This window comes from Sminthopsis crassicaudata, chromosome 1 (assembly GCF_048593235.1).
Source record: "Sminthopsis crassicaudata isolate SCR6 chromosome 1, ASM4859323v1, whole genome shotgun sequence".
Lineage (NCBI taxonomy): Eukaryota > Metazoa > Chordata > Mammalia > Dasyuromorphia > Dasyuridae > Sminthopsis > Sminthopsis crassicaudata.
This window is the reverse complement of record NC_133617.1, coordinates 677,868,324-678,156,681: the sequence shown is the minus strand read 5'-3', so window position 1 is coordinate 678,156,681 and position 288,358 is coordinate 677,868,324. Positions and strand designations below refer to the sequence as shown.

The 288,358-nt window shown below is 33.3% G+C and overlaps 1 long non-coding RNA gene across 1 annotated transcript; it reads right to left on the bottom strand.

The window, feature by feature from the left end:
• Positions 1-76,088: 76,088 nt before the first annotated feature.
• Positions 76,089-269,808, bottom strand: LOC141555718 (uncharacterized). The gene is made up of 3 exons (XR_012486312.1): positions 269,692-269,808; positions 123,547-123,669; positions 76,089-76,345 (listed from the first exon to the last, which is right to left on the bottom strand). It is a non-coding gene; the product is annotated as an uncharacterized LOC141555718 (long non-coding RNA).
• Positions 269,809-288,358: the final 18,550 nt, after the last annotated feature.

Here is a 288,358-nt window from a genome sequence, read left to right as displayed (position 1 = left end):
TGTAGAAATTTATAGCTAATAATGGGAGAAATATTAATTGCAACAGTTGGGTAAGTTGAGCCAATATAATTACATTATAACACAATCAAAATACATGTAATTATTTCCTTGTTTCTCTGATAAAAGACAAATATCCAATATATATAAGAATATCCAATATATATAAGAATATATAAATTCAAATTTATAAAATTAACAATCATTATCTAATTGATAAGAATTCCAAATATATATACAGTTTCTAAGGGAAAAATATCCAAATTACTGATAGCTATATGAAAAACAAAACAAAACAATTAACCAATAGAGAAACAACTAGCAAAACAATTTTAATATTCTACCTTGTATACATCCAATTGGCGAAGTGGGAAAAAAATACATAGGAACATGGCCTAGCAATGTGAGCTCTCAAATTGTATTTTAAAACAGTAATCATCAAAACTATGTAGTACTGACTTAGAAATAGAATGGTGAATCAGGGGAATATATTTGCTGCACAAGAAATAGTATCCAATTGCTGTAGTAACCTAGTATTTGATAAATGCAAAGACCCAAACTTTTGGGATAAGAACTCACTATATTGACAAAAACTGCTGGAAAAAAAATGGAAAACTGTTCTTCTCCAGTGGGCAGGCCTCCATATGCTTCAGTACAGCTTTAGACAAACAGGCATTCTTCACCAGCCTGATTATTATTTTGCACAGTACCAGAAAAACAAATAGACACCAAGCCAACTGTTATTCAAGCAACAGGTAACTGCCAGCACAAAACCTATCACATTTCCATGTAGTCCTACTTCAGTCTTCTGCACATACTAGAATAGTAGGATCCCAGCTCAGCATCATGCAAGCTCCTGACCCCTACAGCCTCTTGCAGTACCAGTAACTCCCACCTAACTCTCTCAGCATAGCACCAGACATAATGGTCCTAAGTGGCCCTCAGAGCAACATCAGGTAAATAGTCAACTTCTGGCACAAGAAGCCTGAAACACTATTCCTTCTATCCTGGAAGCAGAGCTCAGATTCAAAAAAAAAAAAAAAAAAAAAGAAATCATCCTAACACATGCATAAATATGAGCAAAAATCAACACTATAGAAAGTTATGGTGACTAGGAAGACAAAGATAAAAACTATGTATAGTCCAATATTTCATACCATCTACCAAGATATAGTCAAAAAGGCAGCATGATTTAGACATAAAGGGTAATACCATAAGCAAATTAGAAGAGTAAGGAGTAGTTTTACCTGTCAGATCTATGGATAGAAGAGCTCATGATCAAATGAGACATAGAGAAAAAAATGCAAAATACGTAATTGTGATTATACTAAATTGAAAAAGAAAACTTTTGTATAAATAAAATCAATACAAACAAGATTAGAAACAAAAGAGAAAATTTTACAGTGAGTATCTCTGCTAAAGGCCTTGCTTCTTAACTCTATAAAGAATTGAGTCAAATTTATATTAAAAAACAAAACAAAACAAAACAAAACACCAGAAGTGATCACTCTCCTGATAAATGGTCAAAGGCTATGAACAGGAAGCTTTGAGAGGAAGAAATCAGAGCTCTCTATAAACACAAGAGATGGTGTTCTAAATCACTTTTGACTAGAGAAATTCAAATTAAAACAACTCTAAGCTATCACCATACCTATAAGATTGGATAATATGACAAAAAAGAAAAATGATAAATTTTGGAGAGGATGTGGGAAAATTGGGACACTAATGTACTGTTAAGTGGAATTGTGAAGTGATCCAATGATTGTAGAGAACAATTTGGAACTATGCCCAAAGGGCAACCAAATTGTGAATATTTTATGATCCAACAATAACCCTAATATGTCTGTATCCCAAAAAGATTATTAAAAAAGGAAAAAGGATACACAGTGCAAAAGTATTTATAGCAGCCCTTTTTGTGATGGCAAAATATTGGAAATTGAAGGAGTACCCATCAATCGAGGAATAGGTAAACAGGATGAATATAATGGAATACTATTGTGCAATAATAAATAATAAACAAGCAGGTTTCAAAAAAATCACCCAAGAAATACAAAATGAAATCTGTTGCATGAACTGATGCAAAATAAAATGATCAGAACCAGGAAAATATAAGACAAAATGTACAACATTGTGAGATGATCAACTATGAATGATTCAGCTCTTCTCAGCAACACATTGATCCAATGGACTGAAGAAGGAAAATGCTATCCAAAGCCCAAAAGGACTGCTCTTTCTCTCCTTTCTTTCTTTCTTTCTTTCTTTCTTTCTTTCTTTCTTTCTTTCTTTCTTTCTTTCTTTCTTTCTTTCTTTCTTTCTTTCTTTCTTTCTTTCTTTCTTTCTTTCTTTCTTTCTTTCTTTCTTTCTTTCTTTCTTTCTTTCTTTCTTTCTTTCTTTCTTTCTTTCTTTCTTTCTTTCTTTCTTTCTTTCTTTCTTTCTTTCTTTCTTTCTTTCTTTCTTTCTTTCTTTCTTTCTTTCTTTCTTTCTTTCTTTCTTTCTTTCTTTCTTTCTTTCTTTCTTTCTTTCTTTCTTTCTTCCTATCTTTCTTTTGTCTTTTTCCTTTCTTTTCCTCTGTCCATATAGGGCATTGGGCCCTTACTAGTCTGTACTCTACCTAAATGAATCTAAATTTTGATCTCTGAAAGTCACAAATCCTAATTGATTCAAATTGAATGTAAATGTCAATTGTTTCTGTTTTGGTCAGAAACCCTCTTCCTTTTCTGGATTGATTATTTTCTCTTTTTTTCTTTTTTGCTGAGGCAATTGGGTTTAAGTGAAATGTTTGAGGCCAAATTTGAAATCAGGTCCTACTGACTTCAGGACTGGTACTCTAGCTGCCACCTAGCTGCCCCTGGTTTGATTTTTTTCAATAGATAAAAGAGATAATTTTCTGCTTCATTTCTTACTCATCCTTAATTAAAGAACTGGTGTTGCCTCAGTCAGATTAGACCTACACCTTATCTTAAAAAGCCAAAATCACCCATTGCATCTGGGGCCATTTCTCGTCATCCAGGCCTATGTCTTGCCACTGGACCCAGTTGGTTCCAGAGGAGAAAGTGAAGCTGGTGACTGCACAGCCTTCCCTCCTTTAAATCTAATTCACTTGTCTGTCATGGCATCACTCACCTGATAATAATCTTTTTTATAAATAAAGGACTAACTCTATGAGTATAGTAGGAGCTCACCCAATGGGGACCCAAGAGAAACTGACCAGTTGGGCAACACTGTTCCTAGGACTCTGAGAAATTAACTGACTTGCCAATGATTTAGTAGCCAGGATAGATCAGAGGGAAAATTTCTTCCCAAGTGTTTTATAACTGTAGTCACATATATCCCTTCTCTTGTATCAACAGCTCCACTTGGCTGAACTTTTTGTAAATGGATAAATTTTGTTTTATTCTTTTTTTCTTCCTTTATTGTAAGATAACCTGACAATTTTAAGGCCGGAAATGTTAATTTAAAAGGAGATTAAGGGGAAAAAAAACCATGAAAGGCAATCTTATTAGTTATTTCACCTTGCTGCCTAATGTATTAAACTGCAAATCCCTTCATATATCACAGATCTGGGCTAATGATCTTGATGAAGCATCTGGTTCATAACAGCTTAGGTAAGCCCTCTTGCTGTAAGCAAAACAGTAGTGACTCCAACCACGTGGTAATTTAGAAATAAGTTCAGAGATGCGTTTAGGGGTAAGGAGTGGGTATTAGGAAGTGTGATGTGAGAAGAAAATATTTCCCTTAGGTTTTATTTGGTAAAAGAAAAAAAAAATATTGTTTCAATTTTTGATCAAAATAAAAGTGATTCTCAATGTGGTTTGCTGAAATGTTTGCAATGATTTTTTTCCTCTCATGTTACCACCAATGTAGTCAATCAAGCTACTAAATCCATAATTGCACTGAGGTTTAGATCTGGTATTATCCTCCTTTATTTTTCTTTTTAATGCTGATAGCTCCTAGGCAATTAATAGAGTTACCATTCAAGACCCATGTCTCCTAAAAGGAAAAGTTTAATTAGCTCATTAATTTGAAAGCTTCTAACTATGGACAGGTTCAGAAAAAGCCATTGTCTAGGAGGCAATTGAAGCTCAGTTGTGTATCCCATTCTCTAACCTGAGCCAAATCTCTGTACTATTAAATAAACTCTCTGTTCTAATGTTTTCAGCTGCAAAATGAAGAAACTGTAGCTCTCCTCCTCATCCTTCTATCCACCCCCTTCTGATGGGATGAGCTCCTTTCTTGTTGGTTGGAACTAAATTCCCAATTAACTATAAAAGAAAAGATTAGGGTGATGGATTAAGAAAACAACTTGACCATTTATAAAAAAGTTTTGGAAATCTTTTAGTTCTTCAAATATCCATTATTTTTGTTTGGGTCATACATTTAATAAAAGTTTTTGAGATGCACTTAAAATTTACTTGCAAAACATGTAATTTTCATTTTATCCATGTATTAAAATACAAGGCAGAATTTAATTATCATTCTTGGTAGTTGTTTTTACCCTGCACTGTACCATATTGATCCCGATAAAGCTTCTGTTAAGCTTATTTAGAAGCTGTATATTGAAAATGAGATCTCTTTGAAAAGAGAAGATTGACACTGGGAAATGAATGTAAACTGTTATTTTTACCTTCTGAATCCAATTCTTCCTGTGCAACAAAAAATTCGGTTCTACACACATATATTGTATCTAGAATATACTGTAATATATTTAACATATATAAGACTGCTTGCCATCTGGGGGAGGGGGTTGGGGGAGGAAGGGAAAAAATCTGAATAGAAGTAAGTGCAAGGGATAATGTTGTAAAAAATTACCCATGCATATGTACTGTCAAAAAAATGTTATAATTATAAAATAAAATAAAAATTAAAAAAAAAGAAAAGAGAAGATTGTATACATAAGTAAACACTAAAAATAATAAGATAATTATAACAGAAACTGTTTATTCCAAAAGATTTTGATATATTACTTTTCAATTAAACTAAAATGCTTTATTCATTTTTATAATCCATCCTTTCTTTGACATCGATGCCATTGTCATTTTCTATTTCCTAATCTTTCCTTGATAAAAAACTTGATAATAAACAGGATTTGTGAAATTTAGATATGGATTTTGGAGTTGTGGGATAGTGGTGATAAATGCATCACACATTCATACCTTCACAGGACAGTGTTTTTGTTTGTTTGTTTGTTTGTTTGTTTTGTTTGTTTCATTCCAAATAGGGGCCCAAGTGTTTCTAAATTATTTGTCTCCTGCTTTCAATTCAGGAAGAAGCAGACAATAAAATATGCATTGCAATTTTTTTACTTTTACATATAAATAGAATCTTTTTTACTCTCTTAATTTTTCAGATGTGCTCTTTCATAGGTAGGTAAAAATAATTGTTTCCTATTAAAAGTGATCTATTGAGGCACAGTGTGGTGTTATGGTTAGATTATGGAACTGGAATCAGATAGACCTGGTTTCAATGTCCTTCTCTGATTTTTATTTACTTCATTGTCCTCATCAAATTATCATTTTCTTCAAGAGCCAAAAAGAGATACCAATACCTATAGTAGTTATCTCAAAAAATAATTTATGTAAAAATTTTATCTCAAAGTTCTATTTAACTATTAACTATCAAAAGAAACAATAAGGCAAAAAGTTATCATTGGATCTAGGCATGTGAATTTTGGTCATTAATACTGATGTGCTTTTTGGAAGGATCAGCTTCCTTTCTCAGTTTCTCCATATGTTAATTAAGAGGATAAAAATTGGCAAAATAATTGCTTAACTAATTAAAACTCCTCTAAAGTACATATATTCACATGACAATGAGAAGGGACCTTAAAGATAACTATACCAACTACTCACATAGAAAAGGAACAGGCAGTCCAAAGACTTGGTTAAAACACACACAGAGACACACACACACACACACAGACATGCACACATACACACACATACACACATAACTACACAGTTCCATCCACAGAGACAGAAACACAGAGAGAGACAGTTCAAAAATAAACAAAATTGTGGAGAGATAATATGAAAATAAAAATAGATCATGTGCTCAGTATTAACTTAGTTATCCCTCCATTCTCCTGTGGTTTTCCTGGCTGTATTATCAAATAACTTTGTATATTCAAATTCAATAGAATGCTTAATTTACCATTTCCAAACTGTTCCATGTCTAACTTCACCAACATAGTAAAGTGATGATAAAAATTTAGCTGTTCCTCTTGTAGGGGAGCTAAGTCACAGAAGTTTAGAGTTCTAAAGGACTTTGGAGTTCACTTCATGCAGCTTTCTTTTCCAATGAATGAATACCCTCTAAAATATAACTGAGCAGCAGTTATTGCACATCTACTGAAATGTTTCTTGTGATAGGAAGTAACCTTTGACTAGCATCATTTGCTCTATAACATTCAGTTTATAACACAGCTTATATATGTATATATATATATATATGTATATATATACATATATATATATACTTATACATATATGTCATTATATATTACGTCATAATCACACACATACACACACAATACATATATATATACATATATATATATATATATATACATATATATATATATATATATATATATATATATATATATATATATATATATATGCTTTACATATATAACCTTACAAATCCATTCCTTTCTCTCCACCTCCACAGACCTTACCTTAATCTGTATCCACACCATTTCAGGTTTTAAGGGATTAAAGCAGGAAATGGCTTTAGAGAACATGTAATCTAATTTCTGAATTTTGAAATGGAAAAAGCAAGAAACAAAAAAACAAACAAACAAATAAAACTTTGGGCCAAAAAACTTCAGGGATTAGTATGACATAACAAAATTCAATTCCTGCTTCAGTGATGTTATGGGTTCTTTCCTTACTAGAGATGAAGACTCTACCTTGTATGGCAGGAGAAGTTGGTGAGAGACCAGTGTCAGTTCTCAGCTAGTCCTTCTTTGGAATTCCCCAAGCTAGAGTCTCCTGTGAGTCCTTTTTTAGAAATCTCCCTTTTGTTTGGAAACTCTTTTAAGAAAAAGTCTTCAAGCCTTGAATTGCTACAGGGGTTCCTGAGAGAAAATATGGAAGAGACCAACCCTACTTTAGGTTTCCAGTTCAGAGAAAGTAGTCTCCTTGTATAGATTTTGTAAACCTGTATGATGATGGTACATCACTCCCCCCCCAAAAAAAAAAAGAAATAAAATTAGTTTTTTGACTTCTTTGCTCCATAGAATAAGAAGCAAGGAGTACAATTCATCTGGTTCCTTTAAATAGTGTCCATAAGACCCAAAATGGATAAGTCCCAGAATGGATAGTCAAAAAACACTACTTGAAGAGTCCCAAAGAGGATTCAAAGGGAATTAGAGAATCCCAAAGTAAACTCTGCTCACATTTCATATAGGGCAGCAGATTTTTCTCCACCAGTAAAGAGAGATTCTCATACTAATGGATCTTTGTCACAGGGGTACCAAGATGAAATAAATGAGAGAGCCAGTGCTCCATCCAAATTATTTGACTTCAAATTCATTCTACCATGCCAATGTTTAAATAACAGCAATTTCCTCTCCACTGAACTCAGCTTGATTCTTTACACATCATCAAGATTTTACAACATTATTTCATCTTTTTTTTTAAACAAATGATATCTTCCATGTTTTGAAACTCTTCATCCAGTTTTCCCTGTAACCTCTAAATTAGAGGAATATTTTCATTTTCTGCAAATAAAATTCAGAGGACTTTACATTTGATCCTGGAAATAACAAGCAACCATAATATTTTTATGGTTTTTATAATGATATGAGAGTGGCACAGTCAGACTAAAACTTTTTAGTAAGATCACTTTGGTAGTAGAGAGTAGGATGGACAAGAACAGGGAAAATTAAGATCACAATAATACAGGGATGAGGTAATTAGAGTCAGTCTCATGGGGGTTGAAGAGATATCAGAAAGGTTTGATTTATTACAATTTAATTGGATTGTTGCCACTAAAACAAAGTATAATGTTAAAATTTAGACAATATTGAAAAAGCTTAATTCATTAATTAAATATTTGTACAAATCAAAATCCACTCAGTTTTGAGGCAAAATATGGTTTGATGTGTTTTGATTCATAGTAACACTTTCTCATTATAATTTTCCTAATGAACACTAGATGAAGCCCAGAATCTTTATGCAATGCAAGCAGGGAATACCAAGAAATTTAGCATTCCGAGTTATTTTGTTATTGACTCATCCAAGAATATTAAAACTTAGAATTCAAAAAGATCTTAAAGTTTATCTGGGTTGACCAGGAAAAAATAGATTAGAGAAATTACTTTTCCAAGGTCATAAAATTATCTAGACAGAGAAGGTCATTAAATATATTGCATACTCAGAAGCAATTGATTATTTTTCAAATAATCCTGCTTTCATTATTATGCTCTTATCTCCAATCAAGATTTTAGGCTTTTCCTGCTCCATCCCTTTGCACTGCTCCCTTTTGATTCCCTTACACTATAACTACCAGATATGGCAAACACTATGAGTTCACATGTGGTTCAACTTCTCGAGGGAATGAATTTGTAATTTCCTTGCTATAGATAGTGACTGGGGAAGAAATTTGCTCTAGCAATAGTTGTTTGTAATTTATAATTTCTGACAATTACCTACATAGATTATTGAGAGGTAAGATGACTTCCTCAGGAACACACAGTATATTTCTAAGGTGTACCTGAACTTGGCTCTTCATGACTCTGAACACATTTCTGCATCTCTTGGAAAGTGAATATAAAGTATACTATGTTTAATCTGATTAAATAATGGGACTTTCAGTTTGCAGTGGAAGGGTTAAAGACTATCAGATAATGGAAATAGAAAGGAAATAAGAGGATAAGCAAAAAGCACAAGGTTTTCAGGTGTGTGTGTGACAGTGTGTGTGTGTGTGTGTGTGTGTATGTGTATGTAATGTGTGTATGTGTGTTGTATTGGGAAGGGTTTGGGAAAAGCAACTCTGTTTTTGTGCACCATTATAGGACTGACTTCCTAAGGATCCACAATGGAAAGGATGGGAGATGTAGTAGCAGGGAACACTTTGAGATGGGGAGATACATATTTGAGAGTCATTAGTGATGCTGTATACTTCTTGAAAAGCCTCATTATTCATCAGTTCAAGTAAAAATGCAAATATCAAAACCGGATAATATATATAATCTCTGGATTTTCTCCAGCCTCAATCTGGTCCAGGTGCAGAGCTTAGCTCCACCAGTGAAAAGTAGGCTTCTGACATTATTTGATCCTGTATGCAGTTCAATATCTTGTTGACTAACACTCTGACTCTTCCAGATCCTGATCCAAAACAATGGCCACAGACTTTTAAACTTTATCTCAATTAAGGAAGGCGCTGGACACCTTGATTTTGAACCTCATATACTCAATAACCACCTGGATTCTAACCTAGCTGCCTCAAGAAGTAGTATGCTACCTATAATCTAATCTAATATTACCTCTCACTTTTAATTTCAAATAAAATTCAGTTTTAATTTTATTGCTATCATTCATCTCTTAGCCTTTATGACCCTATTATTGTTCCATTTCAATTCTAGGTCTTTAATTGACTAACTTAATCCAGGCTTAATACTAATCTCTCTTCATCACCAAATCTAATATCATTCAATAAGTCAAAAAAAGTAGTAAAATTAGTTATTACTTCCAGCTTCTTGCTCCATGCAATATATGACATCACTAATGGGAGATAAATCTAGCTGGTTTCTCAATAATGAACATGAGGCTTATTGTTTTATCAAGGTTGAGGGTTGTGGGCAATGATCAGTGAGAATCTTTAAATCCTTTCCTATTATTTTGCATGTATCTGTGACAGAAGCTTTATAACTAATTACAGCCTTTAGGCTTAGTGTTCTGTCCTCTATACCACCTAGCTTAGATATCCAAGAAACAGTATATAGAAAAACAAAAGATACAACTTGTGCCATTGAAAACTTGTCTCTACAATCTAGTGCCTAGATGTTGGGAATAACCCATGTTGTTATGATAAGGAAGACTAATATGACTTAGTGATCATAAATCTAGGGTAATTGTCTGGAAGACAAAGATTCCAGGTCTTCTTCTACCATGGACATTTTGTGACCATGAGCAAAGTGCACCTAGGCAACACCCTAAGATTATAACTTAAAATCAATTATCTATGAATTTTCAATGCCAAATGAAGTTCTATATACCAATGAAATCCAAGATTTTGTCAAAAAATAAATAATTAGGACATGGGAAGGTTCCAATTGAACCCAAAGTTTTACCATTCATTATTAAGCAATAAACTAAATGTTCAGTGCTACATAATTATGTCTTCATGGTAAATCCAATCTCTGCTATTTATTGACTGGATCATTAAGGGAAAAGTTTTTCCTGGAACTTGGAGGACCATTCAGGATATCCTTTGCCCTAAAATTGATCCAGAATGTCCAGATGTATAGTCTTAATATGAACCTTTAATATATATATATAAACATGTGTATATATAGTTTCATCTTCTCTAAGGAATTTATACTGCACTTTCCTATAAAAATTCTATGTAATAAATCTATCTTGTAACTCAACATTGTTTTCTAAAATAAAACTGATACTGCTTTTCAGGTCTCCATAGAAATCAAATTGAAAATTTTAGTTGTCAAATCATAGTGTATATATATATATATATATATATACACATATATATATATGTAATTTATATCTATGTGCATTTGAAAAAAATTTGCTTTCGAAGGGATAGCTTTCACCTCAGCATACAAATATATCTTGAATTTATAAATGTGTATATATATATATATATATATATGTAACATGTGTGTGTGTGTGTGTGTGTACACCAAGATTCAAATTTACTCTATTAGAGAAAAAATTTACTTAGAAAATCAGGGAGAATTATATAATTAATCCAACTAGTTCTATGAAACTTTCCAGATGGAGTAGGTCTCTTTCCATAGAGAGAAGGTAGATGATCAGATTACAAACAGACTAATAGATGAATCCCTAAATGTACCTTTTCAGCTTAAATGGAATCTTAGCTAGAATGCTGAACCTTGAATCAAGAATGCTCAAAATCAAATATTGACTCAGATTCAAGGTATATTGTGTCTGTCTGGGCAAGTTACTTAGCCTTTCTGTCTCAGTTCTGCATGTGTAAAATGAAAAAAAAAAGTTTGAAAGTTACTGTATGAACTCTTAAGTGCATCTTCCTTATTTAGCTTATTTTTGGCTGATAAGATTTCAAGTTTCTGGAATCCCCCCTAGACAAGTTTATTTGACAAGGACATGAGATCTCTGTTTTCTCAGCACTAAAAACCAGTATAAGTCTTAATGTTCATGAAACATTCTAATTAGTCTATAGATCCTTCAATGTTCAACCCAGGACTTCATATCTGTTGTGACATGTGAATCAGGGCGAAGAAAATCCAGATATCTATGTCAAAGATGGATATTTGTATTCATTATATGTTGGTTTTAACATTGTACACACAATTAACACAGTTCCTATCCAGCTTAGTGGTTACATTTAGGGATTCCTTAGCCAATATTCTGTTCTGGCATCTCCACTTCTTCTCATGCCCTGAGCTTTTATTCATTGTTTTTTGTTTTGTTTTGTTTTGTTTTAAATAAAGCAAACTTACATACTTATACGAATATTATGCAAGAGATGTCTATGCAATCAGTCAAAAACTAATCCCTTAAAAAGCAAAATATGGGTGGGATATTTTGGGGATAATTTTTTTTTCTGGAGGGGGACAATTTTTCTTGTCAATGATTACATTTTTTAAAATGTGTTTTTAAGTCCTTCAATCAAGTACTAGCAAAACAGATGCATGAGACCCAACCACTACTCATCATGAATGATACTAAATGTGTGGTCTTCTGTCTTCCATGGCTGTATTTTTTTAAAAGATCTCTGCTTTTGCCAAGATTGGTACATGTACTCTTTAGATCTAAAATAGAATGTTTCTTCTTAGTTCTACCCTCATCTCCTGGGGATATATGTATGGAATTTAGGAAGGGTTCCCATTTTAAAACATAAAGGGAACAGAGAAGACTTCTTAGGGGAGTTTTCAAGAGGAACAATGAGAATAAATCACAGTGGGGGAAAAGACAAGCATGCAGTGTTATCTCCAAAATATTGGCATTTCCACTACTTTTATCTTATTTGTACTTACTATTCATAAGATATAAAGAAAATGAAACTGTAGAGATCAACTAGTACAATGACCTCATTTGATAGATAAAAAGACTTGAGTTCCAGAGAAGAGAAGGGGATTCTATCAAGGTAACAGTGATTAGAAAATAGAGCCTGTACTTTATCATTTCAAGTCAAGTGCTCTACCCATTATTTCACAAAGCCTCCCAAATATCTTTGAATCTTCAAAATGTCTGGCATAACTAAACCTCAGGGACTATTTATTGAGTAAATATCTATAATTAGTTAATTAACAAATTGACAATCACATTTACATGTTGGTTTTTTTTTTCTTTCTGCTTTCCTTAAGGCAAATATCTGAGACAATAGGTGCAAATATTGTCTCCATTGTTCAGATTAGGAGAATGAGACTGAAAGAAGTTAAAAAGTTAATTCAGAAAACTCCAGAACCTTCCTATTAGTTTCAGGATAAATATAAAATAGTTTGTATTTTAAAATCCCTAATCCCCATGAAGGCCTTTTTCTACTTTGGAGTTTCTTACATCTTATTTCCCTGATGTATTCTATGATTGTATGACCCAGACTTCCTTGTTATTCCACTTCCCAACTCTATGATTTTTACGAATTGACCCCAGTGTTTATAATTCTCTCCTTCCCCATCTCTATTACTTGGCTTCACTGATTCCTTTAAAATCTCACCACTTAACAAAGAGCTTTTCCCGATTTCCCCCCTTAATTTTTAATGCCTTTTCTCTGTTAATTATCTCTTATTTTGTATATAAATTATACCTAAATAATTATTTTATTATGATTTCCTCTATTCAAATGTGAGTTCTTTGAATTCAGGCTGGGTATTTTTTGCCTTTCTCTGTATGTCTAGCAGTTATAGCATCTAGCACAGAATATGTGATTACTAAATGCTTCATGACTTACAATAGCTCATAAAAAGCAAGGCCCAGAAATAAACCTGGAATATAGTCAGTCCCAATATAGCAGAAATAAATGAAGGAGTTTTGATACACTGGTGGTCTCATTTCCTAAGGGATTGGCTTAGACCTCTATTGGTCAAATGATTAATAGCATTTAGACAATGATGCTTGAGTATTTGATTGTTATTGTCATTGTTTAAATGTAAAACAAGATTTGTGATGATTTCCTATATCAATATGTAAAGTTCTGTTGTCTCTTCAATTATAATCCTTCTCTGGGAGGAGATCTCTTTTCTGTAAAATTTTTTCCTCTGTGAGCAGGTTTCTTGGGAAGCTTCTGGAGCCTCCAGCCAGAGTGAAGGTAGAATCTTGAATCCTCTTCTTCCTGAATCCTGGCTCTGAATCTCCTCAAGCTTCCCTGAAGTTCTCCCAGAAAGTCTTGTTCTTTTCCTAGTCTAGACTCACTTCTTGCCAGACTGCCCTCCTCTTTTATCATAGCAGAGAATGGGCTAGTGAGAACTCCTAGAAGCTTGTGGGAACTCCTACAGCCAATGAACTTGCTCCCCTTAAAGGTGAAAACTCCTTCAAATGTGTAAACTCCCTTTAAGAAGTCTAAATGTGTAAACTCCATTTAAAGGTTTGAACTAAAGCTGTGAATTCTGAGCTAGAGAATTGTTTAGACAACCTGAGTTATCACCTTTTAATCCTAACATCAATGGATTTGTGATTTTATTCATCTGTATTCCTTCTAAGAGATAAATTGCAATTAGCCATTACTGTCTAACCTCTATGATTCTTTATCATGTCCTTCAATAAATGCATCATGGAATTTAGGGGGAGAGTCTATGTAAACATACATAGGGAGTTTTCTTTCTCATATGATTTTTACACAATAAAACTATCTACATGTGATATAGGCTATCCATTGGTTATCACTCATTCTTTCTGTAAATAGAATATCTTGAGTTTTTACATTCTACTGAATTTTATTGAGATGTTAAATATCCCATTACATTTTTTAGAAATATTCATTTTAAACTTAAATGCAATGTGAGGAAAAAAATCTTTATGTACAAGTAGAATATAAAGAGAGGATTCAATACTAAAAGAATTACTTTCTATTCAGAATCCTTTTTATTTTTTGGGAAAAACTATATAAGAAATACTACAAAATGTTTTCAAAACTACCCAGCTTTTTTGTACTTCCTTCTAAGTTTTCTTTTGTTCTCTTCTGTCTACCCTAGAGAAGCTTCAATTAAGCATGAATATATAAATATGCATGTGTATATTATATATATATATGTGTGTGTGTATATTATATATATATGTATATATGTATATGAATATATATATATACATATATATATATACCCACATGTACATAATAAATTAAAACCACATTGTACATAAATCTAATTATGAGTTCTTTCTCTGAAGATAGATAGCATCTTCCTTCATAGGTCCAGGTCCTTCCCTGTTTTTCTAAAATCCACCGTTATCATTTCTTATAGTGCAGTAGCAATCTATCACAAATATATACCACGACTTGTTTAGCCATTTCCCAATTGAAGGATATAGGTCACTTTAACCAATCTGATTTTAACCAATCATTTAACCAAACATTTTAATCAATAAGATATCTTAAAGTTGTATTAATTGGAATTTCTCCATCTTTTGTATAATCATATATTTTCTTGAGGAAATTAAACCAAACTTTTAGTTTTAGCTTAAATATTAAAAGGTTCAAATTGTATAACATTTCAAATTCTTTTGCTGTTTTAAAAATATAATAAACTAAATTCTAAAGGTCCCTTGTTTTCAGTTATTTTACTTGTATCCAACCCTTCATGACCCCATTTGAGATTTTCTTAACAAAGATGTTGGAATAATTTGCCATTTCTTTCTCCATCAATTTTAAAGATGAGGAAAATGAAGTTATTGATTTTGGCAAATGAAATGGTTCTTCCAAAGTTGTTGATATCTCAGTTGTCAAATGCAATAACTTTTTCTCAGTTCTCATTCTCTGCAGTCTTTGTCACTGCTTATCATTCTCTCTTGCTTGATATTTTCTTCTCTCTAGGTTGTTAGGACATTGATCTCTCCATGTTCTCCCCCAACCTCTCACCACTCATTCTCTATTTACTTTGCAGAATCCTTCCCCAGATTACTCACTCCCTCTATTTGTAATTTTCCCTCAGGGTTCTGTTCTGGCCCTTCTTTTCTTCTTCTTCTACATTACTTTGTTTGTGGTTTTTGGCAACTAAGATATCAGTAACTTTTGAGAGAGTCATTTCAGTAAAATGATAATGTCACAAGCCAGATTGTAAGGGATTAAGAAAAAAAGGAGAAGAGATAAGATGAAGGCATCTATTGTGGACAGGCTAGCTTGAAAAATCTCTGACTTGATCCTTCCTATCATCCTAAATATCTGCTATATCCTAAATGTTATCATCCTACATCTCTTCTGCCCTTTGTAGTTAAACTCCTCAAGAAGGCTATCAACAAGAGATTGAGAGGAGCAAAGTGGAGGCATCTATTGAATAAGATGTTTCATCTTTTGATCTGTATGTTTTCTCTCTCTGTGACACATACATAGAATGTTCTTCTTCTTCCACTTTGACTACTTACCTCTCTGACTTTAAATCTCAACAAAATTTCACTTTTTAAAGAAAACCGGGGACTTCCGGCCAAGATGGCAGCATGGAGGCAGACAGCTGCTTGAGCTCCTCAATTTCTCTCAGAACTTACTTCATGACAAGCCTCAGACTTAATGCTTGACCCAGAAAGAAATCCACAAATAATCACCAAGAGAAGACATCCTTGAAAGTAGCCAGAAAAGGTTTGTGTTTGCTCAGGGGAGGGTCAATCAGACTGGGCGCAAACTGAGGGCAGGCAGCCAGAGAGAGACAGGCAGCTCACACAGCTCAGACCAGAGGGGGAGGGGTATGATCTCTGCCATTTCTGCAAAAAGACTTCTTCCCCAGAGTGGATACTCTGTCTTGGCAGCAAGCTAGGAGCAGTGGAGAGGGTGTAAACACCTGGGTGAGGATTAAAACCGGAGAAAGCCAGTGTCTCTCAGAACCCCCCCAACCCCCACCTGGACTGACTCAGTGCATTCTCAGAGCCTCAGAGCACAGACTCAGTACAGTCATTGCTGTTCTATTCGTGGCTCTCTGCTGCCCTACCCCCAGTCTGTAGAGGAAGCCCATTGACACTATCCAGCCCCATCCCCCACAAAACAGACCAATTGTTTCTCTTGTCAGTTTGTTTTCTTTGATTCCTATTCTGACAAAATGAACAAAAAGTTCAAAAGGGCTCTAACCATTGACAGTTTCTGTATGGAGAGAGAGCAGACTTCAAACACTGAGGAGACTAAAAACAGACTGTCCCCAGATGAATCCCCTAAGAGGGATATGAGCTGCTCCTCAATACAAAAGAATCTCATAGAGGAAATCAAAAAGGCTCTCACAAGAGAGCTGGAAGAGAAATGGGAAAAGGAAAGGGAAACTTGGCAAGAGAGCTTGGAGAAGTCATCCCATGCATTCAAAGACAGAGTGGATAAAGAAATCAAATCATTGAGAAACAAGATTAGTGAGCTGGGAAAGGTAAACAACTCCAAGGAAAACAGGATTACTGAGCTGGAAAAAGAAAACAGCTCTCTAAAAAATAAAATGGATAAAATGGAAAAAAAAATCCATAGAAGATAAAAACTCAATTGGACAATTACAAAGAGATATAAAAAAAGTGAGTGAAGAAAATACATCATTGAAAATTAGACTGGAACAAGTAGAAATGAATGGCTCAAGGAGAAACCAAGAGGTAGTCAAGCAAAACCAGAGAAATGAAACAATTGAAAAGAATGTCAAGTACCTTATTAGAAAGACAACAGACCTGGAAAAAAGATCCAGGAGAGACAATTTGAGAATAAACGGACTCCCTGAAAAATGTGAGGAAAAAAAGAGCTTGGACACCATTTTCGAGGAAATTATCAAAGAGAACTGCCCAGAAGTTCTGGAAACAGAGGGTAAAATAGACATTGAAAAAATTCATCGATCACCTCCTGAAAGGGACCCTAAAATCAAAACGCCAAGAAATATAGTGGCCAAGTTCAAGAACCATCAGACAAAGGAAAAGATATTGGAAGCTGCTAGAAAAAAGCAATTGAGATATGGAGGATCCACAATAAGGATAACCCAGGATCTAGCAGTGTCCACATTAAAAGAATGAAGGGCCTGGAACATGATATTCCGAAAGGCTAAGGAACTTGGTATGCAGCCAAGAATAACTTACCCAGCAAGACTGAGCATCGTTTCCAGGGAAGAAGATAGACATTTAACGAAATAAATGAATTCCATCTATTTTTGATGAAAAAAACAGACCTACATAAAAGGTTTGATCTTCAAATACAGAACTCAAGAGATTTCTAAAAAGGTAAAAAGAAATCTTGAGAACTATACTTCTGCCAAAAAAATATGTAAAGAACATATGAACAATTTGTCTTAGAAACTAGAAGTGGAAATTATATCATAAAGTGTAAAGTGGTGGTACTACATCTCATGAAGAGGCAAAGGTAACTTATATCTGAGAGAAAGAAAGGAGGTAGATGAACATAGTGTGTATCAATAGACACATTCGATTTATGGTGAAATTTCTTCCACTTCATTGAAAAGTGAAAGGGAAGGAGTAAGCTAAGGGGAAGGGAATACAGAAATTTCAGGGAAAAGGGGTAAAATAAGGGGAGATCTTTAATGTGGGGGAGGGATCCTAAAAAGGGAGGGCTGTGAAAAGCAAGTGGTGTTCACCAGTTTAATACTGGGTAGGGAGGTAAGAGGGAAGGAAAGGGAAAAAGCATAAGCAGGGGTTAATAGGATGGCAAGCAATATAGAATTAATGCTTCTAACCATAAATGTGAATGGGGCAAACTGCCTCATAAACAGGAAGCAGTTAGCAGACTGGATTAAAAGTCAGAATCCTACTATATATTGTTTACAGGAAACACACCTGAAACAGGGTGAGACATTCAAACTAAAAGTAAAAGGGTGGAGCAGAATCTATTATGCTTCAGGCAAAACCAAAAAAAGCAGGAGTATCCATCCTCATCTCAGATCAAGCAAAAACAAAAATTGATCTAATTAAAAGAGATAAGGAAGGGCATTATATCCTGCTAAAGGGCAGCATGAATAATGAAGCAGTATCAATATTAAACATATATGCACCAAGTGGTGCAGCATCTAAATTATTAAAAGAGAAATTAAGAGAGCTGCAAGAGGAAATAGATAGCAAAACTATAATAGCGGGAGATCTCAACCTTGCACTCTCAGAATTAGATAAATCAAACCACAAAATAAATAAGAAAGAAGTCAAAGAGGTAAATAGAATACTAGAAAAGTTTGATATGACAGATCTTTGGTGAAAGTTAAATGGAGACAGAAAGGAATACACTTTCTTCTCAGCAGTTCATGGAACCTATACAAAAATTGATCATATACTAGGGCATAAAAACCTCAAAATCAAATGCAGTAAGGCAGAAATAGTAAATGCATCCTTTTCAGACCACAATGCAATCAAAATTACATTCAATAAAAAGCCAGGGGAAAATAGACCAAAAATAATTGGAAACTAAATAATCTTATACTAAAGAATGATTGGGTAAAACAGCAAATCATAGACATAATTAATAACTTCACCCAAGAAAATGACAATAATGAGACATCATACCAAAATGTGTGGGATACAGCCAAAGCAGTAATAAGGGGAAGTTTTATGTCTCTATAGGCCTACTTGCATAAAATAGAGAAAGTGAAGGTCAATGAATTGGACTTACAACTAAAAATCTAGAAAAGGAACAAATTAAAAAACCCCAGAAAAACATGAAACTCGAAATTCTAAAAGTAAAAGGTGAGATTAATAAAATTGAAAGTTTAAAAAAAATAAACTATTGAATTAATTAATAAAAGTAAGAGTTGGTTCTATAAAAAAAACAATAAAATAGACAAACCCTTAGTAAACCTGATTAAAAAAAGGAAAGAGAAAAAGCAAATTGTTAGTCTTAAAAATGAAAAGGGAGAACTCACCACTAATGAAGAGGAAATTAGAACAATAGTTAGGAGCTACTTTGTTCAACTTTATGCCGATAAATTTGATAACTTAAATGAAATGGAAGAATACCTTCAAAAATATAGCTTGCCCAGATTAACAGAGGAAGAAGTAAGTAGTCTAAATAGTCCCATCTCAGAAAAAGAAATAGACCAAGTTATTAACCAACTTCCTAAGAAAAAGTCCCCAGGACCAGATGGATTTACATGTGAATTCTACCAAACATTTAAAGAACAACTAACTCCAATGCTATGTAAACTATTTGAAAAAATAGGGATTGAAGGAGTCCTACCAAATTCCTTCTATGACACAGACATGGTACTGATACCTAAACCAGGTAGATTGAAAACTGAGAAAGAAAACTATAGACCAATTTCCTTAATGAATATTGATGCTAAAATCTTAAATAAGATATTAGCAAATAGACTTCAGAAAATCATCCCCAGGATAATACACTATGACCAAGTGGGATTTATACCAGGAATGCAGGGCTGGTTTAATATTAGGAAAACTATCAGTATAATTGACCATATTAATAATCAAATTAATAAAAAACATATGATCATCTCAATAGATGCAGAAAAAGCATTTGATAAAATCCAACATCCATTCCTACTAAAAACACTTGAGAGTATAGGAATAAATGGACTATTCCTTAAAATAATAAGGAGCATATATTTAAGACCATCAGTAAGCATAATATGCAATAGAAATAAACTGCAACCTTTCCCAATAAGATCAGGAGTGAAACAAGGTTGCCCACTATCACCATTACTTTTCAATATAGTACTAGAAACTCTAGCCTCGGCAATAAGAGCCGAGAAAGAGATTCAAGGAATTAGAGTAGGAAATGAGGAAATCAAACTATCACTCTTTGCAGATGACATGATGGTATACTTAGAGAACCCCAAAGACTCTGCTAAAAAGCTGTTAGAAATAATTCAGAATTTTAGCAAAGTTGCAGGATACAAAATAAATCCACATAAATCCTCAACCTTTTTATACATTAACAACACAATCCAACAGCAAGAGATACAAAGAGAAATTCCATTCAAAATAACAGTCGATAGTATAAAATATTTGGGAATATATTTGCCAAAGGAGAGTCAGGAATTATATGAGCAAAATTACAAAACACTTGCCACAAAAATAAAGTCAGATTTATATAATTGGAAAGACATTCAGTGCTCTTGGATAGGCCGAGCGAATATAATTAAGATGACAATACTCCCTAAACTAATCTATTTATTTAGTGCTATACCAATCAGATTTCCAAGAAACTATTTTAATAACCTAGAAAAAATAACAACAGAATTCATATGGAACAACAAAAGATCGAGAATTTCAAGGGAAGTAATGAAAAAAAAAAAATTAAGTGAAGGTGGTCTAGCTTTACCTGATCTAGAACTATATTATAAAGCATCAGTCACCAAAACCATTTGGTATTGGCTAAGAAATAGACTAGTTGATCAGTGGCATAGGTAAGGTTCACAGGGCAAGATAGTGAATAAAAATAGCAATCTAGTGTTTGACAAACCCAAAGATCCCAAATTTTGGGATAAGAATTCATTATTTGACAAAAACTGCTTGGAAAACTGGAAATTAGTATGGCAGAAACTAGGCATGGACCTACACTTAACACCACATACTAAGATAAGATCAAAATGGGTCCAAGATTTAGGCATAAAGAATGAAATCATAAATAAATTGGAGGAACATGGGATGGTTTACCTCTCAGACTTGGGGAGGAGGAAGGAGTTTGTGTCCAAGGGAGAACTAGACACCATTATTGATCACAAAATAGAAAATTTTGATTACGCCAAATTAAAAAGTTTCTGCACAAACAAAACTAATGCAAACAAGATTAGAAGGGAAGTAACAAATTGGGAAAACATTTTTACAGTTAAAGTTTCTGATAAAGGCCTCATCTCCAAAATATACAGAGAATTGACTTTAATTTATAAGAAATCAAGCCATTCTCCAATTGATAAGTGGTCAAAGGATATGAACAGACAATTTTCAGATGATGAAATTAAAACTATTTCTGCTCATATGAAAGAGTGTTCCAAATCACTATCGATCAGAGAAATGCAAATTAAGACAACTCTGAGATATCATTACACACCTGTCAGATTGGCTAAGATGACAGGAACAAATAACGATGAATGTTGGAGGGGCTGTGGGAAAACTGGGACACTGATGCATTGTTGGTGGAGTTGTGAAAGAATCCAACCATTCTGGAGAGCAATCTGGAATTATGCCCAAAAAGTTATCAAAATGTGCATACCCTTTGACCCAGCCATATTACTACTGGGCTTATACCCCAAGGAACTACTAAAGAAGGGAAAGGGACCTGTATGTGCCAAAATGTTTGTGACAGCCCTTTTCATAGTGGCTAGAAGCTGGAAGATGAATGGATGTCCATCAATTGGAGAATGGTTGGGTAAATTATGGTATATGAATGTTATGGAATATTATTATTCTGTAAGAAGTGACCATCAGGATAAATACACAGAGGCTTGGAGAGACATCAACTGATGCTAAGTGAAACGAGCAGAACCAGAAGATCATTATACACTCCAACAATGATACTGTATGAGGATGTATTCTGATGGAAGTGGATATCTTCAACATAGAGGAGAGCTAATCCAATTCCAATTGATTAATGATGGACAGAATCAGCTACATCCAGAAAAGGAACACTGGGAAATGAGTGTAAACTGTTATTTTTACCTTCTGAATCCAATTCTTCCTGTGCAACAAGAAATTCGGTTCTACACACATATATTGTATCTGGAATATACTGTAATATATTTAACATGTATAAGACTGCCTGCCATCTGGGGGAGGGGGTTGGGGGAAGAAGGGAAAAAATCTGAATAGATGTAAGTGCAAGGGATAATGTTGTAAAAAATTACCCATGCATATGTACTGTCAAAAAAAAGTTATAATTATAAAATTAAATAAAAATTAAAAAAAAAGAAAAAAAAAAAAAAAAAAGAAAACCTATCCCAACTCCCTTTAATTCCAAAGACTTTCATTTGTTAATTTTTCTACTTATTTGTCATGTATCTTGATTTATATATTTTCTTTGCTTATTGTCTGCCCAATTATATTGTAAGTAAGCATTCTCTTTTGCCTTTTTCTGTGTTCCTAGAACTTGGCACAGTGCCCTTCACAGAGTAAGTGCTTAATAAATGGAGATTTTATGATAGAACTAATCCCAAATATAGTAAAAAAAAAAAAAAAAAAAAAAAAGTCTAGATATGTTGCTAAAGCACAATTACATATCTTCCAAACAATGTATTCCAGTTATTTATACCTGTCTGTCCCTATCCCTGGCCATGAGTACAGAGGTAGAAACAACAAAATATTATGACATCTAAAAAAACTCCCTATTTTTACATTGGAGTACAGCTCAAGTTATTCTAATTGCCATTAAATGACACCATTATATAAAATGTTAACAATTAATTTTTTTTAAAAAAAGGAAAATGATAATCACATTTTTAGAATGATTCTTTTCCAAACTAATGTTAGAATTATATCTCTAATTGTGGAATTTGAACTAAAAAAAAATTGTAAAAATCATGAATTTCAATCCTGACTGATCTTAGGACTGTAAAAAGTTACACAGGTGCCAAGTGAAAGAGAAAAGATTTGAATTTAATTCTTCTGACCTTATCTCAATTAAAATGAAAAAGTGTTGACTGTAAAAATATACCTTTAAATTAAATTACAAGGTACAATGATAATTACTAAAAGTTTCCATTAGAGCCTTTAAGATTTATCAATTAAACTGAAAGTCAAATCTCTAGATTTATACTATTATGCCATTTTTATCTTCACATATTTTCTGATGTTTTAAAATTTGTAATTTGTTTTTTAAAATGAGATGTTTCCCCTCAAAGAACACATATGAAGTTCATTTGCCTCCCAAAAGTTTGTTCATTGTCAACAGATAGATATGTCTCAGCTTAATAGCAAGTTGAATTTGACTAAGTTTCTTCCTAGATCAAATTTTTACCATGCTAACCTTCTTGGTCAGATGAAGGAAGACCTAGAGATAGTAATTTATAGTCAGCTAAGAGATGTGGATTTTTTTTTTGTTTGTTTGCTTTCTTATTTCACTTCTACTAATTATTTTTGCCTCAATATTTTTTTTTCTTTCCTTCTCTTAATTTAGCTGTAACTCTCTACTTCATGGTCTTTTCTGTCTAAATCTACTTTGGTTTGAAAATGGCTATTCAATATGATATTCCCTTTATATTACTGAACAGACAACTCCTTCTGTAGTATTTTGCATAAAAATATCTGTCAATAGAACAGATTTGTACTTAGAAAACTCATGGTAAAATGAAATTTCAGCACATCAAGTGATCCAAGGTTTTTCAATGTTGAATATTTTCATGGCTTCTTTTTTTTTGCATAAACAACAATATTTTGTCACTTGTTAATTTACTGCAAATGTTTTCTTTTATTTGACTAGTTTCCACTAGCTTGTCCACAGTTGGACAAGCAATGTAAAGTTACTTGGTGGGATAGGAAAGATTTAAATATTTGAAGAGATGAATTCCATGGTTTTTTCAAATTTATTTCTAGTTTTGTTCTACTCAGAATGAAATTCTGTATATTGAGCAATGCAAAAGAGAGGTAACTTATATTCTTTAGAGCATAGACAGAAATGTTCTAAAATTTTATTTTCATGTGTTTCACATTGCCTCAGTAGGTTTGTTCTAACAACCCCATAAGCCTATAACTTCCTAGAAAACTGGAACAAAAATGTCTATTGTTTTCATATATTCAATAGTGTTTTTAGTAAACCCACATTTAAACAGTATATTGATGTGATGTTTAAAGTGGGTTATTACCTTTTTATTTCTTATTATTAATAAAACAGGCTTAAATGATATATGCAACTTCTTTTTGTTTACTTTTGATTAAAAAAAAGATCAGGGAAAAAAGGATATTTTAAATAATATTTTAACTTTTCTGGTATTGAAATGATATTTCTATTTTGGAACAATTATTTTTTTTTTTTTTTAAATGTGATTAGGGTAATAGTCTTTTGGACCAATCAGAATTGTACATTTGTCCTTCTTTGCCTGGTATAGTTTTTCTTGGGCAATTAAATTAACCACTAGGTGCCAGTATTGTTCTATGAAAAAACATATTAAAAGGTATTGTCAGCCTCACTTTCAGGTATGATTAATACCTGGAGATTGCTTAAAATTAAAACCTTGGTAAGCAAAATTTTGGTCCCATGCCTAGGTCTGCATGTATGTGTTATTTCATTAATCTGTTGGCATGTCCTTTGAATGATGGGGGTCATTGTCAAGAAACCATTTTGGTTAAATGCTCCAGAGTTGTAGGTGTTTATCAGATGGTGCTGAATTAGTAGATTCAAAATAGGAAAAGGAAGGAGGAGGAAGAGGAGGAGGAGGAGGAAAAGGAGGAGGAGGAGGAAGAGGAGGAGGAAGAGGAGGAGGAGGAGAACAGGAAGAACAGGAAGAACAGGAAGAACAGGAAGAACAAAAAGAAGTAGACTATCATATTTAATCAGCCAGAAAAAAAATTGCTAAAATTGAAAATCTGGTTCAAGCCAGTTTCAAAGATGACTTAATGATCATAAAGCAAGTTAAATAAAGCATTCTATGAAATCCCAAGAAAAAAGTAAAGCAAAAGTTACTAAGCATATAGAATAAGGGATCAGCCTAAAACTTGCAAGGAAGATGTAAAATTGTTATAATTTTGCTTTATTTTAATATATAATAGGTACTTAATAAATGCTCATTTTCTTCTCCACTTCTGTTTTATTTTGCACTTAATGGAAAAGAACATGGAATAATAAATGAATGTACTTTTTTTGTACACACATGCCCATATATGCATACATGCAATGTATATATGACATTATTATAACACATTTACTCAAATCAGCAAAAGATTAATTATAGAATTAAGGTCTGAACTTATAGCAATACAGGTACTATATTAACAAGCTAAGTAGTAGCAATAATAAATGAACCTTCTTTTTAACATTTAGCTTGCTTTGAAAGGCCTGGAAAGATTTACATAAATTGATGCTGAGTGAAACAAGTATAACCAGGAATACAATTCACACAATAATTGCAAGAATGCACAGTGAAAGACTTGGTTCTTCTCAGTAGTTTAGTGATCCAAAGCAATCCCAATAGACTTTGAACAGAAAATGCCATCTGCATCAAGAAAAATAATTATGCAGACTGAATGTAAATCAACATATGTTATGGTCACTACATTTAAAAAATTTTTTTTTCATTTCACTCATGGTTTTTCCCTGCTCTGATTTTTCTCTCCCAACATGATTAATAAATCAATGCATAATAAAAATAATACATTTAAAAACATTTAGCTTGCTTGAACATGTAAAAATATTTTTGTCCACTCAACTAATTTTATTATTTATTTTATTTAGTCATTCATTTTTCAACTCGTTATAGAGGGAACAAAATGTAACTTTTCCCCAGCATTCTCCCTTTGAGAGTTTCAGTGTTATCTTCTCTATATCTGTTGCCTTTCACTAGAGTAAAGCCATTACAAAATTAATCCAGTAATTTTAATATTAACTATGAATCACAGATAAAATGACAGAGATGTTCAAAATTAGGAACTAGTCTCATGTCCATATATTTTCTACCTATAGCTATCCCTCCACTGAAGGAAGGCCTTCTGTCAGATAAACCATGATAGAAGTTGGAAAGACTTAGATATGTTTTCTAAGTCTATCTGACAATATGGGATAAGGTGATCATAGTTTTCTGAATCCAAATCCAAGTGCTAAGTTGAGCAAAATAATCCATTTTTAAACATGTCTATCAATAGGAGTTTCTTAAAATCATGGCGGATCTTGTAGGGTTTCCCTTTAGAATACTGAAAGAATTTTCCATAACTTTTCACTGATATTACCAGGGGTGTTTCTCTACCAGAGATTTAGTTTTTGTATCCTAGACTAACTTCATTCTTTCCTCTTCTCCAGCAATATCTTCTCTCCCTCAACTAGTCTCCCTTATGTTCCATCTTCAATGCATACTCATTAGCACAAAAAGTTCAGGCAAATAATTATGAAACAGTTTGAGAAAAAATAAAGCACTAATAAGGGAAGAGAGACAGAGAGACAGATAAGAGAAAGGAGAGAAAAGGAGGGAGAATGCACCATTTACAGACTAGAGAATGTTGCAGATCCTCAAAGAGGAGGTAAATCTGGCATTTCCTATACATACTAGAAGCCACATGATTTTAATTCAAGAGTTCTACTACCCCTAACTGTGTAGAATCATGAACAGTTAGAACATGGACAGTCCTGCCTGTTGCCTCCATTAAAGAGAGATCTAGCTAAAATATTTTTTTATATTCTTTTGACAGTCACCATTACTAGGAATTGGTGAATATAATCTTTCTCCATATGCTTTCTCTCCTTTACTTCATAGTTGTCTAGAAATTTGATATCATTTATCTTTGGAATTTTGTGATGCTTCTTTTTTATTTGTTGTCTATACTTTGGTAAATTTTTTGAGATAAGGATTAGATGATTTCCACTGCATTCTGTAGAAGTGTTTTCTATAAAGGAATGGACTACACAATGGCGGAAAGACCACACAAATGGGAAACCATTGAACAATATGCTATATTTAACTAGGACATTATATGGAGTTCCTTTCTGTGGAGAAATACAGAGTCTTTATGTGGTAAAATATATATAAAAATATGCCAGATTTTTTTTCCTTTCATTTTTGGAGACATTTATTATTATTCTCCTGTAATTTGTAAAGGAAATTGACAATGAAAGCATAACAGAAGAACACAAAGAGGAGTCTGAAGTTAAATTCACTCCATATGGGACATAGGATAATTGATTTGTGTAGAGATGTTATAGAGGAAATTGAGACTTAATTATGGTTTGTAATATATGATTACCCTTTATATAATCATATGCTTTTGTCATTCAATCTTTCTCTGTTCTTATAATTCCTAACACAATTCTTTATCTTTACCTTAACATTCAGTCCCTGCACCCCTCAAGCCTTACCCTGGCAATTTTCCTTTTACTTAAGAATGTACATCCTCTTCTTTCTCCTATATTGACCCCTTGGCCAACTACTCCATTAAATTCTCACTAATCTTCTTCTACTTTTGAATAATACCTCTTCTCCCATTTTTGATGACATATGCTAACCAATAGCCTTGAATTACTCCCTCCATCCTCTACCATCATGCCCATTCATCTGCTACTTTCTAAATTTAGAAAAAGGATGACTTGGTCTACTGTACATCTATGTCATCCAATCTCAATTCAGCCTTCACTGCAACAAAGCAATCATCCCTTCCTTAATTGGATCATTACAATCTGAAAGTAGGATTCAGACACTCCTTATGGGACATAGGATCATAGATTTACTATAATTTGTTATATGTATATTTGTTATAGAGGGTTTTGCTGCTAAGTTATGGTTTGGAATATATGACCATCCTTTATCTAATCATATTTTTTATCATTCAATCTTTTTCTATCTTTATAATTTCTAACAATAAATCTGTGAGGTAAGTAGAAAAGACATTATTGTCATCAAAATTTTATAGGGGAGGAAATACATTTAAAGAGTTGAGTAAGTTGTCCAGTGTCACAATTTACAAAATGGAAATCACTGAGTGAACATTGACAGTCAATTAGACAATAAACATTTGTTAAGCAGTTGTTATTGTAACACTAGAGTGTAGGAGAAAATTTTAGCATTAAAATGCAAAGAGTATGTAGGATAAGATGATCCTTAGTGTCAAATGCTAAGGGTATTTATAGCTAGCAGGAAAAGATTCTGGTTACTCCCTGCAAACACCCCCACCCCCTAATAAAAGCAAGTTATTGAAAATAACAGAATTTGGGAATGATAGTGGGATCAATCTGCTAGAGAAAAGAAGCATGACTAGCATCAAGAGTGTACATAAAGGTGTTGGCAAGAAAAAAGGATAGTCTCCTCACTTTATAGAAGAGTGAAGGTATATTGAGGGAGATAAGGAAGGGTTGAGTAGGAACTCTTGGCAATCAAGTGTAGAGGATTGGTGTAAGGGATGCAGTGGAAGACTTGAAGTAAGAAGATTTAGAATAGCCCTATTAGTATCTAACATTTTCTTTTCTTCAGAACAAAATTATAAGTATGGCACAGAAATACAGTTTTGTAATTAGAGGATGTAAATAATACTTGAAGCCCTTTGGAACAATGAAGCTTGTAACCTTAGGAAGAATAATAAAATTAGGAAGATGTGATGAGATATTTTCTCCCCTGTTAACCATACCTGAGGGTGAGCTACTCCTTAAAATGGCTCTGTTCTGTTCCACCTTCCTGATGGCAGCTTCCTCAGCCCCACAGAAGCTTTGTTGCATTCTGGGACACCACCAAAATCTCTGCTTTTCTCCTGGGTATTTTTGTGCACTTGTCCAATGCACAAAAAAACTAGTTATGTCTGGTTCCTAGAGAAAGTATAGCTTTACTGAACAGTAGTTCTTTCTTTAAATGGAATCCTATGAATATTGTCATTATTATTATTGACATGAAGTTCTCTTAGTAGTCCAACCTGACATACAACACTTTGGATAACTTTGTCCAATATTCAGATATAGGTAATGTTCAGCAAGAAAATTACAGTTATATCATGCTTTCCCTTCACTCCTTTCCTCTGCAGGAATCTAAGAAATTTCTGAACTCTGCAGCCCTGCATAACAGACACCTCAATAACTAGATGAAATAGCATATTACAGGTAAGAAGTAAGTTGAATGTGTGCATATGTTCATGTGTAAAGTATATGTGTGTGATGGAATTTCTGAATCTTAAAAGGATTAATTTGAAGTATTTTTAAATTAATTTGATATGTCCTAGGGAGTGAAAAATATGTGTGTGTGCGTGTGTATGGATATTGAGAGGGGGGAGAAATTGGATTGATGATTTTCTTCTCAAGAAAACTTTAGTATTTATGTATATAGATAGATAGATAGATAGATAGATAGATAGATAGATAGATAGATAGATAGAAACATACATACATATATTTATATTAAATAGATACATTGCACTAGATTGAGAAGGATGTAGGAAAGATATTGAAGAAGAAAACAGTCATTTAAAACAAGATTTTCTCACTTGAGAAAAGTTATTTAATGATATTTTTTCAATTTAGAAAATACTTGTCGATACTCTGAAGAACATGAGATACTGATATTAATATCGAAGTTACAAAGACAAAGACAACAAGGTCTCTTCTGTCTCTGAGAGAGAATCCAGTAAAAGTGGGGATGGTAGCAGATGGGATGAAACAAAACTCTGAAAGTGTATAATGATTTTGACTTCAAAGGACTGAAATATACATATGATAATCTCTTCCTAAAGATGAGGTTGTCACTTAAAATGATCCAGGAATCAAGGAAAGGTAATATAGTTTATCATAAGCTATTATGAACCAATATCACATTAAGAAAAACAGGTATCAGCTACATAATGCTTTGAAATTTGCAAACATTTTAGGGAAGTAGGTGCTATTTTATGTCTATTTCACAGACAAGAAAACTGAGACTAAAAAGAAATTAAGGACTTGCCTAAGAATATGCATTCAGTAAGTGTTTATGATAAGATATGAATCTTCTTGACTTTCAATTCTAGCTTGTTATCTCCTATACCAGGTAGCTGCCATAGATGAATAGACAGATAATAGATAGATAAACAGATAAATCTCAATGTCTTATCTATTTCTTTTTACATATGCAGATAATGAAAAAGAGAAAGAGAGGATGGTTGCAAAGCCCTTGAGTTTCATATGAGACACACATATTTAGACATAGTCAATGGGTCAGCTTGTTTAATTAATTTTATTTCTTTGTTACAAGGGAAACATTTATAGGGGATAGAGATTGAGAAATGACAATAAGCACTATTGTGTTTGTGTATTTATGGGATCACTGATAAGACCAACAAATCCATAAATAATTGTTCAAATCACTGTATTTGTACAGCACTATTACAAGAAGACATGGCTCCTTACTATTAAAAAAAATCAATCTTTCACCATTACCACTGAGTCAATACCATCAAGAAGGAAAGTTAAATTAGGAATAGCACTAGCTTTTCCTATGGAAAAAATACATATATCAAAAAATACTTTACTCCCTGGATATAGATATATAAATATAGATAGCAGATTACCTCAGATACTGAGTCATTTAATTCTGATTCATTAGAAAAGAGGTTCACACCCTCTGATTTCACCTGCTTATGCTATATTTTAGTATCACACACATGTGCACACACTTTTTTTATGTTATAAAGGCTGCTCTGTAGAACTGGGTATAGAAATATGTAATTTACCCTGTTTGCAGTCAGTGTCTCATATACTTAAGGGTACTGGGTACCTGTCAATCAATGCTTCTATGATTTTTGTTAGTTAACACCATGATTACTAAATGGTCCAGTTGGGGCTTGCTGAGGGTTCATGAAATGGACAGAAGTAATTTCTTTTACTTCTTCCTTCTACAGGTGTGCATTTGCAAGCTTTCAACAGGAAGAAAATTTACTATTTGGGAGTGAAGTTAGATTAATATTCTAATGGATGAAATCTATAAAGCATAAAGTAGATGAGAGATTTATTTTCTTTTTTTCATTATTTCAAAAGGCACTCCCCACTTCTAAGCAGAACCTATAGCTGTTACCCACCTGACTCTTTTTGTCAGACCCTATGTGCCCTTCTCACTACTTCTTTTACTTGCAACCCAGATTGTTTTAGTAGGGAGAGGATTCTATAGAGGTAGAGAGTGGGTGTGGAAGAGAGTAGGCAGTCTTGGGAATATAACTCTTTCTCTCCCCCCACATGCATCCTCTTTTAGATATGTTGGAAAGATTACTGTTGTTTTGTTTTTCAGTCACTTTTGACTTTCTACAATCCCATTGGGGGTTTTCTTGGCAAAGATACCTGAATAGTTTGTCATTTTCTTTTCTAATTCATTTGACAGATGAGGAAATGGAGGCAAACAGGATTAGGTGACTTGCCCAGAGTCACACAGCTAGTAAGTGTCTGAGATCATATTTGAATTCAGGAAAATGAGTTTTTCTGACTCTTTGATTAGCGGTCTTTGCCTTATAGTGCCACTTAGCTGCCCACTGTGTTGGAAAGAAGATCAAGTTAATTGGAATTGTCATGATCTGATACACAGAGGCTAGTTTAGTAGTGAGAGAAGATTAAGAAGAAACAGTTTTTCTCCCCTGAGCTAAATAATTCACATTATAGGAGCATAGAAGTGAAGCTGAAAAGGTGTAGGATCTAAGTCCCTCGTTTCTTCAGGTAAAGAAAGAGAAACTGAGAGATGGTAAATGACTGAGGATCATACAGATAGTAAATTTCTAAAATGGTGCTTTAACATGTCTTTCTGATTCCAAGTTCAGTGCCCTATTGACTATACCTCAGCAACTCAGTTCAAAGCACTGGATAACAAAAGTTATCCAGTCTTTCTATTCCTTGAGATTTGCTAAGTGAGTACTTATTAATTCAACAGAGGAATTCTAAATTTAATTTTGGCTAAAACTTGTTTGCATCCTCTAAGCCAACCACCTGCAGAGAAGAAATCCTATACCAATAGGGGATATAGTTGCAAATTGCACTTGAAATAATTCTTGAAGGGAGTGCATGGTTCCCAAGGGCAGAGGGATGAGAAGAGAAAAAGCAAGTTTCTTGCTTATGAAGGGTAAGAGATTTTAGAGATGGCAAGGTCTTCATTATATAAATGAGAAAGCTGCCCAAGTTGTCCCTACAGTGGCCTTTCTGGGGGCTTATCTAGATCTGCTTGATTATTTCTAGCAATGAGAAAATTTTCTGAATGAAATATATGGAATATTTTGAATGTGGAGGCACCTATCCAAGAGTCTTTTACCTTTGTTTGAAGGAATAATTGAAAAAAGGATAACCAGAGAAGGACCTAGTGGGAAGTTTGATTTCATCTCTTTTTTACCTCTCTTTGAAGCATTCTCATTTTACTTTTTTGTTCCTGTCAATTCTCCCCAGTTGCTTATGGCACATTTGCTATTCCCTAGCATCACTGCAGTTTACACAATGGCTCTCCTGCTGTTGTGGAGACATGAATTCCAAGCAATGAGAGCAGGAGGGGAGCTTTTGAATTGCAAAAAAGACTCAACTTCTCAAATCATACTTTGTTGGTTGGCAACCTCTTGCTTCATCTGCATAGAATCTCTGTTGATCTGTGAATGATGTGACAGAAAATACAGAAGTAGTAAATTTCAGTTCACCTAAGCTAGGAAACACATTGATATTAACCATTGCCTTCTCATCACTTCACACTCAAGAATTCCATATTTAAATCTGTATGGGTCCTTAAAAGTTCTCTACTCCAATCATTTTAATTTAAAGATTTGGAAAATGAGACCCAAATGGTTTATTTTACTTTTATAAGATGACCCAAATAAGAAGAAGCAGACAGGATTTGAATACAGGTCATCTGAGCTGGCTGCTTTAAAAAAAAATACTGCCATATTACTCAAAGATAATTTGTAGTCCATTTCTAAGTCTAACTAACATTTTTAGTGATGTCACTGACATGACATGACACAAAATGACATAGAGGGATCCCTTTCCAGGGGAATTACTGTATTTTACTCAGAAATGAATATAGTATGTATTGTGTTAACTGTGACATTGTGTAGAATTGTATAGAAGAAATAAAAAGTATCATATTCTTGTAGATTCATTTTTGTTTACTTGACTGTCTGGTATGGAGTCTTATCAAATTACAGTCTGTACCACCGCCCAGGTAAGACTGTTCACCCCTACCCTACACTCACACACCATGAATTTTTCCATCCCCCAACACTGTAGTCACCTATCAAGGAATGCATATTAAGAGTGAATCTTAAGTATATACCCACAAAAGCAAACTATCAAAATCACTGATGAACTAAACAATTTCTCTCTCCTTACCTTGCTGTTTCCAATAGAAAATATTATTTCTAGAATGTATAGAACAACTGTAAAAATATCACCCTCCCTTAGAATATCAGGAATAGTAAAATATATATCCAACATTCACAACCAAAAACAAATAACTTTATAAATATACACACATATGAAGAAGAATAGACAGTGGAAGGTTTTTAAAAATAAAAATAGAATAAGTTTCCATGACTTCTGGAAGTAATTTCAACATAATTCAGTGCTTAAAAGAAAATCTGATCTTAAACTGACTGAGATTTGTAGAAGTTCAAAATTAATTTTTATTATTCTTTTCATGTGATAGCATATTTCCTGGAGTCATTTTTCAAAGGGGGAAGCAGGAGTAGCTCAAATCACAATTAAAAGACATGTTTTTAAATGTATGCTGTAAGCCAACAAGAACCAGGAAGTATAGAGAATATTATATTGTAAGAAAACCGAGTCATACAAAATGTCAAGTAAAATTTCCAGCTTACAAAAGCTCTCCTGAGTTCACCCAAGTTCAAAAAAGTGTTTAGATTTCAGATGGTTACCTAAAACCTACATAGATTCAGCACACTGGGTCAAATTAAAAGGAATATATGTGACAAAAAAAAAAAAAAAAAAAGCTAGTTACACGTATGATTGTAACCTGTGGACTACAATTTCTTTTATGATGGCTATATATGGAAAACTTGATGTGACTTTTGTTACCAAGTCTCACAACATGGGAAATTTCTCATCTCTCTGGTTTATAACCCCCAACCTTAAAATCTGGGAAAATCACTACGTGACACCTGCCTGTTGGTGTGCAGGAGCCAACTCCCCACTGCAAGCACACAGGTCACAAAAACAACAAGCTAGAACTCATATCTGGGCTCAGATATGAGCTTTTACAGCCAGAAATCCTCTCTGAAAGTTATATGTACTGATGCCAGGGCATTAATGATGAAGCAGGCTATCTACCTCCTGAAGAGAAGGAATGGCATTCAGGAGGCAGAAGGAAACATATACTTTCCAAATATGACCAATATAGAGATTTGTTTTGCTCAGCTATGTAAAAATCTGTTGTTATTGTTTTTGTTATTATTGTTTTTTTTTTTTCCAATGTGGCTGGAAGAAGGAGGGAGAGAAAATATATTTTTTCTTAATTGAAAAAATTGTAAAAATGTATCAGCTAATCTCAGTTAAAACAGTTGTATTCCCAGTAGGGGATTTCTTCTGCAATCCTTCACAGACCTCAGCAGGTACCATCAAGTGACATAACCAACTGTGGCTTTCTAGCTCTAAATCAATATAAAAGTGTTAATCACTTTAGCTCAGAAGAAAATTTTCTCAGCTGCAGAAGAAGGCACATTTCTTCTAGCACCTCAGTGATTTCAGAGAAGGCTAAGGTATCTCCTGATTCTCAGGTGTTAATCCTCTTGTTTGTAACAGAGGATTTGTGACTCTTATGACCTTTACTTCAAGCAATTGTGTCCAGGAAAAAGGAATGCTACCAATGTCTATGTCCAATGTGTTCCAGCCACCATCACTGGATTAGATATAATGACTTCTATCCTGGAAGTCCTTTCTCTCTATGGCTCTTAGGAGGCACAACCCTGCCACCTGAGAACATTTAACTTGTTAAGGAGCTGATGGAAACTGTGATTCTTCCCAAATTACATGTTGGATTTTTTTCATATATATATATGTGTGTGTGTGTGTGTGTGTGTGTGTGTGTGTGTGTGTACATATACTTTGCAGTGTAGCAGCATTTTACACCAGAAAGAGCCATGGATTTGCTCTCAGAGAACCTAGATTTAATATCTTAAAACTTAGCTCAGTTAGTAAATATAATACATTTCAGAATGAACCACATCTTAGTTGTCACTATCTCCTCCTCCAGGAAATTCTGAGTCCAGAGGTTAAGTGAATTAATCAAGATGAACAGCTGAATTATCTGTGACTATTTCTATGCCTCTCTGTTTTCTTTTTTTTTTTGTTTCTGACCCTCTCCCTTCCCCACTTATACCCCCACCCCTACTCTTCTAGAACATATGTGTATATATCTCTATTCTTCCAAAACACATGAATATGTGTATGCACACACACGCACACACACACACACACACACACACACACAGATTGGACTTGTGATTTCACTGGTATAGGGATCTGGATGAAATCACCAATACAGGTGATTTTGCTGAAAATTATTCTCTTACATAAAAATTCCATAGAGTCCTGAAGTGTTAAATAATTCATTTGGGATCATTTAGCAAGTATGGACCAGAGGTGAGACTTAAATCCAAGTCTAACTAACTTCAGGGTCATCACAATATATATATATGTGTGTGTGTGTGTGTGTGTGTGTGTGTATAAAGAGAGAGAGAGAGAGAGAGAGAGAGAGAGAGAGAGAGAGAGAGAGAGAGAGAGAGAGAGAGAGAGAGAGAGAGAGACACAGAGAGAGAGTATGGCAAAATGACTAGAAAAACAGCTAGGAAGATCTTGGTTAAATCCCACCTAATAAACATTTATTAGATAAATGATGCTGAACCATCATCAATCATCTTGATTTATGTCTTGCCACTGGACTTCAATTACTCTGGAGCAAGTGTCATTGTACATCTTTGCCTCACTTAAATCCAATTCACATAGAAGCCAAGACATTCTCCTTCTAATGTTGTTGGTCCTCTTTGGGAAAGAAGGATCAACCACCATCACATTTATTAGATAAATGATGCTGAACCATCATCAATCATCTTGATCTATGTCTTGCCACTGGACTTCAATTACTCTGGAGCAAGTGTCATTGTACATCTTTGCCTCACTTAAATCCAATTCACATAGAAGCCAAGACATTCTCCTTCTAATGTTGTTGGTCCTCTTTGGGAAAGAAGGATCAACCACCATCACCACCACCACTACCACCATCACACTGCAATAATAGCAACCAAAAAACAAATGACACTTCTGAAACATATTAGTAATCTGACTCTTAATTAGTCACTTAATCTATTACTGTCCCTAGTTGACTAGTTGGGTCTCTAGAGAGCAGCTGCTTCTTCTCCCAGGAGAGTCTAGGGGTAGCTTTGAAGAAAGTTGGCAAGACTATCTTTGTAATGAGAACTTACAAACGCCTCTTGATATAGCAATTGATATCTCAGACTACATATTTTTGGAAAAGAGGTTAATTTAAAAAATATTTTATTTTTCACCACTCACATTTAAATATTTTTACATTTGTTTTTAAAACTTTTAGTTCCAGATTATCTCCTTATCATCATAATGTGACTTTATGCAAAACATTTCCATAAAAGTCATATTGTGAAAGAAAACAAAGATCTCCCCCCAAGAAAACCCTCAAGAAAAATAAAGTGATAAAGAGAGAGAGAGAGAGAGAGAGAGAGAGAGAGAGAGAGAGAGAGAGAGAGAGAGAGAGAGAGAGAGAGAGAGAGAGAGAATGTTTCAATCTGTATTCAGACAATCAGTTCTTTCTCTGGGTATGGAAATTAGTATTTTTCCTCATAAGTCAGACTACAATGTGGAAAGAAATTGCTCATCTCCTTTGGTAGAAAACATTCTTTACTAGGACAATCTCATAGCAGAAAATAACAAATGTAGGTCAGGACATGTCTATGCATACATGTTGGTGTATATCAGCATCTAGATAGGTAGATGACAGACTCTGGAGCTATTCTTCCATCTGTCTGCTTTTATTGGAAGGTTGGGTCTCTAGAGAGCAGCTGCTTCTTCTCCCAGGAAAGTCTAGGGATAGCTTTGAAGAAAGTTGGCAAGAATATTTTTGTAACTAGAACTTGCAAGCTCCTCTTGATATACCAAATGATATCAGTTAGTCAGCCATCCTTTATTTTCTTTTAAAAAGATTCATTTACTAGGGTCATATAATAAAAAATATTTAGCATAAAACATTTCCCCAAAAGTTAGTTTTGCATTCCCTCACAAGTACATACTGTATACAATGTTATGTGGACTGGAGCTTAGATTACATATACCAAGGGATAACATGCTCCTGGAATTCTTTTGACTGATATCTTCCAGATTATCCCTTTAGAAAAGGGGAAGCTTTTCTGCTGGGTGCTTTATAGAATCACCAAGCAGCCTTTCTTCAGTTTTTATAATTTATACTTGGTTCTCTTTGCAGACTGAAAAAAAAATCTACAAGTCCAAATCCTTTCATCTGTCAAAGTTTACAAAGTTTTCTGGTGAGGGAGGGAAGGGGATGAAGCTGACCCTGCTCACTTACACACACATACACACACACACACACACACACACACACACACACACACATGTAGTCATATATATATTGAAATTGACACAAAATAAATTTGGGAGCAAAAGTCCTTTAATCTCTCAGAGCTCCAGCTAACTCATAAAACTGTTTCAAATGAGTTGTCAATGTGCTTTAGAGAAAAAAGAGTCTACAATAATTATTAACCCCATGTAATGAAATTCTAAAACCAAATATCCTCCCATCCCCCCAAATGTATTTGAATATATGTGTGTACATGTGCATAAGGGTATCATCTATGTTTTTGCAGTCATATATGTATATATAAATATGTATATGTATATAAGCTATGTATTAAATAAATAGAAGAGGAAAACAAAGTTTCTGTGGCTTTTTGAGATGATTTAAAAATAATTTCCTATTAAAGCTTTGAGCTAATGACTATATCTTCCAAGAGTTGCACGGTTTTAATATCATTATTTCTTTCCTATAACAATGTATTTCCTAAATATATTTTGAAAAAGTCTAAATAATCTAATTCCCAAATAAGAAAAACTTTTAATATTATTTCTAAGCCCACAGGAACCAGAAAATTTGGAGAATATTTTTTAAAAGACTAAGCATAGAAAATATATAAGAAAATCATGAGCTAACATAGGTTTCAGAAAAAATTTCATTTCATATGATTATTTAAAAAGAATGGAAAATAAGTACTAACAAAGAAGCTAATACTGTTTTTGTATTAAATCCAAAGAAATTTTCTTCCTTCTGTTATATAGTACAGGAACTAAAATTTACTTTTAAAAAGCACATTTGAATGTACATGTGTGTATATATGTGTAAATATATATATATATATATATTTACACATATATACACACATATTATATATACATATATATACATGTATATATAGCAATTGCCAACAAATATTATGTAAAAATATACTTGTGTGTATATATGTATGTATACACACATGCATCTCTCTCCCATATGTTCATTCATATATAGGTAAAAGTTAAGGTGCTTGATATTCCATTTAATAGGTAGTTAAGTGACACAGTGGATAGAGTGCAAGGCCTAGACTCAAGAAGACTCCTTATCCTGAGTTCACATCTGGCTTCAGATACTTCCTGACTATATGACCTTGGGCAAGTCACTTAATTGTTTGCCTCAGTTTCCTCATCTAGTAAATCAGCTGAAGAAGAAAATGGCAAACCACTTTGTCAAGTAAATCCCAAAGGGGGTCTCAAAGAATCAGACACAATCGAAATGACTAAACAACAGCAAAAGCATCCATCTAATATATAGGTATGCTTAGCCCATGAATGGTACAACTAGATAGGTATCTGAGTAGACCTAATTCTGACTCCAGGGAAAGAAAGCAGTTTCTAACTTTGTGAGGAACAGGAGGAAGGCCAAGGTTCAGTATTTATTCCCTTCCTTGAAAAGAGATATTGAACTAGAATTATATCTATCCAGCATACTACAAATATTGACAGTTTAGAGGAGTGTGCTGGAACCAGCTTGAATCCCTGACAGCATTTATATTTCACAAACTGACAAGCACTACAGATCATGACTTTTTTGTTAACTGTCTAGACCTAAAAAAATAATAATAAAGAAAATGTTAATAAGGCAGAAACTTAAAATGTGTTTTGGGTATTTTTTTTTTGTAGAGTCATGTTAAGCATTTAGCAAGGCATCACTGATTTAAGGGTGTAACAGAATGTTCAGAATAAAATACACACACACACACACACACACACACACACACACACACACACACAAACTTTCCCTAGTGGCTCTCAAGGGAAAAGGCAATGCTGAGCTTATTATTTAAAGTTTAGTTCTCTTCTAACATATGGTTGTTATACCAATGACTATCATAAATGACTAGTAACTTCCATGATCAAAATTTAAGCAATAATAGGGAAGTCCCACTGAAATAGGAAAGAACAGCCAGTTCTGGAGACAGTCTTTACTTTCTAAAAAAAAAAAAAAAAAAAAAAAAAAAAAAAAAAAAAAAAGGGTCTTATATAGGAAAAAAATGTGAATTGGAGCTGAAAAGAAGGAAAAAAATAATTACATTACAACATTACATTACAACATTGCAACTGCTATTGCAGGTGCATGGGTTGGGATTAGGTTATAATTTACCTGAGGAGTCAATACCTGGTGCAGAGAGGTAGCTTGTACCAAAGAGGTGGGGTGGTTTTAGGACTATTAGGGTCTAAGAAGAAAGGGGAGTGAATAAGCATTTATTAATAATAAACTAGAATACACAGAATAAAAAAGCTCTTAAGTTTGAGACCAAGATTAAAACAAACAACAAACAACAAACAAAACCAATCGAACTTTCACCAACAACTAAACCCTTGCTCAATAAAGGAGAAAATGTTGGCAGGAGGAGAGCTCATCTTTAACAAGATCTACTCTCATAAACTCTAGATGTCAGGGACATGCTGGGGAGCAATTTTTTTCCTGAATGTCTTTAGCTCCAAAGAGATCTTCATTCCTCAATTCTAAAATATGCACTTTATTCACTTAAGATAGTAGTTATGGCAAAGTAGACACCTATTAAATACATATTGATTAATATAAAGGCGTTCTAAAATTATATGGACATGCTAAAATCTTAGAATTTTAATTATATTTTTCATATAACATTTTATTCTTTATAAGAATCCATATATTATGATTTTCTTGATTTTGTATAAGTGATGGCAAATGATAGTCATATAGCTTACAGTATGCAGTTCTTAATATAGAAGTACTAGATCACAAACTATTCTATCTTTAAGCATACCTAATTGTTGGAAAAATGTTCACTTATATTTTACAATCAAATCCTGACTACCCAAAATATTCACACATTGGCTTCTCATGTGGCCCACAAGGTAACATAGACTGGCCTCAGGAATCATGAAGTCATGGGTTCAGTTCAAGTTTTCTTTTTAACATATATTGGCTTATTTTTCTAGCAGGAAAATCACTTTGGAAGCTGGAGAATAAATTGAAGGGGGGAAATCATGAAAGCTAAAGAGACCCATGTGGTGTCAAGAGATATACAGATACATTTTCATGGAAGAGAATAATTAGTCATTCCAGATAATTGGATATTGTGGGGGCAAAGTAGCCAATGAGTAATTAAAATTTTAAATGTGTAAACTAACTGGTTCATTGGTATTATGTTGACATAGCTTCAAGTATTGGGGGAAAATTTATTTTACACTATGTATATGATGTTAAGATAATTTAGGACCAAGCCTCCTTTTTTTCCTATTACCTTTATATTTCAGGAGATGAGTAAATATGGCCTCAATTTTCTTACATAGTAAAAAATCAATTTCTTATCAATTTACCAGTAAATGAGAACAGCCATATTTTTACCAATCTGAAGAAAAATATTATTTGTTTCCAAAGTGTTATCAAACATTTGAATTAGGTTTTGAGTTAATATGATAATGTACAAAATACTATGAAGAATATAATCTGAAGATGGAAGCAGGTTAATTAACAATTATTTATCTTGGCTTTATAGTTAGAAATCCAAAAATTAAATATATATATATATATATATATATATATATTTCCTTATTATAAATATAAAGTGATATAGAAATTGTTTCTAATAATTTTAAGATGACAATAATGAAACCATTATACAACATAAACATCATATTTTAGGTGGAAAAACTTGTATTTACCCAAAACAGAAAATGAAAATAATATAATTACTTTTCATATTTTGGTAAATATATCTAATATCCATCTTGATTGAAGACAGTTTAATTGTAATATGCATATCTTCATTCAATCTTATGACACATTACATTCACCAAAGCCTATTAAGAAAAACCAGTCTCACATAGCTTTTTAAATGAAAAAGAGAATAATGTAATATTCTTAATATTTGTAATTAATAATTTGTAATAATTTAACAACTTGTAATATTATTATTATGAATATAGTTTTGTCCTCTCAGAACCAGTGAAAGGGTTTTTAAGAGCTCCCAGAGATCTCTGTACTCCCAGAGGCCTGAAGATCACACTCACTACCAAGTATCATTGACTACTGATATATACCAACTCCTCATTTTTGAGATACATGGGAGAATTAAAATTTCTTGCCTAAAAGTCACATTGGAATAAAGTTAGTAGACTCAAGATTCACTCTTTAAAATAGATCATATTTCTTATTATATTGCACAACATTGGCAACTTGTTTTAAATTGTTAGACCATATAAAATTTCTATAAGTAATATGGTAACACATTGTTGGTGGAATTGTGAAGGAATCAACCCATTCTGGAGAGCAATTTGGAACTATGCTCAAAAAGTTATCAAAATGTGCATACCCTTTGATCCAGCAATGTTACTACTGAGCTTATATCCCAAAGAGATCTTAAAGGGAAAGGGACTTGTATGTGCAAAAATGTTTGTGGCAGCCCTTTTTGTAGTGGCTAGAAACTGGAAATAAAATAGATGCCCCTCAATTGGAGAATGACTGAATAAGTTGTGCTATATGAATGTTATGGAATATTATTGTTCTGTAAGAAATGACCAGCAAGATGATTTCAGAAAGACCTGAAGAGACTTACATGAACCAATGCTGAGGGAAATGAGCAGGACCAGGAGATCTTTGTAAACAGCAACAACAATACTACATGATGATCAATTCTGATGGACGTGGTTCTCTTCAACAATGAGATGAACTAAATCAATTCCATTTGTTCAATAGTGAATAGAACAAGCTACACTGAGTGAAAGAACTCTAGGAAATGAGTGCGAACCACTACATAACATTCCCAATCCCTCTATTTTTGTCCACCTGCACTTTTGATTTCCTTCATAAGTTAATTGTACATTATTTCAAAGCCTGATTCTTCTTGTGCAGCAAAATAACTATGGGTATGTATACATATATTGTATTTAATATATAGTTTAACATATTTAACATGTGTTGCTCTACTTGTCATCTAGGGGAGGGGATAGGGTGAAGGAGGGAAAAAGTTGGAAAAGAAGGTTTTTATAAGGGACAATGTGGAAAAATTACCCATATATCTTGTAAATAAAAAGCTATAAAAAAAAATAAGGAAAAGAAAAAAAAAAGTAATATGGTAACAAAAGATACTGTGCCAAAAGACAGAACGAATCAAAATTATCCATTTTACAAGTTAGGTAAAATGACAAAGCCCTAAAATTAGAGATAATCTTTAAGGAAACAAGGGTTTCAAATGAGCTGATATATTATAACCTGAATGATTGGAGTTTTAGCTCCATCTTAGATTATTACTTATTCCATTATATACGTATATATCTATATACACACATATATTTACATATTTCATTATATTCCAATATATGTATTTGGTTTTGCTTGTAAATTTTTATTTTTGTTATATTTCTTGTATTTTTCCTATCTTTAATGGATCAGGGCATGTCTAGGAAATATCCAGACTCTCTTATACAAAAGCCTAGACTCAAGAGAAAAATCACTTAATTTTTGAATTAAATTTTCTCCAATTATTATTAGATAAAGGATATATACTGATTTTATATTTCCTGTTTCACTCTACTAGTCTGGACTTAACAATCTATAGCACAATATTCCAAGGAAGTATTTTATAGTGGAAAGGCAACTAGATTTGAAGTTGTAAGATTTGTATTCAAGTATCATTCCTATTATTTATTATTTGTATGAATTTGAACAAATACTTTAATTTACATGTATTAAACTATGGGGGGAAAGAGAGAAAGAAAAAGGAAAATGTTATTTGATATCTCATCTAAAGCCAGTGTCAAGTTCTCTGTGGTTTTCAGAGTACTGGATACCTCCATTCACTATCCCTGCTCTTTTGTGAGTGACAAGGTTTTTGTTGTTGTTGTTAAATTATTTGTGTAATGTATATGAATTTATCCCATTAAACTTTAAGTTTGTGCCCATACCTAATAAGGAAAACATTGTTTTCTTCCTTTCCCTGAACCATTTCCAGGAAATTATTTTTTCACACAAGTATAACATAATAGAGAGGATTACACAAAAATGGTATAGTTCTTTACTTGAAACCACTGAGTCAAAAACAACAAAACCTAAGCATATTAAGATACTTATTAAAAGAGATGAGAAATGATGCTGTACTCAAATCTTCAAAATATTAAGGAACCCAGTTTATTTGCTCCTCATTAAATCTCTTTACTTTCTTTACACAAAGTCCCCAAGAACAAGTATGGATTTTACAATTCTGGTGCTTGAAATCAAGTTACCATCAATGAAACTTAGTTTGAAGTGAATTCAAGGGAATTGCATGTCCCTAAGTAAACTCATGTTTTTCCACTAATTTCTGCTCTTCTCTAATCATTCCTTCAACTACTTGTGGCAACATCCAGGCAAATCTGGAGCCTGTGGAATACAGTCTGACTCTCAAAGTCTTACCAAATGCAAATGGATAGTAACAAATGGACCAGAAGAAGGCTTTTTGTCCCACTGCTTATCTCACTTCCTTTGCTTCTTAGCTTTTAACTTGGGAAAACCCTAGGCCTATCACACCTTAAATCACTTCCCTCCAGTAAAACATAAATGTTATGACCTGAATGCTTGGATTACCCAAGATCATTGTATTATTCACTTATTTATTTTTGCCTTTCTTCATATTCTTAGCACAATGCCTACCACAAAGTAGACACAATAAAAGCTTGTTGACTACATGAGTCCCATAGCTAGTTTATAGTATAATGATTTAAATCCAGGATCTTCTATTTCCAAATCTGTTCTTATTTTTATTTGTGACAAGACCTCTAATATTAGATTTTTCAAAATCAGAGCAACCAAATGTTTTGTTTATATTTCATTGTTCCTTTCAATAATCTGATGAGATAAAGTAATTACTATGATTGTCATTTTACAGGTTAGGTAACAGGTTCAGAGCAACTAGTAAATGTTAAAAGCACTACACACACACACACACACACACACACACACACACACACACACACACTTTTCATTTAAATCTATCTGGGTCTCAGTTTTCTCATCTCTAAAATGAAAGAATTGGGCTCCTAAGGTTTTTTTCTGATTCTAAATCTATGAGTCTATTTAAACTCCTTTAAAGAACTATCATTTGTCATTCTTTGTATTCCCAGTCTTAACAAAATGTCTGACACATAGCAGAACACTTAGTAAATTCTAATTGACTGATCCAGAATGTTTTCCATTATGTCTACTGCCTCTAACTAGTGTTAATATTTTAGAGATAAGTAAATTAAGTAAATAGGTTCTAGTTAAGTGAGTCATCCCTTGTCAAACAGCTAATACCAAAGGGGGAATTTATTCTGATTTCTTCCAATTCCAGTATCAATATTTCTTTAATTATGCCACAGTAGAGACACTGTTTTATACTTTTTGTAGTCTAGAATTTTCATAAATTAGATGTTCTATCACTATTTTGAATGAATAAAATTTGTTATCCTCCCAAAATATTTAAGTACCCAACTATGAATCTGGGTATACTAAAGACTTGAGAGAAAGTCCTACATAATTTCTGATTTGGTGGGCTAGCATGGATGAGGAAAACTGTCCAATACCTAACCTAGATTGTTGAGTGCTAGGCAAATATTATCTACATATATAATTATGCATTTTGTCATTGGGATAGTGGCACAGATTTAAAGTAAGAATACTACATTATCTGTTGTCTATAGAAACACTGCTACTAAATTAACCAAGAAATGTTGTTCACTTTGAACTAGTTTTCCTGTGGAAAAATGGATTGCATCTTTTTTATCAGACTTCACTCCCCTGGTTTTTTATTTGACCCAAGAAATATATGAAATATCTAGACATGAAAAACAAAGGAACTTTCTGGTACTCATGGACTTCAATTGCATAATTTTGTCTTATCAATAACCATTAGCCACATGGTAACCAAATATGCAAAGGATTTTGGGTTTAACAAATAATTTTACTGAAACAAGGATTAAGACAGTTTTAATATGCATATGTAAGAACTGAACTATCTGAAATGGCAAGTGAGAGAGAACTTAGCAAACACATTTATTCAGCTCTTTATCTAGTCCAGTGCTTATATCCCATCCAACCATAAAACTGTCATATCTTATCATCTTTATCACAGGCATGTATGTCTCTTTCCCCACCTTCTACATCATACTTTGGGCATGGTAATAAAGTCAATACTATTACTATTGCTGGGAAAGGCCTATCTATTTGACTATATACTATGCCCAGAAAGTATGCTCTTTGGAGGCAGGGGACTATTTCACTTTTGTAATTATATTCCTAATGGCACTGCACATAATGAACACAGTAAATTGCAGTAAAAACCAACAAGCAAGGAAACAAACAAAACTAGTTTAAATTTGCATACTTAAAAAAAAAAGACAACTTGGAAATAAAATTTTCCAAATTGGTAAAAATTCTTCCAAGTGAAATTTCAGTAAATTTTGAACCTACTTATTAAAAGTATTAATATGGGGCTGAACTCTTATTAGATATTATGTATTTGGAAAGATGAAAATTTGGCAGTTAAATCTTAATAAAAATCTTTGTAATAATTAATGAGATCTTTAAAAGAGCATCATGATTTAGTAAGCACAAACAAAAAGGTACTTCTCTCATTTGGATCTAGGTATCTTTGTAAATCTTTTTATTTTTCCAATTATATCTATCATTAAAACTAGGCATCAAAATACATTGAATAAAAATCGGACCTTCAAGTGCTCTATCACAAAAAGCTGAAACAATATTTTTTAAAAAGTAATGAAACATCTTCAATTGTGTTACTAAAATCATGAACAGATGCAAAAAAGTGTTTGTGGCAGCCCTTTTTGTAATGTCAAGAAACTGGAAACTGAATGAATGCCCATCAGTTGGAGAATGGCTGAATAAGTTATGGTATATGAATGTTATGGAATATTATTTTTCTATAAGAAATGATCAGTAGGATGATTTCAGAGAGGCCTGGAGAGACTTACATGAACTGATGCTAAGTGAAATGAGCAAAACCAGGAGATCATTATACATACCAATAATAAGATTATAAGATGATCAATTCTGATGGATTTGGCTCTCTGATGAGATGATTCAGAACAGTTCCAATGATCTTGTGATGAAGAGAGCCATCTATATACAGAGAGAGGACTGTAGGAACTGATTGTGGATCACAATATAGCATTTTCACTCATTTTGTTGTTGTTTGCTTGCATTTTATTTTCTTTCTCATTTTTTTCCTTTTTGATTTGATTTTTCTTGTGCAACAAGATAATTTTATAAATATGTATGCATATATTGAATTTAACATATATTTTACCATGTTTAACATAAAAAAGAAATGGGATTATTTTAGAAAAAAATCACTATTAAAAAATAAAATAAAATCATGAATAATAATTTGAATAAGAGATGCTTAATTACTTACTACTAAATAATATATTATTTTTTAAATCAAATTTCATTTTGAGCTCATCCTTTAACATCTGTAATTTCCTTCCTCAAATCTAAATCTCTAAGGTAGATTCTGAGAGGTGAAAGCTAAAGGAACTAGAAGCAATATATGATCTTTCTTTCTTCCTTCCTTCCTTCCTTCCTTCCTTCCTTCCTTCCTTCCTTCCTTCCTTCCTTCCTTCCTTTCTCTTTCTTTTTTTTCTTTCTTTCTTCCTTCCTTTTTCTTTCTTTCTTTTCCATTGTTCCTTCCTATCTTTCTCTTCACATGTTCAAATGGGAAAACAAACAAAATAAAAGTGGTTCTCCTAACTTCCCTACTACCACCACAGTTCAGTTGGTTACAAACAATACTCTCCCTATTTATACCCATTTATTTTGCTAAAGATTGTACTTGACTGATATAATCTTATCTCTATAAACCATATGCAGTTGACTCTGTCCTGTACATTTTCTTGTGCCCTTTTGAACACTTCATGACTAGGTAAGGCAGCCTCATTAAAGAGAATTATCTTTCTTAATCCAGGATTGGGATCCCAACTCCCCAAATCCATCATTAATGGAATTTACATCTTTAATATATCTCAAAGCTGTACTTACAAGAGCAGAAATACTATGTTTTTTTTTTTGTCCTTTAAATCAGTATAATCAGTTTAGCATTCTAAATCTGTTGTAAACCCTAGTGATTACAGAGTTTAAATAAAAAGTTTTCTTAGAGTTGAAATGAAGGGAGAGTGAGGAGGATAGTAAGATATACTGTAGAAGGTTGATCAAAATTCAATTCAAATAAACTGAATTTATAATTAGTTTTGATTCAAACTGAATTTTGAAGGAATCAAAGGTAAGGAAGTAGAACATTCCAGTTGCAAGGAATAGCCAATGAAAATTGTTAAAATTTAAACTACACATGACCCCATAAAGGCTTTTCTTGGAAAATTTATACTATATTTATTTGCCTTTCTCCAATAGATTAAGGCCAACAGAAGTTAAATGCCTTTATTAGGATCATATAACTAGTGAGTGTCTGAGGCTGGATTTGATTTAGGACCTCCTGACTTCAGGTCCAGTCCTCTATCTACTCAGAGTCCTTCCTGTTTATATCTTCCTAAAACTAGGGCTAATTATAACACAATGGGTCACCTTTGTAGGCAGTGTATTTATGACCACTGTTGTCTTAAATCAAAATCCATCTATCATGTTTGATTTGTAAGGAATTCTTTTTTTTACTTAATTGTTTTTATTTTCTCTGATTATATTAACATTTTTGATACATATATCTTCATCAATTAAGTAGGGAGAGAAAAATCAGAATGAAAGGGAAAAACCACAAGATAAAAAAAAAAAGTGAACACAACATGTGTTGGTTTATATTGTCTCTACAATTCTATTTTGGATGTAGTTGGCATTTTCTATCCAAAGCTTATTGGGTTTGCACTGGATCCCTGAACCACTGAGAACACAAGCCTTTCATATTTGAACATCATATACATTCTTGCTGTTGCTGTGTACAATGTATTCTTGGTTCTGCTTATTTCACTCAGCATCAGTTCATGCTAATATTTCCAGGTCCTTGTAAAATCAGCTTTTCAATCATTTTTATAGAACAATAATATTCCATTATCTCCCTATAACACAACAGCAAAATAATTCATTTAAAAACGAAATTGGGCATTTACAAAAAGAACTAAAAACTGTGAAAGAAGAAAATAACTCCTTAAAAGTCAGGATGGAACAAATAGAAATGAATGATTCACAGAGAACCCAAGAATCAGTCAAACAAAACAAAAAAAATGAGAAGCTGGAGAACAACGTCAAATACTTACTGGGAAAATCTATAGACCTGGAAAATAGATCTAGGAGAGATAATCTGCAGATCATTGGACTTCCCGAAAACTATGACCAAAAAAAGAGCCTAGATTCTATTTTACAGGAAATTGTCAAAGAGAACTATCCAGAGATAATATAAATAGAAGGGAAAGTAGATGTGGAAAGAATTCAACGAACTCCTTCTGAAATAGACCCTAAAAAAAGAACACCACGGAATATTGTGGCTAAGCTGCAGAATTACCACACAAAGGAGAAAATCTTGCAAGCAGCTAGAAAAAAAACAATTTAAATACCAAGGTGCCACAATAAGGGTCACTCAAGATCTGGCTGCCTCCACATTAAAAGATAGAAGGGCCTGGAACCTGATATTCCATAAGGCAAAAGATCAAGGATTGCAACCAAGAATGAATTACCCAGCTAAGTTTAGCATCTTTTTCCATGGAAGAAGATGGTCATTCAATGAAATAGAGGAATTCCATATGTTTCTAAGAAAACAACCAGACTTAAACAAAAAATTTGATCTACATCCACAAGACTGAAGAGAAACATAAAAAGGTACACAGAACCCTTGAAAACTGTAACTCTGTTGTGGGTATATAAAAAGTACTCATGGATAATTTGATTTTACTGATATAAAAGAAAAAAAGAGGGGTGTAGTAAAGGGAAGGAGGTCGTTTCAGAAAAAGGGGAAGGAATGATAAAAAGAGGGAAACTACATCACAGGAAGAGGCATAGAAAAAACACCATATCTGAGGGAATTTAGTGAGGGGAAGAATCATTGTGTGAATCTTACTCTCATCAGAAGAGGCTCAAAGAGTAAATAATTGACATATTTGTTTTTCAGAGACGAGACCTTTCTCTCACCTCATTAAAAGTGGGGAGAGGAAAAGGGAAAAGGAAAAGGAGAATAAGGGAAGGGACTTATAGGGAGGGGGGAGGGATACTTAAAAAAGGGAGGGCTGCTGCATGTCACAAGAGGGGTCTGTAAATTAAATATCGGGGAGGGGGATCGGGGGGTCAAGGGAAAAAGCATAATCTGGGGATAATATGATGGCAGGAAATACAGAATTAGTAATTTTAACTGTAAATGTGAATGGGATGAACGCTCCCATCAAACGGAGACTGATAGCAGATTGGATCAAAACTCAGAACATTACAATATGTTGTCTGCAGGAAACACACTTAAAGCAGGGAGATACATACAGAGTAAAGGTAAAAGGTTGGAACAGAGCCTATTATGCTTCAGGTAAAGCCAAAAAAGCAGGGGTAGCTATCCTTATCTCAAATCAAGCAAAAGCAGAAGTTGATCTAGTTAAAAAAGATAAGGAAGGAAACTATATCCCGCTGAAAGGTAGCATAAATAATGAAGCTATATCAATATTAAACATATATGCACCAAGTGGTATAGCATCTAACTTTCTAAAGGAAAAGTTAAGAGAATTACAAGAAGAAATAGACAGTAAAACTATAATAGTGGGAGATCTCAACCTTGCACTCTCAGATTTAGACAAATCAAACCACAAAACAAATAAGAAAGAAATTAAAAAAGTAAATAGAACATTAGAAAAACTAGGTATGATAGACCTATGGAGAAAACTGAATGGCAATAGAAAGGAATATACTTTCTTCTTAGCAGTTCATGGATCTTATACAAAAATAGACCATATATTAGGACATAAAGATCTCAAAATTGAATGTAGGAAGGCAGAAATAATAAATGCCTTCTTCTCAGATCACAATGCAATAAAAGCTACATTCAGTAAAAAGTTAGGGGTAAATAGACCAAAAAGTAATTGGAAAATGAACAATCTCATCTTAAAGAATGACTGGGTGAAACAGCAAATTATAGAAAAAATTAATAATTTCACCCAAGATAATGGCAATGATGAGACATCATACCAAAATCTGTGGGATGCAGCTAAAGCAGTAATAAGGGGAAATTTTATATCTTTAGAGGCTTATTTGAAGAAAATAGAGAAAGAGAAAATTAACGAATTGGGCCTGCAACTTAAAAAGCTAGAAAAAGACCAAATTAAAAACCCCCAACCAAAAATTAAACTTGAAATACAAAAAGTAAAAGGAGAAATCAATAATATTGAAAGTAAAAAAAAAAACTATTGAATTAATAAATAAAACCAAGAGTTGGTTTTATGAAAAAGCCAATAAAATAGATAAACCTTTGGTAAATCTGATCAGAAAAAAGAAAGAGGAAAATCAATTTGTTAGTCTTACAAATGAAAAGGGGGATCTTTCCACCAATGAAGAGGAAATTAAAGAAATAATAAGGAGTTACTTTGCCCAACTTTATGCCAATAAATTTGACAACTTAAGTGAAATGGATGACTTCCTCCAAAAATATAGGCTCCCTAGATTAACAGAGGAGGAGATAAATTGCTTAAATAGTCCCATTTCAGAAAAAGAAATAGAACAAGCTATTAATCAACTCCCAAGGAAAAAATCCCCAGGACCAGATGGATTCACATGTGAATTCTACCAAATATTTAAAGAACAATTAGCCCCAATGTTATATAAATTATTTGAAAAAAAAGGGGATGAAGGAGTCCTACCAAACTCCTTTTATGACACAGACATGGTACTGATACCTAAACCAGGTAGATCGAAAACTGAGAAAGAAAATTATAGACCAATCTCCTTAATGCATATTGATGCTAAAATCTTAAATAAGATATTAGCAAAAAGACTTCAGAAAATCATCTCCAGGATAATACACTATGATCAAGTAGGATTTATTCCAGGAATGCAGGGCTGGTTCAATATTAGGAAAACTATTAATATAATTGACCATATTAATAATCAAATTAATAAGAACCATATGATCATCTCAATAGATGCAGAAAAAGCATTTGACAAAATCCAACATCCATTCCTACTAAAAACTCTTGAGAGTATAGGAATAAATGGACTATTCCTTAGAATAATCAGGAGCATATATTTAAGACTGTCAGTAAGCATAATATGCAATAGAAATAAACTGCAACCTTTCCCAGTAAGATCAGGAGTGAAACAAGGTTGCCCACTATCACCATTACTATTCAATATAGTACTAGAAATGCTAGCCTCGGCAATAAGAGCTGAGAAAGAGATTCAAGGAATTAGAGTAGGAAATGAGGAAATCAAACTATCACTTTTTGCAGATGACATGATGGTATACTTAGAGAACCCCAAAGACTCTGCTAAAAAAAGCTATTAGAAATAATTCAAACTTCAGCAAAGTGGCAGGATACAAAATAAATCCACATAAATCCTCAGCATTTTTATATATCACTAACAAAATGCAACAGCAAGAGATACAAAGAGAAATTCCATTCCAAACAAATGTGGAGAGTATAAAGTATTTGGGAATCCATCTACCAAAGAATAGTCAGGATTTATATGTGAAAAATTACAAAACACTTGCCACAAAAATAAAGTCAGATTTAAATAATTGGAAAGACATTCAGTGCTCTTGGATAGGCCGAGCGAATATAATTAAGATGACAATACTCCCTAAACTAATCTATTTATTTAGTGCTTTACCAATCAGACTCCCAAGAAACTATTTCAATGACCTAGAAAAAATAGCAACAAAATTCATATGGAAGAATAAAAGGTCGAGAATTGCAAGGGAACTAATGAAAAAAAACTCAGAGGAAGGTGGTCTAAGTGTACCTGATCTAAAGCTATATTATATAGCAGCAGTCACCAAAACCATTTGGTATTGGCTAAGAAATAGACCGGTAGATCAGTAGAACAGATTAGATACAAAGGACAAAAAAGGGTACATCTATAGCAATCTAATCTTTGACAAACCCAAAGATACCAACATTAGGGACAAAAATTCATTATTTGGAAAAAACTGTTGGGAAAACTGGAAATTAACATGGCAGAAATTAGATATGGATCCATACTTAACACCATATGTCAAGATAAGATCAAAATGGGTCCATGATTTAGGCATAAAGAGTGAGATAATAAATAAGAAATTGCTATAGGAAAGAAGGCACTGTGGGAAGAGATCCTATGTCCCCATTAGTTTTACCATTTAATTTTTTTTAATCTGTTTTAGCTGAAACAAAGGTATAAGGGGGCAAAGATCACCTAATCAGATATCTCATCACAGATACATTTTTACAAATGAGGACATCAAGGTTTAGAAGGTGTGACTGCCAAGATCCCATAAATTCAAGTGGGTTTCAACTATCAATGGGGCAATAAGAGAGGAGGTGAACCAGGATTAAGACTCAATTCAACTGAACTAGCATGTATAAAGTAGCTATAAATGCATGGCACTGTGCTGGTCCTCTCACTCATTTCTTCTCCTAAGAGAAAAGATTTTCAAGGGAAAAAGGAAAAGGGAAATGGGAAGTCAAGCATGGAAGCAAATATGCCAATTTTCAAATGGCATAAACTCAGTCCTGAGCAGGATCTCGATCATAGTTACAAGAAAATTAAAGATGGAAAGAGATTTAAAGGATATCTGAATACCTTCATTTTGTAGTTAAAGAAAAGTGAGAATATTGAAAAATTATCTATGCGTATGTTTTGTCAATAAAAAGCTATTAAAAAAAAAAGAAAAGAAAAGAAATGCACATGTTTAACCTATAGAGAATTGCTTGTTGTCTTGGGGAGGTAGGGGAGGAAGGAAGGAAAATGATGAATGTTGAAAATTATCCTTGTGTATATTTGGAAAAATAAAATAAAAAAAGAAAAAAGACATTGCACAATATAATGTACAAAATAAATCATTAAAAGTATGAGTGAAATATACTACTGACATATAAGTTTTTATTCTTATTCTCATGCAGCATATACTAACATTAGAAAGATAAGGTCATTTGGGGTGAAAACCTGTCATTTATCTGTGAACTAAAATAGACTCACAGGTTGTAAGCTTATCAGATCACATAATTGTATCTGAGTTCACATAATCTCTCAGTACATGCCACAGTAAAGATGTAACTGTAGTCAGAAAACATATACTTTTTATGTCAACATTTAAGTATGTTTGAATACTTACCTCATATTGACACAGCCTGAGTCAATAACCTAGAAGAAATACAATGAAGTAACCATGCCCTCATATTTCAGTTATTAGATCAGATGGTCCAGCCCAATGCAATGACCATACCACTGGTCACATAATTGGAGAGTTCACTTGCCAGTCAATTCACATATCTAATATGTGCCCAACCTTATTCCAGGCAAGCAGGACATATAAAAAAGCATAAAATTTTGTCCAGCACCTATAGGCAATATGATTCAATGGCAGGGACATTTGAATACCCAAGAAAGAAATATATATGTATAATGTATAATATAATGTAAAGATCACCAGACAATAATTCAAGAGACCTGAATTATAGGCTTGGCTCTTCAACTAATTAGCTGGTTCTCCTTGGGAAGTTTTTTAGAATCCTTAGGCATAAAGAAAGGCAACTGAAAAAAGGAAAAAGAAAGAAAAGGAACTGGAGCAATTAATCTCTAAAGATTTTTTAGCTTAATTATTACAGACAATATGAAACATTTAAAAGTAACAGCGATTGAAAGAAGCAAAAACATCATTCCTTGGGATAGTGATGAGAGGTTTCATAGAGAATCTCTACTCAATTGGATAATTGACTTTGGATGATGAGTGAGGAAAGGAGAGGCATTGTAAATGAAGAAAATAACAGAAAAAAAAATAGTAGAAACAAGATGAAAGAGGCACTGTTATGGCCAACTGAAGGATAGCATAAATAATCATAAGAGGTAAGAAATAAAATTGTTGTGAAGTGGGATGATAATTTTATGCTAGATGTTATAGGAAAAAAAAGTTTACTTTTTCATAATCATTGTATATTAATAACATTTTATAAGTGCCATATATTCATGCTAAACTATGAAGACCATGAAGGTATAGACATTGTCTATAATGAATAGTACAATGTTTTTGTACATAATAGACAATAGGAAGTAAAAGTAGTCTCCATATATACTTTTAACTGACATTTATACTGGCCCTTAAAACTAACAACCTCTTTAGTCAAATGTGTTTATCTGTTAGTTGTAGAAGATTCCACTTAGAACAAACAAAAATATGGATTGAAAGAGAATGAAGTACAACAACAATACTGTTGAAGATATATTCTGATGGAAGTGGATATCTTCAACATAAAGAAGATCCAACTCACTTCCAGTTGATCAATGATGGACAGAAACAGCTATACCCAGAGAAGGAACACTGGGAATTGAATGTAAAGTGTTATTACTACTGTCTTTCTACCCAGGTTACTTATACCTTCTGAATCCAATTCTTAACGTGCAACAAGAAAATTGGATTTACACACATATATTGTATCTAGGTTATACTGTAACACATTTAATATATATGGGATTGCCTGTTATCTAGGGGAGGGAGTAGAGAAAGGGAGGGGAAAATTTGGAAAAATGAATACAAGGGATGATGTTATGAAAAAAAAAATTTCTCATGCATATGTACTATCAAAAAAATTTTAATTATAAAATTAATTTAAAAAAAAAAGAAAGAGAATTAAGTACTTAGGAAAATTGGGTCCTTTGATCATGTAGACCTTTTACTTTTCTTCAATCTGTTCTAATAAAAACAATATCTTTCTCTAGAATCCCAAGGAGAGGATTATTTTAGGATGAATTCTGTAGGTACATGATCAACCGAGAGACAAAAATAGTCAAAGGTAATTTGAGAAGAAAATAACCTTCCTAATAAAATCTTTGGGGATATTCAGCCAAAATCAATGGGTACAAGAATAGCTCACTCACTACTGCAAAACTCTAGGACTACTGACAAATAAAATGAACCCTCATGTCATTCTAGCATTATTCAGAGCTGTAGAACTACCATAGCATCATCAAAAGTGCTAGCTTTGGAGACAATAAGGCATTGGTTTAAGTTTTTCCTGATATCTACTAGGTACGCGTTCCTGGAAAAGTCACATAATTTCCCATGCAGATCTCAAATTTTAAAAATTGTTGAGCATTTGCCTATTTGTACTAACTGACAAGGATTCCTCACTTGACTTTCCTTATACTTTATATCATAGATCCTGATAAATTATCTGTCTTCCCTATCAACATATATGTTTATGTGTATATGTGCATATATGTATGTATAAGTTGTCACCACACAAAAAATCAGAAGTAAAAAAAAAATATTAAAAGTCGTCTATTCTAACATCTCAATTTGACAGATTAAGAAACTATGTTCAAGAGAGATTAAGCGAGATTGTAAAACTGAAATGGAGGCAAATTCTGTAATGAAATGAAAAAAGATGTATATAATGTTTTATATCTGGAAAAGCATTTAAATCAATCATCATTTAATTTTACATGTTGTATGATATCATGTTATTAGATGTCTCTATGGACCCTATAGTCATCACCAGATATTTAAATGATAATTCTGAATAATCTAATAATTATTCTATAATTTGTTTAAAATAGTCAGTGGACCATCTTGTCTGACTGCTTTGTGATATTTTTTAAAGATAAAGCTGAGGCTCAAAAAGTTGGCATTTCTTTTCCAGGTACATTATTATTAGAACACGCAATGAGATTCAGGTCTCTCCATACTTTACATCAATTTATCTGTACCACTACTTGCATTGATTTCTTGCAACTAAGGTGAATTTTCCTGCTTCATTAAACTTAATATCACCCTTAGGCTGCTGGTCTCTGTCTTTCCCTATCCTTCAAAGAAGCTAGGTCTCCTTTGGCTATAACTAAACATAACCCACAAATTCAGGATAAAAATGTTTTCCTCAAAATCATTGATCTTATTGTATTGCTTGCCTTTTCAATGCATTGGGGATGAACTAGTGGGAAGAAGAAAATAATGGAGCTTTATTTTTTTTTGAAAGGAACAGTAAAAAGAAAACTAAATACATAATTTTTAAAAATAGAAATTATCTATCTATATGACTTTGGCCAAATCACTGACCCATTTTATAAATGTCCACATCTGAAAGTCTCTAAAATCCCTTAATCTATAATTCTATCCACCCAACAGTTTGCTTTGAGAAAAAGATTAAAGAATATTATATAAGTATAGCATTATTATTATTATTATCATTCCATGGCACTCAAATACTGGCTTTAAAGTCCTATTGCATAATTTGACAAAGTTACATAAACTGACAAAGTACTTGAGATTTTCTAGCTCAGCCTACTAATTGTATAGAACAGGAAAAGGAAGCTCAGAATTCATGGGATCAGAGAATTACAGATAGAAGGGACCTCAGCATTAGTTTAGTCAAGTCTGCTCATTTTACAAATTAGGAAATCAAGGTTTGGTTATGGAAAGTGACTTGCCTAAGAGCATACACCTAACAAATGATGGGGGCAGAAAGGGAGGGGCAAGATTTGAAAGCATATGTTTCCAAATCTAGGATTCTTTCCATACTATTTAGTGATTTTAAAATAATCATTTATAGTCTTATTTCTTTTGTTTATCAGCATGCTGACTTCTCTCTCTCAAATTCCATCACCATAAATGTTGCTGGTTCTTTGGTAGATGAGAAGTAATGAGGTAATTTGGTTGTAGTTGTTGACAGAGCACATGAAGCATGTTACTTAAGAAAGCTGGATGTTGAAAACCATAATAAACAGAAGCCATGGCAGTGCCATTTGTAACCAATAAAGTATCCTTCTCTTTGAGTTTTTTTTTTTTTTTTTAATATTGCCACTATTGAAGAAGTAAAGGAGAGAAAGAATTCTGCAATGATGAGATAGTTTGGATAATAACCCATTGTGTTAATTTTGCATTTTCTTGGTAACAAGGGTTTGGGACATGAAGAGAAACACAAATCCCAAAGAGCAACAAATAATCATTTCAGACTAAGTTAACAAGCATTTATTAAATGCTAACTACATGTCAGGCACTGGGCTAAGATCTGGGGATACAAAGAAAAGAGAAGAAAAAAATAAATAAAACAATTCTGTCCCTGCCCTGAAGGAAGCTAAATGAATAGAGTAAACAACATGCAAACAACTGTATGATATAGAACAATGAGTGAAAATTGAAGGAAAGACCCTCCTATAGAAGATGAGATTTAGCTGAGTCCTGAAGGAAATCAGAAAAAACAAAGGGGCAGAGGATTCTAGGTGTAAAAGACAGCCACACAAAGACTCTGAACTTAGTGAACACTGAATGAGAAGTCATTTGTACAATTCTAATGTTCCTGTGAGGAAGTTTGTAAAGATATTATTACTCTCTTTTTATTTATGGATAGATTGAAACAGAGAAAATATGACATTCATGGTAACACTGGCAACTAGTTGGAGCAATGAATATAGTGCTGGGTTGGATCAGGAAAACCTGAATTCTAATCCTATTTCCCACATTTACTGTGTGATCCTGGGAAAGTTACCTGTGTTTGTCTAAATTTCCTCATCTCTAGGTCTTTATGTTGACATTTTACAAATATTCCTATTTTTTCCTGATATTTCTACTTACCACTAATCACATATCTACATTTAAGATTTCTTTAAGTGGGCATCCAATATGAACTTGTCAAAAATAGAATTTATTTGTTCTTCCCACTATCTTCCCTCCTACTATAGAGGGCAATACACAACCTAGGAAACATTCTGGATTCCTCCCTGTCTTTCACCCTCCTTTCTTCCATTCACAAGTTGGATTTCACCTTTATGACATCCCTCAAATATGTCTCCTTCTTTCCTCTGACAGTACCCTACTCTGGTGTAGGAATTAATCACCTCAAACCTGGACTGTACCACTAGCTGCTAGTGCCTCTGTCAACCTTGAGGCACTATCTCCCCACTTCAAGCTACTTAGGTACCATAGTGGCTAATAATACAGTGCAGATCCCAACCATGTTATCCATCTCCACTTACTCTCAATAAATTCATTGACTCCCTATTGCCTCAAAGATCAAAGACAAACTTTGGTATTCAAAGAACTTCATAACCTTGCCCCCTTCTGCATTTATAATTTCCTTTTACCTTACTCTCTGATATTTAATATTCAATAAAGTGACATAGCCTCATGATTGTTCCATAAAAAAGACTATATCTTTGTTTTTGAAATTTTCTCTAGCTGTCCCCTATTCCTGGAGCACTCTACCTTCTCTACCCCATTTATTGGCTTCTCTGGCTTCTTTTAAATCTCAATTAAAATTCCACCTTCTCTGGAAGGCCTTTTCCAATTCAAGGCCTTTTCTCTGAATAATTATTTCATATTATCCAAAATATAATTTGTTTGAATATACATATTGATATATTTTTCCCCATTAGATTTAAAGCTCCTCAAGGACTGTTTTTTGCCTCTTTTTTGTATCTCAAGTGATAAGCAAAGTGATTGGCACAAAGTAGATGCTTAATAAATATTTATTAATTAATTAAGATGGGCTATCACTTCACAAGGCAAAGTACATCTCATTTAGTCAAAATCTCTAGACTAAGTACTAGATATACTTAGATGAGTTGGTGTGATAGTGATAGGAAGGATATAAAATTCATTAAATTTTTCAACTCCCATCTTGTGGGTTATCTATAAAACAGAAGACCAGTTCAGAAGCCAAGATATGCAAACTTTGAGAAGAGATTTAGATTCTAGTGAATGTCCAACATACAGAGCACATTCCAGCTAAATTCCCTGAGGACTCACTTGGGAGAAAAGGGAGTATTTCACGTTTGGCCCTGGTGTCCAGCCTTCTACCAGCTAGAGAAGAACTCCACGAGTTCAAAGGGGTTCAAAGAATTTTAAACTTCCCAGAAGAATCCTAGAATCATATCCTGTGATGTCATTGGTTGCATCAGCAACCACATTTGAAGCCAAAGTCAGACTGACAAAACTTAATCAATTTTTTTTGTTTGTTTTTTGTTGTTGCTGTTTGTTGTGGTGGTTGCAGGTTTGTTTTAGTGTAGATTTGTGAATTTGCATCTTTTTTGAGCACCCCAGGAAGAGGAAAAAGAAACAACTAGGAAGTATGAATTATCTCTCTACTTCAATTGCACTCCAAGAATGAGTTGATTTTGCCATGGATTAGGTATATAATGGTAGGAAGATATACTTACATATTTTTTTACATTCTTTGGGATGGGGCAAATATTTTGGACTACCTACATAACCTTAATAAATATCTCTTCCTAAAATCCAATTGACTGAATTAATTCTCAATTGATAGATAAATTAGGAAAAAAAAAACTGGAATGAAAGCTCAGACCAATATTTTAAGAAAATCACATAAAAAGACCCTTCAGGCAATCCCTAGAGCTCTAAGTAAATAAAATTCTCCAGCTCTAGGGACCTGATTCATCAGTTGTGAGTATATTAGGATAGTTATTTCTTAGCATGTGTTTGATTTACAATGAGAAGTGAGAGCCATGGGCCTCAAGGCTTCCCTTCCTATCCCAAATCAATGATCTTGGGATGTGTAATTACATATCTATTAAGTGTTAGAGTTTAAAGCAGAACCCTAATTTCCACTGACTCCACTATATTAAGTTTTCTCTCATTGCATAAGATGACTCAGAAATTTTATAAAATTTGTAATGATTCAATACATTTGTATGTAAATTGGAACTCTCAATACTAACAACTTTTATTTCTATTCCAGATATATAAAAATGAGACAAATTCTAAAACAGCTGGACTGGAACAGATCAATGATGATGTTTGGGTCAGATTTTGTGCCTCTGTAAACTAAAAATGATGTGTAAGTACAATGTTCTCTGCTGGGATGGAAAGCAGAGGGCCAACTTCAAAGGCTGTGAGGACTGTGCTGAAGTGGGTCTCCTGCTGGTCCTCTTTAAACAGTGAGTCATCCATAGAAGGGTGGAGGGAGGAAGTGACAAACCTTATACAGAAAAGCCAGCAGGAACTGGCCTTTTCCTCTTTACCTACTGGTGAGGAAGCAAATTTCAGAATAGTTCATGTATACAAAGTCTGGGTAACACTGCTTGCTATATGTCTCTTCCCATCCAATGGCCAGGATGGCAAAGCATATAGCCATAACCCTCACTAGAAAAATCAAATCATTCTATTTATTTTCCCTCCATTTGAAATGGGAATGAATAAATAAAATAATGAATGAAAACATATTTTTAAGCACTCACTGTGTGCCAGTATGCTAAGTGGCAGGCATACAAATACCAAAGCAAAGTAGTCCCTGTCCTGAAGGGCAGATAACACTCAGTAACCAGGAATGGGGTGAGGGTGGGAGGGAGGCAGTGATGTTCTGGTTTGGTAAGTTATTAAGATTCTGAATAGAAAAATCTGGCAGTCAATGAATACTTATGAGAGGCATTGGTAGTATTGATTTGATTACAATTCTGAGAGTAAGATTAGAAAGGTATATTAGTGATGGAGGGATTTGGGGGCTGGGAGTAGTTTAGTATGTACTTAATAGTATGAACTTCTGCTTTAAGCCAGGAATGATCTCAGGAAATATGGTGGACTCCTAAGGGCATGATAGTGGAAGAAACAACACTTCCTCAATGATTGCTGAAATTTTCCTCATTTACACAGCTGCAACTAATATAAGGTAAATAGAGCTTTGCCCCAGGACACCAAAATCCAGGTAATGGTTCATTCCTAATGGTAAGCACTTTCCATGGGACTCAATTTTTGGTTTTCTATTGATATTTAGTAACTTCCAGGGTCCTACTGTAGTGGCACCTTTCTCTTAGATCTACTCTAACTACATCATTATCCCCAAACTTGACATGAGTTTACTGAGGGAGCTTTCTAATACTTTCCATTATTGATCTATATTGGGGATTTCCCATATCAGGAGCTTTCCATCCTGGTGAAATCACAGTCATGAAACAAAAACAAATAGAAAAAAAAAAGGTAGAATTTGATAATTAGATAGAAAAGGATAAACCATTACTGATGAGAAGAATAACTTTAGCAAAATTAGAGGAAGAAAAATAATGTTAAAAAGAGTTGCAGAGAAATTTTGACTTCCCCAAAATCATACATCAGTGTGACCCCTACTCTTCTAATGACTCCTACACTTAGAATCACTCTCTCCATATTTAAACCATGCTCTGTTATACCACAGCTTCCACATTTAGGCTCAAAATTTTGCATATTAAATCCAGCATGTCTAATACTTTATTTTCTTCCTCAAATCCTTCCCACAATGAAACTTCCCTCTTACAATAAAATGCACTCCCATCCTCCCAGTCACTTGGACTGGTAATCTCAGTAGCATCTTTGATTCTTTAATCTCTCTCAGATCCTTTTTTCAGTTCATTGCCAAATCATTATTCCTGACTTTACATCCCATATACACCCCATCCTCTTCTCTGACAGAACCAAACTTTTGTTTAGGTCTTTATCCTTTCATGTTTTTCTACTACAATAGCCTTCTGAATGACTGAACTGTTTCAAGTTTCTCTACACTGTAATCTATCTTCTACTTAGCAGGCAAAATAATTTTCCTATGGTATGGCCTGATCATGTCACTTAATTCTCTACTCAATATTAATTCCAATGGCCCCCTTATTCCTTCTACTCCACTCTCTGTTCCTTCATTTCCTGAGTCTTATCCCAAATCTTTCCTTTTACAGAAGGCATTTCCCAAACTCAATCATACTCATACCCATCAATCATAGTTCTTTCACTCTGAAACTGCTGTCCATGTGTCTGTTCATCTCCATAGCCAGACAAATTGATAGATATAAGTAGTGTTATATGTATTTATTATTAAAGAATTATATACCTATTAAAATTGTTAGATAGGTAGATAAATCTATTTACATGTATTACTATCTACTTTCTATGCCTTGTATTTATATAATTGTTTATATATTGTCTCTCCCATTCGAAGGTGAGCTTCTGTGAGCAGGAATTGTTTTTACCTTTCTTTTTATTCCCAACATTTAATATACTGGCTACATAGAGTAAATACTTACTAAATGCTTGCTAACAGACTGAGCAACCATTGATGCAAATTTGTATCTTTAAAAAAATTTTAAAGTTTAGAACCATCATTTAAAAATTAAAAGATTTTATAATATTTTATAGTGTAAAATCAACATTTTAAATACAAATAAGTTTTGTCTGTTTTTTGATTCAAGTCTTAAAGTGTCTCTACTTAAATTTACTTTCTTAGTATGTGTGTACTACATTAAATACATCTTAAAATATAATTTCATCATTTCTCTATTCAATTCAAATGATAAGATTGATTATATATCAACAACATTTGATATACTTTTCCTGTGATACCTATGGCTCATTTTTGTAAAAAAAAATATATATTAATTTTATTAGATGATTACAATAAAGGTTAAACAGTAAATTCCAATTAAAGAAAAATGTATAGTTGCGTTTCCTTAGCTACAGATGAATACAATGATTCATTTGTCTGAAACATTTATTACTTTACACTGGAATTTATTATCCAGATGTTTTAGATCTTCTAATGAGCATTCAGAATTAGTTTTATTTTGGTAGATACAATAGCAGGAATTTTTGCCAAAATTACAGAATCATTATGGAATTTTGGTTATCAAAATTTAAAAGTGTCTAATTATTTGCCTATAGACATATATTCCTTTTACATATATACATATAGATTATATATATATATACTTGTACATATATATATATACATATATATCATATGTAGATAGAAGAAGAAAGAAGAAGTAGAAGAAGAAAGGAAAACATTGACAATGTTTTGCCATTTCTAAAATAATATCTCTTTCCCCTGAGCATTGGAGAATTTTTTTCAAAATGTATTATATGTCTAACCCTAAAGCATAGTCATCAAGAAATAATCACAAAAATCACATTTTAAATTTTAAATAATGAAATTTTAAAAGTAGAACAATTAATATGATCTCAGATTTATTGAGTCAACTATTTTAAATAAAATATATTCTTCAAAATGTCTCAAAACATCAAAATAAATTCTATTTAACAAAGAAATGCTATTTAACTGGAAAAAAATATGTAACACATGTCCTTTCTGGAAGCTATCCTTCAAATTCTGGATTCAAATGTATTGTTTTTCATGTTGGGGCTGACCCCAATCAGACTTAATGATTCATTTTGCTCTTATCTAGCTTTCTATCTCCTTGGAATTACACAATATAGTTCTTGTTCAAACTTCCACCATTGAGAGTAAAAAGATGCCAATTTTCAAAATTTACATGAGGTTTTATATGATAGCTTTATATATTGCCACACAGACAATGAAGAACAACCTAAATGACTATAGACAATCATTATAACTTTGCTTACTGCTCTGTTGAGTCATTCTTTTCACAGGTATATATATATATGCCTCTGGCTTGGCCTATACCCTATTCTATGAGTAAGAACTCCTCTCAGAAAGATAATTTAGTTGGATTGCTAGGAAAGTAACCTTTATTATTCCAGTGAGTCTCACTCTCTGCCCCAGGAATCTATAAAAGACTTCAGGATTATAGCAGGACTCTGAGATCCAATACCTGTAGAAAAGAAGCAAATTTAGAAGATTTACGGCTGGTAAAGTTCAGGGGTTTGATCCTTTATATAATATTTTAATACCTTATTGATCAATATATTCTTGATGCAAGATGATGTTTTCTATAGTTCAGTAATTCTCACTATCTGGTAAAGGGTTCCCTTCCCCCTGGAGGCCATCACATAAGTGAAGAAGTTATGGCACTCTACTTCCACAGATAGAAACCAGGAATTTAGGCTCCAGGAACTCAACTTCTATGTAGGATTAAGTATAATGAAGCTGGATCTATTCCTAGTATCTAATTTTTGAGACATCCACCACAGGCTCTGACTGTCACCCCTCTAGAAAGATATTTGGAAGCACCTATTACTATAAAGTGTCACTACTCCAAAATTACCCCGAGAGATTATGGGATGAAATTTTGCCAGAGGATCAAAGTACACACACACACAATCACCTTTCACATACAGTTATCTGTTTCTCTATTATTGGTATTCTGTATTATTAGTTTAGTATAGTTTATATATACATACACACATACACAATATACATATGCACATTCACAAATTGGGTAGTAATGGGGACTAACATATATAAACATTCTTGCTGGCAACATACTGATTTAGAAAACCACATATTAACATTATATATGCTTTACTCTATTTCTATTTTATTTTGATAAATATTTCCTAATTACACTCAACAGGTTTGAGTTTTGGTGAACCAGAGATTTCTTGTTCATTGTTTGATACCTCTACTCTAAACCACTGCTTTCATTGGCTGCTATATCTGTCAAATATGGAATAATGTTTTAGGCTCCTTTAGCCTCCTTATTAGTAATTAATTTTTTCAGTTAAAACTTTACATACAATTGTTATACTCCATACACTTCAAACATTTTGCATTGTTGATTGCCAGAGTTAGACTTTGGTGCTATGACTCTCAAAATTATCTGCCATATATTTACATGAGTCCTTGCACATTGCAAATATCATTGGCAAAGCCTTCTTGTTACAGAACCAGGAAGTTTTCTTTGAGCACTACTCAAGTTGGTTGTTAAGAGTCCAAATACTAGTTGATTTTTATGTTGTGATAAAGAAGAGAGGTAATAATAAAGTGTGATAGAGTAAAGACTCAAAAGAAAATATGCTTGTCTTTTTTTTGGATGATACTTGCTCTATGACCATGGGAAAATCATTTAACCTCTCCCTGGGTTTTATTTTCTTCATTGGTAAAATAATAGGATGAGACTAAAAGGTCTCAAGGACTAATATCATTATTGCCACATGAATTATAAATTAATTTGTAGGCCAATTTGTGTGCTGCTTGCCCCAATGTGCATTCCATACAGCTTTTCTTAGTACCAAAATTTCTAGTTACAATTCAGAAATAATACTTAATCTGTTCTTGAAAGAAATAGGGGACTTGAATTACCGCAGAGGTCAAAAGCATGTGAGCTGAGGGGAAAAAAAAGAAAAAATAACCAAGAATAAAATGAGGCTTGAAATAACTGACTAATAAAAGGTATTGAATAGCTTTTGCTTAATTATTTTAGGTTTGACATCCTCAGTTGTAGGTGACAAAGAGGAATTGGTACTTGGAGTTCACTGCTTCATTGGATGAGGTCTTCCACTAATTATTTCCTAATAATCTAATAATTATCAAAGCCATTCTCAAACACTTAAAAATTAATGTTTTGGGGAAAAATAAGCTTTGAAGCAACTGGAACCCTAGAGTGTGCTGGCTCTGGAGTCAGGAGAAATTGAATTCAAAAATAGCCTTAGATACATATGGCTGCATGACCTTAGGCAAGTCACTTAACCCTGTTGTCCTACTACCTCATTTGTAAAAAGGCAAACCACGCCAATATCTTGGTCAAGAAACTCCAAATAGGGCTACTCAAGAATTAGAAAGGTCTGAAACTACTTAACAGCCAACTTTCCATTCAAATGAACATACTCAATGTCTATTTAAATATCTGAAGGACTGAAATGTGTGGATTAATGTGTGAAATTAATTCTTAATTGTCACCTATTTTCATTCTACATGTAGCTAGTCCTTATAATTAAATATTTGATGAATGCCTTATATAGTCTTCAAACTAACATAGCATTCTCAGAGAAAAGAGTCACACAATAATGAAAAATAAAAGGAATTTGAGTTTCTATGTAATTAAAGGGCAATATGAAAAAATATATGGCTCATTGGAAGAGTAGAGAATAAATGGAAACTGTTTAAATGATGAGTTAACGTTTCTTGAGTGAAGCACAATTTCGACCATAATATGAATTAAATTTCAGTGGTCTAAATGCCTAAGGGAGAAAAACTATGAACTCTAATTAGCCAATATACATTTTTATATTATTATTTGGGCAAGGAGTCCCAAGAAATAAAAATATCTTCCTCCTTGGTCTTTAATAAGGCTCCTTTTAATAATTATCCCCCAACTTTATTTTGTCATCTTGGCCCCTTCTCTTTTTTTTCTTTATTTTTATCTTTATTTCCTTTTTATTCTTCTGTGCTTTCTCCTTTTCCCTTTTTTTTTTTTTTTTTTTTGGTTAAGAGCTTTCCCCTTTCCTTCACTTATATTACTCTCTCCTTTTTAGTCACTTTCTTCTTTCTCCCCTTTTTCTTTCTTTTTTCCTCCTTATTTTCATTTTTTCTTCCCTATCTTATTCTTCATATTCCTCTTCTTCCTCCTCTTCTTCAGATTCCTTTTTTTAACTTCTTTTTAAATTTCTTCTTCATCCTTTTCCTTTTACTCGCAAATTTGATTTTTCCCACCTTTACTTTTTTCTTATTCTTCCTTTTATTCTTTCTTCCTTTTTTCTTCATTTTCTTCTATACTTTCTTCTCCTTTTCCTCATCTATTTTGTTTTTCACATTTTCATTTTCCTTGCCTTCCTCCTCCTCCTCCTCCTCTTCTTCCTTTTCTTCCTTTTCCTCTTTCATCAACTTCTTTCTAATCTTTTTCTTTTTCACTTTACTTAATATTTGATTTTCTTTCCTTTCTTTACTTTCTTCACATTAACCTTATTATTTTTTCTCCATCTTTTCTTCATTTTCTTCTCTTTTTTCTTCTCTTCATTTTTCCCTTCTTTATGTCATCCTTCACTACTACTTCCTCTTCCCTATTTCCTCCTCTTCTACTTCTTCCTTCTCTTCATCTTCTTGTTTCTTTAACTTCCCTTTCAATTTCATCTTTCTCTTTTCCCTTTTACTCAAAAATGTGATCTTCTTTCCTACTTTTACCTTTTTTTTGCACCATTTTTATTTTTCTTCTTTTTTTTCATTTTCTTTTTCTTTACGTTCTTCTTTTCTTCCTCTGGTAATCTCTCCCACTCCATTTCCTCCTCTACTTCTTCATCTTCCTCTTCTATCTCTTTATCTTCCTTTTTTCCTCCTCTTTTTCTTTTTTCTTTTTCTTTCTTTCTACCATTACCTTTTTTTCTTTTCATCATCAATATTTTTTATTCTTTTCTGTTTTTGAGGTTCTTTCCCTGATCAGCATAAGATTTTATCTGCTCTTCAAACCTAACCCAAATACTGAATTATGAGAACAAAAAAAAAACCTCTTTGAACACTACCATATATGTGGATATAATACCATATATGTGGATATAAAAACAGCATAATATGTGTATATGTATGTGTATGTATATCTGTATCTGAATATGTGTATGTATATGCATATATATGTAGTTTCTATTATCTAGTGTAATTTGTACCTCTTTTACTATCTACTGTTATAAAAAAACATATAGACAACCTATCTATTTCTACTGATTTCATTTTAATCCCTGTATGCCATCTTGTTTGGCCTCCTACTCAACTGAATGAGAATGTGGGAATAAATATGGTTGCTATAACACGAGTCATCACTGCAAAATGAAGTCATGCTAACAATGGGAACTGTTAATATGAGTAGCATCACAATAAACTATGAAGGACCACTATGTAATTCCACAGCAGAATGTCATTTGGAGTTTAAAACATTTTTGTATGCCTACTGGGAATTTCAGTGGATGTTGGAAAATGAGGTGAAAATGATCAAATTAGTTATTTGTTAATTAATTAATTAATTTGTTTGCTTGTTAAATAATTAATTAATTAATTAATTGATTTGTTAGTTAGTTATTTATTAGTTAAATGATCAAAATAGGTTATTTGAGTTAAAGCATCTTTCAGGCTAGAACATACATTTAAGAACAGATGTTGGAAGCATTATAATGGAAATCATGACCAGCATTTACACAGTGCCAAAAGAAATACAACAGGATGTATATACATATATAAGTATATATATACACATATATATATATATGCATACATACATGTATGTTATATAAGACAGATGTGTGTTTAGACAATTAGTGATTGTGACTAAAAGTGACTTCCTCAAATCCAAGTATTCTTCTTTTAGTTGGTTTGTTTCTGATTTTAAATTATATATAAAAATTTTCAGATATTTTTCAATTCTATATCATTTGTCTATATGCATTCCTTGTGACTGACATATATGTATATGTAACATTTGTGTGACCCTGGGCAAGTCACTTTACCCCACTTTACCTCAAGGGAAAAAATAAGTATATTGGGATTGCCTTATCAGTTTTTTTTCATTCAAAACTCATCATATATATACATATATATATGTACATATATATATGTATATATATTTAATAAGTAAAGTATCTAATATGTGCAAGGCACTTGGTAGTAGGAAAACAAAGACAAATTGATTTAAAAAACCTTTACCCTCTAGAAACTTAATTTCTAGGAATATAGTAGTAGTGAGATACAAGATATAAACAGATTAATATATATGATAAATTGAGAATGGAGAAAATTCAAAATTTGGGGATTATGTAACTAGGTAACTTTAAAACAGCAACAATAATCTCTTAAATTGCACCTTAGGCCCAGTAAGAATTAAAATACTCACCTTCCATAAAATCAATTCACTAGAACAAACCAATACAATGAATAAGTTCACAAATTTGTTAGTTTCTTTTTCACTTTAGGAAAAAGTTTTGGCATCAAAAGCATAGTAAAAAGAACATTGGATTAGAGTCAGCAATCTTTGCATTTTCAAAATGACTCTGCTTCTTTCTGGGCAAGTCCATTAACCTACAAAAATCTTTGTTTCTTCATCTCTAAAATGGAAATAATAATGCTTATCCTACCTGCCTACCTGAATCATAAAAACTCAGAACAATAACAGCAACATTAATCATAATTTATATAGTATTTTAATGTCTGCAAAATGTTTTCAACATACTTTTTCAGTTAATCCTCACCACAGTTCTATGATATAGGTACTCATTTTATAGCTGTAATAATTGAACTTGAGAGTTGTTGACCAGTCCATGTCACACATCTAGTAAGAATCAGAGGCAAGAATCAAACTCATTTTTTCTAACTCTAAGGCCAGTATTCGAATGTGCCAACTATTTTCAATGTTAAATATTGCAGTTGAATTGCAACAATTCATATACTCTTGTCTTTCATTTAGATTTCCCTGTCACTTCTAATAGAAAAACTATCCAATTTGTCCATCTGTTTTCATGAATGTACTCAACCCTAGAATATGATATACAATTTTACTTACAACACTTCAAAAATGTAGAAAGTATTCTAAACAGTCCAGAGAGGAGCAATTCCCGTAACTAATGGAATGGAATAGCTTCCATGTGAGAACTACTAATAAGAAGGATTAAGATAGGAGATTGAGGAATGTCAGAAGGACAAAAAGGAATGGACATACTATGATTTTCTGGGTCGAACAGATTTCATGTCAAGGAGGAGTAAAATTCTGGAGACACTATTCTTCCTTCTCCATTTGACCTATATATAAGCATATTCCTCTGTCATAATTCTTTCTCACATTCAGACTTTGCTTTCCATATCCAAAAGGATCTACTTTATCGCTAGTCCTCATCATTTTGTGTCTAATCCCATACCATATCCTGCAAGTAGACATTCTGCTACCAGTCTCACTAGGCTCTTCTTCATGCCAGACACCACAACTAGGCTGTATTGAATGATAATTAATTGTCTTATCTGGTATCTGTAAATTCTTCTTTCCCTTATTAGGCCATAATCACTGCTGAGCTAAATATTTTGTCTTTTATTGCCAATTGCCCCATTGCTCTATTGCATTACATGTACAGAGACAATTGAGTCAGGCAATAATGAAGTTTAAAGTGCCATGGAGCTGACTAAAACAAAATTTTATTTCTATTTCTAGAATATGGGGAATGGTTTTAAAACAAGAAAGAAATTTAGAAATCCAACCCCCTTCATTTAACAGATAAAGAATTATAAACCCAGGAAGGGAAGTAACAACCAAAAGTCCAAAAAGTAGCAAGTTAAGAGAGCAAGGATTTAAATCTGTATTTCAACTCTAAATTCAATGCTTTTGCATTATGCCACAAAGTCAAACATATCAATAAGAAAAAAAAATTACTGTACATTTTCTACATTACTTTGACTATACATCTGGTAGGTTTTCATTCTAATAATAGGAGATGAACAAATAATACCCCAATGTTCACACGAACTATTTGTGCCCAACCTTGGTAGAACATTCCAAAACATATTTATCTGATCAGAAACATTGTAACATGACTCTAATATAGTGATGTAATTTTGGTCCTCTTCTAGAATGAAGGACAATAACCAAATTCTAATAATATCTGTATTACATGATTTTAACAATAAATTCACTCTCTCTACCCATATATATTTAAATTCTCTGTTCCTAATAAATAGAAATATCAAGTCTGAAGTTCAAATTTGGCTCATTCCCTGAGGGATCTTGTCAAAATTAGCTACCTCTCTGATTTTCAATTTTTTCAGTTATAAATGAGGAGTTTAGATAATATGATTTCTATAATCCTTCTAAATTCCTGCAATCTATGCTTTATTCTGGGTTTTACAGGGTGATGTGGCTGAAACAACTAACAGTACAGTCCAATCTTTTTTAGGTATTAGTTAGGCTAATATTGAAGTGATAAACAGATTGACAATCTCTTGGACCTTGATAAAAATATTTTCAGGTTGATGGGACCAACTAGATGTTGTGCTTCCTCAGCATAGCCTCCTTCACATCTTCACATGAAACTAAGTCATCACTGGAAGATGACAATTTGATCTATCCTCTCTATATAAAATATTTTCCAAAGATTATACAAAAGATGAAGTATATAAGTACTAGGGCACTAAAACCAGTAATTTTATGTCCTTTTATAATGAATTATAATGAATGTTTTAGGCAAGACAAACATTTAATTCATTACTGTTCAATTGAATTAAATGTCAAATAATCACAGTGTCATAGGCAAGGTCATAGTCAAAAGCAACACAGGTAAATTGGTTGTTTCTCTCACTGTTTAAACTCACTTTAACTAAATAATTTGAAAATTCAGAAACTTGGCAGCAAGTATACCCTAACACAACATTGACCTTATAGCATTAAAGGAAGTAAATGTTTTTGTCAAAGGTTCATTTTCACTCTGCCTAGGATTCCAAATGAGGCCCAACCTCAATGACTTCATAAGGGAGTGTCTTATTTGGTTTGTTCAGTAGATTTTTTTTTTCCCCACACATATGATTTCTTGTTTGCCAGATCTTATACGGTATGAAAGCTTCTGTGGAGGGAAACTGGACAACCACCAACAAAAGGGATCAGATAACTAGTCATCTGAATATCAACTTTATTCAGAAAACAAATATCTCTGCAGCTTTTAGCAACAAGTATAGAAAAGGAATGAACTTTGTATCTGGGCTTTAATTACTCTTTTCTTTAATCATCAAATGAAATCATCCATACCAGAGGAAAATTACAACTAACGAGGTCAGAGTCCATGGAGCAATGCTTTTCATTCAAAACTTGCAAAAGATATCATGCAATATATGATATATTGAGTAGCCTTGATTATTATGCGCCTTTTTTTTCACTTTAATAAATTGTTTTTCAAGCAATCAGAAAACAGTTTTCAAGCAATTAGTTTTGTTAACCAATAATGATAACTCCTGTTACAATACTGTATTTTAAGACTTCCAAATTGCTTTGTTCCCAGCAACCTGTTGGCAAGATGGCATAAATATTGATATTCTGATTTTATTGATGAATAAAGTGAGATTCTTGCTCCAAGGCCTAACAGTTAGCAAGTAAGTGCTAGATCTAGAATTAAATCATTAGTATCCTTTGCAAGTTTAGTAGTCTTTCTATTATACCAAAGTCCACCCTCATAAAAAGTTACCAAAAAATTCTTAGATATCTGATTATTCTTATTTTAACTAGCTATTCATGCTAATGAAGTTCATAGGCAAATTTGTACTAGTATGTCTCCATAGCCACTGGAGACCCCTTAAGGAGACTGTATTCCAAATTTACAGAGAACTGGATTTGGTGTAAGAAAGCAACATGAAATTTCTGTATCTCCCTTTGTGAGAATACTATTTTATGTGAAGAGCCAGACAATTCTATAAATATGATTTGATTTGAGTTTAGAGCTTTTTCTAATGATTCAGTGAAACCTTGGAGTGATTTTTCAACAAATAGGAAGACTGGATACTCTATGAAATTACAGTAAAATAGATAGACACCTTGTAGACCCTGGGAAATGCAAGTAAAATTTTGTTAATAATCCTTACCCTCAAAAGCACTTACCAATGTCTGACACAAAGTAGGCACTAAACTTGTTATTATTATTATTACTTTCAAAATGAGGGTCTTCCTAAATGGGACAGTGATATTAACACATCCAGTTCAAATGGAAGCTGCAGTTGGAAGCAGTAACAAAAAAATCTGTCTCTTTTCATATTGGCAAGAAAATGCCTAGGAATACAGAAAAGATTTGGTTGAAAATAAGAAGCTGTTATTGTCCTTAATTTGGAAATTCCTTTTCTTCATGTCTCTCAACTTCTCCTAAGAGTGAAAGAAAACCAAGTGTTTTGTTCCTTTATACCCAGACTCAGAGAAGCCAATCAGGTGGTCATGTGTCATTCTTTAATTTCATAATAGATTATGGGTCAGTTCCTCCAGTCCAAAGGGCATACCTGTTAGATTCTCTAAATTATTCTTGTGTGTCTTTGTTTTAGAAAATGTTTTAGACCTTCTTTGGGTTCATTAGTATTTATACTTCAATATATAATGAATATGTGATTTCACCAGTGTGGCAATTCCTTCCATTAATGCAGATCACCATCTGTATCTTCTTACTTTATTCATTAGTTAAAAAGAATAGGCTTAAAATGAAAACCCAAAGCATTCAATAAAGAAAGTATATACCACTAGTTGTCCTTCCATTGTTTCTTCTATATTTTTCTATATGTAATTAACTTTCTTGGCTTTCAGAATGAGCCCAATTGAACTTCATGAGATATATAATTTTAACAAAAATTTGTAGTAACTGATTCTGGAATCTGAGAACCTGGGTTCAAATTCTACCATGATACCTCCTAGCACTTTGGTGTTGGTATATAACTTAACTTTTCCTGGGCTTCATTTTCAGCATCTGTGAAGTAAAGGAGGTAAGTTATAGGGTGTCTGAATTCTTTTCCAGCATGAGATCTATGATTCATTGAAATATAATATAGACAAATATCCTAAAATTTCTTCACTCACCCTTTCTGTATAAGGTTGCTATTGTGATGAAAGAATGATGGAGATGGATTTTATTGCAGTTTACAGAATATAATTCTATTATGCTTTACTTTTTTTCTTCAATCTCTATTTTATTCAGTATAATTAGAACCACAGCTATCAGATAAGTTACTAAAATATGAGAGATTTCAGTGTGAGAAAGAAAGTCAGTGACCTACTTCAATTTATAACTGAAAAATAAGGTCCTCCTTAGAGTATAATGGACATTTTAAATCATATCTCTTCTAAAAGACCTTCAGCGAGATAAGCTGTTGTTGGGCTGGTGTTTATTTCCTTACCCTTTAGAGGACTAAGCAACAGCACTATACAACATTGATATATAATCACAAATGCCCGGTTCCCAGTAAAATTATGACCAGATACCTATGATATGCTTAAGGTTATTTTAAGTGGTACTCTAGAAATAGGCATAACTTCATTTGCAATAGAATATAAAACTATTAAGGCAATGCTTCTTCCTTGGATTTGGAACCTTGCTTTCCTTTTGATTGAATAAATGAAGGAATGAAGCATTTATTGAACAATTACAATGAACAATTACAATTACAATGTGATAAGCACAGGATATAAAAAAAGAAAAACATTCCTTTATCTTTGCTCCTGCAACTCCTGAAGATAAAAATTCTCCAGAGTTATGGACACATAGTATATATATATAGCCTGACAACCAATGAAAAAGGAAAACTGATGTGTATGTGGGTATCATCAAGTTCCACCACATCCCTTGAAAAGACACATGCCTAAAAATATTATTTCTCCAAATAGTCAGTGATGAAAAAACCTTGTGGACTTGACTTTGTGGAATATGTAGTCCTTGGGAAAAACGCAAAATGTCTTTTTGATCTTTGAGATTGAGAAGAAAATAACAACAGCAACTGTACTGGTCATTCACTAATAGGCAAAGAGCAAAGGAAAATTCTAATGTACTGAGTTACAAGTGAACAAAGTGGAAGATCTATTATTAAGTAGCAAGTGAGGAAAGAAAGGTCAATTGGAACTTATTTCCCACACTGTGATCAAAAAGAAAAATATACTAATCTGAAGAGAAAAAAGTCCTAGAGAAATGACATACTTAAAAACTTTTATTAATATAATAAGCAACCACGATTCCAGAAGACATGATAAATGATGATAATTTTCCTTCTGACAGAGAGAAGCTGGACTTTGTGTGGTGAAGGATAAATATATTTTGATGTAGAAAAACCAATGACTTTTTTTTGCCTAAGTATGTCTCATAATAAATTTGTTTTTTCTTTTTTTTTTCCTTTCTCTTATTCCTCCTTTTTTTCTCTTTTTTAATTATTAAGTGTGGAAAAGATGGAAGAGAGAGAAAATGAATTTTTTTGTTCATTGAAAAAATAGCTTGATTTAAAAAAAATTAGTTAACTCAAAACAGGAGTTTTCATTTGTTTTTAGTTATTCTTTGTGCTAAAATGATTGTAGTATACCTTACTTGTGGAATAATTCTGTTTTAATCTTCATGGAATAAAAACATAAAGAGAAGTCTCAATTGGACAAACTCTCCTTGGATGGATAATATACAGTTCTTCTCTCTGGTTCACTGATACAACAGTATTCTTGTAAAATTTAATAAAGACTTTCTGACCTACAAAATAAGCTATTATTTGGGAAGGGGGCTGGTCATTATTATTGTTTGTTTGTTTTGTTATTTTCCTCAGAGAGGCAGGATTATAGGATCACAGATTTAAAACTGAAAAAGACCTTTCAGGTCATTTAGGTCAATGTGCTCATTTTTCAGATGAGAAGAATGTGGTCCCAGAGATGAAATGTTTTTCCCAAGATTATTTAGGTAGATACTAGAGGAAGAACTGATATTTGTTTCCAGATCCTTTGACTATAAATCCAGTACCATTTTCCACAGTACCTCAAGCAGTACAAAGTGAAAAATAACTACAACTCTCTTGGGATCTAAGAAAATCTAGACATTAGTTAATCGACTATTCTTTTTGTGTTATTGAGTATTAGAAGGGCCAGAGAAGATTTAGCTTAGTAATAGTTGATCCTATTTTGTGAAAACAATGCCAGAACTAGTCAGGAGACCTACATTCAAATTCTGGCTCTGATACTAGTTGGGTGGCCAGAGGAAGTTACTTAATCTCAATGAGCTTCAGTTTCTTCATCTGCAAAGTGATGAATGATATAGGGATGATATCATATGGCCAAAGAAAAATCTTCACAGGAATAGTATAACCCATTTATTTTATAGATAAGGAAAAGAGGCCCACAGAGTTAAAGTGATTAATCAACATCACAAAGTTTATAAGACACCATTTAAAGTTACATTTTATGATTAACATACCAATGATCTAAAACCATGTTGCCTCTAGGAATATAATTCAGGGTAAGTAGACACTAGAGGATAGAGCACTGGGCCTGGAATTGGGAAGACTCTTCTTCATTATTTCAAATTCTGTCTCAGATACTTAATTGTTGTATGGTCTTGGTCAAGTCACTTAACCCTGTTTGCTTCAGTTTTCTCATCTGTAAAATGAAATAGAGAGGGAAATGGCAAACACTCCAGCATCTCTGCCAAGAAAAACTATAATGAGATCACTAAGAGTTGAACATGAATTGAAACAACAACAATGCAAAATTAAATCACCTTATAAATGTGATTTTTTTAATGACTACATGCTCAGGTTCAAACTGTATCTACATTGGAATCTGGCAAGAGTGCAGTAAAGGGTGATATTGAAGGGAAGAGAGAAACCAGCACAATCTACCAATCAATTCATAGCACCAAACAAATCATTTACCCTATCTGGGATTCACTGTAATCATCAATAAAATGAAGATGCAGGGGCTATATGAGATCTAAAATTTGTCAAATCTATAAAATTCTGTGAGTATCATTTTTGTTTTTGTTCTTCACGAATGTCAATGATAGAGAAAAAGCAAGTTCAAATAGAGGAGATAAGAAACAAGACAACTTTAATGGAAATTCTAATGGGGTCTTCTGGGAATTTTAGGGATTTCACATTTTTATTTTTCCCCCAGTCCAAATTTCATTTCAATCTAAACCCCTTATTTTACAGTTAAAGAGGCCAAATTCTGGAGAGGCAAATAGTTTATCTAAGAACCCACAGACAGTGATAATAACACTATCAGAGCTTAAGACTAGAATCTAGATCAAAAGGCAGAAAGAGAGGCAGAGGAGGAAGGAGATTGTGTGGCTTTGACTCTTCAGACTTTAGAAACCAGTAAAATTTTGCTAAAAAGACGCTTCAAATAATCATATGAGAAAAATTAACTGGGGTTAAATTAAATGATCTGAGAGAAATTTTATAAAGGAAAGGAGGCCTCCAGAATTATGTATGAATTCTAAAATATATTGAAAGAATTTGTGAATAATACATTTCATTCTTCCTAGCTCTTTTTCTGGACTATCTCCCCTTTATTTCAGAATCTGATGGTTCATAATATAATGTCTGTGCTTTCATTACTGGAAATAAGATCATTGCTTTTTCCTGGCAATAGGCTAATTCATAGCTTCTCATTTTGTAAAGGTATCATTTGAAATGATATAGTTTTGGGGACACTGATGCATTGTTGGTGGAGTTGTGAAAGAATCTAACCATTCTGGAGAGCAATCTGGAATTATGCCCAAAAAGTTATCAAAATGTGCATACCCTTTGACCCTGCCGTACTACTACTGGGCTTATATCCCAAGGAAACACTTAAGAAGGGAAAGGGACCTGTATGTGCCAAAATGTTTGTGGCAGCCCTTTTCATAGTGGCTAGAAGCTGGAAGATGAATGGATGTCCATCAATTGGAGAATGGTTGGGTAAATTATGGAATATGAATGTTATGGAATATTATTGTTCTGTAAGAAGTGACCAACAGGATAAATACACAGAGGCTTGGAGAGATATCAACTGATGCTAAGTGAAACGAGCAGAACCAGAAGATCATTATACACTTCAACAATGATACTGTATGAGGATGTATTCTGATGGAAGTAGACATCTTCAACATAGAGAAGAGCTAATCCAATTCCAATTGATCAATGATGGACAGAATCAGCTATACCCAGAAAAGGAACACTGGGAAATGAGTGTAAACTGTTAGCATTATTTTGTTTTTCTCCCCAGATTATTTTTACCTTCCGAATCCAATTCTTCCTTTGCAACAATAACAACAAAATTCGGTTCTGCACATATATATTATACCTAGGATATATTATAAGATATTAAATATGTATGGGAATGCCTGCCATCTAGAGGGTGGAGGGAAGGAAGGGAAAAATTCAGAACAGAAGGGAGTACAAGGGATAATGTTGTAAAAAATTACCTACGCATATGTACTGTCAAAAAATGTTATAATTATAAAATTAATTTTAAAAATGATATAGTTTTAATTGTCATAGGAGTAAAAAGAAAATATACCTCTCTATATTGTAATAATAAAATAAAATAAAATAAAAACTGAATCTCAAATTCTAATCCTTTGTTGACTTTGTAGCAAGTAGAAAATAAAGCAAAATTTTACTTTATTTTTTTTCTGCCTACCTTACAACAAACCATAAAATGTCCTAACAATGGGTGAAATAAATTATCTAGTTGAAGAAGAGATTCAGGAATAGATTTCATTTGAATTCATGTAAATAGAAGAACAACAACAAACTCCTAGAGACATAGAGAAAACGGGAGGGGGGGTGGAGACGGATTTAAGGAATAAAATAATATCTTTTATGATGTGTTAGATGATTGGTATAAATGCCAAAAATTTTTCATCAAGAATAAGAGACAAAGAAATCCCAGATTAAGTAAATCACACTTTGTTCTCCTTTGTTAAAGAATTTGTTCCTAAAATACAGTTGTTATTTTTAGATTATAATCCCTCTGGGCAAAGACTGTCTGATCCAATGTTCTCTCTAGCTCTTAGAATAATACTATTGCTCAACATTTTTTAAGAAGTCATTAATGGTCACAATGTTATGGCAATAATGATAAATATTAGGATCATCAAATTAGAATAGAAACTAATCCATTATCTCCTTTTACATCCTCTGACTCCCAAAAAGGTTAAACAATTTGTCTAAATTTACATTGTAGTGTAATTCCAACTCAAGATCTTCTGATTTAATATAGTGTTATTGTCACCACTGTGAGAGAAAATTATGAAAAATTCTAGAACATTGCTGGCATTTTATCTTCCAGAAACCAATTTAAATAATTTAAATTCCATACAATTTAGCTCAGTTTAACCAGCTTTAATTTATTGAGGACTGTGGGCAAGGACTTACAAATTCAAATACAAAAACAATTTTGTCTTTATTTTACATATACTCTGCATTTTTTACATATATCTCTCTGCTCAAATGTATGAGTTTTGAGGGTATATTTTGTTTTCAACTTTGCATTGACAGTGCAAAGCACTGTGCCTCACTTATGGTAGGCACTTAAATGCTTGTCAAATGGAATTGAATTCAATAAACATGTTGTAGAATTGTGCCAAATGACCTTAGAGACACTTAAAACATCATTTCTGTATAGGCCATCATCTGGGCAGGTAGAGTTTCATCTTTTTACTCTGTATAGCATTAACAGAAGATGCTCTATTTTGATTAAACTTCTTATTTTATTTCTGCCATCCTCACCAGGCAGCTGTGTAAGGAATTTGTGCCTCAGGTCCCTAGGGAAGAAAGCCCATGAGTAATGATTGTCAAACACCACTCCTCCTGGGTGGGGAAGGAGACTTACATGCTGCGGAGCAGCAGAAAAGCTTTGTAGATTAAAATCAACACCTTGCATCACCCCCTGAAGCAAAAGTGGAGCTATTTCAGCTTTCAGGTCCTAGGTGTAACCTGCTAATTGGAACTAAAGCTCTCAACTACTTAGATTACTAAAACCTTGACCCACTTAAATCCTAGAGGTTTATAAGGTTCAGTCTACTCTTGTGGCTACAGTTTGTCAGGGACCCATTTAGAGATGACCAAATTGATAGCTTTAGTCCAGAAGGTAACAGTTTTCTTCCTAGTGAAATGATTCCCAACCTCACTTTTGTAATATTCCCAGCCTTGTATCCTATCCCCATTGATAGCTATCAGATATGAAATCTTCAATTCTATATCTCTCTAAGTCTCTTTCTTTGTCTCTCTGGATCTCTGTCTCTGGCTGTGTCTTTCTCTCCACATATGCATTCACACAGTTCCAAATCACATTTTGTATTTATCAGTCTGTAGGTATGTGTGTGTGTGTGTATTGTAAAATTGTGTGCATGTATATATATATATATATATATATATATATATATATATATATATATATATATATATATATATATAATATATATACAAGCATACATGTACATACATATATGTGTATATAGATATATAAACATATGTGTATATATTATATCTTCATGGATGCGATTATGTATATATGACTATACATATATACCTAAAAGGATAATCTTGTATGTGGCTTCATGCTTATGGGCAATATATGATATGAAAATACCCTAATTAACTCAGCTTTAATTTACAATACTGAATTTTTTGGTGTTCTGTAGGACTGAATTACTTGTCTACATGGTGTCATAAGTAGAACATGTCAAAGTCAGGACAAGAATTCTGTCTTCCTGACCCTTCTCTCCTAGTGACTCTCACTACAATTTTAATGATTCATATATATATAAATCATAGAGAATATATAGAGGGTCTATGTCTACTTCTAAAAGTTTCCTAGACATAGCTGTACTTTGATTTAAATAAACCTAGTTTTGCCACTTCTTCCAGGAAGCCTTCACATATTACTTAAATCAGAAATGTCCTTTTCAACTTTGGAATTCTCCTAATACTTGGCTCATGGCTATCGTATGAAGTTTTATTATTCCATTGTTGTTGATCAAAAGGAATTTATTAAGCCTTATTGTGGAGTCATTGTCATATGTCCTGACCTATGTCTTGCCACTGGATACTGATGATTCTAGAAGAGAGAGTGAGACCGATAACTTTACAGAGTTCTGTCTTATTTAAATCCAATTCACTTGCAAGTCAAGATACTACCCTTCTAATGTCATTGGTCATGAAGGGTGAATAAAAATAGACCTTAGTAATGGCAATGTACTAAACAGTGGGGTATAGGGAAAGATGATACATGGTTGTTGATGCTTTCCTCAAAGAACTTTTATGCTAATAGAGGAGATACCATGCAAATAATGCAAAATATAATCAGAGTAGAAAGAAGTACTCTGAAGTAAAGGTAGCAGTGAGGGAAATTGCTAAAGACCCTTTGTAGAAGATGAGAATTGGGCTGAGTCTTGAAGGAAACAAGAGAAACTAGGAGACAAAGATGAAAAGACAAGTATTACAGGCATGTGGGCTAGCCAGTGAGATGACAAAGAGTCAACAGACAAAGCATTCTGAGTGAGGAAAAGCAAGAAAGTTTGTGTTGATGGATTGTTAAGTTCATGGAGGGTAAAGAAATGTAAAAAGAACACATAAAAAATGTGTGAAGGGGTGAGATTAAAAGCACTTTCATTATTAAGCCAACCCTTATTGAGTAGAAGGTAACATGGGAATGGGGAAGGAATGTCAGTCCTGCATATTACAAAGATCACTTTGATTGTTAAGAGAAGGATGAGTTGAAATAGTGGGGAGAGACTTGAAGCAGAGAAATCAGTTAAAATACTATCAAAATTATTCAGGTGAACAGTGATAAGGATCTATGTTAGAATGGTATCTATGAGTGGAGAAAAGTGGAAGTATATGAGATGTTCATATAGAAGCATTAAGACTCATATGGGTTGGATTGAAGAGAAGAGTTGAAAACAATACTGATGTTTGTAAGCCTGAGTGACAGGAAAGATGACCATGAACTTGATAATAATAAAGATTTTGAGAAGAAAAGTAAAGTTTAGGTGGAAATATAATGAATTTTTATTGGGATATGTTGAGTTTGAAAAGCCTGTCATTTCCACTATGAAATATCCAGAAAGCAATTAGTGATGCATGATTGGAAATCAAGAAAAAAGTTTTGATTGGATATCTCTTCAAAAGAGATCCATGGAAGTTGATGAGATCACCAAGCAATATAGTATCAAGAAAAGGAGAGAGTTTCTGGGAATACCTATGACTAGTTGTTGTAATCTAGACAAGAACTAATAAAAGAGTTTGAAAAGGGTCAGTAAGACAGGAAGAATAATATGATGAAAAATGAAAGAGGATAGAATTTGGAAAATAATGATAAAATACAGGTGACTGAAGAGAATAGATGCAATTGAATTATGAGTTTGTAAACTAGACTAAAGAAAATTTAAAAAGGAATAAGCAGAGAAGAAATGGAAATTCTAATTGTAGCTAACTTTCTCAAATAATTTAACCAAGATGGGGGATCCTGAAAAACAGGGTGATTGATAGCTGAAATGAAAAATGATGAAATGAAGGTCTATTGTAAGACGACAGAGAAAATAATAAAAGACTTGGTTTCAAATTTCAGTTCTTCTAGATATGAGCTCTGAGAATTAAAGCAAGTAGTTTCACTCATCTGAGCCTCAGTTTACTTATCTATAATACTCTGCTTGTGCTTCATGGAGCTATTTAGATAAAGTTCTTTTTTTTTTATTTTTTAATTTTAAGTCCCATAGAAAATAAATCTGAATTTTTATTATTATTATTATTATTATTTTATAAATATTTCTTTTCACAGGAATCCTAGATGTTATTCAAGCAATTGTAAAATAATTAAAACTAGTAGATTTTAATAACTTTTTAAAGATATAGCAGAAAGAACCCAAACTTGGTAGAAGGGGAATTTAGTAAGAATCTCAATTCTACCACTAATGCTCTATATAATTTTCTTTCTTAGGCTCTAATTTCTTTATTTGTAGTAAGAATTCTCATCCCAATGAAAAAAGAGAAGGGAAGTGAATAAGCATTTATATGATGCCTACTATGTATTAGACACTGTGCTCACCACTATAAATATAATATCTTCAGTCCTTTGAAGATTTAAAGATATTTTAATACACATTATTCACAAAGTCATTTTAGATATATAATCCCACTTTTATTTCTCTATGGGCATCACTCTAGACTCTCCCCAAATTTTTTTTTCTTTATCATGATCCAACAACCATCTTACCTTGAAGATCATTCCAACCCAGCAGCCATTTCACTTTGCAAAATCACCTTGCCCCTTGGCTTCTTCTTGCCACTATGCAGTTCTTCACAGTAGCTCTGTATTAAGGCAAGTAACCAAACCAGTTGTGTTCTCTCTTTCACTCTATTATGTTCCACTTCTCATTCTCTAGACTTCTTTCTTCATCATGCCCCAATATGGGTATCGTTTGCCATTCACCAAATTATGGTTTCAGCTATCTGTTACATTTTGTCTTATAATATAATTTCTTTGAAACCAGGAATTGTTTTATCTTTTTGTATCCCCAGCCCTGAGAGCAGGTTCTATCACATTGCAAATGTTTAATTAATATGCTCTTTTTACTTGACATGCAGTTGTCCCATTTGGTTCTCTCAATGACCTTGATAGGTAGATGTTATTCTCATTTTACAATTGAGAAATCCAAAGCAGAGATGATTAAGTGACTTTCCCAAAATCACAAGGTAAGTGTTTGATGTGAAATGTTATTCACCTTTACACTTAAGTCCAGCATTCTATCCAGATGTCGTCTTTTTTTCTCTTTAAAATGATGGAATTAAACAGAACTGTTCTCTCAGCTTCCATCCCACCTCTAAAAGACTATGAATTTATAAATATTTCAAAATGTCAAGGGAACCAGCTCTTGAGATCCAATCTTCTGGATACCCCACTATAGAAAAATATCAATATATGGTGAAACTGATCTTAATAGAAAGATATATATAGGGAAATACTGGTTCAATATTTCTACATGAGAAAAATGTATGACTTTCATTATCCAGAGCTTTGACAAAAGGGAATCATTGAGTCTTCCAAGAGATCCAAAGAAGCTTTTACAGCAAATAGTTTTCTTAAGAGGCAGTGTGGTATGATGGAAAGAATGTTGGCTCTAAAGTTAGATTCTCTAGACTCTGTCAAGTCCTAATAATTGTTATTTGGGTGATTTGAGAAAGTTAATTAACATTTTAGAACCTCAGTTTCTTTATCTCTATAAACTGAACTAAATGGTCTCCATGGACAGTAATGTACTGGATATCTTTATTTTAAAGTTAATAATATTGAATCCCAGATAGAAAAATAGATATACAGATAGATGGACAGACAGATAGATAGCTTTATAGGTAAATAAATAGATTAAAAAAAACCTTATATTCAAATGTATGTCTCCAAATGTTAAAATTAGTGCTAGTGTTCTACCAGCCTTGTGTAGGGAAGATTGGGAGTGAGTGAAACAGGCAATACACTCAACTGGATTACTTCAGTCAAACTTAATTGACCTGAACAGAGCTGAAAGGAATCTGATGATGGAAAAAAAAAAGGGGGGGGAGGAATTCTTGTATATAATAGTAGCAGACTAAGTTTTTATTTTTCTTCTAATGCAACCTCTTTTTTTTACATTTTTTATCTTAAATCCTACTCCCAAAATGGAAGGAAATTTAAAGGTCATTCCTCTAAATTTAAAGACTGCTTGTAAATGACTCAAAAATTTAAGTTGGGAAATGTTTCAATCAACGTGTTTCTTCTTGTTTGTACAAGCTAAAATGTCACCGTTGGAATAATTACTATTTCATATCTCCTCTAGAGAAGCACATGCTCTTGCTAATCCTATAGTCCCCTGCACGCAAAGTCAACACTGGTTTCAGGAGCCCATTGGTGCTTTTAAGATCCAGTATTACTGCATGAAACTCCCAACCTAGGATTAGGAACATGACTAGTCAAGACTATTGTACTTACATGTTGTAGTTATTTGGAATAAGCTTTTAAAAATAGTTATACACATATATGCATAAAGATATCATTAACTAGATGTAAATAATCATATTTGAAAAATCTTGATCTAAGAAGCAAAAAGTAAAAAGAAAATATATTTCTTGAATTTTCTTTTCTTATTTTACATTAACTTTTGATCAGGAATAACACTATCAATGGAAAAATTTTCTAAATGATTGGGGGGAAAAGTAAAATCCAATCCCCATTCCTTCTTCCTACTCATCACAGCCCACATGTCCTGTTGTCATATAGCTGTTACTTTGTTAGCATGGATAATCCAGGCACAATTTATTTTTTTCAGCAGGGCTCAGATATTCAAGATGTGCTTGAAATTTTGCTACCTGTACTTCACATAGGAATTGACTCACATAAAATGCTAACTCATACTGTGGTGTTAAGAAAAATCATTGTAAAATAAGAACATTAAATTGAATATGATGCATAGAGATCAAATGAGAGTCCTCAGAGAGGTTACCTAGTCCTACCTTTGAGGAAGAACACACCTAGAGAATTTCAAATTAAAATAGGAATGCTCTTCATTTAAGTTTCTAAAGTTTCCTTACTCTGATGTTTTTGAAAGCAACAAAAGAATGAAATGACAAGATATTGTGTCAGAGGAATAGAGTTCAAATTCCAACTCTGTTGGTCACTATCTACCTGAACAACACTAGGTATGTCACTTCACCTCATTTGTTTTGTTTCTACTCTGCAAAATGAAGGAATTAAACATGTTGATTGCTGAGATACTGTCTTGCTTTAGATCTTTGATTATGTGAATCTTTGTTCTTCTATAATTTCTTGTAGCCCCTTTTTTTGTATATATGAGAGGAAAATTTGATACAATGGTCATATTCAATCTGCATCTACATTTTCTCTGAAAGTTATAATTTTGTTGTAGCAACAGCTATTTTAGCAATAACACTAAGACAGTTATAGAAAATCTTACTCCACATTTGCTTCCTTTAGTTCCATTTAGATATTTTCAGATGTCCTCTCCTTATACCCAAAGAGATCATCCAAGCATTTATGTAAAAAAAAAATAATAATAATAATAACTAGGACTTTCAACACTCAAATGTCATGACGCTATTTTAAAAGTATGTTCTGTTTTATAAAAAATCAGTCAAACAATGTATCCAACAACACTAGGCTTATTATGGATGGGAAACTAAGAGATTTATTTAATAAGAATTGATGTTAAAAATACTATTTGGCATTTATAGAATGTCGTAAATTTTTTAGTGTTCTATGTATACTATCACATTTGAGGGAGATGTTAGAGGTATTTTTCATTTCTAAGAAAGTGAAACTCAAATAAGTTAAATGAATTGCCCAAAGTTAAACAGCTTATAAGTTAGTGGGGCAGGATTTGGATAAATGGCTCGAATCCAGGACCACACTATATTCTCTCTGTCACACTATCTCCAACAAAATGGTTTCTATAGTTAAAGAGCATGACCATTTATAATAGTTGAAGAGACATTATGGGCATTTTCCAAAGGCAACTAGCTGGTCAATTTAGCTTATAAACAGTGTTTAGTAAGTGAAGGAAACAATAAGATTTTAGATAAAGGAGAGATCATTAGAGATGAATAAGTCCAATAAAGATGCATGCAAAAGGAGTCATACCTATCAATGTATTTGTAAATACATTGATGATCCCATCCAGTATATAGTGACTTTTACTCCCTAAAAGATCACATAACATTCTTATTTAAACTCTTTTACATTTCTAGGATATTGTAGTGTATTGTGGCAATTTTTATATGTTCATCCTTTTCCCAGTCACTATACTGAAAACTCCATGAAAATGAAGTCTGTCATCTAAAATTTATTTTTCTCCTACTGTCTAATATAGTGCTATGTATATAACAGAAGTTTTATTCGTAGCTTTTGAAAGAAAAAAAGAATGATTAGTATTTCAAAGGGAGGGAGGAGGAAAGAGCACAACAGGCATCGGGCACATTGGGAGCAAAGGTATTGGAAATTGAAAACACTGGGTATGCTCAAAGGTGTAAAGTCATTCACTTTGTCTAGGGCATTGTGGGTATAGAGGACAGTAGTATGATGAGATCAGAAATTTTGAAAGACTCTAGCTTCCAGAGGATTATATGTGTGAAGCTAAGGACTTGGAGATTTATTTGCTAGTCAATAAGCTTTGATACAGGAAAAGCAGGTGAACTTCATACATGAGAAAGACCATTCTGGAAGTAATATGAAAGATTAATTAAACTACAGAGATCTGTTATATCACCATTCCCATAGTATAGGTAAGATTCTATTTTAGAAGTTCATGTATTCATATCCTCCCCTATCTCTCCCCTGAAGCTTATTAAATATTTGACTTACCTTATATATGCTTCATCTTCCTGGAAGAGGAAAATACATGTACTATATCTCTCAAAGCAACAGTATAATTAGACTGGAGAGATGAATTATAACCCCACTCCCATAGTAGGTGGGTGGTGATGCAATCACAGTACACATATGTAAATGTATACGCGCTTTAGCAGAGTGAATAAGGAAAAGACTTATAGGAGAGATAGCATGTATGGAAAATTGATACTTCATGTTCTTTGCTTATGAACTGGAAACTAAGTGGATATGATGGGCAAAATAAAAGGACAGTCAGAGCTCACTTAATTGTCTCAAGGAATTGTGGTGCTGGTCTATGAGATATGAAAATCAGAAGGAGGGATCTAGCAGGAAAATACAGGGATAGTACTGATTGCTTGGGATGCATAACAAGAGATGTGCCATGAAGCATCTCTCTTATTTTTCCATCCAAAAGTTGCCATCACATTCCTTCAACTTCCCAGATGACCACAGAAAAAAGACCAAACATTTTATTTTTTTCCTTAAAAAAATATAAAATGAAGAAAAGTATACTAAGTATTGATGGACCAGGAAAAATCTGGGAAGATGTAAGGTTGGAAACTAAGTCTTCTATTCTGTAAGCATTATCATCCCCCCTACACATATATACGTTCTGGCTCACGAGGACCTATACCTACATTCACAACCACACATACACAAACACACACTTTATTTTTTAACTCATAGGATTATAGCTATAGAGTTAGGAGGGACCTTGAAGGTCATCTGGTTCAATGCTCTCCTTTTATAAGTGAAGAAACAAGGGAAAAGAGAAGTTAATCAGCTTATCTAAAATTACAAAGGTCTCCTTTCTCTTTTAGTTCTTCAGAAGTCATTCACAACCAAAGATTCACCTTTTTATTCTTTATTCTTTAAATTAATTCTTTTTTTTTTCAATTAGCAAAAGGCAATTCCTACCACTAAAGAAAAGAAAAAAAAATTTTTCCTCCCTGAGGCTGGGGTTAAGTGACTTACCCAGGGTCACACAGTTAGGAAGTGTTAAGTGTCTGAGATCAGATTTGAACTCTGGTCCTCCTGAATTCAAGGCTAGTAGTGGATAGAGTACCAAGCTGCCCCTGAAAAATGTTTCTTCTGGAATGATGACTAGCCATTGCATTGATCAAAGCTCTTAGAGCTTTCAAAGTTGTTTGGTTCTATAGAGTTATAATAATTTAATTTTTCTCCTCATTTTGTTAACTTTACTCATTACTTTCATATGCCATTTTCTGACTGATATGAATGCTCATAGTTTCTAATTATTTGCTACCACAAAAAGGGCTGTATATATACATATATGTTTTATATGTATATATACAATATATATATATATATATATATATATAATATATATATATATATAAAACAGACAGTTCTCATGTTATTTAAATTCTCATCATATAAATTTAAATATACATAAAGAATTCTGATAGTCCACATTTCCCAAAACACCTGTTAACTTTAATACACAATATATACTTGCACTTTGTCTCTCTTTCTGTCTCTGTCTCTATCACTGTTTCTCAATCTCTCTCCCCTCTCTCTTCCCCTTTTCTACTCCTCATTCTCTTTTACACTCTTGCCCCTCTGCTGGATGTTCCTCAGCTTCTCTACAGAAGAAGAAGAAGAAGAAGAAGAAGAAGAAGAAGAAGAAGAAGAAGAAGAAGAAGAAGAAGAAGAAGAAGAAGAAGAAGAAGAAGAAGAAGAAGAAGAAGAAGAAGAAGAAGAAGAAGAAGAAGAAGAAGAAGAAGAAGAAGAAGAAGAAGAAGAAAAAGAAGAAGAAGAAGAAGAAGAAGAAGAAGAAGAAGAAGAAGAAGAAGAAGAAGAAGAAGAAGAAGAAGAAGAAGAAGAAGAAGAAGAAGAGAAAGAAGAAGAAGAAGAAGAAGAGAAAGAAGAGGAGTTAGCAGGGAGAAGAAGAGGAGATAAGGGGGAGAGGGAAAAGGAGAAGGAAGGAAGGAAGGAAGGAAGGAAGGAAGGAAGGAAGGAAGGAAGGAAGGAAGGAAGGAAGGAAGGAAGGAAGGAAGGGAAGGAAAAAAAGGAAGGAAGGAAGGAAGGAAGGAAGGAAAGAAAGAAGGAAAAAAAGACTAGTTCCAGCCTGCACATTTCTTCTCCTGCTGAGGCTTCTCTATCCCAAGCCCCATTGGTCTTTGAAGGGTGTATTGGTCCCCTCCCTCTATCTGGGAGACTCCCTCCTTGCCCCTCTCCTTCCCATCTTTACCACAGACAAATTCACATTAAGGTAAAATTCACTTTATGTAGAAGGCTATGGAGTATATATATATATATATAAAGCACGAACTATACATATATATGGCTTCTTTTTCTCTTTCTTTGATCTCATTGGCATATAAACCTAGTACTAGCATCACTAAGGCAAAGATCAGAAACTTTTTGGCTATTTTTTGGTAATAGCGCCAAATTACTTTTCAGAAAATTCTACCATTTACAATGCTACCAATGTGACTTTATTGTATCCATTTTCCTGCATTTCTTCTCACATTTATCATTTCTCTGTGTGTGTGTGTGTGTGTGTGTGTGTGTGTGTGTGTGTGTGTGTGTGTGTGTTTGGCCAACTTTACCAATTTGATTGGTAGATTTCTGTGATTAATTTAATTTGAATTTTGTGAAATGTTAGGATTTAATGCATTTTCATCTGATCACTGATAATTTTGATTTCTTTCATAAAATACTACATATGTATATATATATATATGTGTGTGTATAAATATATATCATATATAGATAAGCATATATGTATGTATATATACATATATATGCATATTATATATACTTTGATAATTTATCAGTTGTAGAACAATAATTATTTTAAAGATGTGAATTGATTATCTTATATATCTTGAAATCATATGCTTGTCAACAAAATTTATTGCAAAGATATTTTCCCTAATTACCTATTTCCTTTCTAATTTTGGCTGTATTGATTTTCTTTGTGGAAAACAACAACAACAAATATTTTTTTTCATGCATTCAAAATTGTCCATTATATCCTTTCTGATCTTCTCTAATATATTTTAGTCATATTTGAACTTGCCATATTTATGGAACTGAAAGGTAATTTTCCCCTTGGTCCTCTAAGTTGTTTATTTTATCACTTTTAAAGTCTAAGCAATGTATTTATTTGCAAATCATTTTGGTATAAATTTTCAGAGATTTGTCTGTACCAAATTTCTGTCAGAATGATTGTCATTTTTTTTCATCAGTTTTTATTTACTAGTGAGTTCTAATACCAGTATCTTGCATCTTTGAATTTATCAGATACCAAGCCCAACATTTTATCTTTAAAAAAATGAGTGTTCCTGGAACAGAATGTCCTTCCCCTTTCCATGCAAAAGGAAGCATGATTCAAGTTTCTCTTCATTTTTCTCATTATCTTTGAGTCTTACAGTTATGAGCTTAGAACTAATGATAGGTCAAAAGTTAAATAACAAATTCTTCTTAGCTTTATTCTACAAATATGACACAAACATTACTCATCTATAGCTATATCTATATCTATATCTATATCTATATCTATATCTATGTAGATAGATAGATAGATAGATATTTATATTTATAAATCCTAAATTGAACTTTTATATATCAGAAGATTCTCAGAACATTTCTATGTGACACATGATTGGATTTGACTTGGTTTATGCTGCCTTTTTAAGGATAAATTCCAGAAAATGTTTTTAGTAACACAATATAATATTTGTGTTAACCACCAGGTGTTGCTCTATCTGAACAACTATTTAACTATTGTTCTTAATACAAGCTTCTTGTAATAAGACAACACCATTGTTCATACTCACTGGTCATTTCCATCTTTGTGCATGCTCTTACTTCCTAAATTCTGGTCAGGGGCATGAAAATCTTAATATTTAAGATAGTAATTCTGAAAAATTGTTCAGCATATTTCAGAATCCTAAACTTGAAGTATAGAACCTGGATCAAATTCTGATTCTACCACTTTCAATTTATGTGACCTTGAACAAATAACTTTACCTCTCAAGGTCTCATTTTCCTTATCTATAAAAATGAGGGTGTTAATCTAGCTGATGTGTGGTACTATAGATAGAATGCTGTACTTGGTTTTAGGAAGTCCTAATTTTAAATTTTGTTCCATATAATTACTGTAAACAAGTCACTTAATTTTTTCTTCTTTCTGTTTCCTCATATGTAAAATGAGAAAAATAATAGCACTCTTTAATAGTATTGCTGTAAGGATAATATGAGTTATTTTATAGACCTTTGCAAACTTCAAAATTCTAAATTAATGCTAGTTATTTTAGCTGTTGCTATGGTTGTCATCATCATCAACAACTTTATAAACATTATCATTATCAAACTAGATAATTTGTAAAGTACCTTCCAGCTATAGAGATAGAATCCTAAAATTCTATGGCCCTATACCCCTTGAAAACAATTTACTCCCTCAGTTTACCCTCCCTTTACCAACAATGCTTTCAGAATACAGCAAATTGATTAAAGTAGTTTTAATATATGTAAACTTAAAGTGAAAGTAAAATGTACACTTTTATATTCCTTGAGCTTGTAATGTTATATCTTTCTTTTTCTCTTTTCTTTCATTCTGGGAAAATCCCAGATACTGGCATTTTTGGAGCTCATAGAGTATTTCTCCAAAGAGAAGGGCTTTTTCTTTAACCATTTTTTAAAGAAGTGAGGTGGAGACAGCAATCTCTCTAACACCTCCAGTCTGATCTTCTAAATAGAATTTATAATAGGTCAGAATAAAAAGTACATCAGAGAAAACATTAATTGTGCAATATTTTCTCCTTGGTAGCCTCAACATTGATAGTCACAGGCACAATCTTGCTGTGCCTACTGTAAAAGGCTAAAACTGAGCAGATGCACTTAACCCAGATAACCTAGCACTTAAGGCTAATTACCAATTGGACAATTCTCTATTAACATATGCTTGGAGGATGACACTACTCAACTCTGCTGGCTCCCAAAAAACCAAGAATAAAGACTTTTGCTTATCCTGACTGGCTGATTCTAAGATATCCAGGGTACTAACGCGGTCACAACACCTACTATGTGCTGATTCTAGAAAGAGCCACACATTCTAGACCATACTTTTATAGCCTCTTCTTTTATAGAGGAAATCAATTGATTCCTATGTTAATTAACTCATGATAGAAAGGTGACTGACTTTGAATTATTTAGCTAATAAAAAAATCAAAAAGCACAAATAGTGAATTTATTTCCTTAGAAGCAGCAATATTAAGTATTCCTTTACTTTAGGAAAATAAGTGAAATTAATTAATTTTCACATACTTGTTATAAAATGTATACCCCAAGCTTAAGAAGACTAGTAATATTTGAATAGATGTCTATGTTTAGATTTTCACAGAAAACTTTTCAGAATTGGAAGAGATCTAAAAGATTATAAACTGCAATTTATACCTAAAAGGTAATCTTTTTGACATCATTCCTGACAAGTGTTCCTACAGTCTGAACTGAAAAGATATCCAATAATGGAAATGTCATTATTTATCAAGGCAGCTTAATTTCACTGTTGGTGAAATCTAATAGTAATTCTTTCCATCGAAGATGGCGGAGAGGAAACACACTACTCAGTGAACGTCCTCACTCCCTCACAACCAATTAGATAAATTAAGTCTCAAAATTAGCTCAGGACTGATAGATACCACAAGGACTGGAAGCACGACTTACCAGCTGAAGAGAATCTGGAGTTTCAACAGGAAAGGTCAGTTCTCAGGGGAGGAATAAGAAAGACCAGCACAGACGGTGGGGTAGGGGCACACTGCGCCCATTGCGCTGGGAAGGGCTCTGGGATCAGAGAAGCCACTGAGGTAAAGGAATCTGGCACAGGCTGTTAGCTCTTCTCTGCTAATTATTTAGCAGTTCAGAAGAGAAAGCCAAAATATTTTAAAACTCAGATTAGATTTTCCCCGGACCCTGGGGGTGACTCAGGCACAGATCTGGGCACCAGGGGGCGTGGCCTCAGCTACCTCCTGAGAATAGTTAAGAGACTGACAAGTGGGTGGATACGGCCCAAGGCAACACACACTGCCTAGCTTAGCTGGAGGGAGTGGAACTCAGCTCCAGGAAGTCCCAGAGAAGCGGAACCTTTGAACTAGGGACCGTGGTTTCTGGCAGACACTTCCAGTTTGAGCGCAGGGGCTTCTCACGTCACCTGCTGCAGACGTCCACTCCCCACCCGGACACATAGGCTGAGCTTCTTGCTGTCTTCACTATTCTACGCCCTCGAAGCACAGCAGTGCTAATCACCTCTGAGGCGCTTCCAGGGAGGGGGTGGGGAACTCTCTCCCAGAGCTCTCTCTTAGCGCGGGCGCAGGGGCCGCTGCATCCATCCGGTCTGGGAGGAAGCTGGTAAAGAAGTAAATAATTTCCTACCCCAGGGACAGACCCCAAAACATTTTTTAAGTATGAGCAAAAAAGCTAGAAAAACTATAGATTCCTTCTATACAGAGAAAGAGCGGGTATCCAACCCCGAGGAAGTTAACAGCAAAGATTCAGAAGATAACAACCTAAAGGGGAACGACTCCTGCCCCCCATCACATAACTCTCTCCTAGAAGAAGCTCTTAAGAAATGGAGGGAGATCGAAGAAAAATGGGGCAAGGAAAGGGAAGTTATGATAGAGAATAACAACGTCCTGAAATTGGAGTTGGAAAAAATAAAGAATTCACAGGAGATGCAGGGAAACAAAATTAGTGAATTAGAAAAGGTTAAAAAAACACAGGAAAGTAGGATTTCTGAATTGGAAAAGATAAAAAAGTCTCAAGAAAATAGAATTTCTGAATTGGAAAAAGAAAATAATTCTCAAAAAAAAAAAATTAGGGAAATGGAAAAAAATTCAATAGAGCAAAATAATTCATTTAAAAATGAAATTGGGCATTTACAAAAAGAACTAAAAACTGTGAAAGAAGAAAATAACTCCTTAAAAGTCAGGATGGAACAAATAGAAATGAATGATTCACAGAGAACCCAAGAATCAGTCAAACAAAACAAAAAAAATGAGAAGCTGGAGAACAACGTCAAATACTTACTGGGAAAATCTATAGACCTGGAAAATAGATCTAGGAGAGATAATCTGCGGATTATTGGACTTCCAGAAAACTATGACCAAAAAAAGAGCCTAGATTCTATTTTACAGGAAATTATCAAAGAGAACTGTCCAGAGATAATAGAAACAGAAGGGAAAGTAGATGTGGAAAGAATTCATCGAACTCCTTCTGAAATAGACCCTAAAAAAAGAACACCACGGAATATTGTGGCTAAGCTGCAGAATTACCACACAAAGGAGAAAATCCTGCAAGCAGCTAGAAAAAAACAATTTAAATACCAAGGTGCCACAATAAGGGTCACCCAAGATCTGGCTGCCTCCACATTAAAAGATAGAAGGGCCTGGAACCTGATATTCCGAAAGGCAAAAGATCAAGGACTGCAACCAAGAATGAACTACCCAGCTAAGTTTAGCATCTTTTTCCATGGAAGAAGATGGTCATTCAATGAAACAGAGGAATTCTATATGTTTCTAAGAAAAAAACCAGACTTAAACAAAAAATTTGATCTACATCCACAAGACTGAAGAGAAACAGAAAAAGGTACACAGAACCCTTGAGAACTGTAACTTTGTTGTGGGTATATAAAAAATACTCAAGGATAATTTGATTTTACTGATATAAAAGAAAAAAAGGGGGGTGTGGTAAAGGGAAGGAGGTCGGTTTAGAAAAAGGGGAAGGAGTGATAAAAAGAGGGAAACTACATCCCAGGAAGAGACATAGAAAATACACCATATCTGAGGGAACTTAGTGAGGGGGAGAATCATTGTGTGAATCTTACTCTCATCAGAAGAGGCTCAAAGAGTAAATAATTAACATATTTGTTTTTCAGAGAATTTTCTCTCACCTCATTAAAAGGGGGGAGAGGAAAAGGGGAAAGGAAAAGGAGAATAAGTGAAGGGACTTGGAGGGAGGGGGGAGGGATCCTAAAAAAAAAAAAAAAAAAAAAAAGAGGGAGGGTTGCGCGTCACAAGGGGGGTTTGTAAATTAAATATCGGGGAGGGGGATCAGGGGGGTCAAGGGAAAAAAGTATAATCTGGGGATAATACGATGGCAGGAAATACAGAATTAGTAATTTTAACTGTAAATGTAAATGGGATGAACGATCCCATCAAACGGAGACGGATAGCAGATTGGATCAAAAAGCAGAACCCTACAATATGTTGTCTACAGGAAACACACTTAAAGCAGGGAGATACATACAGAGTAAAGGTAAAAGGTTGGAACAGAGCTTATTATGCTTCAGGTAAAGCCAAAAAAGCAGGGGTAGCTATCCTTATCTCAGATCAAGCAAAAGCAGAAGTAGATCTCGTTAAAAAAGATAAGGAAGGAAACTATATCCTGCTGAAAGGTAGCATAAATAATGAAGCCATATCAATACTAAACATATATGCACCAAGTGGTATAGCATCTAACTTTCTAAAGGAAAAGTTAAGAGAACTGCAAGAAGAAATAGACAGTAAAACTATAATAGTGGGAGATCTCAACCTAGCACTCTCAGATTTAGACAAATCAAACCACAAAACAAACAAGAAAGAAATTAAAAAAGTAAATAGAACATTAGAAAAACTAGGTATGATAGACCTTTGGAGAAAACTGAATGGCAATAGGAAGGAATATACTTTCTTCTCAGCAGTTCATGGATCCTATACAAAAATTGACCATATATTAGGACATAAAGATCTCAAAATTAAATGTAGGAAGGCAGAAATAATAAATGCCTTCTTCTCAGATCACAATGCAATAAAAGCTACATTCAGTAAAAAGTTAGGGGTAAATAGACCAAAAAGTAATTGGAAACTGAATAATCTCATCTTAAAGAATGACTGGGTGAAAGAGCAAATTATAGAAACAATTAACAATTTCACCCAAGATAATGATAATGATGAGACATCATATCAAAATCTTTGGGATGCAGCTAAAGCAGTAATAAGGGGAAATTTTATATCTTTAGAGGCTTATTTGAAGAAAATTGAGAAAGAGAAGATTAACGAATTGGGCTTACAACTTAAAAGTCTAGAAAAAGACCAAATTATAAACCCCCAACCAAAAATTAAACTCGAAATACAAAAATTAAAAGGAGAAATCAATAAAATTGAAAGTAATTCTTTCCATCACATTCAATCAAAATATGAATCTCTGAAACTCCCAGTACCCTGCTTCTAGTTCTGTTCTATCAAGTTGACAAAAAATATTGACAATGATGACTATAATAATGATGATGATGATGATGATGGTTTGCTCTTTAATGTTTACAAAGAACTTTCTCTATATCACATGAGGTAAATAAACAAATATCTTTACAGATATTTGAAGAATGCTATTCCATTCTTCTATGTCTTGTCATCTTTAGGCTAAACTTCTCTAATAAGCTTTAACCCCTCTTCAGATGAATTAAATTCTCTCATAAATTTGGTCCTCCAAATTAGGGAGTAGACTTCAGCTTGTCAGTTTTTTTAAATGCAGATTCTTGTACCTAACATAATCCTTTTTGATGTAGTCTGTCCAAGTCACAATAGAGTGATCAATACTCTCATTCTTAATACTTTGTTCTCTTTAATGAAGCAGAAGTTTGCATTACATTTAAAATTTTTATGTTATTATATCACAGTGATACATGTGAGTTGTAGTCCAGCTAAAATTTCCATGTTATCTAGTCATTTCTTCCTTATCATGTATTAACATAAGTTTAGGTTTTTACAAAATTCCCATTAAATTTCCTATTTAATAGAATATGATCCCTGGTTCTAGCCTATTGAAATCTTTTTGAATCTTGTTTGTCTCATAAAACGTATTAGCTATCCTTTCAAGTGATACCATAATTTATATCCATTCATTCATACAATTATTAATTCATGCAATATGAATTTATCAAGTACTCTGTACAGGGTGTGCACTGTATCAGGAACTGAGGATACAAAGACAAAGCATCAAATTCTGTACACCCAAGAAACTAATATTTTACTGTGGGGAAGGGAGTATGTACACAGAAAAGATAGAGATAGGAACTCAACCTTAGATTTCACCAGTGAATGAATATCCCTGGTGAATAATTCTCTATCAATATAGGTTAGGCAATTTATATTCTTAATGAACTGCCTAAAGGCAAGGGTTAATGAACTGGTACCAATTGTTTATTTTATATTTTTAAATAAAAGAAAACTATTTACAAACATAAAAACCATTCTTAACTAGTAGAACATATATAAAAAACCACCACAACAAGAGTCTATGGCTTGTAATTTGCAAATCCCTGGTCCAGAGCACTGAGAGATTCTGTGACTAATGTGCTAAGCACATAGCAAACACTTAATGAATTCTCTCTCTCTCTCTCTCTCTCTCTCTCTCTCTCTCTCTCTCTCTCTCTCTCTCTGTGTGTGTGTGTGTGTGTGTGTGTGTGTGTGTGTGTCTCTGTCTCTCTCTAAGAACCACCATATATTAGACAAAGGACTTTAAGGGATGTCTTACTGGATTTGAGACTCTTTTTTTTCTGCTATAAAATATTACCTCACTTATAGAAACATAAGTAATTAAATTCATGATATATTTTTCATAAAACATTAAATACAAGTAGTTTTAATATATGTAAGCTTAAAGTGAAAGTAAAATGTACACATTTAACATTAACATTAAATACACAATGTCACAGGGGAGAGAGGGTAATAATAATTCGAACAATTAGGAAAGGATACTTATAAGATATAGCATTTGATCTGAATCTTGAATAGAATGAGAGCTTACAAAACTTGAAGATGAAGAATAAGAACATTCTAGGCATGAAGGACAGAGGTATAAAATGGAATTTAGGGTATACACAAAGTCACTAGGTCAATGTATCTGGAACATTAAGTCTAAAAGTATACTTAATGTGGAATCATCATGGAAAGATAGTTAAGGGACATCTTGGGAAAGACTAAAAATGCCAATGCCAAACAGAAAAATCTGTCTTTTAATTTTGAAAGTGATAGGGACTAACTGAAACCTCTGGAGCCATGGGAGAAGGGTGTTTATGATAACACACTAAGTTTTAGTTTCTGTGCTAAGTGTTTTACAAATATTTTCTCATTTGATGAGCAGGGTACTAACATGGTGAAACTTGTGCTTTAGCACTATCATATTGCTAACTAGTGGGAATGACTCAGAGAGGAAAGAGACTGTAGGTTAGGAAAATATTGAGAGATTTAAAAGGGCCTGCACTAAATTGATGGTTCTATGAAAAATGGAGGCTTATAACTTCCAGAACTGAATATAAAGTCCTCTGTTTTTTAAAAGTTCTTCAGAACCTGTACCCTTTCTACCTTGTCAGCCCCTTTCCTCCATGTAACCTATAATCCAATGATAATGGCCTTTCCTGTATCCATGAATTTCCCAGTAGTTGTCCTCCATAACAGGAATCCTCTCCCTTCTATTCCAGGCTTCCTTAGTTTTTTTTTTTTTTTTTCCCCAACTTTCAGCTAAAATTCAATCTACTGAATCCCAATTCTCAATACTAGTACCTTCTCTCTATGATCATCTTTACTTTTTCCTGTTTGTGTCTTGTTTGTACAGAGTAGCTTACATATGATCTCCTCTATTAGAATATTAGCCCCTTGAGGGTAGAGACTATTTTTACTTTTTTTTTCTTTCCCCAGTATTTAGCCCAATGTCTGGCATATAGTAAATGCTTAATAACTACTTGTCCACATGACTTGATAAAAGTAAAAAAAGGGAATGAATGAAAAAGAGATTATGGAATCAATATTGATAAGACTTGGAAAATGACATGTGATTATTGAGGAGGGACTGAGAGGGAATAATTGAGCATGAGCTGGAAATAATAAACCAGAGTGAATCAAAGAATGACAGTATTCTAAAACGAAGAGGAGTACATTTTAGAGAAATGATAACAAGCAGTGATTTGGGCATGTTGATTTTGAGATGTCTAATGGACATTCATTTGGAGTTGTTTAACAGGAAATTGGTGAATTGGGATTCATATTCAGGAAGAAACTACACCTAGGGAAAGAGATCTGTGAGTCATCTGAATATACATGTTATTTGACCCTAAGAGAACTTATGAGATCAACAAGGAAGAGATTTGGAGAAAGAAGAGTCCCCAGAGCAGAGCTTGGGGAACACACTGTACTTAGAAGATGGTATACAGATAACGATCCAGAAAAGAAGATTAAGAAAAAGGAATCAAACACACAGGAGAAGAAGAGTGAGTACTGTAATGAAAATCTAGAGAGCACAGTCGTCAATGGTGTCAGATGCTTTGTAGAAGTCAAGAAAGATGCGGAACAAGAAAAATCCATTCAATTTAAAGTTTGGGAAATCACTGAAAACCTAAAAGAGATAAGTTTCAAATGAATGGTAAGGTTTTAAGTCAGATTCAATCCAGGGTTTGAGCCAAAACAGCAGAGTACAAAAAAAGCTCATCTGAATTTTCTCCAAAAAAACTTTAAAATAATAGCTCAAATTGAATGCTGAAATGGTAGTTCAAACAAAAGGTCATATTCAGAGGTTGCTCTGTCACAAAACAGCCTAGTGGATTGGTAAGAGTTCAGAAACAAGCGGGTGGGGAATTGCCCATATGGATAAAACAGAAGCAACAGCAGCTTTGGGAGTGCTCAAGCCAGGAATATTAAAGGTAATTGGAAAATGGTTAGAAAGAAAAGTAAAGAAACCCCCATGATAAAAATGGATGTAGGACCAGAGACTGTTGGGCAAATCCATTGTCTATATCTACTTCTAGATCAAAGTTCAAGAATATAAAAAAAAGCATTTTCAGTAAAGAGGGAAGTCAAGAACCCTAAGGAGCAATATTGCTTTTACTCACAAAGGGATCAGAGACACTTAAGAACAATTTAACTTTCAGTCCTAAGAGATCAGGGACTATGAGGAATACTAGCATTTCAAATCCCAAGAGAACAGGGAAATTTAAAAGCATTATCCATTGCAATCTGACTTCCTAGGTAAGGACTATGTATAGTCTATGTATAGATTATGATAATGATGAGAGCAGTGACAATACCTGTACCAAGATCACTCTACATTGGAAGCACTAAAGAGTTCCAAATATCCTAAACTAGCTCTATAAAGAATACTGAGGAAAGAGCATGAAGCTTGAGATTATGCCTTTGCTCCACCCCTTTATAAATATATATATATTTATAAAAATGGCATTGCCCCAGTTGATAGTGAAAGGATATGAACAACAAGTTTTCTGAAGAAAAAAATGAAAGCATGAAAACATTGTCCCAAATCATTACTGATCAAAGAAATGCAAATTAATATGACTGATACCATTTTTTACTTATCAGATTGGCTAACATTATGTAAAAGGAAAATGATAAATGCTTGAGGGAATGTGGAAAAATTGGGACACTAATGCATTCATGTTGGTGGAGTTGTGAATGAGTCCAACCATTTTGGAGAATAATTTCAAACTATTCCCAAAGAGCTTGAATAAGGATGGAACAAGCAATTGTTAAGCATCCACTCTGCATGGGGAACTGTCCATTTTAATCTTATCATCATCCTGAAAAGTAGGTGCTATTATTATTCCCATTTTTCAAATGAGTAAATTAAGGCATTTAGAAGTTTAATTGCTTATACTCAACTAGTCACTCGACTAGTGACTGTTGCAGATTGTATTTGAACTCAGGTTTTTCTGAGTGTAGAAAAGTTCATTAATCTAGATATTCTACCACCTACTCAGGAAGTTCAACTGAAGATTCTTAGATCTTAGAAAGTTTATAGTTTACAAACAAATAACAGACAGGGAAAGACTAATTATTATACTTGGAATGGCTTATGGTTATTAGAACTGAAATCAGAAGCACTGCTAGAACTACATCTAATGTATAGAAGTCTTCTACACCTGATTTTTGCTCTTAGAAAAAGCAGTGTGCTAGCATATTAATTAATTAAGTAATTGGAAAGCTTTACTAAATTATTTGACTGTCATGTAGTGTTTCACTAGTCCAAATTCAATAGAAGTCTAGAAATATGTCCTATGCTCACCTTCAAATACCAAAAATGGGAAATTTTGCTAATCTCACTCTATGAGTACTTATATAATGTTACAAGAATTAGAGGGAGGTAACTGAAGTGGGAAAAGCTAATAAACACTAGAGCTGTAGCTATTGAGAAATTTAGAGGTCAACTAATCCCATCTTCTGATTTATTTTTTCCTTATAAGGGAATTAAGTACTATAGAGGTTACACAGATAATAAAGGGCAAAACAGAAGGCAAGAATTAAGTGATTATCAAGGAGTTCTGAGGTTTTGACTAGAGAAGAATAAGTACCTGAAAGACTCCATTTATTTATTTATTTATTTAGAAATATATGATATGGAGAAAGATTTTCTGATGAAAGGAAAATTGAAAGATATCCTAGGGATTGAGTATAAAATTTAGTAATTGCTACCACCAAAAATGTAACAATGATCTCTTCTAGAAAACTTTTTAAAAGTTTTGAACTGAGTTTCCAGTTAAGATTTGTTATTGAGTTGTTCAATCTTGTCTGTCTTTAAATGATCCCATGAACCAAAACATACCAAGCCCTTCTTTCTTCCCTTACCTCTTAAAGTCTGTCGAAGTTCATTTTCAATGTTTCCAAGACTCTATCTATCCAACTCTTCCTTTTGCCTTCAATCTTTCCCAATATCAGGGTCTTTTCTAATGTGACTTAAGTATTTAAACTTCACATCAGTATTTAATCTTCCAGTAAATAGTCTGAATTGATTTCTTTAAGTATTGATTACTTTGACCTCCTTGATGTCCAAGTGACTTTTAAACATTTTCTCCAACAATATAATTTGAGAATATTGGTTCTTAGCTCTTAGCTTTCTTATAATTTAGTTCACACAGCCATATATTGATCATGGAAAAAAACATAGTTTTGACTTTTTGGACCTTTCTTGGCAAGGTGATGTTTCTGCTTTTTAATATGATGTCCAGATCTGCCACAGCTTTCCATTCAAAATGCAAACATCTTTTACTTTCATGGCTACAATTACCATCTACAGTGATCTTTGAGCCCAATAATAATATAAACATAAAATTTGCTTCTATTTCTTCTTCTATTTGCCAGGAAGTGATGGGACTAGTTGCTAAGACCTTAGATATTTGTTTGTTTGGGGGATTTTTTTTTATGTTAAGCTTCATCAGCTCTCTTACTTTCTCCTTTTTCATCTGCATCAAGAAGCTTCTTAATTCTACTTTACTTTCTGCCATCAGAGTAGTATCATCTGTACATCTGAGATTGTTGATATTTCTCCTAGCAATCTTAATGCTGGCTTTTGATTCATCCAGCATAGCTTTTCTATCATGATCTCATTATTTTCCTAATCTACTTATTATGCCACATTGTAAAATAATAAAAGAGGTTTTTCTGCGTAATTTGTTTTATAGAACTCATACTGTTTTTAATGATTTTTTTCTCTAAATTTTCACACCCCAACTTTGTTTTCATTTCTCTAATTTTATTCAATTTATAGTCCTGAATATTCATTTACATATTTGACTCTATTTTTCCATTATTATTTCTTATCCATCCTGCTTTTGCATTATCCATTGCATATATTTACTAATTCTAGTTCCCACCAGAACATAAATTTTGTTCATATTATTTCCCCCCAATTAATTTTCTCAATCAACTCCCTTATTATTTCAATCCCCTACTCAAATTCATTGTCTATATCTAATGATTCCCAACTGTGTATTGAATTAAAGTTAACTCTTTATCCTTGAATTTAAGATCATCCACTATGTAATTCCAATTTAATTCCAGCCTTCTTTTGCATTACTCTCCTAATACTGCAACAAAACTGAAAGTCCACTATATCCTGAATTATTTACATCTGCAACCCCAATGTGATTGTTCATACCATTTCCAAAGACTGAAATGCTTTCTATCTTTTTCCACTATCATTTTCACCTGCAAAATTGATGTCCATCAGGTAGCATAGACAATGAAATAATATCAATACTAAACACATTGCACCAAATGGCATAGCATCCAGATTCTTTTAAAATTTATTTCTTTAATATTTTTCTTTAGTTAAATTCAGAAATTATTTTTTTACATTTATTTTAAAAATTTTTGAGTTCTAAGTTCTCTTTCTTATCCCCACCAACAATTAAGAAACCATAAGTGAAGTCAGCATCCAGAAATTAAGTGAGTTATAGATTCATAATCAAATGAAGGCGAGCATTACAAAATGTAAAGTAATTGTGATTGTATAAACAAAACCAATGTAACCAAGATTAGAAGAAAAACAGAAAGCTGGAAAACAGTCTTTGCAGCAAGACTCTTATGATCTCATTTCTCAAAAATGTAGAGAAGTGAATAAATGTAAAAGAATGCAAATCATTCTCTATTTGATAAATGGTCAAATGGTATGACAGATGAAGAAATCAAAGCTACTTATAGGCATAATCTAAGTCACTTAGATTAGAGAAATGCAAAATAAAACAACTCTGAGGTGCCATTTCACACTTTTCAGATTGGCTAATGTGACCAAAAAAAAAAAAAAAAAAAGGGGAAATAATAAATGTTGGACACCATATGAGGAAATTGGGACACTAATGCTATGTTAGTGGAGTTGTGAAGTGATCCAGTCATTGTGCAGAACAATATGGAACTCTGCCCAAAGAGCAACTGAACTATGCATTTTTTTTGATCTAGCAATTCCATTATTAGATCTGCATCCCAAGGAGATCATAAAAAAAGGATTCACATATGTATCTATATTTAGATATGAGAATATAGTTATAGCCGCCCTTTTCATGATGGTGAAACATTGGAAACTGAGCAGATGCCCATTAATTAGTGAATGGCTAAACAAACTCTGGTGTATGAATGTAACAGAATTCTCTCATGCAATAAGAAATGATGAACAGGAAGATTTCAGAAAAATCCTAGAAAGACTTGTACAAATTGATACAATGTGAAATGAGCAGAACCAGGAAACAATGTATACAGTACCTACAACATTATGTGATGATTAACTATAAATGACTTGGGGTTTCTCAGTAACATAATGATCCAAGAAAAGTACAAAGGACTCATGAAGGAAAATGCTGCTGATGGATGCTAGATATAGATTGAAGCATCCTTTTTTCACTTCACTTTATTCTTTTTTTCTGTTTTTTTTTTGATCTGTTTCTTCTTTCACAATTGTGGCTAACATGAAATAAGTTTAATAAGCTTTAAATGATAGTACATTTAAATTATATCATTGTCTATCATTTTAGGAAGAGAGAAGGTAGGAAGAGGAAAAAAATTGGAACTCAAAACTGCATAAAAATGAATGTTAAAAATTGTCTTGACTTTCAATTGGGAAAAATATATATATTTTTAAAAATGATGTTCATTCTTTAAGACCCAAATCAAATGTTCCCATTTTTCTGTGACATATTGCTCAAGTCCTACCTGTCAAAACTGATTTTCCCTTCCTCTAAACTCTCCTAGTATTTTCTTTGTACTTTTCTTTTTCTAGTTAGCTACAAAATAATTTTATTTACCTTCTTAGTTCCTCAAAGAAATACATAGAATAAGTTTTGCATCATTTTCAGTACCTAATCCATTATCTTACACCAAGTAGGTACTCAATAAATATCCCTTCACTGAGTCAATTTAGTTGCTTTTAAAAGTATGTCCAAATTTTCAATGAAAGGTTGGGGCATGATATTTCCTCTTGATTATCATTCCAACATAGGTAGAGAATACAGAAAGGAAGTGCATATACACATACATACACACACACGCACTCACAGGTAAGGAATCTCTGACAGAAACAGATATAAGTGGATGTTTATTCTGCTCTTCAAAGGAACCATTAGCAAATGCTAAAAAACTTTTCTTTAATTTCATTTTTCCTATGGACATATGACAATGCTAATGATTTATTTTTTCTCTCTGAGAGGTAAGATTATCTGCTGAGCTTTGAATTCATGACATTAGAAATGTACTTTGAAGGACAATATATGAATATTTCTTAACACTTATTGAAAGGCTTAATGCTGGTAAGTGAAATTATAAATATACCATCAAGATATTTAATTAGTACACAATAAATAAATCTGTAAGATAGAAAATATAAACTTGACTAACAACACAATTTCCTAGTTCTTTCATATAATTTTAATGGAGAAAGTGCTGGTCTTAAAAATTATGACATGGGTTCAAGGTCTGACTTGTTTATTTACTAGTTGTGGTCCAGTGTAAGATATTAAGACAATATGAATCTTGGTTTCTTCTATGAATTTAGAATAATAATTCCTGTAATCTTTTAATTGTAATCACATTACCTCATTTAATTCAGGAGATGACCTTGAGCTTTTGAAGCCATTCCCAGAGGAATTCAAACTTTAAGATTTCTTAACAGATCGGAAAAGTATTTAATTCCTGACATAGGGCAAAGACCATATAACATGGTCTGCATGAATGGTTTATCTTAGGTTTTCTACAGAATTATACATATACAAAATCATTTTGTCATGAACAAAAAACAACGAGCATGACTATCACATTGAAAAGAACTAACATAAAAATGAAAAATTCTGTCATATGACTTTTAAGAGTATTTTGTAACAGTAATGACACAACTGTCTCTATTGTGAACATTTTCCTTTTTTGTTCTGGGTTGTTTGTGTTTTGTTTTGTTTTGTTTTTCTTTCTGATGCTCTTTTTTCTTATCTTTTTTTTTAATCACTTTCACATAATCTCTGTCTGCTTCATTTTTCTCATGTATTAAAAAAACAAACAAACAAACAAACAAACAAACAAAAAAACCCAGATAAGAACAGTACCAATTTTTGGGCTGTTATGAGGATAAAATAAGATCATATTTTGTAAATTGCTACATAGAAGTCATTTATTATTATTGTTATTATTATATTGTCTTTTTAGTATTCTGTAGTCTTTCAAAGGTCTTTTCCTTTATCTTATAGTAATCTATTCACTTCACTCTGTATTTTTTACAAGTGTTCTCATTTTTCTGTTAACCCCTATCTGCATTTATTATTTTTAATTAGAAAGCAATTTTCTACTATATTCAAATTTTCTCAGTATCCTACAACTGATGAGCATCTTTTATTTCCAATCTTTGCTACAAATCTTTGCTACAATTGCTTCTTTGAATATTTTTGTTATGTATTTATACTTTCCTTCCCTGTCCTTGACACCATTGTGGTATTTACTTAATAATGGTATCACTGGATCATAGGATATGCATAATTTAGTGATTTTTTGGAAATAATTGTAGAATATTTGGAACAATTCTTAGCTCCAACAGGAGTACATTAAATCCTTCCCTGCTGTTCCATAACCTCTTCTATAAATGCTATTTTCATTTTTTTAAATAAATCTGATGATTTTAACATGAAGCCACAAAATGCTTTCAGTAGCATTTCTCTAATTATGAACAATTTGGAATGTTTTTCATTTGAAGATTGTCCTTTCTTCTCTTGTGAATTTTTCCTTTTTCATTTTAGCTTTTGGTTATTTGACTTTCCCCTCTGATTTTTTGTTTTTTTAAATACTAAACTTCAATGGATAATTATGCTGGGCTTAGGCTCTGTCTCTTCAAGAAGAAGGAATCTGTGGTTTAGGATCACATTGCCAGGTTCCTTTGATTAACCCAGAGCAGGGATCATTCTTTTTATTCATTGTCTCTCTCCTGGCACTATCATTATAGGAGAGAGTGTTTTCAGTTATGGAGCTACCTTTAGTACTCATTCCCTGCTGCAACTTTAAAATACATTTAGACTTCTGACTATCATCTGGTATTCTCTTGTATCTGAAGAACCCACTGTTGTGTTCCTTTAAATTTGTTAAATCTTTTTATTTTTAATTTCATTTGATATTGTTCATCTTTCCATCTTTATTAGCATTATAGATCAAGAGGTGGAATGAATCTGAGAGACTACATTTGTTAATTCTTTTATTTTCCAGAGGCAGTTTTCAGAACTGTGAGTCAATGGGTCCCTTTCATATCTCAGGATAAAAATAATGGTTAACATTTTTATATTTATATGCATGTCAAGCAATATTCTGGGTGATTAATTTGATTCTCACCACAACTCTGGTAAGAAGATACCATTATTATCCCTATTTTACAGATAGGAATCTGAGACAAACTGAAGTTAAGTGATTTGTATAGAGCTGCACATAGAGTCAGATGATGCATGTGAATGTAGGTCTTCCTGACTTCAGATCTAATGTTTTATCCGTTGTGTACTACTTTCCTGATAGCTACTCCTGAAAATCAGAGTGGTAGGTTGTAGTTTACTTTTGGTCAAAAAGTACTGAATCTACTGAAATTAAAGATCCTTGAAGAACTGCAATAATATTTGCCCTGTTACATAACTTTATAGGATTGATACATCATCATTTTAAATTCAGTGCCAGATTCAGTGCTGGACCTGCAATCAGAAAGACCTTAATATAAATTTAATAAAATTCCAATCAAAGATATTTAATTTTTTAATAAATCTGCGATCTTGGGTGTAGTAAACGTTCCAGTGGTATAGATCATAATCTATCCTGCACAAAAATCTTGTTCTTGTCCTTATATCAAATATCCATGGGTAATTTACCCAATCTGCTGGGGGACTTGCACTAAATATGTTAATATAAACTAGGTAATGCAGCAAGTGAGCAATGTATTATGTCTTAATATTAGCTCATGACCAGCCCACCTCCCTTCACAGTCTTCCTTATTTTGGTTGATAATCTTTATATTATCCTTGCTCACATTTCCTTTTAATCATACTCAGCATTTGATTTATCTAGACCTTTCATTGCTCCAAATGCCTTTAGATAATTTTAATTCTTTTTATCTCTCTTTGGAGATTGTATTGTACTCTAATTCTCTTTGGAGATTGTATTGTACTGTACTGTACTGTAATATATTATACTCTATACAATATAATATAATACAGTACAATACAGTGCAATACAATTCTTAGTCATATTATATAACAGGAAGAACATTTATATTAAAAGGGTTTCCCCCACTCCCTCTACTAGAATTGGTATAACTAAGCACTGTGTAATTTCCCAAATTTAATTTTAATTTTAAATTTCCTTTATAATTTTGAGTTCATTTTATTCTACATCATTAATATCTGCTCAAGTTCTATTTACTGGCAAGCAAGTTTTATGTGCTGTCATTTTCATTTCATACTTAATTGCATAGCCATTCTTTACTTTTTCTATATAGTGAGCCTGAATTCTTTTGTATAGTAATGAAAAATTGCAGAAATTTCTGAATTCAATTCAATTCATTAAGCATTTACTAAATATTTAAGCACCCGAGTGCCACACTCATATTTGGTAATGAATCAGTGCTGCTTGACAAAGGCAAAGGGTCCCAGTAATATTATAAGACTGAAGCTAAATAGCATATTATCATTTGCAAACAGGGAAACTGAAGAGCTTTACCATTTGCAGAGAAGCACTCAGTTATTATAATATTATCTATACTAATTTTATTAACATCAAAGATCAAGAAATGGAACAAACCTCAAAAACTATATTTGTCAATTCTTTCATTTTATTCATTGCAATATTAATTAAATTATCTCAACTATCAATAACCTCAAATATTTCAATATACAGAGCAAAAACATGCAAAAGGCTTTTATAAGAAAGTATAAAATTATATATATATATATACATTCATATATAAAATTTATTTTCTTTATACATAAATAATATATATTATTACATAAATAATGCATGGAAACATGATATATGCAACATGTAACTGTACATACATGTGGATACATATATTTTTTTCAAATATGTAACATCATTTAAATAATAATATATTAGAACATAAATTATATTTTTATAAATATATTACATAAAGGAAACCAATCATATATAAATGATTTCTGAAATATTCTTATTTCTGCCTACTTATTTTGTTGTTTTTTTATATTATTTATTTTTAATTTATGGGATAAAACAGGCATTTTCATAACATAGTACAACTAAAATGATTACATATAAAACTACAAATCTGCTATGAGTGACTTGCTATTCCTTTCAAATACAAAGCAAAATTATGATGTAAATTTATTTTTTTTCCTTTGCTCTCCTCCTTGAGATGGCTACTATTAGACACAAATAGGCATATACATTTATAATAGATATGTGTGTGTATATATATGCATACATATATAATGTACACACATACACATATACTATATGTGTGTGTGTAAAATTGTTCTTTACATACTTCCATTTATTGGGTCTTTCTCTGGATGCACACAGCATCTTTCTTCATATGTCTTTTATAATTAATTTGGGTATTTATAATAGGTACAATAACTTATCTGCTCAAAGACATTCTCAAAACAACATTGCTGTTACTTTGACAAATGTTCTCTTAGTTATGTACTTTTAACTCTTCATTCTTTTGTGCAAGTCTTCCCGTGTTTTTCTAATATCATTGAGCTCTTCATTTCTTACAGCACAATAGTATTCCATTACAATCATATACCACAAGTTGTTCAGACATTCCCCATTGATGGGCATCTCTGCAATTTCTAGTCCTTTGCCATGCACAAAGAAAGCTGTCTACTGAAAAGAATTTCTTATTGATGAGTGCATTCCTTTACTCCTTACAGATAAAGATTGTGTTGTTCTTTACATTTGATCCTTGCATCTAGCACAATCCCCAGCACATGGTAGATGGTAGATGTTAATAAATTAGCTGATGCTCTTTTTCATTTGTTTGTTTATCTTTTGTTACTGACTAACCTATCTTTACTTCATTCCCTCATTTGAAACCATATTTTTGAATACTACAAGAATAAGGGGACTCATATGTGTGTATAATGATATTTAAAGCAGCACATTTTGTAATATTAAAAATATAAGTAATGATGCTCATATTACACATGATAAAACTGAAGGGTAAAAGGTTAAAAAAAAATATATTTAGTATCATAATTGTGTGTTAGACCCAGAGTTTTTATTCATCTGATCATACTATCACCCCAATTTGTTTGTTAATTTTTAAAAACAATTGCAATTAATTACAATTAGAATAAAATTTAATAAAAAAAATTATTAATTTTTGATGATGCAAAATTACAGCTTGTCTAGAATGGTCTGTATTATTTGCCATTATAATCTGGACGTTTTCATATGAATAGAATGGGGAAAAAGCTATTGCATTTTCCTTCCAAGTATTAAAATCAAAAAACAGAAATATAAACATTTAAAGAGAGTAATGCATTTTAAAAATTAGAATCAAATCTCCAATTCCATCAATATTCAACAGATCTAATGTGAAGACCTAGCTTCTCTATTATCAATCATCTCCGGTGAGAGTTAAGAAAAAATACACGATGGAAATGTTCTCTCTCCTCGGCTTATATTTGGCAAGTCTTCTCATCAGATATTTTCAGTATATCCTAAAAGCCAGGAAATCTAGATTCCATCAGAATCCAAAAATAATCAAAATGAAGAACCATATGCAAACATAAATTGGAGATAATAAAAAAACAGCAGGCACTAGTATTAAAGGGAATCAAGAATAATTCTTTATTAAAAATAAGAATTTACTTGAGATTTAAAGAAAGCCTAAGAAATCAGGAAGCAGAAAAGAGGAGGAAAAGGAAGTTGTCCTTGCATAGTGAAGAGCCAGTGAAAATGTATGGATTGTGGAGATAGAAGAATGTTGTGTTTAAGGAATGGCAAAAATACTAGTGCCACTAAATATCAGAATATGTGATGAGGATGGATAGATTAAGTGTAAGAATTGGAAAGGCAGTAGGGGGACAAGTTGAGAAGGGCTTTGAATACTAAATAGAATAGTTTCTATGGTTTTTAATACCACAGATGATAGTGAATCACTGAAATTTATTGAAAAAGATGGGTGGGAGGAAGGCTGATATGATTAGATCTGTGTTTTAGGAAGATTAATTTGACAGTTGAATGAAAAATGAATTGGAATGGGGAGATACTTAAGGCAAGAAGAGTTCCATGAATATTGAACAAATGAAAGATTAAATGATTAGAGAGGAAGGAGAAAGAGCGCTTCTAACTGGGGCAGCCAGGAAAGACATAATAGAACCATTTGAAGTTCCAGTGTTGTTTTTTTTTTTTTTTTTTTTTTTTTTTTTTTTTTTCTTATGACCCAAATCAGAGTGATTGGATTGCAGGCCATTCTATTTTAGGCCAAACTTCCATAATACCTGTATATGTTCAGGGAATGATGAATGATCTAATTAGAGAACATGAATGGAATAAATATATAAATAAAGAAGGGATAAGGCTACAAAAGTAAATTTGCTATAGATTATAGAGCATTTTTAGTGGGAAGTTAAGGAATCAGATGGTTCTCTGAGGGGTGAATGAAGAATTTATTCAAATTTTCTAAGCATTTCTGATATCTAATTACAGTTATTATGTTCCTTCTGTTGAGTCTAGATTGACTTAATTATCTCCCCACTTTAACCCATTCCCCATGTAGTTATCCTAGTAAATTTCCTGATGTCCAGATATCATCCTTCCATTCTCTTACTGGAGGGGCTTCAAAGGCTCTGTATTACTTCTAGGGTCAAATATAAACTCTTTTTTTTTTTTTTTGGCCTTTAAATCTTTCCACAACCTGGCCTTTTCCTATCTTTCTAGCCTTGTTATATATTCTTCCCCACCTGCCTCCCTAATAAACAATATATTTCAGCCAAATTGGTCTTCCAGATATTTCTCACACAAGACATTCCATTTACCATTTCCATTGGAAGACCATCTCCTAGGCCTGGAATAAATTAGTTCCTCTCCTCACCTCTTGGATTATGGGAATTCTGTCATGACTCAACTTTTGAATGAAGCTTTCTTAGTGTTTCAGCCTTCTCAACCACATCCCAAAGTTACCTTGCCTCTGTTCTATCTTTCTCTTCTTTGTTATCTATAAATGCTCATGTTGTTTCCTCTATTACCATGTAACGTCCTTGAGGGTAGGGGCAGTTTTTTCCTTTTTATTTTAATGTCCAACATCCAGCATAGTGCCTGACAAAATATAACTTCTTAATTTGTTTGTTGTTTGTTGATTGACTGATTGATGCATCTAGTAAAACTACAAAACACTTTCCACACAAATTAAGTCAGATCTAACCAATTGGAAAAATATTAAATGCTCTTAGATAGGGGGAGCAAATAAAATAAAGATGACTATATTACCTAAATTAATCTATTTAGTTAGCACTATATCAACCAAACTCCCAAAAAACTATTTTAATGACCTAGAAAAAATAACAACAAAGTTCATATGGAAAAACAAAAGGTCAAGAATTTCAAGGGAATTAATGAAAAAAATAAAAAATAAAATGAAGGTGGCCTAGCTGTACCAGATCTAAAATTATATTATAAAGCAGCGGTTACCAAAACCATTTGGTATTGGCTAAGAAATAGAATAATTGATCAGTGGAATAGGTTAGGTTCAAAGGACAAAATAGTCAATAACCTTAATAATCTAGTGTTTGATAAACCCAAAGATCCCAGCTTTTGGGATAAGGACTCACTGTTTGACAAAAAATTCTGGGAAAATTGGAAATTAATAAGGCAGAAACTAGGCATTAATCCACATTTAACATAGTACACCAAGATAAGGTCAAAATGGGTTCATGACCTTGACATAAAGAATGAGATTATAAACAAATTAGAGGAACATAGGATAGTTTACCTCTCAGACCTGTGGAATAGGAAGGAATTTATGCCCAAAGAAGAACTAGAGATCATTATTGATCACAAAATAGAAAAATTTGATGATATCAAATTGAAAAGTTTTTTTTCAAACTAATGCAGACAGGATTAGAAGGGAAGCAATAAACTGGGAAAACATTTTTACAATAAAAGTTTCTGATAAAGGCCTAATTTCCAAAATACATAGAGAATTGACTCTAATTCATAAGAAATCAAGCCATTCTCCAATTGATAAATGGTCAAAGAATATGAATTCTCAAAGAAATTGAAACTATTTCTAGCCATATGAAAAGATGCACCAAGTCATTATTAATAAGAGAAATGCAAATTAAGACAACTTTGAGATACCACTCTATGCCTGTCAGATTGGCTAGAATGACAGGGAAAAATAAGGTGCAGTGTTGGAGGGGACATGGGAAAACAGGGACACTGATACATTGTTGGTGGAATTGTGAATACATCCAGCCATTCTTGAGAGCAATTTGAAACTATGCTCAAATATTTATCAAACTGTGCATACCCTTTGATCCAGCAGTGCTACTACTGTGCTTTTATCCCAAAGAGATTTTAAAGAAGGGAAAGTACAAATATGTACAAGAATGTGGCAGCCTTCTTTGTAGTGGCCAGAAACTGGACACTGAGTGGATGCCCCTCAATTGGAGAATGGCTGAATAAATTGTGGTATATGAATAATATGGAATATTATTGTTCTGTAAGAAATGACCAGCAGGATGATTTCAGAAAGGCCTAGAGAGACTTACATGAACTGATGCTAATTGAAATGATCAGGACCAGGAGATCATTATACACTTCAACAACAGTACTATATGATGATCAATTCTGATGAACCTGGCCCTCTTCAACAATGAGATGAAACAAATCAACTCCAATAGAGCAGTAATGAATTGAACCAGCTACACCCAGCAAAAAAACTCTGGGAGATGACTATGAACCACTACATAGAATTCTTAATCCCTCTACCTTTGTCTGCCTGCATTTTTTATTTCCTTCACAGGCTAATGGTATATTATTTCAAAATCTGATTCTTTTTGAATAGCAAAGTAACTGTTTGGATATGTATACTAATATTGTATTTAATTTATACTTTAACATATTTAATATTTATTGGCCAACCTGCCATCTGGGGGAGGAAAAATTGGAACAAAAGGTTTGTCAATTGTCAATGCTGTAAAATTACCCATGCATATAACATGTAAATAAAAAGCTCTAATAAACAAACAAAAAAAATAACCAATTTTAGGACCATCTGCAGTGCTTTACCATTACCGGAAAATTGGTGAGCAATGCAAACTTTTTTGTAACAATTAATAAAGAAAAAGACACTGAAAAAAATAAAAAGAAAAGAAAAGAAAAAGAAAAAGAAAGTTACCTGAGGTCACACAGACAATATAGCAAAATAGCAAAATGAAGATGAGACTTTTCATTATTTCCTCTGATATTCTTCCATTCACTTTTTAAATTTTGATAAGTATAACCAAAATTTATTCAGGCAATATAGCAGGCTTCTTTTGTGGGTGGGGGGTAGAAGAGGATGAAAACATTGATTGTAACTCTCTAATTACTTTTGGGGGGATTTATTCTGAATGTGACTGCCACTACATTTTACCATAAGGAAACTAGTCTAATTCTCCAAGGTTATCTATTCATTGGTCCAGTGGTGACCTATCCTGAATCTATACAATGTCTTCTTGTTGCTGCTAGAAGAGTTAAACGGAACTAGTTATCTCTTGTCCTGACTGCTTGTCCTAAATAGCTACAGCTGGTGTTTCCCAAGGACTATTTGGGCCCATGGGTCATCAGCAACAGCTGTGCATCCCTAAGTAGCTGTGATTGTTACTGTCTCCCAGTTATCCTTTTAATCCTTTTAATTAGGATTATTCTTTTCTTTTGTTCTAACCTATGTTTTCAAGGAGGGAAAAAAAAAAAATGACCAAAATTGATCAGTAATTATTGTGCAAGTGGCAAAATATGTCCTTGAAAATCTTAATTTTTTTCATGCATCTTTGTCATTAAAAATGGACATCTGACTGTAAAATTGCAGGTCAGTAGGCATTATGAACAAAAACGTTTTCTGGATTAGGGAAGTAATGGAGTCATTGTATTCTGCCTTGTCATACCACATGTTTAATATTGGATTCAGTTCTGGATGCCAAATTTTTAGAAGGATTTTTATTAGGGGGAAAATAGCCAGAGGAGAGTGGTCAGCATGCAGATGGACCTCAAGAATATGTCATAAAAGATAGCTTGAAAGAATTGGGGATGATTTGGGCTAGAAAAGACAATACTTGGCAAGAAGGGTTAAGTAGAAATCAATGTGGATTTCATAGCTCTCAAGGGCTTTTAAAAACAAGAATTATTTGCCCTTTTCCACTTATTCAGTAGGAAGATCTTTGAGTAAGTGGAGGGAGATTTAAAAAAGAAAATTTAGGTTTGAGATAAGGAAAGATTTCCTAATAATGAGTTGACTAAAAGGGGAATAGAAAACCTGATGTGGTTTCCCCCTTGAAGTCAAGCAAGGCTGGATGACCCCTTGTTGGTAGCCTCAAGGGTCCTTGTGTGTAGTGAAGTATCCCTGACACCCTTCCAATAACTGAAATAAATTGATTGTCTTTTAGTAAGAAAAAAAAAAAGTATTTATGATGAGTCAGAAACTGCCAATACCTTGTTGCATGTTTACTTATGGAAAATAAATAGTATTAAGAAATTCTTCTTCCCAGAAACTTCCTCTCACTCCACCTCTCCCCCCTGCTCTCTCACTATTCCCCTCCCTCCCTCTCTTCCTTTCTCTCTCCCCCTCACTCTCCTCTCTTCCCCTGTTTCTCCCCTCCACTCCCCATCTCTCTCTCGGTCACACACACACACACACACACACACACACACACACACACACACACACACACCTGATTAGATTTCTCACAGAGTTAACAAAGATAAATGTATTCTCTACCTTGGTCAAAAATATTTAGTTTCCTTGAGCCTCAGTTTCCTTATCTGTAAAATCAGGGATTTAAATTAGGTAGCTTTTGAAGTTTCTTCCAATTCTAGATTTCATGATCCTATGAACTTAATCATGTAATCATAAACCCTAAAACCAATATCACCTTCTCTTCTTAAAACTATAACCAATCATTTATAGGGCCAATTACCTCTCTCCCAGAAAATGATAATGAAAATGTAATTTAATTCACTGTTTTTTAGGTATTAAAGATCAATAAGTTGAGATCATTAGCAGCCATGCATAGATTTCCTTTGTGCCTTCAATGATAGGTTTCAATGTATTTGCCCTTCTGTTAATTAAAAATAAATTGGCAATCTAAGTGCAATTAAAAATCACAATGTTTGCTCATCCACCCAGAACACACTTGTGCTTTGTTCGCTGTGTGTGGTCAGGCACAATTAGGCTGGCCATTTACAAAGGACAAACATTGGCCCCCTTCAGGACACTGGAATTGCCTTCCTCTGTGGATGGGGGGATCTTTCTCAACAACCTGCAGGTGTTGTTAGTCAGGGGGAGAAAAGTGACAAAGAAAACCCATTGAGAAGTGAATGATAGATTGAAACTTTCCCAGTGCCATGCCCTAACAAAATACTAAAACAAATGTAGACAGATTCCTTTTTGTACTGTACTTCATGTTTGAGGGGCAGATTTCCCTCTGAGTGAATTATTCCCAACCTCCAATCTAGATTGTTGTCCCACCCACCCACAATTATTAAATCCACCAAGCACTTTAGGTTGAATGACTTTTTTCTCTTAGTCTATTGTGGTCAACTCTGAATGTATGCATGACATTGACAGGAAGTCTAAAAGTATCCTCCCAATCCTAGAAAAATGTTACTGTAGATCTAAATATAGAATCTTAATGGGCATGAAGCAGCTGCATCCACGGTAAGCTGGGGATCTATGTGGCCTAAGGGAAAGGGTGGGAAAGTCCACTCTCAGGGACAGACAGTGCCAGGTGAGTAACTGAGAGGAGGAGAGGAGGAAATGGCTGAATTTGTGTGTGTGTGTGTGTGTGTGTGTGTGTGTGTACGTGTGAGAGAGACACAGATAGAGAGAATGGGATGCTATAAAAAGTTGAGTTCAGTTGGAACCTGATGTCTTTTATGGAAGTTATTTTGGATTTTCACTTCATACTACTCATAAAATGAAAAAAAAAAAAAAATAGGGGCTTCAATGATGGAATCCAGGGATGAGATTCTTAACCTTCTTTATGTCATGGACTCCTCTGGCTATGTGAAGTTCATGGTCTCCTCAAATTTTATTTAAAACATAATATGAAACATGTAAGATTACAAAGAAAGTCAATTATATAGAAATGCAGTTATCAGTCTGTTTTATATTTGTATGTCAATATACACAATATATACTTATATGTGTGTGTATATATATATGTATATATATATATATAGATCTATCAATATACAACTAAATATATTTATATATATGGATACACATACATATTCAGAGAAAAATTATATAGATAGAATAAATTCATGGAACCTGATTTAATAACTTATTTAGAGTTCTGAGAAAACTAGTCTATCCATCTCTTCCCCTTTTTATGAATAACAAAACAGAAGTTTAGAGAGGTTACATGATCTTTCCAATGGAGAAAAGACTGTGTAGGTGGGAATCTGAGATTCAAACTCAGGCTTCCATATTCCAAGTCCACTATTCTCATTAATATAACATGTTAAGCTCAACAATGATACCCACCATCCTTTTTTTTTTTTTTTTTTCATTTTCATCTGCCATAGTTCTCTTTAAGCACATAGAAATGATTCTCTAAGCTTCAAAAATGTTCACCTATGCATCTATACACATATTTCAAATATAAATATAGTGGGTGGATCACTGATTCCTTACTTGAGAATTTTAATTCCAAAGATTAAAACTTTTCTCCCCAGACATGTCTTAAGGCAAACATATCTGGCACCTGACAAGGTTTGTGTGCTTAGAGCTTAACAAATCCCTCCTAGCTCTTCTAAGTCAAGTACTCATCCTGCAAGAACTAGATAAAGAACAGTAAATGCCAGAGAATGGGGAATCTAATAGTCTGAGATTTTAAGGACATGATTTCTAAACTAACCTATTTTGTAACATGAGACTTTCACTAATTCCCTGACTTAACTGTGTCTGAGTCTTTTCTCCAGGTCCAGCTTGTCTGATTTCTTCCAGAATGGGAGAGTGGGGAAATGGTGGGTGTTGTCAGATGAATTTTAAACATGTAGGGGGGAAATAAAGCATTCCCCTAAGCTTTATAGAGGGAACAACTTTATTCATGACAATCTATTTGCCATACACAGAAATAGAAAGCCTAGATTAGATGAGATTTGCATTTCTGGTGAGAGTACTGATAGTGATGAAGTCAAAATACTAAGGCAATAGGGTGTAATGAGCTGTCATTGTTAAAGAATTCATCATATCAAAATAATATTTATAAAACACTTAGTGCTTGACCCTTCTTCCCTTCCTAATTCCTTCACCTACTCCCTTCCTTTTTTTTTTCCTTCCTTCTTTTCATCTATCACCTAAGGACCAGCCCACTGGGATTTTTCTTTCTCTCCTTAGCTAAGATTTTCATGTGTGTGTGTGTGTGTGTGTGTCTGTGTGTGTGTGTGTATGTGTGTGTGTATGTTCTTTGAATGAAAATATATACACACATAAACACACATATAAATATCTGTATTTATATATACACATGTACTCTGATCCTAGTCACTGTATACAATATCACATAAATATACACATATGTGTGTATATATTACAATGTATGTGCCTCTGATGTGCATAACCATTAGTTCAGTATTGTATTACATGCATTACATTATTTATACACAGGTAAATGTACAAAGATTATGGGTGCATGCTTAATAATTTTTAATAGTGTCTAAAATTTTAAAAAAATTTATTATTTTATTATGAATTTTTTATTATTTTATTATGAAATTGATTGAAATTTTATTATGAAATTGATTCCCATAGGAGGTAGCATACGAGCAAAATCTTGAAGGAAAATAAGAATGGATATCCTTCAAATGTTTCATGGCAAATATTATCCTTATGTCCAATCCTCCATGGATGTATACACTTCCTTAGGCTAATCATCTCCACTTCTCTTAATCATTCAATCATACTTGAAAGCTCTATTAGTATTATTATTAGCTCTCACCCTCCTCTTGATGATTTCAACTTTACTAAAACAAAAAAAGATATGTAGGAGGGCATGATCTAAATTGAAGATTTAATCCAGATCCTCACTAAAAATTCATCTGTTTTTTTTTCTTTCTGTTTTTCATGGGTATGAATATAGAATTGGTGGTGTTGCTGTTTTGGTTGTTTTAAGGTAATATTGGCTGGGAAGAAATAAGTAGTACCCTCTTCTTGATTAGGGTACATCCTGCATCTAAATTCACTATGGGAGCATGATGGATGTATGAAGCTGGAGGAAGTAGCAATGGCTGGAATAGTCAAATGACTACATATGTTCTTTGGCATTTAAAACATTTAACAAATTGTTCTTTCCTAATGACCCAACCCAGGCTTGCCTTGCCTAAGAACTTTGATGTAATCACTGTATATGGCTTTAAGAACAGGTTATCTGATTCTCCAAATGCAAACCATACCTTAAAAAATCTTCTAACTAATTTTATAGGAACAATTATATTTTTATTTTGAAATGTTTGTGCCTGATGTAGATACAGATCTAACAAGACTATTAATATTGATTGTTTTCAACTTTTATGAACTTTTCCCTGAAAAGTTCTTCTGGGAGCAAAGAATTTTATATGCCATATAAAAAGCATGATGATAAAATGTCCTTTGTAGACCACTGCCTGAGACTAGGGGGAAGAGGGAGAAATACTAAACATTCTGTGTGGGAAAATGTAATCTGTATAATGTTATATATAAGTAAACCAAGTGTTCTATTTTAACCTTAATTCCACTGTAAATAGGAAATAAATCCATCATCAGGGATTTGTCATTTTAACCTAATGTGTATTTCCCTTTTGTGATACAGATCACAGCCCCTCTCTTCTGTAGAAGGAGCACTTCAAGAACCTCTGAGACCAGAAATATTTATTTTACCTCTGAAGATAAGCTGGTGATAACCTAGGCAGTATGACATAGTGGATAGAGAACTACACTTGAAATTGAGAAGTCATAGATTAGAAGCCTACGTTACCAGCCATTTGGTACTGGGAAAGTTATTTAATCTTTCTGAGCCTCATTTCCTCATCTGCTAGACTTGATAACATCTTATATACTTATTAACAGACATATGAATCTACTGACTTATACTTGAAACCTTCTAGCTTAATAAAAGCTTACATATTTTATTTTTGCCAGCTTATCCTCTGAGAGACTAGGGTTAGTTTTGTGCTATGATACAAATGAAACTTTGGTGAAGAAAGAGATTCATAATAATGGATCATTTCTATGAAGATGGAATAAATAGAGAAGAACATAAATAAAGAGATCAAAACTTGCTTTCAACTGAGAAGTAAGTTACCACGAAAAAAACTGTCCATAGATTCTTCTTCCCTATGGTTTGCCTCTATTCTATGATCTTGGGAATGTTTAATCTCTCTCCAGGCTGGAATCTTAAAGTTAAATTCATAGTACATTATTCTTTTGCTTTATGCTGATGCATTGATATGGTTAAGAAAAATATTGATCATTAGACATTTTGTATTAATATGTAGATTAATGGAGAGGTTTCCTTTCAAGGGAATAAATGCATTGCATTAAAAAATAATTCAGTTTTTCTGAATCAAAAACCAACACAAGTTTAAAATTCTTGAAAATATTTATAGGAACCCAAAGAAATCATTGAATGAACTGAAAACTAAAATAGTTTTATTTTCCTAATTTAAGTTTATTAAGACATATGCAAATTTTAATATGGTCATCAAATCCCAAATGCCAGAATAATAATTTGAATTACAGAAATTTTGCAATCAAAGGTCCTTTTTACATTTTTCATATGCATTTCAGTTTCAAATAGAAGCCTCTATATAGGGGCTATTTTTTGTAGTTCAAAGAACTGGAAACTGAGTGGATGCCCAACAGTTGGAGAATGGCTGAATAAGTTAAAGTACATGAATGTTAAGGAATATTATTGTTCTACAAGAAACAATCAGAAGGATGATTTCAGAAAGACCTGGAGAGACTTACATGAAGTGATGCTAAGTGAAGTGAGCAGAATCAGGAGATCATCCTAAAGGGAAACAATAAGATAATATGATAATTCTGATGTATGTGGCTCTTTTCATGAGTAAGGTGATTCAGTCCAGTTCCAACGGTCTTGTGATAAAGAGAAGCATTTGCATTCAGAGGGAAGACTGTGAGGATTAAATGTGGATCACAAAATAATATTTTCACCTTTTTGTTGTTGTTTGGATACTTTCTTTTCTTACTCATTTTTCCCCTTTTTAATCTGAAGTAATGTGAAAATATGTGTTGAAGAATTGCACATTTAACATAAATTGGATTATTTGCTGTTAAGGAGAGAAGGTGGGGGAAGGGAGAGAGAAAAAATTTGGACATAAGATTTTGCAAAGATGAATGTTGAAAAATTATTTTTGTATGTATTTTGAAAATAAAAAAAAGATATAGAAATGTTAAAAAATGAAATAAAGGGCTGCTTTTCTTGATTTGGCCCATATCTTTTAAATCTAATAAAAAAAAAAAAACAGAGAAATTCCACTGGATTCTGCTTATTCATTGTTCCTGAATTAATTTAAGTAGCTGTCTGATAAGAAGATAGTTTCTATTATAATATTCTAAATAAAAACAGGAAGAACTTAAATCCAGTTAAAGAAATAATGCAGAATTAACCACAGTTAATAAGCACTATATTAACTTTTGTAAAGGAAAATACAAGGCACAATCTTATCCTGATGAGATTAATACTTCTGTTGCTATCTCAACTAAATATACAACATTTAAATAATAATTAAATATTTTAGGGAAGGGCTAGGTTAAGATAATAAGCCCTTTTAAGTGCCTATTTTGTGCTAGACATGGTCCTAAGTGCTTTATAAATATATTTATGAATGTATTTATTTTTATAAACATATAATATATTTTATAGTTCATATTTATGTAAATATATTTTATATCACATAATATATAAATATATTATAAATTTGTAAACAGTTTTATTTATGTTCACAATAGCTCTGGGAAGTAGTTTATTAGTATTCTCATTTTATAGTTAAGGAAATTGAAATAGATTTCAGAGAGACAATAATTATATTTAATATGTATGTGGCACTTTAATTAAAAAGTATTTTACCTATATTGTTATCTCCTTTGATCCTCCCAATAACTTTATTAGGGAAGTACTATTAATATCCCCATTTTGTAAATAGAAAACTAAGGCTGAAAAAGGCCAAATGACTTACCCAATTCACACAACTATTTCATGTCTAAGGTACAAATAAAATTCACATCTGTCCAATTTCAAATCCAGTAATCTATCCACGTTATACCAAATAGTTTCTCAAAAAATGCTACAATATAGTACTTGGTTAACTGTCAAACAAAATAACATAAATATGGAATGCTATAAATTCAGAGGAATGTAGAATTAATAGAAACTGAAACAAATTAATAATATTTTATAAGCAAAGAATATAGATTTTAAACTACAAAGTACTATTAGAACTAATCTGGTATATACTTTTTAGATGAGGAAACTGAGGCTGCAAAATGGGTAAGTCAAATAACTTGTACAGATCTTTGGAGCTCTTAAAATTTTAGATCTAGATTTGAAGTCAGGTCTTATGACCCTAGATACCATCTCCCTGAAGATTTTGAAAATATTGAAGAATAGTTATGTCTGGTTAGAGAACAGGAAGGGATGAAGATGAGTTGAGGAGAAAGATAAAGCAAGATGACTGATGAGTCTTAAACTCTTTCTGTTATATCACATTTCTTGGCTAGGCCACTGTAATATCCTCCTCAGGCCAAGAGAAGGATTTTTGAGGAAAGGTAGTGAGAAGGCACTAACTGCTGCAGGAACTTGGATCCTGAATATGGAACTAAGATTTAAGGAAGTAAATTCTAAGAATAACAGCATTCCATGAAGTATTTAAAAATGGGGACTGATAGATAGGAATTCAGAATTGACTTATCTCTATCTTACCAAGGCAAAGTCAGTCTGACATGGATAATAAGACACATTATAAAGGGATGAAAACTAAGAAAAGAAGAAGGGATTAAAAAAAGTAAAACCTGGTTCATTGATGTTTGTAAATAGGGTCAGGATAATAAGATCTCTGCAAAATAAAATTTTCCTCTTTACTTTTAAATGATATATGTTATTCTTTGTCATTCAATGGCAAATTTCCCCCTAATGGTTGCTTTTATGATCAGAAATTTCTATTATATGGGTCTATTCATGATTTATGAGGGTAGTGGCAAGAGCATTGATTTCAGGTGTCAGAAGTTCTATTAGAATTCTGATCAGCTCTTATTGTGTGAAAGTCACTTACACTTTCCTAGGTCTCAGTGTCCTTATCATTAAAATGAAGGCATTAAATGAATTCTAATATTTTTCAATAAGCTCCAAATCCTATGCCCTTACAAGTATAATTACTTATTGTTCTAAAAGTACTTACTTTTCTATGAATCTGAGGCTGGTGATTCCCTGAAGTCAGTTGTGATTGGTGGTTTGCCATTGGCCCATGAACCCTCAAGTAGGATGGCAAGGCTGGTCTGATAAATATAACTCTGCATAAATACTGAAAAAAAAATTGTATGTGAATTTTAGGACCAGAATAGGGGACAAGATACCATGAAATCAGAGGAAGATTTTATGTTACCCATTGGTTAAGCAAGTTATCAGGCATCCAGATTTGTAGAAAAGATGATGGAGTGAGATACCAGAAGGGGAATCCAGTATGTGAAATCCTGAGGATTTGCAGATGAAGGAAAAAAGAGTCTGGATAGGGGTTCAATGGGGACCCCAGAGTTATATTATCTAGTTTTGTAATCCTCCTCTATTTACTTGCCAATTAAAATAAACCAACAAACAAAAGCCCACCTAAAATTAACTGGGGCTAGAAAAAGAAAGTTTTAAAAATATAAGCACTAGGGAGCACACATTCCTAAAACATTAGAGGGTTATTTTCTCGAAAAAGTACACATCATTTGACAATTGTTTTTAGGAATTGCAAAATTGTCTATTTTAAGATGCATTTTTATCAGATGATTACCTAAAAATAGGTCAATTACTTGACATTTAAACAAGATTATAGGTTACAACTGTCTTGGCAGGAGGGTACATACCTTAACACAGCCATGCTATTTTTAAACATTCTGTCCTTAACTATCCTATGTCTTGTAAGCAGATGATTGAGTTGTTGTTAAATTGAAGTTTTTGCATTTGAAATACACAGCTCTCATAGTTCTTAACTTCACCAAGTTATAATAAAGATTTTATTGGGATTACTACTGCATATCTTTAAATAAATCTTTTCAGATGGAATTTTGTTGGAAAATATATTTGGGGGTGGAGGTTATTTGAAGTTACAAAGGATGTGATTGGTCTAGTGTGATTATGACTCTGTAATTTTACTTGCCTCATGAATAACTTCTCCAAATTTATCGAAGCCAGATATGTTATAGATACACACACACACACACACACACACACACACATATATATATATACATATATATACTATATAAATGCACTTGAGTAGATACATACACATACACATACATATGAGTAGATAATATATACATACATGTATATGCATATATATGTGTATATAATTACATACATGCATATATCTGAAAATGTTCAAATTTATATGTGGGGGGGGCAATATATAAGTACAAACAATGTAGGATCTGAAGTGAGAAAAGGTGAATCCTGGGTCTGTCTTTCCTCTGAAATTATTTCTGTAACTTTTTTTTTAATATATTATAATATATTCTAGATATAATATATGTATGTAGAACCGAATTTCTTGTTGCAACAGGAAGAATTGGATTCAGAAGGTAAAAATAACAGTTTACACTCATTTCCCAGTGTTCCTTTTCTGGATGTAGCTGATTCTGTCCATCATTGATCAATTGGAATTGGATTAGCTCTTCTCTATGTTGAAGATGTCTACTTCCATCAGAACACATCCTCATACAGTATCATTGTTGAAGTGTATAATGATCTTCTGGTTCTGCTCGTTTCACTTAGCATCAGTTGATGTAAGTCTCTCCAAACCTCTCTGTATTCCTCCTGTTGGTCATTTCTTACAGAACAATAATATTCCATAACATTCATATACCATAATTTACCCAATCATTCTCCAATTGATGGACATCCATTCATCTTCCAGCTTCTAGCCACTATGAAAAGGGCTGCCACAAACATTTTGGCACATACAGGTCCCTTTCCCTTTAGTATTTCCTTGGAATATAAGCCCAGTAGTAGTATGGCTGGGTCAAAGGGTATGCACATTTTAATAACTTTTGGGGCAAAATTCCAGATTGCTCTCCAGAATGGTTGGATTCTTTCACAACTCCACCAACAATGTATTAGTGTCCCAGTTTTCCCACAGCCCCTCCAACATTCATCGTTATTTGTTCCTGTCATCTTAGCCAATCTGACAGGAGTGTAATGATACCTAAGTGTTGTCTTAATTTGCATTTCTCTGATCAATAGTGATTTGGAACACTCTTTCATATGAGTGGAAATAGTTTTAATTTCATCATCTGAAAATCGTCTGTTCATATCCTTTGACTATTTATCAATTGGAGAATGGCTTGATTTCTTATAGATTCAAGTCAATTCTCTGTATATTTTGGAGATGAGGCCTTGCCATTGGGCCCAGAACCTTTAACTGTAAAAATTCTTTCCCAATTTGTTACTTCCCTTCTAATCTTGTTTGCATTAGTTTTATTTGTGCAGAAACTTTTTAATTTGGTGTAATCAAAATGTTCTATTTTGTGATCAATAATGGTCTCTAGCTCTCCCTTGGACACAAACTCCTTCCTCCTCCACAAGTCTGAGAAGTAAACCATCCCATGTTCCTCCAATTTATTTATGATTTCGTTCTTTATGCCTAAATCTTGGACCCATTTTGATCTAATCTTAGTATGTGGTGTTAAATGTGGGGTTCATGCCTAGTTTCTGCCATACTAATTTCCAGTTTTCCCAGCAGTTTTTGTCAAATAATGAATTCTTATCCCAAAATTTGGGATCTTTGGGTTTGTCAAACACTAGATTGCTATTTTTATTCACTATCTTGCCCTGTGAACCTAACCTATGCCACTGATCAACTAGTCTATTTCTAAGCCAATACAAAATGGTTTTGGTGACTGTTGCTTTATAATACAGTTCTAGATCAGGTACAGCTAGACCACCTTCACTTAATTTTTTTTTCATAACTTCCTTTGAAATTCTCGACCTTTTGTTGTTCCATATGAATTCTGTTGTTATTTTTTCTAGGTTATTAAAATAGTTTCTTGGAAGTCTGATTGGTATAGCACTAAATAAATAGATTAGTTTAGGGAGTATTGTCATCTTAATTATATTCGCTTGGCCTATCCAAAAGCACTGAATGTCTTTCCAATTATTTAAATCTGACTTTATTTTTATGGCAAGTGTTTTGTAATTTTGCTCATATAATTCCTGACTCTCCTTTGGTAGATATATTCCCAAATATTTTATACTATTGACTGTTATTTTGAATGGAATTTCTCTTTGTATCTCTTGCTGTTGGATTGTGTTGGTAATGTATAAAAATGCTGAGGATTTATGTGGATTTATTTTGTATCCTGCAACTTTGCTAAAATTCTGAATTATTTCTAATAGCTTTTTTTAGCAGAGTCTTTGGGGTTCTCTAAGTATACCATCATGTCATCTGCGAAAAGTGACAATTTGATTTCTTCATTTCCTACTCTAATTCCTTGAATCTCTTTCTCGGCTCTTATTGCCAAGGCTAGAGTTTCTAGTACTATATTGAATAGTAATGGTGATAGTGGGCAACCTTGTTTCACTCCTGATCTTACAGGGAAAGGTTTCTAGTTTATCGCCATTACATATGATGTTTACTGAAGGTTTTAAATATATGCTCCTTATTATTTTAAGGAATAGTCCATTTATTCCTATACTCTCAAGCGTTTTTAGTAGGAATGGATGTTGGATTTTATCAAATGTTTTTTCTGCATCTATTGAGATGATCATATGTTTTTTATTAATTTGATTATTAATATGGTCAATTATACTAATAATTTTCCTAATATTCAACCAGCCCTGCATTCCTGGTATAAATCCCACTTGGTCATAGTGTATTATCCTGGGGATGATTTTCTGAAGTCTATTTGCTAATATCTTATTTAAGATTTTAGCATCAATATTCATTAAGGAAATTGGTCTATAGTTTTCTTTCTCAGTTTTGGATCTACCTGGTTTAGGTATCAGTACCATGTCTGTGTCATAGAAGGAATTTTGTAGGACTCCTTCAATCCCTATTTTTTCAAATAGTTTACATAGCATTGGAGTTAGTTGTTCTTTAAATGTTTGGTAGAATTCACATGTAAATCCATCTGGTCCTGGGGACTTTTTCTTAGGAAGTTGGTTAATAGCTTGGTCTATTTCTTTTTCTGAGATGGGACTATTTAGACTACTTACTTCTTCCTCTATTAATCTGGGCAAGCTATATTTTTGAAGGTATTCTTCCATTGCATTTAAGTTATCGAATTTATTGGCATAAAGTTGAGCAAAGTAGCTCCTAACTATTGTTCTAATTTCCTCTTCATTAGTGGTGAGTTCACCCTTTTCATTTTCAAAACTATCAATTTGCTTTTTCTCTTTCCTTTTTAAAATCAGGTTTACTAAGGGTTTGTCTATTTTGTTGGTTTTTTTCATAAAACCAACTCTTAGTTTTATTAATTAATTCAATAGTTTTTTTACTTTCAATTTTATTAATCTCACCTTTTATTTTTTGAATTTCAAGTTTTGTGTTTGTCTGGGGGTTTTTAATTTGTTCCTTTTCTAGCAATTTTAGTTGTAAGCCCAATTCGTTGGCCCTCTCTTTCTCTATTTTATGCAAGTAGGCCTGTAGAGATATAAAACTTCCCCTTATTATTGCTTTGGCTGTATCCCACACATTTTGGTATGATGTCTCATTATTGTCATTTTCTTGGGTGAAGTTATTAATTATGTCTATGATTTGCTGTTTTACCCAATCATTCTTTAGTATAAGATTATTTAGTTTCCAATTATTTTTTGGTCTATTTTCCCCTGGCTTTTTATTAAATGTTATTTTGATTGCATTATGGTCTGAAAAGGATGCATTTACTATTTCTGCCTTACTGTATTTGATTTTGAGGTTTTTATGCCCTATTATATGATCAATTTTTGTATAGGTTCCATGAACTGCTGAGAAGAAAGTATATTCCTTTCTGTCTCCATTTAGCTTTCGCCAAAGATCTATCACATCAAACTTTTCTAGTATTCTATTTACCTCTTTGACTTCTTTCTTATTTATTTTGTAGTTTGATTTATCTAATTCTGAAAGTGCAAGGTTGAGATCTCCTGCTATTATAGTTTTGCTATCTATTTCCTCTTGCAGCTCTCTTAATTTCTCTTTTAAGAATTTAGATGCTGCACCACTTGGTGCATATATGTTTAATATTGATACTGCTTCATTATTGATGCTGCCCTTTAGCAGGATGTAATGCCCTTCCTTATCTCTTTTAATTAGATCAATTTTTGTTTTTGCTTGATCTGAGATGAGGATGGCTACTCCTGCTTTTTTGGTTTTGCCTGAAGCATAATAGATTCTGTTCCATCCTTTTACTTTTAGTTTGAATGTCTCACCCTGTTTCAGGTGTGTTTCCTGTAAACAACATATAGTAGGATTCTGACTTGTAATCCAGTCTGCTATCTGCTTCCTCTTTATGAGGCAGTTTGCCCCATTCACATTTATGGTTAGAAGGACTAATTCTATATTGCTTGCCATTCTATTAACCCCTGCTTATGCTTTTCCCCTTTCCTTCCCTTTTACCCTCCTATCCAGTATTAAACTGGTAAACACCACTTGCTTTTCACAGCCTTCCCTTTTTAGGATCCCTCCCCCACCTTAAAGATCCTCCCCTTATTTTATCCCTTTTCCTCGAAATTACTGTATTCAAGGCCTTCCCCTTAGCTTACTCCTTCCCTTTCACTTTTCAATGAAGTGGAAGAAGTTTCACCATAAATCGAATATGTCTATTGATACACGCTATGTTCATCTCCCTCCTTTCTTTCTCTCAGATATAATAGGTTACCTTTGCCTCTTCATGAGATGTAGTACCACCACTTTATACTTTTTTATGATATAATCTCCTTTCCACCTCTAGTTTCTAAGACAAATTGTACATATGTTCTTTACATATTTTTTTGACAGAAGTATAGTTCTCAAGATTTCTTTTTACCTTTTTTAGAAGTCTCTTGAGTTCTGTATTTGAAGATCAAACCTTTTATGTAGGTCTGGTTTTTTCATCAAAAATAGATGGAATTCATTTATTTCGTTAAATGTCCATCTTCTTCCCTGGAAAACGATGCTCATTCTTGCTGGGTAAGTTATTCTTGGCTGCATACCAAGTTCCTTAGCCTTTCGGAATATCATGTTCCAGGCCCTGCATTCTTTTAATGTGGACGCTGCTAGATCCTGGGTTATCCTTATTGTGGATCCTCCATATCTGAATTGCTTTTTTCTAGCAGCTTCCAATATCTTTTCCTTTGTCTGATGGTTCTTGAACTTGGCCACTATATTTCTTGGCGTTTTGATTTTAGGATCCCTTTCAGTAGGTGATCGATGAATTTTTTCAATGTCTATTTTACCCTCTGTTTCCAGAATATCTGGGCAGTTCTCTTTAATAATTTCCTCAAAAATGGTGTCCAAGCTCTTTTTTTCCTCCCATTTTTCAGGGAGTCCGATTATTCTCAAATTGTCTCTCCTGGATCTGTTTTCCAGCTCTGTTGTCTTTCTAATAAGGTACTTGACATTCTTTTCAGTTGTTTCCTTTCTCTGGTTTTGCTTGACTACCTCTTGGTTTCTCCTTGAGTCATTCATTTCTACTTGTTCAAGTCTAATTTTCAAAGATGTATTTTCTTCACTCACTTTTTTTATATCTTTTTGTAATTATCCAATTGTGTTTTTAAGTGAGTTTTTTTCTTCTATGGAATTTTTTTCCATTTTATTTTTTAGAGAGCTGATTTCTTTTTCCAGATCACTAATCCTGTTTTCCTGGGAGTTGTTTATCTTTTCCAATTCACTAATCCTGTTTTCCTTGGAGTTGTTTGCCTTTTCTAATTCACTAATTTTATTTCTCAATGATTTGATCTCTTTATCCATTCTGGATAACTTCTCCAGGCTCTCTTTCCAAGCTTCCCTTTCCTTTTCCAATTTCTCTTCTAGCTCTCTTGTGAGAGCTTTTTTGATTTCCTCTATGAGATTCTTTTGTATTGAGGAACAGTTCATATTCCCCTTAGGGGATTCCTCTGGGGACAGTCTGTTTTTAGGATCCACAGTATTTGAAGTCTGCTCTCTCTCCATACAGAAGCCGTGAATGGTTAGAACCCTTTTGAATTTTTTGTTCATTTTGTCAGAGCGGGAAATGGAAGAAAACAAATTGACAAGAGAAACGATTGGTCTGTTTTTTGGGGGATGGGGCTGGATGGTGTTAATGGGGTTCCTGTACAGACTGTGGGTAGGGCAGCAGAGAGCCACTAACAGGAAAGTGATGGCTGCACTGCGTCTGTGCTCTGAGGCTCTGAGAATGAGCTGAGTCAGACCAGGTGGGGGTTGGGGGTAGCTGGTTCCGAGAGACACTAGCTTTCCAGGGTTTTAATCTTCACCTCCGGTGTTTACACCCTCTCTGCTGCTCCTGGCTTGCTGCCAAGATGGAACATCCACACTGGGGTAAAAGCCTTTTCACAGAAACGGCAGAGATTGTACCTCTCCCCCCTCCAGTCTGAGCTGTGTGAGCTGTCTGTCCTCAGTCTGCGCCCAGTCTGTTCAACCCTCCCCTGAGCAAATACAGACCTTCTCTGGTGAATTTCAAAGATGTCTTCTCTTGGTGATTATTTGTGGGTTTCTTTTCTGGTCAAGCATTAACTCTGAGGCTTGTCATAAAGTAAGTCTTGAGAGAAAGGGAGTAGCTCAAGCAGCTGTCTGCCTCCATGCCGCCATCTTGGCCGGAAGTCTATTTCTGTAACTTTGAATAATTCATTTAATTTCTGTCTCTGTACCCTCATCTCTAAATGAAAATAATAGTAATTATGTAGTACATATACAAAATGGTTGTTGTGGAGCTTACAAGGCAGAAGTAGTAGGACATACTGGATCTTACCTGTGTGTTCAAATCTTAGCTGAGAAATTTGTAGGCTGTATGACCTTGGCTGGTTCTGTAACCTTGTGTGCTTCATTTTCCTCATCCATAAAATAAATGAGTTGGATGTGATAGCCTTTTATGGCTCTTTCAATTCTGAATATATAATACTATGATCATATAGTAAGAAAAGTAGACATAAGCCTTAGTAATTCTTAAAGAGCCACATACATATTGTTTTATCCCTGCTATTTTAATGGTCAGAAAAAGCAATATAAGGAGGACACTCTCAACATCTCTCCAAAGAACTTCAGTATAAATTCTAAGACATGAAAGACACTAGCACAAGACCATCCAGTTTGGTGTGACCACATGAAAGAAGATGCTGAAATCCATGAGTAAAGTAGGATCACAGTAGCACAAAGAAAATAAGAGTTGTGCAATCCAGGAATATTTCCATCTCAATAAATCAACTGGACTACTTGTGTTCAATTTGTAGTAGAGCAGTAAGAGTAGATGCACTGGGAACTTTAGTAACAATCCTACACATAGCTGATCCAGAGCACAGGGTCATCTTCTCACTGGACTGAAGCAGTAGTGGGATTCAGCAGTCCCCCTAGATGTCTGAGCAACTTTTTAAAAGAAAAAACATTTCTTTCTGATTTCATCCCAGCAGAAATCTACAAGGCAGAGGTTCATACAGAAGCTGACTTAAATCTCCAAGATTATATCTGTTCAAGGAAGCCTCCACTGTTCATTTTTGTAAAGGAAAAAGAAACAGTTTATCCCATGACAATCAAAAGGAAGGGTCTCTCTTTCATCATTGATGGCAAGATTCTTGTCAAAGCCCTTGTCAAAGCCTAGGTTGAGCTCTCACCTGAAAGATCATCACCTACCAAAGAGCCAGTGTGACTTGAAAAAGGGCCAAGAATTGTTTCCTATACTACAACTCTAAGAAAAATGCTTAGAGCAAAACAGAAGTCTTACAGAATATTCATTGATCAGACCAAGGCCTTTGATACTTTTATTTGGGAGGCCCTATGGGAAGATCATGGTAAAATGTGGTTTCCCAGAAAAGTTCTCATTATTGTATGCCATGTTCATGATGGCATGCTTGCACGAATCATAGATAATAGAAAATACTCTCACTATTTCCTAGTCACCAATGGAAGGAAGAGTTGTATTCTTGTTCCTATGCTAGCAGAATGATTTTGTAAGATGCCTTCAAGAATGATGAAAATGAGGGGCAGCTAGGTAGCACAGCTAGGTAGTGTATAGAGTACCAGCCCTGAAGTCAGGAGGACCTGAGTTCAAATCTGACCTGAGACACTTAACATGTCCTAGCTGTGTGACCCTGGGCAAGTCACTTAGCCTCAAATGCCTCAGGAAAAAAAAAAAAAAAAAAAAAAAAAAAAGAAGAACAAGAACAAGAAGAAAATGTATCAAGATCACCTGCCAAATTGATTGTAAACTCTTTAACCAGAAAAGTCTAAAAGCCAAGACTGATTGGAGAGACAGTTGGTATATGACTTTTTTTTGTTTGCAGATAATTATATACTCAGTGAAGGCTCTGAAATTGAGATGCAGCAGATTATGGAACAGTTGTCTACTCCTTGTGATAATTTTGCCCTGAAATCAACACTAAATATATAAAGGCTATTTACCAGTCAGCATTGCACCACATATATGTGTATCATTGGTTACAGTAAATAAAGAAATTTTAAATAAAATGTATAACTTCATATACCTTAGCAGTATATTTTCCAGAAATATTCAGATATAGTATGAGATTGACATATGCATTGCCAGAACTAGCTCTGCACTTGGGAGGCTCTCAAAAAAAGTATGGAAGAGAAATATTAAGCTACATACCAAACTGAAGATCTACAGAACCATTGTGCTGATTCAATGGTTGTATGCCTGTGAAACCTTGTGAATATACCAGCAATATGCCAGGAAACAGAATTATTTCCATTTGAATTATCTTAGGAAGATTCTGATAATCAACTTGCAAATTAGGGTACCAAAAACAGACATGCTGTATTGAGTTTTATTGCCAAATATCCAAACTCTACTGTAAAGAGTGCAACTGCAATAGGCCAGCTACATAGCTTGAATGCCAAATAGATGATTACCTAAAAGACCATTTTACAGAAAATTCACACAAGGCCATCTCTCATACAGAGAGGTTAGAAATAGTGGTGCAGACATCCTCTGGGTGTCTTTGAAGAATTTTAGTATCAATTGATATGTGAGAGAAACCCACACACACGGGACCAGCTAGGATGGTATTCTTGCATCAGAAAGATGCTGTGACTTCTGGGGAGCCAAGATAGCAGAGTGAACCCAGGAAGCTGCTTGAGCTTTCCCATTTCCCCCTGAAAACTACATGAAACCAAGCCTTTGAATAGAATCTGACTGAATGAAACCATTCTCCATTTCAAAATACATTGGGAAAACTTCAAGAAAGGACAGTCTCTCTAAGATGAAAAGGGATGTTCAGTCCAGCTCAGACTAACTCTAGGAAAATTAGTGAGAAGGTCTTAATCACAGCTTATCAGCAAGTGAGGCCCTGGATCCTGGCTCAGGAGAGGAGCAGATCAGTGGGAGAGCATCCAGTCCTAACTTTGAAGGCAAATGTTGAGAAACCAGATTATTTCCTGAAAAGAGCAGGCAAAGGTACCCCCTGCAAACACAAGGGATCCTTGTGCTCAAAGCCAAGACTCAAAGCTGCAAAGGAAGCTTGAGACAGTGTCCACTTTACCTCAGGTACAGAGCTCAACCATAAAAGTAAAAAAAAAAAAAAAAAAAAAAGGGGGGGGGGAATGCCAAAAGGAAAGGGGAAAAAATGTACAAGAAATAGAAAAGAACCTTGATGATATGGGTCAGGGAAGACCAAAACACCAACTGATATGAGGATAAAAATGTTCACAGAGGAAATCTCAAAGATTGATATGAATTGGTTTCAAGCCCAAAGAGGCTACTTGGAAGTACTCATCAAAGACTTTAAAAGGAAAATAAGAGAGGTAGAAGAAAAAATGAGAGAAGAAATGAGAATTATGTAATAAAGAGTCAATAGCTTAGAAAAGGAAGATGATTCCTTACAAAAATACAATAAATCAAATGCAAAAAAAAACCAAAAACAAAAAAAAATCCACTGAAGAAAACACCTTCAAAAGTAGAATTAATCAAAAGAAATAAATATGAAAACTACCTGAAGAAAACCCACATTAAAAACTAGAACTGGAAAAATGGAAGCTCATGACTCTATGAGATATCAAGAATCAGTCAAATAAATTAAAAATAATGAAAAAAATGGAAGAAAATGTGAAATACCTCATTAGAAAAACAGCTGATCTGGAACATATATTCAGAAGAAACAATTTTAAAATGATTGGTCTATCTGAAGGTCTTGATCTAAAACAAAACCTAGATAGCATTCTTCAAAAGATCATTAAGGAAAACTGACCTGATTGTCTAGAAATAGAGGGGAAAATGCTCATTGAAAGAATCCTTCAATCACCTTTAGAGAAGGAAAACCCCAACAATAATATTGTAAAACTCTGGAAATACAATTTCAAGGAAAAAAAAAATACTGTAAGCCACTCAGACAAAACTATTCAAGTATCAAGGAGTAATAATCAGGATTACCCGGGATCTGGTAGCTTCTAAAATAAAGGTTTGGAGGGCTTAAAATAACTTATTTTGAAAAGCAAAAGACCTAGGGTTACCATGAAGAATTAACAACTAAGTAGAAATAATACTAAATATATATCCACCAAGTGGTTGAGCAGCCAAATTTCTAAAAAAAGATTTAAAATCAGTTACAGGAAGAAACAGCAAAACTATATTAGTGGAAGACCTCAACCTTCCTCTCAAAATTGACAAATGTAACCAAAAAAAAAAAAAAAAAAAAAAAACTTAACAAGAGAGAAACTAGAAATGTTAATAGGATCCTAGATAACCTAAATATGATAGAATTCTGAAGAAAATTGAATAGAGACAGAAAGAAATATACCTTTTCTTGTCAGTACATGGCACCTACACAAAAATTGACCATGTATTAGGGCATTAAAAACCTCACAATCAAATGCAAAAAGGTAAAAATAGTAAATTCTTCTTGTTCTGAACACAATTCAATAAAAATTATATACAATAAAAGGCCAGGGAAAGACAGACTAAAAACCAGTGGGAAAATAATCTAATTCTAAGAAGAAAAAAAAAAGTTTGTCAAAAAAAAATCACAACAATCTAATTTTTTCCAATAAAGTGACAATAATGAGATAACATGTCAAAACCTATAAGATACAGTCAAAGCAGTTCTTAGGGGAAATTTTATCTCTCTAAATAGCTACATGAATAAAATAGAGAAAGAAGAGATTAATGAATTGGGCATACAACTAAAAAAATCTAAAAAAAGAATAAATTAAAACCCCTCAATTAAATACCAAATTAGAAATTCTGAAATCAGGAGAGATTTATAAAATTGAAACTGAGAACTAATTGATAAAACTAAGATTTGGTTTTATGGGGCAAAAAAAAAAAAAAAAAAAGCAACAAGAAAATAGATAAACCTTTGGTTAATTTGATTAGAAAAAAGGGTGGGGGAAGAACAAATCACCAGCATCAAAAATGAAAAGGGTGAACTTGCCATCAATGAAAAAGAAGTTAAAGCAATAATTAGGAGCTGCTTCATCCAACTTTATGACAGCAAATGCAACAGTCTAACCAAAATGGATGAATATTTACAAAAATTTAAATCATCCAGCTTAACAGAACAGGAAATAGATCACATAAATAGTCTCATTTTAGAAAAATAAATTAAACAATCATTAACAAACTCCCTAAGACAGAGCATAGACTCAATACAGTCATTGCTGTTCTGTTAGTGGCTCTCTGCTGCCCTACCCCCAGTCTGTAGAGGAAGCCCATTGATACCATCCAGCCCCATCCCCCAAAAAACAGACCAATTGTTTCTCTTGTCAGTTTGTTTTCTTTGATTCCTTATCTGACAAAATGAACAAAAAATTCAAAAGGGCTGTAACCATTGACAGCTTCTGTGTGGAGAGGGAGCAGACTTCAAATGCTGAGGAGACTAGGAACAGACTGTCCCCAGATGTATCCCCTGGGAGGGATATAAGCTGCTCCTCAATACAAAAGAACCTCGTAGAGGAAATCAAAAAGGCTCTCACAAGAGAGCTGGAAGAGAAATGGGAAAAGGAAAGGGAAGCTTGGCAAGAGAGCCTGGAGAAGTCATCCCATGCATTCAAAGACAGAGTGGATAAAGAAATCAAATCATTGAGAAACAAGATTAGTGAGCTGGAAAAGGTAAACAACTCCAAGGAAAACAGGATTAGTGAATTGGAAAAGATAAACAACTCCCAGGAAAACAGGATTAGTGATCTGGAAAAAGAAATCAGCTCTCTAAAAAATAAAATGGATAAAATGGAAAAAAATTCCATAGAAGATAAAAACTCAATTGGACAATTACAAAGAGATATAAAAAAAGTGAGTGAAGAAAATACATCATTGAAAATTAGACTGGAACAAGTAGAAATGAATGACTCAAGGAGAAACCAAGAGGTAGTCAAGCAAAACCAGAGAAAGGAAACAAATGAAAAGAATGTTAAGTACCTTATTAGAAAGACAACAGACCTGGAAAACAGATCCAGGAGAGACAATTTGAGAATAATTGGACTCCCTGAAAAAATGGGAGGAAAAAAAGAGCTTGGACACCATTTTTGAGGAAATTATTAAAGAGAACTGCCCAGATATTCTGGAAACAGAGGGTAAAATAGACATTGAAAAAATTCATCGATCACCTACTGAAAGGGATCCTAAAATCAAAACGCCAAGAAATATAGTGGCCAAGTTCAAGAACCATCAGACAAAGGAAAAGATATTGGAAGCTGCTAGAAAAAAGCAATTCAGATATGGAGGATCCACAATAAGGATAACCCAGGATCTAGCAGCGTCCACATTAAAAGAATGCAGGACCTGGAACATGATATTCCGAAAGGCTAAGGAACTTGGTATGCAGCCAAGAATAACTTACCCAGCAAGAATGAGCATCGTTTTCCAGGGAAGAAGATGGACATTTAACGAAATAAATGAATTCCATCTATTTTTGATGAAAAAACCAGACCTACATAAAAGGTTTGATTTTCAAATACAGAACTCAAGAGATTTCTAAAAAGGTAAAAAGAAATCTTGAGAACTATACTTCTGTCAAAAAAATATGTAAAGAACATATGTACAATTTGTCTTAGAAACTAGAGGTGGAAAGGAGATTATATCATAAAAAAGTGTAAAGTGGTGTACTATATCTCATGAAGAGGCAAAGGTAACCTTTTATATCTGAGAGAAAGAAAGGAGGGAGATGAACATAGCGTGTATCAATAGACATATTCGATTTATGGTGAAACTTCTTCCACTTCATTGAAAAGTGAAAGGGAAGGAGTAAGCTAAGGGGAAGGGAATACAGTAATTTCAAGGAAAAGGGGTAAAATAAGGGGAGGATCTTTAAAGTGGGGGAGGGATCCTAAAAAGGGAGGGCTGTGAAAAGCAAGTGGTGTTCACCAGTTTAATACTGGATAGGAGGGTAAAAGGGAAGGAAAGGGGAAAAGCATAAGCAGGGGTTAATAGGATGGCAAGCAATATAGAATTAGTCCTTCTAACCATAAATGTGAATGGGGCAAACTGCCTCATAAAGAGGAAGCAGATAGCAGACTGGATTACAAGTCAGAATCCTACTATATGTTGTTTACAGGAAACACACCTGAAACAGGGTGAGACATTCAAACTAAAAGTAAAAGGATGGAACAGAATCTATTATGCTTCAGGCAAAACCAAAAAAGCAGGAGTAGCCATCCTCATCTCAGATCAAGCAAAAACAAAAATTGATCTAATTAAAAGAGATAAGGAAGGGCATTACATCCTGCTAAAGGGCAGCATCAATAATGAAGCAGTATCAATATTAAACATATATGCACCAAGTGGTGCAGCATCTAAATTCTTAAAAGAGAAATTAAGAGAGCTGCAAGAGGAAATAGATAGAAAAACTATAATAGCGGGAGATCTCAACCTTGCACTTTCAGAATTAGATAAATCAAACTACAAAATAAATAAGAAAGAAGTCAAAGAGGTAAATAGAATACTAGAAAAGTTTGATGTGATAGATCTTTGGCGAAAGCTAAATGGAGACAGAAAGGAATATACTTTCTTCTCAGCAGTTCATGGAACCTATACAAAAATTGATCATATAATAGGGCATAAAAACCTCAAAATCAAATACAGTAAGGCAGAAATAGTAAATGCATCCTTTTCAGACCATAATGCAATCAAAATAACATTTAATAAAAAGCCAGGGGAAAATAGACCAAAAAATAATTGGAAACTAAATAATCTTATACTAAAGAATGATTGGGTAAAACAGCAAATCATAGACATAATTAATAACTTCACCCAAGAAAATGACAATAATGAGACATCATACCAAAATGTGTGGGATACAGCCAAAGCAATAATAAGGGGAAGTTTTATATCTCTACAGGCCTACTTGCATAAAATAGAGAAAGAGAGGGCCAACGAATTGGGCTTACAACTAAAATTGCTAGAAAAGGAACAAATTAAAAACCCCCAGACAAACACAAAACTTGAAATTCAAAAATAAAAGGTGAGATTAATAAAATTGAAAGTAAAAAAACTATTGAATTAATTAATAAAACTAAGAGTTGGTTTTATGAAAAAAACCAACAAAATAGACAAACCCTTAGTAAACCTGATTTTAAAAAGGAAAGAGAAAAAGCAAATTGATAGTTTTGAAAATGAAAAGGGTGAACTCACCACTAATGAAGAGGAAATTAGAACAATAGTTAGGAGCTACTTTGCTCAACTTTATGCCAATAAATTCGATAACTTAAATGCAATGGAAGAATACCTTCAAAAATATAGCTTGCCCAGATTAATAGAGGAAGAAGTAAGTAGTCTAAATAGTCCCATCTCAGAAAAAAAATAGACCAAGCTATTAACCAACTTCCTAAGAAAAAGTCCCCAGGACCAGATGGATTTACATGTGAATTCTACCAAACATTTAAAGAACAACTAACTCCAATGCTATGTAAACTATTTGAAAAAATAGGGATTGAAGGAGTCCTACAAAATTCCTTCTATGACACAGACATGGTACTGATACCTAAACCAGGTAGATCCAAAACTGAGAAAGAAAACTATAGACCAATTTCCTTAATGAATATTGATGCTAAAATCTTAAATAAGATATTAGCAAATAGACTTCAGAAAATCATCCCCAGGATAATACACTATGACCAAGTGGGATTTATACCAGGAATGCAGGGCTGGTTGAATATTAGGAAAATTATTAGTATAATTGACCATATTAATAATCAAATTAATAAAAAACATATGATCATCTCAATAGATGCAGAAAAAACATTTGATAAAATCCAACATCCATTCCTACTAAAAACGCTTGAGAGTATAGGAATAAATGGACTATTCCTTAAAATAATAAGGAGCATATATTTAAAACCTTCAGTAAACATCATATGTAATGGCGATAAACTAGAACCTTTCCCTGTAAGATCAGGAGTGAAACAAGGTTGCCCACTATCACCATTACTATTCAATATAGTACTAGAAACTCTAGCCTTGGCAATAAGAGCCGAGAAAGAGATTCAAGGAATTAGAGTAGGAAATGAAGAAATCAAATTGTCACTTTTCGCAGATGACATGATGGTATACTTAGAGAACCCCAAAGACTCTGCTAAAAAAAGCTATTAGAAATAATTCAGAATTTTAGCAAAGTTGCAGGATACAAAATAAATCCACATAAATCCTCAGCATTTTTATACATTACCAACACAATCCAACAGCAAGAGATACAAAGAGAAATTCCATTCAAAATAACAGTCAATAGTATAAAATATTTGGGAATATATCTACCAAAGGAGAGTCAGGAATTATATGAGCAAAATTACAAAACACTTGCCATAAAAATAAAGTCAGATTTAAATAATTGGAAAGACATTCAGTGCTTTTGGATAGGCCAAGCGAATATAATTAAGATGACAATACTCCCTAAACTAATCTATTTATTTAGTGCTATACCAAGAAACTATTTTAATAACCTAGAAAAAATAACAACAGAATTCATATGGAACAACAAAAGGTTGAGAATTTCAAAGGAAGTTATGAAAAAAAAATTAAGTGAAGGTGGTCTAGCTGTACCTGATCTAGAACTGTATTATAAAGCAACAGTCACCAAAACCATTTGGTATTGGCTAAGAAATAGACTAGTTGATCAGTGGCATAGGTTAGGTTCACAGGGCAAGATAGTGAATAAAAATAGCAATCTAATCTTTGACAAACCCAAAGATCCCAAATTTTGGGATAAGAATTCATTATTTGACAAAAACTGCTGGGAAAATTGGAAATTAGTATGGCAGAAACTAGGCATGGACCCACATTTAACACCACATACTAAGATTAGATCAAAATGGGTCCAAGATTTAGGCATAAAGAACGAAATCATAAATAAATTGGAGGAACATGGGATGGTTTACCTCTCAGACTTGTGGAGGAGGAAGGAGTTTGTGTCCAAGGGAGAACTAGAGACCATTATTGATCACAAAATAGAACATTTTGATTACACCAAATTAAAAAGTTTCTGCACAAATAAAACTAATGCAAACAAGATTAGAAGGGAAGTAACAAATTGGGAAAGAATTTTTACAGTTAAAGGTTCTGATAAAGGCCTCATCTCCAAAATATACAGAGAATTGAATTGAATTTATAAGAAATCAAGCCATTCTCCAATTGATAAATGGTCAAAGGATATGAACAGACAATTTTCAGATGATGAAATTAAAACCATTTCCACTCATATGAAAGAGTGTTCCAAATCACTATTGATCAGAGAAATGCAAATTAAGACAACACTTAGGTATCATTACACACCTGTCAGATTGGCTAAGATGACAGGAACAAATAACGATGAATGTTGGAGTGGCTGTTGGAAAACTGGGACACTGATGCATTGTTGGTGGAGTTGTGAAAATCCAACCATTCTGGAGAGCAATCTCGAATTATGCCCAAAAAGTTATCAAAATGTGCATACCCTTTGACCCAGCCATACTACTACTGGGCTTATACCCCAAGGAACTACTAAAGAAGGGAAAGGGACCTGTATGTGCCAAAATGTTTGTGGCAGCCCTTTTCATAGTGGCTAGAAGCTGGAAGATGAATGGATGCCCATCAATTGGAGAATGGTTGGGTAAACTATGGTATATGAATGTTATGGAATATTATTGTTCTAAAAGAAATGACCAACAGGAGAAATACAGAGAGGCTTGGAGAGACTTACATCAATTGATGCTGAGTGAAATGAGCAGAACCAGAAGATCATTATACACTTCAACAATGATGCTGTACGAGGATGTATGCTGATGGAAGTGGATTTCTTCAACATAGAGAAGAGCTAATCCAATTCCAATTGATTAATGATGGACAGAACCAGCTACATCCAGAAAAGGAACACTGGAAAATGAATGTAAACTGTTATTTTTACCTTCTGAATCCAATTCTTCCTGTGCAACAAAAAATTCGGTTCTACACATACATATTATATCTAGAATATACTGTAATATATTTAACATATATAAGACTGCTTGCCATCTGGGGGAAGAGGTTGGGGGAGGAAGGGAAAAAAATCTGAATAGAAGTAAGTGCAAGGGATAATGTTGTAAAAAATTACCCATGCATTTGTATTGTCAAAAAAATGTTATAATTATAAAAAAAAAACTCCCTAAGAAAAAATCTCCAGAGCCAGATGGATTTACAAGTGAATTCTATCAAACATTTAAAGAACAATTAATTCTAATACTGCGTCAACTATTAGGGAAAATAAAGAAGTCTTGACAAATTCCTCCAATTCATAAATATGGTACTGATACCTAAACCAGGAAGTGCCAAAACAGAGAAAGAAAATTACAGATCAATCTCTTTAATGAATATTGATGCAAAAATTTTAAATAAAATATTACCAAAGAGATTACAGCAATTTATCAGCACAATAATGCATTATAACCAAGTGGGATTTATACCAGGAATGCAGCATTGATTCAATATCAGGAAAACTATTACTATAATCAACCATATCAATAACAAAAGTAATAGAAATCATATGATCATATAAACAGATGCAGAAAAAACTTTTAATGAAATACAACACTCATTCCTATTAAAAACACTAGAGAGCATAGGGGGAAAAAAGGAGATTTCCTTAAAATAATAAATAGTATCTATGTAAAACCAACTGCAAACATTATCTGTAATGGAAAGAAGCCGGACACATTCCTAATAAGATAAGGGATAAAATAATGATGCCCAGTATCACCATTATTTTTCAGCATTATTCTAGGAAATGTTAGTTTTAGCAATAAGAAAAGAGAAAGAAATTAAAGGAATTAGATAGACAAGAAATAAAACTATCACTTTTTGCAGATAAAATGATGATATACTTAGAGAATCCTAGAAAATAAACCAAAAAACTACTGAAAATAATTCACAGCTTTAATAAAGTTGCAGGGTATAAAATAAACTTACACAAATCATTAGCATTTCTATATATTTCTGACAAAATGTAGCAACGACAGATAGAAAGAGAAATTCCATTTAAAATTACTGTAGAAAATACAAAATACTTAGGACTCTACCTGCCAAGGCAAACCTAAGAATGATATGAACACAATTACAAAACAGTGCTCACACAAATAAAGTCAGATCTAAACAACTGACAAAATATCAATTGTTCATGGGTAGGCTGATCTAATATAATAAAAATGACAATTCTGTGTAAATTGATCTACTTGTTCAGTGTCATGCCAATCAAACTCCCAAAACATTATTTTATAGACCTAGAAAAAATAATAACAAAATTCATCTGGAAGAACAAAAGGTCAAGGATATTAAGAGAATCAATGGGGAAAAAACTGAAAGGATGGTGTCTTATCAGTGCCAAACCTAAAACCATATTATAAAACAGTTGTCCTCAAAACCATTTGGCATTGACTAAGAAATGTGGTAGATCAGTGGAATAGATTAGGTACACATTACACAATAATCAAGGCTGATAGCAATCTAGTATTTAATAACCCCCCGAGCTCCAGCTTCTGAAATAAGAAGTCACTATTTGACAAACATTGCTGGTAAAATATAAATGAGCATCTCATACCTCATACCAAAATAAGGTCAAAATGGACACATAATTTGGACATAACAGAAGATACCATAAAGAAATTAAGAGAACAAGGGATAATTTACCAATCAGATCTTTGGAGAAGGGAGGAATTTATGCCAAAGAAGAACTAGAGAATATTATAAAAGGCAAAATGGACAACTTTGATTCCACTAAATTAAAAAGTTTGCACAAACGAAAGCTACAGAAACAAGATTAAAATAAGTACAAAGCTGGAAAAAATCTTTATAGCCATTGTTTCTGATAAAAGTCTCATTTCTAAAATACATAAAGAACTGTGTCAAATTTATAAGAATATGTCATTCTCCTATTAAATAAATGGTCAAAGGATACGAATGGAATTTTCTAATGATGAAATTAAAGCTATCTATAGTTATATGGAAAAAAATGCTCTAAATAACAAATGATTAGAGAAATTAACCTTAAAACAATTCTGAGGTACCACCTCACACCTCTCAGATTAGTTAAGATGATATGAAAATATGATAATTGTTAGAAGCAATAAGGAAAAACTGGGATTTGTTGGTAGAATTGTGAAATGATCCCACCATCCTCAAAAGCAATCTGGAACTATGCTCAAAAGGCTATCAAAGAATGCATATTCTTTAATCCATCAGTGCCATTACTAGATATGTATTCCAATTAATTTATAAAGGAGGGAAAAGGACCTGCATGTGCAAAAATTTTTGTAGCAGATCTTATTGTGGTAGCAAAGAATTGAAAAATGAGTGGATGCCCATCAATTAGAAAATGGCTGAACAAGTTGTGGTATATGAAGGAAATGGATGATAATTATTATTTTCCAAAAAAAAATGATCACACTAACTTTAGAAAGGCCTGGAAAGATTTACATGAACTGATGCTGAGCAAATCAAGCAGAACCAGGAATTTGTAAATAGTAACAGCAAGAATATGTGATGATCAACTATAAAAGGCTTGGTTCTTTTCAGTGATCCAAAAATATCCCAAAAGGCTTTAAACAGAAAATACCACCTGCATCCAGAAAAAGAACTAAGGAGACTGAATGTAAATCCACACATCTTATGTTTATTTCTTTTATCTGTTTTTTTTTTTCTCTTTCCCATGGTTTTTCCCTTTTGCTCAGATTTTTTCTCTCACAACATAATTCATAAAGCAATGTGTAGTAAAATAAATGAGCTTATTATAATAAAAAAGGCAATTGGTGAGCCATAATCCCAGTGTCATTTAAACATTCAGGACAATTTCAATGCCTTTAAGGAGGAACTATCTTGGTCTATACATATGGCAAGTATTGATGCTATTACAAAGAGTAAAACTAAAATACCTTTCTAGTTGTTACAATCTAGGCAGTGGTCCTCAAACTTTTTAAATAGGGGGCCACTTCACTGTCCCTCAGACTGTTGGAGGGCTGGACTATAGTAAAAACAAAAACTCACGTTCTGTCTCCACCCCTCAACCTATTTGCCATAACCCAGTGGGCCGCATAAAATTCCTCAGCGGGCCACATCTGGCCCATGGGCCATAGTTTGAGAATCCCTGAGAATCCCTATGTGCAAAGTTATTTTCCTAATGCTGTATAAAATTAGATGCATCTTATCTAGTTCCAAGACTGACATTAATGTTTTTGAGATAGTTAAAAAGAAATATTTCCCATCATTATAGATGGATTTCTGAATGATTATCAAATAGGTGATGTATAATTTAGACTACTTACCTTAATTAATAGATTTTTCCCTAGTACATATATTATGCTTCTGAGTTACATCTGGGTTATGCTTTAAAAACAGAGTTTTTTGTCTCTTCAAATTCCTTAAAGCAATTTTAATATTTCTTGTACATATTTATTACTTGTTTTATGTTAATAATAATGTAATAACTTTCATTGAACTGAGTAATTATATTCTATGCAATGAAATCTTTGGATTATCTGGAATGAGTCAACAATGTTTGCCCAGACAGGCATTAATATTTTTCTTCAACTTAGATTATAATTGGTTAATATGCAAGGCGGCTATCTAAAATAGGAGTTATAGAGATTATTTCTGTATTACTCATCTGATCCTAGCATGAGTCCCTTAACATCAGGAGAAACCTGGATTTCAATCCTGCCTTTGCCACTTACAAACTGACTGCTTAAAAGTAAATCATTTAAAATCTTTGAGTATCAGTTCTCTTTTTTTCCCTTGAAGCAATAGGGGTTAAGTAACTTGTCCAGAGTCAGACAACTTCGAAGTACTAAGTGTCTGAAGTCAAACTTGAGATTCACTTGAATCCACAGCTGGTGCTCTATCCACTACACCATCTAGCTGCCCCAGGCTTCCTATCTGTTAAATAGTTATTATATCTACTTTACTAGGATATTATGAGAATCAAATATGATAATTTTTATCTCCTTGAGGACTATTCATTATCATATTTGATTCTCATAACATCCTAGCACTTCACAAACTTAGAAGTTCCATACAAATATATATTTACTATTATAATAATCATTATTTTTACATGTTCTCTACCACTACTACCACCTATTTAGGAGGTATGGTGGATAAGAGCATTAAGCTTGAAATCAGGAAGATCTAAGATTAAATCTGGTTTTTAATATTTATTAAATGTGTGATCCTGAGTAACTCACCTGACCTATTTGGATCTCAATTTTCTTATCTATAAAATGGAAATAATAGTACCAACTCATTATGATTATTTTATAGATAAAATGAAGTAATGTTTGTAAAGTTCTTTATGAAGCATAAATCATAATATAAATGCCACTTCTTGGTAGTGACACTGCTACTGATACTACTGTTTCTATTGCTACTATTGCTGCTGCTACTACTACTACTATTGTTACTATTTCAGATAGTAACAACTACGCAAAAATTTATTACACTATAGAAATGTTATTGCATAAATAATATTATAATATCTATATGATAAAATATATATTTTAGAAAGGTTATATAAAATAATATAAAATGTAATGCTATTTTTCTTTTATATATAATGTTTTATAAACTAATTCTTAAAAGGATAAAACTCTTTAACTAAATAAAACACTAAGATTTAAACTTCTATTTTTTAGATTCATTAAAAAAAAAACACATCTTTAAGAGAGCAAACAGAAAGATGGGAAAATGCCTAATTCCATTTCTATCTGGTCTGCCAGATCTCTATAGCTTGAAAATTTTTATTTCCATGAAATTTTGAGTAGTCACTATGATGGCATCCATTAAAACCATTGCTCTTAAATTTTTATGGTTGTATGCTATGTCGAAAAGACTGTGGGCAATGATTTTGGCTGCAATATTGCCCTTATTCCAGAGTAGCTTATTTGATGAATTCTTGAGGATGTTTTGAGGCTTGTGTTTTTGGCATGAGGAATTTTTCATCTCTTAATTTAGGAAGGATAGCAAGTTTCTGGTGTATTTTTCTAACCACCAAGTTGCTTTCTTGCTTGATAGTCATAGCTTGTGTTGATATTGCTCCATTAAATAGTTTGAATTGATCAGTAAGTCTAGGCACTTTGAAGATAATTCTCCTATAACTTCTAGTGTATTTCTAGTCTACTCACTTTCAATCACTATCATAAACTCTTCTCTTTCCAGGAACAAGCTGTTTGATCCTCTTTTGTTGACATAGTGCTGATTTATTTCTTGTGGATATTGTCCATGAAGTGTTTTCTGATTCCACTCTTGGATCTTAGCCATTTTATAGGCTGTACCCAAAGGTAAATTTCATCAATTAACATTCAACAAACATGTACCTATCCACAGCCTTTACTAATGCTTGCTGAAACATTGGCAAGCATTTATTTCTTTGACAAGTTTACCTTTTTATACTTTCATTAGTGTTATTGACCCCTGTTGGATTAATATTGAATTAATTTTGTTTAGAAAATGTCCATACCTCTTGTTTCTATTTTACTACTTTCACAAATGAATGTTAAATATATCACTACAAAGGAGTTAATGGCACTAAAAGTATTCTTTTCATAGAGGTTTGACTTCAGGATGCCAGTAAGACAAACACAGTCACAGATATCTTCTTGAGGACTATTCATTAGCTCATTCATCTCATCATTTTCTTTTTTTTTTTAATCTTGATATTTTACTTTTCCCAATTACATTATTTTTCTTTTAGAATGTTAAGCTCCTAATTCTTTCTCACCATCTTCCTTATTGAGAAAGCAGGCAATTTGGCACAGTTTATACAATGTAGTCATGCAAACATATTTCTCTAGAATTCAGTCTGTGAAAGAAAACAGCCCTCCCACAAAAAAAGAGAAAAGAAAAGAAAAGAAAAGAAGAGAAAAGAAAAGAAGAGAAGAGAAGAGAAGAGAAAAGAAGAGAAGAGAAAAGAAAAGTAAAGAAGAGAAGAGAAAAGAAAAGTAAAGAAGAGAAGAGAAAAGAAAAGAAGAGAAGAGAAGAGAAAAGAAAAGAAAAGAAAAGAAGAGAAAAGAAAAGAAAGTATCTATGATATGCATTTAGGATGTACCAGTTCTTTGCCTGGAGATAGCACTTTTTATCATAAGTTCTACAGAATTGTTTCTGATTATTGTATTGCTGAGAATAGCTATTATTCATAGTAGATTATCATCCAATATCACTGTTACTATGTACAATGTTCTCCTAATTCTGCCCATTTAATTTTGCATCAGCTCATGTAAGGTTTTCAATGTTTTTTGTTTTTTTTTTTTGCTTTGTTTTGTTTTGATTTTGTTTTGTTTTGTTTTTTCCTGAGAATTTCTTCCTCATTTTTTCTTATAGCATAATAATATTCCATCACAATCATATACAACAATTTGTTCAACCTTTCTCCTACTGAAGGTCATCCCCTCAATTTCCAATTTTTTGCCACTACTAAAGATCTGTTCTAAATCTATTTGTACATATAGATTCTTTTCTTTTCTTGTGTAATCTCTTTGGCATAAAGACCTAGATCCAGGAAAGATATGAATACTTGTACAAATAACAGTAAAAGAGTAGAGAGAAAATATATATGAGAGAATATTAAAGTGCTCTTTTAAAAATGTCTATTAAATTTCTTTTTTTCTTTTTTTTTTCTTTTTTCTGAGGCTGGGGTTAAGTGATTTGCCCAGGGTCACACAGCTAGGAAGTGTTAAGTGTCTGAGACCAGATTTGAACTCGAGTCTTCCTGAATTCAGGGCTGGTGCTCTATCTACTGTACCACTTAGCTGCCCCAAAAATGTCTATTAAATTAAAAAAAAATGCTTATAGAATCCTTATCCCCTATTTCCCAAGCTTAGTAGGATGCAAGGTACTTTTAAAGTTTTACTCATTTATATAATAAACAGTGTTTAATTTTTTTTTATGTACAACATTATGCATTCTTTATCCATGAAGATACATGAATTCCTGGGATGGCACATAGTAACAGATTTTTCAGATAACAAGTGACATTCATGTGGATTTTTAATGTCTACAAAGTGCTTTACATGCAAGTTTGTGAAATGAGTACTATACTTACTATTACTCCAATTTTTAAAATTTGGAAATCAAAGTTAAGAGAAATTAAGTGACCTTAATTGTCTAGGTACTAAGAAGCATCTGACTCTTCATTAATGTCTTTTACCTTTAAGTTTAGTGTTGTTTGAACAATAACAATATTTTAATGTTTGACCTATATTATGGCACAGTATCCAAGTGCTGTATATGCACAATACATCATCTAACCCCAATCTAATATTTCTAACCAATCATAGATTTCTGGAACCCCCAATTTTCTCATTTTAATTTTAAATTTTCCTGATATAGTTTAAGAACTCATAAATATTCCATTTTCTTTTAGATTATAACCTATATGCTAACATACTAGCCTTATTGTATTCATTGTAATAAAAAACTATTAGATTGTTAAGGCTGATAATTTAGGTTTAAGCTTGGCTCCTCTATGGAACACTTTCTTATCTTAAGAAGTCATTTAACCTATCTATTATTAATTATGTAATCAATGATATGAGATGATTGTATTAAAAATCTTAGCGCCATTGAAAACTTTAAAAACTCTAAAACAAACTAAAAATTATTTTTAATAGTGATTTTATTGTTGCAAAAGAAAAATGCTATCTTGTTGGGCAAAAGAATTGAGTATTTGAAGAACAGAATATATGAGATAGAGACAGATTATCATTTTTTCTGATAATATAATGCCTACAGTGGATTTGGGGACCACTTATATTTGATTACTTTACTGTAATTGAATGACTTTATCAAGGGACTAGAGAATAATGATTTGAAGAAGTACAAAAGAGACAAAAGTGAGAAGTCTTAAATGCTAGGTTACAAATATGGGGTTTAATTCCATTAGATAATAGGGAACTGTTGAAGTTTTTGAGCAGGTAGCCTTGCAAAGTGGTATAAAGATTAAATTGAGAGTTTTGGGTAAAATGGTATATTATAAAGATTAGGCTGAAAGTTTTGAGTAAGACATATTCAAAATAGGAGGTTATTAAAATAGACCACAAGAAAAGTGAAGAGATCCTAAATTGGTACTGCTGGATTGGAAATAGTAAAAACAAAAACAAACAAACAAAAACCAAAATTCAACATTATGAAAGGAACAATCAATTCTCTGGAAATAAATAAGAAGAAGAAAGGTAGAGTCAAGGATGAATTCAAGATTATAAGACTAATAAAGGATTGTGACACATGTCTGTACATTCTTGCTACTAGAAAGGCCAAAGTTGGCACATTTCTTGAGTTTAAGAGTTCTGAGCTGCAATGAGATAAAGCTACTTTGGTCTCTTTCTGTACTACATTTAAAAGAAATGTGGTAAGCTCTTGAAAAGGAGAATATTCACTAAGTTTTAATGGGACTAAGTCTAGCAAAATAGAGAGACCCTGCTTCAAAATAAAAATAACAAAAATAATAATGATGATGAAATTTATTATTATTATTAAGAGACTGATAGAATGTAAGTAGAAATTATTCAACCAATGAGAAAAGAAAGTCAATTTGATTTACTCGTCCACTGACAACAAAAAGACATTTTTTTCTATAAATCTAGGGATTGAAGCTATAGATTATGATTATTATTTTTCTGGGGAAATCTCACAATCTAGGAAGGAATCTATGATTAATTGGCTAGTGTTATACCCTTATGATAAGTATAATTAGCATAAAACAGATTGAGATACAGGATTTGTAAAATTATTTAGTGGAAATTATTTGGAAAACAAGAAAAATGGTATGTAACATTTTTTCCTTAAAAGAATTTCATTCATCTAAAATCAATTCCAAAAGCAAATTCTCCTACTTAGTTTTTGGCTTAAGTTTCTCAAAATCATGCTAAGAAAAACACTTTATGTTAAAAACCACATCAGAGACAGACACAGAAAAAAAAAAAGGAGGATAGAGGATAAAAGCAATCCAGAGACTGCTTTTGTTTCAAATCTTCCCACTTGCTTCAACTTTTTTTTTTTCTTTTTAAACATTCACAGCATATTTTTTAGAGCAGACATTCAATTAGAGCACAGAGCACAGGGTCCAGACAATGGAAAATGTAATAAATTTTCCTCCTTGGTCCATCATTGCATGAGGGTTTCAAGATTTGCCATCATTCAATCAAAGACAACATTACATTGTGCTACAATGAGTGACATTTCTCTCCAATGACATTATGGGAAAAGGCAAATAATTTAATGTGAGAAAAAGACTTTCAGCCTGAATTCATCTCACAATTTTCATAATAAGTACATCATGACTAATTACAGCACAAGTTGCTGAATTGAATTAGACATTTTTTTTGTTTAAAGAGCATTTAGAACATTTAGCATAAATGTAATTACCCCAATTCATATTAGCATACATGAAAGGGAAATAGTTTGTAATTCAAACTATAGTTCTTAATGTTGTATGTTATCTGTAGAAACACATACACACACAAATATACACACACACACAGAATTAGCTTTAGAAATGAATCCTATTTCAAAAGATCTAGCTCATATTTAGTTAAAGAAGAGAGGTTTGAATTTTTCTCTCCTAATGTAAGATGCTTTAGATACATTATAGGAATTTAAGGCAGGAATGTACTACAGCCAGTTTAATCAGCTTGAGGAAGCCATTTATTAATTTTTAATATGAGCTTTTATACTTCAGAAATCAATAAATACAATTTAGGACTTGACTTATATTTTGACTGAATAGGCTTTAAAAAGTGATGTAGTAATTTTGATAATTCAGATTGTTTTAAAGTGTCATACATACCTTTTTAAGAAAAGCTGCTTTTTAAACATTTACCAGTATATACCACTGAGTCAAGGCTAATCTGCTATAATGCTGTCTGCTATAACTTCTTTTTTTTATAAAAAGAAATACCCTACTTTAATATCTATCAGTAAGAAAGTTACATACCTCAAGCTATAAGACCATAGAATGTCAGATTTAGAAGACTTTTAGTTACATCCATCCCATGTCAAGTTACAAAAATAATTCCCACCATACCATATCTGAAAAGTAGGTCTATCCTGTACATGAAGACATCTGATAAGTTTGATACTATTTTAAGGTTAAAAATTCTGTTATCTCTTCTTTTTTAATTCTTTCTATTACCTCCATCCAAATAGTTACCAAGTTTTATTGATCCTTCCTTTTATTATGAATCCCATGTTCATCTTACTTTGCCATTCAAAAAATGTTTATTTCCTTATACCTAGACTGTATTAACCTCCTAGCTCGTGTCTATGTTTTCATATTTTTTCCCAACTCCATACTTAAGGATATCTCTATATACCATGCAGGATTAAAAAAAAAAAAAGTGAAAGAACAGTAATCCTAGAATTTTTCAAATTCCTGCCTGATGTCACCTCCATTTAGAACCTCAGAATTTAAAGCTATAGAGACCTTTAAAGCTCACCTAATCTGACACCCTCATTTTATAGAAGAAACAGAAGTCCAGAAGAATTACATTTTTTTCCCAAGAACATATAGTATAAGTCCTAATGCAAGATTCAGACCTGGATCTTTTAATGCCAAATAAAACATTCTTGCCACTGGATGGAGAGTTCAGTGAATCATTCCAGTCAGTACATATATATTGATTTTTACAGATTGAAAATTAAGTAGGTAAAGAAATAAAAATTAAAGTTTTCATTTTTTTCAATCTATACAATAATCCCAAACATCTTCTTGCATTATTATTCTTCTCATGATATTATATGACCATGAAGAATTGAACTTCACCAACTTTCACCAAACCAAAATTCTAGATGTCCCAAATTGAAGTGCACCATATGAATGGTAGCAATAAGGCTGCAACATATTGTCAATTATGACTTGTGCCTAAAAAGTAATTTAAATTATACCATCCAGGATATGTCATTTTGGGGGAGAAAGTAGATGGCAATGTCTTGTAAAAAGAACAAAGGATTATAGAAATTGAACATACTGCCACTATAACCAGTACTAAATGAATGTTATGGGAATGCTAATTTTTTTTTAATTTTTAGCTTGGAGAAACTATTCAAAAAGAATGTCTTAAGTGAAGTTAAGTAAAGTATTTGCCTATAATGCTTGATAGGAATGGTGAATAACATAAAGAGAAAGGAAATGGAATGTCTGTCTCCTTCAATAATAGCCTTTATCTTGTGAAAAAGATGAGGAAAATTCTTGAAAATTGAATTTGTTTTTTGTTCTAATTAAGTAAATGGTGCAGAATTGTGTTCACAGATTTTATATTGAGTCTTTACAATGACATTGGCTATGATCTCTTAGCACATTGCAAGTAATTGCCTATATTTTTCATTAATTTCATTGTTATCCAGTTATTTTAATATTTCTATAGTACTAGAAAACATATTTGATATGTAGAAATTTGAACAATTGCTAAAAGGAAAGAATATTCTTTAGTATATAAATTATGAATTAGTAGTTAATAGTTATGGTAAAATCCCACAGATTATAAAGACATACAAAAATGTAGAGATTTTTACATGTTGGAATGATAAAGTTAAGTATGATAATAAATAGTAACTTGTGGGATAACTAAATAACATTGTCAGACTCCAGAAAACTTGTTTCAATGTTATATAAAAAGGGCCAAATGACCTGCAACATGTTCAAGTATCATCTATGAGTAATTATGGAAAAAGTTAATGTGTCACATAAAAGTGAATAGATTTGCAATCTATATCCTTCAAGGGAATATCCATACTATGAGAACATGAATTCCCTAAAATTGATTTAAATGAATTTCACTTTATTACAATTGGTCTATAAGTCTAAAAAGTAGAACTTTTTGAGGATTCCATCTCTTTTATCCAATCCCTGAAGTGTTCTGCTTAGCTTCATATCATATACAACTTTAATAAGCATGTTTTCATCCTAGTCCTGAGAAAATATAGACTTAAACAAGTCAAGGACAAATAGTTCACACTTTACATTGGGAATCACTCTCCCAATTGCTATTTGCATAATTCCTGTAGAGAACTGCTATTCACTAGCTGATATATTGAAAAATGGTCTTTATGGGATGTGTAGAGATATAATAGACACTATTTAATGTGAATAACTTTTCTACCATGAAAAGGATCCCATAGTAAATAAGGTATTCATAATTCACCCAGAGAATCTTTTCAAAAGATGAACTATCCTGGAGAACATTTCTTTAGTGCCAACATAGGACACTGACTCATTTACGAATCTGAAGGTAGAGTGCAAATGAGTCATCCCCTAGCCTGTAACACCTGGAATTTCCTTGGAGGTTTCCCATCTTAACCTTGCTTAAGCCCAGCCCTTCTTCTTTTGTAATTCTAGTCCATGAGTTTCCAGAAAGTTATGATCTCATTCTGAAAGTTTGGGCAAGCCAAGGGCTGAGCCATCATACTCGTGAATGTTTACCTGGCATGGCAGCTGAGATGACAAATTTTTCTTTTCAGACAGATAACCTTTCCACCAAAGGGAATGCCTTATTATTTGTGAGGCTCCACGGCAATGGGCTGCCTCTGTATCCATTAACAAAAATTCTGCCAATGTTCAATTTTCTTTTAAAACCCTTGCTATCCTGAAATCCAGCAAAACTGGCTCACTAGCTTTTTCTTGTAAATAGAAGTGCATCTCCTACCTTTCTGCTTTTTTATAGGTGGTCTTCCATGTTTAGTAGGCATTTACTCCTCACTTCTTCTTCTTGGATTTTCTAATTTGCTTTAAAGTACAATTCAATACTACCTCCTGGATGAGACTGTTTCTGATACCACTGTTTATTAACTCCCCTTTTTTGGTCTTTTAAAATGATTTTAAATTACTTTGTATATTTTCCATGTAATTGTATCCCTATAGCAGAAGTAAGTCTTTTAAGATGGATATTTTTTTTATTTTTATACTCTTAGGACAGGGCAGCTGAGTGGTAGTGTAGATAAAGTACCAAGCCTAGATTCAGTTAGATTAACCTTCCTAAATTCAAATCTAGCCTTAGACACATATAAACTGTATGATTTTGAGGAAGTCATAGAACCTTATTTGACGGAGTTTCTTATCTGTCCAGTGAGCTAGAGAAGAAAATGGAAAGCCATTATCTTTATTAAATAACCACGAATGGGGTAAAGAAAAGTCATACACAACTGAAGAGCAACAATAAAAAACTTAGCTTAACACTTATCTCAACACTTCACATGTATGTACAGACAAATAGGTACACACATGTTTTATTTTGTATGCTCTATTTGCTTTAGTAAAGAGCTGCAATTTTATAAATATGGAAATGTTCTCTAATAATCCAATCTGATGGCTTTTCACTGGAGCATCTAGAGGTTAAGTGATTTGTCCATGACCACATATCTAATATGTATCAAAGGCAGGACTTAAGATTATTTTTTTCTTCCTTCAGAACCAACATTTTACCACACTACATCTCTTTTTGTATTTATTAGTTAAAAATATTTATTGGCTTGAATTGGATTGAACCAACACATTGACTTGCACAGAGAACATATTCAGAAAATGTTTTTTAATGACTGAATCAACTAAATAATTCATTAATTGGATTATTTTCATAAACATGTTACATATGACTCCAATTATTCATTTAAAACTACTACTACTACTACTACTACTTCTACTAAATATAAATTAATACCCCCATAAAAAAGAGTGCAAGAATATGTTTCTCCTTTCAAGACAGACCTTGTTGAATTGGACAAGACTTATCACTGAGCTAGTAGGCTATCAGAAGATAAGAGTTTTGTATGAGGAGAGGCCATTCTTTTATTGTTTTTGTTGCTTTTGCTATTATTTTTGTAATATATTAGGTACTAGAAGAAATACAAAACTCAAAGTCAAAGTTCTAGACTTTAAAGAATTAAAGACATTCCTACTTTGTCACTTTCTGTCTCACATATACGCATACCCCCACACACATACACACACTCTTAAAAACAAACATAATATGCAAAAATAATGAGTAGAAATAACTAAGTTTTTTTTCCACATGGGCACAAAGATGTGATATAATAAAAACATCATGTAATTTCTTTTAAGGTCTATCTGATGTAATGATATCTACAAATCTGGCCTGAGTCATGGACCAGCCAGTCAATAAACATTCATTAAAAACCTACTATGTATCAGACACTATTCTAACCACTAGGTACACAAAGAAAGACTCTCTCTCCCCTCTAGGAATTCAAATCTAATGGGAGAGATGATAAACAAATAAGTACAAACAACCTATCTATAGGATAAAAAAGAAATGATTAAAAGAACTGTAATTAAGAGGTATTGGGAAAGAAACCATCTTCCTGTAGAAGAAAAGAGTTTATTTGAAACTTAAATTTCTGAAAATTTAGTGACAGGTGACAAACATGAGAAATGATAGCATACCCAAAATGAGGAACAGGCAGAGGAGATGTTGGGAATAAAGGGATGGATTGTCTTTTCTAAATCAGTGCATCACTAGTGGAAACCATTATTTCTTAAGAGTTTATGTTAAGACATCAGAGCAGAATACTGGCATCTTGACAGATCAAGGATCTCATCAATGTGAATGCTCTCTCACCAGTACAGATTACAATCCATCCCTGCCTCCTCCTATATAATGTTTGTGCATGTTCTTCAAGCAATTCTTCAGAGGGGATCCACCCAATACAATTAAATCATTTCTTTAGTTTTTTATAGTTCATGCATACCAGTTCAACACTTAGGCTTTTTTATCTCTCTTATTGCACTAGTCTTCTAATTGGTTTCATCTCAAATTTCTCTCCACTCTAATCCATCCTCTATTCAGCTGCCAAAGTAAAATTCCTATTGAGTTGGTCTAATCATGTCATTCCCCCCTCAACAAAGATAATCAGTGTCATCACTTGTAGGATCAAAAATAAAGCCCACTATTTGGCAGTGAATGTTTTCCATAATCTGGTCTCTTCCTTCCTTTGTAGCCTTCTTAGAAATATAATTATAATAAATTACAGTTCACACACTCTAAGATTCAGCTAAGACCTATCTAGTTGCTGTCTTTTTCTTTACATATGATAAAATAAGCAGAACCAGGAATAAATTGTACATAATAACAGCAAGAACATACAATGATTAACTATGAAAGACTCAGTCCTTCTCAGTAGTTCAGTGATACAAAGCAATTCCAATAGACTTTGGACAGAAAATGCCATCTGCACCCAGAAAAATAATTATGGAGATTGAATGTAAATCAACACATGTTATGTGCACTTATTTTTTCTGTTTTTTTTTTTTTTTTTTTAAATTTCTCCCATGGTTTTCCCTTTTATTTTGATTTATATATATATATATATATATATATATATACATATATATATATATGTGTGTGTGTATATATATGTATATATATATATAATTCATAAAATAACATGTATTAAAAATTAATTGACTAAGGAAAAAATAAAGATAACTAACATTCATGCAGTTTTGTAAAGGTTTACAAACCATTTAAAATATTATCCCATTTAATCTATATAACAACCTTGGGAAAGAAGAGATGTTATTGCCCTCTCTGCTTTTGTGGTTATAGAAAATGAAGCAGATAAAAATTAAATGGCTTGTTCAAGATCCCATAGCTAATCAGTATTTCTAACAAGCTTTCAGCTCAGAACTACCTGCTTCAAGTCCAAAACTTCTCCACTGTGCCACCTGGCTACCTAAAACTGTTTCTCCTCTTTCTTTGTGCTTTACTGTTGGAAGACTCAATTCTAATCTTATTTTCTTCAGGAGACTTTTTCTACTTTCCTATCCCCTGCCTCTGCTCTGACAATGTCTATCTTTTCTTAACCTTTTATTGAATATAATGTTTATTATATTGTGGCCTTAAAAAGAAGCATTTACTATTTCTGCCTTTCTGCATTTGATGTGAATTTAGTGAATATACATTTAGTATAGGCACTTCTTCATTATTTATGGAACTCATTAACAAGATGTAGTTTCTTTCTTTATCTCTTTTAATTAGAGCTATTTTTATTATTGTTTTATCTGAGATCCAAATTGTTTACCCCTGTTTTTTTTTTTGCTTTAGCTGAAGCATAATAAATTCTTCTCCAGACATTTACCTTTATTCTATGTATCTCTCTGTTTAAAATATATTTCTTGTAAATAATATATTGTAGGATTCTGTTTTTGATTCCATTCTGCTATTCACTTTCATTTTATGAGACAGTTCATCCCATTCACATTTACAGCTATGATAACCAGCTCTGTATTTCACTCCATCCTATTTTCTCCCCTATATATAGTTATGTTCTCTCTTTCCATCCTGTTCCTCCTTAGTAGTATATTGTTTCTAACCCAACCCAACCTCTACCTGCCCTATCTTCTATCACCCCGTCACCTTTCTCTTACTCCTTTCTCCTACTATTTCTGTCTTCCCTTCTAAACAGCCCCTCCCTTTTCTTTTCTCTCTCTCCTATTTCTTTAGAGGGTAAGATACATTTCTATACCCAACTGAGTGATGAAGTTATTCCCTCTTAGAGCCAGAACTGATAAGATCAAACTTCAGATAATGCTCATCTTCCTCCCTTCTTTTCCTCTGTTGTAATAGGTCTTTTATGCCTAATGTGCCAACTTTTCCCCATTATTCCTCCCTTTTCCTCTTCCCCCTGTATAGTTCTTTTCAACTCCTTAATGTCTTTTTCATATCAGAATCCATTCACAACCACACTCTCTATTCATGTGATGCCCCTTTTAACTGCTCCAATAACAGATACAGTTCTCAAGAGTTATAGTTATCATTTTCCTATCTAGGGATATAAATTTTATATATTTTACCTTTAAATGTATCTATATATAGATATGTATATCTATATATTGAGAGATATATTCCTCCATTTAGCTTTCTATGCTTGTCTTGAGTCCTTTGTTTGAAGAGCAAATTTTCTGTTTAGTTCTGGGTTTTTTTTTTTTTTTTAATAGAAATTAACTCTCTTACTTCATTGAAGATTCATCTCCTCCCTTGAAAGATGATGCTGAGTCTTATTGGGTAGTTAATTCTTGGTTGTAACCCCAGGTTCTTTGCCTTTCAGAATATGGTCTTCCAGACTCTCTTACCCTTTATCGTAGATACTGCCAGATCCTGGGTAATCCTGAATATTGCTCCTTTACACTTGAATTGCTTTTGTGTGGAAGCTTACAATATTTTTTCCTTGAGATTATAATTTTGGAGTTTTGCAACAATGTCCTTGGGGTTTTCCTTGTGGGATCTCTTTCTAGAGGTGAATGATGGATTCTTTCAATGATTATTTCCCCTTCTGTTTCTAGAATTTCAAGGCAGTTTTCCTTGATCATCTCTTGAAGAATGCTATTCAGGCTCTTTTTTTGATCATGGTCTTCTGGTAGATCAATAATTTTTAAATTGTCTCTCAGATTGCCTGTTTTTCCAATGAAGTACATATTTTCTTCCATTTTTTCATTCCTTTTAGTTTTTTTTTTTAATTGATTCTTGTTATTTCGTAGAGTCATTAGCTTCCATTTGTCCCCTTGTAATTTTTGTGTGATTTTCTTCAGTTAGTTTTTGTATTTCTTTTTCCATATGATTAATTCTACTTTTCACGGTTTGTTTCTTCAGTGATTTTTCCCCCCACTTAGCCAATTATGTTTCTTCAGTCAGTTTTTTTTTTCCTTCCCTTTCCAAGTTATTGACTCTCTCTCTTGCATACCTCTCATTTCTTTTCTCATTTTTTTCTTCTACCTCTCTTAATTGTCTTTTAAAGTCATTTGTGAGCACTTCCAAGAAACTTCTTTAGATTTGAAACTAATTTATATCACTCTTAGAGATTCCCTCTGGGACAATTTGTTCTTGTCTGAGTTGGTGTTTAGTTCTACCCTGTCACCACAGTAGTTTTCTGTGGTCAAGATTCTTTTCTTTTTCTTTCCTTTTTTTTTTTTTTTTTTTTTTTTTTTTTTTTTTTGGTGATTTCTAGGATTGCTCTCTGGCAAGGAGATGCTATCTCAAGCTTCCTATGCAACTCTGATCCTTAGCTTTGAGTACAGGAACCCCTTGTCATGTGTTTGATTGTTTTTTTGTTGTTGTTTTTTTTTTTGGGGGGGGGTTTGCTCACAGTAGAGGGTATCCCAACATATTATTTCCAGGAAACAGCCTGATATCCCAGAATCAGCCTTCTGAACTGATATTGAGGCTGCCCCATTGATTTGCTCTTCTACCTAATCAGGACTGAGTGTCTCAATTGTTGATGTGCTGTGTTTAAAATCTTCTCACTGGCTTTCCCAAACATTGTCTGAGCTGGATTGAATATCCCTTTCACCTCAGTAAGACTTACTTTTCTTGAAGTCCTTCCAACCTATCTTGAGCTGAAGAGTAGTTTCATTCCATCAGACTCTGTTCAGAAACTTGATTTCATATGGTTTTAAATTGGGAAAATGGAAACTGGAAGAGCTCAAGTAGCTTCCTGGCTTCACTCCACCAATTTGACTTCTCTGCTCTGACAATGTTTTCTAGTGCCTTCTCTGTTCAGATGAACTTCTATTTACTCTGTAAATATTCTATTTTTAAAATTCCATTTTATTCTGCACTTAAGAAATAAAACATATCCATAATATAGTAAAACAGAAAAAAATAAGATGATTATACATGAAACTGCAAATTTTACACACAACTTGCTATTCCTTTTAAATGTGTAATGAAGTTTTCATGTAATTAAAAAAAAAAAATTCTTTCTTTTTTTCTTCCACATGCTTGGTTATATTTACTTGTGTCCTCTATTACAATATAAGCTTCTTGACGGTAAAAACACACATGCTTGGGACATAATAAGTATTAAATAAATGGTTATTGATAACTGATTTGTTCCTTGATTTTTAAGGAAAGAAGTATTTATTAAGTGCCTACTATGTGTTAGGTAAGTGCTTTACAAATATTACCTCTTAGACTTACAACAGTCCTTAAAAGTAGATTCTATTATTACCCTTGTTTTATAGTTGAGGAAACTAAAACAGAAATTAAGTGACTTGCCTAGAATCACACAGTTAGCAAATATTAGGCCAAATGTGAACTCACATTTTCCTGACCAGAGGCAGCACACTATTGATTCAACCATTTAGCTGCCTAAATACTCCTCTTCTTTTTTATATTCACTCACACTCTTGTGAATTAAATGAAATAAATGTTTAACCTCCGATTTGACACACAATAGAGGCTATATAAATATTTATTCTCTTCCTCCATGCCATGTTTTTTATAGTACTTAGCATAGGTCAAGTCCTTAAAAGTAATATAATGGAACTTACAGATTTACAGCATATAGCTCTCCATTGCTCAGCTCACAGTTTTGCTCTATGATTTGGATTCTTCTGAGATTTGGTTTTCCATGATTTACAATCATAGGACATCATTAAGAGTGTTTAAGCACTTTTCCAGTGTAGTGGGTGGGCTTCTGAGAGTGATAGAGAAGGCACAATAAAAGAAATAGGTTCATAAATTGGGGCCAAACAATAGCAAGCACTCCCCTCAGGCAATTCCTTTGTGATGCCTTTTGGTGGCTGAATTTATCCCCAGGGTTGAACATGGTCTTTGTTGTCAAAGGTCAGTTACATAAAAATATTGATCTGGGAGAAAGACTTTACCATATGCCCCAAGCCCAAAAATACAATAGGGATATGAAAAGGGAAAAACATAAATCTGGATTAGGAAGACTGAATTTGAATGATATAATGTGACATTGGGCAAGTTGCTTAACATTACTGAATCATTGTCTTCAGCTGTAAAATGCAATAAATATTTCTGAGGTCCCCAATATTATCTCAACTCCCTTCTCTGATCCAATAAAACATGTAAGGACTAGGAATAAATCCCTAGAAATCAGAATAAGGGAAAAACACAAATGGAAAATTATGTTAATTCCAAAGAGGGAGAAACTCTTAATAAAGTAACAAATACATGAAAATAATTCATCAAAGTAAAAACTATATTGATGGGGGAACAAAGGAGTGATGATTATGGTGTTCTTAAAAATACAGGTAAGGAAAATTAACTAAAGTACATGTGTACTGACTTCCATTTTGTTTTGGAGTTTTCTTACTACCACCACCACCCTTTCTTGTTATTTCCAGCTAATCATTTCAGTTTGAAAGTACTTTTTAGAGATATAGAAATTCTGTAGTTGGAAGAGGAATGGGGTATTCAGAGAATTCAAAGTGTAGAGAAGACACACATTATCACTTACCACTTATGTGACCTTGAAATTTTTCAGGGTTTCCCCATCTATAAAGCTAGGGGATCAGATTGGATAGCCTGTAAAAATCCATTCCATATCTAGAACTATATTCTTATTTTAATAAATCAATGATCAAGTATTAAATATGTTAATTTATTAAAATATATTCTTATAATATCATCAGATTTGACAATAGTAAGTATCTAGTGGTCCTCAAACCTTTTAAATAAGGAACCAGTTCACTGTCCCTCACTCAGACTGTTAGAGGGCCAGACTATAGTAAAAACAAAAACTCACACTCTGTCTCTGCCCCTCAGCCCATTTGCCATAACCCAGCGGACCACATAAATGTTCTCAGTGGGCCGCATCTGACCCACAGGCCATAGTTTGAGAACCCCTGGTTCTAGTCTAAAAGTTTAAATAAAAAGGTATTGGATTCAAACAATTCAATATTAAAGATGACATATATATAACTACTTAAGTTAATTTTTAGACATATCACACTTTCATTTTTCTAACATCCTTTTAGAACACGAAAGAAATATTCTCCCAGATGGAATAATAGTCTAGCACCCATGCTTTTTGCAAATATATCATCAAGTTACATCAGGTGAAAATCAGGTAAATCGCACTATCAAGTATATGAAGTACTATTGCTTCATATTATTTAAAGTATTACTGGAATATTTTAGCTCAACCACTTTTCAGCTCAAGTTTGAAGAAAAAATCTAGTAAAGTCTAACCTGCTTGTTCAAATCCACACTATTAGCATTAATTTCAGCAGCATTGCTCTCTTCTGCACAAAGCTCTCACTACTAACTTTGAATTTCTTCAAAAGTCAGTTTGACTTGTGACCTGTGTCCAGTTGTCTGTGTCCTGATCCAGTGACATCTCTAAATCTCTTCAGTCCTAGAGGGGATTCTCTTGCCCCAACAAATATTCAGCTATCTCTCAGCAGAAGAATTGCTCTCATAGTGAAGTAGAATATTTAGTTGAGGTCTTTGTTTCATTTAAACATAGGTTTATTGCCTCTACAAGTCAAAATATAACATTCTATATATCTCCAGATAGATCCCCAAGTATATAGTAGATTAAACAAGATAATACACTATTCCAATACCATGGGAAATAAAACAAGAAAACTGCTCAAACTTTTTTTTTTTTAAATAAGAAAAAACTAATGACTTTTCTTGATATTTCAATTAATTTGCACTATAGCCTCAGTTCTTCTTGAGCATTTTCCATATCCAGAGTAGGGCAGGGTGTAGATGTGATGTTTCTAGATTTCAGTAGCCCCTTAGAGGACAATGTGGTAAGTTAGATTAGGAACTGATTTCATGACCAAATGAAGAAAGTCATTGTTTTTAATTTTTTTTTTTCATCCATGTCCAACTCTCCGACTCCATTTGGGTTTTTCTTGGCAAAGATATTGGACTTTGTCATTTCCTGCTTCAGTTCATTTTACAGATGGATAAACTGAGACAAACCAAGTCAAATGACTTGCTCAGGGTCACAGCTAGTAAGCATAAGAGATGGAATTTGACTCTCAGAGCTCTCAGAGCTCTTCCTGACTCTAAGCCTGTCACTCTACTCAGCCACTGATTTGCCCTAAAAAAAAAAAAAAAAAAAAAAAAAAAAAAAGTCATTGTCAAAGTGGAAAACAGATTCCCTCCTCATCCCATTAAAACAAAACACACTAACAATAACAACAAAAAAATCTAATCTAAGATGCTCAAAAATCAATTTATTCACTAGATAATAGAGTAATCAAAGCTTTAGCCAGAAGAGATACCACATAATGCATGAAATCATGAAATTATGTCAAAATATTATAGTTTTCAATTAATCTCCTCATTTTCAACACGTGCAATGAAATTGGTAGGCAATACAAATAACTCTGTAGACTTGTGCTTCAAAGTAAGCCCATGGGATCTCCTGACTACTTTCTTTATAATATTGACTCAGTCTGAACTTCTAACTCATGCCACAGGAGATAAAAATCACTTTTTGGGCTCAATTATAAATTGAAAAGAATAATTCCTGGGGTACAGAGATAGGAAAAAGCCCCAAAGTTAGCCTGGCATAAACTGAAAGGGAAGATGCTTATATGGGAACTAGAAACATCAGTATTATAGGTCTTCTCCCCATGTAGTACCGTTATCCAAGCCAACTCGAGTAGATATTTGTATAGTAGTGGAAGAAGAGTTCAAGAAATTGAGGGAAAGTAGAGAAATGAAGAAAAAAATATAAGGAAAAAAAAAAGACTGAAAGGCCAGAAGTCAAATGGAAAAAGCTTGGGTACAAATTAGTATCTCAAGATGATGCAGAAAGGAAAATAAGTAAAATTACAGAGGCTAATCCACATAGGCAAAGAAATATTATTATATGAAGTAAAATGAACAAAAACAAAATCCTTTTTTATAACTTGTCTTGGGTAGAAGAAAAGCAAGAAATTCCTGACTGGTTAAACAGGTAAAATTTTTTTAAATACATCATAAGAAATATTAGGTTGGAAATCAGTTCATATAGAGCTAAGGCAAAAAAAAAAAAAAAAAAAAAAAAAAAAAAAAAAAAAAAAAAGAAAAGAAAAAAATTATATATATATATATATATATATATATATATATATATATATATATATACACACTAAAGAACTTACACCCATTCAATGGGATATCTCTCCAAGAAAACACAAAAATATATCTCCAAGAATGTGCTTGGTTAAGTAAAATCGTACTCAAATACAATGGATAAGACATGTTTAAAGGGATAGAATCAAGATAGTGGAATTCTCTCATATTCCACTCCAGGCAACTTTAAAATAATTCCTCAAAAGGAATTCTGGAGAAGAAGAACCAGCAAAAGGATGAGATGAAGCAATTTTCCAATCTGAGAATACTTAGAAGGCTGGCAGGAAAAATCTTTCTCACTAGGATGAGAGTAGAGCACAATTCAACACAGGAGACACCTCAAAACACAAACTCAGAAAAAAACTAAAAAAATCAAAGCAGCAGGTCAACTAGGTGTTAAGATGGGTGGAGAATCAAATCTGTAGTCAGCAGGACCTGAGTTCAAATTTGACCACAGACACTTGATACATACCAGATGTGTGACCCTGGGCAAGTCACTTAATTCCAATTGTCTTGCAAAGAAAATGTAAAGCGACAATATATAAAGCCTTGAAAAATGTGAACTTCATCTCAGGACAGCAAATTCCCATAAAAAATTCCTGAATGAACTCAAAAATATTTTTAAGATGAAATAAAATAGAGGGGGGGAAATGAAAAAAAGAAATGAGAGTGATAAAAGAAAATCTCAAAAAAAAAAAAAAAAAGATCCAGCAGTTTGATAAAGAAGCACAAAACATATGGAAGAAAATAACTCTTAAAAAAAAATTAATCAACTCATAAAGCAGAGCAAGCCAAATGGAAAAAGAGATATAAACTTTATTAAAAAAAAAAAAAAAAAAAAAAAACCTTTAAAAGAAGAATTGGCCAAAGGAAAAAGAAAGTACAGAAGCCTACTGGGAAAAAAAAAAATCCTTGAAAATTAGAATTGAGCAAATGGAAGTTAATTCTTCAGAATGGAAAATGGATATTCAATGAAATAGAGGACTTTCGAGCATTCTTAAATAAAAAAACAAAGCTAAATAGAGAATTAGATTCTTAAATACAAGATTCAAGAAAAGCATAAAAAAGAGAAGCAAGATAAATTTCATAAAGGACTCAATAACATTTAACTACTTTTATGTATGGAAAGAAGATACTTATCAATGCTAAGAACGTTATCATTATTAGGATAGTTAAAAGGAGTATTCATTAACAGAAGACATATGTGTAAATTAACTATGATGAAATATGTTTTTAAAAAATATGTTAAAAAAATACACTGGGAGAAATAAAGAAAGTGGAAGAATTGGGTAAATTATCTCAGATAAAATAGGCTTAAAAGAGCTTTTAGGGTACAGAAGAAGATGAAAGCAGCTGTCCAACACAAATCTTATTCTCATCAGACTTGCTTCAAAGGAAGAACAAGGTGTTCACCGATTTGGTTACAGAAAGGTATTACTTTACAAGGAAGTTAAGAGGGGAGGATGAAAAAAAATAGGGCAGGGAGTGGACTCATAGAAGAGAAGGCAGATTAAGACAATATTCAGATAAAAGCCATTTTTGAAGAAGGACAGAGTGGATGGAAAAGAATTAAAAAAGCAAAAGTAGAATGGAGGGAAATACACAATAATCATAATTGTGAATGTGAATGGTATGAACTTATAAAAGAGAAGCAGTTACCAGAATTAGATAATAATTCAAGTCATACAATCTGTTGTTTACAAGAAACAAAATTGAAACAGAGAGATATACACTGAGTAAAAGTGAGGTAATTGGAGTGAATTTTATTATGATTCAGCTGAAGTAAAAAATGCAGGGATAGAAGTAATGATCTCAAAAATAAAGCAAAGGAAAAATAGACATAATTAAAAGATAAGCAGAGAAATTGCATTTTGCTAAAAGATACTATAAACAACAAAATAATGGCACTAAACATATATGCACGAAATATTCTCCCATCTAAATTCTTAAAGGAAAAGGTACAAGAGGTTCAGGAGGAAATATAGAGTAAAATTACATTATTAAGGAAACTCAATTTTCCCTTCTTAGAACAAGATAAATCTAATCAAAAATAAAAAAAAATTTAAAGAGATAAATAGAATTTTAGAAAAGTTAGAAATGACAGATCTCTGGAGAAAACTGAATTGGAATTGAAGAGAATATACCTTTCACTCAGGCCTTTATGGCATCTCTAAAAATTGATCATGTATTATGGCAAAGCAATCTCATACCAAAATTCAGAATAGCACAAATATTAAATGCAATAAAAAATTACATTCAAAAAAGGACAATAAAAATAAGATTAAATTAATTGGAAATTAAATAATCTAATCTTAAATGAGTGGATGAAAGAACAAATCTTAGAAACAATATATACCTTCATTAAAAGGACTGACAAAAATGAGATAATACATGAAAATTTATGGGATACATAATACTTAGGGGAAAATTTGTATTTCTGAATTTTTATATAAATAAAATAAAGGGGCGGAGCCAAGATGGCAGAGAAGAAACACACGACTCAGTGAACGTCCTCACTCCCTCACAACCAATTAGATAAATTAAGTCTCAGAATTAGCCCAGGACTGATAGATACCACAAGGACTGGAAGCACGACTTACCAGCTGAAGAGAATCTGGAGTTTGAGCAGGAAAGGTCAGTTCACAGGGGAGGAAGAAGAGAGGCCAGCACAGACGGTGGGGTAGTGGCACACTGCACCAGTCGTGCTGGGGAGGGCTCTGGGATCAGAGAAGCCACTGAGGTAAAGGAATCTGGCACAGGCTGTTAGCTCTTCTCTGCTAATTATTTAGCAGTTCAGAAGAGAAAGCCAAAATATTTTAAAACTCAAATTAGATTTTCCCCGGACCCTGAAGGTGACTCAGCAGATCTTGGCACCAGGGGGCGTGGCCTCAGCTACCTCCTGAGAATAGTTAAGAGATTGACAAGTGGGTGGATACAGCCCAAGGCAACACACACTGCCTAGTTTAGCTGGAGGGAGTGGAACTCAGCTCCAGGAAATCCCAGAGAAACGGAACCTTTGAACTAGGGACCGCGGTTTCTGGCAGACACTTCCAGTTTGAGCACAGGGGCTTTTCATGTCACTTGCTGCAGACATCCATTCCCCACCCGGACACATAGGCTGGGCTTTGTGCTGTCTTTACTATTCAACGCCCTCGAAGCACAGTAGTGCTAATCACCTCTGAGGCACTTCCAGGGAGGGGGTGGGGAACTCTCTCCCAGAGCTCTATCTTAGCTCAGGCGCAGGAGCCGCTGCATCCATCCGGTCTGGGAGGAAGCTGGTAAAGAAGTAAATAAATAATTTCCTACCCCAGGGACAGACCCCAAAAGATTTTTTAAGTATGAGCAAAAAGCCAAGAAAAACCATAGATTCCTTCTATACAGAGAAAGAGCGGGTATCCAACCCCGAGGAAGTTAACAGCAGAGAAACAGCAGATAACAACCTAAAGGGGAACGATTCCTGCCCCCCATCACATAACTCTCTCCTTGAAGAGACTCTTAAAAAATTAAGGGAGATTGAAGAAAAATGGGGAAAGGAAAGGGAAGCTATGATAGAAAATAACAACGTCCTGAAATTGGAGTTGGAAAAAATTAAGAATTCACAGGAGATGCAGGGAAACAAAATTTATGAATTAGAAAAGGTTAAAAAAAACAGGAAAGTAGGATTTCTGAATTGGAAAAGATAAAAAAGTCTCAAGAAAATAGAATTTCTGAATTGGAAAAAGAAAATAATTCTCAAAAAAAAAAATTAGGGAAATGGAAAAAAATTCAATAGAGCAAAATAATTCATTTAAAAATGAAATTGGGCATTTACAAAAAGAACTAAAAACTGTGAAAGAAGAAAATAACTCCTTAAAAGTCAGGATGGAACAAATAGAAATGAATGATTCACAGAGAACCCAAGAATCAGTCAAACAAAACAAAAATAAATGAGAAGCTGGAGAACAACGTCAAATACTTACTGGGAAAATCTATAGACCTGGAAAATAGATCTAGGAGAGATAATCTGCGGATTATTGGACTTCCCAAAAACTATGACCAAAAAAAGAGCCTAGATTCTATTTTACAGGAAATTATCAAAGAGAACTGTCCAGAGATAATAGAAACAGAAGGGAAAGTAGATGTGGAAAGAATTCATCGAACTCCTTCTGAAATAGACCCTCAAAAAAGAAGACCACGGAATATTGTGGCTAAGCTGCAGAATTACCACACAAAGGAGAAAATCCTGCAAGCAGCTAGAAAAAAACAATTTAAATACCAAGGTGCCACAATAAGGGTCACCCAAGATCTGGCTGCCTCTACATTAAAAGATAGAAGGGCCTGGAACCTGATATTCCGTAAGGCAAAAGATCAAGGACTGCAACCAAGAATGAACTACCCAGCTAAGTTTAGAATCTTTTACCATGGAAGAAGATGGTCATTCAATGAAACAGAGGAATTCTATATGTTTCTAAGAAAAAAACCAGACTTAAACAAAAAATTTGATCTACATCCACAAGACTGAAGAGAAACAGAAAAAGGTACACAGAACCCTTGAGAACTGTAACTCTGTTGTGGGTGTATAGAAAGTACTCATGGATAATTTGATTTTACTGATATAAAAGAAAAAAAGGGGGGTGTAGTAAAGGGAAGGAGGTCGTTTCAGAAAAAGGGGAAGGAATGATAAAAAGAGGGAAACTACATCCCAGGAAGAGGCATAGAAAAAACACCATATCTGAGGGAATTTAGTGAGGGGGAGAATCATTGTATGAATCTTACTCTCATCAGAAGAGGCTCAAAGAGTAAATAATTGACATATTTGTTTTTTAGAAAATTTTCTCTCACCTCATTAAAAGTGGGGAGAGGAAAAGGGAAAAGTAAAAGGAGAATAAGTGAAGGAACTTGGAGGGAGGGGGGAGGGATACTAAAAAAAAGGAGGGCTGCGCATCACAAGGGGGGGTCTATAAATTAAATATCAGGGAAGGGGTTCAGAGGGGTCAAGGGAAAAAGCATAATCTGGGGATAATATGATGGCAGGAAATACAGAATTAGTAATTTTAACTGTAAATGTGAATGGTATGAACGCTCCCATCTAACGGAGACTGATAGCAGATTGGATCAAAAATCAGAACCCTACAATATATTGTCTGCAGGAAACACACTTAAAGCAGGGAGATATATACAGAGTAAAGGTAAAAGGTTGGAACAGAGCCTATTATGCTTCAGGTAAAGCCAAAAAAGCAAGAGTAGCTATCCTTATCTCAGATCAAGCAAAAGCAGAAGTTGATCTAGTTAAAAGAGATAAGGAAGGAAACTATATCCTGCTGAAAGGTAGCATAAATAATGAAGGCATATCAATACTAAACATATATGCACCAAGTGGTATAGCATCTAACTTTCTAAAGGAAAAGTTAAGAGAATTGCAAGAAGAAATAGACAGTAAAACTATAATAGTGGGAGATCTCAACCTTGCACTCTCAGATTTAGACAAATCAAACCACAAAACAAATAAGAAATAAATTTAAAAAGTCAATAGAACATTAGAAAAACTAGGTATGATAGACCTTTGGAGAAAACTGAATGGCAATACAAAGGAATATAGTTTCTTTTCAACAGTTCATGGATCCTATATAAAAATAGACCATATATTAGGACATAAAGATCTCAAAATTAAATATAGGAAGGCAGAAATAATAAATGCCTTCTTCTCAGATCACAATGCAATAAAAGCTACATTCAGTTAAAAGTTAGGGGTAAATACACCAAAAAGTAATTGGAAAATGAACAATCTCATCTTAAAGAATGACTGGGTGAAAGAGCAAATTATAGAAACAATTAATAATTTTACCCAAGATAATGACAATGATGAGACATCATACCAAAATCTGTGGGATGCAGCTAAAGCAGTAATAAGGGGAAATTTTATATCTTTAGAGGCTTATTTGAAGAAAATAGAGAAAGAGAAAATTAACAAATTGGGCCTGCAACTTAAAAAGCTAGAAAAAGACCAAATTAAAAACCTCCAACCAAAAATTAAACTTGAAATACAAAAATTAAAAGGAGAAATCAATAATATTGAAAGTAAAAAAAACCTATTGAATTAATAAATAAAACCAAGAGTTGGTTTTATGAAAAAGCCAATAAAATAGATAAACCTTTGGTAAATTTGATCAAAAAAAAAGAAAGAGGAAAATCAAATTGTTAGTCTTACAAATGAAAAGGGGGATCTTTCCACCAATGAAGAGGAAATTAGAGAAATAATAAGGAGTTACTTTGCCCAACTTTATGCCAATAAATTTGATAACTTAAGTGAAATGGATAACTTCCTCCAAAAATATAGGCTCCCTAGATTAATAGAGGAGGAGATAAATTGCTTAAATAGTCCCATTTCAGAAAAAGAAATAGAACAAGCTATTAATCAACTCCCCAGGAAAAAATCCCCAGGACCAGATGGATTCACATGTGAATTCTACCAAACATTTAAAGAACAATTAGCCCCAATGTTATATAAATTATTTGAAAAAAATAGGGGATGAAGGAGTCCTACCAAACTCCTTTTATGACACAGACAATGTACTGATACCTAAACCAGGTAGATCGAAAACTGAGAAAGAAAATTATAGACCAATCTCCTTAATGAATATTGATGCTAAAATCTTAAATAAGATATTAGCAAAAAGACTTCAGAAAATCATCTCCAGGATAATACACTATGATCAAGTAGGATTTATTCCAGGAATGCAGGGCTGGTTCAATATTAGGAAAACTATTAATATAATTGACCATATTAATAATCAAATTAATAAGAACCATATGATCATCTCAATAGATGCAGAAAAAGCATTTGACAAAATCCAACATCCATTCCTACTAAAAACTCTTGAGAGTATAGGAATAAATGGACTATTCCTTAGAATAATCAGGAGCATATATTTAAGACCATCAGTAAGCATAATATGCAATAGAAATAAACTGCAACCTTTCCCAGTAAGATCAGGAGTGAAACAAGGTTGCCCACTATCACCATTACTATTCAATATAGTACTAGAAACGCTAGCCTCGGCAATAAGAGCCGAGAAAGAGATTCAAGGAATTAGAGTAGGAAATGAGGAAATCAAACTATCACTTTTTGCAGATGACATGATGGTATACTTAGAGAACCCCAAAGACTCTGCTAAAAAGCTATTAGAAATAATTCAAAATTTCAGCAAAGTGGCAGGATACAAAATAAATCCACATAAATCCTCAGCATTTTTACATATCACTAACAAAATGCAACAGCAAGAGATACAAAGAGAAATTCCATTCCAAACAAATGTTGAGAGTATAAAGTATTTGGGAATCCATCTACCAAAGATAAGTCAGGAATTATATGAGAAAAAGTACAAAACACTTGCCACAAAAATAAAGTCAGATTTAAATAATTGGAAAGACATTCAATGCTCTTGGATAGGCCGAGCGAATATAATAAAGATGACAATACTCCCCAAACTAATCTATTTATTTAGTGCTATACCAATCAGACTCCCAAGAAACTATTTCAATGACCTAGAAAAAATAACAACAAAATTCATATGGAAGAATAAAAGGTCGAGAATTGCAAGGGAACTAATGAAAAAAAACTGAGAGGAAGGTGGTCTAAGTGTACCTGATCTAAAGCTATATTATATAGCAGCAGTCACCAAAACCATTTGGTATTGGCTAAGAAATAGACCGGCAGATCAGTGGAACAGATTAGATACAAAGGACAAAAAAGGGTACATCTATAGCAATCTAATCTTTGACAAACCAAAAGATACCAACATTAGGGATAAAAATTCATTATTTGGAAAATACTGTTGGGAAAACTGGAAATTAGTATGGCAGAAATTAGATATGGATCCACACTTAACACCATATACCAAGATAAGATCAAAATGGGTCCATGATTTAGGCATAAAGAGTGAGATAATAAATAGATTAGAGGAATAGAGGATAGTCTACCTCTCAGACTTGTGGAGGAGGAAGGAATTTATGACCAGAGGAGAACTAGAGATCATTATTGATCACAAAATAGAAGATTTTGATTACATCAAACTAAAAAGTTTCTGTAAAAACAATACTAATGCAAACAAGATTAGAAGGGAAGTAACAAATTGGGAAAATATTTTTAAAAGCAAAGGTTCTGACAAAGGTCTCATTTCCAAAATATATAGAGAACTGACCCTAATTTATAAGAAACAGAACCATTCTCCAATTGATAAATGGTCAAAGGATATGAACAGACAATTCTCAGATGAAGAAATTGAAACTATATTCACTCATATGAAAGAATGTTCCAAATCACTACTGATCAGAGAAATGCAAATTAAGACAACTCTGAGATACCACTACACACCTGTCAGATTGGCTAAGATGACAGGAACAAATAATGATGAATGTTGGAGGGGATGTGGGAAAACTGGGACACTAATACATTGCTGGTGGAGTTTTGAAAGAATCCAGCCATTCTGGAGAGCAATTTGGAACTATGCCCAAAAAGTTATCAAACTGTGCATACCCTTTGACCCAGCAGTGCTACTACTGGGCTTATATCCCAAAGAAATACTAAAGAGCAGAAAGAGACATATATGTGCCAAAATGTTTGTTGCAGCTCTTTTTGTTGTAGCTAGAAACTGGAAGATGAATGGATGTCCATCAGTTGGAGAATGGTTGGATAAATTATGGTATATGAAGGTTATGGAATATTATTGTTCTGTAAGAAATGACCAGCAGGAGGAATACAGAGAGGTTTGGAGAGACTTACATCAACTGATGCTGAGTGAAATGAGCAGAACCAGAAGATCACTGTACACTTCAACAACAACACTGTATGAGGATGTATTCTGATGGAAGTGGAAATCTTCAACATAAAGAAGATCCAACTCACTTCCAGTTGATCAATGATGGACAGAGGTAGCTACACCCATAGAAGAAACACTGGGAAGTGAATGAAAATTGTTAGCACTAATATCTGTCTGCCCAGGTTACATATACCTTCGGAATCTAATGCTTATTGTGCAACAAGAAAATAGTATTTACACACATGTATTGTATCTAGGTTATATTGTAACACATGTAAAATGTATGGGACTGCCTGTCATCGGGGGGAGGGAGTAAAGGGAGGGGGGGGATAATTTGGAAAAATGAATACAAGGGATAATATTATTTAAAAAATATAATAAATTTTAAAAAATTGTGAAAATATTAACTGCTTATGGACATAATAAAAATTATGATTATGCCCTAAAAAAAAATATCATGAATCAATATCGATACAAACTTTTTAGATGAACTTCTAGCAAAAAGAATAAAGAGATAAATTCAAAAATGTATTCATATAAGTTAAGTTCAAGTATATAACAAATGCAAGAATGGGTCAACATTAGCAAGAGCAAGTAATATAGTTGATCATATAGTAAACAGAATGACCAAAACCCCACAATTACAGAAAGAGGATGTAGAAAGAAACAGAACTGACAAAATTCAAAATAATTTTTTGCTTAAAATATGAAATAACATATAATAGAATCTAGAGAATTCTCATAAGAGGATTTGAAAGCTATCTCCTACTCTTACAAAGATTGTGTATAACTCAAACAGGGGATGATATTTATTCTGCTTATGTCCAAGGGGTAAAACTAAAAAGAATGTAGAGAAGTTGCAAAAATGCTTCTTTGATATGAAATAGATTTTGTTAAAAATTTGAATAATTACAGGTAATACATAAAATAGATTGGGCTCCCTAGGAGCTGATAATTTCCTTCTGGAAACCTCAACCAAATTTTAAATGATCATTTGTTGAGTGTATTGTTATGCCACAGTTCCCTTTTATTGTCCTTACTCAGTTTCCCTAATTGTTCTATGTAGGTTTCCCTGAATTGTTCTGCCTCAGTTCCTAGTTATTCTGCTCAATCCTGCAACACTACCCCTCCCTCTTAATCATAATGATCCACATAAGGAGAAAGACTTTCTTAGACATCTTCAAAATGTCTGGTGCCTCTCCTCATTCTGGCAACCCAACTTATCAGAATGTCTCCCCTGACCCTTTCAGAGCCAGATTGATAGTCCATTCCTGCTCTCAGTGCTCTGATTCTGTCCTTGCCTCAGTATAACCCTGTAGTTGAGCCATGTGTATATATACTTCATGAGAAGCACACATTAGCTGTTGGATGTTTTGAGACATCACCCCTGGGAGCAGCATGCCTCCAGCACAATCTTTCTCTTTCAAATAAAATATTAAAAACTCTCTAATCTCTATCTTGCCTCAATTTCTCCAAAATTACAATATCATAAATGGGATTGATTTTTACTTAGAAATTAGAGTTGATGGCTAACGTCCTTTTCATCCTTTTCAACTCTAAATGTCTGTGATTGTGTCTGGATTTGGCAATGATTATATGGGTTGATTTCCAGAATATAGAGAAGCCTTCAGTTCCCCCTCAATACCATATTCCAAACCTTCCCCACATTCAGACTGCAGTCTAAAATTCAACTAGAGTTTTACTTTGGTATCTTAAAAGTTTGATCTCTGTTCAAATGCAAATACTCCTAGAATGAGCAACAAGTTATTTTCAGGTTTTCAACTATTAGGTCCCTGGGGCAATTATATGAAACTCTAAATGGCAAAGCATTTGCTAATCTGCATTGGTAAGAGATTCCCTATCAGGAATTCCCTGTACAGTCAAATCACATACATGCTCACACACACACACACACACACACACACACACACACACACACACACACTTTAATGTAAGTTGACAGCACCTGTTATTAGGGTAAAGTTTTATTCCTCAAAACCCACTTCTTCATATTCAGTTCTTTCAAGATGCTTAGAATCTGTTTAATGGGTTATAGAACATTGCCAAAGAACTGAATACCCAAACCTCAAGCAAAACACATTTCTTTGAAAAAACAAGATATATTTATGCACCACAAAACCAGAAGGTACATGGAATTTTGGGGAAATCTCTAGCTCAATTCAAATATGTGGATTGTATTGAAAGTCTTTTCTATGAAGTAAAAATATACTTTTCAACAACTCCCCAAAAGTAAAGACATGCACGTTTCTACATGGAAGATGAAAGTAAATGGCCTTCCCTAAATACCAATGTTAATGCCTTCAGAGAGAGTCCTGAAGAATGTGTTTTTATTTTATTGAAGCTACATTCTATGTTCAAGATCCCTCAAGATTAGAAACCCACTAATGTGGGATGATTTCTCAGGTATCCTGAGAAGTCCTCAGTTACTCCCCAACGTTACCACCCAAACTTTCTACCCCACCCACCAACTGTTGCCTGGAATCCCATCAGAATTTTATCTTTGTAGCTTAAAGCTTTGATCACTGTCAAAATGCAAATAATCCTGGAATAAGCAACAAGCTATTTTCAGTCTTTTACTTCTAGGTGCCCTAGGCAATATGCTAAAACTCTTAAATTATGGGGCAGTTGCTGCTCTGCCTCCGGATAGAGGGAGAGCCCTCACCAGGAATGCCCTAGTGAAATTACAAGTCCAGACTAAAATAACACACACACACACACACACACACACACACACACACACACACACACACATACATACACACACACCATATTCCTCACATGTAGGCACAAGTATGAACTTAATACCTGTATTGCTGAACTTAGAATTACAGGACCTGAATTCTGATTTTGTTACTAGTTGCAATCTTGGGCAAATTATTAAATATTCCTTTGAGCCTCAACTTTCCCTTTCTTTAAAATGAGAAGGTCACATTGAATAATCTCTAAACTTCTTGCTACTATTAAAACCCTAGCTATATGATAATGATTCCCTGTAAGGTAATAAAGTAGTCCTCAGGGAAGGTTAAATAATCTTTTGCCTACCTCCTTATATAACTGCATGGTATTTTTACTGAAATTGTCCTGACATGAATCAAGTAGTTTAATCTTGAAGACAATTATGAGGAAAGTGATAAATTATAGATAAAAATTATATCTAAATTGCACATATTTAACCTATATCAGATTTCTTGTTGTCTTGGAGAGGAGAGGGGGAGGGAGGGAGAACAATTTAGAGCACAAAGTTTTACAAATATGTATTTTGAAAACTATCTTTATATGTATTTGAAAAAATAAAATGCTATTTAAAAAAAAGAAAGAAAAAGTATACCTATGAAAAATATTAAATGGATCGTGTTTTTTTTTTAGACTAAAAGAGGAAAAAGGAACAACTCTTTTCAAGGTCTGAAAGAGATGTGGATCAAGTATTTTATTAGAGCCTGCTATGTGCCAGAAACTGTGCTAACCCTTAGGGACATAAAGAAAAGCAAAAGATAATCCAATCTTTAAGGAACTCACAGTCTAGAAGGGGGAGACACTAAGCCAATAAATATACAAACAAGCTATATACAGGATAATTGAGAATTTATAGAAGGCCCTAGATTAAGAAAGCAAGAAAGGCCTTTTAGAGAAAGTAGAATTTGTGCTGGGACTTAAAGTCAGAAGGTTAAAAAAAGCTCATAAAAGAGGGAAAGGGACCCACATGTGCAAAGAATGTTTGTGGTAGTCCTTTTTGTAGTGTCTTGAAAATGGAAAATGAACAGATGCCCATCAGTTGGAATATGACTGAATAAGTTATGGTATATGAATGTTATGAATATTATTCTTCTGTAAGAAATGATCAAAAGGATGATTTCACAGAAGCGTGGAGAGAGTTACATGAATTGATCCTGAGTGAAGTGAGCAGAATCAGGAGATCATTGTACAAAGCAAAAAAATGATGATCAATTCTGATGGACATGGGTCTTTTCAACAATGAGATGATTTTGTGATGAAGAGAGCCATCTATACGCAGAGAGAGGACTGTGGGAACTGAATGTGGATGACAACATAGCATTTTCACTCTTTTTATGGTTGTCTATTTACATTTTGTTTTCATTCTCATTTTTTTTTCCCTTTTTGATCTGATTTTTTTGTGCAGCTTGATAATTGCATAAATAAATAAAAATATATTGGTTTAATACATATATTTTAACATATTTAACATATTGGATTATTTGCTATCTAGGGCAGGAGATGGGGGGAAGGAGAAAAAATTGGAACACAAGATTTTGCAAGGATCAGGAGGTAGATATGAGGAGAAAGAGTATTCTAGATTTAGGGAACAGCCAGAAAAAATTCATAGAATGGAGATAAGGAATGTTGTGTTCTGCTCAAGAAACATCACAGAGAGCAAAGTCACTAAACAGAATTCAAAGGGGAGAGAGCAGCTATTGTTCATCTTGTGTTTTGGGAACACTGTTTATAAGCAAATTACTTGAATTGGATTTACCTATAGCAGAGTTGCATTGCACAAAGACATCAGATGATGTCTCCCATCTAGTCACTGAAGTCCAGTAGAAAGACAGAAGTCAAAAGGACTGGCAATGGCCCAGGAAGTGGTGGATGAAGTTGATATCTTAATATCTGACTAAGCTCTAGGCACTCCATGGAGTCTGCTTCAGACCACCTTCATGACTGTTGGAACAAAATGTTCTCATCCATCAATTCTGCATAAGGAACTCTTCATTTGCTTGGGATAGACACCCCCCTAACTCATCAACTGGTTTGAAGCTTGTTGGTTACTTTCATCCTGCTTTAGCCTGATCACCAGAGCAGTTTTAGGGGAGGGGGGATTCATTGTACAAGCTACAGCTTTTTGAAGCCTCTGATGAGAGTTGGGTGACAGGTGGATATCAAAGATAGAAGAGCAGCCCAGAGGTGTGGTAGAGACAGTGGTAGTAGGATATCAGAAGACTATAAAGACAGAAGAGAGAGTTTGAGGAGACAGGAGAGAGGGGAGCAGAAAGAAATTTTGAAGGGCTTTGAATGCTAAACAATAGTGGTAGCAAATTGCTATATTCGCATATATAGGCTTCAATCAAAGAAAGAAAGAAAAAAAAAAGATTTTCCCAGAGATTCTACTAAAAAGCTATTAGAAATAATCCATGCCTTTAGCAAAGTTGCAGGATACAAAATAAACCCATATAAGTCATCAGCATTCTTATATATCAGTAACAAAATCCAACAGTTAAATTTACAAAGAGAAATTCCATTTTAAGTATAAAAATATTTGGGAATCTCTCTACCAAGGGAAAATCAGGAACTATATGAACAAAACTACAAAACACTTTCCATACAAATAAAGTAAGATCTAAACAATTGGAAAAATGTTAAATGCTCTTAGATAGGGCAAGCAAATATAATAAAGATGACAATACTACCTAAACTAATTTATTTATTTAGTGCTATACAAATCAGACTCTCAAAAAAACTATTTTAATGACCTAAAAAAATAACAACAAAGTTCATATGGAAAAAACAAAAGGTTTCAAGAGAACTAATGGAAAAAAAAAATCAAATGAAGGTGGCCTAGCTGTACCTGATCTAAAACTATATTATAAAGCAGCAGTTACCAAAACCACTTGATATTGGCTAAAAAATAAACTAGTTGATCAGTGGAATAGTTTAGGTTCAAAGGACAAAGTAGTCAATGACTATAACAATCTAGTGTTTGACAAACCCAAAGACCCTAGCTTTTGGGATAAGAATTTACTGTTTGAGAAAAGCTGCTGGGATAATTGGAAAGTAGTATGGCAGAAACTAGGCATTGACCCACACTTAACATCATACACCAAGATAAGGTCAAAATGGGTTCATGACCTAGGCATAAAGAATGAGAATATAAATAAATTAGAAGAACATACCTCTCAGACCTGTGAAGGAAGAAATTTATGACCAAAGAAAAACTAGAGATCATTATTGATCACAAAATAGAAAATTTTGATTATATCAAATTGAAAAGTTTTTATACAAACAAAACTAATGCAGACAAGATTAGACAGGAAGCAATAAACTGGGAAAATATTTTTACAGTCAAAGGTTCTGATAAAGGCCTCATTTCCAAAATATATAGAGAATTGACTCTAATTTATACGAAATCAAGCCATTCTCTAATTGATAAAATGGTCAAAGGATATGAACAGACAATTCTCAGATGAAGAAATTGAAACTATATCTAGCCATATTAAAAGATGCTCCAAATCATTATTAATCAGAGAAATGCAAAATAAGACAACTCTAAGATACCATTACACACCTCTCAGATTGGCTAGAATGACTGGGAAAGATAATGCAGAATATTGGAGGGAATGTGGGAAAATTGGGCCACTGATACATTGTTGATGGAATTGTGAATACATCCAGCCATTCTGGAGAGCAATTTGGAGCTATGCTCAAAAAGTTATCAAACTGTGCATACCCTTTGATCCAGCAATGTTATTACTGGGCTTATATCCCAAAGATGGCTTAAAGAAGGGAAAGGGACCTGTATGCACAAGAATGTTTGTGGCAGCCCTCTTTATAGTGTTCAGAAACTGGAAACTGAGTTGGATGCCCCTCAAATGGAGAATGGCTAAATAAATTGTGGTATAAGAATATTGTGGACTATTATTTTTCTGTAAGAAATGATTAGCAGGATGATTTCAGAGAGGCCTGGAGAGACTTACATGAAATGATGCTGAATGAAATAAGCAGGACCAGGAGATCATTATATATTTCAACAATAATACTATATGATGATCAATTCTGATGGATGTGACCCTCTTCAACAATGAGATAAAACAAATCAGCTCCAATAGAACAGTAATGAATTGAATCAGCTACACCCAGCAAAAGAACTCAGGGAAATGAGTGTGAACCACTACATAGAATTCATTCACAATCCTTCTATTTTTGTCCGCCTGTATTTTTGATTTTCTTCACAGGTTAATTGTACACTATTCAAAGTCTGATTCTTTTTTGTGCAGCAAAATAAGTGTATGGACATATATACATTTATTGTATTTAACATATACTTTAATATATTTCACATGTATTGGTCAACCTGCCATCTGGGGAAGGGGATGGGGGAAGGAGGGGAAAAAAGGTTTTGCAACTGCCCATGCTGAAAAATTACCCACGTATATATCTTATAAATAAAAAGCTATTAAGAAAAAGAAAAAGAAAGAAAAATAAGGTATGGTAAAGATGGAAGTAATCCAGGAGAACATTCAGTCATATCTTTCATTTCATAGCTAAGAAATAGGAATAGGAGATAAGTTAAACTTCAGGAAAGTGATTCTTACTCTGGAGTTCATTTGTATAGGGAAAAATTCAGGGAGTGTGTGAACTTGAATAGAAGAAAAAAATAAAACTTGTTTTATTTTTTTTATTTCTTTTATTTTTAGGTTTCTTTATAAGCCTATGTACTTTATATTATACATTTAAAGTATTATTCTGATATTCTGAGAGAGAATCCACAACCCTACACAAACCCCCAAAGGGTCCATGCTATGAAAATGCTAAGAATCCTCTGCTTCAGGAAAAGGCTGTCAGATACCAGAAGGCATTCAGGAAGGTTTCCTTCTATGGAGATTTCTAAAGAATTTAGAGAAAACATTTCTAAAACAATTTTTATGCCACAATACTATACTGTTTGAAGGCATACATACATACATATATATATATATATATATATATATATATATATATATATATATATATATATATATATATATATATATATATATATATATATATATATATATATATATATATATATGTAGTTCTATTTGAAGGGTAACAAAGAAAAAAAGTATCATTTGTAAGTAGGAAATAGTGTTAGTCTTTTAAATATATACAATTAAATATACACCTAACTGTAACCCTTTAAAAAAGAAATCATAAATGAAACATATAAAGGTATTGTCCACGTTCTGCTACTTGGCAAGGGAAGAACAAATCATTTTATAATGATTTGAATACTCAAATACACCCTTCAACATACAAGATTTTAGAAAGATTAGTTGATGTTATGTAATGCTCCTCTAAATCCTTTGGAATATGCCATATATCTTCTGCCCTGTCTGTCAGTTTGCTATCATGCTTTTTCTCCACCCTTAAATCTGGTAGAAGCCAGAATGAAAATGTTGGCTTTGCAGTTGAGTGAATTCTTTTAAAAACTGTTGCTGACTTCATGGATTAGAGGATCGCTTTAAAATGAATGCTGGACCTGAGAAGAATTCTGGCAATTTTCTTCTCAGACCTCCCTTCCCCTCCATTTAATTGTAAGAATGAATGGGCATACTGGGATGAAGGAATATTGGGTCAGTAGTCTTACATTTAGGTATAGGATAATCCTGTTGTCTGCCTTTACTCCCCATATTTTTATACAAACTTATAACTTCAGGATTTCTTCAGCTAAAACACTCCCCACCCCCATATACTTTATTTGATCCTCACAGAATTCCTGAGAGATAAATGCTATTATTATCTCTGTTTTAAGATTAGGTTACTGTGGCAAATAGAAATCAAGTAACTTGTCTAAAATCAGATATTTACTCAGAGAGTATCAAAGGCTGTATTTAAACTTAAGCCTTCCTGACTCCAGATGCAATGTTCCAGCCACCACATCTAGCTCAATTTTCATCACTCCATATAAACATTCCCTTTTTTGTTGTTGTTGTTCACACCTGACTATCAGAGATCCCATTTGCGATATTTTGGCAATGATATTGGAGTGGTCTGTCATTTCCTACTCTAACTCATTTTAAAGATGAGAAAACTGAGGCAGACAGGGCTAATTGATTTGCCCAGGATTACACAGCTAGTAAGGAGACAGTTCATTCAAATGTATCTTCCTGATTCCAGGTTTCTACTCTATCCTAACTAGCAACTTATTTGTTTATAGATATAACTACTACTTGTATAAGATACATATGGGTCCTAAACATCTATTTTATGTATATGTATTATTCATAAAGATATGAAGCACACCATGATAATATATACACTTCCCAAGATAGTTATGGTTTTTTCTTCCTCTATCCACTCTCCACAACTATAATTTCTTAAGGAACAGGGAAAAGAGAGAAAATGAGCAAATTTAAATAATTACTAAACTCTGATGTACTTTGACAACATCATTCCTAAACTTTTATTTTTACTTTTATATCCTGTGCAAAAACTTCAAGTTGGAAAATATTGCACAAAGCCAGAAATTCCAAATGATTTCTAAATTCTAGACCTGACTCTCAAGAGAAGACTTAATCCTTGTTTAAAAAAAAAAAAAAAAGTGGAATGCCTTTGATTTAAAAGATGCTGCTTATAATTTTCAAAATTACTTCAGGATTCTATGTCTGACTTGAAGTCTTCTAATCCACACACACGCACAAAAACAAAGCAAAATCTAGACCCACAGACACAGACATAGATATACATCTGGAGTAACTGACTTAATCCCAAAATCTAATTTTGTGTGTGATCCATTGGCACTTCAAAATCAACAGCCCTAAATGGAATTCACTATTTTTTCCCCCTGAACTTACTCCTCCAAACTTTAAAAAAATTTTTTTGAGTATGTAAACCTCTCCCTTGTTCTCTTGCATGACATTCAATTATGGCCAAGTCTTGGCAATTCTACATCCACATATTAGATCAAACTTGTGATTGCATCATAGACAAACTATCCTTGCAAAAACTATAACAACATTTATAGGTAACTGGTATATACCATAGTCCTAGTTATCTATGACAATATAAACTTAAACTACTTGCCTGTGATCACATAGCAAATGTATATCAGACAGAGAAATGTAACTTAGGTTTTACTGACTGCCAAAACTAGCCCCTTTTTTGAATATTCTACCTTATTTTTATTTTTTCTCAAAGCTATATTCTCATCAGTCTATCACTTTTTCTTAAAAGGGAGATATATGCTTTCTCAGGAGAACTATCTGAATATGAAGTACTCTAAGAAACTGGTGGAAACGATTTCACTCACATGCCAAAAAATCTGGGGAAATTCAGGGTTTTTAGAAATGCAAGAGCCAGGGAGTGGTACAGAGATTCACCAAGAGATTCACTGGAACATACCAACTCTGTGTTGGGCAGGGCTTGCCTTTACAGGGTAACCCCCTTCTCAGTATCATCAGGAATAATAATTAGATCATGTACTTGAAAGTCATTAAGTTCCTTAGGGAAAGGAGGAGATTTCTAACTATGGGAATTCATTTACATAATCTTCAAGGTTCAAAATGGCAAAGAGCAATATGCCAGTCCTTGAATATAAGTCCTTCTTAGCATGTAGATTGTGACCCTGTCTAACCTTGGAATTGAGGCTCCTTTTGGTTGCTCTATTCTCTTGGTAAATATTCTGCAATGTATATTTTAAATGGTATTTACATATGTGTGTGTATATATATATAATTTGTTGTTATTGTACATAGTATTTTTCTATAATATTTATCCAACAGACAAATTTACCTGTCAAAGAAACATATTTTTTGCATGTGTAATGTTCTTTTGTGAGTGTATATTATTTGCTTGCTCTGCATTTAGTCCTTAAACAATGTAAACTTACACTAATCTCCTTCTTAAAATGTGAATTTTGGAGCCAGGAACCAAAACAGTTCCATTTGATAAGCTACAGATGTATATAAATTCCACACTAAAAACGTCTTGGGGGGGATTATTTTCAAATGTTTGGTCAAAATGGACTAAGATTGTAAAGGAAGAGACTAAATTTGTAAATAGAATCCTAAAACTAGTTCTGAAAAGACTCTCAGAGACCATGGCAACTCCTTTATTTTATACATAAAAAGTCTGAGAACTAAGGGCTTCCTTTCCCGCCGGCCCCCCACCTTTATTTATTTATTTTATTTTTCTTTTGTGAGGTAGAGTTAAATGACTTGCCCATGATTAGATAGCTAGAAAGTATTAAGTATTTGAGGCCACTTTTGAACTCAAGTCCTCTTGACTCCAGGGCTGGTATTCTAATCACTGTTCCTTGTAGCTATCATTGAGAATTAAACTTCCCTAAAGGACTCACTCAAGATTACAAAAATTGTAAGCTCCAAGATAATAAAAGAAGCAAGCACTATGCTAATTGAAGGGGAAAGTAGGTGATGAAAAGATGGCCTTGCATGTAAAGGACTTAACTTGCTATTTCTTTTCTGCTACTTCTGATTATAAGACTTTGGGAAAATCACTTAACTGATGAGCCTCATCTGAGACTTTTCCTCATCTCTAAAATAGGAATAATGCTATCTGTCATACTTTGCCCTACTAGGTTGTTGCAATAAGAAATGTTTGTTGTTGTTGTTGTTGTTGTTTATTTTGTGGTGGTCTTTTTAAAAATTTATTTACAAAACATATGCATGGGTAATTTTTTCAACATTAACCCTTGAAAAATCTTTTATTACAAATTTTCCCCTCCTTCCCCCCCCACCTCCTCTAGCTGTCAATACATGTTAAATATATATAGTAATCTTGCTGTACAAGAAAAAATCAGATCAAGAAAGAAGAAAAGAAAAGAAGAAAAAGAAAAGAAAAGAAAAACTGAGAAAGAAAACAAAATGAAAGCAAATAACAGAAAAAGAGCAATTGATTTCCCTCCCCCCCCCCCCCCCGCTGGGGTTAAGTGACTTGCCCAGGGTCACACAGCTAGGAAGTGTTAAGTGTCTGAGACCAGATTTGAACTCTGGTCCTCCTGAATTCAAGACTGGGGCTCTATCCACTGCGCCACCTAGCTACCCCAAGTGCAATTTATTTTAATCATCTCATTGTTGAAGAGAGCCATGTCCATCAGAATTGATCATCATATAGTCTTGTTGTTATCATGTATAATGATCTCCTGGTTCTGCTCATTTCATTTAGCAACACTTCATGTAGGTCTCTGTAAGCCTCTTTGAAATCAACCTTCTGGTCATTTCTTACAGAGCAATAATATTCCATAGCATTCATATACCACAATTGATTAGCCATTCTCCAATTGATGGGCATCCACTCAGTTTCCAGTTTCTTGCCACTACAAAGAGTGCTGCCACAAATATTTTTGTACATGTGGGTTTCTTTCCCTCCTTTAAGATCTCTTTGGGATATAATCCCAGTAGAAACACTACTGGATCAAAGATATGCACACATTGATAACTTTTTAAGATAGTTGCAAATTGCTCTCTAGAATGGTTGTATACATTCACAGTTCCACCTCCAATGTATCAGTGTTCCAGTTTTCCCACATCCTCTCCAATATTCGGCATTATCTTTTACTGTCATCTAAGCCAATCTGAGAGGTATATAGTGGTATTTCAGAGTTATCTTAATTTAAATTTCTCTGATCAATAGTGATTTGGAGCATCTTTTCATGTGACTACAAATAGTTTCAATTTCTTCATCTGAAAACCGTCCATATCCTTTGACCATTTATCAATTGGAGAATGGCTTGATTTCCTATAAATTAGAGGCAGTTCTCTATATATTTTGGTAATGAGGCCTTTATCAGAACCTTTGACTTTGACTTTTTCCCAGTTTCTTGCTTCCCTTCTAGTCTTGTCTATATTAATTTTGTTTGTACAAAAACTTTTTAACTTAATATAATAAAAATTATCTGTTTAATAATAATAATGATCTCTAGTCCTTCTTTGGTCACAAATTCCTTCCTCCTCCACAGATTTGAGAGATAAATTATCCTATATTCATCTAATTTGTTTACAATATCATTCTTTATGTCTAGATCATGAATCCATTTCGACTTCAGCTTGGTATACAGTGTTAGGTGTGGATCTATGCCTACTCTCTGCCATATTATTTTCCAATTTTCCCAGAAGTTTTTGTGAAACAGTGAATTCTTATCCCAAAAGCTGGAGTCTTTGGGTTTGTCAAATACTAGATTGTTATAGTCATTGACTATTTTCTTCTGTGAACCTAACCTGTTCCACTGATCAACTTCTCTATTTCTTAGCCAAATGGTTTTGATGACTGCTGCTTTATCATATACTTTTAGATCTGGTCCAGCTAGGCCACTTTCATTTGCTTTTCTCTTCATTAATGCCTTTGAAATTCTTGACCTTTTGTTTTCCCAGATGAATTTTGTTGTTATTTCTTTCTAGGTCAATAAGATACTTTATTGGGAGTTTGATTGGTACAGCACTAAATAAATAGATAAATTTAAGTAGTATTGTCAACTTTTTTATATTTGCTCAACCTATCCAAGAACACTTTATATTTTTCCATTTGCTTAGATCTGACTTTATTGTGTAGAAAGTGTTTTGTAGTTTTGCTCATATAGTTCCTGACACTCTCTTGGCAGAAAGACTCCAAATATTTTATCCTTTTGACAGTTATTTTAAGTGGGATTTCTTTGTATCTCTTGCTGCTGGATTTTTTTTTTTTATTTAGAATTTTTTTTCACAGTATATATGCATGAGTAATTTTTTTTAATAATATTATCCCTTGTATTCATTTTTCCAAATTATCCCCCCCTCCCTCCATTCCCTCCCCCCCGATGACAGGCAATCCCATACATTTTACATGTGTTACAATATAGTCTAGATACAATACATGTGTGTGAATATCATTTTCTTGTTGCACAATAAACATTAGATTCCGAAGGTACATGCAACCTGGGTAGACAGATATTAGTGCTAACAATTTACATTCACTTCCCAGTGTTTCTTCTCTGGGTGTAGCTACCTCTGTCCATCATTGATCAACTGGAAGTGAGTTGGATCTTCTTTATGTTGAAGATTTCCACTTCCATCAGAATACATCCTCAAACAGTATTGTTGTTGAAGTGTACAGTGATCTTCTGGTTCTGCACATTTCACTCAGCATCAGTTGATTTAAGTCTCTCCAGGCCTCTCTGTATTCCTCCTGCTGGTCATTTCTTACAGAACAATAATATTCCATAACCTTCATATACCATAATTTACCCAACCATTCTCCAACTGATGGACATCCATTCATCTTCCAGTTTCTAGCTACAACAAAAAGAGCTGCCACAAACATTTTGGCACATATATGTCTCTTTCTGCTCTTTAGTATTTCTTTGGGATATAAGCCCAGTAGTAGCGCTGCTGGGTCAAAGGGTATGCACAGTTTGATAACTTTTTGGGCATAATTCCAGATTGTTCTCCAGAATGGCTGGATTCTTTCGCAACTCCACCAGCAATGTATTAGTGTCCCAGTTTCCCCACATCCCCTCCAACATTCCTCATTATTTGTTCCTGTTATCTTAGCCAATCTGACAGGTGTGTAGTGGTATCTCAGAGTTGTCTTAATTTGCATTTCTCTGATCAGTAGTGATTTGGAACACTCTTTCATGTGAGTGGATATAGTTTCAATTTCTTCATCTGAGAATTGTCTGTTCATATCCTTTGACCATTTATCAATTGGAGAATGGTTCGGTTTCTTATAAATTAGGGTCAGTTCTCTATATATTTTGGAAATGAGACCTTTGTCAGAACCTTTGTTTTTAAAAATATTTTCCCAATTTGTTACTTCCCTTCTAATCTTGTTTGCATTAGTATTATTTGTACAGAAACTTTTTAGTTTGATGTAATCAAAATCTTCTATTTTGTGATCAATAATGATCTCTAGTTCTCCTCTGGTCATAAATTCCTTCCTCCTCCACAGGTCTGAGAGATAGACTATCCTCTGTTCCTCTAATCTATTTATTATCTCCCTCTTTATGCCTAAATCATGGACCCATTTTGATCTTATCTTGGTATATGGTGTTAAGTGTGGATCCATATCTAATTTCTGCCATACTAATTTCCAGTTTTCCCAACAGTATTTTCCAAATAATGAATTTTTATCCCTAATGTTGGTATCTTTTGGTTTCTCAAAGATTAGATTGCTATAGATGTACCCTTTTTTGTCCTTTGTATCTAATCTGTTCCACTGATCTGCCGGTCTATTTCTTAGCCAATACCAAATGGTTTTGGTGACTGCTGCTATATAATATAGCTTTAGATCAGGTACACTTAGACCACCTTCCTCTGAGTTTTTTTTTCATTAGTTCCCTTGCAATTCTCGACCTTTTATTCTTCCATATGAATTTTGTTGTTATTTTTTCTAGGTCATTGAAATAGTTTCTTGGGAGTCTGATTGGTATAGCACTAAATAAATAGATTAGTTTGGGGAGTATTGTCATCTTTATTATATTCGCTCGGCCTATCCAAGAGCATTGAATGTCTTTCCAATTATTTAAATCTGATTTTATTTTTGTGGCAAGTGTTTTGTAATTTTTCTCATATAATTCCTGACTTTTCTTTGGTAGATGAATTCCCAAATACTTTATACTCTCAACATTTGTTTGGAATGGAATTTCTCTTTGTATCTCTTGCTGTTGCATTTTGTTAGTGATATATAAAAATGCCGAGGATTTATGTGGATTTATTTTGTATCCTGCCACTTTGCTGAAATTTTGAATTATTTCTAGGAGCTTTTTAGCAGAGTCTTTGGGGTTCTCTAAGTATACCATCATGTCATCTGCAAAAAGTGATAGTTTGATTTCCTCATTTCCTACTCTAATTCCTTGAATCTCTTTCTCGGCTCTTATTGCCGAGGCTAGCGTATCTAGTACTATATTGAATAGTAATGGTGATAGTGGGCAACCTTGTTTCACTCCTGATCTTACTGGGAAAGATTGCAGTTTATTTCTATTGCGTATAATGCTTACTGAAGGTCTTAAATATATGCTCCTGATTATTCTAAGGAATAATCCATTTATTCCTATACTCTCAAGAGTTTTTAGTAGGAATGGATGTTGGATTTCGTCAAATGCTTTTTGTGCATCTATTGAGATGATCATATGGTTCTTATTAATTTGATTATTAATATGGTCAATTATATTAATAGTTTTCCTAATATTAAACCAGCCCTGCATTCCTGGAATAAATCCTACTTGATCATAGTGTATTATCCTGGAGATGATTTTCTGAAGTCTTTTTGCTAATATCTTATTTAAGATTTTAGCATCAATATTCATTAAGGAGATTGGTCTATAATTTTCTTTCTCAGTTTTCGATCTACCTGGTTTAGGTATCAGTACCATGTCTGTGTCATAAAAGGAGTTTGGTAGGACTCCTTCAATCCCTATTTTTTCAAATAATTTATATAACATTGGGGCTAATTGTTCTTTAAATGTTTGGTAGAATTCACATGTGAATCCATCTGGTCCTGGGGATTTTTTCCTGGGGAGTTGATTAATAGCTTGTTCTATTTCTTTTTCTGAAATGGGACTATTTAAGAAATTTATCTCCTCCTCTGTTAATCTAGGGAGCCTATATTTTTGGAGGAAGTCATCCATTTCACTTAAGTTATCAAATTTATTGGCATAAAGTTGGGCAAAATAACTCCTTATTTCTCTAATTTCCTCTTCATTCGTGGAAAGATCCCCCTTTTCATTTGTAAGACTATCAATTTGATTTTCCTCTTTCTTTTTTTTGATCAAATTTACCAAAGGTTTATCTATTTTATTGGCTTTTTCATAAAACCAACTCTTTGTTTTAATATTAATTCAATAGTTTTTTTTTTTACTTTCAATATTATTGATTTCTCCTTTTAATTTTTGTATTTCAAGTTTAATTTTTGGTTGGGGGTTTATAATTTGGTCTTTTTCTAGCCTTTTAAGTTGTAAGCCCAATTCGTTAATCTTCTCTTTCTCTATTTTCTTCAAATAAGCCTCTAAAGATATAAAATTTCCCCTTATTACTGCTTTAGCTGCATCCCAAAGATTTTGGTATGATGTCTCATCATTGTCATTATCTTGGGTGAAATTATTAATTGTTTCTATAATTTGCTCTTTCACCCAGTCATTCTTTAAGATGAGATTATTCAGTTTCTAATTACTTTTTGGTCTATTTACCCCTAACTTTTTACTGAATGTAGCTTTTATTGCATTGTGGTCTGAGAAGAAGGCATTTATTATTTCTGCCTTCCTACATTTAATTTTGAGATCTTTATGTCCTAATATATGGTCTATTTTTGTATAGGATCCATGAACTGCTGAGAAGAAAGTATATTCCTTTCTATTGCCATTCAGTTTTCTCCAAAGGTCTATCATACCTAGTTTTTCTAATGTTCTGTTTACTTTTTAAATTTCTTTCTTGTTTGTTTTGTGGTTTGATTTGTCTAAATCTGAGATCTCCCACTATTATAGTTTTACTGTCTATTTCTTCTTGCAACTCTCTTAACTTTTCCTTTAGAAAGTTAGATGCTATACCACTTGGTGCATATATGTTTAGTATTGATATGGCTTCATTATTTATGCTACCTTTCAGCAGGATATAGTTTCCTTCCTTATCTTTTTTAACTAGATCTACTTCTGCTTTTGCTTGATCTGAGATAAGGATAGCTACCCCTGCTTTTTTGGCTTTACCTGAAGCATAATAGGCTCTGTTCCAACCTTTTACCTTTACTCTGTATGTATCTCCCTGCTTTAAGTGTGTTTCCTGTAGACAACATATTGTAGGGTTCTGCTTTTTGATCCAATCTGCTATCAGTCTCCATTAGATGGGAGCGTTCATCCCATTTACATTTACAGTTAAAATTACTAATTCTGTATTTCCTGCCATCATATTATCCCCAGATTATGCTTTTTCCCTTAACCCCCCTGATCCCCCTCCCTGATATTTAATTTACAGACCCCCCTTGTGACGCGCAACCCTCTCTTTTTTTTTTAGTATCCCTCCCCCCTCCCTCCAAGTCCCTTCACTTATTCTCCTTTTCCTTTTCCCTTTTCCTCTCCCCACTTTTAATGAGGTGAGAGAAAATTCTCTGCAAAACAAATATGTTAATTATTTACTCTTTGAACCTCTCCTGATGAGAGTAAGATTCACACAATGATTCTCCCCCTCACTAAGTTCCCTCAGATATGGTGTATTTTTTATGCCTCTTCCTGGGATGTAGTTTCCCTCTTTTTATCATTCCTTCCCCTTTTTTCTGAACCGACCTCCTTCCCTTTACTACACCCCCTTTTTTTCTTTTATATCAGTAGAATCAAATTATCCTTGAGTACTTTTTATATACCCACAACAGAGTTACAGTTCTCAAGGGTTCTGTGTACCTTTTTCTGTTTCTCTTCAGTCTTGTGGATGTAGATCAAATTTTTGTTTAAGTCTGGTTTTTTTCTTAGAAACATATAGAATTCCTCTGTTTCATTGAATGACCATCTTCTTCCATGGTAAAAGATGCTAAACTTAGCTGGGTAGTTCATTCTTGGTTGCAGTCCTTGATCTTTTGCCTTACGGAATATCAGGTTCCAGGTCCTTCTATCTTTTAATGTGGAGGCAGCCAGATCTTGAGTGACCCTTATTGTGGCACCTTGGTATTTAAATTGTTTTTTTCTAGCTGCTTGCAGGATTTTCTCCTTTGTGTGGTAATTTTGCAGCTTAGCCACAATATTCTGTGGTGTTCTTTTTTGAGGGTCTGTTTCAGAAGGAGTTCGATGAATTCTTTCCACATCTACTTTCCCTTCTGTTTCTATTATCTCTGGACAGTTCTCTTTGATAATTTCCTGCAAAATAGAATCTAAGCTCTTTTTTTGGTCATAGTTTTCTGGAAGTCCAATGATCCGCAGATTATCTCTCCTAGATCTATTTTCCAGGTCTATAGATTTTCCCAGTATGTATTTGACGTTATTCTCCAGCTTCTCATTTTTTTTTTTTTTGTTTTGTTTGACTGATTCTTGGGTTCTCTGTGAATCATTCATTTCTATTTGTTCCATCCTGACTTTTAAGGAGTTATTTTCTTCTTTCACAGTTTTTAGTTCTTTTTTAATTGCCCAATTTCGTTTTTAAATGAATTATTTTGCTCTATTGAATTTTTTTCCATTTCCCTAATTTTTTTTTTTGAGAATTATTTTCTTTTTCCAATTCAGAAATTCTATTGTCTTGAGACTTTTTTATCTTTTCCAATTCAGAATTCCTACTTTCCTGTGATTTTTTAACCTTTTCTAATTCACAAATTTTGTTTCCCTGCATCTCCTGTGAATTCTTTATTTTTTCCAACTCCAATTTCAGGACGTTGTTATTCTCTATCATAGCTTCCCTTTCCTTTCCCCATTTTTCTTCAAACTCTCTTAATTTTTTAATAGACTCTTCAAGGAGAAAGTTATGTGATGGGGGGCAGGAATCATTCCCCTTTAGGTTGTTATCTGCTGTCTCTCTGCTGTTAACTTCCTTGGGGTTGGATACCCACTCTTTCTCTGTGTAGAAGGATTCTATGGTTTTTCTGGTTTTTTTGTTCATATTTTAAAAATCTTTTGGGGTCTGTCCCTGGGGTAGGAAATTATTTATTTACTTCTTTACCAGCTTCCTCCCAGACCGGATGGATGCAGCCCTTCTAGCGCCTGAGCTAAGATAGAGCTCTGGGAGAGAGTTCCCCACCCCCTCCCTGGAAGTGCCTCAGAGGTGATTAGTACTGCTGTGCCCCAAGGGCACTATGTTTTAGCGGCTTCCCTGAGGTTGAGACTGAACAGTAAAGGCAGCACAAAGCCCAGCCTATGAGTCCTGGTGGGGTGTGGATGTCTGCAGCAGGTGAAGTGAAAAGCCTCTGCGCTCAAACTGGAAGTGTCTGCCAGAAACCGCGGTCCCTAGTTCAAAGGTTCCGCTTCTCTGGGACTTCCTGGAGCTGAGTTCCACTCCCTCCAGCTAAACTAGGCAGTGTGTGTTGCCTTGGGCCATATCCACCCACTTGTCAATCTCTTAACTATTCTCAGGAGGTAGCTGAGGCCACGCCCCCTGGTGCCGAGATCTGCTGAGTCACCCACAGGATCCGGGGAAAATCTAATCTATCTGAATTTTTAAGGTATTTTAGCTTTCTCTTCTGAACTGCTAAATAATTAGCAGAGAAGAGCTAACAGCCTGTGCCAGATTCCTTTATCTCAGTGGCTTCTCTGATCCCAGAGCCCTCCCCAGCGCAATCGGCGCTGTATGCTAGCACCCAGCCATCTGTGCTGGCCTCTCTTCTTCCTCCCCTGGGAACTGACCTTTTCTGTTGAAACTCCAGATTCTCTTCAGCTGGTAAGTCGTGCTTCCAGTCCTTGTGGTATCTATCAGTCTAGGGCTTATTTTGATGCTTAATTTATCTAATTTATTGTGAGGGAGTGAGGACGTTCACAGAGTCGTGTGTTTCTTCTCCGCCATCTTGGCTCCGCCCCCTGGGTGTAGTTATTTCTGTCCATCATTGATCAACTGGAAGTGAGTTGGATCTTCTTTATGTTGAAGATATCCATTTCCATCAGAATACATCCTCATACTTGCTGCTGGATTTTGTTAGTAATGTATTAGAATGCTGATGCTTTATGTGGATTTATTTTGTATCCTTTAATTTTGCTAAAGTTGTGGATTACTTATAAAGTTTTTTAGTTGATTCTCTAGGGTGCTCTAAGTATACAATCATGTCATCTGCAAAAAGTGATAATTTGGTTTCCTCAATACCTACTCTAATTCTCTTAATCTCTCTTTTTTTTTTCTTTTATTGCCAAAGCTAGCAATTATAATATAATATTGAAGAGTAATGGTTATAGTGGGTAACCTTGTTTCACCCCTGATATTATTGGGAATGGCTCCAATTTATCCCCATTACATATGATGCTTGCTGATGGCTTTAAATAAATGCTACTGACTGTTTTAAGGAAAAGTCTATTTATTCCTGTACTCTTTAGTGTTTTTAATAGAAATGAGTGTTGTATTTTATCAAATGCTTTTTCTGCATCTATTGAGATAATTACATGTTTTTTTGTTAATTTGCTTATTGATATAGTCAATTATGTTAATAGTTGTCCTAATATTGAACCAGACCTGCATTCCTGGTATAAATACTTGTTCATGATGTATTATCTTGGAAATTATTTTCTGTAATCTCTTTGTTAATATTTTATTTAAGATTTTTGCATCAATATTCATTAGGGAGATTGGTCTATTTTATTTCTCTGTTTTCATTCTACCTGGTTTTGGTATCAATACCATATCTGTGTCATAAAAGGAATTTGGTAGGAGTCCTTCATTCCCTATTTTTTTCAAATGGTTTACATAGTATTGTAGTTAAATGTTCTTTAAATGTTTGGTAAATCCATCTGGTCCTGGGAAGTTTTTCTTAAGGAATTGATTAATAGCTTGTTCTATTTATTTTTCTAAAATGGGACTATTTAAGTAATTTATTTTCTCTTCTGTTAATCTGGGTAATCTATATTTTTGTAGTTATCCTGCCATTTCTCTTAGGTTGTCAAACTTATTGACATAAAGTTGGGCAAAGTAACTCCTGATAGTTGCTCTAGTTTCCTCTTCATTGGTGAATAATTCTCCCTTTTCATTTTTGAGAATAACAATTTGATTTTTTGCTTCCCTTTTTCTAATCAAATTAACTAAAGGCTTATCTATTTTGTTGGTTTCTTCATAAAACCAACTCTGTTTTATTTATTAATTCAATAGGTTTTTTAGTTTCAATTTTATTGATCTCTCCTTTTGTATTTAGAATTTTAAGTTGATATTTGATTTGGGGGTTTTAATTTGTTCTTCTAGCGTTTTTAGGTGCAAGCTCAATTTATTCTCCTTTTCTATTTTATGCAAGTAATCCTTTATAAATATTAACTTTTCCTTTAATACTGCTTTGAATGCATCCCACAAATTTTGGTATGTTGTCTCATTGTTGTCACTCTTAGATGAAATTATTGATTGTGTCTATTATTGCTGTTTTACTCATTCATTCTTTAGGATGAGATTATTTAGTTTTCAATTACTTTTGTGGTCTATTTTCCCCTGCCCTTTTATTGAATGTAATTTTTATTGCATCATGATCTGAAAAAAAATGCATTTACTATTTCTGCCTTTCTGCATTTGATTTTGAGGTCTTTATGTCCTAATATATGGTCAATTTTTGTATAAGTTCCATGAACTGCCAAGAATAAAGTGTACTTATTTCTGTCTTCATTCAATTTTCTCCAAAAATCTATCATATCTAGCTTTTCTAGTAATCTATTTACCTCTTTAACTTTTTTCTTATTTATTTTGTGTTTTGATTTATCTAGTTCTGAGAGAGCAAGGTTGAGATCTACCACTATTATAATTTTGCTGTCTATTTCTTCTTGCAATTCACTTAACTTCTCCTTTAGGAATTTAGATGCTACATCACTTGATGCATATATGTTTAATATTAATACTGATTCATTATTTATGGCACCCTTTAGCAAGATATAGTTTTCTTCCTTATCTCTTTTAATTAGATCAATTTTTGCTTTTTTTTGATCTGAGATCAGGATGGCTACCCCTGCTTTTTTTTTTTAACTTCACCTGAAGCATAATAGATTCTACTCCATTATTTGACCTTTACTCTGTATGTATTGCTCTGCTTTAAATGTGTTTTTTGTAAACAACATATTGTAGGATTCTGGCTTTTAATCCAGTCTGCTATCTGCTTACATTTTATAGGAGAGTTCACCCAATTCACATTTACAGTTAAAACTACTAATTCTGTATTTCCTGACATCTTATTAACCCCAAATTATACTTTTCTCTTTCCTTTTTCTCTTTCCCTCCTCCCCAGTATTTTACTTATGAGGACTTGTTGCCTCAAGTAGTCTTCTCCCTTTAGAGACCTTCTCCCTTTGTTATACTTTTCTCCGACTCTTTCTGTTTTCCCTTCTATTTAGCCTACCCTTTTCTTTTTTCCCTTTCCCTTTCCACTTTTCTATAAGGTGAGAGAAGTTTCTCAGTGAAACCAAATATATCTAATGTTCTTTCTTTGATCCAAATCTGATGAGAGTAAGATTCACACAGTATTCATCCCCCTCCCTTCTTTCCCTCAATTATAATAGGTTTTCTTTGCCTCTTCCTTTCATGTAATTTCCCTCATTTTACCTCTACTTTCCCCTTTTTTTCCTGTTACAATCCCCTTCTCACCCATAGTTCCTTTCTTTTTTTTATATTATAACAGTAAAATCAGATTATACATGTACTCTCTATGTATATCTATAACAAATATAGATCTCAAGATTTTTTTTTTTTTTTACCTTTTTATACTTCTCTTAAGTTCTATATTTGGAAGTCAAATTTTTATTTAGTTCTGGTCTTTTTATCAAAAATAAATGGAATTCACTAGTTTTATTGAATTTCCATCTTCTTCTCTCAAAGAAGATGCTCAGTTTAGCAGGGTAATTTATTTTTGGCTGCATTCCAAGTTACTTTGCCTTTCAGAATATCAGTTTCCAGTCCCTTCAGTCCTTTAAAGTGGAGGGTGATAGGTCCTGAGTAATCCTTTTTGTGGCTCCATGGTATTTGAATTGTTTCTTTCTGGCTGCTTGTAATATATTTTTCTTGGTCTGATAGTTCTGAAATTTAGCCATGATATTCCTCAGAGTTTTAATTTGGTCTTCTCTTTCAAGAGGCGTTTGGTGAATTCTTTCAATGGGCATTTTACTTTCTGATTCTATGATATCCAGGTTCTTTGTTGATTTCCTGAAAAATAGTGTCTAGGCTCTTTTTTTTTCATCATGGATTTCATGGAGTTCAATAATCCTTAGATTCTCTCTCCTAGATCTGTTTTCCAGGTCAGTTGTTTTCTCAATTAGGTATTTTACATTTCTTTATTTTTTTTTCATTTTTCTGGTTTTGAATGACTGATTCTTGTTGTCTCATTGAGTCCTTCATTTCCATTTGTTCAGTTCTGAATTAGTGAATTATTTTCTCCATTTGCTTTTTTTTTTTTACTTCTTTTTGTATTTGTCCAATTGAATTTTTAAATGATTTGTTTTGTTCTATGAAATTTGTTTCCATTTCGCAAATTCTGTTTTTTAAGGCATTATTTTCTTTTTCCATTTTACAAATTCTGTTTTTCTGGGAGTTTTTTTTTTTCTTTTTATCAAATCAATATTTTAATGAGATAGATGCCTTTCCAAACCTTCTTGCAAAGTTTTCATTTCTCTTCTCCATTTTTCTTCTAGCTCTCTTTTAAAATTCTTTTACATTTCTTCTAGGAGAGCTTTGTGTAATGGGGACCAGATTATATCACCTTTGGGGTCTTCATCTGGATATGATCTGCCTTTATTGTCCTCAGGGTTTGAAGACTGATCTTCTCTTTCACCATAAAAGCTGTCTATCATCAGAGTTCTTTTTATTTTTTTAACTCATTTTTTATTTTTATTTTTTTAAATTTGAGGTCTGCTTCTAGGGCAGGGGAAGTTTTCCAAGCTTCCTTTATAAGCAATGGCTTTCTCTATAAGCAGATCAGCTGTGCTGGGTCAGTGCTGACTCATTTCCAGTAATGGGTGGGCGTGGCCATGTTAATGAGATTCTGGCATTTTGGGGTTCACTATTTACCTTTTGTGTTTGTGTTGGATATTTTCTAACTTTTCTGCTGATCTACTGTCTTGCAATCAGGGCAGAGTGGCCAACACTGCTATAGATTTCTCCCCATAGATTCTCCACCAGGAGAATTCTGCACTGTCCCAGGACTCTGTGCTGTCTGTGCTGGCATCTGTGCTCAGCTGCTTGTGCTTGTCTGCTTCCCTCCTGGTTCCAATTGAAACAGACTTTTTCTGGTCTGTTTCCTCCCCATAGATTCTCTGCCACATGGTGTCTATACCACCCCAAGACTCTGTGCTGTCTGTGCTTGCATCTGTGGTTAGGTCTTTGTGATCAGCTGCCTCCCTCCAGGTTCCAGTTGAAACAGACCTTTTCTGGTGATCTTTGAATTTATGTTCTGCTGGTAATTTGTTGCACTCCCAATATTTGTGGGTTCTGCTGGTCCAGAGCGAATTATGAGTCTGGATTTGCTAATTAGTCTGAGGGTTTTAGGAGAATGAAAGAAACATGTGTCCTCTCCACCATTTTGGCTCTGCTCCAGGATGAATAAGAAATGTTGTTGTAAAATAAATACTTACCCAGTTGGTAGTGGAAATTGATTGAAATAATGTGCCAAAAGCACTTTTTAATCTATCACTTGTTATAACAGTATCAGATATCATTATTAGGGGCACCATGTCCTATTGGACATAGAAACAAGCCTGTTTCTATCTCAGGAATCCTAATTTTGTATCTATTTACTGGGTTTTTTTACCCTTGAGCCAGTCAGTTGTTTCATTTCTAAAATTGGGATAATGTTATTTACATACTGCAGATTGCATGGTTATTGTAAAGACAACACGGTATACATTTTAACATATGTAAAAGCGAGAGATTTTTGAAAAAAAATTTTTCTTTATAATTAGGGAAAAAGGTAGATCCTGAAGGAAATGAGTTGATTTTTTAAAAGCATATTCTTTTTCTTAATGTACTAATGTAAATATTTTAATGATGATCAGATTATTGTTTTGATTCGTTTTGGCCCAAATTAATTTATTTTTGCCTTCCCTATTACCCTTGTAAGATAAGGACAGAAAACAATTATGTCAATACAATATAAATGATAACTATGTAATATTTTGAAGTTTACAGAATACCTTACATAATTTTTTTCATGTGAAATTCATAATGAACAGATATACAAGAAAATGATTAAAGGCAATATCATCCCCACTTTCTACATAAAAAAAACCTGAAAGACAAAGAGAAAACTAGGGAAATTAAGGCATGACATATTCTGACTCATCTATTAAAAAACAAAGCAAAACTGGAATTTGGAATAAGAAAATAATTTATATTGATTTGAAGGCAAATTAGACAGGAAGAATGTTACCCCTATCAATCTCATCAATTAAGGCATGCTAGGCAAGATATAGGGTGTAATAGAAGGAAAAAGCATAGTAAAAGAAAGGGGGAGCCCTATAGTGTATCAAATTACAAAAGTTTCTGAACCTATGCTGTTCCTTGGGTTCTCATAGTTCAGTGAATGGAGGAAATAATAGGAACTTAATCCATGAAATTCAGTTTATAAATCTTCTTTCTTGGACAGATACATACAATAAATTATAACATGCCACGATTTTTCTTATATCTATCCTTCATCTTGATCTTCCTTTAGATTCCTAGAATTCCAGGTTAAGAAGGGACTTCAGAGGTCACAAAGCAACTGAAGCCTTTTATCAGAAAAATAAGCCCAGATTATTTCTGTAAGTATATTAGAGAGGGCTAATATAACTATAGAGAATCATTTTCCCAAAAATTACTTCCTCATATGTGCCAAACCATCATATGTGATGTTGTAAGGGCTAATGGGAAAAGAGAAACAGGGGAAGAATTGGTAGACTGGATTTGTGATTTTATGAGTACCATGGGAGGAAATTTATTTTACCAAATGGACAGACATCTATTTTACAACTTAGAAACTTAGCTGTGGAAGGGGCAGGATTTTAAGTAATTTATATGAGGTCACATAGTAAATTTGTGTCAAAGTTAGAATTGAAACCCAGAGCTTCTTAGCTCTTAAGTCAGCTCTGTACGGACTATGTCATTCATTAGTTCTTTTCTAATTAAAGGATAATAGTAACAGACATTTATATAACTCTTTAAGGTTAGGAAAATATTTTAATATATCAGCTAATATGGGCTTCACAACAACTTTGTGAGGAAGGTACTACAGTTATTACAATTTAAATTCTACCTACAAGGAAACTGAAGTCTAAGAAGTTAAGTAACTTGTTTAATATTACATAGCTTATAAAGTATAAAAGGTAGGATTTGAAATCACATTTTCCCCACTATAGATAGATTTAGCACTCTGTGTATTGTGCCCCACTGTTTAATACCTTCTTTCCTTGTCCCACTCCATAAACACTTTCTAAAAATCAGTATTTAATTATCTAGAGTATTTAGGGAAGTCAGGCAAAGGGAATGAATTAGTTTCTCTTCTCAGATTGATTTTTCCATGGAGGAAAAGGGAACAAAGATATAGAGTCACAGTGCTTGTATGGGATTGTGCACCCTTAGGCAGGGTATACCTCAATTGTGACTCTTGTTCATTGTCATAAGATTCTTTCCCTTTGGAGGCAAAGGGACCCATGGTCCTTTAAAATAAGAGTCATAATGAGGTATTTTCTGACATCCTCTCCTCTTGCCTAGGAGCATCCCCATGTCTTTGCAGCTGACTGATGATATGGCAGGCTAAAGAGGGACTCTGAATGAATTTTCCCTGAGCTCACTGTCTCTGAGCCATTCTTTTGCCTTAAAGATATGTCTGGGCCAAAGATGTAGGCAGTCAGATCGCTTGGTAGCTGCTGGTGATTATGTTTTAGAAAACAGATTATTCCGAGTCCTGTGAAATTTATAGAGGCAAGTACCCTAGCAGGCAGCTGAACTGCTTCAGAAGTGAAAGGTTATGTTTGCTCAAAAATATTTTGGATTTTGCTGCTACTCTAACCTTGGAAAGATTCTGAGTCACTGGGTCATTTTTACTATTTCTAAGAATATGTTCTTTACTTTGAAGAACATTAGAAACCCTGGGGAGCTACTTATCCCTCCATCTGCTTCTCCTTCTCCCTAAATGACTGGTGACCAGAGATAAAGGAGTAGATTGCTATTTTTTTTAAATGATAGGAATATCTCATAGTTCCACAGCTCTAATGTAGGGTTTATAAATGTTTTTATAATAATAACTCCACCTTATCCCCATTTTATAGATGAGAAAATTGATTCTTACAAAGGTTCAACAACATATCCAGTTACATAAATAATCACAATGAGACCCTGGATAAAATCCAATTGAACACTACTTTTTACAATAATATATTGACTCTCCTATCATTAAACCACACTAAAGGCATGGTGGAAGCACAATCTTATCTCCTTCTTCTGCTCCCCTCTTCCCCGATTTCCTGTTGCATGTTATATTTGCTTTTCTTTAAAAGGAATTAAAACTGTCAGCAACCAAAGATTGACTCAGGAAACTAAAGGCTCAGGCTGTTGACAGTTAACCTGGGGAAATTAGCAGCAAAGATCTCTACATACCCTCCTAGCCTTGATTGATAGAACTGGTAGTGAAGAAATGAAAGAAGAGAACGAAGAGAAAGCAGTATAGTAAGAAGCCGGAGAAGAGTTAATGGTATCTACATGAAGGTGATTGTTAACATTATCAAATACAGAAGAGAATGTACACACACATACAGATATATGGGGACATACATGTATATGATCTGGCCCTTCAACAATTATACATACAATATATACACAAATATACTATATATATATATATATATGTTTATATATGTATCTGTATTATATAGCATATATGTTTATAATGTATTTAACCAGTAGTTCAGTTTATATGTACATGATTAATACATAAGCATTAATAATATTTGTTAATAACTAAGAATGCTTAATTTTTTTTTTTTTTTTTTTTTACTTGGAGGAGGAGGTGATACAAAATTTACCTGGTACCCATCCAGTGAATGGAACTATTACTGGCCTGGGTTTTATAAGTTTGTTCAAGGGCAAATAAAAAAGCAGATGGAAAGTCTATGATAAACCTTAAATGTACCATATAAATGTATAATTATAGGTATAATTATTAGGAGATAAAAATAGTAATTTTAAAAAAAAATTTGCTTATGAAATTGTGATTTATGATTCATCTCTCATTTCAAACAAAGACCTCTGCTCCCAAGAATTACTTATTCACACCACTCTTTTGTCATGGAAGATAATTAGAGAAAGGCTTTTTTAGTTTAGTTTTAGGTTAGTTTGGGAGAGCTTCACATAATTGTGAGATATAATCTATGTACCTTATGTACCTTTTGACTGTAACTTTTACTTTCTTGGAGCAGGTATTCTAGACTAGATTCCAACATGGGAAGAAAGGGTCCCTTTTTGGCAAGGGACTTCCAGAAAGACTCATCAATGCTTTCAATGTGGTAAAGTGGCCATCTGAAAGCTCAATGTTGGCATAGAGACAGAGTGAGAAAACAGGGTGGGAGAACAAGACCCAATACCCATGTCCAAAATGCAACAGAGGACTCCATTGGGCATCAGAGTGTAGACTGATTCAGGAAAATGGGATGAGGGGCCCAGCTCCAGGGACCCAGGAAAAAAACACCTGGGGCATGATGGCAGCCAATGCCACACCCAGAGAGTGCCTACAAATCCAATACCCAGACACAATTAATCAGCCAGGAAGCAACATGATGGAAGAAAGGGACTACAATTAGGGAGGATAGAGTTGTATGCAGCTGGGACAACTGAGATACCCCCTGGAGAGGTGAAATCTGTTCCTCTCCAGCCTATGGATCCCTTGCCTCCAGGCACAGTAGGCTTGACCATTTTACCTCCTGAGAGTACTTACAAAACAGTGTTCATTCATACACTGATGTGGGAAACTGGGGAATGTGTCCATAACATCCCAGTCACTAACACAAATAGACAATGTGTGACTTATCAACCAGGGGAAGTAGTAGCATTGGTTTTATTGATACAGACCCCTAATAAGCAATCTGGTGACAGTCACCCACATTCTGACTCCAAACAGCAAAACCCAGGAATATACTGGACAGCAGCTATGACAGCTGACCAACCTATGTTCACCATCTATATAAATGGCATACCATTAGAAGGATTGGTGGACACAGGTGCAGATCGAACAGTCATTAGAGGTGCCAACTGGCCCAGTCACTGGCCAAAGAATAAGGCAGACACCTACATGTCTGCGGTAGGAGGATCAATAGCAGCTGAAGTTAGTGCTACTCCTTTAAGATGGACATTTGAAGGTGAAACACCACGTTTTACTCCTTTTATAGTTGAAAAAATCCCCATCAATCTGTGGGGAAAAGACATTTTACAACAATTAGGGTTAAAAGTGAGTACTTCGGTTTTTTAGGCAGGGCTGCTGTTGAAGGCCTGCCACCACTTTCACCTGTTCCTATCCAATGGAAAACTGATTCACCAGTGTGGATAGAACAGTGGCCATTAGGTAGCAATAAAATTCAGGCTTTATTAGAAATAGTACAGGAACAACTTTACAACCTTCTCTAAGTCCTTGGAATTCCCCAGTATTTATTGTAAAAAAGAAATCTGGAAAATGGAGGATGTTGACTGATTTACGAAAGGTAAATGAACAGATGAAAACTATGGGAACTCTTCAACTTGGACTTCCATCTCCTACTCAATTGCCTAGAGAATGGCCTCTGTAGGTTATAGACATTAAGGATTGTTTCTATTCTATCCCTCTAGATAAGGAGGATATGAAAAGATTTGCCTTTTCAGTGCCCAGCGTTAACTTAGCTGAGCCTTATAAAAGATATGAATGGACAGTTTTGCCACAGGGAATGAAAAACAGCCTTACTATGTGTCAAATGTATGTTGCAGCTGCTCTTACTCCAGTAAGAAAAGAAGTTCCAAAAGTAATGTTATTACATTACATGGATGATATATTGGGATGTGCACCTGAGGAACAAATGTTAGAAGCATGTCTACAAAAAAACCATAGAAACACTAAGGAATTATAAATTGCACATAGCTTTAGAAAAGATTCAAAGACATGCTCCTTTTCAATATTTAGGATATGAAGTATATCCTAAGGTGCTTATAGCACAGAAACTCTCCTTAAGAACAGAAAAGTTAAACACCTTAAATGACTTCTAGAAATTGATAGGAGATATCCAATGGATGCATCCCATGCTAGGCTTGACTACCTGTCAATTACAACCATTATATGACATTTTAAGGGGAGACAGTGCTTTAAATTCACCACGCCAGCTTACAAAAGAAGCTCAAGAGGCTTTGAGAGAAGTTGAACTGGCTTTACCCATGTGGTTGAAAGAGTCACTCAAAAACCCTTGGAAATATCAGATTTTGCTACACAAGAGGCACCCACAGCAGTCCTTCATCAAGGACACAGTGTGATAGAGTGGGTGAACCTCCCAGCACAACCATAACAAAGCCTTATTCCTTACCCAGTGCTTGTGGCTAGAATTTTATTAAAGGCCATTAAGCAAGCAGTACAATTATCTGGGATAAGACCTGACAAGATATGCACCTTTTATACTAATGCACAAGTTAATGTGTGCTGTGAAATCATCCCAGAGTGGCAAATTTTATTAGCCATGGCTCCAAATTTTACACACGGGTCTCCATTAAAGATATCCAGACTGTTACATAATGGGCGATGGATTCTTGAAGAAAAGGTTTCTAAAGTTCCTCTTAAAGGACCAATTATCTTTACAGATGCATTCAAACTTAATATTTGTACTATATACTCTCGTGATTTAACTATAAAGAGAGTAGTCAGAACTCCTTTTCAGGCCACTCAGCAGAATGAATTGTATGCAATCATTCTAGCTCTTGCTTATTATCAGGGAGACATAAATATAATACCTGATTCAGCCTATTCAGTAGGTGTGGTACAAAGAATTGCCACAGCCCAAATAAAATTTGTAGCCTCTAAGATATATCAGCTCTTTAAGGAACTTCAAGAGCGAGTGAGAAAGCATCCAGGTAAGATTTATATTTTGCATGTCCACTCCCATAGTGGACTTCCAGGTTCTATTTTTGATGGTAATTCAAAGGCAGATAGCCTTCTAACAATGTTGGCCAATACTCCTTTATTTCAAGTAGCACAAGAATCTCATTCTAAATATCATCAGGCTGCCCAAGCTTTATGTTTACAATTTGGAATAAAACGAGAAGAAGCTAGGAGCATAATAAAAGCCTATACAGCTTGCCTTCCTTTCCATGCTCCTACACTCCCTCCAGAGAAGCACCCTCGTGATTTGAGACCTAATGAAATTTGGCAAATGGATGTAATCCATTATAAATCGTTTGGTCGTCTATCTTTTATCCATGTCTGTATAAACACCTTTTCAGGATTCACTTTTGCAATTCCAGTAGCAAAAGAGACAGCCTGAGTGGTCACTGAATTCCTTATACAAGCATTTGCAATTATGGGTGTGCCACTAGCAATAAAAACAGACAATGGACCTGCATATACTTCTAAACATTTTGCACATTTTTGTGCACAGTATAAGATTTTACATACCACTGGCATGCCCTTTAATCCTCAAGGGCAGGCAATAGTAGAGAGAAGAAACAGAGATATTAAGACACTCCTCCAATAACAAAAGAATTTAGTTCTCTATACCATTAATTTTTAAATTTTTAACAAAGATGCACTGGTTCCGGCAGACAGGTTTTATAACCTATCGGAAGAATAGTGTCCAGTGCAAGCAGCTCCACTGTCTTTAGATAATTCCCAGGTCATGTGGAGAGACCCAGAAAGTGGTGAATGGAAGGAATCAGATAGGTTAACTGTTTGTGGAAGAGGGTTTGCTTGTATCTCCACAGATGGAGGAGGAATCAGATGGGTGCCAATGAGCTGTATTCACCTTGTCCATTGGAGAGAGACAGAGCAGATCCCTGAAATGAAGTAGAAGACCCAAGAAATATTGGGTAGTTCCATTGCTTACTGTGCTCACCACTGAAAGAACCTGGCAGTTACGGCGTTTGACTCATACACATCAAAAATTGTTGGACTTGAAAGCCCTCAGGAAACATTGTATTCTCTGAGACATGATAAGACTATTGTAGGACTTGAAAGCCCTCAGGAATCATTGGATTCTCTGAGGCAGCATAAGACTGTTGCAGGACTTCAAAACTTGTGGGGATCATTGGGTTCCCTAACATATAAAAAGACTTATGGGAGACTTCAAAAACTTGTGGGGATCATTGGATTTCCTAACACGTGAAGCAATGGACAATAGATTGATTTTGGACTATCTCTTGGTTGCTGAAAAAGGCGTATGTGTGACTGATGTTTATATACCCTCCTTCTAGGACTTCTGGAAATCTGGAAATCTGGAGATTAACACTTCTGGCCAAGATGGCGGCATGGAGGCAGACAGCTGCTTGAGCTCCTCGTTTTCTCTCAGAACTTACTTCATGACAAGCCTCTGACTTAATGCTTGACCCAGAAAGAAATCCACAAATTATCACCAAGAGAAGACATCCTTGAAAGTCGCCAGAAAAGGTCTGTGTTTGTTCGGGGGAGGGTCAATCAGACTGGGCGCAGACTGAGGGCAGACAGCCAGAGCAAGACAGGCAGCTCACACAGCTCAGACCTGAGGGGGAGGGGTGTGATCTCTGCCGTTTCTGTGAAAGGGCTTTTGCCCCAGTGTGGATGCTCTGTCTTGGCAGCAAGCCAGGAGCGGTGGAGAGGGTGTAAACACCGGAGGTGAAGATTAAAACCCCAGAAAGCCAGCGTCTCTCAGAGCCCGGCCACCCCCAACCCCCACCTGGACTGACTCGGTGCGTTCTCAGAGTCTCAGAGCGCAGACTCAGTACAGTCATTGCTGTTCTGTTAGTGGCTCTCTGCTGCCCTACCCCCAGTCTGTAGAGGAAGCCCATTAATACCATCCAGCCCTATCCCCCGCAAAACAGACCAATTGTTTCTCTTGTCAGTTTGTTTTCTTTGATTCCTACTCTGACAAAATGAACAAAAAATTCAAAAGGGCTCTAACCATTGACAGCTTCTGTGTGGAGAGGGAGCAGACTTCAAATGCTGAAGAGACTAGGAACAGAATGTCCCCAGATGTATCCCCTGGGAGGGATATAAGCTGCTCCTCAATACAAAAGAACCTCATAGAGGAAATCAAAAAGGCTCTCACGAGAGAGCTGGAAGAGAAATGGGAAAAGGAAAGGGAAGCTTGGCAAGAGAGCCTGGAGAAGTCATCCCATGCATTCAAAGACAGAGTGGATAAAGAAATCAAATCATTGAGAAACAAGATTAGTGAGCTGGAAAAGGTAAACAACTTCAAGGAAAACAGGATTAGTGAGCTGGAAAAGGTAAACAACTCCAAGGAAAACAGGATTAGAGAGCTGGAAAAAGAAATCAGCTCTCTAAAAAATAAAATGGATACAATGGAAAAAAATTCCATAGAAGATAAAAACTCAATTGGACAATTACAAAGAGATATAAAAAAAGTGAGTGAAGAAAATACATCATTGAAAATTAGACTGGAACAAGTAGAAATGAATGACTCAAGGAGAAACCAAGAGGGAGTCAAGCAAAACCAGAGAAATGAAACAATTGAAAAGACTGTCAAGTACCTTACCAGAAAGACAACAGACCTGGAAAACAGATCCAGGAGAGACAATTTGAGAATAATCGGACTCCCTGAAAAATGGGAGGAAAAAAAGAGCTTGGACACCATTTTCGAGGAAATTATCAAAGAGAACTGCCCAGACGTTTTGGAAACAGAGGGTAAAATAGACATTGAGAAAATTCATCGATCACCTACTGAAAGGGACCCTAAAATCAAAACGCCAAGAAATATAGTGGCCAAGTTCAAGAACCATCAGACAAAGGAAAAGATATTGGAAGCTGCTAGGAAAAAACAATTCAGATATGGAGGATCCACAATAAGGATAACCCAGGATCTAGCAGCGTCCACATTAAAAGAACGCAGGGCCTGGAACATGATATTCCGAAAGGCTAAGGAACTTGGTATGCAGCCAAGAAAAACTTACCCAGCAAGAATGAGCATCGTTTTCCAGGGAAGAAGATGGACATTTAACGAAATAAATGAATTCCATCTATTTTTGATGAAAAAACCAGACCTACATAAAAGGTTTGATCTTCAAATACAGAACTCAAGAGACTTCTAAAAAAGGTAAAAAGAAATCTTGAGAACTATACTTCTGTCAAAAAAATATGTAAAGAACATATGTACAATTTGTCTTAGAAACTAGAGGTGGAAAGGAGATTATATCATAAAAAAGTATAAAGTGGTGGTACTACATCTCATGAAGAGGCAAAGGTAACCTATTATATCTGAGAGAAAGAAAGGAGGGAGATGAACATAGCGTGTATCAATAGACATATTCGATTTATGGTGAAACTTCTTCCACTTCATTGAAAAGTGAAAGGGAAGGAGTAAGCTAAGGGGAAGGCCTTGAATACAGTAATTTCGAGGAAAAGGGATAAAATAAGGGGAGGATCTTTAAGGTGGGGGAGGGATCCTAAAAAGGGAAGGCTGTGAAAAGCAAGTGGTGTTTACCAGTTTAATACTGGATAGGAGGGTAAAAGGGAAGGAAAGGGGAAAAGCATAAGCAGGGGTTAATAGAATGGCAAGCAATATAGAATTAGTCCTTCTAACCATAAATGTGAATGGGGCAAACTGCCTCATAAAGAGGAAGCAGTTAGCAGACTGGATTAAAAGTCAGAATCCTACTATATGTTGTTTACAGGAAACACACCTGAAACAGGATGAGACATTCAAACTAAAAGTAAAAGGGTGGAGCAGAATCTATTATGCTTCAGGCAAAACCAAAAAAGCAGGAGTAGCCATCCTCATCTCAGATCAAGCAAAAACAAAAATTGATCTAATTAAAAGAGATAAGGAAGGGCATTATATCCTGCTAAAGGGAAGCATCAATAGTGAAGCAGTATCAATATTAAACATGTATGCACCAAGTGGTGCAGCATCTAAATTCTTAAAAGAGAAATTAAGAGAGCTACAAGAGGAAATAGATAGCAAAACTATAATAGCGAGAGATCTCAACCTTGCACTCTCAGAATTAGATAAATCAAACCACAAAATAAATAAGAAAGAAGTCAAAGAGGTAAATAGAATACTAGAAAAGTTTGATATGATAGATCTTTGGCGAAAGCTAAATGGAGACAGAAAGGAATATACTTTCTTCTCAGCAGTTCATGGAACCTATACAAAAATTGATCATATACTAGGGCATAAAAACCTCAAAATCAAATGCAGTAAGGCAGAAATAGTAAATGCATCCTTTTCAGACCATAATGCAATCAAAATAACATTTAATAAAAAGCCAGGGGAAAATAGACCAAAAAATAATTGGAAACTAAATAATCTTATACTAAAGAATGATTGGGTAAAACAGCAAATCATAGACATAATTAATAACTTCACCCAAGAAAATGACAATAATGAGACATCATACCAAAATGTGTGGGATACAGCCAAAGCAATAATAAGGGGAAGTTTTATATCTCTACAGGCCTACCTGAATAAAATAGAGAAAGAGAGGGCCAACGAATTGGGTTTACAACTAAAATTGCTAGAAAAGGAACAAATTAAAAACCCCCAGACAAACACAAAACTTGAAATTCAAAAAATAAAAGGTGAGATTAATAAAATTGAAAGTAAAAAAACTATTGAATTAATTAATAAAACTAAGAGTTGGTTTTATGAAAAAACCAACAAAATAGACAAACCCTTAGTAAACCTGATTAAAAAAAGGAAAGAGAAAAAGCAAATTGATAGTCTTGAAAATGAAAAGGGTGAACTCACCACTAATGAAGAGGAAATTAGAACAATAGTTAGGAGCTACTTTGCTCAACTTTATGCCGATAAATTCGATAACTTAAATGAAATGGAAGAATACCTTCAAAAATATAGCTTGCCCAGATTAACAGAGGAAGAAGTAAGTAGTCTAAATAGTCCCATCTCAGAAAAAGAAATAGACCAAGCTATTAACCAACTTCCTAAGAAAAAGTCCCCAGGACCAGATGGATTTACAGGTGAATTCTACCAAACATTTAAAGAACAACTAACTCCAATGCTATGTAAATTATTTGAAAAAATAGGGATTGAAGGAGTCCTACCAAATTCCTTCTATGACACAGACATGGTACTGATACCTAAACCAGGTAGATCGAAAACTGAGAAAGAAAACTATAGACCAATTTCCTTAATGAATATTGATGCTAAAATCTTAAATAAGATATTAGCAAATAGACTTCAGAAAATCATCCCCAGGATAATACACTATGACCAAGTGGGATTTATACCAGGAATGCAGGGATGGTTGAATATTAGGAAAACTATTAGTATAATTGACCATATTAATAATCAAATTAATAAAAACCATATGATCATCTCAATAGATGCAGAAAAGGCATTTGATAAAATCCAACATCCATTCCTACTAAAAACGCTTGAGAGTATAGGAATAAATGGACTATTCCTTAAAATAATAAGGAGCATATATTTAAAACCTTCAGTAAACATCATATGTAATGGTGATAAACTAGAACCTTTCCCTGTAAGATCAGCAGTGAAATAAGGTTGCCCACTATCACCATTACTATTCAATATAGTACTAGAAACTCTAGCCTCGGCAATAAGAGCCGAGAAAGAGATTCAAGGAATTAGAGTAGGAAATGAAGAAATCAAATTGTCACTTTTCGCAGATGACATGATGGTATACTTAGAGAACCCCAAAGACTCTGCTAAAAAGCTATTAGAAATAATTCAGAATTTTAGCAAAGTCGCAGGATACAAAATAAATCCACATAAATCCTCAGGATTTTTATACATTACCAACACAATCCAACAGCAAGAGATACAAAGAGAAATTCCATTCAAAATAACAGTCGATAGTATCAAATATTTGGGAATATATCTACCAAAGGAGAGTCAGGAATTATATGAGAAAAATTACAAAACACTTGCCACAAAAATAAAGTCAGATTTAAATAATTGGAAAGACATTCAATGTTCTTGGATAGGCCGAGCAAATATAATAAAGATGACAATACTCCCCAAACTAATCTATTTATTTAGTGCTATACCAATCAGACTCCCAAGAAACTATTTTAATGACCTAGAAAAAATAACAACAAAATTCATATGGAAGAATAAAAGGTCGAGAATTGCAAGGGAACTAATGAAAAAAAAGTCAGAGGAAGGTGGTCTAAGTGTACCTGATTTAAAGCTATATTATAAAGCAACAGTCACCAAAACCATTTGGTATTGGCTAAGAAATAGACTAGTTGATCAGTGGCATAGGTTAGGTTCACAGGACAAGATAGTGAATAAAAATAGCAATCTAATCTTTGACAAACCCAAAAATCCCAAATTTTGGGATAAGAATTCGTTATTTGACAAAAACTGCTGGGAAAAGTGGAAATTAGTATGGCAGAAACTAGGCATGGACCCACATTTAACACCACATACTAAGATTAGATCAAAATGGGTCCAAGATTTAGGCATAAAGAACGAAATCATAAATACATTGGAGGAACATGGGATGGTTTACCTCTCAGACTTGAGGAGGAGGAAGGAGTTTGTGTCCAAGGGAGAACTAGAGACCTTTATTGATCACAAAATAGAACATTTTGATTACACCAAATTAAAAAGTTTCTGCACAAACAAAACTAATGCAAACAAGATTAGAAGGGAAGTAACAAATTGGGAAAAAATTTTTACAGTTAAAGGTTCTGATAAAGGCCTCATCTCCAAAATATACAGAGAATTGACTTTAATTTATAAGAAATCAAGCCATTCTCCAATTGATAAATGGTCAAAGGATATGAACAGACAATTTTCAGATGATGAAATTAAAACTATTTCCACTCATATGAAAGAGTGTTCCAAATCACTATTGATCAGAGAAATGCAAATTAAGACAACTCTGAGGTATCATTACACACCTGTCAGATTGGCTAAGATGACAGGAACAAATAACGATGAATGTTGGAGGGGCTGTGGGAAAACTGGGACACTGATGCATTGTTGGTGGAGTCGTGAAAGAATCCAACCATTCTGGAGAGCAATCTGGAATTATGCCCAAAAAGTTATCAAAATGTGCATACCCTTTGACCCAGCCATACTACTACTGGGCTTATACCCCAAGGAACTACTAGAGAAGGGAAAGGGTCCTGTATGTGCCAAAATGTTTGTGGCAGCCCTTTTCATAGTGGCTAGAAGCTGGAAGATGAATGGATGTCCATCAATTGGAGAATGGTTGGGTAAACTATGGTATATGAATATTATGGAATATTATTGTTCTATAAGAAATGACCAACAGGAGAAATACAGAGAGGCTTGGAGAGACTTACATCAACTGATGCTGAGTGAAACGAGCAGAACCAGAAGATCATTATACACTTCAACAATGATACTGTACGAGGATGTATGCTGATGGAAGTGGATTTCTTCAACATAGAGAAGAGCTAATCCAATTCCAATTGATTAATGATGGACAGAACCAGCTACATCCAGAAAAAGAACACTGGGAAATGAATGTAAACTGTTATTTTTACCTTCTGAATCCAATTCTTCCTGTGCAACAAAAAAATTCGGTTCTACACACATATATTGTATCTAAATTATACTGTAATATATTTAACATATATAAGACTGCTTGCCATCTGGGGGAGGGCGTTGGGGGAGGAAGGGAAAAAATCTGAATAGAAGTAAGTGCAAGGGATAATGTTGTAAAAAATTACCCATGCATATGTACTGTCAAAAAATGTTATAATTATAAAATAAAATAAAAAATTAAAAAAAAAAAAGAAATCTTTTACAAAACCGTGTTGATTTATATTGTTTATTATATCACTACTTGCATATACAATTCATGTTTGTTACACCTCATCAAGCCTGCACTGACTGTGGGGAGAGTCATCACTAATAGCCCCTGCTATGTGGTTGTGTAATAACTCCCATGCTCATGGGTTTGTGCATACTTGTCTCTAATAAGACCCTTCAACCCAGAAACCCTCTAAGCAATTCCCACTTCCCTTTATGGCCAAGGGTAGTAAGTTTTATACTAAATCATTTAATGCATTTATAAGTTTCCTTATCTATAAAATGACAATAATGGAAAATAGAGGTATGGATACTGATAAGCATCAAATGAGATAATGCATGCAAAATGCAAAAGTTTAGTGTCCACTATTATTGGTTATTTCTATCTATTTTTTCAGATGAAATATTCTATTTGCATATAGGATATATTTTTCTGAATAATTTAAAGAATATAAAAGTCTGAGTCAGAGAACCTTTAGATCAATAGTTATAATGAATTCAAGGTGAAGTTTAGAGACACTCTCAGACTACAAATTGCAGAGCAGATGATTATCTGAATTGGGATAGAGAATTTTCTTTTTAAATCATGATTCCCTTGTACCAATAAAATTACAGCTCTAATTTAAAAAATTGCAATTGAAAAAATAATATATTTCACTGCATCTCAAACTTTATCAATGTCAGTAGTCTGTTTGTTAGATCACAGATCTAGAGCTGCCAGGAACCTTAGGAGCAATCAAGTCCAGTGCTCTCAAAAACTAAATTGAGAAAGATTAAATGATTTATCCATGTTTTGGAACCACAGCTTCTGACTCCAGATGTCTTTTTTCATTGTATTATTGGTACAGTTGGAAAACTTAGTGTTTCTACACAAAATGTGAGATTCTTGTTTATAGCTTTTCATAAATTCAATACAGAAGATATATCTAATATCCTACAGACCTTCCTTTGATTATAGCAATATTCTGAAGATACCAATGAAATATTTAATCTATCTATCTGCTGTTCCTCACTTTGCCAATATGACTGACTTGTCACTTTTTGTTGTTGGAATATACTCAGTGAGGTCTTTCTTTTACTTATATACAAGAGATCATTGAGAATACACTTCACAGGGACCATCTATATTCACTATGCATCTTTCCATTGTCTGTTCAGTTATTTGCAAGGATTATTCTACTGAGATCAGAGATCTCCATGATTTTGTTTCAAGAAGTATTTATTAAGTTCTTAAAGCATGCAAGGAACCATACTAGCTCATGGGGATATAAAAACCAAACAAAGCATTTTTCCTAATCTTAAGAAGCTTACATTTAACCAGTCTATGATTTGCTGTCATATAATATCATTTTGAAAATACTGTCATTAAAAAAGACTTTTCAAAATATCCATGCCAAAGCTGATTTCCATTGACTGAGTAAAAGGCAACAGCCAGATCCACAGTACAAGTTCTGCATGGAGATATTTAATTTGGCCCCATATGCCTTCCTGGGCTGTGTAATGAATACTTATGCAGTATTCAGTTGCCCCTGTCTGTAGCCAACTTTTGCAGAGTGGGTAACATTACTGGATTTTCTCCAACAGTCAAGTTTTTGGCCATATAATTTAGAGGTTACATCCAGGAAACAAATTGGCTTGTAGTTTCCCAGTCTTATTTCAACACTGAAAAGGCAGTACTAGTTCCGCCAAAGGAAATAATTCAGAAGCAGGTAATATGCTGCCACAATCTAGAACTGGGCTTCTACTCAAATTGGCACAGAAGGCAAAAACATTCATTTGAGGGGAAGAGGGCCTAGTTCATTACCAGCAGGATCTGACTGTCATTAATCCAGCTTCACAACAGAAAAGATAATGTGCCAAGTTCACACTGTACTCTGCAGCTGTGAGAGAAACACTTCATATCTGACCTTTGCTGATGTTATTTCATATTTAGAATATAATGAGGTGAGAATGTAGATAGGTATTTAAATTCACAGTCACTCAAGTTGCCTCCTTTGCTCCAGGTGATCAAATATATAACCTTCTATCTTTGGGACATAATGCCCTTCATAGCCTCATCCCAGCCTACATTTCCAGCCTTATCATAGTTTACTTTAACCACATCCCCTCTTGTCTACAAGGCTGGACAACAAACTATTTTTTATACATGACAGTCTACCTCCAACTTCTGTATTTTCACATTGTCTAGAATGAGCTCTCTTTCCTTAACTTTAACTCTTAAAATCCATAGTTTCCTTCAAGACCACACTGAAGCATCATTTTCTACAAGAAGCCTTTCCTGATGCCTTCTAGTAGGCATCAGTAGATATTGTTGTTGGCCAGTAGTTTCAGTCAAGTCTCATTTTTGATGACCTCATTTAGGCTTTGCTGGCAAAGACACTAGAGTGCTTTATTATTTCCTTCTCCAACTCATTTTACAAATGAGGAAATGAAGGCAAACCAATTTAAATGACTTATCCAAGGTCACACAAGTAGTGTTTGAGATTAGATTTTGAATTCAGGAAGCTAAATCTTGATTCCAGGCCCAGCACTCTATCCATTGCTCCACCTAGCTGCTCCATTTTGTGCTTAGCCTTCACAAAATTACTTTGTACTTATTTTGAATATATTTTTATAATGACCACATATTTACAATGCTATATTCTCTGATAGGTCTAAACTCCTTTATGATAAGGATTTTGTTACTTCTGCCTTTGAATCTCCAGACTAAGCACAACTACTAGTTCATAGTGAATGTTTAATAAATGGATTGATTAATTGAGGTGAGGAAGGATTTACCCCATATTACAGAGGTAGTTTGTTAACTCCACAGCTCAAACTACAGAGACTCATAGTCATATAGCAGGACTTGGGAGCCTTTTCTTTTCCAAGGGACAATTGGATATTTATAATATCAATCACAGACCATATGAAATTATCAATTTATAGAATTCAAGAAGAGGGAGGTTGTTGTACATACTTTTCAGTTCATTATCACCTGTGGTTGCCTCAGTAAATAATTTCATGGGCCTTATATGACTCATGGGCCAGATATTTGCCATACCGGACAAAGAGAGAGACATAGACATCGATAGACTTGAGGAAAACAGCAGAGACAGAAGAACAAATAGAGATGGATAGACAAAGAAATAAACTATAGAGAATCAAATATACAGAGTTAGAGAAAGGCTCAGGGAGACAGAGAAAAATAAAGATAATGATGGAGACATAGAGGTACATGCACAGAAGTGAAATAAAAGATTTCAAATAGAATCAGAGAAAAAGAAAGATTTGGAGACAGAAAGAGATTTTGTTCTATGTTCTATAATAGGATAGAGATAAAAGGACATGTAAACAGAATGGGTAGTGACTTTTTGCTGAGGAGAAATGGAATGAAGATCGCCTATTTTTAGTCTTCCCCAAGCAGCCCAGCCCTTAAAATTTGCATAGAAAAAAAGAACATTACTGGAAAAATGATCATATCAATTCCTCCATTACACTTTCAATCAGTTCTCTTTCTATTTGAGGAAGAAGAGCCCTCGGATATTTGCCCTTATTAATAACAGGAATATGATAAGAGCTTTAAGCTAAAATAAATTTCTAGACTTCTGAAGGATAAAATGCACAACCATATATGTATTAAACATATCACTATGATTTGATATACATGAGACATAGTAGAACTGTGTTAGTGGAGGATGATACATATAAAAATTAATGTGTATCTCATATTCCATCAAAAACAAAAAGTCCTTTTACACCTTGGAGAATGGATATGGCCTACAATTTTCAGATTTATTAGCACATGGGCTCTAATGAACCTACCAAGATGGAAGTGCCTTTTATGCAGGACCTTTTAGGACTATGCATCTGTCAAATAGAAACCAGCTTTGTAAAGTGAATTCTTAGGCACAGGTACTTGAGATGGTAACTTGATGAAATCAAAGAGGGTCTGCCATCTGGATTGCTAAATCTATTCCTACTATGACAAAAGCAGATCTTAGATTCTTTTATATGTTAAATGCAATGATATGAACACATTTTTTTTATTTTAAAGTTTACAAAGCTTTTGCCAGACTCACAATAAACCTTTGAGTTAAATAAGACAAGTATCACTATTCACATTTTATAAATTACATTGAGACATTAGGAAATCACATCTTGATCAGCATCACAAAATTAAAAGTGTAAGAAATACATTCTAACCTGTTTCCTTGCTTCAGGTGTAATGTATTTCTATTATGTCTACATAGAGAAATCGGGTTTTCATTTATTCATAGCATCTCAGAGATGAGAGAAGCCTTAGAAAATATTTCACCCAACCTATTAATAAATATAAGTCCTTTTGAAATACCCGTCATCACCTGACTCAAAATTCATTTCTATGTCTATTACTTTACTAAGTCTTTCTATATAGTCATCCATATAAATATGTATATACAAATTCCATTTCTCTCTGTGTGTATCTCTCTCTCCCTTTCTACATCTATCTATCTATCTATCTATCTATCTATCTATCTATCTATCTATCTATCTACACATACCTGTACTTATACATGTACACACTTATTTATTTATGTATACATATATGCAAATATAGTTTGTAATAATTTGTGTATGCTTGCTTTGCTAACCTTTCTATACATGTATTTCAAGTAGAAAGTCTCTACAGATGATTTAATTTGTGAAGGGTGAGTAGGATAAAAAAGCAGCTCTCTCTAGTAAAGCATATCAGAAACTCTTTTGCAATTTATATTCCTAAAAATTGTTGTTGGGCAAAGGAGAAATTAAAATACTTATCAAGTATCACAGTTAATTTGTTTCTGAAGCAGAAATTGAACCTAAGCTGCCCTGATCCCAATGATCATGGGTTATGCAAAACTACATCACTATTAAACAGTTTAACCATTTCCTATCAACATTAACCACGCACATATGTGTATGTGTGTGTGCTTGTGTGTATATGCATATGAATACACACATAGCATAAAGATATAATGTGAGATAGATACATCTTTATATACATGTCTTTATATGTGTGTATATATGTCTGTCTATATATACATCTATGTGCATATGTACAGTATTTTTAACTTATAAAATAATTTAAATTATTCCCTAACATAAACATTTAAATACATTGCTAGAAAAAAAATGCTTCTGCTAAATTCCTACTCAGCTGCCTCATTTTTGCCTCAAGTTCCTGAAGGGTATGGTAAGACTAAATGATAACTGGTAAAGTTCAGAAAGCCTCATTATCAAATTGACTATGGGATGATGAACTTGTTAGAGTAACTCCTGAAGACCACTACTAAATTACAGAGAGGATGGCATCTGCATCAATTGAGAAAATTTTTATCCATGCAGATGAAATTACTGGTTCATGGAATAATTGTGGAAGGATGCTACATCATGTCTCCTCAAATATAAGCATTTACATAGAATAATTGTCTTATTCATGGCTCACTATAGTCAACATTAATTTGGACAATGTTTGTAATCAATGTTAAATTTGCTTCCCATATTATATCAGATTCCCTCCCTCCTAAAAAAAATAATGCATATTATAACCTTCAAATCTATGTGTACAAAAATATTTACAGCAGCTCTTTTTGTGGTGACAAAGAATCAAAAAAATTGAGAGGATGTTCATCAGAGAATAATTGAATAAATTGTGATATGTGAATGTAATGGAATATAACTGAGCTATAACAAAAGATTAATAGATAAATTTCAGGAGAAAAAAAATAACTTGGAAAGAATTACATGAACTGATGCAAAAGTGAAGTTAGAGAACCAGAATGATATACAGAATAATAACAATATTCTACAAGATCAACATGAATAACTTTGTTCTCATCAATACAATAATATAATTTCAAAGGACTCATGATGGAAAATGCTATCCACAATCAGAGAAAGAACTTATGTAGTCTGAATGCAGATAGAAGAATACTATTCTTGTAGTTTTTCCATTTTCCTCTTTTGATCTGTTTCTTTTCTAACAACGTAACTAATATGGAAATCTGCTTTACATGATTGCACAAGTATAATATATATCCAATTGTTTAGCATTCATTATAAGGTGGGAGGAGAAGAAAGTGGGAAGGAGAAAATTTGGGACTCAATTTTTTAAAATTAATTTTTAAAATTGTCTTTACATGTAATTGAAAAAATACTATTTATTAAAAAGAGGGAAAATGGAAATAGGAAAAAATAACATAAACATCCTTGCTAGGCCACCCTGGATAGACTCAGTGATTTCTAAATTACCAAGTATTACTTATGTAATAGGTAGGCATGCCTTTGTCCAAGAAGGGACAGATGACTTTCTACTTCATTATTGCTTTCTAGAGCATTTTGTCTGGATCCCCATTTTGCTGTTATCACACTCTTTATATAAACTCATAGATATAATGCTACATAGAACTCTAAGGTCATCTGGTTCAACCATGCTATATACTTATTTGTGTACTTGTCATATTTTTTCACTGTCAATTACCCTTCCATTAAAATAATTTTATTGATTATTGTACAGAAACTGCCATTTTCTCATTATTGTGATCCTTGTTTTATCCCCAGCCTCTAGCATAGTGTTTTGCATATAATAGATTGTAACAAGCATTTGGTGAATGAAAAGGAAGGGGCTTACAGTCATTGTCAGTACATTTGACATGTAAGAATAATAGTACTTAGGAACCTTATTTTATAGAAATTAAGGAAAATTTAAAGAGAAGTTGGAGTGAGTCCATTGCAGAGGAAGATTCATTCCTTGCCTAGTCTACATTAACCCTATATGTTAAATGATGAACAAAATCCAAAGCAGTAAAAACTTGGGAGACTTGGAAGTCCCATTCCATTTCCATTTACTTGATTGACAGCTTCCCCGCCTCCATTTTATAGCCTTTTTAACATAATTTAGAATTTAGATTTTTCACACACACATACATATGAGAACTGATTTCAAGAATAGAAATAGGGAAGGTTTTAATTAATTATGGAATAACTGTTCTATATTAAACTCTGGCTTTTTGGGAACAAGATAATTGCCACAGATGAATGAAACATGTTTACAAAGCATGAGGTAATGGAAATTGTGATGCTACTGTTAATGAATGGCATCTTCCTTAGAAGAAGAAAAAACAGATTTTACCAGACCAAAAGTATCCCACACACAGTGAGACTCTTAAAAAGTGACATTTGACTTTTTTTTAAAGAGAACATTTTTTTAAATCTGAAAACTTAACTATGAAAATATATACTATACTCTAATAATGAAAAGGCTATATTTTAAAAAATAGATTTTTTTGTTTTTTTCCTGTATTTCATTTTTTTCCTTGAAAGCAACCAAAGTGGAGATCTATTAATATTTGACTCTAGTGTTAGCAGGCTAGGCTACTGAGCTTTGATGACAAATTTATTCATTATAAAAACCAAATACTTCTATATCCTTTAGGATGAGACTGTAAGTTTCTAGTCCATATTTGTAATTAATCTTCTAATACATTTTGGTATTAAAATGATTGGACTTGTAATTAGAAGCCTAAATTTCAATCCAGCTCTGTCACTTAGGAATTATGTGACTTTGGCTAAGATCCATAATTCAACCACCCAAAATTCAGTTTTTTAATCTGTAAAGTAGGACTATATTCCCAATCAGTTTACTGATTTCAATCCAGCTCTGTCACTTAGGAATTATGTGACTTTGGCTAAGATTCATAATTTAACCACTCTAAATTCAGTTTTTTAATCTGGAAAAGTAGGACTATATTCCCAATCAGCTTACTAGTTGTAAGGATATGAATGTATACAGGTCAATTAGGTGGTACATTGTATAAAAGTTATAAGGAGAGAATCCTATATCCAGAACTTTTAATAATTGGCATTGTCTATATAAATCAGAAAAAAAAAACTACTTATACACAGTAACCTACTTATAACTGGAAATGTTCAAACAAAGGATAATTAACCAAAATGTCAGAAATATTATTATGTATTATTCCTTCCTGTTAAAAGAGATTGAAATAGATGATTTCTAACTTCTAAAATAACACTCTCAGCTCCTGAGATTCTATAACATTAAGCATAGTGAGGCAATGGCCTTCCTACTCATGTATGTAAATGACCCTTTTAGAGCATATAAACTTTTAAGCATGGCTTTAGAACATGACTTATTTTAGGATAATTATTTACTGGCTTGTATCTAATTTGTATCTTATAAGAATTTTTTCCCATGTCAATGGCTATAAATTAGTAATTAGCCTCTTGTGCAATGAGTAAAAGGAATAGGGATATTTTTGCAGCATATCTGACAATTAAAAAGTTGAAAAATATGATAAAAATTTATTGATGACTGTCACATTTTTACATCAAGCATGAAAATTAATCTCTGTTTAATAACTGTTCATATTTTATAGAGTATTAAAGCTTATACAATCTTACACTAACAACAAACTTGTGAAATGAGTGATGAAACATTATTATCCCAACTGTAATGATAAAGAAACTGATTCACAAGTTTCACCTTGATCCAGGCTTCAGAAGTAGGTTGTCTTCAGAAATAAGATTTTTTGGATCACACATTTTCAACCAGATAAGACTTTACAGATCATCTTTGGAGGCTCCTCATTTTATATCTAAGGAAACCATCAAACAACCATCAAGTCAAACTGACACAGCAAATTCAAGGTCTAACTGCCATTCCTCTGACTCTATATTCTTTGCCCAATATCAAACTGCCTTTCTAATGTTTCACATTATTCTATCAAGAAATAAACTAAAAGAAAATTATTATCATGGAGACTTCTGATATTCCCAAAGGATACAATGTCTAGCATTATGTAACTTTCCATGAAATCAGCTAGTGATGAATGAACGTTTGTTACCACCTTAGGTCTTGGGTCCCAGCCATTTTTTATTTCAACAAATGAAAAAGGTCAAAGATCTGCTTGTTTATTAATAAGTCTTTAATGACTATTTGTACAAAGGTTTTCTTTTAAAATATGCTTACATAAAGTCCAACTCACTGCAATCGTGTACCCAAGCAGTCAAGTAACAAGAGCATCTCAATAAAGAGGTCTCTGATTGAAAAATTGCTACCTAAATTGAATTGAAAAAATAATTTGAATGTGATTAGTGATTTGAAAGAAATTGGAGAAAAATTGGTATCCTCCTGACAGATGATTGTCCTTTCTTTTACTTAAGCTCTATTTCACCTTTGTTTTAGTGTGATTGTTTAAAATATCTTGAAGGTTTATCTTTTTGTACATTGAAAAATGTTCAGAGTTATGTAGAAGCAGATGAGGCTAGCTAATATAAGAAGTCTATCTTTAGTCGCCTCTGTGCATTTAACTCCTGTCACCATCTTGTTGCTTGCCAAGAATTTTTTCTCTGACATACTTCTCAGGCTTGAAGAATCACTGTAAGATTGATTAAAGCTTTTTGCATGCAAAAGCTGAGTAGCTCTTCTTATGGCCACAGGAGTTTAAATAGTTGCTTCTAAAAGTGAACAATCTCTGTGTGTGACACACTACCCTAAATGCTAGAGATAAAGACATAAGAATAAATAAGATTCCCCTATACGAAACCTCTAGTTCTTTTTTTTTTCCTTCTTTTATTTTTTAAAATTAATTTTATAATTATAATATTTTTGACAGTATATATGTATGGGTAATTTTTTACAGCATTATCCCTTGCACTCACTTTTGTTCCAAATTTCCCCCTCCTTCCGTCCACGCCTTCCCCTAGACGGCAGGCAGTCCCATACATGTTAAATATGTTATAGTATATCCTAGATACAAATATGTGTGCAGAACCAAATTTCTTGTTGCACAGGAAGAATTGGATTCAGAAGGTAAAAATAACCTGGGAAGAAAAACAAAAATGCAAACAGTTTACACTCATTTCCCAGTGTTCCTTCTCTGGGTGTAGCTGATTCTGCCAATCATTGATCAATTGGAACTGAATTAGATCTTCTCTTTGTTGAAGATTTCCACTTCCATCAGAATAATCCTCATACAGTATTGTTGTTGAAGTGTATAATGATCTCCTGGTTCTGCTCATTTCACTCAGCATCAGTTCATATAAGACTCTCCAAGCCCCTCTGTATTCATCCTGTTGGTCATTTCTTATAGAACAATAATATTCCATAACATTCATATACCATAATTTACCCAGCCATTCTCCAATTGATGGGCATCCATTCATTTTCCAGTTTCTAGCCACTACGAAAAGAGCTGCCAGAAACATTTTGGCACATACAGGTCCCTTTCCCTTCCTTAGTATTTCTTTGGGATATAAGCCCAGTAGTAGCACTGCTGGGTCAAAGGGTATGCACAGTTTGATAACTTTTTGGACATAATTCCAGATTGCTCTCCAGAATGGTTGGATTCGTTCACAACTCTACCAACAATGCATCAGTGTCCCAGTATTCCCACATCCCCTCCAGCATTCATCATTATTTTTTTCCTGTCATCTTAACCAATCTGACAGGTGTGTAGTGGTATCTCAGAGTTGTCTTAATTTGCATTTCTCTGATCAGTAATGATTTGGAACACTCTTTCATATGAGTGGAAATAATTTCAATTTCATCATCTGAAAATTGCCTGTTCATATTATTTGACCATTTATCAACTGGAAAATGGATTGATTTCTTATAAATTAGAGTCAGTTTTCTATATATTTTGGAAATGAGGTCATTATCAGAACCTTTAACGGTAAAAATGTTTCCCAATTTGTTACTTCCCTTCTAATCTTATTTGGATTAGTTTTGTTTGTACAAAAGTTTTTTTTTTTTTTTTTTTAATTTGATGTAATCAAAATTTTCTATTTTGTGATTAATAATGATCTCTAGTTCTCCCTTGGTCACAAATTCCTTCCTCCTCCACAAGTCTGAGAGGTAAACTATCCTATGTTCCTCTAATTTATTTATGATCTTGTACTTTATGCTTAAATCACAGACCCATTTTGATCTTATCTTGGTATGTGGTGTTAAGTATGGGTCCATGCCTAATTTCTGCCATATTAATTTCCAGTTTTCCCACCAGTTTTTGTCAAAAAATGAATTCTTATCTCAAAAGTTGGGATCTTTGGGTTTGTCAAACACTAGATTGCTATAGTTGTTTACTATTTTGTCCTGTGAACCTAACCTATTCCACTGATCAACTAGTCTATTTCTTAGCCAATACCAAATGGTTTTGGTGACTGCTGCTTTATAATAGTTTTAGATCAGGTTCAGCTAGGCCACCTTCATTTGATTTTTTTTTCATTACTTCCCTTGAAATTGTCGAACTTTTGTTCTTCCATATGGATTTTATTGTTATTTTTTCTAGATCATTAAAATAGTTTCTTGGGAGTCTTATTGGTATAGCACTAAATAAATAGATTAGTTTAGGAAGTATTGTCATCTTTATTATATTTGCTAGGCCTATACAAAAGCACTTAATGTCTTTCCAATTATTTACATCTGACTTTATTTTTGTGGCAATTGTTTTGTAATTTTGCTCATATAATTCTTGACTTTCCTTTGGTAGATAGATTCCCAAATATTTTATATTATTGACAGTTATTTTGAATGGAATTTCTCTTTCTATCTCTTGCTATTTTATTTTATTGGTGATGTATAAAAATACTGAGGATTTATGTGGATTTATTTTGTATCCTGCAACTTTGCTAAAGTTATGAATTATTTCTAATAGCTTTTTAGTAGAATCTCTGGGGTTCTCTAAGTATATCATCATATCATCTGCAAAGAGTGATAGTTTGGTTTCTTCATTATCTACTCTAATTCCTTTAATCTCTTTTTTTGACTTTTATTGCTGAGACTAGAGTTTCTAATACAATATTGAATAGTAATGATGATAGTGGGCAACCTTGTTTCACTTCTGATCTCATTGCGAAGGGTCCAGCTTATCCCCATTACATATGATGCTTATCGACAGTTTTAAATATATGCTCCTGACTATTTTAAAGAATAGTCTATTTATTCCTACACTCTCAAGTGTTTTTAGTAGGAATGGATATTGGATTTTGTCAAATGGTTTTTCTATATCTATTGAGATGATCATATGGTTTTTGTTAATTTGGTTATTGATATAGTTAATTATGCTAATATTTTTCCTAATATTGAACCAGCCCTGCATTCTTGGTCCCACTTGGTCATAGTGTATTATCCTAGGGATGATTTTTTGTAATCTTTTTACTAATATTTTATTTAATATGTTTGCATAAATATTCATTAGGGAGATTGGTCTATAATTTTCTTTCTCTGTTTTCAACCTACCTGATTTACATATCAGTACCATGTCTGTGTTATAAAAGGAATTTGGTAGGATTCCTTCAATCCCTATTTTTTTCAAATAGTTTATATAGCATTGGAGTTAATTGTTCTTTAAATGTTTGGTAGAATTCACATGTAAATCCATCTGGTCCTGGGGATTTTTTTCTTAGGAAGTTGGTTAATAGCCTCTTCTATTTCTTTTTCTAAAATGGGACTATTTAGACTATTTACTTCTTTTTCTGTTATTCTGGGCAAGCTATATTTTTGAAGGTATTCTTCCATATCATTTAAGTTGTCAAAGTTATTGGCATAAAGTTGGGCAAAGTAACTCCTAAGTATTGTTCTAATTTCCTCTTCATTAGTGGTGAGTTCTCCCTTTTCATTTTAAGAGTAACAATTTGATTGTCCTCTTTTCTTTTTAAAATCAGATTTACTAAGGCTTTGTCTATATTGTTAGTTTTTTTTTTCATAGAACCAACTCTTAGTTTTATTTAATTAATTTATTAATTAATTCAATCATTTTTTTTACTTTCAATTTTATTAATCTCTCCTTTTATTTTTAAAATTTCAAGTTTCATGTTTGTCTGAGGGGTTTTTAATTTATTCCTTTTCTAGCATTTTTAGTTGTAAGCCCAATTCATTGACCTTCTCTTTCTCTATTTTATGAAACTAGGCCTCTAGAGATATAAAAGTTCTCCTTATTACTGTTTTGGCTGTATCCCACACATTTTGGTATGACATCTCATTATTGTCATTTCCTTGGGTGAAGTTATTAATTATGTCTATGATTTGCTGTTTCACCCAATCATTCTTTAGTATGAGATAATTTGGTTTCCAATTATTTTTTGGTCTATTTTCCCCTGGCTTTTTATTAAATGTAATTTTCATTGCATAGTGGTCTGAAAAGGATGCATTTACTATTTCTGCCTTTGCTGCATTTGAGTTTGAGGTTTTTATGTCCTAATATATGGCCAATTTTAGTATAGGTTTCATGAACTGCTGAGAAAAAAGTATACTCCTTTCTGTCTCCATTTAATTTTCTCTAAAGATCTATCATATCAAACTTTTCTAGTATTCTATTTACATCTTTGACTTCTTTCTTATTTAATTTGTGGCTTGATTTATCTAATTCTGAGAGTGCAAGGTTGAGATCTCCCTCTATTATAAGTTTGCTGTCTATTTCTTCTTGCAGCTCTCTTAATTTCTCTTTTAAGAATTTAGATGCTGCACCACTTGGTGCGTATAAGTTTAATATTGCTACTGCTTCATTATCAATGCTACCCTTTAGCAAGATATAGTGCTCTTCCTTATCTCTTTTAATTAAATCAATTTTTGTTTTTGCTTGATCTGAGATCAGGACGGATACCCCTGCTTTTTTGGCTTCAACTGAAGCATAGTAGATTCTGCTCCAACCTTTTACCTTTATTCTGTATGTATCACTGTTTCAGATATGTTTCCTATAAATGACATATAGTAGGATTCTGGCTTTCAATCCAGTCTGCAAACTGCTTCCTCTTTATTGGGGAGCTTACCCCATTCACATTTATGGTTAGAATGACTAATTCTATATTGCTTGCCATCTTGTTAACCCCTGCTTATGCTTTTCTCCTTTCCTTCCCTCTTACCCTCCTCCCCAGCATAACACTTGTGAGCACCACTTGCTTCTCACAGCCCTCCCTTTTTAGTATCCCTCCCTCACCTTAAGAGTTCCTCCCCCTATTTTACCCCTTTTCCTCACATTTTTTTTCTCTCCCCCTTAGCTTACTCTTTCCCTTTTTACTTTTCCCCTCCTTCTTTTCAATGAAGTAGGAGTTTCACCATAAATCGAATATGTCTATATTTTTCTTTTTAAGCCAATTCTAATGAGAATATGATACACACTATGTTCTTCCCCATCCATTCTTTCTCTCAGATAAAATAGGTTACCTTTGCCTCTTTGTGAGATGTAGTACTACCACTTTACATTTTTTTTCTGATATAATTTCCTTTCCACCTCTAGTTTCTAGAACAAATTATACATGTTTTCTTTATATATCTTTATGGCAGAAATATAGTTCTCAAGATTTCTTTTTACCTTTTAGAAATCTCTTGAGTTCTGTATTTGGAGATCAAACTTTTTGTTTAGATCCGGTTTTTTTCATCAAGAATAGATGGAATTCATTTATTTTATTGAATATCCATCTTCTTCCCTGGAAAAAGATGCTTATTTTTGCTGGGCAAGTTATTCTTGGCTGCATACCAAGTTCCTTAGCCTTTCAGAATATCATATTCCAGGCCCTTTGCTCCTTTAATGTGGATGGTGCTAGATCCTGGGTAATCCTTATTGTAAATCTTCCATATTTGAATTGATTTTTTTCTAGCAGCTTGCAGTATTTTATCCTTTGTCTGATGGTTCTTGAACTTGGCCACTATATTTCTTGGCATTTTGATTTTAGGGTCACTTTCAGTAGGTGATAGATTAATTCTTTCAATGTGTATTTTACCCTCTGTTTCTAAAATATCTGGGCTGTTCTCTTTGATAATTTCCTGGAAAATAGTGTCCAGGGGGGCAGAGCCAAGATGGCGGAGAAGAAACACAAGACTCAGTGAACGTCCTCACTCCCTCACAACCAATTAGATAAATTAAGTCTCAAAATTAGCTCAGGACTGATAGATACCACAAGGACTGGAAGCACGACTTACCAGCTGAAGAGAATCTGGAGTTTCAACAGGAAAGGTCAGTTCTCAGGGGAGGAATAAGAAAGACCAGCACAGACGGTGGGGTAGGGGCACACTGCGCCCATTGCGCTGGGAGGGGCTCTGGGATCAGAGAAGCCACTGAGGTAAAGGAATCTGGCACAGGCTGTTAGCTCTTCTCTGCTAATTATTTAGCAGTTCAGAAGAGAAAGCCAAAATATTTTAAAACTCAGATTAGATTCCCCCCCACCCACCCTGGGGGTGACTCGGCAGACTCGGGCACCAGGGGATGTGGCCTCAGCTACCTCCTGAGAATAGTTAAGAGACTGACAAGTGGGTGGATACGGCCCAAGGCAACACACACTGCCTAGCTTAGCTGGAGGGAGTGGAACTCAGCTCCAGGAAGTCCCAGAGAAGCGGAACCTTTGAACTAGGGACCGCGGTTTCTGGCAAACACTTCCAGTTTGAGCGCAGGGGCTTCTCACGTCACCTGCTGCAGACATCCACTCCCCACCCGGACACATAGGCTGAGCTTCTTGCTGTCTTCACTATTCTACACCCTCAAAGCACAGCAGTGCTAATCACCTCTGAGGCACTTCCAGGGAGGGGGTGGGGAACTCTCTCCCAGAGCTCTCTCTTAGCGCGGGCACAGGGGCCGCTGCATCCATCCGGTCTGGGAGGAAGCTGGTAAAGAAGTAAATAATTTCCTACCCCAGGGACAGACCCCAAAACATTTTTTAAGTATGAGCAAAAAAGCTAGAAAAACTATAGATTCCTTCTATACAGAGAAAGAACGGGTACCCAACCCCGAGGAAGTTAACAGCAAAGATTCAGAAGATAACAACCTAAAGGGGAACGATTCCTGCCCCCCATCACATAACTCTCTCCTAGAAGAAGCTCTTAAGAAATTGAGGGAGATCGAAGAAAAATGGGGCAAGGAAAGGGAAGTTATGATAGAGAATAACAACGTCCTGAAATTGGAGTTGGAAAAAATAAAGAATTCACAGGAGATGCAGGGAAACAAAATTAGTGAATTAGAAAAGGTTAAAAAAACACAGGAAAGTAGGATTTCTGAATTGGAAAAGATAAAAAAGTCTCAAGAAAATAGAATTTCTGAATTGGAAAAAGAAAATAATTCTCAAAAAAAAAAAATTAGGGAAATGGAAAAAAATTCAATAGAGCAAAATAATTCATTTAAAAACGAAATTGGGCATTTACAAAAAGAACTAAAAACTGTGAAAGAAGAAAATAACTCCTTAAAAGTCAGGATGGAACAAATAGAAATGAATGATTCACAGAGAACCCAAGAATCAGTCAAACAAAACAAAAAAAATGAGAAGCTGGAGAACAACGTCAAATACTTACTGGGAAAATCTATAGACCTGGAAAATAGATCTAGGAGAGATAATCTGCGGATTATAGGACTTCCAGAAAACTATGACCAAAAAAAGAGCCTAGATTCTATTTTACAGGAAATTATCAAAGAGAACTGTCCAGAGATAATAGAAACAGAAGGGAAAGTAGATGTGGAAAGAATTCATCGAACTCCTTCTGAAATAGACCCTAAAAAAAGAACACCACGGAATATTGTGGCTAAGCTGCAGAATTACCACACAAAGGAGAAAATCCTGCAAGCAGCTAGAAAAAAACAATTTAAATACCAAGGTGCCACAATAAGGGTCACCCAAGATCTGGCTGCCTCCACATTAAAAGATAGAAGGGCCTGGAACCTGATATTCCGTAAGGCAAAAGATCAAGGACTGCAACCAAGAATGAACTACCCAGCTAAGTTTAGCATCTTTTTCCACGGAAGAAGATGGTCATTCAATGAAACAGAGGAATTCTATATGTTTCTAAGAAAAAAACCAGACTTAAACAAAAAATTTGATCTACATCCACAAGACTGAAGAGAAACAGAAAAAGGTACACAGAACCCTTGAGAACTGTAACTCTGTTGTGGGTATATAAAAAATACTCAAGGATAATTTGATTTTACTGATATAAAAGAAAAAAAGGGGGGTGTAGTAAAGGGAAGGAGGTCGGTTCAGAAAAAGGGGAAGGAGTAATAAAAAGAGGGAAACTACATCCCAGGAAGAGACATAGAAAATACACCATATCTGAGGGAACTTAGTGAGGGGGAGAATCATTGTGTGAATCTTACTCTCATCAGAAGAGGCTCAAAGAGTAAATAATTAACATATTTGTTTTTCAGAGAATTTTCTCTCACCTCATTAAAAGGGGGGAGAGGAAAAGGGAAAAGGAAAAGGGGAATAAGTGAAGGGACTTGGAAGGAGGGGGGAGGGATCCGAAAAAAAAAAAAAAAAAAAAAAAAAAAAGAGGGAGGGTTGCGCGTCACAAGGGGGGTCTGTAAATTAAATATCGGGGAGGGGGATCAGGGGGGTCAAGGGAAAAAAGCATAATCTGGGGATAATACGATGGCAGGAAATACAGAATTAGTAATTTTAACTGTAAATGTAAATGGGATGAACGATCCCATCAAACGGAGACGGATAGTAGATTGGATCAAAAAGCAGAACCCTACAATATGTTGCCTACAGGAAACACACTTAAAGCAGGGAGATACATACAGAGTAAAGGTAAAAGGTTGGAACAGAGCCTATTATGCTTCAGGTAAAGCCAAAAAAGCAGGGGTAGCTATCCTTATCTCAGATCAAGCAAAAGCAGAAGTAGATCTCGTTAAAAAAGATAAGGAAGGAAACTATATCCTGCTGAAAGGTAGCATAAATAATGAAGCCATATCAATACTAAACATATATGCACCAAGTGGTATAGCATCTAACTTTCTAAAGGAAAAGTTAAGAGAACTGCAAGAAGAAATAGACAGTAAAACTATAATAGTGGGAGATCTCAACCTTGCACTCTCAGATTTAGACAAATCAAACCACAAAACAAACAAGAAAGAAATTAAAAAAGTAAATAGAACATTAGAAAAACTAGGTATGATAGACCTTTGGAGAAAACTGAATGGCAATAGGAAGGAATATACTTTCTTCTCAGCAGTTCATGGATCCTATACAAAAATTGACCATATACTAGGACATAAAGATCTCAAAATTAAATGTAGGAAGGCAGAAATAATAAATGCCTTCTTCTCAGATCACAATGCAATAAAAGCTACATTCAGTAAAAAGTTAGGGGTAAATACACCAAAAAGTAATTGGAAACTGAATAATCTCATCTTAAAGAATGACTGGGTGAAAGAGCAAATTATAGAAACAATTAACAATTTCACCCAAGATAATGATAATGATGAGACATCATATCAAAATCTTTGGGATGCAGCTAAAGCGGTAATAAGGGGAAATTTTATATCTTTAGAGGCTTATTTGAAGAAAATTGAGAAAGAGAAGATTAACGAATTGGGCTTACAACTTAAAAGGCTAGAAAAAGACCAAATTATAAACCCCCAACCAAAAATTAAACTCGAAATACAAAAATTAAAAGGAGAAATCAATAAAATTGAAAGTAAAAAAACTATTGAATTAATAAATAAAACCAAGAGTTGGTTTTATGAAAAAGCCAATAAAATAGATAAACCTTTGGTAAATTTGATCAAAAAAAAGAAAGAGGAAAATCAAATTGATAGTCTTACAAATGAAAAGGGGGATCTTTCCACCAATGAAGAGGAAATTAGAGAAATAATAAGGAGTTACTTTGCCCAACTTTATGCCAATAAATTTGATAACTTAAGTGAAATGGATGACTTCCTCCAAAAATATAGGCTCCCTAGATTAACAGAGGAGGAGATAAATTGCTTAAATAGTCCCATTTCAGAAAAAGAAATAGAACAAGCTATTAATCAACTCCCCAGGAAAAAATCCCCAGGGCCAGATGGATTCACATGTGAATTCTACCAAACATTTAAAGAACAATTAGCCCCAATGTTATATAAATTATTTGAAAAAATAGGGGATGAAGGAGTCCTACCAAATTCCTTTTATGACACAGACATGGTACTGATACCTAAACCTGGTAGATCGAAAACTGAGAAAGAAAATTATAGACCAATCTCCTTAATGAATATTGATGCTAAAATCTTAAATAAGATATTAGCAAAAAGACTTCAGAAAATCATCTCCAAGATAATACACTATGATCAAGTAGGATTTATTCCAGGAATGCAGGGCTGGTTTAATATTAGGAAAACTATTAATATAATTGACCATATTAATAATCAAATTAATAAGAACCATATGATCATCTCAATAGATGCAGAAAAAGCATTTGACAAAATCCAACATCCATTCCTACTAAAAACTCTTGAGAGTATAGGAATAAATGGATTATTCCTTAGAATAATCAGGAGTATATATTTAAGACCGTCAGTAAGCATAATATGCAATAGAAATAAACTGCAACCTTTCCCAGTAAGATCAGGAGTGAAACAAGGTTGCCCACTATCACCATTACTATTCAATATAGTACTAGAAACGCTAGCTTCGGCAATAAGAGCCGAGAAAGAGATTCAAGGAATTAGAGTAGGAAATGAGGAAATCAAACTATCACTTTTTGCAGATGACATGATGGTATACTTAGAGAACCCCAAAGACTCTGCTAAAAAGCTACTAGAAATAATTCAAAATTTCAGCAAAGTGGCAGGATACAAAATAAATCCACATAAATCCTCGGCATTTTTATATATCACTAACAAAATGCAACAGCAAGAGATACAAAGAGAAATTCCATTCCAAACAAATGTTGATAGTATAAAATATTTGGGAATCCATCTACCAAAGAAAAGTCAGGAATTATATGAGAAAAATTACAAAACACTTGCCACAAAAATAAAATCAGATTTAAATAATTGGAAAGACATTCAGTGCTCTTGGATAGGCCGAGCGAATATAATAAAGATGACAATACTCCCCAAACTAATCTATTTATTTAGTGCTATACCAATCAGACTCCCAAGAAACTATTTTAATGACCTAGAAAAAATAACAACAAAATTCATATGGAAGAATAAAAGGTCAAGAATTGCAAGGGAACTAATGAAAAAAAACTCAGAGGAAGGTGGTCTAAGTGTACCTGATCTAAAGCTATATTATATAGCAGCAGTCACCAAAACCATTTGGTATTGGCTAAGAAATAGACCGGTAGATCAGTGGAACAGATTAGATACAAAGGACAAAAAAGGGTACATCTATAGCAATCTAATCTTTGACAAACCCAAAGATTCCAACATTAGGGATAAAAATTCATTATTCGGAAAAAATTGTTGGGAAAACTGGAAATTAGTATGGCAGAAATTAGATATGGATCCACACTTAACACCATATACCAAGATAAGATCAAAATGGGTCCATGATTTAGGCATAAAGAGGGAGATAATAAATAGATTAGAGGAACAGAGGATAATCTACCTCTCAGACTTGTGGAGGAGGAAGGAATTTATGACCAGAGGAGAACTAGAGATCATTATTGATCACAAAATAGAAGATTTTGATTACATCAAACTAAAAAGTTTCTGTACAAATAATACTAATGCAAACAAGATTAGAAGGGAAGTAACAAATTGGGAAAATATTTTTAAAAACAAAGGTTCTGACAAAGGTCTCATTTCCAAAATATATAGAGAACTGACCATAATTTATAAGAAACCAAACCATTCTCCAATTGATAAATGGTCAAAGGATATGAACAGACAATTCTCAGAGGAAGAAATTGAAACTATATCCACTCACATGAAAGAGTGTTCCAAATCACTACTGATCAGAGAAATGCAAATTAAGACCACTCTGAGATACCACTACACACCTGTCAGATTGGCTAAGATGACAGGAACAAATAATGACAAATGTTGGAGGGGATGTGGGGAAATTGGGACACTAATACATTGCTGGTGGAGTTGTGAAAGAATCCAGCCATTCTGGAGAGCAATCTGGAATTATGCCCAAAAAGTTATCAAACTGTGCATACCCTTTGACCCAGCAGCGCTACTACTGGGATTATATCCCAAAGAAATACTAAAGAGCGGAAAGAGACATATATGTGCCAAAATGTTTGTGGCAGCTCTTTTTGTTGTAGCTAGAAACTGGAAGATGAATGGATGTCCATCAGTTGGAGAATGGTTGGGTAAATTGTGGTATATGAAGGTTATGGAATATTATTGCTCAGTAAGAAATGACCAGCAGGAGGAATACAGAGAGGGTTGGAGAGACTTAAATCAACTGATGCTGAGTGAAATGAGCAGAACCAGAAGATCACTGTATACTTCAACAACGATACTGTATGAGGATGTATTCTGATGGAAGTGGAAATCTTCAACATAAAGAAGATCCAGCTCACTTCCAGTTGATCAATGATGGACAGAGGTAGATACACCCAGAGAAGAAACACTGGGAGGGGAATGTAAATTGTTAGCACTAATATCTGTCTGCCCAGGTTGCATGTACCTTTGGATTCTAATGTTTATTGTGCAACAAGAAAATGATATTCACACACATGTATTGTACTTAGACTATATTGTAACACATGTAAAATGTATGGTATTGCCTGTCGTCGGGGGGAGGGAATAAGGGAGGGGGGGTAATTTGGAAAAATGAATACAAGGGATAATATTATAAAATATATATATATATAATAAAAAAAATTAAAAAAAAAATGTAAGCTCCTATTAAAAAAAAAAAAAAAAAAAAAGAAAATAGTGTCCAGGCCCTTTTTTTCATCATATTTTTCAGAGAGTCCAATTATTCTCAGATTGTCTCTCCTGGATCTATTTTCCAGGTCTGTTGTCTTCCCAAGAAGGTATTTGACATTTTTTTTCCATTGTTTCATTTTTCTGGTTTTGCTTGACATTCTTGGTGTCTCCTTGATTCATTCAATTCTATTTGTTTGATTCTGATTTTCAATGATGTATTTTCTTCACTCACTTTTTAAAGATCTTTTCCTAATTGTCCAAGTGTGTTTTTAAGTGAGTTGTTTTGTTCTATGGATTTTTTTTCCATTTTGCCAATTTTATTTTTAGAAAGCTATTTTCTTTTTCCAACTCACTGATTTTGTTTTTCAAGTATTTGATTTCTTTATCCACTCTATCTTTAAATGTGTAGGATGACTTATCCAGACTCTCTTGCCAAGCTTCCCTTTCCTTTTCCCATTTTGCTTCTAGCTCTCTTGTGAGAGCCTTTTGATTTCTTCTATGACTGTTTTGTATATTGAGGAGCAGATCATATCCCCCTTTAGGGATTCCTCTGGAGACAGTCTATTTTTAGGCTCCTCAGGGTTTAAAGTCTACTCTCTATCCACATAGAAGTTATCAATGGTTAGAGTCCTTTTAAAAATTTTTGCTCATTTTGTCAGAGCAGAATCAAAGAAAACAAACTAATAAGAAAAACAAATGATCTGCTTTTTTGGGGGGGGCAGGGGGCTGAATGGTGTTACTTGGCTTCCTCTACAGACTTCAGGGGGCAGCAGTGAGGCACTAGCAAGACAGCAATGGCTGCACTATGTCTGTGCTCTGAGACTCTGAACCTCTAAGAAAGTGCTGAGTCACTCCAGATGGGGGTGGCCACTTCCTGAGAGATGTTAGCTTTTTGGGGTTATAGTCTTTACCTCCTATGTTTACAGCTTTTCTGATGATCCTGGCTTGCTGCCAAGACAGCATATCCACACTGTGATAAAGGTCCTTCTGCAGAGATGGCAGAGGATGGTCCTCTCCCCGCTCAGGTCTAAGCAGTGTGAGCTGCCTGCCTAGCTCTAGCTGCTTGCCCTCAGCCTGCACCCAATTTGTTCATCCCCTACCCCGAGCAAAAAATAAGGATGTCTTCTGTGAATAATTATTTGTGTTTTTTTTTTCCAGTCAAGCACTAATTCTGAGGCTTGTCATAAAATAAATTCTGAGAGAAAACGAGGAGCTTAAGCAGATGTGTATCTCCTCTCTGCCATCTTTGCCTGAAGTCAAATCCGCTAGTTCTTGAGGAAGAATCAAATTGTTGAGAAGATAAATAACTCATCTTAACTTTCCCAATATTCCAAATAACTTTAACATAATGCCTAAATTGAATTTCAGAATGACAAGGTCAACAATAGGTCAAAGTGTGGTATTCTTCCAGGCTCAGAAAACTTAGGAAGAGAAATCTATAACATGGGAATGGAGGCTGACCTAGAAGCCATGTGGATAAAACACAAATGATGGGAATAGATGGTGATCACAAAAGCAGCAGCAGCTTTAAGAGTTCTCAAAACAGAGATGATAAGGGGATCTGGCAATTTCTCAGAAAGAAATTTCATGGAGCCTTGTATCATCACAAGATATAGAAACAGATGCTTTTTGTTAAATCCATTGCTTATACCTAGTTCTGAGTCAATGTTCAAGGCCTAAAGAGAAACACTGTCAGTCAATAGGTAATATTGATATATAATATTGAGGGACAGCATGACTTCAGGTCCCAAAAATGAAGGGATCAGGAGTGGTCTTATTTGCTCCAAGACAAGGGAGTACTGAGGAGTGGTATTGATTGCACTTCCAAAGGTATCTGGTGCCCTTAGTGGGTAAGGACCAGAGGGGAGACTGGGGAGCAATGACTACATCTCTCCCTAGATTCTATCACCATGGAAGCATTAAAAATTTTCAGATTCCCAGAAAAGCTCTGAAAAATAGCAGTATGAAAAAGTCTAAAGATTGAGACAGTGTCTGTCCCCCTACATTAGGAACAGTGCCTAGTGTTAAATAAAGATCAAAATAAATAGATAGCAGGGGAAAATTAATACAACAACAACAACAACAACAAAAAGAATCTGACCATATACATCTACTGTAGTGACAGGAAAGATCAAAATATAAACAATAAAAGACAATGAAGTCAAGATAGTCACATGCAAAGATTCAAAGGAAAAAAGTGAAATGTACTTAAAGTTGACAAGAATTTCTGGAAGAACCAAAAATGATTTTCCTAGTCAAATAAGAGTAATAAAGGAAAAATGAGATAAAGAAGTAAGATCAAAGAAAAAAAACTATAAAAAGGATAAGGCATAAAATATACTAAGAAAAAAACAGTATTGACTAAATTGAAAAAGAGATACAAAAGTTCATTGAAGAAACAACTTCTTAAAAATTTAACTTGTAAAAGAAGTAAATGACTCCATGAGAAATCTTGAAACCCCACAATAAAGGCAAAAGAATGAAAAAAAATGAATAAAATGTGACCTATCTTATCAGGAAGAAAAAATGAGATGGAAAATAGAACCAGAAGAGATAATTTAGGAATCATTAAGCTACCTAAACTTATGATCTGGACTACCTGAAACCACGATCAAAGAAAGACTAGTCATTATATTTCAAGAAAGTATTATGGAGAATTTTGCTGATATCTGAGAAGCAAAGAATAAAATAAAAATTTAGAAAAGAAATTTCCATTTGTCACTTCCCAAAAGAGATCTCAGAATTAAAACTTCTAAGAATATAATTGACAAATGCCAAAGATCCCAGATCAAAAAGAAAAGTCTTTATAAACTGCAACATTGGGAAACCACAATCAAAAGTCACACAAGATTTATCAGTTACCATGTTTTGTTGTTATTGTTGTTTGTTTGTTTGTTTTTAGAGAGGACTTAGAATATAATATTCTGGCATTACAACCATACAACCAAGAATAACCTTACCCAGTAAACAGTATAAAGCTTCAGGATCGGTAGGTAGAAGAAAGGATATTTAATGAAACAGAAGATTTTTAAGCATTCCTGAAGAACAAAAAAACAGAGCTGAATAAAAAATTGGACTTTCAAAATAAAACTCAAGCATAAAAAGGTAAATATAAAAGAGAAATCATAAAGGACTCAATATTAAATTGTTTACTCTTCTGTAAACAAAGATGATAATGCAACTTCTAAATAGGGCAATTAGAAAGATTCCACATAGAATGATGGTACAGTTGTGAATTGATTATGTTGGGATTATGTTAAAAAAAAATGACAGACAAGAAAAAGTAATGCCCCAGGAAAAGGGGGTACAGAGAAGAAAAATGTGAAAAACCATTTTACATAAAAGAGCTATCCAAGGGAGAGTATTTACAATGGAGAAGGGAATGGTGAGTTTGGGCAGGCAACATTTGAACTTCACACATAAATTGGATCAAGAAGGGAAAATATATTTGTATACTCAATTAGTAATAGAAATCTATCTGATTCCACAGGAAAATCAGAGGGAAAGGGGATAAGAAAAAGGGTAGGGTGGTCATAAAAGGGAAAGTGGATAAAAGAAAACAGTGTTCAGAAGCAAAACAGACCTTAGAAGAGAGAAAGGGTAAGAAAGAGGGAGAGGAGAACTAACAAAAGAAAAAAGATAAAGGGAAATGTTCAATCAGTAAACATAACCTATGACTATGAATGAGATGAAATCACCTAATAAAATGAAGCAGCATAATGGATTAGAAACAAGAATTTAACAATATATTTTTTTACAAGAAATATACTTGAAAAGATAGAAAAATCCAGAGTTAAAATGAGGGAATGGATCAGAATCTATTATGCTTCAATTGAAGTAAAAAAAAAAATAAGAAGTAATAATCATGATCTCAGAATAAAAACAAAAATAAAGCTAATTATGGGGGATAATTAAGGACACTATCTTTTTCAAAAGATCCATAGACAATGACATGATATAAATACAAAATATATAAGCTTAGAATATAGCATCCAGATTCTTAAAGAAATATTTAAATTATAGTAGGAAATAAACTATAAAACTATACTTGGAGAGGATTTCATTATTTTCCTCTAACAATTAGGTAAATCTATCATAAATAAATTCTAAAAAGAAGTTAAGTAGTTATATAGAATCTTAGAAAGATAGATATGATAGAGTTCTGGAGAAAACTAAATGAAACAAGAAAGAAGTATACCTTTTTGCCAGTTATACAGGGCATCGTCACAAAAATTGAATATGTGTTAAGGTATAAACCTTATAAGTTTTAAAAGAAAGAAAAACAAATATTAAAGGTACTCTTTTCAAACAACAATGCAATAAAATTATATTCATAAAATGCTGTAGAAGCATAGATTTAAAACTAATTGGAAACTAAATAATTTAATCTGAAGAAGTGAGTCAAAATGTGAATCATAGACATAACTATAATTCCATTGTTGTATGTCCTTTTTTCTCAAAGACAATCATGACATCAGGGAGGTAATGTCATGGCATGAAAATGAATTGGATTTCAGTGAGGGAAGGGTATGCAAAGTCATTAGCCTCATTTTTTCCTCCAGTCATCTGGGTCCAGTGGCCAAGTATAGATCAGGATAACTGGAGATGATGTTAAAAAGCCCTTGACCTTTTTAAGCTAAGGTCTTTAGCAAGTCTCAGTTTGGTTGAATCAACAGCTTATTCCATGATTAAGGCTACGTAGGAAAGAAAAGAGGAAAAAAATTTTTAACCTAATTTTTAAATATATATATATATATATATCAATCTGTGAGAGGAAGACACTTAGGGTTTCTGGACAAAACAGCAACCATTGCTATGGACATGGACCCTGAGGAAATAAAAATGAGACAGAATTCCAAAATTTGTGGAATGAAGCCAAAGCAGTTCCTGGGAGAAAACTTAAATGTTTAAATGTGGACTTTAATAAAATAAAAAACAAATCAATGAATTCATCATATAACTAAAAAAAAAATCAAAAAACAGTAAAAGAACAAATTAGCAATCTCAAATTAAATATTAAAATTGGAATCCTGCAAAATCAGAGAAAAGATTAATAAATTTGAAAGTTAAAAGGAAAAAAAAAACACAAAGATTTAACTAATAAATAAAACTAGGAGTTGGTTTTATAAAAGAGCAATAAACCATATTAGTGGTTAAATATATTTTTAAAAAAGAAAACAGAAAACAAAATTACTAGTGTAAAAAACAAAAATGGCAAATGTACTACCAGTAAAGATGGAATTAAGGAGATATTTTATCCAAATATATGTCAGGAAAAGTAAGTCTAAGTGAAATGTATCTTTATAAAAATATAAACTACCCAAGTTAACAGAAGAAATAAAAATTTAAAATAATTCTATCTTAGAAAACAAAATTGGACAAACCATCCATGAACTCCCTAAGAAAAAAAATCTCCCAAATCAGATGGATATATAATTGAATTCTATCCTACATTTAAGAAACAATTAATCATAATACCATACAAACTATTTGGAAAAATACAAAAAGGAATCCTATCAAATTGCTTTCATGACATAATTATGGTTCTAATATTTAAATTAAAAACAGCAGAAATGGAGAAAGAAAACTATGGATCAATTATCTTTATGAATATTAATGCAAAAATTTTGAGGAAAATAATAGCAAGTCTATTACAGCACTCTATCAAAAAAAAAAAAAACATACACTATGAGCAAATATAATTTATACCAGGAATTCAAGGCTACTCATTGTTAGGAAAACAATCAGCATAACTGATTATATAAATAACAAAAATGATACAATTATATTAATAAATACAGAAAAAGCCCTTAATATAATACAATAACCCATTTCTATTTTTAAAAACACTAGAATAGAAATCAATGAAGCCTTCATTAAAATTATGAATTACTATTGTTTAGTTTGTCTGATTTTCATTACCCCAGTTGGAGTTTTCCTGGCAAAGATAAAGAAGTGATTTTTCATTTCATTTTCTAACTCATTTAACAGAGAAGGAAACTGAGGCGAAAGGGGATAAGTGACTTGCACAGGGTCAAACAGCTAATAAATTTTTGAAATTGGATTTGAACACAAGAAAATGAATCTTCCTGACTACAGGCCCGGCATCCCATGTGCACTTTCACCTGGTTGCTTTAAAAATTATAGGTAGCATATTTCTAAAACCAATAAGAAGCATCATCTGTAATGGGGTTAAACTTGAAGCCTTTTAATAAAATGAGGGATAAAGCAAGGATGTCTGTTATCACCACTATTCATGTTGTAACAGAAACACTTGCTATAGCAATAGAGAAAGAAAAAAGAAATTGAAGGAATAAAACTATACAAGGAAACAGAACTACCATTCTTTGATATCATACTATGCTAAGAGAACCCTACCGAATCAATTTAAAAAAGCTATTGAAACAATTAACTACTGCAGTTGTGTTTCAGGACATAAATTAAAACCACTTAAATAATCAGCATTTTTATGTGATCCTAACATAAATCCAGTAGCAAGAAATAGAAAGATAATTCTATTTAATAAAACTGCAGACAATATAAAACACTTGCAACTTTATCTGCTAAGACAAACCAAGGGATTATGTGAACACAATCACAAAAAACTTTTTACACAAAAGAGTACAGATCTAAACATTTAAAGATATATAATTGTATTAGTAGGTAAAGTCAATATAACAAAAATGATGATTATATCTAAGTTATTTTACTTATTAAGTGCCATATCAAACACAATACCAAAAACTTATTTCATAGAGCTGCAAAAATAACATTTATCTGGAAGAATAAATATTTAAGAATTTTAAAGGAATTAATAAAAAATGAATGAAGCTTATTAGTATTTTCAAAGTATATTACAAAGCAGTAATTATCAAATAGAATGATGAATCAGTAGTAAATGACCATGGTAACCCAGTGTTTCATAAACTGAAATATCCAAGTTTTAGCAGTTAAAACTCACCAATAAAAATTTCCAAGGAAAACTGGAAAGCAATTTGACAGAAAGAGAGCACAGATTAATGCCTCACATTTTATACTAAGATAAAATCAAAATAAATTAATGGTTTAGACTTAAGGAATCTTTTAATAAGTAACCTAAATGATTACAAACAATATGAATGTCACTACATGCTGGGTGGTCCTGTGACAGTATCTCCCACGTCTGGCATCTTTTCCTGCCAGGTGATCTTTTCCTGCCAGGTGATCTTTAGAATCCTAAGATAATTCAAACTGAAGTGACTCAGTTTCATGGCATAGTGGTGATATACTGTCCAGGTTTCACAGGCATTCAACAATGATATCAGTACAACTGCTCTGTAGATCTTCACTTTGGTAGTCAGTCTAATACCTATCCTCTCCTACACTTTCCTTCAGAGCCTCTTCAACCTTGAGCTAGCTTTCATTATTAATTTGGATATCCCTGGATAGTATAATGCCAAGGTAAAAGAACTTAGCCACAACATTCAAAAATTCGCCATTTGCTGTAATTGATGATTCCACAAATGGATAGTGTGGTGCTGGCTGATGGAGAACCTGTGTTTTCTTGATATTAATCGTTAGGCAAAAAATAGCAAAAACTACAGAAAATCAATCCATACTTTGTTGCAGCTTTGATGACTGCATTGAATGTACACAATCATCTGCAAACAAAAAATCATGCATCAACACTCCATTTTACAAAGTTCTTGTAGCTTTTTCAAACTGAAGAATTTACCATTAGTCAGGCACTTGATAGAGAAGAAGAGAAGTAGGGAGGGAAGAAGGAAGGAAGCAAGCAAGGAAGGAAGGAAGGAAGAATCTAGTTCATAATTCTTTTTTTTTTTTGCCCACTTAACAATATTTTTTTTACAATTACATGTAAGGATAGTTTTCAACATTCACTTTTGTAAGATTTTGAGTTTTAATTTTTTTCTCCCTTCCTTCCTTCCTTTCTTTCCTCTTCTCAATAGAGCAAGCAATCTGATATATTTATTACAAGTGTACAAAGATATTTCTATAGGAGCCATATTGTGAAAGAAATAAAAAAATCAAAACAAAGGGGAAAAACCATGAGAAAGAAAGAAAAAAAATAAAAATAGTGTGCTTAGATCTGCATTCAATTTGCATTGTTCTTTCTTTGCATACAGATGGAATTTTCCATCCCAAGTCTATTAGGACTGTCTTAGATCACTGTAAAGCTGAGAAATGATAATTCTGTCATAATGGATCATCACAAAATCTTTATGTTACTATATAAAGTGTTCTGGTTCTCCTCACTTCATTTAGCATCAATTCATGCAAGTCTTTCCAGGCTTTTCAGAAAACTGCTTATCATTTCTTATATTATTCCATTACATTCAGATATGGTATCTTATTCACCTATTCCTCAACTGATGGGCGCCCACTCAATTTCAGTTTTATGTCTTCAGTTTGGTCATGAAGCTAAAGAAAATAAAAACCACTAACTCTTTGGTCCATGGATGGACTTCATATATTATTATTTTTATTTTTATTTTTATTCAAGTCAATCTATTCCTTTGCTATTGAGTGCAATTAGCTGAATGAATTTGGGTAAGTTTCTTAACTTTTCTCAGGGCCCTTAAGTATTTTTTAAGAGCAGCAGACTTAGAGAATTGGCAGTAAGTTGTAGACGAGTTTACTCTCTTACATCAGTGGAGATTCAAATGCATATTGATGAAATCATAGGTCAGATAACAGCAAAAATAGGGGTAAAACAACCATTGTGATCCAAGCTAATTGTTCCCATTGTAAACAGTGGTGCTCATGGAACTATGGCTCAGATCCTACAAGAACTGAGTGTATTTTTCCAAGAAAGCTGATGACTTTGGAGTTTGCTTTTTATTTTCAGAGGAAAAAGAAATTGTTTGGGGGAAGACTTCATTATTGGGTATATATAAAATCTTTGATCTTAGAAAGCCTCTTCATATATTAGGCAACTGAAGTTAGTTTCTAATAGCTTCTTTGTTATTCAATTAAATAAATGCACTTTAAGTGTCTACTTAGCTGAACATGGGGTTGCTGTGTATCAAGTGCTAAAAGATAAAAGTTTAGAAAAAAATATTTTGCTGCATTTTAGTATCGAAGGTCTTCTCTTCCCATGTTATATATAAATTGACTTAACAAATGGCTCAACTTTGCCAAGGTGTCCATCATCCAATATCTAACTTTCTGGTGGTTACTTAAGTAGTTTGTCCTTAGGACTTCAGATACTAGCTATCAACAGTTGAGACCATATACCAAGACTTTCCTGTATGACAAAACTCACTTATACCCTGATAATTAGCATTTGAGAACCCAAATTCACCTTTGATGGGCTTATATAAGAACTTTTGGAAAAAGAAAAATGAAGGAATTGGATTACATAAAAAAATGAAGATTATTTTCTGCCTCTTTTGACTTACTGGTTCTGTTCCATAGTCTAACCATAATGACCTCTCTGCATCAACCAAAATGATATAAATGGATATACAAATCTATAAAACATATACTATTTCAAAAATCTTTAAACTGTAACTAAATTTCACTGAAAAAATCCAAAATCCAAAGTACTTCCTGGTTATGATCAAAAATTAAGGCAAATAAAAATGCTGAGAAATAATAAGTATTTCTATATTGATTTCTGCCTGACCTGAATTAATTTTACAAAAAGATATATTCTCATGAGGTTGCCAGATGTATTTTGAAGAAGCTAAGCATAATTGTGTTTGGAGAAGACTCCAAATTTCTGGATACATTGGTCCAAATGAAATCAACCTTGAGAATTTTGGAGTTTTGTCTAATACTGCTATACTATTACTTCATATTTATGTAATGTCTTAAGAATCACAAAGTACTTGCCTCCCAATAACTCCATAAGGGAATTATTACAAGAATCTTAATTTCATAATCAAGAAAAGTAAAATAATTTATTCAAAATCACAGAGCTAAAAACTATAAGAACCAGTAAAGCTATTCTCCTTTCTAGTAAGTTAACAGTTTTCATTGTCAGAGGAATCAGTTATGCTGTATTATATGTATGTCATATACATCATACTATAATTTTTAATAATAGTCAGAACAATTTTAACTTTCTTCACTTCCTTTTCCAAGGGATAATACTTATTTTAGCATTCAGTCAATAAATATTAAACACCTATCATGTGCCTGTCTTGGGAATAGAAACACAAGTTCTAAAAAGTCCTTCCCTTCAAAGAGGTTAAAAACTAATGGAAGAAGACAATACAAAAATGAAAACTGAAAAGCCTTCCAACCAGATGGTTCAATCAGGAGACCAGAGGATACTATAAGATGTGAGTGTCAGACAGATTCAATACTGCAGGATAATGAGATTTCATAATGTTGAATTTCCTGAGGGAGGAAGGAATGATGGAGAAGTCTCCAGTTAAACAACTCAGCAAGTACTTAAGTTCCAGCTACATCCAGCTTTCAAGAAGCATACATTCTACCAATATTTGTTAATCTATATTTAGGTCTGAATTCTCCAGGCATATAAGTCTTAGATACCAATCTATTGGTAGAGGATTCACTACAAATCAGTGAAGTTAATCAATCTAAGGGTTGGGGGAGAGAAATCTGTTACATTATCTCTTATCCAGATATTAATCTAGACAAGATAAAAAAAAAATAAGAGCAATCAAAGCTTTAAGAGTAAAGGGATATTAGAAGCCACTGAACATACTCCTTTTATTTTTAAGTTTGAAACCTGAGTCTGAGAATGACTTGTCTAAAGTCACAGGATTATTTGGAGAATATGAATACAGCTCTTCCTGATTCCCAGCCTAGAGGATGAGTGACTGGCCCATCTACTAATAGATGATATTCATATGGTGCTTTTAAAAGTTTCAGACTGCTTAATAGATCTATTATTTCGTTTGATCCACACAACAATCCTTTAAGGTACATATTTCTATTTTTCAGCTTCTTAGGTTGAGAGAGTTTGTAGGGGTAACACAACTTATAAGTCAGGATTTTAAGTCTTATCTCTAAAACCAGCTATTTTAAAAACAAAACTTCTTAAAATGTGGATTATGACCCTTGTGGGTTCATATGTAATTGAATGTGGAGTTCACAAAATCATGATTTATTATCAGTAAATGTTTGATTTGTATACTTATTTCATATGCCTATATACCCAGGACCATATAAAAATTTCTCAAGTGAAAAGGAATTGTAAATAGAAAAAGTTAAAAAAAGCCCTGGCTTCAAAAACCACTTAGCTAGAGAATAAAATTAAGGAAAAAAAGAAAGAGGAAGACAGGGAAAGGCAGGACAGGAGAAGTCAGAGTAGAAAGCAATGTTCTTCTATTAACTATACAAGCATTTAAAAAGAAGTCTATCATAGGAGATAGATAGTGACTATTGGAATTAGAAAGATTCAAATTCAAGTACCATTTCTAGGCAAATCTTTTAGTAATCTAGATAACTTTCTAACATGCTAAATTACAGAGAAATGATTAGCCTCCATTGATAGAAGGAGTTTCCGTACCAGAAAGTTCTCTATTCCACCAAATTAAAAAGATTCAGTTTCTATCCTTTATAAGGCACACATTTCAGTACTCTTTCCATAGTATATGCCCATTGTTTTTACCTTTTTGTTTGTTTGGCATTCTCAGAATTTGGCACAATTTTAAGCTACAAGTCCAAAATACTATATAAACTAGACGCTTAATAAGTGTTCATTAATTGACAAAATGATCGAGTTTTCTATTTAATTTCTTTAATGTCTTTGGGAAGTCTCAAGATGGTTCTGTGATGTACAAAGAAATGATTATTTCCAAGGAGTGATGTGAAAAAGGAGAATCCTAGAAATGTTTTATTATTTTTTTTTAGAGGAACAAAATGGAGACCAGTGTCATATAAAGGTTAAGGCAAGTGAAACATGAGAAATATGTTGTTGTATTATAATGTTGTTTTTGTTGTTGTTGCTATTTTCCTTAACAGCACAAAAGTAATATTAAAACAAAGTAGATTTGTATCTGAATATATCTGCCATGAAATAGAGCATTTACCTTTTAATATCAATGTTGTTAGTCATATTACCCATACAAATTCTTTTAGAGAAGAGATACTGAACTTGGAAGAAAGTCTCAAGAATTTTGAAAATTAAGAGTAAATTTATTTTGGATAAGCTCAAAATATATGCACTAGGAATATAGAAATGGGATATTAGACTTACAAATTATCTATTGATTTGCTGCTAATCCAATGCAAAGACTTGAATTTCTGCTACAATATTATATAGAATTTAGTCATTAGTTTAATAACTTCTCTCCATCCATTCACTGATTAAATACATAATGCACATGATTTAAGTGTCCAATCTCTTAGTCATGTTAGGTAGCTAGAAGTCATTTAATATTTATGTCTAAAAAATTTAATTTGAAGGTCTCTGAACTGTCCATGGAAAAGCACAAAAAAGATAATATCACATTTTTGCAGCATATCAGAAATTAGGAATAATAAAAAAGTGACAAAAGGCTTCATCAGACAAATAGTGTATGTGTGGGGATGTGATCTCATCTGGTCACATAATGAGAGGTAAAGGCAAGAGACATTCTGGGAGTAATTATTATTAATAATTTTATCAATAATCAATAATTTGGGGAAATCCAGAACTCTTCCTTTAACTAAAATCCTCATTTCAAAAACAGTCTGTTTTTCTTTCTCTTCTATCAGACCCACCCAATCTTACTATCTCTAATCTCTAATCCAAGATAAATTCTACTTAATCAAGCTTAGGTGAAGATGGATTCTTTGTCTAGATTGCTGAAAGCTGGGTATGGGTATAGGAATAGACTCTGTCCAAGAGTGAAATGATGAAGCACTGAGTCCCTTCTTGTAACCAAAGTTGATTTCCATGGTAGGAACATCCTTTTTCTAAGGACATATAAGCTGTGAGCACACCACCATGATTGTATTTGACAATTGAGAGTGCCACTGATCTCTTTTTATTAAAATGCTATCATTATTAATAAAATGATTTAATTACCCAGAAATTATACCTCTTAAAATTTTTAAATGTAACAATTCTCTATCAACATTATTCAGTGTCTCAGAAAGACCTTGGAACAGTGACTGAATACAGTTACAGTTATGGGTGGATACAAACAAGTGTTTTACAGAGTTAATGGATAACATTCCTCTAGTGATATGAAGTGGCAGCACAAATAAAGTCCCACATCCTTCTTGATGATGCAAAAACTAAGAAAGGAACTGGGAAAGCAAAAATCTCAACTATTACAGTTGTTACCTACAAGGAGATTGCATATTTCTGCCTAAATTATTTGTCCAAGGGATTTCTATAGCACTGACCAGACTTCAGATATTCAGGGCTGAATGTGAAGCTCTTTTTTTCTAAACTAGTCTTATATGAAAAGACCTCTTTTTAAGAATTCTACATTCAAGTTGTATTAATTGCTTCTTTTATAACTGTTATGCATATTGACAGCTTTAGTTTGTGGTGGCACCTTAAAGCAGAGAGGTAAAGATCTTTACAATCAAATAAAATGAAAACATTGTAAAAATCAGCAATAGAGATACAAGAACTATTTACAGACACTGTCCTTAAATGTAGTCTTTTAGACTCCACTTTAAGTTTCTTTACTCATAGTCTTAGTTTTGTTGAAAAAAGGCTTAATTTTAGTTGCTGGTACAACTGGTCAGATATATCACAGTTTTCTCTATTCTGTGTAGAAATGAATTAGATTTAGTATCTGGAATTCAAAAATGATGCACATCCATCTTCTTATACAAAAGCAATATTTCAAAGTAGGAGGATAAGCTAATTGGAACAAGATTGTTTTTAATTAAAATTCCATTCTTAAAAGGATTGAAAGCAAGCTCAGATTAAATTTAAAAAGTCTCAATTTTTTTTTCTTCCATTGTAGTAAGTAAACTTCCAACTAAGTTGACTTTTCAGTAATGAAGACACAAGAATTTTTGCTACTCATCTGGGGGAGTTATCAACTCTCCTCATTCAGATCTAAAGGAGAGTGCCTTCAAAGGAATAATGATGATTGCCTTTTAGAGTCATTATCTGAACATCTGCAAAAATCTCATTCATCAACTTTATTGCCTCTCTGACAATATGAATTTTATGGTGTTGCTTCTTTTATTAAGATTTTATAAATTATGGGCAAATATGGCATCATTTTGATTTTTTTAAAACCACTCAATCTAGTTTTTTTTTTTTTTTTTTTTTTTGTAATCCACATTGTCCTTTGAAGATAACCCAATAGTAACTTGAAGAGTGATTGTCTTATTAATGTTGATGTGCTTGGTTTTTGAGAAAGGCAAGAACATTGGTTCCATTAATCTTTTTCTTGCATCAACATGAAGATCCCAATTTGTTTTTCTGTGAGGACTGACCTATTCCTAGGCCCCTGTTGACAGAAATGACTCTATGTTTGACCACTGATTGACTTGCTTATGCACTGGGAAATCCTAATGTACACAATACTGATTTTGTAAATTTTATGTAGGCAAGTACACAAAATTTCCCTGATTACAATCAGCTCAGCAAACTTTATTTAATCCAAGCATGAAAACTTAGCAAACATTCCTAACCACAAAGCTCTTATGGTAAGGGGGGGAGTGAGGATGTCTTAGTAGAAACCACTCACAAATTGACTATCTCAAAGGACCCCTCTCCCTTCTACTCCCTGTTAATCTGATCAGCAGCAACAGGCATAAAGACAGAAACCTTGAGATCAATGTTCTTGATGCCTGAGCTTCTGCTCTCTTCTTTCCTGTGGTATTGTACAATAAGAAAGCTTAATGCTTGCATGCTTCTGAATAATAAATTGTGCAACTTAGGACCCTTTTATCACTTATGTTCTTGCTAATTACTTCCTCAATCATTATCTTTTGTTTTGTTTTGTTTTCAGAGTTATTTATTATCCTTTTAAAATTATTAACGTTTTATATAATTGTAATATTGTATATTCAAGCCTAATTATTATTTGAACCACACTAATTCAATAATTGAGATAATTTTTACACATAAATTAGTTTTTTAAATAGTTCAAAGCTTTCATTGTCATCAAAGATAATTTTGTTTGTCCATAAAGCATTATCATAGTTGTTGTTTGTCTTTTCATTCCCAAAGAGGACCATGATATCAGGGATATGATGCCATGACAGTCAAGTTAATTGAATCTAAGTCAGGGAGAGTTGTGCAAGGGCACCTGTCTCACTTTCCCCTTCAGAGCCCTCTGGGTCCAGTGTCCAGATATAGATAGATCAGATTGACTGGAGATATTCTTGGGTGCAATGGGAGACCTTGGCCTTTTTAAGCTAAGGTCTTCAACATGTCTCAGTTTGACTGAGATTGTACCCCATTGAGTGATTAAGGTAAGATAGCAATTGAGACAAAGAATCTCCTCTTTCACCTAGACAAGAAACAAGCAAATAAATAAAATAAATGAATGAATGAATAAATGTATCTGGGAAGAGAAGACCCTCAAGGTTTCTGGCCAAAGTAGAAATGACTATTTACATTTAATCTGAGAAAATCTGGGCTTGACCTGAGACTTATTGATGGCAAAAGGGAATCAGAATACCTTAAACCAAAACTCCTCAGGAATACCTCCTCTTGGAAACTGTGAACCCATTGTCATGACAGATCTTTGATCTAAGATAAACAACTAATCCTTTCATTAAAATTCTGACATTATGCAGAAATATATTATTTAGAATTATGTTAAATATATATCTGTGAATTACAGAAAATAATTTTTACTTGAAAGTTCAATTCATCAGACCATAAAGTCTCCTCAGCTGTATGTTTAGGGAATATTGCTAAAGAGGTAAATATGTCTGTGAACAGAAGAAAATAAACTCAAGAGGCACACTTGGAAATTTGTCAGATTGAGCCTTTAAATAGAGACTTTTCTTTAATTCATAGATATTTTTATATAATACATCTCATATATTGATTTAATTCTATAATTTGAATTACTTATTGTAATGTTTCTATGGGGAATCCTTTTGACAAAAGTCTCAGCTATTTTATTATCTCCTCTCTTTAGCCCAAATCAATATGTTATTTTCGAGGAGTACACAATCCACAGAAAGCCGGGAAATATTATCTGATATTTCTTGCTTTAAGATACGGGGGACAAGAGCTTGATAAAAATGGAATGACTTCGTCGGTCTTTGTCTTCAACTAAGTCTATCTAAATCCTTGACTTTTGTCTTCTGATTGCAAGTATGGGACAGATCTCAGAATTTCAGATTTGACTATTTACCAACTTATTTACATTTTATTAAAAATGTTTATTTTTGCTGATCCTAGTTTCAAAAATTCATCCTTTTTAAGTTGAACTTATCATAGTCTGGTATTATTTTTTTTTCTTTAAAAGAAGTAACTTGTATTAAATTTATATAGAAAGTAATTAGAAAAAATAAGTTTTGATCTGTTAAATTTGCTTGATAAATATATTTACCAAAACAGAACCTATCATATTTCAAAGACAGTTCCACTTAAGGATAGCTGCGATTTAATTAGATTAATGTGCAGACTGTATAATTTAAGCATTTGATTGATGAAGAAAGTCCAATGTAGGATTGTAGCTACATCTGACAGGCATGTTTCAATGAAAGTTTGTGAGTTCTACATGTGCCAGTAGACACAGGCACAAGGCACAAGAAGGAGCATCAGTTGCTTCATTTTTATGTGATCAGATAGATGGAAAATGCAGAAAAATTTTCCAACACCTTTGAAAGACAGAGATGTGGCAAAGAAAGCATATTAATATTTTTTCAATTTAACAACTATACAATGTGCACCTATTACTTTTCAAGAGTCTGCTAAGTTGGAAGACAAAAAACAAAAATGATCACCCTTGGCATTCCCCATGACCACAAGATCGTCATGTTGTTAATGAGCTTAGAAAAAGAGCTGCAATTAAGCACATCTGGATAATATCTTGTCATAAGATCATAAGTTTATAGCTAAAAGAATCCCAAGAAGCTTTTTGTCCTCCCTCTTCATTTTACAGATAAGGAAACTAAGGTCCAGCAACCTTAAGTGTATTGCCCAATATTAGTTAATAAGCATCAAAGATAGATACTAATTTTATCATTTATCTCATATTTTTGAGCCTAGTTCCTCTAATTTGGAAGCCAATGCTCTGTCTTATGTATTTAGTAAAATTATAATTCCCTCCCTTGTTTGATTTTGCCCTTACTGATTTTTCTTTTTAACCCTTTATTTCCCTTTTATAGGCCCCTGATAACATCTTCCAAGTTTCTAATTCAGAAATCTACATGGCCTCCAACTGTCCCCTTTCCTCATCTTTAACATATATAGCCTAATCTCTCTGAGGCTTCCACAATAAACTGTATCTCTTCCAGTTTTGAGCTGCATACAAAATAGTCAAGATAGAAACTATGTTTGCCACTTAAAATTATAAAGCTGCTAATAATCTTAGGGATCATCTGACTCTCTCATTTCACATATGAGAAAACTGATTCATAACAAGATTAAGTGGCATCTTTTAGAATACATATTATCAGCTCCCAAGGTGGGATCTAAATGTTCTGATTTCTATTTTTGAACTTTTCTTCTGAATCATTTTAAATATTACATGGAAATATGAGTTTACTGTTCAATGATGTCTAATGATTCAAATATATCTTCCCCCACAATTAAAAAGACATTTTGGACCTGTTTGTACTTTGTAGAAACTAAATAAGGAACAATGACATTCTTGGGGGATTTTGCCCCCCAAGATTCTGAAAGATATTTTGTAAGTATGGTCACTTCAATGATTTTTTTTTCTAGTTTTTCCAATCCAAGTGGGATTGATGTATTAGAAAGTCATAGGATTTTAGAATTGGCAAGGCTGCCAGTAAGCAATCTTATCTAACACATAGCTGATCAAGAATCTTTAATAAGATATAAGGGTTTTTCATTCAACCCGTTTGAATAACTCATAAGAGAAATAAACATTAAGCATTCTATTCTTTAATCTTTGTTAGATCTTTTTTTGGTTTGCATTGAAAACAACTTTGGCTTTTTTTTTTTCAGTTCCCATGTATTACTCTAACTTTGTCCTGTGGAACCAAGCAAAACAAATCTCTTTCCTCATGCACATGACAGATCTTCAAAAGATTTGGATTTTGTCATATACCCCAATGTAGCTTCATCTGCCTGCTTTGATGTGTATTTTGTACATAGATATATTTTTTTTTAAAAAAGGAAAGGAACATATAACAGTCAACTTACAGAATTTTCAGAAAAAAAAATCTCTCCCAGCTACAAATAAAACATGATTTTACAATGCTTTTGTCCAATAATATGTAATGTATGGAAGATTAGCACTGGTTTGTGGTATTTTTAAACATAATATTTCAGAGTATTTGGAGCTGATTTTGGAAATGATTTCCTTAAAATCATACAATTCTATTCCTTTATTTTACCCAAGAAGAAACTGAGGTATCAAGGTTCATACTTATCCAGGATTACAAAAGTTATTAATACGTGAATGAACACAAGCCTTCTAATGTCAAATCTACTATTCTTTTCATAATATAACCCTGCTTATATAAGAAATAGACTAATTGAAATATGAATACTCCTGTTATTTCCAACTGTGAATTAAAATTTGGTAATTAAATTTCTATGTTTCATATAGCAAATGGGAAGTCTGTTTCTCCCATAACGTAGAACTAATTGAGTTTGTGGTTAATATGCCAATGTATGGTATTTATCCTATGCTGCCTGCTGTAATGCTCTGTTCATGTTGCTTATGCTTTTTTCCTCTTCTTTGATGATGGTGCCATGGAATGCATTTATTATACTGAGGTAGTTCATGTGATAATGCAATTAAATCTACCCATTGACTTACAAATTGGTTCCCTTGCATAATTAAAAAAGCATATATTTGATGGTTTGTTTCTTTTTTCTCCAATGGCATTTTTATGAATTTCTGTGGGTTTTTTGCATTTTTATTTCTTTTGGTTACTATTGAATCAGCAATGTCTGGTGAATGTTAAAGTAATAGAGTTGGACTGCTTCCTTAAATCAAGGAAGGAAAAGGGTCATGATAAAAAGCCGTTGAGTGAATAATCTATTTGACTATATTAGAAAAAAACTCTGCTTTATAAAGTACTTTAGAAAGGTAAAGCACTTTACTTTCAAATTACTTCAACTGATTTAATAGAGTCTCTAGCACTCTTACTATCTTAGTACCCTTCCATTAGATGTTAAAGCCTTTCAGAAAATATGGAAATTAGAACACAATGCAATATTATAGATGTAAACTGATTAGGGCAGAATATGGGGAAACTATTCTTCATTGAAGACACTCTTCTGCTTTTAATATAACTAATGTTTATAACATTTTGTTTTTGCTATTATGTTACATTATTGATTCATTTGGACTTTGCCCAAAAAAATTCAAATAAGTGAAGTTCCTTAATGGCTCAAATGCACATGAAGAATTTTATTCATTAAATGATTCTCATGCATTCATCAAACACAATAAAAAAATACAGGCCCTGTAGTCAGAGGATCTGGGTTAAAAAATCTCTCCTTTGGTATTGACTATAAGGGTAAGCTTGAGCCTTAGTTTCTTTACTTCCTTCTTTTCTTCTTTTTTTCCTTCATTCCTTTCTTATATATATATATATATATAAAAAAGCAATGAAATACATATCACACCTTTCATACTACTCCCACACCAAGTTGTCTGGAGATGTTGATGTTTCCAGTGAAACCCACAAAAGATGAAATTGCAGTAGAGTACAGATTAATTGTAATAAAGAGGAAGTATTAAATTTATTGACTTCTAAAATCAATCTTACAACTATTTACATTGTTAAAAAAAAAGTAAATATCCTAGTTACTTAATATTTTTAAATCTCACTTTCTTTTTTTCTAAAATGGAGATTATAACATATCCCTTATAAAGTGGTCATGAATCCCAAAGGATATAATTAGGATTTTTAAAAATGGTTTGAATAGAAGGATATAAGGACTGAAAGGTAGTTAACCTTGACTAGGTTCCAACATCCAATATGTCTTAGTGGCAAGACTTTAATTCAGATCTTCCTAGTTTCTTCATTAGTCACCATTCCATAATGCCTCTTTCAAGATAAAATGCTATGTAAATGACATTATCTGCATACTATTTGAGAGATGAGGAAAGAAGAGATTGCAGAATCTAACAAGGACATCAATCTTTTCCCACATGTTTTGAAACTACAGAGATTGCTGGGGGAGAAAAAGCCTGAATTCTCATATTGCCTGATTTTTTTCTCCTAAGAAAAGTAAAGACTATGACCATCACCATGACCATGACCATCACAATCCTCCACTTTTTCTTTCTCCTCCTTCTGCTGCTGCTTCTTTTGATGCTTCTCCTTCTTCTTTTGATGCTGCTTCTCCCAATCCTACTTTTTATCATCCTTATCATCATCATCATTATTATCTTTCTTAAAGCATCTACTAGTATGGTTCTGTTGCAACTCTGTTTTGTAATCTGCTTAAGAGATGAAACGTCTTTGCCAAACTCTAATGATATGTGTGTCTTCAGGGTGATAAGCTTCATAAGCTTCAAATTCAGGGGGAAATCATGTTCTAACCCTTTCATGGCAAAAATAAAGTAACTCCTTGATTCAGTAGAAATTATTTCTAACAAGAAATGTCTATTAGTTTATATCAGATCCTATTTATAAAACAACTTTTTGATAAGACAAATGCCAATGGATGGGTGAAGTTCCCTCATAGTACATGGGCGAGAAATGATAAAGAATAGAATGCTTTACACACAAGCAACTTTAAGGAGGATATCTGGAGGAAAATAATTCCAAAAGTTGAGCAATAAACAATATAACTCTCCTTACTGTTTAACAGACAATACATATTTTGTGATCTGACTCACAGTGACTTGATTAAGCTTTAAGAACTACAGAATTTATATGATATAATGGGAAATGATATGTCTCTGGAGCTAGACAACATGGGTTCAGAACCTGCTTGTGACACTACCTACCTTTAGGACCTTGAACAAGTCTCACAGAATGATAGTTATTTTTAGCTAATAATTGAAACAAATGAAATAGATATTCTCTAAAGTCTTTCCCAGTCCAGACCCCATGCAAACATGCATATATAAATGTATAATATAAATATTTATGTGCAAAATGTTGATCATAATTAACATTAATATATTAATAACATAAATGTTAATAACCATATTATATATAATATAAATAAATAATATATATTGTGTATAATATAAATATAACTATAGATACACATATGATTATGTTATATGTATATGCATATGGAACAATACAGTAAAACATAGCATATAGGGGATTTGTCCTTGGAATCAGAAAAGCCTATGTTCAAGTAGTCTATGACAAATCTTGATTGTTCAAGGAGATAAGTCAATAAACTAATGAGTTGTCATTCTGTATTAGTGGAGATTTATTTCACACCAGGAGTGCCTCTCAATAATAAAGGAAGGTTTTAATCACAAGGAGCAACTATGTGGCTTAGTGGAGAGAGTACTGGGTCTGGAATTGGGAAGACATGAATTTAAATCTGGCCTCAGATATTTATTGTAGGAACTTAGCAAATCACTAAACCCTGTTTTCCTCAGTATATTCATCTATAAAATGAGTTAGAGAATGAAATGGTGAGCCATTTTAATATTTTTGCCATGAAAACTCCAAAAGGGATCATGAAGAGTCAAACAAAATTGAAAATGACTAACAAAACTGGATCAAAAGGAGGATAAAAAGAAAGAAAAAATGTAATATGTAGCTTAGATGATCCAAATGGAGATTAAAGTAAACCCAGATTCCACTAAGATAAGATCAAGAGGGAACCTGATAGGAAATTTTATAGAACTTTTAATAATCTTAAAGTAGATCCTTTACATTTATGAAAACTTACTTTTAGTTCTTGGTTGTAACCCTAGGTCCTTTGCCTTCCAGAATATGGTATTTCAGGCCCTTTATTGGAGAAGCTGCCAGATCCTGGGTAATCCTGACTATTTCTCCTTGATATTTGAATTGTTTTTGTCTGGCAGCTTGCAGTATTTTTTTCCCTTGAAATTGTAGTTCAAGAGTTTCGCAACAATGTTCCAAATATTAGCAAAGAAATTACAGCAACTTATCAGCAGGATAATACTCTATGACCAAGTGGGATTTATAACAGGGATGCAGAGCTGGTTCAATATCAGAAAAAATATTACCATAATCGATCATATTAATAATAAAATCAACAGAAATTATGATATTCTCAATTGATGCAGAAAAAGCTTTTGACAAAATACAGGATTCATTCCTATTAAAAACACTAGAGAACATAAGAATAATGGGAGCTTTTCTTAAAATGGTAAGCAGCATCTATCTAAAAGCAATAGCAAGTATTATTTGTAATGGAGAGAAGCTGAACACATTCTCAATGAGACCAGGGGTACCCATTATTACCACTATTCAATAATGTATTAGAATGTTGGCTTTAGCAATAAGAAAAGAAAAAAAAATAAAGGAAATAGAATAGGCAATGAAGAAATAAAACTATCACTCATTACAGATGATATGATGATATACTTAGAGAACCCTAGAAAATCATCCAAAACCCTACTGGAAACAATGAACACCTTTAGCAAAGTTGAAGGATATAAAATAAACCCACATAAATCATTGGCATTTCCATATATTACTGGCAAAACCCATAAGCAAGAGATAGAAAGAGAAATTTCATTTAAAATTACTATAGACAAAACAAAATATCTGGGGATTTACCTCCCAGACAAACCCAAGCTATAAGGTCACAATTACAAACCACTTCTCACACAAATAAAGTCACATCTAAACAAAAAATATATACCAACTGCTGAATGTAAATAAACGCATGCTATGTTCACTTTTTAAAAAATTTATCCTGTAGTTTTTCTTTTTTCTCTGATTTTTCTCTCCCAAAATGATTCATAAAGTAATGTGTATTAAAAATAAACTTAATAGAAAAAAAATTAGCCTAGTAGAAAAGGAGATCCAGAGTCTTAAAGGAAGAAAACTACTCTTTAAAAGTTAGAATTGGACAAGGGGAAACCAGAGAAGTTATAAGAAATGAAGAAATAATAAAACAAAATAGGAAGAATGAAAAAATAGAAAGAATTTCAAAATAAAAAACAACAGATCTGGAGAATGGATTGAAAAGAGAAAACATAAAAATAATTAGACTATCTAAAAGTTATGATAAAAAATCTGGTTACAATAAGATAAGAAATAATTAAGAAAATTGTTCTGAAGTATTAGGGCAACAAGGGAAAGTAGAAATCAAAAAACAAGAGAAAATTTCATAAGCAACAAAAATAACAACAGCAAAATCAATTCAAATAAGCTGGAGACAAATCAGAATCACCCAAGACTTATCAATGGCTACAATAATAGTCTGCAGGACTTGGAATACTAGATATCAAAGATCTAAAGAACTAGAGCGTGCCCAAAAATTCAGTCATTGAATTTTTGGAAAATCAGGATTTTGTGGCAAACAGGCCTGATTTTAATAGAAAATTTCATGAATATGAGTCAACATCAAAGACTAATTATAAGTAATTCAATAAGGACAACCTTTTTATGTATCTATATTCAGAGAGATATAAAACTCTCTACAATTTATTTTTGAAAAAGAGAAGTAATTAGGATAAAGTGGGATATAGAAGAATGTGTAAATCAACAAAAATGGGATAAAGTATGTAGATTAAGGGGAATGATACACAATTATCTGTGCATGTATCATCTGACTATAGGCCTAGAATGCTTTCCCTGGTTATGATTAGTAAAATTGTGATTTAGGGAAACTATCCCTAGAAGCAAAATTATGGCACGGCCCCAGAATGCACTACCCTTAAGAAACCAAGACTCAGATATCTAATTAGAGTAAAACCATTAAAGAAGTGAAATGATCAATTTTTCAAAATCATGTTTAGATAATCTATATTTTTGTTGATGCAAGCACAGATAAATGGAGGTTAGGATGCTCCTCTCTTTTGGCTGACTTTTATTATTCTTGTTACAATTTAACATATCATCATTTTTCTTGGGAGGGAAGGCTAATGCTAACTTCTTCTTCCCTATATCCTTAAACATTTCTGTAATATACAATCACAGGTAGTTCATACCCCTATTCAAAAATCGTCAGTGACAACCCAATGTACCTAAAATCTGGAATATTAAGTTCCCTAACTTCTCCAGTCTTAAATCATTCTATTGCCCTTTCTTAAACTATTTCATCAATCTGAACTAATAGCTATTCCCCAAACACTTTCTGGGGGAGGGGAAACCTAAATGCATATCCATACCTATATCTATTATTGCTATTCAGTCATGTCTGACTCTTCATGGCCCCATTTAAGGTTTTCTTGGCAGAAAAATTGCAGTAATTTGCCATTTCCTTCTCCATTTCATTTTATAGATGAGGAACTGAGGCAAATAGGGTTAAGTAATTTTTCCAGGGTTACATAGCTAGAACATGTCTGAGGCTACATAGATATAAAATGTCTGATGCTGCTTAGGATTTGAATTCAGAAAGACTCATCTTTCTGACTCTAGACCTAACAATCTATCTACTGTGCCATCTAGTTATCTCATCTATATTTATACCTAAATTTATACTTATACATATATATATATATTCATGTATATATGTATATTTCTACATATATAAATAAATAAGTAAAAATGATATTTTAAAAATTATTATTTTACTTCTATAACTAAAATAAGAATATTCAGAGTGCTAGTGATTTGCATTGGTCTCATTTTTATGAATCTCACAAAAACAAATTGTACAGCAAGCATTTTAGCTACAAATTCAGTACAAAATATAAGCAATGCTGATATATTTGTTCTAAATAATTCTTTTGGCATCTGTGAATACAGACTTCCTGTTTGTATTCCCCTATCCTATTCCAACTACTTGATGACAGTATTTTCTATTAAATACTCTCATTTTGGGAAGTCCCTGATTGGATTCATCTGCCAGAACCTTTGCTCAATGACCTGTAAAACCTAGAGACAAGAGCAATCATCTTTAATGAAAGCAGACCCTTAAGATTTTCATTTAAAATATACTTCTGTTAACAAATTTAAATGTATTTGTCATGTGATTCTACAACATCTGGATACTGGGCAAAGGAATATTGATTGCTCAATATTCCCAGAATGTTGATAGCTGGTAATCAATCAATCAGGTATTTATTGCCTTAGTACCACAGAATGGCAAGAAAATCTAGAGTGTAGACTTGGGGAAGATCCAAAAGAAAAGATCAATTACTCCCAGGAAAAGTGCCTTCTCAGAATTCTTTGGGGGCAATTTGGAGGTATCTGAAACTACCAAATTTCTATGACAATTAACAAAGTAAAAGATTGATCCAGGCTAGCAGTAGATCCATATTGGAGGCTATAAATAATAATATCTAATGAAAGCAACTAGCATTTCTATATTATGTTCAAGTTTATAAGGCATTTACAAGTATTATGTCATTTTATCCTAACACGCATCCTAGTTATTCTGATTATTCCTATTTTACAGATAAGGAAACAAGCAGACAGAAGTTAAATTATTTATCCAGGGCTCACAGAACAGTAATTTGATGAAACTGAATTTGATTTCAGTTTTTCCTAACCCCAAATCCACCACTGAATCTTCTGTATCACCTAATTGTCCTGAGATGCTAGATCTAAGTTTTCAAAATATCAAAAAAAAAAAGCCTCACAGTAAGTTGATTGGAGGGCACTGTCTATTATATTTTATCCACACTTTGTAAACAAACTCATTCACAAAGGGAGGTATAAGAAGATGGGTGAAAATTTCCATCACTGTCAGTTATAGTCTGCTTATCTTTATTTGGTACCAGGAAATGAAGTGGTATTAATAATTGCCCCCAGAAAATTGTTATCCTGACTTGTAAAGGGCTAGAACTGAGCAAATCCACTTGGATAATGAAGCATGTGAGACTAATTGACAATTGGAAGGTTCCCTATTAACTTGTTTGAAGATTGACCCTCCCCAGCTATTCTGTGCTGACTTGATTGGTTGAACAAAGAGGGGGAAGTGACATGTGTGGGAGGAATAGGAGGAGGAAGAGGAATTGAGACACAGATGCTGAGTCAGTCTCTTGTGGCGTTTGAGGGAGGAAGGTGTGTGTGAGGTTGCTAGACCTAACTTCCTGACCTTGACCATAAAAATCAAGAATAAAGACGTTTAGTGATCCTAACTCTGGCTGATTTCTGGGAAGACAGAGTTCCAGCAGTTCTAGCCCTTTACACTAACTTAGTTTGACTATCATTTGACTGGCATATCTTAGGAAGCTATTAGTAGCTAGAAGTCATCTATCAAATAAGGGTAAGTTAACAGTTAATCACCACCAAGAGAAGGGCAGCCAAACAAAATTTAAGCAGAGTTTTTAGCTTCAAGTCTATTGTTTTGAACACTCGGTGTCTGGTACTGAATTAATAATTTTGTCCTTGATAATCATCTGATCTGGAATTAGAAATTCCTCATAATCCCTGTTTAACTACTTACTAAGAACCAGTCTTAATAACCATTTTAGGGACTCAGTCACATAAATCTAAAAAAAAAAAAAAAGGCCAAAAACTCATTTAGCTTTTAATAGCCACTCTAAACTAGCATGCAAAAAATTCAAATCTAAGACAATAAAGAGAAAAAGCATTGCCATTATTTTCCACTCTAGTTGGCTTGTATTCTAGCCTTTATTATGTATATCTACTAAGAGAAAAAATAAAACAAAACAAAACAGACAAGAAAACCAAATTACATTGTGATAGACAAAGAGGCCTAGAACCTTTTACAAAAGCACTGATTTTAAATATCTCAGATAAGGATAAATACTAGGGTTGGCAGAATTCATTGGGATTCAGGGAAGGTACTCAGAGCTACTCTTTAGTCACTCTGGCTATTGTTATCTGCTTGTGCCCTAAACCCTTTAGGAAAGAAAAAAGGAATTATTCAGCCAACTATATCAGCTATGTAGTTCAGAATTAAGATTCTAGGGATTTAATTCTCATAATGGACCAGATTCTCAAGAGTGCTATCTGTCAAATTGTAACTTTAATTCATTGTCAAAAATGTATTATTTGGTAAAAGAGCCACCTAATAACTTGTTGCTGATATTGATGCAAGACCTTCAACCTGATTTTGGAGGTTAAGGAATGAAGTATAGCATGTTTCACCTCAGTGGCTGAGTCCAACACTTTTGCTGAATATATTGCAAAAAAGATTTGGGAAAAATTTCACTAAGGATATGATTTAGACAATAGACTATAGTTGAGGATTGATCAAATGATGTAATAAACATGTTGCTGAGACTGAAAGCAGGAAGATTTGAGGTAAAAAACTAGCCTGATAAATCCTAACCCTGAAGCTCAGACAGCTCCCTAGAGGTTAGTTCTTTACTAAGTTCCAGATTAATAGAGATTTTTTCCAAGGTTGCCCAAAACAAGGAAACCACAGTTCTCTCAAATATTCATATGCCATTATGATCACATAATAACAAAATGAAATAAATCTAAGGAACATATGCATACTTACACACATATACATATACATAAAAACATATAGAGTAAGAAAGAGAAACAGAGAAAGAGACAGAAACAGAGAGTCAACTAATAGTTCACTGAAGACAGATCTTCTCAAAAACATGACTAGGTTTTGTGAAAATAGTATTTTTAATATAAATAGTAAAAGCAATCATCATAATCCTAGTAGTTGTATATGTGTAGAAGGCAGAGAATGCTTACCGTATAAAGGATACAACTCATAAAAAGACAAAATTTGATTTTTTCAAAGTTTCATTCTAGAGCAGAAATATCAAGTATGTCATTCATAGTCACATGGAGTCCATAATATTGTAAAGGCAATCCAAACCAAATGAACATGTAATTGGGTAGTATTTAAGAAAATAAATAAAATTTACAATAAAACATAGGTAACATTAATATGTACTTTTTGAAGTCAATATGTGATCCACATGGATACTTATGTACAATTAAGTAGATCTCAATTCTATTTGAATTTTAATCCCATTAAAACATTGCACTCTAAAGCAAAATAAATAGGCAGGAAGAAGGAGAAGAAGGATTCATTAAACACCTACTATGTGCCAGGTACAGTGCTGAGTATTTTACAAATATCTCTCTTTTTTCTCATCAAAACCTTGTGATGTAGAGGCTATAATAATTATAATTTTGCATTAGGGAAAATAGAGAAAGAAACTGAGTGATGTGTTAGGTCATACAGCTAGTAACTATAGTTAGATTTATATTTTGGTTTTCCTGACTCTGATTCAAACTGACTTGGGTAGTAGCACAGTGGATAGAGTATCAGCCTGGAGTTAGGAAGACTGATTTTGTTGACTTTAAGTCTGGCTTCACACACTTGGGCAAGTCATTTAACTCTATTTTCCTCAGTTTACTCTCTTTTTAAATGACCTGGAAAAGGAAGTGGAAAGCTACTCAAATATATTTGCCAAGAAAACTCAAATGGGGTCATGAAGAATTGGACAAGACTGAAAAATAACTGAACAACAATGATAACAACTTACAAACTCTAGACCCAGACAGACTTTATCTATTGAGTCATTTAGCTACCTTAGAAAAAGTGATGCTCTTGGCTGTACTCAAAACTGATGAAAATTTAATTCAATTTTGGAAATTATAAAGAACACTGATGAAGTTTAAATAGAGGGTAAATAATCACTAATCAAGAAAACTACAAAAAGGAAATACATGCATATGGTTCAGAAGTTGGATTAAATGACCCATAAAACTGTTTCTAGTGAAGTTCTATGACTTAATAATCCTGGCTGTCCCTTTTCTTTCATTATTAGGAAATCACTTTATCATGTAACTTCTCATTTATAGAAAATTTTCCATATCCACTTATTCCTACAAAAAAACAAAACAAAATATTCTACTAGGTTTGATTATTTTCTTGGCTCATTCTTTTTGCCCACATTATTCATTTTTCAGAATAATAGTTGCAACATGCATTTAGATTTTGCCCTTGCCTCACTTTTTTATAAACCTGATTATGAAGCTGGTTTGTTTTATCCAAAAAAAAAAATGCTGCCATAAATATAAATTACTTCTGAATGGCTGATCTCAAAGTTTCACAAAATCCAGGGGGATTTAAGAAGACTCAAGTAATTTAAATTAGTTTATTTTTTTTCTAAATGTTTATGCTTTTTTATTTATGTGCTATTGGCATTAGATATTTCAATTCTAAATTATAATTTTAAATTTGTAATTTTTTAATAGCACATGGAATCAATAGGCCTGAGTCAGTGGGAGGGGAATTGTCATAAGTCTTAGACTGGGTTCAAATGTTTTAACCTGAAGGCCTAAAGGGAGGCATATGAAATAAAGTGGGCTCTTAACCCCTCAGTATTGGGGAAGGAGTAGGCCAGTGGTTAGTTAAAAGGTAGGTTTCAATAAAATGTAAAAATATATATATTTTTTTCCTTTTCTGGTCAAATAGTCCTGAGTTCTACTTCCATTTCTGATAACAATGACCTTTGTAATAGTGGACAAGTGAGCTCAGTTACCTCATCTATGAAATGGCAGAATAGACCTATAAAATCTTTTCTAGCTCTAAACCTACGTTCCTTATTAACATGTTATGTCTTTGCTTTTGTTTCTATTAAAACAATTGGGAAGTCTTTGTGTAGCTTTTATTATTATTTTCTCATCCTTACTTCTCCATAAAGCTGCTCAGATATTCTTCAGTGACTCAGTTAAAATGTTTTTCATTAGGTTCAAATGTTGGATCCTTCCAAATAATATTCCCTTGAAATCATATTGGTAATACCTAAGTATCAGCCCTAAAAATGGGATGTGGCTTTCTTGACCTTCTACCCTTTACTCATTCTTCCCATTGTGTTACTACTAAAGTCCTTTGTTTCCTGTTGCCTTTACTACCCAATTATATATTGGATTCTTAATTAGAACCAACTCTTTAGCCCCTTACCCAAGATAACTACAGACCTCCCCTCATTCCCAAGCCCATCATTCCACTTTTCAGTGCATTGTCTTTCCTGTTTCATAATCTCTTTTTTTCTAAACTATTTTCCACTTAAGAACTTCCCAATGCCTGTAATGCCATCTTTTCCCAAGATTGTCATATTTCCTTTTCTTTAAACAAGTCACCTAAATAGACATTCAATGCTGAACCCCCTTCTTCTCACTACCTTTTCTTATTGACTGGAAATGAGGTGGTTATTTCCCCTAATTCCATCCTGCTCAGACAGGAGGCAGCCATGACTCATTCTACATCTCCCCATAGAACAAAATAATCTTGGCCCCATTGTTGTTGTACAATGCAAATATATTTACTAATCCGATTCAGGCACCTCCTTAATGTTTGTACAGCTGTCCCTGCATCCTTATTTCCTTTGACATGCCCATCCCCATCAAGGTTTTCTGCCTGCATTTACAAAATCAGGACACCTGATGATGTGAATGCAAGGAAGTACAAAGGTAAAAATTAATCTCAGAGCTTTCTTATGATTCATAAATATCAATTTATATAGCTCACATTTCTCTAACATTTTAAGACTTACAAATCACTTTGTGTGCGACACTCCTGGGAGATAAAGTAACTAAAATGTGATTGGGGGCAGCTAGGTGGTGCAGTGGATAGAGCACCAGCCTTGAATTCAGGAGGACGGGAGTTCAAATCTGGTCTGGTCTCCTAGCTGTGTGACCCTGGGCAAGTCACTTAACCCCAGCCTCAAAAAAAAAAAAAAATGTGATTGTCCCCATTTTACAGAGGAAGAAAATAAGGTTTTGAAATGTGAAGTGATTTGCTAACTATCACACAAGCTGTAAGTATGGAGACAGGACTTAAAAATAAGTTTCTATTAATTCCTGATCCAGAACTGTTCTCACTATACTAGAACTCTAGGAAAAAAAAAGACTGAAGGATAAAATAGTAACTTTGGCCAAATATACAGTGATCAGCTTTTGGATCTGCTTTATTTTTAAGATCATAAGATCTAAGAATTCTAGAGTTAGAGCTAGAAGAGACACTGGAAGCCGCTAGTAAAATCTTTTGCTTTTTAAATGAGAAAACTGAGGCACAGAATAGATAAGTGAATTTCCCATTGTCAGGCACTGAGTAGGTCCCTAAAGCAGGATGTGATTTTAGGTCTTTATAACTCTACCTATACTGCTACTTAGCCACTTCACAAAGACTATTTTGTAACAATTAGAACAAATAGAAAAAAAAAAAAAAAAGATAAACGTGACATTTCTTTTTAAATATCACACTGAATTTGAGATAAGGTTATCTGTTGTGTCCTGCTTTCTAGAGCCCCCATGTTGGGTTGATTAAAATATTGATTCCTGCTTTCTAGAGCCCTCAAGTTAGGGTGACAAAATATACCATCCTTTCTAGAGCTCCCACACCAGGGTGATTAAAATATACCTTCCTAGTGGAGAAGTAATGAGGCAGGACTCCTGAGGATGGGGGAAAAATGGAGTCCATTTATTTCAAGAATTATCCACATTACATAATGCAACAAAAACAATACTGCTCACGTGGGACCACATAAACAACTTGCTATTGTATATAGTTTGCCACCTGTTATCACACTGCTTCAATCCCAACACAACTTGTCACCACCACCTAACTTTTCAGGAAGGTCAAGAGCCTTTAAGGGATATGGGGAGCCAAACCAGACATTGTTAGCAGGTTCCCTTTGGGCTGAAGGGTCTTATACCTCACCCTGAGTTTTCTCACTGACTGTGACCCTTTACAGTTATCCTCCAGTTACCAAGAATAACATAAAATAACTTTGAAAATCCTTTAAAATTAGAGGCAAAAAAAATAAAAACATTTTATAATTCAATGGAGTAAGCAGTTACTATTTAGAAGACTATGTGCTAAAATCTAGAGATACAAAGACAGACCATTAAATCTATGACTCACATTTTATAGAGGTATAGGGGCAGTGATAGGTGGGGCAAACAATATATATTCAAATAAGTTAAGACAAAGTATTTTTAGGAAGGACAGTGAACTAGTAAGACATGTAGAGAAGGTAAAACACAAAATGTTTGCCAAAGAAAATGGCACCTTAAGTAAGCATGGAAAGAAGCTAGGGAATCCAAGAAATAAGGTTGAGGAAAGAGTATAATCCAGGCAATAACGCATCTCTTCAATCAATGTAAGGAGATGTGAGATGGAATGGAGAGCAGCAAGTAGAATTGTTTGGTTGGAAGATGGAATGTATGAAAAAAAGAGTAATAATCAACAATTAACAAACATTTATTAAACACATATTATGTATCCTATGTTGAGCTTAGATGCTAGGGACTTAAAACAAAAATATGGTCTGTGCTTTCAAGAAATTTAGGGACAACATGGACATGTATAAATTTATCAATGACACACAAGTATGGTATAACTCCAGCAGCCTTTCTCTTTTGTTCGGAATGCATCAGGCTCACTACATATAGTGTTAATTTTGACATTTCTTCTAGAATGTCATACTATTACAACTATTGTATTGTAAAAGATTCTGGTGGGAGGAAATGATCCTTTATTCTTCACAACTTATATTCTTGAGCCTACCTTCATTATGCTCAATATATCCAGCCCCACTTCTATTCACACAGTCCAGGCTTTCTCCATTTTTCTTTTAGATTATTGTAATAGTCTCTTAATTATACTCTTTGTCTCATGGGTAATTATTTTCTAATGTAAACTAAAAATAGATATACAATCAATATTTTTAAAGCATAAAGCTTGTCTCAATACCTCTATTCCAAAAATCAGTGGCTTACTGTAAAGATCCCATCGTCTGCTGTCTCAACTCTGCCCCAGACTCGACTACTCTCCAGACCCAATGCTGCCCTCTTTTATCCTCACAGAGACTGTAATGAGAACTCAACAGGGCCTGTGAGAACTCCTACAGCCAATGAACTTTCTCCTTTTAAAGGGGCATGTGAGAACTCAGGGTCTTGTGGGAAAATACTTCAACCAATGAACTTGCTCCTCTTAAAGGTTGTGTAAACTCCTTTTTAGAATTCCAAAGGTGTAAACTCCCTTCAAAGGCCCAAACCAAAGGTGTGAATTCTGAGCTAGAGAATTGCCCAGACCTGAGTTCTCACCTTGTAATCCTAACAGCTTACCTCATAGTAATGATCAAAGGTGAGATTTGAATCAAATTTCAAATTTCCCTGATTTCAAAGCCACAGTTTTTGAGAGCAAATATTATATAAATCAAAAAGTTCTATATTAATATTAGTTATCATTAAAATGCTATAAATATAAAAAGGACATGAAATTCAAGTTAGAAATCAACCCTTGGAATGGGTGAGAAACATAAATCCAATTTAGTATTATATTCCCTAATGATTAAAATTAGTTTCTGAATTTGATGGATATATTTTCTTGTGGGAAAAATCATCTCTGTTTTATATATTTTCCATTTGCATTTATTTGCAAATGAAATGATAAAATATTTTGCATGTATTTGGGTGGGGGTTTTATTTCTCATAAATAGAGACACTGAGAATCAGTGAAATTAAAGAACTTGATGATACCAGAAAACATCTCAAAACTGAGAAGAAACATTTGATCTCCAGTTGTATGATATACTCTTTTAGACTTATTCCTCATGTAGCAAATACTTTCCAACAGAATGTTATTATTATTATTGCTCACCCTTACACCACTACTAAGTACTACATGATCTACATACAGGGAGAGAAAATGCTAAAAATGGGCAAGACATGGAAATAATTGAAAGCCATGAAAAAAAATTCCCTCAATCTGTTAAAACCCACATGCTTAGAACAAACATTTTGATGAAATGTATTAATGGTAAAGCAGATGAAACATTTTCATTAAATGCCTGCCATGTTTACTGTCTATTCCCCTGTCCTTATTGTCTCCTTGTCTATCTTTTTATCTCTGTCTCTCTTTCTCCTGCTCTCTGTTTATATAATTTAGTAAATTTAAGAAATATTTTATTTCTTGTCTACTATGTATAAGACACTACTCTGTGCCTCAGGGAGGAAACCATAAAAAGTTATACAATTTTCCAAGAGCTTTCTTTCTACTTGAGGATGTGGTTGGGAAGGAATATGATATGTAGACATATAATACTAATTCAGAGAAAAATGTAATGGTGCAAAGAAAACATCCAGACAAAATAATTTAGAGAAATTGGGGGAGAGAGATATGGGATGTCAGAAGAAGCTCATCACACTGCATCCTTCTCTTAGGGCCTTCTATCTCATATTATAAAACAGAGTTTTTATTTTCATTTTAATCTATAAGCCTTCTTCTTCCTACTAGTTGGAAACCCTATGCATGTACTTTTCATCTCCCCTTCAGTGTTAGTAAAGTACCCTGAAAAATAAGAGTGTAAGAACTGCTTAATTGTAATGAATGAAGATGATTGTAGACATTTTCAGAGTTGGAGTGTGGGCATAAATATTTCCATGTCAAAAACCCAGCCCTAACCACCTTCTACCCCATTTTGGGGAGGAGGGGCAAAGCTTCAAATCTGTTTGAAACTTGAGAGTTCAAAGTTCTAATAATATCCAACAGTGTCTTTGTATTGTGAGACATAGAGGGTAAATAGAGTCATCAGGCTTGGAATGTCACACCCTAGAAGGTTTTTACAACTCAAGAAAAGCTACTTCACATTCCAGTATAAATTTCCAAGCCCCAAAAGCAACAAGCCCTTATGGGAACATAAAATTCTACTTCAGAAATAAACTTAGAGTTTAAAAATAAACCTTTTAGTGTTTATAGTGAAGGTGAACATAGTAACAAGCCCTGGCGAGTCTTACAGACCGCAGACCCATAGGAGTTTGCTTTATGTTTAATGAACAGGTGGTACTTATAGACACTAATTCTCCTCACCCCATTTGTCCAATAAGTTTCTAGGAATTATAATTACATATTCTATATTCACAGAAAATGTGCCATTTTCCAGGAACCTAACACCACCAACATGGAAGGATTTTTGTAGCTCCAGTTAAAGCTTTTAAGCTCACAGTTATAAAACAGCTCCCAATACTGTCATTGAATATGTCTTTGGAGAAATCTGGCAATAAGATACATTGACAAAGTAGTATTGTCAGAATTATCTGTGTATCCAGGACTTATTGCTTCAAGGGAGAAAGACATTTTGCCCACCCCTTTGTTGCTAGTGTTAAAATAGTATGTTATTATTATTATTTTCAATATCATTAAATGTTAACTCACCATTTTAAATGCTTTAATGCTTTCCAATGACTTGGAATTATAGAACCTGTCTTGAGGAAAACTTCAGTTCAAAACCCGCTTCTGATACATGCTGGTCACTAAACCTTTCTGTGTTCTAGGAAACCCTCTAAGTATAAAACTTGCAGATATGGTACAAACCTGCATTGCTAAATGATTTCATCAACAGGGAGTGCCCTAACCAATGAAATTAAAGGTCCAGTCACTATCTAATTCCTAAAACACTATCTAATCATTAAGTCAAAAAAAGTTTCTTTTTTTCAAATTTCCAAGAAAAACTTAGTATGTAGTACTAGCATTATTATTTCTATGTTCTCATTAAAGCAAACTATAGAACAGAAAGGCCAAGTTACTGTCTCAAGTCACACAGCAAATAAAAGGGCTAATGATTCAAAGTCAGAGTTCCTGTGGCTCACTATATCTTCCTGATCCTTAATTCCTCCAAAATAAGGGCTTCATAAAAATCTTCATGTTGTTCTAGTAATCAGAATTTCCTTCCTTCATTGTCCCCCTTAAAAAAAAAATCTAAACTTTAGAACTAAATTCAAGGCATATCTCCAGTAAGGTCAAACTTCCCCTCCACCCCCTGCCCTAATCCAATGACAATCAATCTCTTTTTACTCTCAGATGAAGATGTGCTTTTTTTTCTAAAAAGAAGAGCCATGAAAATTTTGAATCTGTGCCTGAAGGACAACTGAATAATTTATAATATGGAAGTAGTACAAGAAATTAAAAAAAATTCTTATGATGAAGAGATTATAATATCTTCACATACACTTTGGGTAATATTAAACCAATTGAAATATCCATGTTGTGAAGCTGATTTATAGCAAAAGTTAGATTTGAATTCTAGTCACCCCATGACTTGAAGGTCAATTCTTTACACATAAGGTCGAATTGCCTCTCAGATCTAGACCCAAAATTTCAGTGGCTCCAGACTAGTTACTTGTGCATGCCTAGAGGCCTGCAGTAGAATCAGGATTTAAACTTAGGGACTTTGAGGAGAAAACAAGCTGTTTTTCCATATTCCATGCTGTCTGTCAATCCCAGAATTTGATTGAACTACCATGACCATGAATAGACTATAGTAAATATTTAAATATAATATCTCAGAACTGGAAGGGAAATTAGTTCATTTAATCCAATACATGAGGAAATTGGGCTCTTTCTAGATTAAATAACTTCCCCAGGTTTGTTTATTTTTTTTTATTGTCATTTGTTTTTAATCAGTTGATAAGATGTAGTCTTTTCAAGTACTTTGGCAGAATCACAATAGCTTAAAAGAAACACAAGATGCACAAATTTAGAGACATTTATACTCCAAATGTTCATATGGACTATTTGTGCTGTAACCCTGACCCCAACATGGTGTAGCCACTTTGGTCCTCTTAGAGGATGAAGGACATTAAACACAGATGCTTGGTGAGGATGAGCAGATTGCAATGCATAATTAATGAGGAACTGAAATGAACAACAGAAATAAAGGAATTCTACAACTAAAATATGAGGGTCAGTGAAGAATCAAGGCATAATACGTGGATGAACAGACAGCATGTTCATAGTTATTTTAATGACCAAATTATATAATGTATGAAAAGTGCTCTGCAAACATAAGAAAGATTTAAATGTCTATTATTATTTTAGTGATGATTATACTGATGATGCTGATGAAGTTGATATCCTGTGCCCCTTATTTTTCTCCTTCAGAGCCTAGACTGGTGTGTCAAAAATTGTAGGCATTTAAGAAATATTGACCGAATTAATACAAACTTTTTTGCTTTTTATATAAAAAACATGGAAATTGAAATGTTAACAATAAGTAGCATTTATACAAAATGCTTTAAAATTTCTCATTTTATCAACAAAATATCTCTAAGTGATAGGAGTTGTTTAAATTTTTCATTTTTCATAGGAGGCAAATTGAGGTTTAGTGATTAGAGCTAGTTAGTATCTAACAAGCTATATTTGAACTTTGCTCTTTCTGACTCCAAGCTCAGTGCTTTACTTAAGGCCACCTCCCTGGCAGAAACCATAGAGAAGGTTCATGAATTGAACTAGGAGATTGGACTATATTTTCTTTAGGACCTTTCCAAAGAATTCTGGGATGCTTTGATATTTGTTTGGCATAGTATTGTTGGACTCTATGGATTTTATATTTTAGTAACCAATAACTCTTCAGGATCATTTCAATTTTTCTTAATTGCTGTTGTTCAGTTGTTTCAATCATATATGTTTCACATGAGTCCATTGGGGATTTTCTTGGCAATGATAAGGGTGTGATTTGCCATTTTCTTCTCCAGCCCATTTTACAGATGAGGAAACTGAAACCAAAAAAAAAAAAAAAAAAAGGATTAAGTGATTTGTCCAGAGTCACACAGCCACACAGACAGGAAGTGTCTGAGGCTGGTTTTGACTCAGGTCTTCCTGATTCTAGACGTAGTACTCTATATATCTACTAGGCAGTTATGCATTTTTTTTACTTAACACCAATAAACTTCCACTCAGGAAAGGCACATTCTTCTTGACTTCAACACCATGCTTCTTCTACTGTTGGCACATCTTAGAACTTACCTCCATGACTGGGGCCTCTTCATCTCCAACCAGTCCACCAACCCCATAGCCCACTCACCATTAAATACTGTTTCATATAGCCTGATTACCTATTCCCTTTGGTGTGTTTGGAGCCTATATTTTGCAGGTATCCAAAGCTAATCTATATTAATTCTACTGTTTCTTATTATTGACATTCCATGGACTTTAAAATCATGTCTTCGTTAGATATGGCCCAGCAGTCTAATCTGTCAAGATATTATAAAATCATGATCCTGTTATTCAATGTATTAGCTACATCCATCAGTTTTTATCATTTGCAGATTTGATAAACATCATCATTACATTTATTCAAGATAATGATAAAAATATTAAATTGAACAATACAAAATAAAGATATCTGAGGTACTCCTTTGAACATCTCCTTTTATGTTGCTATTGGGTCAATTCTAATACTTAGGATCCAGCCATTCAGGAAGTTGCAAATTAACCTAACTCTACATGTCATAATCAGAAAACTTTTGAAAAAATAGTTTCTATTTTACACCAAAACCTAATTCACAAAATAAATAATCATGTTTTTTTTTTACCTTACAAATCATCATTAATTTACATGATAAAAGAGTTTACATGACTTATCCAATCACCCAGGTTAATAAGTAAAAGACCAGAATTCCAACTTAGTTTCCTTGAATTTAAGATCAATGATTTTTTTTCACAGTATACTTTGTTTCTTTTACATTGTTTTAGCTTTTCCCTTTATAACATGCACAATCTATAATTTCTAGAAGTAAATGTACTATATTTTTCACCATCATTGCAATAATTAATAAGTAATTTTTTTAAATCTCTTTTTTGATTTTGTACAAAATTTCCTTGATAAATTGTTCAAGACCTTTTAGAGATCATTAATATAGGATAGAATGACAATGTTTGAATAAAGAAAAAATAAATTGATAAATAAAATAGTGATTGATAGTAAGATCAAAGACTATTTCTTATTCAGCATAAAACATTTTACAAAATAGTTACAATAAGCATAATAGTTAAACATGAAGTAGATTTTGTTCCTCACTTATTATAAAATTAGAATGCTCTTTCTAATTGAAATGGTAGTAGACTAAAAGGCAAACTTTTCTTTTACTTTATTCTATATCATAATTATTTTGGTTTTTCTAGAGGTTGTAATGTGACCATAATGATGTAGTATCAGATGTTTTCTTCAGCTCCCACTAATATATAACTCCCCCAAAAGAGCTATATTTCAGAAATACAAACAATTGCATTTAAATTCGGAAGACAAGAAAGCAAGAGGGCAAACAATGTGTTAGTTATAAATTTTTTCTGCAAAACTTGAATGTTTAAGGAACACAATCCTTAAAGAATACACCACTTCCCTTCCTCATTGTTCTCTACAATCTGGAAAGGCACATACACCAATGCACTAACTTTTTCTTGGGATTCATTCAAGGATTTCCAATGTGCTAGAAGATTTTACCAGTCTCTAACCTCTGCAAGTTTTTAATCTTGTTGCAACAAGCAGTGGGCATTGCATCTGCTCTATCATATGAGAAAGAAGCAAACAAGTTCATACTTTTAGAAAATGCATTGAAAGGACTATGGAGAAGAATTAGAAATGGCATGCCACATGACAGAAATTATAACTATGTTTCCTAACTCGCATACTTCTAAGTTAGAGAAGTCTAAGACTTTGCATTGATCATTCAGGTCACCCTTCTTAAACCTAAAAAAACTAACAGATATTAATAAAGTTAGAGCAAAGATTTATAACCTTCACAATTTGACTCCTCTTACCTTTCCACAGGTAGTCTTTTTTTCCTCCTCCATATGCCATAATTCATAAAACTGACTTTTTATCTTTTTCTATATTTAAGATTATATCTCTTGACTCTATGTATTTCTACTGCCAGCCCCCATGCCTAGAATATTCTTCATCTTTGCTTCTGCTTTCTATCTTCCCTGAGTAGGGATAGGGATAGGTAGAGACTAACATTAAAATGACATTGGGAATTTAGTTTAAACATTCTTACTTTTTAAAGAAGTTATTGTATCAGTTACCCATCTATTTAATAAATCTATCTAATTACTTCTGGACATTCTTTAAGTTCATATTATAGAACCTCTTGGAATAATACATAAGATATGTTTACTAAGCACCCTGGCCTAGGATACTGTTGATCTACTGGAGCCTTTAGTTTCTTATTTCCTTTGGGAGAGGAAGTTCACTATAAACTCCCCAAACTGTTTGAGAAGTTTGTTTATGAACCCATGGTTGTAGGGCAGTATTAGGGAATTTTAAAAAGGAGACTATACACCACTTAAAAAGCCCCTCATAATTGTAGAGGAAAAGCCACACCTCTATACTATTGATACTACTTCCTATTCATGCAATCCTTGGTTCTCCAGAACCCTTCTCTGGACTTCAGTTTTCTCATCTATGAAATTAGGTCATAATATATAATTCTTTAATAGAATTATTGATGGAATAGAACTATTGTGAAATTCAAATAATTTAATGCATTAAATTGTTTATAAACTTTAAAACACTACACAAATATCATCTCTGCTTTTGAATCCAAAATCTTAAATTTAACTATTGACGTGGTTCTGTGTGATATTAGTTTAAATCATTTATAGTGCTTCTCTGGACCTTAGCAATCATATCATCTATAAAATAAGAAGATAGAAGAAGAGGAAAACGGTCATTCACATTCATAAAGTTATGAACTTGGAATATCAAACCTGATCTTGAATCTTGATTCTACTACTACCTGGGTGATAATGAGAAAATCATAAAACAGTATGGCTGAATGGATAAGGAGCTATCTTTAGCATCATAGCATCTAAATTCACATACAACATTACACATTTACTATGCATATGACTCTGGAAAACTTACTTTATGCTTAATGCTCTCTCCATGCTTCAATATCTCTATCTTTAAATGGAAGATATTAAGACTATATGATTACTTATGTCTCTCAACTCTCCATCTATGATCCTATTAAGTTGCTTAATCTAACTGGAGTTTTGTTTATGTCTGAAAACATTGTGTATTTTGTTTATAAGTGAAACAAAGGAGTGAAACTCATTGATCTTTTAATTCCTTTCAGTTCCAAATCAAAGAACCTCTAAATTTTGAATTTCTTTCCATCACTAAATCTATGCTATATAATCCTATGAGATATATGGGAAAGTAAATCATGTTTACCTCTGTTCTAAACAATAAAAATGGTAATAACTAGTAGAAGGGGGACAGTTTTACAATACATCCTTAGGAAATCCAGGCTTCCAAAATCAATGTAAATGATACTTCTCTACAGGAAAGTGGTTCAATATTCTCTTTCATGGACTTTTTTTTTCCTGGCCATAATTTCAAGTGATGATACCCTTTCATGGTGGAGCTTCAGAATGCTTCTGTTCATTTAATGATTTATTTTGAAATCTGCTTTATACTTTCCAGGTGAAGAAAGATGCTTATATGTGAAGAACTGAGACTAGAAAAAATGTTCACATAGCAAACTGAATTTGGTTTTCCTCTTGCTGGCAAGAGCATCTGCCTCCTGGAAGGATGCATCCTTAGAATGCTTGAAAATCACCTGCTTTAAAAATGAAGAGGGTCTTATAATTTTTGCAAGGGTTGGAAAACAGTCACTATAATCCTCTAAATTCCAGGTGCTAAGTCAGAAGTTTGAGAAACTGCCCTTTTTAGAGTAGCATCCCCATTGAGCAGACATCCACATTCTCCAGTCAAGGGCACACATTTCTACTAATGTTGTATAAAGCCATATGGGGTTGTCATTGGAAATAAATCAGGCTTAGCCTGAATGTTAAAACACAGTTTGAATAAATTGGCATGCCCTTACTATGATTTGTAAGAGTGAAATATTAACATTACAAATGCTATTCTAGGGTCTCTATAGACTGTTTTGTTGTAGTATCCTAGGAGAAGCAAGACATTAGATACAGACACGTCCGAGTGAATATACTGCCATTTGTCCATTCCAAACATCAATATTTTCTCTGGACTGATGTTTTGACTAACCATATATCCACTGGCACAATTAGGACATATTCACCAACAGCATAGTCTTGGATAAGAATCATGTCATGAAGCCATTTCTTTCTTCTTTTCTTAAGCTCTTTTCTTTTCTTTTCTTAAAGTTCTCTTGAAATATTGTCTGGTTGAAAACAAAGAAAGAAAATTATAGACCAATCTCCCTAATGAATATTTATGAAAAATCTTAAATAAAATATGAGCAAAGAGATTACAGAAAATCATCCCCAGGATAATACACCATTACCAAGTAGAATTTATACCAAGAAGGCAGGGCTGATTCAATATTAGGAAAACTATAAGCATAATTGATTATATCAATAACCAAATTAACAAAAAACATATGATCATCTCAATAGATGCAGAAAAAACATTTGATAAAATCCAACACCCATTCCTATTAAAAATACTAGAGAGTATAGGAATAAATGGACTCTTCCTTAAAATAGCCAGTAGCATCTATCTGAAACCATCAGAAGTATCATATGTAATGAGGATAAACTGTAATCGTTCCCAGGAAAATCAGAAGTGAAAGGACGTTGACCACTATAAGCATTACTATTCAATATTGTATTAGAAATGCTAGCTTTGGCAATAAAAGATGATTAAAAGATTAAAGGAATTAGAACAGGTAATGAGGAAACCAAATTATCACTCTTTTAAGATAATATGATGGTATACTTAAAGAACACCAGAGAATCTACTAAAAAGCAATGAAATAATCCACAACTTTAGCAAATAACAAAATAAATTCCACATAAATTATTAGCTATTTTATATATCACTAAGAAAATCCAACAGCAAGAGACACAGAGAGAAATTCCATTTAAAATAACTGTCGATAGTACAAAATATTTGGGAATCTATCTGCCAAGAGAAAGTCAGGAACTATATGGGCAAAAACTAAAAAACACTTTCCACACAAATAAAGTCAGATCTAATGAATTGGAAAAATATTAAGTGCTCTTGGATAGGTCAATCAAATACAATAAAGATGACAATACTACCTAAACTAATCTATTTATTTACCAATCAAACTCCCAAGAAACTATTTTACAGACTTAGAACAAAAAGTCAATAATTTCAAGGGAACTAATGAAAAAAAAATCAAATGAAGGTGGTCTAGCTGTACTAGATCTAAAACTATATTATAAAGCAGTAGTTATCAAAATCATTTAGTACTTGCTAAGTAATAAACTAGTTCATCAGTGAAATAGGTCAGAGTCACAGGACAAAATAGTCAATAACTATAGCAATCTAGGGTTTGACAAACCCAAAGATAAAAATTCACTGTTTGACAAAAATTGCTGGAAAAATTGGAAACTAGTATGGCAGAAAGTAGGCATTGAACCATACAACATATTAAGATAAGGTCAAATGGGTTCATGATCCAGAAATAAAGAATGAGATTAAAAATAAATTAGAAAAACATAGGAAAGTTTACCTCTCAGACCTGTGGAGGGGGAAAGAATTTGTGACCAAAGAAGAACTAGAGTTTGTTATTGATCACAAAATAGATAATTTTTATTATATTAAGTTATTTTTTTTACAAACAAAAATAATGCAAACAAGTTTAGAAGGGAAGCAATCAACTGGGAAAACATTTTTACATTCAAAGGTTGTGATAAAGGCCTCATTTCCAAAATGTATAGAGAATTGACTTAAATTTATAGAAAATCAAGCCATTCTCCAATTGATAAATGGTCAAAGGATATGAACAGACTCTTATCAGATGGAGAAATTTAAAGTATTTCTAGTCATATGAAAAGGCACTCCAAATCACTACTGATCAGAGAAATGCAAATTAAGACAACTCTGAGATATCACTACACACCTATCAGATTGGCTAAGATGACAGGAAAAGATAATGATGAATGTTGGAGAGAATATGGGAAAACTGGGACACTGATACATTATTGGTGGAATTGTGAATGAATCCAACCATTCTGGAGAGCAATTTAGAACTATGCTGAAAAAGTTATCAAACTTAATATAATCCAAAACTGATCTTATATCCCAAAGAGATCTTTAAAAAGGGAAAGGGATCCATTTGTGTAAAAATGTTTGTGGCAGTCCTTTTTGTAGTGGCTAGAAACTGGAAATTGAATGGATGCCCATCAATTGGAGAATGGCTGAATAAATTGTGGTATATGAATGTTATGGAATATTATTGTTCTGTAAGAAATGACCAGCAGTTTGATTTCAGAGAATCCTGGAGAGACATATGAACTGATGCTAAATTAAATGAGCAGAATCAAGAGATCATTATATACAACAACAACAAGATTACAGGATTATCCATTTCTGATTGATGTGGCTCTTTTCAACAATGAGATGATTCAAACCAGTTCCAATTGTTTAGTAATGAAGAGAGTCAGCTACACCCAGAGAGAGAAGTATGGGGAATGAGTGTGGACCACAGCATAGCATTTCCACTTTTTCTGTTGTTTGCATGCATTTTTCTTTTCCTTCTCAGGTTTTATTTCTTTCTTTCTAGATACAATTTTTCTTGTGCACATGATAACTGTATAAATATGTATACATGTATTGGATTTAACATATACAATAGCATATTTAACATGAATTGGACTACCTGCCATCTAGGGGACAGGGTGGGGGGAAGGAGGGGAAAAGTTGGAACAGAAGGTTTTGCAAGGGTCAATGGTGAAAAATTACCAGTGCAAATGTTTTGTAAATAAAAAGCTATAATAATTAAAAAAAGAAATATTATCTGATATTTTAATACAAATATTTACTCATTACTAGAATTGAGCAAATGTATTCATCTCTCTTGGCCTGATTAATTTCATCTGTAAAATTATGATTTGTTAATATGATATCTAAGGTTTCTTCCAACTCTAAGCTAAATTAAATTCAGAAAATATTTGTTGAATCTCTGTTGTATATAAGGCATTGTGCTAGGTAAATGTGATACAAGTATCATACAGTTCCTATCCTCAAAGAACTTACATTCTGGGTTGTGAGAAAAATCAATAGATCCATAGATCGATAGATACATGATAGATAGACATAATATAAAGTAAGGAGTGATACAAATAAATATTGATTAATTTGCTAAATCTACAATTAATTTGAGTAGGAAGAGAACATTTTTATCCAGAAGCTAGTCTTACTATATTTAATGGATACTCATTAGTTGGAGAATAACTAAATAAGTAATGGTATATGAAAGTTATGTAATATTATTGTCTATAAGAAACAATCAGCAGGATGATTTAAGAGAAGTCTGGAGAAACTTACATGAATTGATGCTAAGTCAAGTGAATAGAACCAAGAGAACACTGTATACAGCAACAAAATTATATGATGATCATTTCTGATGGACACTGGACATGGCTCTTTTCAACAGTGAGATAATAGTTTCAATGATCTTGTGATGGAGGGAACCTTCTGCACTCTGAGAGAGAACTATAGACACTGAATATGGATTAAAGTATAATATTTCACTTTATTTTTTGTTGCAGAAGTATGTTTAGAAGAATTGTACATATTTAATCCATATTGAATTCTTTGTTGTCAATAGGAGGAGGTGGGGAGTAGGGAAGGAAAAAAAAAGTTGGGACACAAAGTTTTGCAAGGGTGAATGTTGAAAACTATCTTTGCATAAATTTGATAAAATAAAAAAGTTTTTTTTTAAAGAAAGTTTTCCTAGAAGAGGCAACACATGACTTGAATCTCAAATAAGGTTTTTTTTTGGGTAAATTGTATTTTTTTTCTAATTGTTTATAAAGATAAATCTCAACATTAATTTTTCATAAAATTTTGAATTTCAATTTTTTTCTACTTTCCTTCTTTTCAGCCAACTTCCCCAAAATGGCAAGAATATGATATAGAGTTTTGATGTATGTGCAATCATGTAAGCATCTTTCCACATGAATCATGTTTTTTTTAAAATAACTTTTTATTGACCGTACATATGCTTGGATAATATTTTACATTATCCCTTGCACTCACTTTTGTTGCAACTTTTCCCTTCCCTTCCTCCACCCCCTCCCCTAGATGGCAGGCAATCTTATACATGTTAAATATGTTATAGTATATCCTAGATACAATATATGTGTGCAGAACCTACAGTTTTCTTGTTGCACAGGAAGAATTGGATTCAGAAGGTAAACATAACCTGAGAAGAAAAACAAAAATACACTCATTTCCCAGTGTGTCTTCTCTGGGTGTAGCTAATTCTTTTCATCATTGATCAATTGGAACTGAATTAGATCTTCTCTTTGTCAAAGATATCCACTTCCATCAGAATATATCTTCAGACAGTATTATTGTTGAAGTATATAATGATCTACTGGTTCTGCTCATTTCACTCAGCATCAGTTCATGTGAGTCTTTCCAAGACTCTCCGTATTCATCCTGTTGGTCATTTCTTCAAGAACAATAATATTTAAAACATTCATATACCACAATTTACCCAACCATTCTCAAATTGATGGGCATCCATTCATTTTCCAATTTCTAGTCACAACAAAAAGGGCTGCCACAAACATTTTGGCATGTACAGGTCTCTTTCCCTTCTTTAGTATCTCTTTAGGATATATGCCCAGTAATAACACTATTAGATCACAGATTGATAACTTTTTGGGCATAATTCCAGGTTGCTCTCCAGAATGGTTGGATTCATTCATAGCTCCACCTACAATGTATCAGTGTCCCAGTTTTCCCGCATCCCCTCAACATTCATCATTATTTTTCCCTGTCATCTTAGCCAATCTGACAGGTGTGTAGTGGTATCTCAGAGTTGTCTTAATTTCCATTTATCTGATCAACAATGATTTGGAACAATTTCATATGAGTGGAAATAGTTTCAATTTCATCATCTGAAAATTGTCTGTTCATGTCCTTTGACCACATAAATCATGTTGAGAAAGAATAGAACTACAGGGAAAAACTACACACACACACACACACACACACACACACACACACACACACAAAAGTGAAAATAGAATGCTTCAAACTACATTCAGATTGTATAATTCTTTATCTGTATATGGTCAGCATTTTCCATCGTGAGTCTTTTGGAATTGTCTTGGATTATTGTGTTACTCATAACTAAATCAATTACAGTTGATTATTGCACAATTTTGTTATTACTGTGAACTGTATTCTTTTGGTCTTGCTCACTTCACTCAGTTCAGTTCATACAAGTCTTTTCAGATTTTTTCTGAAATCCACTTATTTGTTATTTCTTATAACACAATAGTATTCAATTACATTCATCTAAAATTTGTTTTTATTTTTGTTTAGCCATTTTTTACTTGATGGGCATTACTTCTTTTTCCAATTCTTTGCCATTACAAAAAGAATTGCTACCAATATTTTTATGCATATAATTTCTTTCCTTCTTTTTATGATTACTTTATGTTACAGATCTAAGAGTGGTATTTTTCTTAACAGGTACAGAGGAGTTCTACTTATTATGTAAATTGAGACATAGAAGTTAGCAAAGAAAGTGGCTTTTAATAATTTATAATGGAAAAGACAAGTTTCCCAATGGAACTCACAATTTACCAAAAATAATACACCATTAAAGCGAATATACCACAAGATGGTAATATATCATTGATGGGCAGACTAAATCCATAGAGGAGTTTAGCAGACTAACCCCAAAAGGGGGTTTACAAGGAAAGGAGATTATGCCCTTGACTGGTGGACTAATCCTAAAAGGGTTTAAAAAGAGATTTAGCAATAATTAGCCATAACAAGGAGAAAGACTTCAAGGGGCAATTGCGAGCAGGAATGTTGGGGAAGAGAGTAAGAAGAAAGAAACCATGAGACAGGACACCATCACAGGCTAACCTTAAAAGAGCTTAGTCTTTTTGTGGTATTGTGGTATTGATGGATCAAAGGGTTTTTACAGTTTGATTATCCTTCGGATATAGTTCCAAATTACTCTTCAAAATGGTTGGATGAATTTATAACTATGCCAGTAAGGTTTTAGTATGCTAATTTTCCCACAATTTCTTAAACTTCAATTATTTTCCCTTTTTTCTCATGTTAACCAATCTGATAGGTATGAGGTGGTACCTCGGAGTTGTTTTAATTTGCATTTATCTAAGCAATAGTACATCATTTCCCCCCACATAATTATGCATGGCTTTAATTTCTTCATCTAAAATCTATCTATATCCTTTGACCATTTATCAATTAGAGGATGACTTTTATTCTTATAAATTTGACTCAGTTGTCTATATATTTGAATATTAAGTCCTTTATCAGAAATTCTAGTTGTAAAAATTGTTTCCCATATTTCTGTTTTCCTTCTAATCATGGTTTCATTGGTTTTCTTTGTATCAAACCTCTTTAATTTAATGTAATCAAAATTATCCCTTTTGTCTCCTATAATATTCTCCACTTCATATTTGGCCATAAAACCTTCCCTTCTCCATAGATCTGATAGGTGGACTATTTCTTGCTCATCTAATTTGCTTATAGTATCACCCTTTTTGTCTAAGTCATGTACCATTTTGATCTTAGATTGGTATGCAGTGTAAGATGTTAGGGTATGCCTAATTCTGCCATATTACTTTCTAGTTTTCTTAGAAGTTTTTGTCAAATAATAAGGTTTTTATCCCAGAAGATGGGGTCTTTAGATTTATCAATAGTAGATTATTATAGTCATTTACATTTATTGGGTATCTAATCTATTCCACAAGTTTCCCACTCTATTTCTTAGCTACTACCAAGAAGTATTTTATTAGAGCTGCTTTATATTAGAACTAATATAACTAAGCCACCTTTCTTAGCATTTTTTCATTAATTCTCTTGATATTAACTTTTGTTCTTCCAGTTGAATTTTGTGTTGCTTTTTTTTTTCCTTAGCTCTGTGAAATAATTTTTGATAGTTTGGCATGCCACTGACTAAGTAAATTAATTAAGGTAGAACTGCCAGTAAGCAATTGTTATTTTTCTACTAATTTAGATCTGATTTTATTTGTGTGAAAGTATTTTGTAATTGTGTTCATATAGTTCCTGAGTTTGTCTTGGCAAGTAGAATCCCAAATACTTTACATCATATATAGTAATTTTTATTGGAATTTGTTTTTCTATCTCTTCTTGCAGAGCTTTGTTGATAAAATATAAAAATGTTGATGATTTTTGTGGGTTTGTTTTATATCGTACAATTTTACTAAAGTTGTTAATTGTTTCAAGTCATTTTCTAGTTGATTATCTAAGATTATCTAAGTATACTATCATATCAAGGCAAAGAGTTTCATTATTTTTTCTAGTTGTTTCAATTTCTTTTTTATTCTCTTATTGCTAAAGCTAACATTCCCAGTATGATACTGTACAATGGTGAGATAATTGGTATCCTTGCTTCATTCCTGATCTTACTGGGAAGACTTCTAGCTCATTCCCTTTACTTGCTAATAGTTTTAGATAGATACTACTTATCATTTTAAGGAAAGCTCCATATATCCTTATACTCTGTAGATTTTGTGTTATTTTTTTTAAACAGGAATGGGTATTGTACTTTGTCAAAAACCTGTTCTGTATCTATTGAAATATGATTTCTGTTAGCTTTATTATTGACATTATCAATAATTCTTTTTCCCAATTTTTAATCAGCCCTGCATTCCTAATAGGAATTCTACCTGGTCATTGTGTATTTTCCTCATGATAAACTTCTGTAGACTCTTGCTAATATTTTATTTAAAACTTTTACATCACTATGCATTAGGGAAATTGGTCTATAATTTATTTTCTTCACCTAATCGTTTACATAATATTGGAATTAATTATTCTTTTGAAATTTGATAGAATTTACTTACAAATCCATCTGGCCCTGAAGATTTTTATTTTGGGAATTTCATTGATGGTATGTTCAACTTATTTTTCTACAGTGGGGTTAAGTATTACATATCCTCTTCTGTTAATCTGCAAAAAATTACCTCCTAATTATTGTTTTAATTTCCTCTTCAATGGTGGTAAATTTATCCTTTTTATTTTTAATACTGGTAATTTGTTTTTTATTACTTTTTAAAAATCAAACTAATAAAACATTTGTCTTTTTTATTGTTTTTATCATAAAACTAGCTTTCAGTTTTATTTAGCAATTCAACAATTTTCTTACTTTCAATTTTTGTAATATCTCCTTTGATTTTTAGAATTTCTAATTTGATATTTAGAGATTTTTTTGTGTTCTTTTTAAAGCTTTTTAAATTGTATGCCCAAATCACTGATCTACTCTTTCTCTTTTTTATTCATGTATATATTTAGATATATAAAATTTTCCTCATGAACTTCTTTGACTGCATCCCATAAATTTAGGTGTGCTATCTAATTATCATCATTCTTTTTGATGAAATTGTTGATTGTTTCTATGATTTCATATTTGATCAACTCATTCTTTAGGATTAGGTAATTTATTTTTTAATCTATCTTTCTATGACCATTTATTGCACTCAGTTTTTATGGCATTGTGATCTGAAAAGGATAAATTTAATATTTCTGCCTTTCTGCATTTAACTATGAGTTTTTCATGCTCTGATACAAAGTCAGTTTTGGTACAGATGCTACGCTTTGCTGAGAAAAAAGTGTATTCTTTTCTATCTGCATTCTATTTCTCCAGAGAACTATCATCTAACTTTTCTAAAATTCTATTCAGCTCCTCAAATTCTTTATTGTTTATTGTGGTTAAATTTCTCTAATTCTTATAAGGGATGGTTTAGATCCCCCACTAATATAGTTTTGTCTATTTCTTCCTATAACTCACTTAAGTTCTCCTATAAGAATATGAATACTATACCACTTAGTGCTTTTATCTTTAGTATTGGTATTCCTTCATTGTCTGTGGTACCTTTTAGCAAGATGTAGTTTTCTTCCTTGTCTCTTAATTAGATTCTTTTTTGCTTTTGCTTTGTTTGAGATCAAGATGTCACCTTTCTTTTTTTTTTTTTAATTCAGCTGAAGCATAATAACTTCTCCTCTAGCCTTTTATTTTTATTCTATGTGTGTCATTGTGCTTTAAATGGGTTTCCTCCAAATAACATATTGTAGAATTTTGGTTTTTAATCCATTGTGCTATTCATTCATTTTGTGGGAGACTTTATCCCACTCACTTTCAAAGTTACGATTAAAATGGTTTATTCTATATCAGTTGCTTGATATCTTAGAAAGGGAAGTTCTCTCTCTTTGTATTACCCTCTATCCAATTCCTCCCCCTTTATAATTGTCTCTTTCATTTCACTATATCCTGTTCACATCTGTAGTTTACTACTGACCACTGTCTCTACCAATCTGCCATCTCCTCTCAATCCCCTCACTTTTCCCTATACTTTCCTGTGGATTAAGATAGATTTTTCTACCTATGTGTTTATGTTACTCCATCTTTGAATCAAATTCAATGAGAGTAATACTCATCTGCTTTCTTCTTTCCCTCTATGACAATAGGTCTTTTCATGTCTCTTAATTGAAAAAATTGATGTCAATTTTTCCTTTTCATTCTTCCTCTTTTTCCATTTAGTCAATTCTACTCTTAAAGAAGTTGTTTTCTTCTAGAGATTTTTTCCCATGTGGATAATTCTAACTTTTGAGGAGAAGTTTTCTTTACTCAATTTTTGTGTTTTCTTTTCCAAATTGTTGACTCTTTTAAAAATAATTCTGTTGCATAATTCTAATTTTCCCCAATTTTTCTTCTCTTTCTTTTAGTTGATTTTAAAATCCTTTTTTTGGGCTCTTTTAAGAGGACTTTTTGGAATTGAGTCCAATTCATATTTCTGTTTGAGGCTTTGAAAGTAAACATTTGGCATTGTTGTCTTCATTTGCATTTTGAATATCCCCTGTTATCAGAATAGTATCTATAATCAAATCTTTTTCTTTCTTTCTTTCTTTTTGCTCATTTTTAAAAAGTTGAACTATGCTCCTGGGAAATAGAGGGTACTGTCCAACTTTTTTTTTTTTTTTTTTTTTTTTTGCAGAGGGTGGGGGATATAGGCCTGGTAACAAGCTTTCTGCATCAATGCCTCTGGCAGCTCATCCATTTGCTAGAATTGCCCAGCCAAATTGTGTCTAGCATACTTTAGGTTCTTAGGCTGGCAGTTTTTTTGCTTCATTGGGGCTGGAAGCTTCACAATTGGCATGCTTTACCACTGGCATGCTGAAGTAGAACTAATGGTCCTCAGTTACAGATCTGTGCTGTGGCTAAGAACTTCCTGCTGGCTTTCCTTGACATCATTTGCAGGGGCTGTACCTCCCTTTTATACAAATGAAACAGACCTTTCCTCAAATCTTCTAAATTATCTTAATCTGGAAAATTGTTTCACTCCCACTTTTTGTAGATTCTGTTGCTATAGCTTCCAAGGTAAATTAGAAAGAGCTTAGACAACTTCTTAGCTTCTTTCCTCCATCTTTCAAATGAAGATTAAAAAAAATCTTTGAAGGATAGAGTGTGTTTTCAGAATAGATGATGGTTTTTATACATGCCTGAAGATAAGATGCAGCATGCAGAATTCAGGGAACAGCTTATAATAGAGTGTATTTGATTATAAAGGCAGAATATGTTGAAAGAAGTAATTTCAATGGAAATAGTAAATGAAAGAGCCAGATTGTGAAAGAGTTAAAAAAATAGTCTATATTTTATATCAGAGGCTATAGACTTTACTCCTCTGTAAAATGAACTAGTTACAGAAATGGCAAATCGCCCCAGAATCTTTGCTAAGAAAATCTTCAGTGCGTTCATACTACTGAATAACAAAAACATATTTAACAATTAGTAACTCATTGTTATCACAGACAGTTTAAATGGTTATATGCAATATTCCAGAAGATTGAGTAAATAGTGAGAAAGTGAAGGTCCAACAAGTATATACCATTAAAACAACAACAACAACAACAACAACAACAACAACAACAACAACAAAACAGATTGGCAGTGAAAGAGATAAGAGAACAAAATAAGAGTTGAAAGAGACTATGCTCCTGGGAAATAGAGGGTACTGACCCACTTTTTTTTTTTTTTTTTTTTTTTTTTGCAGAGGGTGGGGGGTATATTCCTGGTAACAAGCTTTATGCATCAATGCCTCTGCTGCTGGCAGCTCATCCATTTGCTAGAATTGTCCAGCCAAATTGTGTCTAGCATACTTTAGGTTCTGAGGCTGGTAGAGGATTTGAATGAGGAATTAGGGTGTATTGACTCTGATTCTCCTGAAGAAACTTCAACCCCTCCTAGAGAGCAGATTATTCTCAGGACCACATCAACTCCACATTTAGGGACAGAGGGAGGAGGAGGAGTGGGAGGGGTGATGATATCATCAGCATGTCCCCCCAGCAATCACCAACCCCTATAACTAGATTACAGAAAGGGATTTTTAAAGTGATTAAAGATGGAAAAGAAATAGATAATGATTTCAAACTTCAAATTTTTTCCCCGTGATTCAACAGTATAATTCTGCAAGCCAAGAAAGTAGAAGATATGCTCCTTTTATTATGGATGTCCTTAAAGACCTGAAAAAAGCTTGCACTATCTTTGGGGTTACATCAGATTATGTTAAGATGTTACTACACAATTTGGCTTTTGAAGCCTTAACCCCTAGTGACTGGAAAGCCATTGCAAGGGTGTGCTTAGAACCTGGACAAAACTTGTGGCTTTCTGAATATAGTGAGCTCTATAGGATTCAAGCCCAACAAAATAGTCAAAGTAGAGTTAATACTTCAATCACCTGTGACCTATTAACAGGTGTTAGGTTCTTTTGCAGAAATTTCAGTACAGATTAATTACTCCATAGCAACATTTGAGTAAATTGCTGCTGTTGCTATCAAAGCATGGGCTTCTCTCCCCAGTAAAAACGGCAAGGGTGAGATATTCACAAAAAATGTACAAGGACCAAATGAACCCTTTGCTGATTTTGTGGCACATTTGCAGACATCTGTCATATGGACTAATGGTGAAAATATAGTAACAGACACCTTGGTAAGGCAACTTGCTAGAGAAAATGCCAATGAGGTTTGTAGAAGGATTATACTAGGACTACATAGGGATGCTCCTTTAGAGTA